Raw genomic sequence first — 288,358 nt, forward strand, 5'->3', positions numbered from 1 at the left:
ATTTATGCCAAAACAACTAGCAAAAATCAAACGAAAGAATTGACAGATTCAAAATGTTATCAATAGTTCGAATAGTTTCAATAATGGACGAGAAATCGAATATATTGGTCAGCAGATATCTGTGAGACAGTAAAAACTATTCGAATAATGTATTTATAGCGGTTGACCTTCTTCAGAGGTCTGAAGGATCGCAGCCTGTTTAGAAAACTGTCAATTATTCAGCTATTGATCGACACCCGTTAAAAGTTTTATTGACTGTCGATAAAAAACTAAGTTGTTAAAAATGCATAGTCGTTTATAAAAGCTGCCGATGGGTGCGTGTTTGTCTGTGCGAAACATGTCAATTCAACACTTGATTGATTCAGATTTGTAGCAACTACGGCAACAAATGCATGCACAAACGAAAGGGACTTTGATGAAGTGATACATGAATTAAATATCGATTACATTTGGTTGATAACATGAAAGGTGGAGGAGAGCATCACTTGGTTAGATTTTTGGAAAATTTTGCGGAAACTTTTAATATCACTTAAGTGTGTATCCAATGTGTCTCTGGCCGTTTCTCATATAAAATTTTCGCAGAAATGATAGATTTCATTTTTTAGGTTAATGGCATAAGTACTTATTGTTAAAAAACATTTAAGTAAGTAAATAAAATATTGATACCAATTTTTACCAATTTAAATTCTCTCTACCAATTTTCTAAGCCTATAGTTATATTCCAAATGTTTTATAAACTTCGTGATTGACTAAACATACTATAAAAAATTGAATTTCTCTAATTTGAACTAAATATAAGTATTGGTACTACTTAAATGTAGACAATGCGATGAATATCCGGAACCATGAACCGGCACATGAGTATAACTCGCACATGGCCAGTTTTTATTGACAGGACCAATTAGTTTATCCATGCGAAAAATTACTGGTGTGGCGTGTAAATAGCCACACCAGGAATAAAAAATTGCGGGGAAGAAAGATGATGCGGGGGTCGGCTGGTGACTCCAAACAACTCAAAAATACAGCTGCATAAAACGGAAACCACCAACCTGCGGATCAGGAGACGGAGACCAGGCTTCGAGGGTCGACCCGACCCTTTACCATATGTAGGAATACGATAGTAAGCAACAATCATATCCCAGGGGATTAACAAGCTGAAGTGATAATAATAGGCCGGGCACGTAGATCTGACAGCTTAAGAAAGGTCCTGCTTCCTGGAATTTTGGCACATTTATTCTATAATAAATCAACGACCGCTGATTTCAGAGTTGACATAGTTATGGTTTCGTCAAATCTTTGAGTTCAGATTCACAATCCAAAAATGGTATTGCAGATATATTGTACGAATTCGCCTTTACCTGAGTACTAGAGCGAATAGTTTTTTGAACCAAAAACTCGTTTAAAAGCGGATATTGCATTCGAGAGCGTTCCCGCTAGATCGATTTATGGAATGTAAACTATTCAGTCTAGTGTTTCTTCTACTGCCTAGATTATAAATATCACTTCTATCAAACTTTAACCTGCTTACTTTATTTGAAGAAGAAGCTTCGTTGAAACTTTTTATACGATGTTTTTTTTTTATCTTTTTACACGTTATTATTGCTGTCTGGGATAAAGTAACAAGGTTAAGTCCAAGAAAAATTATAAGATGCCTAAACGTCTGTTCCTAAAATCATTAACAGTCTGACAACCTCTTAATTATTCTTAAGTACGAGTATAGATAATTTTCTACTAGACTACTCGAACTAGATATAGGTATGTGAGTACGGAAAACCTTGAAAATTTTGACTAAAGTAAACATTTTTCGAATGAATACAACATAGGTGTTTAGTATGCCTGCTGTAATCAATGACTTCTAAAACCGTATGGGATGAAAAAAACTGCGACAACCCAACATAACCATTTAAAAGTGCTGATCTGATCGCATTAAAATTAAAAAACGAGTTTCCGTTTGGGATAAACGTTGAAAACGACGAAATATGGGGAATTAAGTGGGGATTAAGGCTCAAGCGGTTGAGGCGATCCTGCACTCAGGTGAAATATTAAACGCTGGGCAGACGGCAATTAATAATGCGCCGCCACATCAGCCCTAGCCCTAGTGATGTCAGCTACCATTGTAAATAATGATAATATCAAACAACTGAATTAATATTTTTCTACGGTTAGTCTGTTTCTACATAGATATCTAGCTTCAAAACCAAACTCAAACGCTCTACCTGTTTCTGTGACACTATTTATTTAGTTAGTTTAGTGTGAAGTGTTTTGGGGGAGGCCTATGTTCAGCAGTGGACGTCCTATGGCTGAAATGATGATGATGATGATTTATTTAGTACCTACAAGTCCACAATGTTCGCTAAATTAAATAAACGGTTTATATAATTGACAACTGAAATTTCTGAAATCATCTTTATACCAATTACCGCATGGCTGAATAACCTAACTTAGATACCTCCGTCCTCCGCTACCCTCAAGAAGTTATATGTATAAGATACATAAATAGCTGCTTAATCCTTCAAGCTCCGCGAATCTAGACACAATAGATAATCAATTGTTATGACATTAATTAATGCCGTCTGGGACTCAATCGGTTAATACATATAAAGTTAGCTAAAACCACCACATATTTATTGATGATCAGCATCAGTAGGTAAAGCCACGGTTCCATTAGATGTTTCTATAATTTCCGACAGCTTGCATCACTAGGGGTCCCCGCCGGATATAACAGAAAAATTGGCGGATCAAGCTCAACCCGATTAAAATTCTGGAAGCAGTTTTAAGCTACTCTACTAGCTAAACGTATCTGCCTTTAAAAGGCTCTACCGATATACTGGCCAGAACCGCTAATTATGAATGTAAGCGAATAACAGTCCGCGGTTACGATACCGCGCTTAAACAAAGAGGCGATAAAGCTTTAACTGGACACTGTTATGTAAATATTCACATAAAAAATTTAGGATTTATTCTAATTTTGTTGTTGTTACCAATTTCGTCAAATCTTCTAACCCTTTTAGACCTGACATTCGTGACAGATTGAACGTGATCAGTTCGCTAGGCTCTACGTCTTTTTAAGCAATTAGTAATAAATTTGCAAATTACACGAAGCTATCACGAAATTGAATCTATCCCAAAAGTCAATTGTCTCTATAGACAAAAAACAGCAGGCCAAACTATGTACTATGTCTATACACTGATGTCATAGTTTGGCCTGCTGTGTTTACTCAAATACCCTTTATATAAAAACATAAGCCACTTAGAAACGAGCAGAATAGTTTATAAAGAAAATTGAAGCCCATCCACACAACTCGCGGGGAATATTGGACTCAAAGATCGATTTAATAAGTCTGTAAACCCGCGTCGATTGGGCCAATCTCATTTTACGAGTCCCCCGGCTGCGCGATCAAGCACTATAAAAAATGTTACCAACATTCCTCGGGACCTTACTTGGAACAATAACTTGTAGCAATTGTCCCCAAATTTACACGGTCCGGCAATTGCAGATACTTTAAAAACAATATGGTTTCACCATGGATGTCAGTCTAACATAAGTTTTACGAAAATATTTTGTAAACGATATGAAACGTTATTAAAATAATATAAAATAGGTTACCACTTTCAAAACGAAATAATCTTACACTTTGCAAACATTTTGTTGATGTTCAAAAATAAATCAAGAAAGCTAAAATCATTTTAAAATACTCTTCACTTCAACGACAAGTAGATCTCACAAAAATTGCTTTAGGGGCACTTTTTAAAATTAAATTTCCTTATCTTTGTAACTGACTATCCCGTTCTGGAGCGTAAAATATGAATAGGATCTCCCCAGATTTGATGAAATAATTTTATTTCGGAGGTATTCAATCCTAGGTAAAAGACTTTTTATACGTAGAACTTAATTAAATACAGCAGCGTAGATGAGCTCTAAATATCTGGAGTTTAATGTAGGGCAAACTGCCTTCAATTAATTATCCTCATAAGACACTATTATTATAGAGATTAATTAGTGCGGTTCGCTAAATAGTTACGTACCGAAGTAGCTAATTGAAGAGAAGGCACCGGAAAACATAATAAATTGCTTGCCTAAGTATTAACAATAATTTACCTGAGTATTCTCCTCAGCATAAACAGTCAACCTTTATACAAGTATCAAAGGCAAAATGAGCTACAAACATAAACCAGGTCTTTGAAATCGTAGGCTTTAAAACTCTATAAACCATGCATGAAACGCTACCATGTAATGTAAGTGGTACTTATGTTAATCACGGAGCTAATCACATCGGCGCTGTAGAAAATTTTACTATTCAAATACAACAACTTATCTTATCCTACGGGAGTAAAGATTATAAATGTTTTAGAATTACATGATTTAGACTTTTAATTAAAATATAAATGGCATCCGTGTGTTCTAATTACCTTACAAACTACATTTAAACATCGCATATGATGGAATGTCCAGTACTGTACACAAAACTTTACCTAAGTGAAAAAAAAATGACAACTTCTGACCATCCAAAGGGTCACAGGATAGTTCTTAATGAAAAACACTTACTGCCCTTTGAATGGAACATTGTCCCAATAATCAAATTTGGCGTTTCTTGAGTCGGAGATTGTTAAAAAGGAGGCAAAGGAGTAGGGCGTGCTCAGCCGGGTAACGGCTCTCCACGCGAGTGGCGACTCGTGAGCATCCCTTTGATCCACCATTCATACGCCGGCCTTGTCGTTTAATGAGATGGGTGCCTTTTTCGTGAAACCGTTTAGCACCTCGTAATTGTATCTATTAACATTCGCTTTAACGCGTCATATGCGGAAGTACTGCCACCGTGATATTATTGTCTTTTAAATTAAATTGTCATTTTCAGTGTCAAATTACAATTTATGTAAAAGCGTTAGCTCATAGTCACTATCGAGGATTCCGTCAACTGGGACCGCAATTAACTGGGACCGCGGTCCCAGTCGCCGGATGCGTAAAAATTAAATAATTTTCTTCCGGCGACTGGGACCACTCATGGATTTTAGTACTGTACCGATTTTGGATTGAATAATATTTTCTTTTAAGTTATCTATGAGTGGTCCCAGTCGCCGGAAGAAAATTATTACTTTTTTATGGATCCGGCGACTGGGACCGCGGTCCTAGTTAATTGCGGTCCCAGTCGCCGGAAGCCTCCGTAAAATATGAATAGGATCTCCCCAGATTTGATGAAATAATTTTATTTCGGAGGTATTCAATCCTAGGTAAAAGACTTTTTATACGTAGAACTTAATTAAATACAGCAGCGTAGATGAGCTCTAAATATCTGGAGTTTAATGTAGGGCAAACTGCCTTCAATTAATTATCCTCATAAGACACTATTATTATAGAGATTAATTAGTGCGGTTCGCTAAATAGTTACGTACCGAAGTAGCTAATTGAAGAGAAGGCACCGGAAAACATAATAAATTGCTTGCCTAAGTATTAACAATAATTTACCTGAGTATTCTCCTCAGCATAAACAGTCAACCTTTATACAAGTATCAAAGGCAAAATGAGCTACAAACATAAACCAGGTCTTTGAAATCGTAGGCTTTAAAACTCTATAAACCATGCATGAAACGCTACCATGTAATGTAAGTGGTACTTATGTTAATCACGGAGCTAATCACATCGGCGCTGTAGAAAATTTTACTATTCAAATACAACAACTTATCTTATCCTACGGGAGTAAAGATTATAAATGTTTTAGAATTACATGATTTAGACTTTTAATTAAAATATAAATGGCATCCGTGTGTTCTAATTACCTTACAAACTACATTTAAACATCGCATATGATGGAATGTCCAGTACTGTACACAAAACTTTACCTAAGTGAAAAAAAAATGACAACTTCTGACCATCCAAAGGGTCACAGGATAGTTCTTAATGAAAAACACTTACTGCCCTTTGAATGGAACATTGTCCCAATAATCAAATTTGGCGTTTCTTGAGTCGGAGATTGTTAAAAAGGAGGCAAAGGAGTAGGGCGTGCTCAGCCGGGTAACGGCTCTCCACGCGAGTGGCGACTCGTGAGCATCCCTTTGATCCACCATTCATACGCCGGCCTTGTCGTTTAATGAGATGGGTGCCTTTTTCGTGAAACCGTTTAGCACCTCGTAATTGTATCTATTAACATTCGCTTTAACGCGTCATATGCGGAAGTACTGCCACCGTGATATTATTGTCTTTTAAATTAAATTGTCATTTTCAGTGTCAAATTACAATTTATGTAAAAGCGTTAGCTCATAGTCACTATCGAGGATTCCGTCAACTGGGACCGCAATTAACTGGGACCGCGGTCCCAGTCGCCGGATGCGTAAAAATTAAATAATTTTCTTCCGGCGACTGGGACCACTCATGGATTTTAGTACTGTACCGATTTTGGATTGAATAATATTTTCTTTTAAGTTATCTATGAGTGGTCCCAGTCGCCGGAAGAAAATTATTACTTTTTTATGGATCCGGCGACTGGGACCGCGGTCCTAGTTAATTGCGGTCCCAGTCGCCGGAAGCCTCTACTGGAGGATTCCGTCAACTGGGACCGCAATTAACTGGGACCGCGGTCCCAGTCGCCGGATGCGTAAAAATTAAATAATTTTCTTCCGGCGACTGGGACCACTCATGGATTTTAGTACTGTACCGATTTTGGATTGAATAATATTTTCTTTTAAGTTATCTATGAGTGGTCCCAGTCGCCGGAAGAAAATTATTACTTTTTTATGGATCCGGCGACTGGGACCGCGGTCCTAGTTAATTGCGGTCCCAGTCGCCGGAAGCCTCTCTACTGTGCTATGAATTAATATAATGACTAGAACAATGCAAAACTCATAATAAAATATAGAGTTCGCATAAAAAGTAATGAGCGCTGAAACTTTAATTGCTACATTGCGACGTTACGTTTAGTCAAATGGTCACATAAAACTCGTGCGGTACAAAGTTTTTAAGTACCCTATATGAATTCCAATTTAAAATTTGGGATAACTTTTAGTTACAGTTGTATAATGTTTTCCTACCGAAAGTACCTACTCAAAAATTAAAATTACTACTGAAAAAACCATTAAATTTTTTCTGCATTTTGAAAAATAATAAGTATTTGAGAAATAATCGTTAGTGAAGCTGCTGAACTTAGATCCTTTAGACACTAAAAAAATTCAAAAGATAATTACTTACTGTTCAAAGTTCACTTAGTAGTCATATTTCTATGCCGCCAAAGTTACCTTGTTTACAAGCAATATTCAACCGCCATTATACTATTCAGCTGTACCTACCTAATAAGCTTTATTCGGGAGCTCATTTGGACTTTTCCATTTCGCATTATTAGTTTCGCGAGTCGTACTCAGTCACGCCACATCTACTACGCCAACACTGGTTTATTGTCGTTACTCTCTGGAAATATGGCGCTTAGCTTATGGTTCTGTGTTTGAAATAATGACATTGGTAGTTTACTTTGTTATTATTAGCTAAGCGCCTAAGCACCACTCGTAAACTTAACGAGTAAGAACCCAACCTGAGCTTTACTTTTTGTTTAACTAATAATAGATCCTGATGTTAGGCGGATATGTGGTTATTTGCTTTAATATGCCTTCATTATACATCCGAAATTATAAAATGTACCTAATGATGGAATAATGTACCTACTGCTTATCTAACTTATATCACAGATATAATACTACACTCGACATCAAATAAATCGCACCTCACGCGACAAGCATTTTCAAACGTATGCATCCCCACTTCCCACCAATATTGGCACCATTAAAAAGCCTAGTTCTAACCTTCATTTCATTAAAGGAAAGGTTTTTACCCCAAAAATGTGTCTTTAGAAGGATCCAGAGTCACTTCTTCAAAAAATAGGTAGTTACGCTAGAGCCAACTTTTATGGCTATAAAACTGTTAAGTTGGGATTAATCGCTATCCATCTGTTAAAGAGGACACGTGAGATCATTATTTGGTTTTATAACCATAAAAATTGGTCTCATTGATCCCATAGGTGGGCCCAAAGTGAGGTATTTTTTCAAGTCACATTTATGGTATATGTTAATCATTTATTAAGAAATTAAATGTGTTTTTCTTTAAGGATATTTATTGAGCTTTCAAATAACACCAATATTGTTGGGGCACCATGATTGTGTCAGAAGAAAATCATTAAAGTTCGCGTCGCGGAAGGTGCGGTTTATTTGATGTTGAGTATAGTTTATATTTAGCTCGTCTTTTTTATCTAGATGACGACTCTACATCGGCCCCACCCCTACGTCACATTTTTTTCATAGGCACAAGCCCTGCTTTTGGTCATTAAGAAATCTGTATGAATCAATCATTAACACTTCTTGTGGTCAGAGTTTTTCGTTCTTCTCTGATCGTTACTGAAATAAATCTGTCTTATAAAGAAAAAGGACTTCATACTCTGAGGTCGTTTCTCAAGAAAGAAATGTACACCAAAAAACACATTAATCAAGGTAGAAAATCAAAAGCAATACCTCCTAACTTGCTACATTAATATCAATTGATAAAGTTCACCTGACGAAGGAGCGTGTGTGCCCGAATGAAGATGTCTTAAAAGTTATATTGGAGTTTAAAGAGAAATTCTGCGCAGTGCTTGCGCAGTTAATTAGCCCGCGAGCTTTAGTGCCAGCATTCATCGTAAAACGAAGATGCCTGTGACGACGTGAAGCAAAGCTTCGGAATACATTCAATTTGTCAAACAACACTATCGCTACGTAAACACGAGGTTTTTCTAGATTCTAGACAACTTCTAAAATTCGCAACTCTAAAGTAGGTACGAGTATAAGCAACATTTAGGTATTTCTACTTAGATTATTTTTAACACGGTGATTCTTTGCAGTAATAAACTGTATCGGTAAAACCGAGTTCTTAACCGAGAACGTAAACAATGAGAATGCAATCGTTTAAAGATTAACAAAAGGAGCCGGGATCATTTAGAGTGTTCATTACTACCTTTTAGAAGGAACATAAACGTTCACCCGCAACGATTACTTAAATGTCTAAGACATACTTAATGAGGCGGCGGAACACTCCTCCGCTGAACCCTCACGTCTAACATAATTAAGGTCGGAAGTGGTTGTTAGGGGTGTCGAATCTGACCACACGTGTGCCACACCACTAGAATAGGTACATGATAAAATTACAAAATAAACATATTCTTGGTACCGAAACTTAAACAAATCGCTTTTTACGATTAAATCTTTATCTCCCTCCATCACATGCGAGCTTTCAGTCGAGACCCATGATTACCTATTTAGAAATAGAAAGTAAAACAATTAAAATGGAAACCAACTCATAACACCAGTAATTACCTACTTATATTCGCTACATAAATCTTTTCAAATTCGTCAGCTTACTGCAGCTCAATTAGAACTTTTGTTAAAGTAATAGCAATTTCTTTAAAAGCACCGCTCGTGTAATACTCGTAATAAGTAATCTAACCTAGACCTACAAAGAACTTTGTCAGTGAAACTGTATCAAACTCATTTCAGACTCAATTACTGTAATGTCTCATTTAAAATAAAGAACAGCCAAACGTTTAAAACTGAATGGCCTTATTTTGTTGGAGCATTAAAATACGGTATGTTTAATATTAATCGTTGCTTTCCCTTATTTATTTCCCAAGTTACACCTTGTTAACTTTGTAAAAGGTCGCTAGGGAAATATGCTTTCTTGCTCTGAATTTGTTTTTTGGCTGAATGCGAAACTTCACACTTGCTGTTCATATTTCATAAGGATCATTTTAAACATAAATAGAGTCATTTAGTGGTAAAGTGATACTGACATCAGTTTTACCAAACTTTTTTAAAATAACTTATTTATTTAGGTAGGTACCTACCTACTCACTGAAATGGGACTTCTATTTGACTTTTCTAAGAGTGGAACGGAGTTCTGTCTAGCTAGTGCGATCAGTCAATAATATTATACCTATTTCTAAACATTATTAACTTACGTAAAGAGAGCTTTTTAATTTAGGTATAGTTTGATCAAACGGATCACATCAATCATATAAATAAACTAAGCAAAATTGGTAGTATTGAAATAATAATAGTTAAACATAAGTACTTGAATAGATATATTATAAAAGACATTACCTTAGTCTCCATGACTAAATAAATACTCGTACTCATCACTTAACCCCCCGCGGGATTCGAGCCAACATCGCCATTTCCAATTGTATTCCGCCGGTATAATACATGAGCTGAAACGTCGCTTTGTTCAAAAACATATTTAAATCACATTGCAACCCACCACTGTAGTGCACATATTGGCTGAAAGTCCTATGTGCACTTTCAGCCAATACCTGAAAGCTGAAAAGAGTGGGAATCGATACAAACACTGGCCAATTTTATAGCCAAACAATAAAGTAAATTTAACTTTGGCTACGTTTGCCAAAAGTCTCATATGCGATAGAGGGTGGGAATTGGGATGCAGCCTAGAGTCCCGCATGGCCGCAGAGCACCGTAAATATATACAAAAAACTTGTTGCCAAACTTCCGCTGCACTTGTTTATGAATACAGCTCTCGCCCCGAGACCAACTATATGTGAATAAATGATAACCAGTGGAACAGAACAAATGGTAACACTCCCCTTTTTATCATACAGACAGGTACAAATTAAGTTAGGGGCTCGTCGTAAGCGTTCGGTGGTCGTAACAGTAAGTGATTACCGTTGTTAAAGCCAAAAATAAACCTAAACAACCTTTTAGTCACAACCAATCAACGCACACAGCGTCGTTAAATGAGACATTTCATCTTAGGAGGGTAGGACGTACCTAATATCGGGTGATTCTTATGAGTTTGATACTGTTGATTCTATTACTTATTTCACAAACGGATTCTATGACTTATTTCACAAATGGCTTCATCTGTTTTCGACCTAACTGTTTTGTACAGAATCTTTTGTTATCGAAATCAGGATAATGGATATTAAACCGAATTTAGAACTCTCTAGTGTCTCTACGTCTCTACCAAGCATCATAGCCCATGACGTACCTAAGTAAGCGAGGAATCTCTGTAACGCAGCGTGTCTTGGGTTCTAATCCAGGCGTTAGCCTACCTAGATGTGACAAATTCTAAACAAAATATTATCCTATGTGGTAGCCGTGATACCTACCCGAATAAGAATGAAACCCAAGAGAAAAAAGTATTACCATTTCTTTCAAACTAAGACATACCTACTGTGAAAAATGTTTCATTATTTTATAGTAGGCTAAATTCTGTGAAAAAATTAATGACCAAATGTCTCACTTCTATAAGAAAAAAAGAGAACAGTCAGTAACTTCCACGTGGCTAATAATATATAACTTCGTAAGTTATTTATAAGAAGATTGATATTATGAAGAATAATAGAGACCTCAAATCGCAATCTTTCGTTGAAACAAGGGGAGTTTCTTGCTCATAAATTATTCTATGCTATTATTAATGTTGGTGTTCAGTTATATTGACACCTGCCTGGCCGCCCCAAGCGGTGGGTTTCGCTCGCCACATTAAAACATTAAAATTTAAAAAGGTACGGTTACTGTCAATATCTAACATTCTCGACATCTACCCCGAAAATTAGTAGAACATTTTAGTACGGTTCTTTAAATATCTAAAATACAACTCGCGCTAAGTTTTAATGCAAACCTAGAGTACCAACTTTAGTAGTACCTACATTCATTTATAGTAGACTCTACCAAATGATATAGATAACCTTCCCAAAATAACACAGAAAATAAACTCTTACTTTACATCGACTGTAAAAATTACACATAAAAACTGCCTACTAGAAAATGCACGTAGCGTGGGTACACCATAATCTATAATAGCTAATGTTCGCTCTATCATAGTAATTTGATACTGTCTATCATATTTTGGTACAAAAACGAGCCTTGTTAGTATATGAATAATATATTAACGACATGAGCATTTGGCTGTACTTATGCTCAACACAATAAGTAAGGACTCAAGGTAAGTAAAATATTATTATTAGATGTCACGAAGACATAATAAGTAGGTGTCACGGTACTTATTTTTTTAACTAAACTTGGCCACGTGTAAAGAAAGGCAAGGCTACCTAACCATTTCTCGTTGATGAAACCAAACTTACATAAAGTACTTAAGAAGTATAAAATTATTCCCCAGCTCCATACTAATTTAATATTATATTGTGTGCCAGTTCCTAGAGCCTCTTTAATAAACTGCACAGGAATATTTAAAGCTTGATATCGCTTCTTTAAGTTCCATTTATTGTTACCTTCCATCATGTGGGCACTGGGTTGTGACAACGAAGGTCAGATGATGATTTTATGACCCAACCACTCTAGCACTGCCAGGAAAGAGGACTTAATTACTCACCTTCAATAAAATTACGTTGATCGCCTGAAATGTCCAAATTGAATCCAAGACCATCATCGAGCGTTCAGTTACTTACCTAACCACTAGGCTAGACCGAGGGAGGCGTTCGCTATTGCTTATAATGAATGGTTGATGAGGGAGGTTTAAAAAGTTAACATCATCAAATTATATGTTAGTGTGACTACTTAGTGTTGGAAAGGATACTGTTGGTTGATAGGGTTAAAATATGAAGCATAGAACTTCGGGCTGCTTGAAAATCTATGATGTGGCGAGTTACTAATTTAAAGCAACGATTTTTAAATTATCACCGTGCCGTAGCGCTTACTTCCTCTAATAATAATTATTCGATTATAATCGAAAGAAAGAGGAAATCGGAATTTGTATTATCTACCTACTTATGCGGCAGTTATTTTTTGCACCAGATACTTTTAGGTGACCTAAGCGCGGACGTAACGTCTATTCTGAAGATAGCAGGGCTGGCTGGCTGATCAACTCTTGATATCCTAATAATTTCCTTCTTTTTATGAATATGTAGCATTATTTATTTTATCACACTAAACTATTGGTGCAGTTCACACATAATTTACCAATGTACACCTACATGCAGGGTTGAAAAAGTTTTAAACAAACTGTTCAAAATGTTTTAAACAAGTGTTTTATTTGTATTTTTATTTCTTTGTAGTAAATAAACCATTAATTCTAAACCAATAGGGATGTTTCCTAGGTAAAAAAAGTAAGTTTGTTTCTTGTGCTTTAGCTAACAATAATTATACCTACATACTTCTGCAAATCTCGTGGTAATGATGCAATAGTCAGGGAGATTGTCCAAGACGTCACTATTTACTCCACGTGTAGGTCGCACTATGATACTCGCACGTCATAAAAATAGCACGTAGCAACTACTCTACTTTTGCTAAACTTTATAATGTGAAATTAGGCAATAGTAAAATTTCACATTGTAATGCCATTTAAAACATGTGTAGCGGTATACTAGAGATCGAGATTTACAGCTAAAATGTATGATACATGCTGAATATTATCTATACTATTATTATAAATGCGAAAGTAACTCTGTCTGTCTGTCTTGCTTTCACGCCTAGTCGCCTAAACCACTGAACCGATATGGAATAAATTACTACCTATGACTATGACTATCCCAGATACCTATATTATACATATGCATTTACAAGACAAAAGAAAACATTTAAGTATGTCCATATTGTCTACCCATTGTCTGTTACCCATAGTGCTAGTATGGGACTGGATAGCGCAGTGTAAAATCTCCAAGGATATTTATAATTTATTTATTATTACTCTTACGAAATTGATAGTAAAGAGTTAAGTTTTTTTACACAAGCTAATTGGCATGTTTGCTTCAGGATTAATACACTCGACATCAAATGATTTATTTGACCCTCCCGCGACGCGAACTTAAAAGATTTTCTTCCGACACAATCATGGTACCCCAACAATATTGGTGTTATTTGAAAGCCCAATAAATATCCTTAAAGAAAAACACATTTCATTTCTTAATAAATGATTAACATATACCATAAATGTGACTTGAAAAAAGACCTCACTTTGGGCTCACCTCTGGGATCAATTAGACCAATTTTTATGGTTATAAAACCAAATAAAGATCTCACGTATCCTCTTTAACAGATGGATAGCGATTAATCCCAACTTAACAGTTTTATAGCCATAAAAGTTGGCTCAAGCGTAACTACCTATTTTTGAAGAAGTGACTGGATTCTTCTACAGACACATTTTTGGGATCCTTTAATGAAATGAAGTTTAGAACTAAGCTTTTAAATGGTGCCAATATTGGTGGGAACTGGGGATGCATACGTTTGAAAGTGCTTGTCGCGGGAGGGTCGATTTATTTGATGTCGAGTGTAGATATTCAAACAATGTTAACTTCTCTCTAATTTCGATTTCTCTGATTTATTATAATTACAAGAATCTTGAAATTATTTTCGAAATAAACATTCTTTAAACTAGAGAGAACTTCATTTAATCATAAAATTACATCCACAACGCCAATATAACTCATCCAAGGAGCATACAGCATTTTTAACAACGCTTCTCATCATGTATGGTGGTCACTCTCGGTGTACTAGCACATAAATTGCTAAACATGCCAGAACAGCAAACTGAAACAAAGCAAACAACATTATTATTAAATTAAACCTTTTTTAAAATGAAGATTTTAAACTGATATAATTTAGATTACATCACACGCGATATAACTGACGGAGTTCACAATTTCACTATGACATACATTTTTACATTGCTATCACATATTCTAAATTAATATTATAACAAAAGAAATTACCTTAAACTTTGGATATTCGTTCATATAAATAGTAACCATGCCCACATAAGGCAAAAACCCTCTTGCACGGCCGACTACGTCTTTTTTGGTGAGCCAGAGCTGACCTTGTGCGTATAAACCTCGATCGTCAACACTGTTGTTATCACCTTTGGTTAGGAACTTTACAGTGCCGTTGTTCCTGGAATTGTATGAAAAACACACGTTAAAAATACCAAAACTAGAGCTTCTCATTATGAGACAGATAGTTAAATAATGTTGCTATGGATATCTATCATAAAATATAGAGCATATAAGATATAAAATAAATGATAGATCACTTATAAATGTAATAAACTTTGTTAAAACTATGTAATAGAAACTATTTACAATATATTGTAGGCAAAAACTACTAAAACATTTTTGAATGAAGTTCAGGAACCTCATTAGGTCACACAGGTATTTGGCTTGAAAACTTTACCTAATAGGTATACTTTAGAGAAATATCATAACGCAGTCTGTACTTTTACTTATGAAATTGATTTGCATTTAAGACTTATTTTGACAATCGAACTCATAACCTCTGCAGGCCACATAAACATTTACAACTATAGTTTTAACAAAATGTAATAAAATAATGCTTGATTTTTTCATTTATCATATACTTACTTTTCATGAAGTTTCAAAACCCTATGAACAATAGGAATGTCTCTTCCTTCAACTTTGAAGACAACGATTTCTCCAACTCGTACAGGTTCTTCAGGATAGTTCGTCAAGAATAAGAGATCTCCTCTGTGAAATGCTGGCTCCATACTGCCAGAAAGTACCACTACAATAGGACTTTCACTGCCAGTTACAACCATCAAACCTTTCCATATCATCAGAGCGGACGAAACTATCATACCAAAACTTAAAACTTGATAAATGAACTGGAAAATAAGGAAAAAATTGCATTTTATTCAACCGGTATAAAACAACTGTAAACGACGCGATTTTTGTAAGAAACATACCTGTCGCTTGTTCATGCGCTTAACATCATCAAATAAACTGTCCAACATTTTGATAATTTAATAGTTTTACGTTGAATTTAACACTAAAGTTTTTGGTTTGGTTATTCGCCTTTCCCTGTTGTCGACAAATCGAGCGACACTTCGACAATCCACGTCAGATAACAACCATAGACAATTTTTTTTTATTACCAGGGTAGTGGTGCCGTTTGAGCTCATCACAGATATGGATAGATGCAGCATGTGTCAAAAATTGTATGAAGCCGAGCGTGCCACTTTTTAAACGTCATTAGTGTCATTTTAGCGAATTTTAGTGATTGCCGCAATGTAGAAATAATCGTATCATCGTACTTCATTCGCAAAGTCATCGAAATATATCGTGTGACTCGATTCGACAATCAATTAATATCGATAAAACTGATATTTTGTTATTTATAGCTAGTCTAACTGTGGATTAAAATAAATTCTATATTATAATTTTTCTTATTAATTTGCAAATCATATTTTTATTGTGCGTATATCAAAGTAGTGATCGTTATTCCATTATGTTAAATAGTACTAGTAATTCATACTTAATTTCATACTTTTAAATATCCTAGTAAGTACCTGACCTAGTTTCATAAAATAAGGACTAACTCAAGCTTTTTATTTTTAATAAATGTAATAATGCGTAGTTTTCCCAATACGTTTAGTTTCATAAAAAGCTAAGTCAGGTACCTAGTTTTGAAGATATTTCTAAACGACTTAATTTAAATGATTTTTTGTGGGCGGTTGATCAAACTAATGTTTTTTAAAGAAATTAAAAATATTGCTATTAATAAAATAATTCAAAACCTTATTGATAATGTGACATTTGGTTAGTGAAGGATTGGTGTTAAAATTTTGTGATTTTGTCATTATTTCTCTGATAACTATTTCCGATATTTTTTATTTCCTGTATTAAAAACAATGCTACTTTATACTTCTTATACTGCTACTTTATTCTAATTATATTATTTGTTACTTGTGCTGTTAATTACAATTCTCAATCCGTTAATAATTTCTTCTTTCTACCGTGTTCGTTCGTACTACTGTCCTCGTAAAATCATCGTAACCGATTGTTGTAATCGGATTACAATTAACAACGTGAACATCACTCGACCATTCCGATATGTCCATTTGGACATATCGGAATGGCACGCTTTGACGAGCAACTTGCTGTATCTACTCCACAGATATGGATAGATGCAGCATGTGTCAAAAATTTTATGAAGCCGAGCGTGCCACTTTTTAAACGTCATTAATGTCATTTTAGCGAATTTTAGTGATTGCCGCAACGTAAAAGTAATCGTATCATCGTACTGCATTTGCAAAGTCATCGAATGATATCGTGTGACTCGATTCGAAAATTAATTAATTCCGATAAAACTGATAATTTGTTAAATACAAAACCAAAATCTTTATTTACCTTTTTAAAATAAATTATTTCTTACAAATCGTCAAATCTCGTTAGTTTTTTTACCCTACCAGCGTTTCAAGACATACATTTGTCAAGTGCATGAATACATGCATCAGTGTGTGTCTTATTGTTATGAGTAAGTACGGTTCCTTGGGATCGGTATGAGTGCACCACATACAGGGACCATGGTTTTATAGGTGTACCAGAATCTCATGGCAAATGGGGAAAATAAACTTTGATGAGTGCAATACTGGGGAAATTGGATTAAACGATCTTAATACTGTTTATTTTTTTATTTATGACAATAATTAATGAACATGAAGTACGAATGCCTACCTTATACATTTTAGGGATGTGTATAAAGAATGTTGTTACACATCGAGTTTTTAACATAGAAACATGTCTTGAAAAATAAGTAAACCGTATATTACTGTAAATAATTTTATTGTGTATCATATTAATTTATAACTTATCATTTCATTCAGAACCTTAAAACGATTCTAAGAACTCCACTTGCATTTCTTGTTCTTCAATAGATGATCAAGTTGAAGAGGTATTTATTTAACTATTTATTTATACACGGTGGAATTTTGTAATGCCACATGGAGGGAAAGTACTCTTAATACTGTAGATAGAAAATATTACTGAAAGAAAACATTCCTTTATTTTTGAAAAAAAAAAGAGAACTGCATTCAAATATTTTCGAATTTTTTTCGAAAATTCACTACTATACCATACAATTTTCTGTAATATTATTAAAATAATTTAAGATTTCATGGTTTTCCTTTCATTTGATTTATCAAGTTTGTTAGAGATATTTCATCCTTGTACTTAACCCTAACGATTGATGTAATAAAAATACAGGGTGTAATTTTTAACAGATTTTAGTTGATTCGATTCCCGGGTGTGGCAAGCAAATTTTTGGAAATCTTTGAATGCAGTTCTATTTCTTTTCAAAAATAAAGGAGTGTTTTCTTTGAGAAATTTTTTCTATCTACAATATTAAGAGTAGGTACCTACTTTCCCTCCAGGTGGCATTACAAAATTCCATAAATCGCTGTTTCAGCATTTCAATTACTCAAACTTGCTTAATGAAATCTTTTTCAATTTTCTTTACATAGTTATAACTTTTTCACTATTCCTCTGCACCAATGTATGAAATACACCTGAAAACCCCGATAAAGCAGCTATTAGGTAAGAATAATATAAAAATAAACATAACCCTCATTCTGACGCAGTTAGGTAATAAACTAAAAGTATCAAAACATTTCACTCCAACTAACTGTCAACTCAACGACGCGCATTAAAATCAAAGATTGCCTTTGAATTATGCCTTATTTTACAATACACATTGAAAACAATATGATTTGCTTGAGCTTTTTCGACTTTTTCACAAAAATAACAAATAGGCATGAAGAGATTACAAAATTTCTGCAGCGGCTGACAGATCTTTTGATTTACTTTGACAGGTGACAATAAAGCCATAGACAATGGCCATATGAAAAACACACTTTTCCAATATTTTTGTTTGCCATGAGATTCTGGTACACCTATAACTCTTAAGAGTACATCGCAGGATATGTATTAAAAACAATGCTACTTTATACTTCTTCTACTGCTACTTTATTCTAATTAATTATTTGTTACTTGTGCTGTTAATTACAATTCTCAATCCGTTAATAATTTATTCTTTCTACCGTGTTCGTACTACTGTCCTCGTAAAATCATCGTAACCGATTGTTGTAATCGGATTACATGAACATCACTCGACCATGTATGTCCATTTGGACATATCGGAATGGCACGCTTTGACGATCAACTTGCTGTATCTACTCTAATCCATATCAGAGCCCCGATTACGGTAACTTTTATAACGTCTACAATCCAGACGCGTTTCTGATTCTGCGATACGATTGGTCAAAACAGCTGACGTACGCTGTTGAACGACCAATCGTATCGCAGAATCGAGAAGCGTGTCTGGATTGTTGACGTTAAAAATTACCGTAATCGGGGCTCTGTGGAGCTCATTATCAGATGAGCTCTTTACCTCTTAGGCTACGCACGCACGGTTCTTGTTGTCGCCGTGATAGTATACCTGTCTCTTTCGCACGTATAATGACAGAAAAAGAGAGACACTGTCACAGTGACAAAATTTACCCGTGTGCACCTAGGCTATAGTATAATGTTTTGTCTATGAAAAATAGGTAAAGTCGGGTTTGTATCTTTACGGTTTCTAGCGCGTGTTTTGCCATACACAACCAGCAAAAACATATTATGGCGCACTGTAAATCGAAAATACTAATAGTTGCCATAGCGATTTTTTTCATATTTTCAATTTTTTTTTAAACTACTACGTTTTCGTTAAAAATTTTAGCATTTTCGATCTAAAAATACCACAGATATGGATTAGAGAAAAATACAGTGCGCCAAGGTCGAACATTTTGTTTCAAAACTTTCAAAGATGGCGCTACCGCAGCTCTCCAAAGGAAAAACTTTTGATTATATAGATTTTTATTGCAATTAAGGAAAATGTATATTGGAAAAAGTTTAACGCGACATGTCAACATCAATATTATCCGAAAATTTCAATTTTATTGTAACTGTATTAGGAGTTGTAATATCCGCAACTAATATTTCAGCTCCATTAAAGAGACCAAGATCAGATAATTTCTTTTTTAAATTATCCCTGGTTCTTTCCTCAATACTTTTAATTGAAGACATGTACAGTGTCTTATTGCGACCATTTATGACTGTAGTTATACCTGAAAGAAGATTTTGTTATGAATGAATGCATACAGGGTGCTAGGTAAATGGGTATATGAGCCGACACTAGCCAATGTTAACATGGTCATATAAATGGTATGGTGAAGTCAGAAAATTGATATCTTCATTTTAATTATTTTAATTTTCATACAAATCGGATTTTATAAAATGTATTTTGTATGAAAATTTAAAAAATAATATGATAATATCAAATTTCTGACTTCACCATACCATTTATATGTAGTGTCGGCTCATATACCCATTTACCTAACACCCTGTATAATTAGTACAAATAGAAGATTTTGAAATAGTAAATATACAAACCAGGGCTCTTCATCATATAAGCCTGATCTTCACAAAGCTTGTCGTAAATTCTTTGTAAGGTGGCGTCAGATTCTATCTCCAGTACCCTCGTGGTATTGCTGCAAGCGACGCAGTCTGCCCGCCGCTCCGCATTGAAGGTGTATGTGTACACCCCATCAGCCATATTCAATACCATATAGTTATTCATGTTTGTGCAGCAAGACGTTGCCAGTTTAAATACCTGCCAAAAGCATTAAAGTAAGTACCTACATTGTTCACTTATGGAATAGGTGTAACTAAATTATTTTATGATAGTCTTGTTCACCAACAGTGAATCTATCTAGACGTAGTAACATGTTCTGTCAAGTTAGTTTTATGCTAGAAAATTAGAAAAATGTTTCTAACATACCTCTGTAGCACAAGCGGCTGCTATGGCAGCATTAGTGCTAGCAACAGCCGGTATGATATTTTTGAGAACACCTTGTGTGAGCCGGTATGTTACATTTGTAATACCATGCTTTAAGGCTCTCTCCTGAGCCTTCTCCAATACCCAACCTACATGCTGTGGATCATCACCATCCAGTGGTGTACTTTCGCCCCAAGGATTTTCCTTAGCCCACTGTATTACTTTTACATACTCAACACAATGTTCTGGTAATCTGAAAAAAAAGTGAAAAAATAAGTATAAGTTGTTTTAAACATCTAGATGGAAATGCACACAATGTATCTATTACCTTGGAGTGTTAGCAATTGTGCACAGGGGAAATGTTTTCTGAGGTGGATATAAGTCTAAAGTGCATTCAATGCAAGCACTCATTCCAGGTAGAATAACCCTAGCATTTCCTTTGAACCCTTCAGTTCCCCCATCAACAAGAGGAATTACACTACTTTGATCTAAGCTTCCTGAAAATTGTCAAATATTAACGATAAGACTCATAATCATCTCAAGTCTATAGAATCTGAAAAAGACATACTATCATCATTGTATTGAAGTAATGACATGAGCATGCCATTCAGCCAGCGTCTGGCTACAATAGAATCCAATCCGCAGACCACAATGTGAAATTGACGGTAGAATCCTTCATCCAAATCTTGAATAGCACAATGATGTGCAACTGCTTCACAACCAGGTATTCTGCAAAACAAAAATGTGTCAAAAATATGAATCATAAAATAATACAAATAATGCAGCCACGATTTCCTCACCTTTTGTTAACAAATTCAACAGCACATTTAGCTTTAGATAGACCTATGTCATTTTTTCTGAATAAAAATTGCCGATTTAAGTTTGAAAGTTCAATTGTGTCCATATCTACTATGTGAATTTTCTTGAAACCCATTAATGCAAGATCTTTAAGCAATTCACATCCAAGGCCCCCAGCTCCTACAACAAGAACCTTGCAGGAGTTCATAATGAATTCTAGTATCTCAGCAGATGGTTCGAAATCTGGATGACAAAATGGGCCCGAGCGCTCCAACAACTTCCTGATATGTTGCCATCTCCTTTGCTGATAATCTAATGTCTGTGTTTCACCAGAAGCCATCTTTTTATCTGTGAACAATTCAAATCAATGGTTTCATCAAGGAATTACAAACTTTGCATTTTTACATTATTTATTAAATACAAGCCCAGAAAAATTAGGGCCATTTTAACCCTAGATAGCTAACCTCCGTCGATTCGACGGGCATTGAAAAGAAATAACGTTCTAACTTTTTAATGCCACGTCCAAACGTTTTGTCTCGACTAGCCAACTCAGAGGCCCGGGAGTCCTTTGCAGTGGTGTAGACAGTGGACAGGTAAGTTTTATAGTTTTTAAGATATTTGATCTTTGCCCGTCGTTTCGACGGATGGTTAGCTTTACCGTAAGTAATTTAGTTCGAGTGCCTGCATACATTTTTTTAATAAATTTGAGATTTTTTTAGATTTTCATCTTGTTTTCATTAAAAAACGATAAAATAATAAATCTACTACTATAAGAAGTTACTAACGATGCCCTGGATGCTAATCCTGCCCGTGAGTCCGAAGACTTTCTGGTGGAAGATGATGTGCAAAGTAATCATAATTATTAACCATCATATTATGAGGAAAGTTATGTAAACCCACCACCCGACTTGTCTTCAGACGTGGAACGTGATTCGTCAATTATTTCAAATACCGTTCCCTCGGAAATTACAAAAATCAGCATTATATCATATCAAAATATGCGGTAAACATAAAGTTGATTTTTGTGTCACTTGCGCTAAAAAGAAAAAAAATATTTTATGATTTTATTACTTTTAATGTTTTTACGTACCATATTAAGTAAAAAAACAGATTATTTTATTTAAAATTTTCATTGATATTGCATGTCAAAGTGGTTATTTACAAAATCTTCCAATTTCTTTAGAGGTCTAAGAAAAAATATTTTAATTTAATAAATAAACAAGGTGAATTTAAATAATGCACATTTATTCACAAACATATGAAGGAACCAAACTGTAAAAAAAAACTCAGATTTTTTAAATTACTTAGTCCAAAAAATAATCTTTTTTTAATACCCGTCGTTTCGACGGATGGTTAGCTTAAACAGGGTACGCCGGAAGGTTAGCTATCTAGGGTTAAGGAATTGGTAATATCTAACCCAATACTTACCAAGTTTTTGTTATAGTTCCACCAGCCTGAATTCCGCAACACCGGCGAAAATTTTCAGATATTAAGATGCTCTAAGAGTATGTTATAGGCTATGAATCACCAGCGTAGCTACAACACAGACAGAAACATTACGAAGGGTTGCTATTAAATACAAATGATTATGCATGTTATTAATAATTTTACTAAATAATTATCTTACACAAAACGTCCACTACAAAATGAAGAAGAATAACATCTGTCACTGTCAAAATAAGTGTCATCCGTGATCCGTCATTGATCAATAGAGTTGTAATTATGTAGCTCAAAATTGCATTGTGCTTCCTCGCCTTGTCCGGGGGAATGGGTGAGAGAGCTATTGCTGATTTCATCGTTTTAACAGGTTTTTTCGTCTGGCAACACTGGTTTCCCGCCCTTTTTCCTGCAACATAGACTACAAACCGCGCGAATCATCCCCTCCACCAAGTGTGGGCGCCCATCATGGCGGCCGTCCATCGCTCATTGCGTTGCTGAACTTCGCAGGATTAACAAGGTTAAGAGGAAGTCCTGTCAGTTTATTCAGAAAAAAATATTCAACATGGACGCCTCATCGTCTGGTGATGCTGAAAGGAGCCGGAAGAGGCGAAGAAGACGGAGGGCACCATCAACAAGTTCCTCTTCTTCAAGTAGCTCGATAGAACGGGCTAATTGGCGGCATTCTGCAAAAAGAGCTAAGTACCACAATTCCGATACTTTATTAGAAAATTTGTGTAACCAAGTTGAAGTATTAACGAATTTTATGCATAATATTGTTCAAAACAACGAAATCCCAAATCAATCAATTTTGCCGGGTGCTACAGATAGTACACCCACGGCCACCTTAGAAACAGAATTGCAAAATGAGGGTAGTAAAGAGTTTTGTTTAAAATCCTTGCAAACAACATTAAAAGAATCTGGTTTTGGTAAAACTGACCAGGATCGATTTGACATCATTAACTCATTGCAACTATTTGGGTCACCTGATTGGTTGAACATTAATTTCATTGATACACAAAAATCTTATTTATCTAAACCTGGTTTTGTCGAGTTGGAAACGAACGACGATTTGAAACCATACGATAAAAATAAATTTCTACCCTCATGTGAACGCACGTTCGCGGCTTTATCAAATGCCATACTTTTACAAAGAGGAATGTTGCAAAATAATGTTACTCAATTGTTGACTTGGGTGAAGGACTTGCAGTCCGTCTCCTATGATGAATTTAGTGCTAAAATCAAGGAATTATTTTGTGAGGATAAGGATTACAATGAAATTTCTAACAATATTATGCAAATTATTTGCGGAAAACGAGCTTCAATCATTAACAATCGACGAACTGAACTTTTGAAATCGGTTTCAAATAACTTCACGGCTGATAAATTCAAAAAGATCCCACCATCTCCGGAATTTTTATTTCAGCCGGATCAATTTAATTCTTTGCTAGAGAAAGAGGGTGGTCCTACAAAAGTTTTTCAAAAACCCCAACTTGCAAAAACAACTAATGTTTCCTTTAAAGGACAACCTCCAAAATTTGCTCCAAAGAATCAATATTTAACCTCCTTTCGAGGAAATACTAACGGATCATCAGTTCAGAGTTCAAAACAAGACTTGTCATCGCGAGGAAAACGAAAGTACTCTTATGACTCAAATAAAAAATCTAGTGGACGACGTCACGGCGGAGATTCCAAAAGACGTCGTTATGATTGACTCGAGAGTGTTTCAAGCAGGGCGCTTGAAACATTTTCTCGAGAGGTGGGTAGCTCTAAAAACTCCAAAGGTGATTTTGAATATGATTTCAAATTTTCGAATACCATTCGTAAAAAAGCCCCCGCTGATTATTCCAAATCTAAATTATTATCAGACTCCGGATACCCCACAAATGTGTATAGAAGTGCAAAAAATGATCGATTCGAACATAATCGAACCAGCTCAGGTGAGTCCCAGTTTTGTTTCACCGTTGTTCCTAATAGAGAAGACGGATCAATCATATCGACCAATTTTCAATTTAAAATGCCTAAACCATTATATTTCGGTAAAGAAATTTTATCTTGTGTCGCACTTCGAGATACCCAAATTCCTTCAACCAGGCGATTGGTTGACAAAAATCGACATGTCACAAGCTTACTTTCACGTGAATGTAGCTCAAAGTCATCGACGCTTCCTAAGATTGATTTTCAGGCAAAAACTATACCAGATGACATGTCTTCCATTCGGTATAGCATGCGCACCAAGATGTTTCGCAATGATAACAAATTTTTTAGCCCAAAAGCTAAGAGAAGTGGGAATGAGGGTAGTAGTATATTTGGACGATTTTTTGATTGTGAACCAGAGCCGAAGTCTGCTTCAGCAGCAGACCTCGGCTGCAGTACACTTACTTCAAGTACTAGGTTGGATCCTAAATTTCGAAAAATCTATATTGTGCCCCACGCAGGACCTAGAGTTCTTAGGGATTCGATGGGACACGGCCTCAAATCGAAAATACCTTCCTCAGCAGAAGGTACTAAAACTTCGTGTGGAGTTTCAGCGACTCTTAACGAGGAAAACATGCTCATTGAGGGAAGCCCAATCGATACTAGGAAGGTTGAACTTCGCAAATTATGTAGTCCCTCAAGGTCGTTTACACTGCCGCTTGTTTCAGAGTCACCTACGAATCCTACGCCAGGGACATCCAAAGCAACGACACAGCCTACCCAAGGAAGTAATAGAGGAGCTGCAATGGTGGCGTCGATCGGTGAGCGAACACTCATTAATTCACTTACCTCAGGTCACACATCACCTTGTAACCGATGCATCAGATCAGGGCTGGGGTGCCCTACTGAACGACACTCACCTGTCGGGTCAGTGGGCTCCTCATCAACAGCGCTGGCACAGCAACATCAAGGAATTGGTTGCCATCCAGAAGGCAATAGCAGCCTGTGCACACGACCTTCACGGTGCCTGTCTTTTGATCCAATCGGACAATACGACGGCGATGGCCTACTTACGCAACCAGGGTGGGACGAGATCTCCAATGCTAATGGCACAGACTCGAGAGGTATGTCAACTCATCCAGGACTTACAGATGGTAGTCATATGTCAACACCTACCGGGATGCTTCAACGGCATCGCGGACCGCATGTCTCGAGGGAAACCAATCCCGGAATGGCATCTCCTGCCAGAGGTAACTTCGGAACTATTTCGGACATTTGGTGTTCCACAGATAGACCTTTTTGCATCTTTTCGAGCGCACGTAGTTCAGCGCTACGTGTCGATGGACCCGTGGGACAAGAGAGCGGAGTTTCACAATGCCTTCAGCCGGCAGTGGAATTACAATCTAGGGTGGGTGTTTCCACCCCCGTCTCTCATACCACGAGTATTAATTCATCTGAACAGTTGCAGCGGCCTATACATAGTGATAGCACCAAAATGGCCGAAATCGTTTTGGAGACCAGACCTCCAGAACAGAGCCCTCAGCGGGCCAGTTCAAATTCAGAACCTGAGCGAGACGTTAGTGGACATGACCACAGGTTACTCACTTCCAAGGGTAGAGGACCTTATTCTGGAAGCATGGTTGATTGGAGCTGGGACTCTCTCCTCCAGAGTTGGACTGTAGAAGAAAAGGCTCTGCTGCTTAATGGTTGGCGTAAGTCTACGACGTTATCATATAAACCGGCGTGGAACCGCTGGGTGAAATGGTGCGCGGAGAATAATGTCATAGTGTCAACTCCCTTGGCTAAAGACCTGGCAAAGTTTCTAGCACATCTTCATTTGACAGAGAAATTGGCGCCTGCTACAATTCATTTGCACAAGTCGGTAATATCGACTATATGCGAACCTCATGTAGGCAAAAAATTAAGCGAGGACATCTTCGTAAGACAGGTACTAAAATCTATTACACTTACACGACCAAGAGTTAAAAAAGTGCCAATTTGGGATCCGCAGCTTGTAGTCCAGTGGCTTAAAGACAATAATCCAGAAGTTGTCTCTTTATTCGAGGCAAACCGACGCTGTGCAACGATTTTATTGCTTGTGTCAGGTAGACGTATTCATGATTTGACACTTTTAAACGTGTCTTCTGATCATTTGGAGCATGACGGCTCCAATATTATACTATGGCCAACTTTTGGCTCGAAGACTGACACCACCCGGCATCAGCAATCGGGGTGGAAGCTGATCCCCCACGAAAATCAAATGTTGGACCCAGTGTATTGGATACATAAGGTCATCGAATTATCAGCTACGAGAAGAGGCTCACTTCAGCAACTTTTTATTACAACCCAAGGTAAGGCGAAGCCTGCTTCCAGGACAGTAATTGCTAATTGGGTAAGAACTATTTTTAAGGCCGCAGGTATTGATGCTAGCCCAGTGGGTCTAGTCAAAATGCCATCGCAAACCAATGTGAAGTTTTCACTAATGTCAGTCGCCGCGTCACCAGTGATTCGATTCGATCGGAAAATGGCAGCCAAAATGCACATTGAACCACCAACGACGCGGCGATATAAAAGTTCATTCAAAATCGAATAAAAGTTAAAAAATGTCTATGACTTTGCGATTGTTTTTACTTTTTCTAGCTTTTTTTTTTTTAAATTAGTTTCTTCCTTCTTTCTGCTCTCTGTTTACGTCTATGCTTCGCTGTCAAACTAGCTGTCAAAACGACATCGCGATACGGATTTGTGAAAACAGCCTTAGGGTGGGTTGCACCATCTTAGTTTAACTTTGACAAACGTCTAAAATCTGTCAAACTCCATACAAAAAACACCGGTTAACGTCATAGTTACGTTTAAAGTTAGGTGGTGCAACTCACCCTATTGGTTTTCGATCGAATCCAAGCTTATCACCGGGGTTTTAGTAATCGCAATGAAAATGGCGGGTGTTGCGATTCGATTCGATTTTGATTGAGTCTTAAATGCATGTTGGCTAAGCCTTTGTATGGGAAATTTCAAACCAGTCTTTCGATTATCGATAGGTAGGGCTTTGCGATTCGATTTTTTGCCGTTTGACTAAGCCTTTTTTGTTATCGACCTCTTTTGCGATTTGTTTATTTGTTTGCGACTGATTTGCGATGGGTTTGCGATTTTAAAGTGCGTTTTGACTAGACCCGCAGGAAGCAGTAGATCAGCTGTTGCATCGCTCAATTGGCTTTGCAATGTTCCAATTGACAAAATTCTTAAAAAAGGTAATTGGAATCAGGCTTCGACCTTTCTTAAACATTATTGTAGGGAAATTAGAAATACTAGGAGTAATCAATTTATCAACATGTCAAATTTATTTTTACCTTTAGATGATTAGATAATGTTAATAACTAATAACCATAATATATGAATATTTGCTTTTTTTATGAAGAGTTGAAATAAAGTTTAGTTTTCTTTATTTAATGTGTTATAATTTTGTACCTTAAACTAAATTAATTTACATATATGTGGACCGTTATGGTCAAGGCGCTAATCATCTATCCCTCACCAGGTGTTAACAGACATTTCTCACCCATTCCCCCGGACAAGGCGAGGAAGCACAATGTAGAGGTTTTACCTTCCAATAAAACCGCCATTGTGCTCCGAGCCTTGTCCGGGCATTTTATTGCCCCTGGTGAGAGCAATGAGCGATGGACGGCCGCCATGATGGGCGCCCACACTTGGTGGAGGGGATGATTCGCGCGGTTTGTAGTCTATGTTGCAGGAAAAAGGGCGGGAAACCAGTGTTGCCAGACGAAAAAACCTGTTAAAACGATGAAATCAGCAATAGCTCTCTCACCCATTCCCCCGGACAAGGCTCGGAGCACAATGGCGGTTTTATTGGAAGGTAAAACCTCTACATTGTTGGTCTTTTGAGCTAACACGATATTTTTATAAATAAATAAATAATTGCTCTAAATAAATTTATTAAAGAACATTAAAATTAATTAACTCTTTAATAAAGTTTTAATAGTTTGTTATTAAATTTATTTTTAATTTTCAACGTTTTGTTATGAGACACTCAATTTACCGACTATCGTTGAGAATTTCGATCATAACAATTTACGTTCTGTGGGAGATATTCATTTGTTGAAAATGGAGGCGTGATGAAGGAGCATTTGTAGAAAAACCAGGATTTTCATGTTACCGATATTGGTGAACCCCAAGTAAGTAGAAGTGTTTTTATGTGGGCTTCGTTTGAAAGATATATTAAGAAGTTAAATAAAACTATTCGAATCGGCCTAGGACTAGTTTTATTGCTGAAAATTGAGGGAGAGACTGAGCATCTTGATAGTGTAGTAACGTGATATTACCATGCTTGATTCATGTGTTATGATCAGTAACTCATGTTAACAATAATTCTATAACCTGACATATTATTCTTAAAAGTCTACACAGTATACTAAAATACTTTTGTCGTAGTGTGGAACTGTTGATATCACTGACATTTTGATGGTCAGCATTATTCACGATGTACCACTTACCTATGTCGCGTCGGTATCTTCTGCAACGTATTTGAAATTAAATGCATGTTTTGTCTTGTTTGTAGATGCAAACATGGCTGGAAATAAAATTAATACAAAAACCAAGGGAAAGGAGGATAAAAACAAGGCAACCAAGAGCATAGTTCAAAATAATGAAGATAATGAGGATGTGGACTTCTCTTTACTCAGAAAACCAATATTGACCAGTGTCACAGGATTTGCCCAAGCAAGAAAGATATTTGATTTAGCTACTGAAGAAGTAAGTTGAAAAAAAAACTTCAATTTCAAAGCTTACATAACACCTTCTCTTGGTGATGTTTCCTCTTAAATCTTGTTTACTAAAGTAACATTAATTTTTCAGCTCAAAGATTTATTAACCAATGAATGTGATTTATTATATGAATGTAAAGTGTGCAGAAATATATTTAGAAGTGTGGCAAACTTTATATCTCATAAACGCATTTACTGCACAGAAAAATTTAATTCTTGTCTACATGGACATTTTTTCAAAACAACTTCAACCGTAAGTTTTTATTATTCTTAATAAAGTTTTTTTTTGCCAGATTAATGCTTATAATCTTATTATTTTATCCTAATATTGAATTTTTATTATTACCAGGTAAAAGAAATATTAAAAATTAAAAAACTAGAAGAAAGTTACTTGGAAGTAATGAAAAATAAAAATGGGACTGAGACTGTTGATCCTGATGAAGTAGACAACCGTATACCCTTAACTAAAGACCTGACCACGATTATTGAAAAGATGGCTAAGAAAAAGGAAGAAAATGGGTGTATATCCGAAGAGCAAAATGTAATCTTACAAAAAATTCCAAATAGCTCTGTGGCTGTCTTTCAAAGCCTTGATAACAATGAAGAAAATCAAGATAAAATGAAGGCACAGGTATGAGTGTTGGATGTTGATATTGTATGGAGGATTGAATAAACCTACTATTTTCAATTATGAATGTAAGTAACAGTTTTTATAATAAAATACTCTTTTTTTTTTCAGGTAAAGGAGATTGATTCTCTTATGTCTAAGGACAAAGCTATTCTTCAAAATGATGGGAAATTCAGTGTTCTAAGCTCTGTCCCATCTGAGACAGATAATGTTATACAAATCAGTGATGATGAAGATGACAACAGTGATAATTTAAAGTGCAAAATTTGTAAGTGCATGTCCTCCAAAACATCTTGTTAGTGTGATAATAATAATTTTATTATGATAATTTTATGCCTACTATATTTCAGCAATAACTTGATATGTTTGGCATGACACCAACCACGTCATTTTTTACTATTAAATTTAATTTGAGCTTAATTTATTAACTATAAATTTTATGTTTAATTCTGTATCTTTTTAAAGTATGAAATGTTTCATTACAGGTGATCAGAACTTCTCCACCCAAAAAACATTGAAGTTCCATATGAAGTACAAACACCTGGAAAGCAGACTTGTCTACCCATGCCCTGATTGCCTTGAAATATTTTCCACTTCCTGGAGTGTATACCGTCATCTCTTCAAAGTCCACCGGTATATCCTAAGACTAATATTATGAACCTACAAAAGAGGAAATATTATTCTGTTATTATGATACATAGTGATATTTATCAAATTAGGTATTTTAAAAATGATATAAGTAGATACTTATATAGCAAGTTAGTACTCATATAAATACCTCACTATATTCTGTTATTACTCATTTAACTGAACATTGCAGAAAGTCAGCTGCTCAAATCCGAAGGCTAAGGGAATCCATACAAACTAAAGCTTTTAGAATGAACAATCCACCAGCATTCTATGAAAAACGTAAAAACATTATGAAAGCAGCACAGAAGATTACTGAAGAAGAAAGACTTGATCAAGAGAATCAGGTTTGTTGCATCCTGTATACTATAGGGTGTCTTTTTAAGTATGGATCAAACAAAGAATTGATCACTAATCTGCTGATTAGTATGCATGGGCACATCCGTTATTTTTTTTTGAGAATTTCGATATTATTTCTGTAGGAAATTTGTGCATTTGAGCAGTAGAATCAATCCTTTTTGTTTGATCCATACTTAAAAAGACACCCTGTATAAATACTTTGATCACTGTACAGTTCAAGATTTTTCACTTGAATAATCGATTGGCTTTTAAACCCATGGTCTTTATCTCAGCTACATAGATGATGCTTATGTGTATGAGATTAGAGTTGACTATCGAATGGCAGGTACAGAGTGTAACGAAAAGACGTGTGTTATATACGGCGACTTTATTGGGACTGTTTTTACACTGCAAAATTTGCCTAGCTACTCATTCAATGAATGAGACCGTGCGCTTGTCTATTATAAACATAACATGCCGCCCACCAAAGTACGACAGGACTTTCATTAAATTATTAGCATGCACATGGTATAGTTATACAATACAATAGCAAGTTACTACCAATATCACATAACTAAGTAAATATTATGATCGCAAGTTAACATAATTACACAAAGAAATTAAACTCACGAAGTAAACAGTAGTTAAGAAACAGTGACACAATGTAAGTATAATCCAGTAGGCTTTCTCAACATTGACATTTACTATTAAAATTAAATATTCGTACAAACTGAATTAATCTTCAACATAGATAAAGAAATTTACTGCATCATCATTAATAGGTAGTTCACACAATTTACTAACCGAACGTTTTACAATTTCATTACGATACCTAACACTGTATACTCTGGTACAACCGTCATTTCCAGGGTGTTGAGCTACTATCCTACCCAATGGCCACTTGCCGGGTGGTAATTGTTCGTCCTTAAGTAACACAACGTCACCTACTTTGAATTCTGATTGTTTTTTATGCCACTTAGGTCTAGTTTGCAATCTAGTCAAATATTCAGTTTGCCATCTATGCCAAAAATCTCTAACTAACTTTTGAGTCATTTGCCAACGGTTTAAACGGTTAATATTTATGTGTTGTAAATTAGGAGAAGGTACGTTAATTGGGGCCTCGCCTATCAAAAAATGACCAGGCGTCAAAGGTTCTGGTGCATCTGGATCTAAATTGTCGATTGGAACCAAGGGTCGTGAATTCAAACAAGCTTCTATGTCACAGAGTGTGGTTGTCATCTCCTCGAACGTGAGACTAGCTGTGAGTATTCTTCGAAGGTGGTATTTTATAGATTTCACGCCTGCTTCCCACAAGCCACCGAAATTAGGGCTGTAAGGCGGAATGAAATGCCACTGTGTTCCTTCTTTTGCGAGATGTTCAGTTAAATGTTCTGGCAGTTCTAATTTTGTGGCGTTTAATGCTTGTGCCAATTCCTTGTTAGCACCGACAAAATTTCTGCCTTGATCACTCCACAAATGTGTACATCTACCCCTGCGAGCAACAAAACGACGAAATGCGCCGATGAAAGATTCGGATGTTAGATCCCCAACCAATTCAAGATGGATAGCTTTAGTAGCCATACAAATGAATATGGCAATGTACGCCTTATTTTTTTTAGCTCCACGTCCTCTTGACATCAAAACATATAAAGGACCAGCAAAATCAACCCCACTGTGCAAGAAAGGACGTGCTGGTGTTGTGCGCACACGAGGTAAGTCACCCATCAGTTGTGTTTTAACAAGGGCCTTCTGCCTAGCACATATTACACACTTATGTATGTAAGCCTTAACCGTATTTTTTGCTTGCAGGATCCAGTACTTCGAACGCAGGTAAGTCAACACTAGCTGCGTTCCACCATGCAGTGTTCTTTTGTGTGCATCAGCAATAATCAGGTAAGTTAATTTACTTTTGTTTTTCAGGATTATAGGATGTTTGCTGTGTTCCGGTAAGACAGAGTTACGCAATCTGCCGCCCACCCTGAGGACATCATCTTCGTCAAGGTAAGGATTCAATGTTTTTAATTTACTATTTCTCTTTACATTTTTGTTAGCTTTTAAATCTTCAATTTCATCATTAAATTCTTCTTGTTCAATTTTGATGCATTTCTTCAAAGCAATGTCTAATTCTTGTGTAGTTATTGGCTCATCTATCCCTTCTGGATTTGTTTTACTCTGTAAAAACCTTATGCTGTATACTATTACTGTTAAAAGTTCATTCAAATTGTCAAATTCTTCAAATTTTATTATCTTTTCTTCATTTATCTTCAAATTTGCATGTATGTTTCTTTGTTCTAAGTCTGTATGTGACACATTTGGTTTTGTAAATATGATTTCTTGTTGGCTTAACCATTTTGGTCCATCCCACCATAGCTTGCATGTTTTCAGGTCTGAGACTAGAGCGCCCCGAGAAGCAACATCAGCAGGGTTTTGCTCTGATTTCACATGATGCCACTGCTGGTGATTGACATTGTCCAAAATTTCGACGACGCGGTTCGCAACAAATGTCTTCCATCGAGTCGGTTCTCCACTTAGCCACGACAACACTATCGAAGAGTCAGTCCAAGCAAATATTTGTGAAGCAGGTATTCGCATTGCTTGTGCTACATGCCTCAGTAATTTGGACAATAGCACTGCTCCACAAAGTTCCAGCCTAGGTAACGAAACTGGCTTAACAGGAGCGACTCTTGTTCGAGCTGCAAGCAGTTTAGTGGTTATAGTGCCATCGAAGTTAATTATTCTGCAATAAATAACTGAGGCGTATGCTTTCTCAGATGCGTCTGAAAATCCATGCAATTCTATCCTCTTGGTTTCTTTGTTTGAACATCCAATCCATCTTGTTATATTGATGTCTTTAACGTTTTCAAAGTCTTGTCTTAATTTTGACCATTCTTCTTTCAATGCCTCGTCAAGTTCTTCATCCCAGTCTACCTTCTTCAACCACAGTTTCTGTATCAGTATCTTCGCGTTAACTATGCAGGGTGCTATCCATCCAAGTGGATCAAACAGCCTTTGAATTTCCGCTAGTATGTTTCGCTTTGTGATTGAGGTGTCCAGAATGGGAGGTAAGTTTATGTCATATTTGAATTGATCGTTTGCTAAATTCCATAGGATGCCTAACGCTTTAATAGTTCCATCAATTTTCAAATTTAGCTGTACTTTAGTTGAACGGTCTTCCGGTTTGATAGATTTCATGAATTCGGCACTATTAGACGACCATTTTTGCAATTCGAAGCCACCTCTTTTTAGTATTTCAGTCATTTGTTTGCATGCTTCTATGGCTTCGGCTGCACTGTCAAACCCAGATAGTACGTCATCCATATAAAAGTCTTCTTTCAGGATCTTTGCAGCGACAGGAAATTCTTCACCTTCATCGTCAGCTAATTGTAACAAGGTCCTGACTGCGAGGTAAGGTGCTGGTGCGGTTCCAAACGTAACGGTAAGTAAACGGTATTCTTTTATATCTTCATTAGGATTGTCTCTCCACAGAATACGTTGGAAATCGGCATGTTCTTTCTTTACTAACACCATTCTATACATTTTTTTCAGGTCAGAAACAAAACATACGGCGTGCATTCTCCACCGCAGGACTATGCTTCTCAGATCCTCCTGCAAAACCGGTCCAACCAACAACTCATCGTTCAGAGATATCCCGTTCGTGTCTTTACACGATGCATCGAAAACTACACGAACTGGAGTAGTCTCGCTTCCGCTTCTTATAACAGCATGATGACTCAAATGAACTGCTTTGTTTTCATGTTCTTGTTTTGGTATTTCTTCTGCATGATTTAAATTTACATATTCTTGAATAACTTTCGCGTAATCTTCTTTTAATTCTTGTTTCTTCTGTAATTGCCTTTCAAGCTGTAAAAATCTTCTCAATGCTATCTCTTTGCTGTTACCATCTAATGATTTCTGAACTTCTGCTTTAAATGGTAAGTTTACTATGTATCTACCGACTTCATTTCTTTTGTATGTTTTCTCGTATATGTCTTCGCATTGTTTTTCTTCTTGTGTAAGCTTTCTTCCTCTTCCAGTATCTAATTCCCACATTGCGCTGAGCATTTCATTAAAATCAACCTGGTGATGCATTACAAGCAGTGACGGCGTTTCAGGTTCTCTCTCACCTATTTTGCCAAACAAAATCCAGCCAAGATCAGTCTTTTGAGCACACGGAGTTCCAGGGGGCCCTTTAATGATGTCAGAATGGACGATTTGTGCGTACTCGTTGACCCCAAGTAACAAGTCTATCGGTGCTGATTTGTTGTAGGTTGGATCAGCTAATTGCAAGTTGTATAGGTGAGGCCAGTCTCTCACCGCGATTGATGAAGAAGGTAATTTTGTCGTTAACTGTTTAGATATAACGTAAGCTTCTGATTGCAGACAAAATTCCTTGTTATGTGTTGAAAGTATATGAAGTTGAACCTTGCTATTTATCTTCGTCTTTGTAGAACCAACTCCAACAATGTTCCCTGTGATTGATTTTCTTTTCAGTTTCAGTAGTTGAGTCGCCCGTTCGCTTATAAAAGATGCCTGCGATCCTGGATCTATTAGCGCTCGAAAAATCATGGTATGTCCTGTTTCACTCTTCACCTTTACCATTGCTGTGGCTAATAGAGCATACACCTGGTTTGTCTTGCAGTGTGACGTCATCAATGTGTTGACTTGGATTTCATCCTCTTCTACATTTGTATTAGTAGCATGTGCAGTAGGTTCATTCGACTTAGTTTGATGCAGAAGGGTATGATGACGCCTGTGACATATGCGACAGGACATTTGTAATCGGCACTTCATAGCGGAATGTCCTGTCCACAAACAATTAAAACACAGGTTTTGATTTTTTGCATAATTACTTCGTTCCGTAGTTGACATCTTTGTGAACTGTTTACAATGACATAAAGTATGATTTTCGTTACATAATATGCATGTTCTTACTGGAGAAGTTGCTGCGTGGAAGGTTTTCTCTCTTGTGGTCTTCTCTCTTGCTCTCTCTGACGCTCCCGTCGTGATTGGATTAACTAACTCTAACGTACGAAACCTTGATTCCAAAAAACACTTCAAATCAACCCACGACGGTAACACGTCCGAGTCACTCTTGAAAGCGAAAGTCTCCCAATCTTTACGTGACTCCTGATCCAATTTCTGTACTACAAGAAATATAATTATAGGATCCCAAGAATCGGTTTTAATATTTAAGTTATTTAATGTATTTATGCATTCGTTAGTATTATCGAGTAACATTTTAATTTGATTGGCAGACTGAACACTTAACTTTTTATATGAAAACAACCTATTTATAAGAGAGTGCACTATTATACGTTTATTTCCGTAACGATTTTTCAAAGTGTCCCACGCATCCAAATAATTGGCTTCTGTCACACGAACATGTCTGAGGAGTGCTTCTGCTTCGCCCGCTAGGCTGGTCTTCAAGTAATGAAGCTTTTGTACGTCGGAGAGTGCGCTGCTGTTGTGTACTAAACTCACGAACAAGTCTTGAAATGTCGGCCACTCTTCATAGCTTCCATGGAAGGTAGGTAATTGTATACTAGGTAGCCTAACTTGCGACTGAAACGTTGATACATTGGGCGAATCATTATTCATAATGCAAGGCGAGCTTCTTTGTTGTTCCAGACTTTTCTTCTCATCTATCGCCGTGATCGCATCACGAATGTTGCCTTTGATACAGATATACATGTCCTCAAACGTTCCATATTGATCTTCCGCAAAATAAGCTATGTCAGCTCGTTGTTCGCGCGGCGTGATCTTCACGAGTTCATGATGTGTGGTTGTAAACAACTTCCAGTATTCGTCTATACACTGCATTCGAGCTTGTAAATATCCTTTAGTCAACCTTGCTTTAGGACATTTTCTTAGATTACTTTCCGTTTTTCTTATCAAACAAGCTGTTTCTTCAAGTTGAAGTAGTAATTGTTCCATATTTGTAGTAATTGATGTTTAACTTCACTCGTAAAAATGTCCGATGAATAAGTTTTCTCTAAAACTCAGTCCAGCATTGATATGCAAATTAGGCAGATAACGCTCAACTCGTAAACAAGTTAGTTGGAATCTTCATTTCTCCTTCGATATCTTAACTGCTTCACCATAAGGGCTAATTTGCAACTTCACGTAGCACAAATAAATCGGCACATTCCATTAGCGCGCAGCGTATTGTATTCGATCGCTCCCAGGTGCACGAATATTTTGTTTATTCCACTGCAAATATCCGGTTCGTTACGGACCACTATGATGCTTATGTGTATGAGATTAGAGTTGACTATCGAATGGCAGGTACAGAGTGTAACGAAAAGACGTGTGTTATATACGGCGACTTTATTGGGACTGTTTTTACACTGCAAAATTTGCCTAGCTACTCATTCAATGAATGAGACCGTGCGCTTGTCTATTATAAACATAACAATAGATATTTTTCTGATGTTTATGCTGTTACATTTTTCAATGATGCTCCGCTCCTGTTGGTCGTAGCGTGATGTTGTATATCTTTATAGCCTTCCTCGATAAATGAAGCTATGCTATCCAACACAAAAGAAAATAATCAAATCCCGGTAGTTCTTACAATAAGCACGTTCAATAGTTAGTATGTATGTCAATATAGACAAATTAGCTGCCGCCCGCGACTTCATACGCTTGGACCGCCCCGTTTTACTCCTTTAGGCCTCAGCCTCGAGTTTAGCGGGCAGCGGGGCGGGAGCGGCGGCGGCGCGGGAGCGGCAGGATCTTATACGTAAAATCAAATAGACCGGTTCTCGAAAACAGCGGCGCGGGAGCGGGCAACGAGCGGGCAGCGCACTCCTTCTTTTGCCCACAATAAATCGAGCGTTAGGAATAAATTTGAATCGAAATAAAATTGTCGCCGTTGTTCAGACATTTCGTTTGCGAATAAAAACAAATATCTCGACAACACAACCCCGAACACAACACTTCGCCGCTAAAGCGCCGCGCGAGCTGCCCGCTTGTTTCGAGAACGGGTCTGCGTTGCCCGCCCCGCTCCCGCGCCGCCGCCGCTCCCGCCCCGCTGCCCGCTAAACTCGAGGCTGAGGCCTTAGGGGTTGAATTTTGCAAAATCCCGTCTTGGTGAGCATCTACGTTCTAAATCTAAAAGGACCATGCATATTTTGAGACTCCTAGCACTTGTACTTTCTGAGATTTTGTGATGAGTGAGAGTCAGTGACTTTTCTCTTTTATAAATAGATTAAATTATTATTGATATCGTTGCAGGCATGGATGGACAACGTGGAGGGTGACGGCGACACGCCGCGCTGCTTCGGCTGCGGCCGCACGTTCGAGCGGCGCGCGGCGCTGGCTGCACACACGCACACGTGCCAGCCGCGCTCGCGCGCGCTCGCCGCCGCGCGCCGCCTGCCCGAGACCAAGAAGATCGAGATACAGATCCGCAAGGACTACAATAAGGGTCCCGCCGCCGTGAGCCTGCCCGTCAAGGCCGATGCGGCTGCAGGTACTGCGCAATAATAATAATAATAATAAGGGTCAGATTCAAAAGGCGGTGATCCTCAGCACGGCACGCATTGTCCGGAGGTTCCTCAGCCTGTGACCCTGACCACCGGTAGCTTGGGCCCTGCTCCGCTGCCAGCGGGTGAACTATTTTTAAGATTTTTGTTTTTATAATGTATTTTTATTTTTTGATAATTACATTGTAAAAAGAAAAAATTAAAAATAAGAAAGAAAAATGAATAAAGAAATAATAATAAATACTCTTTATTGCACACCAGAGAACAGAACAGAAAGAAAAATAAACACACAATGTACAACTAGGCGGTCTTGTCGCTATAAAGCGCAATTTATAATTTAGCGTCACTGTCCACGGAGCGGCGGCGTCAAGTACGCTAGCTGCCATCGGCTCCAGCTAGCGTACTTGACGCCGCCGCGCCGCTCCGTCGACAAAGTTAAGATAGCATTCGGATCAAGACGACCGCGACGAGAGACCACGACCCGAGACCGCGACAGGCAATCGGTCGCAGGTCGCAGGTCGCAGGGCGACAGCTACTTACGAATCTTCGCGACACGAGTCGTGCGACCCATACGAAACTTACTAATTCTATTAAAATTTCGTCTTCGTGCGAAGAAAACACGGCCATTTTGCATCTGTCGCGTCACGGCACTGCCTTGTGAGCGACCGATTCGCGCGACGCAAGTAGCCGGCAGGCCACGCCCACACGTCGCGCGACTCGGTTGCTTGCATCCGTCAGCACTTCCTATTAATTCATATAAAGCAGTGGGTCGCGGTCGCCGGTCGCGGTCTCGAGTCGCGGTCTCGCGTCGCGGTCGTCATGATCCGAATGCTACCTTTACATTGTTTTGTTAGCTGCAAGCAGGCGTACGCCAAGGCAAGGGTACGCGTCTAGTACGCTTAGTCTTCTAACGCGCTATTTTTTACAAGCTTTTATTTAACTTGTTTTTGTTTAGGCAAATGTCAGAAATAAAGTAATTTCAGTAAGATTCGTTCATTAAAAATATCCAGAAAGGCACTTGGTTTAAAGTAACCCAAAAAATACAGAGTCAGATTTTTTAGAATGAATGAGTAGTATTCACTGGATAAAAATAATGTATTGATTCCTTTATATCAGACAATTAGTATATTGGGAAAAGATCCGACTAGCAATTGAACCTGGAACCCATTGCCTCGAAATCTTCGTACTTTATTTAAAATCAACCATTTCTTTTCAGAAAATAAGGCAAATGAAGACACCTCAACAACTTCAAAGCCATCAAAAGATAGTGAAGATAAGACCACTGATAAACAACTTCCAAATGAAGAATTAGAAGATGCTATGGATGTTATGGATGACGACGAAAAATCTGATGACACCGATTCACCTGTAAAACCCATGGAAGTGACTCCGCAAATTTCCAAAAAGCCAACCATCAAATTACCTTTCGCACAACAAGCAGAAAAAAGTAATTTAACAGCTTTCAGGCAGAAAATTCAACCAGACATTGAAGTTAACACATTAACGTGCAAAAAATGTGATATACAGCATAATTCTGTTCAAGAGCTGTATGACCATATGGCCGGTCACTACAAATGGATGCGGTATGCTTGTAAACTATGTAATTTTAAGACTTACTCATTTGAAAAGCTTCCTGAACACGTGAAAGTGGTGCATAAGCTGAAAGGCGATAGCGAATTTTATTTCAGCACTGTTAAAGCTATTGATGGTAATGAAGCATTAGAATTGAGTGAAGTAATAGAGGAATCAGATGCTAACGATGTCAGTCCAGACTCACGACGTCAAAGCAGATGTTCTAGTGACTCGAGTCGCCTGTCCGACGACAGTTCCTCAAGCAGCACTCGCATGGAAGCTGGAAGTAGGAAAAGAAAAATGTTTCATATTAAAAACTCCGCAAAACGAAAGAAGGAGTCTTTGAACAATGGTAAATAAAACAATATTTTATTGAATATAATACAGTCGCCCATTTTAAACCTTTCCTGATATTTACAGACCTTTACTTATTAACACTTTTTTCTTTTCAGATGAGGATGATGATAAAGCAGATCTTTCTTTAGACAAAGATACAAATTCGTTGGACAATGATACATCATCGATTTCAAAAACATTCGAAGAAAATTCATCAGATATGGATGATCTTGATGATAAGTTATCAAGAAGACAATCAATGGAACCGACTACATCAGTGGCATCGCGAAGACCAGTAAGGAAAAAAACTAAACCCAAAAATGAAGACTTTGAATATGATTTATCAAATTTGTTGAAAATGGAAGCACAAGGTTATAGAGATGCCCAGTCCTCAGTGACCACAAAGACAAATCAAGCCAAGAAAAAGCCTAATCAACAAGAAAATCATAACTTTTATGATATCATCAACAGAGATTGCTGTGGAGCACTGGCCACACTGTCCAAAAAAGCGGTAGAAGTATCAAAGGCTCACATGAAAAATATTAGCTTCATAAATGCTGCTCCTAAAGAATCACGACCTTCAAATATATTTGTGAGACCTATGCTACCTAAAAGTATGTCTAAAGGAGAAAAGAACTCCCCAAAAAAGGAATTAGTTGAAGAAGCAAAAGATAACTCTAGTCCACAAAAAGAAGACGAATCCAATAAAAATGTTGAGAAGACAGTTTCAAATTCTGAAAACGAAAATGAAACAAGTGAGGAGATAAAAGAGAATCCAAGCAAAGAACAGGACCCATCAAAACCCGTGACAGTAAGACAAACCATTGCTACAAATATGAATATTCCGGCTGTATTGCCTATCAAATTCCGGCGCCAAAGTTTAGAATTTATTAAGAATCCTATAATAAATAAAAATATTACGGATTTCAAAAAAGCTGGAATGAAGACTAAAATTTTAGTAATAAAGCCAATTAACAGGTCTAAAGATGGACATCCACCAACAAACACCCCTCTGAAGTTCCAGACTATAAAATTAAAAGATCCTTCAAAGAGTTCATCGTCGTCAAATGACGAAAAGTCTTCTGATCAAGTGGTAGTAGTAAAGGTTCCTAAAGTTGATGCCATTGCTAGAACTGTTGCCGATTCTAATGCCATTAATACTGAAAAGACAAAATGTTTAGCAAATAATGTAAATTCAGTAAATAATAACGTTAGTGACGATAAAACTAACATCGAAAGTGACTCAGTGAAAGTTGAAGAAACTTTAAAAAGTGATACTAGTGATAATTTACCTGATTCTGAGGAATCCAAACTGGTTAGTGCAGATAAAGAGCTTAAAACGGATACTGACATTCCGGAAAATATTTCTGATGGCTCATAACAAGTGCGTTAAAATATTCAAACTTTTATAAGAATGATGTGTGCAAAAGTACTATATGATGATAATTCTTATCCCAATACTTATATGCTACTTTTGCCACTGCTCAACCTCATTTTAATGATGGTATTTACGCCTCGCTGCCTAGTTCCATTTAGGCACTTTCGTTAAAACACAATTTACTGTATTAAAATTGTACTCACTTCTTTATTATTTCGAAGGTTACTATAAAGTAATCGTTAAAGTCATCTTCAGTAGGTATTTTATAAGTTGTGGACATGAGTTGAATTCTCTGAACAATTTAGGGAGTAGCAATGTACTTGTTTTCTGTTTGTCAATTTCATCTCGTTTTACTTAGAAATGTCTATTAATTTTATATTTGGAAATTAGTCATTTTCTTTAGTTCAATTGCATTTTATTTTCCAACTTGTTTTTTAAAATGTAATATTGATTCTAGATAAGCTAGTTAGGAGATACTGAAATTAAATACCTATGTATTATTCTTGAACTTATCTTTTTAACTACTCCTATACCTGAAACCCGAAACTCTTCTGGCACTGTGCTTGGGGTTCCTTACGTGTGATAACGAAATTTGCTACATTGAATGTAACGACTGCATCGAACGGATCCCCATCGTAAACTACTTATCTGACGTAAAAAATCTCACTGGCCTAGCCTAGGCCAGAAGCATGGCCACATCGAATATCGCGACAGCGAAAGGTCTTGGGCAGCTCATGTCCCGATCTATGGTCTTATGACCAGTGGCGGCGTAGCATGGGTTGGTACCCGGGGCGATCACCCCCCCGTCATAAGTTCTAAGGCACACCCTACCCCCCAGGATTTTGGGGTTACCTACCGATTTGAAGATTGAAAGACAATCGCACCCCCCGTATTCATGAGATAGACCGCAGACTTGTCATGCAGATGCGCTAATCAGTACTAATCTGCGCGACAGGTGTCACCCCCTGAGGCTTGGCACCCGGGGCGGACCGCCCCCACCGCCCCCCACTTACGCCGCTAGTGCTTATGACAAAACCTCCGATGGGCGGCCAATGGCAAGGCTACTTTATTGAGAATATCGAGATGCATGCCGGGCCCGGGTACAAACATTAGGGCAGTATAGGTTAAGAGCTACGCTCGTACTTATTTATAAAGAAAAGAGACATACGTATGTACACCTCAGGTGCCCTCTTCACGCTTGGCCTTGTAGTATGTAAGCATCAGGTGACTGCTCTAACCACCGACCTAACATGCTTTTGTGTCTAACCCAGCAGCGGCGTAAGGGGGGGGCGGTGGGGGCGGTCCGCCCCGGGTGCCAAGCATCAGGGGGTGACACAAGTCGCGCAGATTAGTACTCACTGGCGCATCTGCATGACAAAGATCATGATAGGTGGGGGGGGAAGGTTACGATTGGTATCATTATAGCTGATTCGTACATCTTTCATCTTCGAATCGAAAATTCTGGGGGCGACCTGACCATTCTGGGGTGCCATAGTCCCGAGCATGGGGGGGGGGGTGATCGCCCCGGGTGCCAAGCCATGCTACGCCGCCACTGGTCTAACCTTCCTAGGATACATGCGGCACAGAACTTGGAGATAAACATGTTCGTCATTATAACTATAATTTACGATCGCAAATGCGAGTATTACCGCGACCCGCCTCACTCGCTTCTTATTATAACAATCCGGGTCTTTATCTAAGCCGCATGAGGGTTCCGAACCCGTTAACCAAGGTAATCACCACAACCAGAAATTCGCCTAAAATCGATTTGCTAAGAAAATATTAGAAGGCGCTAGCTAACTGAAAACCAGAATACTTATCCCACCTACTTTTTCTTCTGCTGGAAATAAACTTCTGGCTGTGATTATCTTTTCAATTTATTGATTTGTATTGGCCACATGACTTTCCTTTTTATCTAGCTGCAAATAAATGGACCCACCAGTGGGTATTAGCGGTGGTGGGACCGTGGGACCACGGTTAATAGGGGGTTTATGTACCTCGTACTGGAAGATATGTAATACTATGTTGACATTGTTATTAGGCTTTATGTTATTAGGGTTTTATTCCGTGATTCAAATTAAATTGCGTGAAAAATCTTATAAAAATTCGTATTATCGCAGTAATGTTACGAAACAAGATTTGATCGTGTTCATGTCGCTATGTTATGTCGGTTATGTAAGAAGAATTCATAGGTTATTATTACAATGGATTCCCAATTTGTGATAAAAATGAAAATGCAGTATAGGTTACCACTAATTTATTTAATAAGAATATTTTAACATGTTCTCATCCATCCTCAATGACACTTAAGCATTCTTGGCGAGAGTATCAGCCTTAGCAATAACTTCCTCAATAGGACCAACCATGTAGAAAGCAACCTCAGGTAGGTGATCATACTCGCCCTGTAGAATCTTGGAGAAGCCCTTGATAGTCTCCTCAAGAGGCACCAACTTGCCAGCATGTCCAGTGAACACCTCGGCCACCTGGAAAGGCTGTGACAGGAATCTCTGGATCTTGCGCGCACGGGCTACGGTCAGCTTGTCTTCCTCGGACAATTCGTCCATACCCAGGATAGCGATGATGTCCTGGAGGGACTTGTAGTCCTGCAGAATCTTCTGAACGCCACGTGCGACATTGTAGTGCTCGGCGCCAATGATGTTGGGGTCCATGATACGCGAGGTGGAGTCGAGAGGGTCGACGGCTGGGTAGATACCCAACTCAGCAATGGCACGGGACAGTACAGTTGTAGCGTCCAAGTGAGCGAAAGTAGTGGCAGGGGCAGGGTCAGTCAAGTCATCAGCTGGCACGTAGATGGCCTGCACAGATGTAATGGAACCTTTCTTTGTGGTGGTAATACGCTCCTGCATGGTACCCATGTCAGTGGCCAAGGTAGGTTGGTAACCTACAGCAGATGGAATACGACCCAGCAGGGCAGACACCTCAGAACCAGCCTGGGTGAAACGGAAAATGTTGTCAATGAAGAGTAGCACGTCCTGGCCTTCCTGATCACGGAAGTACTCGGCGACGGTCAATCCAGTCAGGGCGACACGGGCACGCGCGCCGGGGGGCTCGTTCATCTGACCGTACACAAGAGCTACCTTGGAGGTCTTGTCCTTCAGGGAGATTACCCCAGACTCAATCATCTCGTGGTACAAGTCGTTACCCTCACGGGTGCGCTCTCCTACTCCAGCAAACACAGAGTAACCACCGTGGGCCTTGGCTACATTGTTGATGAGCTCCATAATCAATACGGTCTTGCCCACACCAGCTCCACCGAAGAGGCCAATCTTTCCTCCCTTGGCGTAGGGAGCCAAAAGATCTACGACCTTGATACCGGTGACCAGGATCTCCTGCTGGACAGACATGTCCACGAACTCGGGCGCCTCGGCGTGGATAGCGGCGGTCTTGTCGGTGGGGATGGGGCCGCGCTCGTCGATGGGCTCGCCGATGACGTTGATGATGCGGCCGAGGGTCTCTGCGCCCACGGGGATACGGATGGGCGAGCCGGAGTCGTGCACGGGCTGGCCGCGCACCAGACCCTCGGTCCCGTCCATGGCGATGGTTCGGACGGTGTTCTCTCCCAAGTGCTGCGCCACTTCCAGGACCAGCCTGGGGGAACGGTTCTGAACCTCCAAGGCATTTAGGATAGGTGGAAGGTTGTCCTCGAACTGTACGTCGACGACGGCACCGATAACAGCAACCACCTTACCTTGCCCTTTGCCTGCGGCTTTGGCTGCGTAATCCCTCTTGTTGCTTGCGGTTACGGCGGCGACCTTTCCACATTCTGTGAGGGTTTTCTCAGCAACAGTTTTAGCGGCTAAAAAGCCGCTTCCAACCCTACTTACAGCCCCGAACATTTTGGATAATCTGGAGCACTTGGGCGAAGAAAATTCAGCGGCCGCCCGAAATTATGTAACCTAAAATTACTATAGACAATGCAATGTGGATGGTCGGTGGAAAATGGATAACATGACCATAAACACAGCGGACTATACTTTTTCAGCTATTGGTCACACTAGTTGAGCTATAAATGAGCTCAGTGAAAAAATACTCTTTGTATCGAAATTGAGATTGGAGTAGTAGGAAATATTGAAAATTAATTTATTCCATTTTTATCATAAGAGGATTATAAAACGGAGATGCAGGTTGAAGCGCGTGCTTAAAACAAAAACTGCAATTTATTAAGACCTCTCCTTCACTATCGACTATTACAAGATCTTTGGTTCACATTATGAATGGAGAAGTTTACTCTATGGTTATGTTAAAAATTCTTCACTTCACTTTACCACAGAGCACTTAAAAAAAAAGTAAAAAAAAAAATTTGAAGAAATTCAAAGCCGAAGTTGAAGGGAAAAAAATAATATTGAAGGGAAATTACTCAGTCGGCTTCAAAATGAAAATGTTTCCTCTCTCTCGCGCCGTCTCCGTGAATACAAACTGAAGACTTGGCTGTATGGCGAATGCCTTTGCCTTTTCCTGCAAGAGGAAAGAACGAAACCAAAAAAAAAAAAAAAAGTAAAAAGTCAAAACAGAAAATGCAGAAAATTCTGAGCTTCATTGAGAAATGTTTAGAGTTATTTAGATTTTTTACTATTTCATGGATGAATTAAGTCAAAATCTGTATTAATAGTGTTAAAATTGGTTGTAGTTATTAATAAAAATGTTTCGTCGAAGCTTTATTACTCCTGGGGTACGTACTATTATTCTCTCTTTACCGAATAACCTACAAATCATTTAATACAATTTTTAATTATTAGTACTGCTGTTTTTATTAATAATTATATAAATAAATTTATTTTTTCATATCTCAGGTTTTGTGGCTAAAGCGGAACCAAATTAACACCGATTACGCAAGACGATTGCAACCTCAAGTCCATGTTTACAAACGGGAGCAAGGCACAGTTGCCGTAGAAGATAGTTATGTAAAAAAGTTCATGAAAGCTGTTGGTTGGATGGATCAGTCACGTACTGTAAGTGGAACTGTAGTTATCACTTATCTGTTCTTTAGTAACTTAGTAACACTTATTGATCTTAGGTTATGTCCTGTAGATTTCTCGTTTCCATATTTTTACAGTATTATGTCACTAAACAGTGTATAATTTTTTTCTAGCGTCTCAAACTAACTGGCTACTTCTTGTATGAAAGTGTTCCTGACAAAGTAATTTATAAAGAATGGTTTGATAAATTAGATTTGCCAGATACATTTGTTTCTTGGTTCACTATTACTGAGCTGCATGTGTGGATGTTGATGGTGCGATACATGGCAGAAGATATCATCACATCACCCAATGGTAATCAACAATATGTGAAAGGAGATGGCCATTTCGTAAGGAACTGTATCATTGAAGCTTTATGGGCGGATGTTGGAAATAAAATCAAACTTTTGGAGGTTGGTACAGATCCTTTCCTTAAGTTTAATAGTATTTGCTCTGCATTAATTTTCATAGAACTTTACTGTTTTCTTCTACATGTAAATCAGTATTAAAATATTTCCTTTATAATTTATAGGGTGCAAATCCAGCAATAGCAAGAAAACAAGTATCAGAACTATCTGAGCAGTTCCAAGCTGCCTTAGTGGGCTACGATGAGGCATTGAATGATGACAAAATACTGGCTGCAGCAATCTGGAGGCGCTTTTATACATTATCAGAAGATGCCAAGGCAGAAAATGTTGAAAGGATTGTTCATTTTGTCAGACATCAGGTGGGCTATATTGATTCATATTGGTCTACTTTAACTTTACTTGGTTTTTTTATTATTGCTAATAGCTTTAGACATAGGTTCCTAAACTTGACTGTACACAGAAAAAGCAATAAATTCTATTCTGTTCTTGAGTCAAAGGTTAGCATAAAAATTTTACATAGGTATCATATTGCATTTTTAAATAAAACAAATAGTCTGACTGATATGTACTATTAAAACAGGAATTTATTCCACATATTAAATCAATGTATTTCTTAATTTCAGATATCATTATTGGACAAGATTCCTAGTGAAGATTTGAAATTCAAACCTAACATTGCTTGGTTAAGTATACTAGATCACTAGTTTTATAAGTTTTATGTAGGGCTTTTTTTTTGTAATATGAGTATTTCTCAAAAAAAATGTACGTAACGAAACGGTAGTAACGAAATAGTAAGGCCATAAGGCTTGTTATACATTGGCGAAATATTGTGAATTCTCTTCATTTATTCAATTCGAAATATTTGTAAGTATGCACCCAAATACGGGGTAATATTAAGGGGTTAGAAATAAAATAAGGGAGTAATCATTCATACTATTTTAATAAAATTATTTTTGTTCCATCATGTTTATCCATTTTGAGTCGTTCTCTGTAAGCTTTTTGCCTTTCGGCATTGGTTTTTGGCGGCATTCCTAAAAAAACAAAAGAAGTAATCACATAAAAACGTAATCTAAATGATTTGATAATTTTTTGCTGGTGGCACTTCTGTAAAGCAGATAGTATCCAATCCTTTTGTTATTAACGCTCTATATTTTTTGAAATAAATTAAGAAGTGAATATTACTATGCTTAGTCAGGTAATAACAGTATACACTCAGCATTATGTTGTACTTTTTCGTAACGTAACGAAATTCGTAAAAAACGTAACGAAATATTAGACAAAATGAGATCAGAAACAAGAATTTTTTTGATAAAATTTGTTACAGCAAATATAAAAGCTTACTAAATGTTCGTACCACACGTATTACAAAAAATGGTTAAATGAAGACTTACCGTTCTATATAAAATCGCTGATTTTACTGCCTGTTACGAAAAAGTAATCCCACAAAACACACACGTTTTTACTAATTTTCGCGATAGATGTTATGGCGGAGACGTCAGGCCAACAGCCATTCAGAGTGCAGCTATTGTTGTCCGTGTAAAATAAATACGGAATTGTTCAGAAACCATGGGAAAGTAGAAATAAATCGTAACTAAAGAGTAAATAACGAAATAGTAAATGAGAGCGACTCATTTTGTTTTTTTGCTTTAAATTGCCAATTCATTATGACACCCCATAGAAAATCAATTTGATACAGAAACTGCGATTACTGTAGAACGATAATACAAAGAAATTTACAATAATTTAGTTACGTATCGCATTTTATGAAACAAAAATACATGAAAAAGCTAGGGTGGCAAACAGGTTTTTGTATGAAAGGTAAAAAAGGACTATTTTTAAAATATCTAAATATTTGGTAATAAGTAGGATTATAGCTATAATTCTTCGTTATCTTAAAGATTAATATTCATCCTTCAAAATTGTGTGTGTGTTTTTTTTGTGTGATGATTTTTAAATATAAAACTTTTGAACTGTTTCAAAGCACACTTTTTTTTTTCAAAATGTACATTTTTTTTGAGAAATACTCATATACTGTTGATTGTTGTGTAAATATGAAATGAAATTAATTATGGTTATTTATTATAATAATGTATTATTTCTGTTAGGAGTAAAACATGCTTCTCAATTCTTCACATCTCTGTCGTTCCCACAACACATTTACAACAATTTTACAAAGATTGTCTAACTTGCAGTAATCATTATTACAGTTAGGCCAGCGCACGTCACTGATTTTGGAATAGAATGCGTTATAAATGTCGAGCAAGTGACGGTTGGTTGTAACCATTGAATAGACTAGGTCGCTCATTGATTTAGGCGTAAGGTCAGGGAGACCGAAAGTATTCTTCATGTCGTACAGCAAAAACCAGTGCGGCCGACGATTGGGCGTGAGATTTGCTTCTGTGAGATTGTAGGCATAATTCAAAATTCTGTCAGGGGTCTGTGAACAAAAAGTTAATTATAAATATTAAAATATTAATTTGAAACGACATTTACATTTGTCTTCACAAATCTTCGTGATTATCTGTAGTCTTAAAGCGAGACACATGTCTTAAAAATACGTGCGTTATTGTATGCGAATGTATCGTCCTAACAAAGCTAATCCGAAAGAACTTTTAATCCGGCTGCTATAGGAGACCTAACGTAATGACTACTTTTAGACGCAACAGTTGGCGCCCGACGAGTTGTTTAATTCGTATTATTTATTTGATCAATTCATTTCTTATCAGGTTGATAAATTGGTCAGACTTGAACTTGTATTCTAACAAAATTGTGAAATAGTTATGAGGCCTTGTCAAAGTCTTTGGGAACCAGTGATAAAATTTTAATAACGACTTTGAAAATACTTACAAAATTCTGAGGGTTGAATGTAACAATTTTATAATTTAGATTGTAAAAAGTGTAGGAAGTCACACTGCCTCCACCCCAAGCCACATTTATAGGTTCATTGTCAGGACTATAAAATACTTTGAATTCGTCGGAATGCGTGTGACCATTGAATTCAGCGGCGATGGTGTCTGAGAATCTGAAACGAAAATAATTAAAATTGTAGTTTATTTGCGAGAAAGCCGCCATACGATTTATTATGTCTACCCAAAGTAATCTATTTTATTTCTTTTTTATTACTGTAGTAATAATTCTCACCTGTTAACAATTCTGTAGTACTCTCTAGTCCACGTGTGCGTCAAATCATGCACTCCAGGCGGAATGTGGGCTAGAATATGCACTTTCTCACCAGCTAATTCAGCTTTATATAGTTCGTCGATAAGCCAGTCCAAATGCTTTTTCGAGTCTAGAGGATCATAAACTAGCCACCTGCAGATTATTTAAAATAATAAATTATGTATTACAATAAATAATTCTCCGGAAAACATCACTAAAACGATATCCCTTCTCTTTCCTTATCCAGAAATTTAAAAAAGTCGACGAGACTAGACTAAGTTATGTATGAAACACAGCCTAAAAATGTTACTCACCAATTATTTCTGTAGGCAACATTGTTATTCAGTGATATGACCCTCAAACCAGGTCTGGCCAGTATTGAAAAGCCTCCACTTTGGAGTAGAGTATCTACTGCCTCGTCTGATAAATAATGTCCCCATTTATCAGCTAAAGATTTGTACAACCAAGTCGTGTTCAATTTTGGTCCAACAACTGTGGCTGGCGCAAATCTAAAACAAGTTTCATTTTAATGTGATACCAACAATCATAAAAATTGCTTCATTCTTTAGTTGTCATTAATTTTACACTTCTATTTCATTAGATAATTTATAACAGCCTGTATAACTAAGGACGTATTGACGGTGAGTGAAGTATATTGATACTTTGAAGTCAAGATTTTATGATAACTGTTATTGACCTGTTATCTAATCTATGTGTCTTATGTTGCTTTTATGTTAGGAGATATCAACACAGGATATTGCTTATGGGTAGCTATAGTAGTCTAAATCCGGCACTGCCCATTAGCGATATTAAAGTTTTCTTACTGGTTTGTTGGCTGAGATTCGTGATTTCCAATGGCTGGCACCACTAAAACGTCTTCTCCAAAAATTGATTTTATTTTCTTAACAAGGTATAGATTCATATCATTTATCAGTTCGTACGACGTCTCCCAAATTCCGTGATCGATGGTATCTCCCACGTAATAGATCAAGTCAATGTCCTGTAACAAAACGATGAGTTGATTATACAGGGTGCTCACAAAACATTAAAACATATTATCCATTATACAATATGTGAAATTTCTCGGCTTACCTTATGGTTTTCGTGAATATTTTCAATCGCGTCATCGTATGCCCAAAGAGGTGTGTCACAGTTTCTGTAGTCTCCCCAGTAACCAGCAGGCGGCGACTGACGACTGCTAGTCTGGTACCTGATCCGAGCTGACTGTTCTCCTTTGCTATCCGAGGCACTCAGATTCAATTTTATCTCCCCATGGTCTTGTATTAGGCTTCTCTCGAGGAGGGACCCCTCATCGTTGTATACGTAAGAGAAGCTGCTTCTAGGCCTCTGTCCTACTCTACAACAGGTAGGCTCGTCACAATCTGCTACTCCGAACGCTTTGTACAGAGGGTCGATGTGAACGTCTGTTATAAGTGCCACTTTGAGTGGTTTCTCGTCATATACCGGTGCCTGGAATTATTAGTTTAAAATTGGTTTTCAATATTTCGCTATAAACTTCGAAACACCTAACACTTTCAACGCCACAATAACTTCATTATAGTGGGTCTTTGCAGAGTTAATACGAAAAGTTAATGTAAGCTATGGAAGTTACTGACGTTGTATCTATTCTACATTCATCGTAATTGAGACATAAGAATGCCGTTCTCGATATTCAGTATTCCTGAATTGTGTAATTAATGTAAAACACGTAATATGATAGTATGTACAATTTAATGATACGGGTTAACGGAATAGGTGCATACGTGTGGGTGCTCTATAGTTATTTTTGCCATCAAATAAGTACACACACATAAACATAGCAGCTTCTATTTGCCTCTTCTGATCATTTTTTATGAATAACACTACAATATTGTAAAACTTCTAAATCCGTGTTCTGATTAATGAAGATGTACTTACAGGTAATGAGCTGCTTTTTTCTGGTAAATCAACTTGCCATTCGAACCTTGAATCGTTGATCGGACAAAAATTTGGGTCCGAAACTCTTTGAAGAACTAGCCCGCAAAAAGCGTTCGGTGTAGCTGCTGGTACGGTTCTAATGATGTGAGCTATAATGGGCTGAAAAAAGGGGATATTGTGTTTATAAAATCAGTTATAAATTAACCTACGTTTCTCTTGAACAGAGTTGACTCTAAGGCCCGTCATAGCAGCTAGTACTAGCTTCAAGCTACGGCCTGCGACTGCATAGCAAACTACAGTATTCTACGTAGGTACACACATAAACACGGAACCGCTAGAAGAGAGACCAGACAAATTATAGAGAATTTCAATAGCAATCAAAAGCTGTTTTTATCAGCATTATTATAAACGTCAAGAAGATTGTATTGTCACTTGATTATCAGCATCTGTATCATCATCATCATCATCAAAACTGATCTATCTGATAGTGAACACGAATTCAGTAAATAAAATAATAGAGTGACCTAGCATTTTTGTTCAAGTAGTCATAAAATTCTTCATAAAAGGGGGCCGGGCGTGTGAAATTGCTGTTTACCTACAATGGAATTTCCATCAAATGTTAATTACAAATTAAAAAAAGAATTTACTGATAGGATAATCCACTTGTTAAGACGTGATAAAAAGTTGATAATATTGACTAATTTATATTCATAACATTTACTTCTCTGGTTTTCGACTGGTTTTACTGTTATTTGCCTGCATGCATGTGTAAGCTTAGTGGAACGAGCAGTTTATTCCATATTTGGTTGAATTACTTTATAGTACTAAACTAAATAAAGTAGTAGTCGTAACTATTATACAGATAGAGTGGGTAAAGTACGGAGGTAAGATGCGTGTAAAACGACGTCACGTAACGTAAAAGGTGGTATGAGGTAGGATTAAATACCAGAATAATCATGTCTTTTCTTTCCTGAGTAAAATGGGAAGGACACTGGGCACATTCTATATCTATGTTTATGCAGGTCTTAACTAATAGACATGTCTACTAATTTTTAATTTTATCCATTGTTTATACTATATTCTTACAATGTTCAGCGCGACAGCTCCACTGCAAACATTGGCACTCTCGATGCCAAGATTGATACACACTGCAGTCATGTATTCTGCCGCTTCCTCGTCTGTCTGTCCTCGCTGTATACCGGTGAAGAGAGCGCTAAACGCACTTCGGCATATTACACAGTCAAGACTCTGAAACAATGTTAATTGAGGTCGCTTATTACTCAATACAGATTTGGCCTTCACTGGTTGGGTTTTATTGGGGGTCAAGCTGTAGATCCTGGGTACACAGGAGTTGCAGCGGTGGGAACGAGAGGTATAGTCCCGTACCCAATGCAGGAATTCCTTTATTTACCACAGATTTCCCTTATCAAATCAATAATTCATTAATTACTTAACCCCACGTTAATCAACTAAAGAAGTGTTACTTAAGTGTTATTATTTTTATCTTTTATATGTACCTACCTATTTATTTTAAACAAAGACTCCTTTGGTTACACTACACTTACGTGCAAACAAAAGACCTAGTTACAACAATGTTACAATATTATCGGGATGATCGAACCACGAAGGTCTTGAAACAATTTGTATGGCTAAACAGATAAAAATATAGATAAAGATTAAGTACTCCTTAGTTTATGTCGAAACGGCGCCGACACAGTTAGACAATAAAATCATTTCTTAATGTAATATTGTCACTTTTCAAGCATAGTAGCGTAATTAGACTGATTTTGTATGGCGGGTTACATCGTGTTTATTGGGTTGGGCATCTTACAAATAATATTAATTAAGGAAGTAGGTAAATAATAATCACCATTCTTGCAGCACTTGCTCTACCAAAAACCGACGATTCTGCCGACCTGGGTTCCGGCAACCGTGCGATATCTAGCGTTTGTTTCAAGACATGTTTTTCGTCTTCCGTCAATTCCTTTAGTACATACTTCGTAAAAAGCTCTTCAATGTCTTCTGTGAAAAAAAAACAGAATAGGAGTTACATTAAAGGTGTTAGCGGTTCGCACTCACTGCGACCTAAAAGTCGCGGGTTTGAATTCGGTCTATTTCCATATTTTTATTTCTTATCTATTGTCATTTTTTTTTAAATTCAGTTGATTTATTAATCAAGAAATCTTACTTCCAATATTTTTTTAATTTCAAATGAAATAATTTATTTGTATGTAATAAATTAACTTAGAAACACAATAAAAAAATATTAAGATAAAAAATTGCTACTTACTCGGAGTTAGAATCAAGTTCGCTGCACTAAAACTACACAAAATAAATAAATACACCAACACCTTCATCTTGGCTGCTCACACGTGCCCCAATGACCGATAATGTTAACACAGGCTTTTATAAATGGATGTACCACGCGCGGCATGCGAATTCCTTGAAAGTGTATATCATGCGGGCGCTGTGATGATTTGCTGAGATCTTGGGTGTAATCAAAGGATATTATACTAACGCACCATCCTTCAAAGGAAAATCGATCTGCTCTTGTGGTTTCCAAGCATCTAAATATTTTTTTCACGCACGTAACAATCTCCTACCATTTTATCGTCACCAAATAAGTCAGATACACTATCAATAGTAAGCCGGATTAAAACTAAGATTATTTGTGTTTAATTAATTTCGTAAATAGTGTTTTGTTCGACAATGTAGGATCTAGCGAACAGTGCAGCGGCGAAACTAGAGAAAATAATATTATCATCATCATCGTGGATCACGTTTATAAAATACCTATTTCAGATAAAATAACAGGTAGGATAAGGAGCAATTTCGTAGATAAATTGATATGATTAATACATCTGTTTAAAAAGAACTGATACCCGTGTGGGTATCAGTAAAAATAAGCCTACGACAAGTTCTTTGGTGGTAACTGCTGAATAGGCTTACCAAAAATTGGCATTATTAAAACCAAACAGATATCAAAACTCAATTTCTTTATTTCAATTGCAACTGTCTAGCTATGTATAAACTTGTTTATAATTTAACCAATCACAGAATCGAGTACAAATCGATTGTTATTCAGGACATAAATCAAATATCTTAAGGACTTTGGGACCTTCTCCATGAAATCAAATATCAAAGTTAAAAAATATTATATTTATTATCTATAATATTAATAACAAAGATAGAATAGGTATATTAAACTTCACTCATTTCAACATCCTCGATATTGAGATCGTCCAACATTTCTGCGAGCGTGATGCGCGGGAGAGTTGGGTCGATTTCATCCGTGTCCACCGCTATCCGGTTTTGATCTTTGAAGATGTTGATGTTCTGTCTGATGGTCGGGTCCTCTTCCAAATCGTCGAGGAAATCGTTGTAATCCCTGCAAAGGAAAAAACGTGGAAATTACTATTATTTAATTAATTTAACATGACATATCAAGGGTTGGCCTAAGCCATTGTGAGCATGAATTCTAGACAAGGTTTGTAGTGTTCTTAAACAGGAATCAAACAGTGGTCTGAGAGCCGAAGATTCGTCTTCAGAGCGTTTAACGAAAGGTTTTAGTGTGATAAACGTGCTATGGCGCAGCGAAAAAAAAACTATTTTCCCCAAGTAAGTAGACCTAAACAACTTACTCATTAGAAGAACTAAGTCCTTCGTGCAATTCTTCAGCCATGTGTTTCAGCTTCCAGTTGCGAGCGCGACGTCTCGCAGACCTCTCTCCGTAGTGTTTCTTCACTAGGAAGACATCCGGAACCACCGAACGATCTAGCTTGTCGAAATTGCTATCGTTGACGTTGGAATTCTCGAGGTTGTAGCTGTGAACAAATAATTAATTATTACTCAGGGTTTTTTTGGTTTTCGCGGTTTGCTTTTAGGCACAACGGAGAGGGAGAACTATATCACAGGTTTAGATCTAGCGCAAACTGAGTCAGTGCCTGAGGTGTGTTGTTTTTGTGAAGTCTAACTCCTATACCTCAGACTGTTATTTGCTAGACCATAGTACAGACACCGGCACATAATGATTCGTAGGAATTAAAATTCCGTTCTAATTCCCACGTTATTTATTTGTAGATAAAAAATAATATTTAAGCCGTTTATGCTCAGAATGCCAACTTCTCAAAATGACAACCGCTCGCAAAATGACAACTTCGCAGAATGCCAACTTCTCGAAATGCCAACTTCGCGAAATGCCAACTTCTCAAAATGACAACTTCTCGAAATGCCAACTTCTCGAAATGACAACTTCTCATAATGACAACTTACAATTATAATGAATGCAGGAGCAGTGAATGCTACCACATATAATAAAAATAATTAAAAAGTCCATATATTTACATTATCTCAATATCTTTATTTGTTACTATACATACAATCAATCAATACACTAGGGTCGTATCGCATCAATCTCTCATCTCAAATGTCGATTGAATGACATACTTATCTGGTTTTTGTTTATCCGATTTTGACAATGATTGTTACAATTATACAGGGTGTTAGGTAAATGGGTATATGAGCCGACACTAGCCCATGTTAACATGGTCATATAAATGGTATGGTGAAGTCAGAAAATTGATATCTTCATTTTAATTATTTAAATTTTCATACAAATCGGAATTTAGAAAATTTATTTTGTATGAAAATTAAAATGATGATATCAATTTTCTGACTTCACCATACCATTTATATGACCATGTTAACATGGGCTAGTGTTGGCTCATAATACCCATTTGCATAACACCCCGTATAGGTGTATGTCATTCAATCGACATTTGAGATGAGAGATTGATGCGATACGACCCTAGTGTATTGATTGATTGTAAAATAACAAATAAAGATATTGAGATAATGTAAATATACGGACTTTTTAATTATTTTTAATATATGTGGTAGCATTCACTGCTCCTGCATTCATTATAATTGTAAGTTGTCATTATGAGAAGTTGGCATTTCGAGAAGTTGGCATTTCGAGAAGTTGTCATTTTGAGAAGTTGGCATTTCGCGAAGTTGGCATTTCGAGAAGTTGGCATTCTGCGAAGTTGTCATTTTGCGAGCGGTTGGCATTTTGAGAAGTTGGCATTCTGAGCATAAACGGCGCCAGCCATTTTATTTTGAACGTAATGGGGATAATGAACTTTTTAGTTCATTATTCCCCATTATAAGTTCCAATTTAACGTTAACGGGGAATAGTGAACAAAAAGTTCACATGAACAGTGGAATAAGCCGTAACAGGCTTCGTCGTCCGTCCACCCGTTGTCGTACGTCACACTCACACACTCTTCCTTCTCTTTCACACATCTTAACGTTCCGTTTCCCACTCATATCCTACACTTAAATGATATTGCTCAAGTAGGTGTAATACGTGCTGTTTTCCTCACCCCAAAACTGTGTCTCCAGGTTTCAGTATGTGTCCAAGATGGGTCCTGGTGTGAACGGGGCTGACGTCTAGCCCTAGCTCGCTCGCTCGCACCACCCAAACGTCTGCGACTACGTGCTTGTTGGACACCGCGCCTTGCCCGGGGAATGATTTTTTTTCCTGGAATTGTTGAAAACCTCTATTATTATATTTAATACTACCCTTCTTATTGGCTCTTTTAGATCTGCATTTTTATAGGTCTTTTACACTCGTTAGAAACAAACAGTGCTTCAATAACCGGATATGCCTAAACGCGCTCATTCCGAGATTTTGAACGAGTGTAATAGTAGCCATCAAATTAGGCACTGCGCTATGTGCGCGGATTTCAGTGACTGCTAATTTTAAGGAATATGCTGAAAATGATAATGCGTGAAGACATAGAATAGAAACTACTTACATGCTCTTTTAGGATATCAATGTCCATCACCACATATTCCACCAACTGTTTTGGGTTGCATATTGGTGTGAAAGGGTGTCGCCAATACAACGTTGAGGACAGGTCACACACTGAAAATAAAATGCAATGTGTACGATAAATATTTGAAGACCTGACAATAAAGTATTTAACATAATATTTTAGGATTTAATATAGTATTGATAAGCTTGCTTACCTTGTCCAGAGTTAGCATCAATCAAATGTATCGTGCTTGTAACTCTGTTCACCAAACAAATTGGAGAAATAGATCCAAGTTGATGCGTCAGTTTCTTGGGTAGACACACCAGACTGTCTTTAGACAACGGAACAATTTCAATACTGAAGGTGAACTTGTAGTTGTAAATGTTGCTGTGAATGTCATGGGATATAAGTTTCTTTGAATGTGTGCATTTTATTGGTAGCACTGATTGCACAAAGTCTACCATTTTGCGTGCATGGCTCTCAGTTGCGTAGAAGAAGTCCAGCCCATCTAAAACAAAAATAGTGTAGTAGTTTCATAGTCAAGTTTGCAAAGTAACAATGAATTAAGTCATCGTGGAATTCTCTGGTTTTAGTAAAAAAATATGAAAAAGGTCAACTGATAGAGAATACCATAAGGCATTAAGTTCGCCTTTTGTGCTTAATTTTTTTATGTGCAACAATTTTTTTAAATAAATAATAGTAACAAACCATGCTTAGGCTTGATTCCCAGAGTGTTTTCATGCGCCTTGTGTTTCAATATCAGTTGTTCAAGGTAGTAGAATGTCTTCCTGTTATTTGCACGCTGCCTCACTTGCACTAGAGCTCTCCAATAGTCCTGGGCCTCGGAGCGGTGACAGGCATCACACATCTGATGCTGGATGGTGTATTCTACTATGAATGTCTGTTGGAGAACTGCTCCACCCATAACTTCTCCTTGCACAGTGAGTTTAACCTAGAAATTGTGAGTTCATAGATAAGAAAATTGAGTTAAAAATATAACTAAGTTAATTTAATTACTAAAACTTGTGTCAGGCATAATATTACTTATACAGGTCCCTATTTACAATTAGGTTAATATCAACATGTTCTAATGTTTATCGGCATGTAAACTGCTATAAATTAAGTTTTTAATGTAATACAACTTACTTTAATCCTCTTGGAATGTGGCTCAGTCCAGGCAAAACCAGCATCAACGAGTTTAACTCGGTTCAATCCTTTCAGCCTCTTCAAGCATAGAGCCAGGAGCTCCCTGGACTCCAGAGCACACACCAACCATTCAGCAGGTGGCTGCAAATATCTGTTACAAATCAATAAAAAGAGACATGAAAAAACCAAAGATTTTGGTTGAATTTTATTCATAATGACATTCAGATTTTAAAAATTACAATTAAAAGAAAGTTTAGAACATACCTAATCAAAATTAAGTATCTAAACTTTATACTTTGTTTCTGAATAAAAGAAAACTGCATTAAGTTTACCTCTCGCAGCCCCTGCAGAAAAATAGTGTTGCTTGTTTGGGAATGCCATCTGTGATGTCAACGTGAGCTCGCAAACAAGCCACGCACATGTTGGATGGATTGGCTTCTATGGGCACTGCGCACTGGCAGCATAAACTATAAACAAAATATAGCCACATAGTTTCAGTTACATTACAAGTTCTCATTGACTGATGTAGTTCACAGTGTTTATCTATTGCATAATTAGTGAAAATGTGTGATTGATTTTCTAAATCAAAGATGGAATTTGCATATTTACTTGAGTTTATGAGTTAAAAAAGGTACACCTTTTGTAGTATTATATGGTATGGTATATTAGGCTATGGTATGGTATATAAAAACATTCAAATTCTTAAAGCTTTTCAACATCATGATGATGTATCATGAAAGATCATAGATTAATTCAATTTGTTGTTTCTAATTGGACCTGAGCACTTGTTTATAATATAACACGATAAATGTTGTTTCAGGTTGTTACTATCTTTTCAGTATTACTAAGAGCTTGAACGTTTTAAAACTAGCAGGTAGAATGTATACACATAACCTCAAAATTCAATACTTACATTCGAGTACCATTGGCGTTAGGGATTTCATCTGGTGAAATGTACTCCATATCTGCACTGTAGTTTGATATAAATGTGAATATTTAGAATTGATTTAAAACGTATACAAAGCACAACCAAGAAACACGTGCTAAGGTGACGATTACACACCAATTACTCAAATTCTTATTTTGTTACTATCACTATACAGCCAGTAGCTGCTTTATAGATAGCAGGCGCACTCAAATAAAAAATGTAAGACGAAAAAATTGAAAGTAAATACAAGTTTTAAAATACTTTATCGTTTCCAAATTCCTCCCCAATGCCCACAGCCAATGCCCACAGATCAAGTGCACAGATTACTTATTTGATCAAGTGCCAAACGTGATGACATTGACATTGACAGACATCAGCTGACACCCAAAGATATAATACCTATGAATCAACATTAAAAAAAATACAATGGAGAATATATTTTTTTTTGTCTATGGGTAAAGTAAGAGATTGTTTATCTGTGGCCTGTTCAATACTTGCTTGGCCGATTCGGCGACCTCCCTCCCCCTCAGTCCCTCCTTCCCTCTTACGTAAAGTATTCGTAGGAGATACTTTGCAGTCTTTATTAGTTATTATCAAATACTAGTGTAAATCGACAAAACGACGAAAATGTTCTCTACCGTCTGTAGAGCTGGCCGAGTAGCCACAAGGGCGGTAGTAAACAATGCCGCTAAAGAAACGACTCCGGTATCCGGAGTAATTGTGAACAAACGAGATTATGCAGCCAAACCTGCAGGGAAGGGTCAAGGTAAGGTGGTTGCAGTTATCGGTGCCGTCGTCGACGTACAGTTCGAGGACAACCTTCCACCTATCCTAAATGCCTTGGAGGTTCAGAACCGTTCCCCCAGGCTGGTCCTGGAAGTGGCGCAGCACTTGGGAGAGAACACCGTCCGAACCATCGCCATGGACGGTACCGAGGGTCTGGTGCGCGGCCAGCCCGTGCACGACTCCGGCTCGCCCATCCGTATCCCCGTGGGCGCAGAGACCCTCGGCCGCATCATCAACGTCATCGGCGAGCCCATCGACGAGCGCGGCCCCATCCCCACCGACAAGACCGCCGCTATCCACGCCGAGGCGCCCGAGTTCGTGGACATGTCTGTCCAGCAGGAGATCCTGGTCACCGGTATCAAGGTCGTAGATCTTTTGGCTCCCTACGCCAAGGGAGGAAAGATTGGCCTCTTCGGTGGAGCTGGTGTGGGCAAGACCGTATTGATTATGGAGCTCATCAACAACGTAGCCAAGGCCCACGGTGGTTACTCTGTGTTTGCTGGAGTAGGAGAGCGCACCCGTGAGGGTAACGACTTGTACCACGAGATGATTGAGTCAGGAGTAATCTCCCTGAAAGACAAGACCTCCAAGGTAGCTCTTGTGTACGGTCAGATGAACGAGCCCCCGGGCGCGCGTGCCCGTGTCGCCCTGACTGGATTGACCGTCGCCGAGTACTTCCGTGATCAGGAAGGCCAGGACGTGCTACTCTTCATTGACAACATTTTCCGTTTCACCCAGGCTGGTTCTGAGGTGTCTGCCCTGCTGGGTCGTATTCCATCTGCTGTAGGTTACCAACCTACCTTGGCCACTGACATGGGTACCATGCAGGAGCGTATTACCACCACAAAGAAAGGCTCCATTACATCTGTGCAGGCCATCTACGTGCCAGCTGATGACTTGACTGACCCTGCCCCTGCCACTACTTTCGCTCACTTGGACGCTACAACTGTACTGTCCCGTGCCATTGCTGAGTTGGGTATCTACCCAGCCGTCGACCCTCTCGACTCCACCTCGCGTATCATGGACCCCAACATCATTGGCGCCGAGCACTACAATGTCGCACGTGGCGTTCAGAAGATTCTGCAGGACTACAAGTCCCTCCAGGACATCATCGCTATCCTGGGTATGGACGAATTGTCCGAGGAAGACAAGCTGACCGTAGCCCGTGCGCGCAAGATCCAGAGATTCCTGTCACAGCCTTTCCAGGTGGCCGAGGTGTTCACTGGGCATGCTGGCAAGTTGGTGCCTCTTGAGGAGACGATCAAGGGCTTCTCCAAGATTCTACAGGGCGAGTATGATCACCTACCTGAGGTTGCTTTCTACATGGTTGGTCCTATTGAGGAAGTTATTGCTAAGGCTGATACTCTCGCCAAGAATGCGTAATAAACGAACGAGGTGTTATGTGATGATATTTATTAATAAAATAGTGGTAGTACAAGAAAGACGTCAAGCATCAAGTGTGTGACTCGGTAGAACACGATATGGTGATCATGGAGTAATTCATAAACATGTTGCATATTTATTAGCAATGTTTAATAAACCAATTTATTTATGAAAATAAATGTTTTGTTATTTTCCTTGTTTAATCTGATAGTTATTAAAAAGTATCTGTACCTACGTTATACAATCTTTGTTACGGAATTAAATGTACCTATCTATCGTAATTCATATGAACAAACTTTGGTTAATAACTATACTGGCTAAAAGCCTTCTATGAAATGAATGTATCTTGACAGGTGTTAATGTATTTTTAGAGAGATCGCGTCGTTTAAACTCGAATAGGGTGGTGGACGCAAACAGGCGATATTACCCTATAATATTAAGCGTCCATTACTCCATTTTAATCAGGTTTTACGAGGTATTTATAATACCATCATTACATCCAACTTGCATAGCATCCGATTTTTATAGGACGCTCAAAATGCATTGAGCTCGCCGTAAGTTAAAATCATCCCGGGCATCATCATGCGTTATTGATGATTACCTACCTATCCTTCATCTTTGACGTGAGCAATACTGATTTAATCTAACAATTTAGAGCAAGTTGGTAAATTGAGAAAAAGCTTCGTCTCATGTTACCGACCGCCTCTACATAGAAAAAAAATGTGGTCGATACGATATTGCATGCACCACCGACGGCTGGTGGTTCGCGTGGCGTACCCGGATTATCTACTATGCCAGAGTTCGCGGGTTCGATCCTCGCAGAGAAAAAGCAATGTTATCGTGTACCTTAACATAGTTTTATTAAATTAGTACCTATTTACTTACAAAAGATTGTACCCATTGACTAGATGGTGTGTATGTCCAAGGATGTTTACTGTAGTAATTTCGAGTGGCAAGTTTATGTATTTAACTACTAAAAGTGCTTTGGGTGGTGTGTTAATTTCTGTCTAAATGAAATGTGCATCGTCATGGATTATGCTTTGTTAGCTGTAGGTAGATAATGATATATTAATGTTCTAGATCTAGTATAATATTATTGGCATGGGCTAAATGAAAAAAGATATATGAAGTCACTATTTTATTTGAATCTTATCGCTTTCCTCCTACTCTTGGTGCAGACTTCTGACTGACTTTGGCAGCCTTAGCTTTAGGTGCGGTTTTGCTCTTCTGAGGAGGTGCTGCTGCTTTCTTGGCGGCCTTGGTAGATTTCTTTTGCTCCTTGGCGGCTCTGTAAATAGGAAATTGTTTGTTTTTTAGTTATAAAACTTTACATTGTAAGTACACAAACTCATTTTTCACTTCTAAGGCTGAGTTGCACCACCTAACGTTGACCGTAATTTTAACGATAACCGGTGTTTTTGTATGGAGTTTGACAGATTTTTGACATTTGTCAAAGTTAAAGTAAGATGGTGCAACCCAGCCTAAGAGTTTGAATAACTAATAACAATCTAAATTTTGCTCAAATCAATGTGTTAACAATGCTTTTCTTTATAATTCTTATAGGAATGCCTGTATTCCAGACTAGTCAAACTTTCAATATAATTTTACAAGTCTACATTGAAGTTTGAGATATTTTTCACACTTCAGAGTATCTTTAAAAAAAAAATATGGAAAGTTTTCTTTAAGTTTAAAATAGAGATGAAACGGATATCCGGTAACTATCCGGTAGGCCTAAATTTACTATCCAGCCGGATACCGGATAGTTACTCACTATCCGGCCGGATACCGGATATTAAAAAACTACGACAATTTCCTATTAATAAAATGAAATACATTAATCTTCGAGGTAAATATCAATAAAAATGGCTTTAATAATGACAGCTTTTATTTAAAGTCCAAAAAGTTACAAAAGCCATAGTATTAAGGCCTTTAAAAAAACTAATTTCTCTTTCTGGGTTATTCACTCTAATGACGAGTACATAAATAGTAAATATCTGTTAATGTCGCCAAATAAAAATGGCGATCTTTTTTTCACTGATGGTCTGATGACATGATGCATGCTGCATGCAGTTCAGTCAGATTACGCAACAAGTAAAATAATTTAATTTTCGCTATTCAATCACACACGATAGCAACCGAAATCGCCCGAATTGATCTGCCCCCTAGACAAGTGGCAAAATCTGACATTCTATTCGGACTGGATTAGATTTTCGAAAAGTGTGACTAGTCTAGTCTACTAATAGACCCACTGATTGCGTTCGAAGCACCTGTGCGGCGCTAAACTCGTCACGACATGCAACGAGACAATGGGCCAACTTTCCGGCCGCCGGATATCCGGCTATCCGGCCTAGCAGCTGGCCGGATATCCGGTATCCGGCCAAACAACTATCCGTTTCATCTCTAGTTTAAAACATTTTGCCAGTTTAACAATACTCACTTGATGGCCTGATCTCTTTGAGCCTTGCGTACTTCAGGTTTCATGTTCCTTTTGGCCATGATGTCGCTGAGGGAGGCACCAACGATAGCACGCTGGTACTTCTGGGTCCTCCTTGTGCGCTTTTTGGCCTGTTCTTCTTCTTGGCCTTTCTTGAACTTGCGCCTGAAAATTAAGATTATTAATGTGACCATCAGAGTATAAGAGTTATTAGTAAGTTAAGGCAAACAGTGAATGTTTAGTACTAATGGATGGATCAGTAAAACTATTCGGAAGCACAAAAGATAAGAAATGCAAACATACCTGTAGAGTACAGTCCATGTCACTTTACGAGGATTCCTCCTCATGAGGTGGGCAGCTTCACATTTTGAGTTCAAGAATGTGAAAGTCTGGAAATAAAAATACAAGATCAAAATCATTACTTAGCAGCTATCAGCAATTAAATGGATATTTTAATTTATAACCTATATTTATTTACGACAGATTGCAATGCACGTATGATTTAAATGATATTAATGATTTTGAGTGTAGGTGACTTTAGATTAACTACGGTATTGGAGATTACGAAGGTTTCCCAGAAAGTTTAGGTTATGTTTCAAAACATTGTACACAATCAATTTTATAAATTTCTATGGGATTAATGTCTTAGGTATAATAATAATAACAGACGCGTGAATTATGTTAATTACCTTGCCATCCACCTTAACCATGGTTTTTCCATGGCCAGGATAGATCTTGTATCCACTGTAGGCGCAAAGACCGATCCTGAAAATAGATCACATTTATTACTAAACGGGCACTTTATTCACATCTTTCAAATCATTTATATCAAAATAATTTCAGATCATCATGATTTAACACGATATTACACAAAATTCAAAGAAACCTACTTCATTTTGACTTGGTCAGAAAGAAAAGAGGGTTGACAGTTCTTGTCACTTATGACCACGGGGTGGAAACGCCATAGTGTTTGACAGATGGTTAGTCAAATGTCATTTCTAGGAGCATCCACATAATCTCAGCAAACATAGCCTGTAGGATTGGGCCAATTAAAAAAAAAAAGAGCATCCTTTACGTCAACTGTCATTTTAATGACATTGACAGGACAGTATCCACTCATTCATTCGCTGATTTTGCTCGCTCATTCAATCAATCATTCATTCACTCAATTCTTTTCGAAATTCCGAGAAAAAAATCTTGATTCCGAAATATTCGGAAATAAAAGCAAACAAATAATGGTCATTTTACCGTATTTACATTGTTTACCGTATAAACAAGATGGTTTCTTATTATCACCAAATGCATCGTGACTGGTTGCTCGTCCACCAAGTCCAGGGTTTTTTCTCTAGCACGTGATGAAGCATTGCAGGCTCTAAGGATACAGTACCTCCTGCCTGCAAATCCTTTATCAGGAACTATGACAAAGGAGCAACTTCGTCAAAGAAAGGCAAGTCATATTTTTAGGTTATTAAACAACCTTCCCAATTGCTATAAAATTTGCTGCAATTTCCCTAGGACTGAACTGACTGATTTTTGTTTCAGGTCTGCCAATCACATTTTGAGGATAAATAAATCTAAAACAATCTATTGGTTATGACAATGATGAATGGATGTCCTATTTTTTATTTATCCATGAAGAAAATAATAACATCTCGGCGACCATCCAAGCTGTTGCTGATCAGGTCATCCAGTAAGTTAAAGTAAGTATATACCTAGATTCAACCATAAAGTGTTTTGCAAGTACTAATTTAATTAGTCTATACGAATAAAGAAAGTTTAATTTTTTGATTTGACTTAAAAAGTAAACAATGTTCTTAATAAGTAGGTATTACTTTTATTTTAAGATCAATCTACTTAGTCAATAAAACTAAAATAGAAAGAGATATTTTACTACATTTCAATAAAACAAATTATCCTTATTCTATTTGTTTGGATTAGGCACCTTACATAAATTATATTATTGACACGGTAACTTACCACTAAAAATTGAAACATTAATTTTAACATTTAAGATTTCAATACAGGATGTTGCAATAGATGATTATTTATAATTTTTTTTCTTTCTAGCTGCTAATAGAGATAACTTCAATTCAATGTTGTTGCCAGATAATGCTGTGAGTGAAGGTATGTTCAACTCAGTTGTAAATAATACCTAAGTACTTTTAAATTGATGAGTCACCTACAATATTCATTGAACATAATTTATAATTTCAATACGTAATTTAAACTGATTTTTCGTGATAGTAATTTTTCTTTTGTAATGTTTTGTAAGCAATACCTATATTAATTCTGCAAAGAAAACTCTTTCTTGAGTTATTTAAATTATATTGTTTTGTGTGATAATTAATTGTACATTAAGTTTTACAGGATTTTGCCAATATATTTATATTTAGTAGAGGTTGCAGTATTCTATCTTATAAAACTATCTTTTTAAATTAATTTTACATAGTTATAACACAGGTTATACCATCATACCTAATTAATTTTATAGGGTTATTTTATGCTAATTTTTTAATTGTGTAATAAATTTTAATTATGTTTTATTAAATATTTCAGAAACTATATCCTGCCATCTACATCAGAGCCACATCTGTCATTATGGATAATATTATTGCTGCGTCCTAAGGTATCATAATAATGTATTTAATTTATTTAAATTCCTACGGGAACGGGAGTTACGGGAGTAAGCGGGAAAAAACATTTGTATGAAAGAATCTAAACCGCGTAAGATAGATCAACGCACAGCGTAAACGGCTAAACCTAGGCACTTGAAATTTGGAAGGGACGTAGCTTAGGTACCGTAGAGATGCACTAAGAAAGGAATTCCTGAAATTCCCACGTGAACGGGAATTAGCGGGAAAAAACATTTGTATGAAAAAATTTAAACCGCGTAAGATACATGAAGAGGGTAAAACGAGATCCACGCGTACGAAGTCGCGGGCGGCCGCTAGTATTCTTCTAAAATTATTAATATTAAGTATTTCAGTTACATATTTTGATGCTTTTTTCAAAGTAGATAATTAATTTTAAGTAAGCGTTTATAATATGTTTAATACATGTATTATACTATTGTTATTAATTATTTCAGGTTCAGCTTGCAAATAAACCCATCAAGCAGAGGCGGTACACACAAACAAAAGGTGGACTCTTTGGTTTTTTTAAAACGGAGCCCGAAAGCGTATGAGCTATTACGCCACATATTTATTTTGCCTAGTCAACGATCAAGAAAATGAAGGTATTGAGTGAAAAAACTGCCGCAATGATACAGCCCCAAATTTGGTAGGTTTGACAAACGCTCAATAATATCATTTAAATGTAAATTATGTACAGTCGAGTTCATAAATATAAGTGCAGTGCCAATTTAAAAAAATATTGTAAGCGTTTTAACGATCATACAAATCTAAAACAAATTCAGACAAATGTAATCATAAGCTGTTCATAAATATGTTGCGGTAACGCAGTATTGACTACGCTACTGCTCTATAATCTGTTGATAATGCGCATGTGCATATACCTTAAGTTGTAAAGGCATTAAAGGTTTATTTTCGTGCGCCATAATGACTGTGATTTCATGGATAAGTCCACGCATGCTGTTTTTGATAATATTAAATTATGAAATAAATAAAAAAAATCTGCTCTTCACGTAAATCGATTAACTTACTAATAATTCTGAGTCGCTCATAAAAAATGGCAACACCTTAAAGAGTCACCCAGTATGTAGTAGTATTATCCTTAATAATATTGTAAATGTTACACCAAATTGAATCTGGTTTAATATGAAAGGAATAAGCGTCGACAAACATCACGTGCGGGTACAAGTCGCCAATTTGAGTTCTTTTTCTATTATTATGAACCGCTTATTCAGTCTGTTATTATTTGTAATAAGAATCATAATAATGTAATTCAAATTGTTTCAGATTCCGGCCCAGTGTATAGTTTTTTTAACTAAAGTTTTTTGTTATTTTTGCCTCAAGAATGTACTTATTGTGAATTTCTTTGTTAATGGCTGATAGTTTTACTTGAGTCAAAGAAAATCGTAGTTGTTGTATAAAAAAATAATTTATAAATCTATTAGGGTACATTTTACTGTCGTCTTTTTTTTCTTAGAAACTTGCAGTAGATTATTCACTTTTTTGGAAACTGATAATTACTTGTTAATACCATAATTTATTATGGAAAATTGTACTGTTAAGTAGGTAATTTTTTTTCATTACCTTATAGTAGATAATGTCTTTTGTTGATGGCTGTATAGTTTTACGCAAGTTAAAGAAAATCGTAGTATATTTTTTTCTACACAAATTTTAGTTATAAGATGACATATATGATTGTTTGTTTGTTTGTATTGAAGAGGCTCCGAAACTAAGTACTGGACCAATTTGAAAAATTATTTCACAATTAGAATCCTTTATTTTCCCTAATGAAGATAGGCTATAACCGGATTTTTACAGGCGGTACGAAGTTCGCCGGGTCAGCTAGTTTCTTATAAACATGCAAATACGGTAAAAATGATTCATTTTGTTAATGGCTGTCTAGTGTTACGCAATTACAGGTAATCATCATTTTTATTGTAAACAGAATTAGGTACCATTTATTTATAACTAGCTTTTGCCCGTGGCTTCACCCGCGTGAAATTTAGTGCCACAGATTGGCATAAATTATACCCTATATGTTAATCTAGATTACAAATAATAATACTGTAAAGGTTCAACCAAATCCGTTCAGTAGTTTTTGCGTGAAAGAGTAACAAACATCTACACAAACTTTCACCTTTATAATATTAGTAGGATTTATAGTCAGCGACAATAGAAATGTTCGCTCGCTTGAAATTTTGTAAACAATTATTGCAAAAAGTTAATATTAATTTATATTATTCTGTTCTGTTGGCTTCAATGGTGGGTACCTATTTATTTCAATAAGTTAAACTCTAGGTAAAATTGACATTTAGTATGGAAATGTAATTTTAAACCAGTGTTCATCCCTTTCATAGAAGAGGTTTAATTCTCTAAGGTTCATCCCGGGCTTAATTTTTTTTGTATAATGGGTTTTATGACTGAAATTGACTCAAACAGAGATAAAATAACTAAGAGTCTTTAACATTTACTTACTTGGCAATTAAAGATAGATTTACTCAAATCCTACTTCGTACTATGTAATATTATAAATGCGAAAGTTTGTATGGACGTCTGGAATCTGAATGTTAACAGGTTTGTTACTTTTTCACGCAAAAACTACTGAACGGATTTTGATGAAACTGCAGTATTATACTTTATAACCCAGAATATCTTTGAATGCAGTTCCCTTTCTTTACAAAAATAAAGGAATGTTTCCTTTGAGTAAAATTTTCTATCTACAGTATTAAGAGTACTTTCCCTACAGGTGGCATTACAAAGTTCCACCCTGTATAATTTATGACGATCTTTGACAAACTAAATTTCACGCGTGTGAAGCCGCGGGCAGCAGCTAGTTACTAAATATTATGTTCATAAATAGTTCAGTCTCAATGTTATTGATGAAAATAAAGCCCAACTAGACTTTATTTTCTATTGGCGCGGTAGGTTTTCTTTTATTTTTCTTAAAAACCTACAGTTGATGATTCTGTGAATTAATGACTGTATAGTTTTACTTACTAACTGTATAGTTTTACTTACTAATAGTATTTCATAGTTTCCTAAGTTTATGGTGCTTACTTATAATTATCGAGCTAAGCGGATGATTTTTTATTCCATTATTATTTTGTAATTTTCCTTCGGAATAAAAAATCATCCGGTTGGTATATTATCTTCGAACGTGTAGATAATTCTAAGAGGTACTTCATGTTCAGACTCAAGTGCTCATAAGATAGGACCACCTTTGTAATTTTGTCGATAGTTGTATGCATTTGTTTTTATGTTGTATTTTTATGAAATAAATTTTTAAGTAAAACTTATTTTATGTTTTTTTATTTCTATAAATAATTTGAAATAATAATGTACCCGTACCGTTATTGGTGCGGTAACGTTACTTGTTATAAAATATATTAAAGCGGTACTGCAACGTCGCTAAGGCAGTCGTTATTAAAAAGTTACGATCTTTTTTTTTTTTTAGCGCTACCCAATGGAAGTCCATAGATGCCGGAACTTTTACTATGAACGGACCAATCATAGGGCCGTTTCCTATCTGTCCCTGTCTCATCTGTGCTTATGACACAAATCAAAGACAAGCGTCAAATCTTTTTTAATAACATTACGACACACTACAGCCTCAGCAATGGACTCTCTAGTTGTAGCCAAATTGATTGAGCTCAACAGAAAAAAAACACTTGAAAGTTGGCAAATAGGATTGGCATTGAATCACAGTAATTTTCAAACACTACACGTCATTAAAAAAACCCGCAGACTTTTTTTTCAGCCGATAATTTAGTCGGGCTGTTAATCAGGTATGAAAACATATTGGCAAAAAGGCCAACCTGTCTGGAAAAAAAGCCCCTCCCTATGTTGTCATTAGTGTCAAAACTGTCAAACAACACCCAATGAACGAAATACCGTTCTAACCTAACTTCTTTTTTATTTGTAATCTAATTCCGGCTGCCCCAATGATTTGCTCAGATTTTTTAGAATTTCAGGTATGTACTTGTAATGTACTTGTATTAGTTGTTAAAGTTACAATTACAGTTTAGTAGAAAATAGTTGTATTGAATCAGTTCAAAGCTACCGTCAAACCTATTTGGTGTACCTAACTTGAATTTTTTTTATTAATATGAAATAAGTACTTACCAATATAATTATTGTTTGTAACTATACCTGCGAAATTATTTGTTAATGAATTCTGTGTTCCGCAATAGGACAACCTGAAGAAAATGAGAGTTCTTGATGATAAAATAGTTTATGCACTAAACACCTCCATACCAACTGAATCATTTAGAAGCAAAGTAGACGCTTCATCGGCTTGCGAAGAATTGTACTCTCAGATACAGAAAGGGCATTCTGACAGAGAAAGTGTTATTAAAAATTGCATTGTTGCTACTGCTGAAACATTAAAGAAACTGAAATCAGTAAAAGACGAGAAACCTGATGATTTTGAGACAATTAAAAACTTTAAAGCTGAACAAAAGAAGGTAAGCAGTTACTCTAAAAACAATATTTATGTACCTATCTAGGTATATGCACAAAAAATTTAACTTAGTCAACATGTTTTTTTTTTCAGTTACGCCTCTTACAAACTGAGCTTAGTGTTGAAGAAGTTATACGAGAAAAAACCACCAAGCTATTTGCAGAAAAATGCCGAACATATTTTAAGCCAAAAGAATTGTGAAGACTGGTTATGATGAACATTGTTTTTGGATTTTTTAGTGTAAATATTATAAATAGTTGAAGGTACAGATTGTGTTTTATCAACTTCATTCCTTTTTGATTAATAATATTTAATTATCCCACAAAATAAAAAAAAACTAATTAAATAATCATGTGTGTAATGGCAGCAAACAAAAAATAGACAAAGGAGTGAGCATTACTATCATTGAATGAAAGTCATCATCATTTTTACAATCTAATGTTGATTTAAAATACAAGGTTCAATGTGTATATGACTGTACAAGCTTAATCAGGTATCATTTATATAATAAATATTTCCTTTATTTTTTGGTTTCTTCGGCCTTCTTGTACTCTTCCTGATATTTTTTGTGAAAGTCCAAATTCATTTGATGGACTGATTCTCCTCTCTTAGCTGCACTTTTTCCAGAGATAATAGCTCCAACACATGCCAGTACCGTCATCAGCATGAGGATATTAGAAAGTTTAATCCTTGCTTCACTACGAGCTCTATCTATAAGATCACCGCTGTAAAAGAAAGAATGTAGTATGTACTGGAATCTCAGTTTAGTATAGGTCATGTGAATGAGAAATTGTTATGTAATATTTTTTAATGTTTTGCAAGAACAGTTTCAAAGTTAAATATTTGTATTATCACAATTAAAGTGTTATGAAGGGAGATAGTTTTGATGGTGGGAATTTAAATCGCAGGTATCTACGTAATTAATTACCTATGCTTACATCAATGGGATACATACGAAACAAACTTCGGGATTTCATCCTTGGACTTGAATTTTTTTGTCCATACTAATACGAACTTCTGCAACTCTGTTGGTCTGTATCCAGTCGACATGGGGCCTCTTACATTCGTTTGAAGTGGTGATTGACACATAATATTTCTTTTCCAAACTGCGGAAAATACGGATGATCGCAAGAGAGCGAATTTATTCATCTTTACAATAATAACTCAATGATTATTATAGGTAATTACAGTGTGTAGATGTTGGCATCTACGAAGAGAATACACACAAACTATTAAACACTAATATGTGTTTGTTTTGTATATTTTTCCGAATTGTGCTGAATTTTCCGATTCCGAGAGGGTCGTTTGGTCGTTTTGACATCTGTGGCATAGAGAAAAGTAATACATAGGAAATAGAGAACCCTCTCTGTCAAATATTTTTTGAGCCTACTAATTGACAGCCTGGTGTTAAATTCCCTGTACTTAACATACGTACGTAACGCTCACATACATACATAGTACACGCACACATACATACATAAAGTCCACGCACACATACACACAGTTCACGCACACATAGGCCCTCATAACCTTCAAAGAATTATTGTTTTTATGATGTACAATGTAGAATTTTTTCAAATCCATTATTTTGAAAATATTTATCTTTATGGTGTACGTATTGTATTATTTTCAAAACAATGGATTTGGAAAAATTCTACATTGCACATGGAAATGCAAATAAGTAAACAAAAACTTTTGAATTTAATAATTTTACTTTATTTATGAACACACATAATATTATACACCAAAAGCGTCTTTTCCCAAAGTTTTCAACAACACTAAAAAAGCATTTGCACATTGAGAAAACTCAGATCACTTGTGAACATAACAGAAAGTTTCTTCGCGATTCACGAAGGAACGAACAAAACTCCGATGAACCAGAACAGCAGCAGGTACGAAGGAATGAACTTGAATTTGACTCGACGACTCTTCAATACTTTAATAGGGCCACAGAAAACTTAAATGATGGTTATGAAAACAAGAATGCATTTAACATAACAAAAACAACACCGGCCATTTTGGAGGAAAAACAAAGTTGCCATATGTTAAATAGTAATTTCTGCTACTCTATTATGTAAATTATAACAAAAATGTCAATGTTCAGTTTTAAATTAAAACAAATTAATTTCATTTAAAAAAAGTTTTCACATTGTAATTAACAATATTCTCAAATATATTTTAATTAAGAAAAAAATGAAAATATGAAGGAAACAGTAGCAGCGACATCTAGAGCGTTTTAGGGTAGTTAAAAAGTATTTGAATTTATTCCCCGATGTCGCTGTTTGGAAGCAAGTTTCACTTCGATGACCGTTGTATGGAAGTTTCCACACCCTGATCTGTGGTTTTGACATATTACAGTCAATGTCAACTGTCACGATGACATATCATTTTACTTTTTTTATTCACGGCTCAGGCACAAAGTCCTTGTAGCTTGATTCTATTTAGTCTTGTAATCGAGTTTATTAGAGAATAAATTTTTTGTAGCTTATAATTTCATCGTGCATTCGTGCATCTTCCCCATTTTTAGAACTATAGACTTTTTATCGGCCGTCAATTAATGAAATTGGCAGAAACCGAATCGTTCATTTCGCGCTTAAAGGCTCTTAATTATGATTTCGTGACTTGAAGTTGTAATAAGTATGGTCTCTCTGCAACCTAATGGATAATAACTTTATATTGTCTTTGCTAATCATTTGGCAGTGCAATTTTTTAATCTGTGCTCAACTCCGTCTGTGTGTCTGTCTCTGTCTGAATGACGTGATCGTGGTTACAAATTTTATTCTAAAAAGACTTTTTTATTATTAGATGGTGTTTAATTATTGAAACGTGCGAGTTCTTATAAGTTTTAAAGCGTTTTCCACAAATAGTAAGTTTATTGTTGTATAAAAAACACTTTTCCTAAAGACTGACAAAAAGGTTTGGTTTCTTCGTATGGCTCTATTTTTCGCAATTTTTTATCGTGTGTAATGCAACAGTGAGGTGTATTTTGTTATTTCATAGGTTTGTTAGTTATTAATCTAATTCATTGCGTCAAGGATTTGAGGATATTGTGCAGTATCCGTCAAAACTACCTACTTATGCCAAATTCTATTTCTCATTACATTGTTTAATATCGTATTTCCTTAGAATCGTAAAGATTACAAAGAAAGTTAATGTTTTAGATGTCTGGCGGTCACAAACATCGGTATAAGAATGTGGGGCTGAGTGCAGATGAGCTACGGCGTCGTCGAGAAGAGGAAGGAGTGCAGCTCCGTAAACAAAAACGTGAACAACAACTTTTCAAACGTAGAAATGTAAACCTTCCTGCAGCCAACGCTCCTGATATCGCTTTACAGGTATGAACAGTATACATTTACACTTCAATAGGATACAATGGAAGGACAAGTACCATTTGATTTAAAATAAACATTACTTACAGGATGATATCAATATATCTACAACTGATGACATCACTCCAGCAATGGTAGCTGCTCTCTATGGGGACAATCCACAAGAGCAAGTTATGGTCACACAGAAATTTAGAAAACTTCTGAGTCGAGAGCCCAATCCTCCTATAGATGAAGTTATACGAACTGGAATTGTACCAAAATTTGTGGAATTTCTCACTAATAGCTCTAATCCAACACTGCAGGTAATTTTTATATTTATTTTAATGTCAATATGACCATACATAGTGTAATCATCCCAACTAATATATTATAAATGCGAAAGTAACTCTGTCTGTCTGTCTGTCTGTTACGCTTTCCCGCTTAAACCTCGCAACCGATTTTGATGAAATTTGGCGTAGAGATAGTTTGAGTCCCGGGAAAGAACATAGGATAGTTTTTATCCCGGTTTTTGAAACAGGGACGCGCGCGATAAAGTTTTTCTGTGACAGACAAAATTCCACGCGGGCGAAGCCGCGGGCGGAAAGCTAGTCTCTTATAAACAAGCAATATTCCAAGATTTATCTATTATGATAGTAAAATTTCCTGCCCGTTAGGGTGAGAGCTAAATATGTTATGATTGTGCAGTTTGAAGCAGCATGGGCGCTGACGAACATTGCATCTGGGTCTTCAGAGCAGACTCAAATTGTGGTGGAGTGTGGAGCAGTGCAGGTGTTGGTAGGGCTCGTAGCAAGCGGAGCCAGTGACGATGTCCGTGAGCAAGCCGTGTGGGCGCTGGGCAACGTTGCGGGGGACTCCCCTCGCTGTCGGGACACTGTCCTGGCTGCAGGAGTGCTACCACCTCTAATAGAGTAAGTAAATGTCCCAAAGATTGCAGACATTTTAACAATAAGTATGCAAAGATTTAGAAAGGATGATAAACCAATGCATTTGGTATTCAAATGATTACAATAACAATAAAAACAACAAATATTATCTTTGTGATATTGAGTCCTGATTTTTTATTGTTTCTGAATAATATTTAAATTTATGTAGTACTGAATTACTAATACATTGCAGGATCCTGAACAAATATACAAGACTCTCTATGACTAGAAATGCAGTGTGGACTTTGTCAAATTTGTGTAGGGGAAAAAATCCACCCACAAACTTTGAAGCTGTTGCACCAGGTAAGATATCTTTAAAAAACATAAATCTATTACTTAACATTTTTAATTCCTAAATTGTTTATTGTATTTTATTAGGTATCCCAGTATTAGCGCGGCTTTTACATCACACGGATGCAGATGTGCTCAGCGACGCTTGCTGGGCGCTTTCTTACCTATCCGATGGGCCGAATGAGAAAATTCAGGCGGTGATAGACGCCGGCGTATGTCGAAGGCTCGTCGAACTACTTATGTAAGTTATATTGAAGGAGTCTGTAAATTATAGTTATGAAGAGGAAATTGTTTACTATTGTACGAGGGCTGCACTAAAAGTATCGGGAATGGAATATTTCCACTGTTCCAGTCATATTAAAATCTATTTAATTGCAAACTCCAGGGTTTTAAAAATCGTATACCATTTATTTATTTAAAAAAAGATTCTCGGTCGTATCACAAGGTCTTGTCAAACTTGTTTAGTCGTTGAGAAAATGGAATTGACTCGAGAAAATTCAAGAGCGATGATTTATTATGACTTTTGAAGTGGTTTAACACAAAAACAGTGTGTTGACCGGATGATTTCTGCATTTGGTAATGAAGCCCCATCCAAAACCACAATTTATCGCTGGTTTCCTGAATTTCAACGTGGACGTGTCAAGCTCAGTGATGATCCCCGTCAAGGTCGTCCAAAAACTGCAGTCACCTAAGAAAACGTTGATGCTGTGCGTAAGCTGATTGAAGAAGATCGACATGTGATATACCGCGAAATTCAGGCAACTTTAGACATTGGCATGAGTCAAATACAAATAATCTTGCATGAACAATTAGGTACAGCTTACTATGGGCCTCATAAGAAGGCTCAAGGTCACCCAAAGGGCGATGGAGCGGGCTATGCTCGGAGTTTCCCTGCGTGATCGAATCAGAAATGAGGAGATCCGCAGGAGAACCAAAGTAACCGACATAGCTCGCAGAATTGCTAAAATCAAGTGGCAGTGGGCGGGGCACATAGCTCGTAGAGACGATGGCCGTTGGGGCAGGAAAGTTCTCGAGTGGCGACCACGGGCTGGAAGACGTAGCGTGGGCAGGCCTCCTACTAGGTGGACCGACGATCTGGTAAAGGTCGCGGGAAGAGCCTGGATGCGGGCAGCGCAGGACCGTTCATTGTGGAAAACCTTGGGGGAGGCCTTTGTCCAGCAGTGGACGTCATTTGGCTGAAATGAACAATTAGGTGTAAAAAAGTTGTTTTCCCGATGGATACCGCATTCGCTCTGTGAAGAGCAAAAAGCGGCTCGCGTTACTTGGTGCGTCAGAACTCTCGGGAGATTACATGCAGGATCCTCAAATGCTGTATACAACATCGTATCAGGTGACGAATCATAGACGAATCATATACGATATACGCGTACGAACCCGAAACAAAAAACCAGTCACGAGTTTGGGTGTTCGAAAATGAATTAAAGCCAACAAAAATTGTTCGTTCACGGAGTGTTGCAAAAAAAATGGTGGCCACGTTTGTCTCCAAAACCGGCCATGTTGCGACTATTCCTCTTGGGGGACAAAGAACGGTTAATGCAGATTAGTATGCTAGCATTTGTTTGCCACAGGTCGTTTCTGAACTCCGTAAAGAGAACTGCAACCGCCGCATCATCCTCCATCACGACAATGCGAGTTCTCACACCGCGCACTGAACAAAAGAGTTTTTAGAGCAAGAAAACATAGAATTATTAGTCCATCCGCCGTACAGCCCCGACCTAAGCCCTAATGATTTCTATACTTTCCCTAAAATAAAGAATAAATTGCGTGGTCAGAGATTTTCATCACCTGAAGAAGCTGTGGAAGCCTACAAAACGGCCATTTTGGAGACCCAAACTTCCGAATGCAATGGTTGCTTCAATGATTTTTTTTTTGTCGGCCGTTTGGTGTAGTGGTTCAGAACGGACTACTATGCCGAGAGGTCCCGGGTTCGATTCCCGGCCGGGCAGAAATTGAAACGATAAATTTCAATTTCTGTGACGGGTCTGGGTGTTTTCTATGTATAATATTATGTATGTATTTACAAAAAAAAAAGTATTTAAGTATGTTTATATCCGTTGTCTAGTACCCATAGTACAAGCTTTGCTTAGTTTGGGACTAGAAGCGCAGTGTAAAAATGTCCAAGGATATTTATTTATTTTATTTTTATGATTGGTTTCGTGTATGGAAAAATGTGTCAAATTTGGCGGAGAATACTTTAAAAAGCAATAAATACATTTTTAAATAGTAATGTTGTTTCACTTCCTTGATTCCCGAAATTTTCAGTGCCGCCCTCGTATCTAAGAATAGATGTCAATTTTTCCTTCTTAATATAAACACATTAATTTATCCCATTCTAAAAGCAGAGCTCATCCAGCAACTAAATAGTGATAAATATAACTACCATCTATTTTTTCTTTCTATAAAAATCCAGCCGGTACTGTCTATAGCCAAAAACTTGGCGTGATAATTTCCAGGCATAACAAGTCGACTGTAGTATCGGCGGCGTTAAGAGCCGTCGGCAACATTGTGACAGGCAATGACGCGCAGACGCAAGCGGTGCTGAACTGCAACCCTCTGCCGAATCTGCACGCGCTACTGCGCTCCAACACCGAGGCGCTTCGCAAGGAGGCTTGCTGGACCCTCTCCAACATCACCGCCGGCAACGCTGTGCAGATACAGGTCGGTACAGTAAAAACTCATAAAACCCATTTATTTTTGCAAATAGGCTTTTAAATAGCACTTTTACACGTCCTAGTATTAACCCTACCACTGCTTCGGGACAATAAATGGGCCTGTGCTGAGAAGAAGCAGCGCTAGAAACTCGAGTCACTATTATAGTATTACAGCCACGTAGATACAGGTCGGTGCAATACCATAGCCGTGCAGATACAGGTCGGTACAGTATCAAAGCCGTGTAGATACAGGTCGGTACAGTACCATAGCTGTGCAGATACAGATCGGTACAGTATCATAGCTGTGCAGATACAGGTCGGTACAGTATCATAGCTGTGCAGATACAGGTCGGTACAGTACCATAGCTGTGCAGATACAGGTCGGTACAGTACCATAGCTGTGCAGATACAGATTGGTACAGTATCATAGCTGTGCAGATACAGGTCGGTACAGTATCATAGCTGTGCAAATACAGGTCGGTACAGTACCATAGCTGTGCAAATACAGGTCGGTACAGTACCATAGTTGTAAAGATATGGGTCTGTACAGTACCATAGCCATGCAGATATGGCATTTAAAGGTTGGTAAATTGTGGCAACTGTCCGAAACAGCACATATTTTCGAAACTATTTCTAAGTCACAGAGACGTGCTGAAAAGACCGATAGCGTCAGTAAGATTAGAATATAAAACCAGAGATCAGCATTCTGGCAGAATTATTCTTTGTTCTGACAAATATGTTGAGAGGAACAAATATTATGCAATCTTATCTATAATATTATCACTTGTGGAACTTACTGCCAGTACTCCTATTGCAAATTGATTGCATATCTCTTATCATTATAGATCATAGGTCAAGTCCTGTATTACTGTCATTAATAACATCATGATTGTAACATTTCATAAACAGCAATCTTTTTATTTATTTCAGGCGGTAATAGATGCGAACATATTCCCAACTTTAATTGAAATTTTAAGACAAGCCGAATTTAAAACGAGAAAAGAAGCAGCGTGGGCGATTACTAACGCTACCAGTGGAGGAACTCACGTCCAAATTAGGTATGTTATTGCTAACAAATATTTAAAAAAATATTCGATTCATTGTTTTAATTTGTAGTTAATTTATTTGTGTTGTATTTTCAGGTATCTAGTTGAACAAGGTTGTATTCCACCTCTATGTGACTTATTAACTTTAACTGACGTCAAAACTATTCAAGTTGCCCTTAACGGGTTAGACAATATTCTAAAAGCAGGCCAACAGTCGGACCAGCGGGACAATCCATATGCGGCGGCCATCGAAGAATGCTTTGGTAAGATATTGTCATATTATTATTGTGTTGATTTATTACAATGTTTGCTATCATACTAGTTTCATGCCATGTTGCAATTTGTTTTTTAAAATGTTACTTCTGGTATAGCACTTTACTGTGTAGGTTTCTGCGACAGTAGAGTAGTACGAGAGGAGTAACATGAGACGTTTGTTACGTAATGTCTTAAATTATTGGCGTTTTGACGTAACAACACTCCCTCCCGCACCTCTTCCACTGACAAGAATTTTCTCAGTAAAGCACTAAGTATATCAGTAGCAAAATGTTTTGATCTATAAATAGTAACATCCCCACTAACCTCTCCAGCTAACCTTTGAAAAATATGTTTGTGCCAATCGGCAGTCCGAGACGTAAACCGTTGAGCTATTGTCGTTAACGTAAATATAACTTACCTCCGCAGGTCTGGACAAAATTGAGTTCTTACAATCGCACCAGAATCTCGACATATACCAGAAGTCGTTCGAGATCATCGAGAACTTCTTCGGGTCGGAGGAGGAGGACGCGCGGCTCGCGCCCGCCGTGTCGTCGTCCACCGACCAGTACCACTTCGGCGCCGACCAGGCCGTGCCCATGGGCGGCTACCAGTTCTAGCCGCGCCCCCACGCTTATACGCTCGCTCATTGTGCAGTGAGTACGCTTTTATACACGCCGTCGGCACTGAATATCGAGTTTTAAGATGATCACGCAAAAGATAAGGAGACAATCATGTAAAATGCCCCATAAGTGCTACCTTTTCTTTTTTATATTTGACGTTCATAAGTGCCACTTGTGGTCTAAACTGAATAAATAATTTTGATTTTGATTTCATTCGCCTGACTGACACACGGTTCGTGTGCGAGCCATACGCCGCTCAGAACCTAAACTGCGGAGTGACACCCCCTTTGATTTTTTATATTACGTCAGGGGACATAATTATTAGCTTAGGCGCAGACCACCTACTTTAGTTGCCCAATCGTTGGGCCCGATTCTAATTTGTATGAATCGGCCGATACCAAATCGGCGTAATGTGCGCACTTCCATACTGATTAACTGCCCGACTAAACTATCGGTTGACAAAAAGTTCAGTCTGCGCCTAGGCTTAATTACCTTGAGTGATACCCCTTGATTTTTTATTTGACGTCAGGAGATAATCATACATTTAGTGATTTTCCTATAAGCCTTTTTTTCTTGTTTCAGATGTCAATAACTCGCCGATGTACCCGACAACATTACACTACCAGTTCCCTGAACAAAATATTTACACTAGAGTATACAGAGGAAACTCTATTTATCAGACTATTTACTCTATAGACCTTATCCCAGTCGCGTAATATACAGCTGAATGACGATTAAGGACATAGGACGTTATAAAACATTAGATAATTTTTTGACCTTGTTATTTTTACAGTAAAATCAAATTATACCAAAGTGTTGATAAAATTACCGTTTATCCGAATCTTGATAGGTAGGTATTGTGTAAATGTGTTTTAAACACCTAATGATGGTATCAAAGGTCTTTTCCATAAAATTGCACATAGTGCAAAATACTTAATTTACTTGTTTCATTAACTACATAGATTTATTGTTTTTACGTATACACTATATAGGGTGACTTTTAAATCGTTGGCATCCTTTTAAACTAAGACTACTCATGGTACAGTCACGGAATGAAAAGGTTCGTCAGTTTTCAAATTGATTCCTTCAACGAATCGCGAGCACATATTTTATTTCCTTTTGAAACTATGTTACAGAATAATCTCGAGTTAGAGAAAATAATCTTTAACTGTTCGTCAGTAAAGTTCAAAATTATACAGATCAAAGTTGTTTGACGATTTATCTTGTCAAGAAGATTATTGTGATTGATAAACTAAAACCTTCTTGTTGGTTCAACCTGCCATTATTATTTCTATTAAATAAAAAAAACTCTTGTCAATTGGTCAATGTCATCATTGCATTGCACTGATGGGATAGAAAAATAAACAAGCAAAACCTTATTCGTTAGCAAACGTCATATTTATTTATATGTTAGCAGCTTTGACTGCAGCTTATGTTGGCAGGTTTGACTCTAAGGCCTCAGCCTCGAACTTAGCGGGCAGCGGGGCGGCGGCGGCGGCGGCGCGGGAGCGGGGCGGGCAACGCAGACCCGTTCTCGAAACCAGCGGGCAGCTCGCGCGGCGCTTTAGCGGCGGAGTGTTATGTTCGAGGTTGTGTTGTCGAGATATTTGTTTTTATTCGCGAACGAAATGTCTGAACAACGGCGACAATTTTATTTCGATTCAAATTTATTCCTTACGCTCGATTTATTGTGGGCAAAAGAAGGAGTGCGCTGCCCGCTCGTTGCCCGCTCCCTCGCCGCTGCCCGCTCCGGCGCCGCTGCCGCGCCGCTGTTTTCGAGAACCGGTCTATTTGATTTTACGCATAAGATCCTGCCGCTCCCGCCCCGCCGCCGCTCCCGCGCCGCTGCCCGCTAAGTTCGAGGCTGAGGCCTTACAGTACCTAGTGCAAGCGAAAACCGACACTAAGGTGACGAACCTTTTCATTCCGCGACTGTACATAGTACATTCCCTAAATATGAGACAAATAAAATTTAAAATTTAAAACCTTGTACAGACGACAGCACACCAAACTTAACACTGTGGTATCTTATTTCGATGTAGTAAGTGTTATTTTGCAACAAAAGGTGTAGGCTGATGTGCTGTTAACTGTACAATCGTTTTAAACTCTTTTTAAGAGCACACTAATACAAATAAATAGTAAAATTGAGACAAAATCTCATCAGATTTGTCTCATATTCAGGGAATGTACTATGTATCATGAGCAGTCTTAGTTTAAAAGGATGCCAACGATTTCAAAGTCACCCTGTATACATACTAGATAATTATATTAATTATACATATAATGGACTTTTTGACAGTGACTTATATGGCAAAAGTAGCCAGTATAACCGTGTTGTATCGCGCTATTATTTAAAGTATCAAACTAGTATAAAACGTTGGGGGGTAGCTTTGTAACCTGGCTGTGGCAAGCCAAAAGTTTATTATATGACAAAAATGCCCAGACTCGGGCTATTTATCTTACCCGAAATCTTAAAACCATAGCTAAATTAACATCTTTGTTCTAGCCATTTCCCATTATTTGGGGTCGACTCTCCTCGTTCTGCGAGGAAAATCTGTAGTCGAAACATTTGATTGGGCAAGCTCTAATTCCTTGGCCACCGTGGACCACCAGGTGGCCAGTAGCCGTCCTCTATCTATCCGTTTATTTGGCAGTACTAAGGCCTGTTACGACATAGCTAAATTATTAACTAAACATTTAAAAGTGGGCGTGGCTTTTTGTCTGGTTTCCGCCTGGGGTTTGGGGGATTCATAGTGACATGCCGCGACCGCGGGCTTCCTTTGCTTATAAGAGAGACCCAGTGTAAGACCAACTAATGTTAATGCTTAACATGTATAAATGTATGCTTTATCGAATATCGATAGCTAACACTAATAGTCTAGTGATAGGTGTGTTATTGGCACTCGTGATGACCGCATTGAACTCTGTAGTGAGTTGTAGATAATATTAGGAAGTATTAATAAATAGCACCACTAATTAAGAGTGCTGTTTTATAAAGATGGTAATGACTGACGTGTATAGTTTTGGTTCATAATATCGGGTAACGCGTGAAGCTTTTTCTTATTTCAGGGATTCTGATATTCGGAATTTTAACTAAACATTTAAGACATGAATCACTAACACGTCTGCGGTCCGTAATTTAAAAAAATATCATGGTCTGGGCAGAGTTTCCACTGTAGTATTTTATTTTGCACCCATTTTGTATAGGTGATTTTATTATTTATATTATATCTATAAATTTATTAACAAAGAACACGCCTTATTATTTTGCTATTGTAGATAACAGCATATCTAGTTCATTTATGTTGTACCTAGTTAAAATATATTTTGTTGGCCTTCATGTCATTCTTTGTTACTTATGAAATTAAACTTGTATATTGTTATGTGAAAATTGTTATGTTATTGATCACTGCCTGCAAACTATTTTCAGCTCATCAGATAATATGTCGCTTGATTGCATTTGAAACCTGACGTTCAAATTACAACAATACAAATTAACTTGAAGCTGGACTTTTGATTTCACGATAAATATTGCCTTGCAGAAACCTTTCAAAACTATCACAACTATTTATATGTGTATGGTATCAATACCATTGGCAAAACTGGCGTGAGCTAGGATACAGTTGAGGCCTTAATAATTTTACCAACTAAAAAGTGGCGTACGCATAGAATTTATATTCATATTTTCGTGGGTCCATTAATAATTCTTCTGTAGGTACTGCATAACAAAATAAGTTTCTATACCTACAGAAACACCTGAAATAATCTTTCATTACTTACACCCAAATGCATACTCTCGATAGGTATTTGGGTTTCTTTAAATCAATCTTTCATGACTCGGAGTATATTATAATATGCTTTTCTCTTATTGGATTCAATCAAGTGGGTGGGGACTGGAGTTCAATATTAACATACATACCATACATGTTAACAATGTTTGTATATTTTATATTTTTGGATACATATCTATAAAAATATTGCTCTTATGTACAAGAGTATTCTCTAAAAACTTTTTAAGATTACTTATCTTTATCTTAAAATGGCACAAACACACCTGCGTGCGCCATGATCAGCTCAACGAATTTCAGGATTGTGATTTTGCATGATGTTAAATTCGATGAGTGTTTTTAAAGATCTACAGGCACAAACAAGTGCGTTGACCTTTTGCACATTCGCATCAGACAATAACATTTCTGATTTCAATAAATCAAACTTCATACCTTTATTATTTTGTTTTTTAAAAATCTTCCCTTTAGAAACAAACTTATTTATGATGGCATTATTCAATTGGGCCTTATTACAAAAAAATAAACGCGCGTAGAACACTTGTTTAAATTGACATTTAATATGGAAATGACATATTTTTATACCAGTGTTCAACGCGCGTTAGCTTTTTTTTTATTAAAGCCCTCCGTGCTTAAAACATTATTTTTAGTATTTTACTATGAATATTGTTATTGTCCATTGCAAATTTTAAAATTACTAAGCCATTTTAATTAATTGATAGAGATCTATTTCACTAAGGTACATTAGTGAGTTTTAATAATTTTAAAAGCATGTAGAAATGCAGGCACTTTAACATGATATACCTTTATTCGTAAAATGCACAAGCATCCTCAATAAACTATTTTCTGTGTGTATTTCTTCCCAAAAGTTCATTCTCTCTCGAAATGGATTTCTGCCTTTAGTGAGCTCAGTGCCTATGCTGAGATAATTCAACTTGTCCTTGTTTTCAACTGGGTCCCACTTAATCTCTAGTAGTGGATCATCTTCATCTGGTGTTGGGTTTCTAAAACATAATAAAGAAGTTTAATGTGTATGTGGAATTTATTTATGTTCATTATTGTGGGACATGGAAAGAAAATTTACTTACCCACATCTTGCAAAGTTCGTCCACATTTTAACCACTCTCTGTCGAGTTAAGATAGATTCTCGGCTTCCCTTGGAACTTGTCTTCGCGGCTTCCGATGCATCAGGTGATTTAATTTTAAATATAAAAGGTAGTTCCGAGCTGTGACATAAGCCAGTTAGAAATTGAAGATCTTCTGGAACTGTCCAGTCTGATGGACAGTTGAATATGTAATAAAATACAGGACATTCAGATGCAAATTCAGCATGAGCCCTTACAGTTTTGTTTACATAGTAAAGAAAGTAATAATCACTTATCAGCTGCAAATATTGTGATTTATTATTTTCAGTCAGTTTATCCTCATCAGCCAAGTAGAATTTTAAAAGCTTTTGGCCAATATTTTTGGATACTTTGGTATCATGTAGTGATAATGATCTTGGCACTAGTAAACTAACATTTTCATTGTATTTTTCAAATTCATCATAAAAGTTACTTTTAATATATTCTAATATATTTGCTTCTATATTGTTACTACCAATCAAAAGAGGTACTTTGTTGAAATTTCCTGATTTAATAATTGCCATTGGACTTTTAGTTAGAAATGCTGGTACACCTTCATAATCATCTTCTATGCATGGTTTAAAAGATGTATTAAAAATATCTCTTGTATCTAATAGAGATAATTTACTTTCCATTTCTACAAATGCATGCATAATATCTTCAGCTGGCACTGATCTTAGTTCTTCTATGACTTCAATATTATTTGATTTTGTTATGCCCAACATTTCGGTCAACTCCAAAGCTTGCTGCGTAGGATTTTGACCAAGTGACCAATTATTAAAGGCAGTAGAACTCTGAGAAATAGCCTTGTGAAATAATCCTTTAGCCATAGGAGACAACATTAACAAATGGACAGCAGAACCTCCTGAGCTGCTTCCAAATATTGTGACATTATTTGGGTCCCCACCAAATTTAGCTATGTTCTTCTGTACCCACTTTAGTGCCATGACTATATCTTTTAGGCCACAATTTCCTGGTGCAGAAAAGTCATTGATAGAAAGGAACCCAAATGGCCCCAATCTGAAGCCACATCTTACAAACACAACTCCTTGGTCATTTAGTAATGATGGGTCTAAGTACTCATCTATGGAAACTGAGAAGATGTAGGTTCCAATCCAAAACATGACTGGTAATAGTTTATCAGGTTTGATATTTGGTGTAGAGAGCTCTATGTATAGACAGTCTTCTGAACCCAAAATTTCTTTTAACATACTGTTATAAGTAAATGCAAATGGTGAATCTTGTGTGCAGTCCATTTTTCCAGTCCAAGGTGTAACTGGTAAGGGTGGCTGAAATCATAATTTATGTTATGGGTAGGTAAGCACTTATATTAAAAATTTACCAAATTGATTACTTTTTATATTCTGTTAATATTATAATATTTTGTTTGCAAAATCCAAATTAATTATATCAGTCTAAAATTAATCAGTCAAAAAATGGTTTGTCACAAAGTGAACTGACTGTCGAATGCTGCAGCAAAAGTATAGGTGTCTTATCACTACCATATAAGATTTAAATTATTAGAAGGTAAATACACTTACTCTAAATCGTAATAATCCCACAGGAGGTCTGGCATAGGGTATACTCTTGAACTTGTAGTATTTATTCTTATTATTCGTATCAATATATCCACAAACAAGGCCATCCTCAGTTTCGATAGTACAGGTGTTGATACTATCCATCTTTAATTATCTATAATAAAATACAAAACTCGAATTATGATCTACTTACTGTAGTATAAATTAACACTATTCATAGTTATGTAAAGTTAACCTACACACTGATAGCTGTTATCAGGACCACGTTAAAAGTAAACAATTCTTTAGTTTCGTAATATTTACACAAACATGCAAAGTTCTCGAACTTTGAAAATTGAACACTACTGTTTGCTAGGTTTAACAGAATACGAAACCTTGTTTTGTTAAATTCACAGATTTATTGGATCAGTCAATAAGAAATCACTTTACCGAGTTTATAGATAATTAACATCACCAAATCACTAGCTTCTACGACGACGATATTATAATAGTACACAATATTATAGTACGACCGGAGTGTGCGACGGAGTTCATATTTTTTTATGTGTAGTGCACAGATTTAGAGAGTATTGTGTATTCTTATTCTGTCAATGTCAAAACTGTCAAAATATGTTGGATAGGGAAGGCTTGTCGATATTTATGATATCGATATAAATTCTATTGAAGTTACAAAAGTAAGTAAGCCGAGATAAAAAAGTTTTCTAAAAGTGTCTTTGTTTTTCATACGATTATTTACTTAAGTAAGATATTGTTGTGTTTTCGTGTTTTTATATTAGGTTTTATAAAAAAAAAGACTAGTTCATTGAATATAAGATTTGGGTAAGCATTATTTAAAAGGGATAACAAAATACCAGAGCCTCGATTACGGTAATTTTTAACGTCTCCAATCCAGACGCGCTTCTTCGATTCTGCGATACGATTGGTCCAAAACAGCGTAAATCAGCTGTTTTGACCAATCGTATCGCAGAATCGATGAAGCGCGTCTGGATTTGAGACGTTAAAAAAAAAAGTCAGTCGTTTCATATATTTTTAGAGCTCAAATACTACGATGCACAGTGGTGCTACAGCTTTGGTGCCATAGTAATAAATGCTAAGGCGGACGTATTCTATCAGAATACAGCACTTTTATTTTTTGGCCGGCACTTTTGATTTTGGACCAAAATGGATGATGTCCTTTATAAAAAATCTAATATGGAAAAATACCTACATAACTACACACGCAACGGCATGTACCTTACAAACCGCAAACGTGAACAGCGCTCACGTCCGTCCCCTGCTAGCTCTCGAGCATCACTGGGAATTAGGGTTGCCAACTCTTGAAAGGACCAATCCGGGAGAATTGTGGGGGGGGGGGGGGGCTTGCTCCATAGTTGTCCATCACGCTGAATACGCGCTCGAATGAAGCATTTAGAGACAGGAATGGAAAGAACAAACGTGACCATTTTTTTTAATTCAGGACAAGGATTTCTGTCTTTCGATTTCGTAAAGAAGTCAACCCAGCGTAAATCCACTCGATTTTCTTCAATAAGATGTGGTTGCACCTCACGCAAAAGTCCAACCTCATCGTACAATTTGTCACTATCTATGTCAATATTTAATAATTCCTGGAGTTTAGTAATGCTGGTCCATGTGATTGGTTCTTTTAAAGATAAAATTTATACACAAGTACGAGCAGCAATGGATGCATTTAATTTTTAGAAATACCGGAGAAAATATTGCTCTCCGGGAGGTCGGGAGGTTAACCATTATTTCCGGAGTCTCCCGGGCAATCCGGGAGGGTTGGGAACCCTACTGGGAATACACCGGATCGCAACCGCGTCGCATTTTAAATAATTATTTTATTTGCAAAAAAGTAGGCGGTGGGGGAGCTAGGTCCCCCACGAGTGGTGTTAAGGGTTAACCATCGTAACCGGTTAGATTCAGTTATTTTACATCTCTATTTTTGACTGACTAATATTTTTTTAAAACATCGACATCAATTAATCTCGATATCACTACACTACAAACTGAACCGACCTACCTTTCATTAATTGAATACCTAGGTACCTACGCACTGATACGCACAAGCACATCAACATGGTCTAGGGATATTTCAATTAAACTTAAATAACTTAAAATTCTATTAACTTTTTGTTAAGACACCTACACATTCAAATAAACCTTGTTTAACCCTTAACCACTGACGTACGTACGTGGTACGTCGGTCAAACGGTTTTTCGTTCAAAACTTCATTTTGTGCGGGAATTTTTGCGTGTCCTTTTTGGTAGTTTCCTAGTGGCCAGAGATGCGTGTGCGAAGGGCAAAAAAAATTGGTAGCATGTTCCTAAGTATGAGAACTAGACCACCCGACGTATGTGGTACGTAACGTCAGTGTTAGTGTAACTTTTTTTAAATCGTTTATGTATGGTGGTCTATAGATAAAATTAATCGTTAGCAGTCTAATTTATTTTCTTGGTCGTCTATATGTAAAAAACCTCATTTACGCCCAAAAAAATTGCAAATGACGGAAGAAATTAGCAAAAAATCCAGTGGATGAAATTTTTTATATCGGTTGCGTCTTTCGAGAACAATCATCATGATGGTGAAGGAACTTCAGTTCGTTGCTTTGGATTGACTTCTTCTGAAGATTGTATACCATGTTTTCATATTTCCTAACTAGTTTGAAGCACGGCAAACTGGTAACCAGGTCATCAATCAACGAAAAACTATAGAAAATAGCCTTCCTAAATGAACTGCATTAAAAAGTGGCTTATTTTGTGAATTATTGCTATTGTGATTTTTTCCTGATTAAAACTGTTCTTAATCATAAACATGGCCAAAATAGAGGTTCGTACTGTTATCAAATATTTTTGTGTTGATTTTAAAAAAATGCCTCTCTAACTTTTATTACCTCTGGAGGATTTCACCAATATCATACTATTCTATTAATATTATTATGCTTTTTTTACTATCTCTGTTTAATATAAACATGTGTAAATAATTTAAATTCAAATTTCACCGAAGTTACACTCTATTGATACATAAGGAGGTCTTCAAAGTTACGTACATATGCCGTACGTACGTCAGTGTTAGTGTAACAAAATGACACGTCAGTGGTTAAGGGTTAATAGCCTATCTAATCTGATAATAAACTTTTAGATAAAGTTAAATTTAAAAAAACTTAGAAGAAGAGAAAAAACTCAGACAAAATTTCAATCTTAGCTTTATTTTTGAAACATCAAAACCTAAACAAAACAACTACACTCAACATCAAATAAACCGCACCTTCCGCGACGCGAACAAAGATTTTCTTCTGACACAATCATGGTACCCCAACAATATTGGTGTTATTTGAAAGCCCAATATAAATATCCTTAAAGAAAAATAAATTTCATTTCTAAATAAATGATTAACATATTATTATAACTACCTACCATAAATGTGACTTGAAAATAGACCTCACTTTGGGCTCACCTCTGGGATCAATTAGACCAATTTTTATGGTTATAAAACCAAATAAAGATCTCACGTGTCCTCTTTAACAGATGGATAGCGATTAATCCCAACTGAACAGTTTTATAGTCATAAAAATGGCTATAGCGTAACTACCTATTTTTTGAAGAAGTGACTCTGGATCCTTGTAAAGACACATTTTTGGGGTAAAAACAATGATATTATATAATATCATTCTATAATATTATTGGGTAAAAACCTTTCCTTTAATGAAGTGAAGTTTAGAACTAGGCTTTCAAATGGTACCAACGTTAGTGGGAAGTGGGGATGCATACGTTTGATAAGTGCTTGTCGCGGGAGGTGCGATTTATTTGATGCCGAGTGTATTATTTTTATAAAAAATGTTGAAAACAAGTGACCATTGACAATAGTTCCAGTTTTCGTGTGCAATAGCCCATTTTAATCTTCTTCCTCGATTGCCTATCCTTAGCGCTGGTACCCGAAGTGGCCTACGACATTTTACACTACGCTTCTAGTCCCAAACTAAGCAAAGCTTGTACTTTGGGTGAGTATTATACAACGGATATAAACATACTCAAATACCTACTTTTTTTGTAAATACATACATATTATACATAGTAACACCAAGCCCCATCAATGAAATTAAAATTCATTATTTCAATTTCTGCCCGAGAATCGAACCCGGGACCTCTCGGAATACTTATTAGTCCGTTCCGAACCACTACACCAAACGGCCGAACCAAATAATACTTACCTATAGTAAGCCTTACTACTAATGATGATGTGACTTACTACTAAGTAAGGCAGAGTAGAAAAAAATAGATTTATCATGTTACTAATTTGAAAGGATTTTCAAACGAGCGCTTCGAAGGGTGGCAAAGGTCTGTGTTAGGTCGTCGTGGTTCACCCTTCATTTGTTTGCCTTCCTATCGTCCCTAGACGGTAACGGCCTCGAAATTAGGTAGGTATTTGCTTTTTTCTAATCTAACTCTTAGTGCTCTTAGCTGACTTTATGCCTAAGTAACTAGTCAGTTGTTTTAAACTTTATTAGGTAAGTACCTACTTATGCATCCACAGTCTACACGTTATCCTAACAGATTTTAATTTTGAGAATGACGTAGGGCATTAAGTTCGCTTTCTCTTTCAAAGTTTTAGAACGGCTAAGATAAAAAAATACAGGATAGAAAACAGAAAAATATAATAGGGTAGGTATCAGTATATAATAAACTGCTTGTAACTGATTTATGTTTCTTTATATTTTTGATTGGTCGACTTCGCGGTCATAGAAATCTTTTAAAAAATCTTTATCCATAACAGTTTCATCACAATATTTTAATTTTTTTATCATGTCTCTCCTCACTTCATCTTCGTCATTGGCCAACATTTCTTTAAAAGCCGCTGTTCCGAGCATGTTTGCGAAAAACTTTCTGTTGTTTGTAAACTTTGGTGCTAATCCAACCGTAGTTTTCGATGGGTAGTTGATGAAGTTCTGAATATTATCCGTTAAGAACCTACAAAGCAGACCACATAAAAAAGTAGGAACTCGGTTTTAAGAAAATAATACCTAAGTGAAAAAATTTTCAGCGCGGGAAAATCTACACATTAAATTTGTTTTAATACATTTTGCTTACATTTGATTCGGCATAGCGGTTGAAAAACAGCGATCAAATAATATGTAGAAATTTAATGCCACCGTTTGAGCGTTTGTATGTGCCTCTAAAATTCTGAAAACATATAGTCAATTTAAAATTACCTATTAAAATTAAATTTCATTAAAATACTCAATAGATACCTATTACGAGACATATTTACTTTTTTTGATCAGATTTGCAGATTGAAATAAATAATGACAATATAATTATTAACACATTAAAATACGTCGACCACTTGAACATTTTTTGAGATAATATGACTAATCATTTGCGTAACGTAGTAAAACACCGATAGAAAAATTATAGAGCAGAGAGTATAGGAACAATAACTGCGAATTGACATGTTTTTATAACCCATAAAGGTTATAACAGTCATAAAAACAATTGTATTTCGCCATCGCCATATAATACACTGGCACGTAGAAGGTATTTAACAAATAATTTTTCAGTTGGTAACGTGTTTCGCTCATTGGTCATCCCACCAACCACAGTCTACTAGTAAGGACTTGTGAGGAAGGATTTTAACCAAGATTCTCAGCATATTACCTACATACAAATTTTCTGCAGGATGTATTTGTATTTAAGCTGTGCAGGAATGAAACGTCACGAGAAGTCTTCAGGGTAGATATCAGGGAAGCCGATAAACTCGGAAAATCATTTCTCAAGTGACTTTCAATTTGGATCCCCTCGCGACTGCCACGTCGCTAAATCGAACGATCGTTCCTAAACTTTCTTTTTGAAATCAGTGAAAGATATTCATTCCCTAAATTGAATTCAGTTGCAGTACAAATAAATTGGTTAAACTAAACATTACTTAGGCCGAGTTGCACCATCTAAATGGCAATGCCAGATTTAGTATGGAAGGTGGCGTCTTTTCTTTTTCGCGCGGCCATCGACCAAACTTTGTTTTTTGATTACAAAATAGTGTAATAAACCAAACTTATTATAACATGTATACCTCTCAACTCAGTCTGAACTGAGTTACGAGCTTTAGAAGTTTGATGATTTTACATACTAGATTTGCTTTTTGCGCGCAAGTTTTGTAAGAAATTGCAACAAAATATTGCACTATTTTTTTATTGCGCTGATTCTGCTCCACACTGATGTCTGGAGCCTATAATGGATGGTATTGTTTGTTTACACATACAATGTCACTATTTTGTTGCAATTTCTTACAAAACTTGCGCGCAAAAAGCAAATCTTAAATCTAGTATGTAAAATCATCAAACTTCTAATGCTCGTAACTCAGTTCAGACTGAGTTTAGAGGTATACATGTCATAGTAAGTTTGGTTTATTACACTATTTTGTCATCAAAAAACTAGGTTTGGTCGATGGCCGCACGAAAAAAAAAAAGACGCCAATTTCCGGCATTGTCTTTTGACCGTAACTTTGACGATAACCGGTGCTTTTTGTATGGATTTTGACGAATTTTTGACGTTTGTCAAAGTTAAAGTAAGATGGTGCAACCCAGCCTTAATTTGACCTATCAATGGTAAGTAAGTAGCTGTGATACAAAAACGGCCATCAAAATGTCATCAGTTTATCTAGCAGATAACATAATATGTAAGTGCAATGAAGTGCATAGGTAAAAGATATGAATAACAATCAAAGGACAGGACAATGCTCACGAAGTATGGAAAAAAAACCCAGGCCCGGCGCAAATGAAATGTATCTCAGATTTAATCAGATTTTAAGTATTCATATGTGACAAAATATTCAGTAGCCCCGCATTATCAAAATCTTTTTTTAAATGTCATAAATTGCTATTTGTTTTTTGTAAGGAGCTTTATTGAAGAGTTAAAAAATGTGGCTTTTTTATATTCCTTTCGTTACTCTTATTGTATAAACGACAATACAATGTGCAATTTTAGGGTAAACTTAATAAAAATCAAGGCTAAGAAAATTGAATTATTTTATTATCATACACATTATTGGTTTTCTAAGTCTATGATTACGTCTTCCAGAGTGTATCCGGGATGATCAAAATCATTTTGCACTTTTTTTTTCATCAGTAAAATACATTGTTTTTTATACCCACAAGCCGCGGGGGCAGCGAGTGGGTTATGTGGGGTTCTCCCTGCCAGAAGGGCAGGCCCAACCCAAGTAATAAGTACACTCATAACATGGGCGCGGCTACAAAGTTCTTTTGCCATGAATACAAGAACGACTGAACTGATTTCAATGAAACTTGGTAGGAAGATAGTTTAGAACTTGGATTGACATGTCTAGACATTAAACACCCATTTTAGCCATTTAATGATCTTTTTACAAAAAACATTAATGTGACCCCTGCAGATTTCGAACAGTAATTTCACTCTTTAAAAAAAGTATTTCGAGGATTCCAACTATGCAGTGTTTAATTACTCATTTTAGTAATAAATAGGGATATGTTTCATTTCCGCCGGGCCTGGTTTTTTTTTAGCATTATCCTTTGTTTTGAAACCAGGTAACATGGTTTATTTCTGAAAGGCTGATTTACACGTATTAAGTTAAGTAGGTAACTAAATTTTAACTTTTAAGTGGTTAAATGGCATGTAAACACATGTTGTAAGTTAAAATTCAGTTAACAACTAAATTAGTCTACGCACCTTTACGCGTACCTACTTTAGAATTATGTAGGACCTATTTGAAATTGAGTGGTAACTCTAACCACGTAATTCTTTAATTTTAATTTAAATTCCCAACTTTTAATTTTATTATTGTTGTTAGATCCCTGACTTTTCAAAATTTTTGTAAGTTTGATGTTTGTGGTTACGTAGGCGTTACTCCTACCATTTGACATGGCCAATTAGCAAACAATAGTTCACCAACACCGAAGCCAATCTTAATTAAATCAGCTGAGGTTATTATCGCAGACGAGTGTGGTCTGTCTACATTAATTAGGTACCTTGACCACGTGATCACATGAATAACAATAATGATTACCGCCAGGTTAAGTCGTAGAGGGTTGGGGGTTGGAAGTTGCGGAAATTATCATTTTTCTCGCATTCCGGCGCGACGCGGGAGGTTTGCATTTTGAAATGACGTTTGAAATAAATTTCCGCCACCGACGGCGGCGCCGGGGGCGTTCGATTGGAACATTGGCCCGATAATAATTAATTCCTTCAAACCGCATCCGGTTTTCGAGTTCCTAGCGCTCTACTTATAGATTCCATGTTTGTTTATTTCCGTTTGTGTAACAGTTCGGGCTTGTTGCGAGTTTTATCGTTGGGGACGGCGAATGGAAAGGGTGGATAGGTATTTACTAGTGATGGGTAGTATGTATTTGGTGCTGTTATTTTTTATTTGCTTTTTATAAGCGTCTACAAAGTTGGGTATCATTTTTACAGATGGTACGGTACGGAAAGTATGGGATAAAATAGGTAATTTGAAGACTGAATGAAATACCTATTGGTTTTATATGTCTACTAGCTTTTGCCCGCGGCTTCACCCGCGTGAAATTTAGTTTGTCACAGATCATCATAAATTATGGCCTATATGTTATTCTGGGTTATAAACATTACTGTTAAGTTTCGTCAAAATCCGTTCAGTAGTTTTTGCGTAAAAGAGTAACAAACATCCAGACATCCAAACTTTCGCATTTATAATATTGTAGGATTATTCTTAATCTTATTTCACGATTGTCCAAAGGCACCCCTCTGAATCAGCCATGTTAGGCTAGGGCAAGTATTGGACTCATAATTTAGTCGTAATGTTGAGGGTTAAAACTAGGGTCAATATAATGTTGTGTACAGGGGCCTACGGACGGATGAATGATTTACGACCAGTTGGATTCGGCTCCCATATTGTAGCGCAGCTCGGGTGACTGTCGAGATTTTGATTAAAATAATACACATGTATTTTAATCATTCTACGAACGGAATTATGCGCTTGAAACATGTAAAAAATATTTTTTTACGGTGTCATTTTTCTTGACCAAATTTCATTCTTCTTCTGTGCTGTGGAGACATAAATGATAATAAAGAAAATTTGTTATAGGCAGATATCTACAAGAGGTATTTGTTCAATACTAATTAGCGGTGATCGCAGCCAGCTGTCAATCGCAGCCGGCACGTGCTACCGACGCCGAGCAATTAGTCGCGTCAGTCCTCGAACAATGATTTCACAAAATACTAAGGCCACGTATGTATGTGTTGCTAATGATACTGAAGTCCATACAACCTTGCTCATGAATGCGATTGTCATTTAGTACCTATCGAAGCTATCACACGAGTTCGCATCCACTATGAGATTTGTTTTAATAGAGCTGTAAGAAACAGAAAAGGAAGGCCCTTTCTTCTTTCCTTCTACCTCATTTTGGTTTTTATATACCTCTGTTATGTTAAGTGCCTACATAATCGTTGGGAGTTGTAACAACGTGGTAGACACCAGGTATTTTACGAGTCACCGTAGAAGTTTGTCATCATGGCTAACTATCCTTCTATCATGGTAATACGGGCGGGAAAAAATGGGTCAGCCCAGACCTTTTTTACCTAGCTATATATGCGTTATTACATCACTGCTGGGTTGAAGATTTCCAAATCTATCTGCCCATCTTATTCACATAACGAAATACTTAGATGACCTATTCAGAGAAATAATTTCGGTAGGTACTTACACGAAACCGTTTATGTACGAGATCACGGATCGAAAATGTCTCTGTCTGTAGTTTATCCATCATGAAAATGTGTTTAGGAGTAGGTATTATGTAGTTCAGCTGTGTGTTAATACATATGAGTACTCTGATAGTAAAACGGGTCCGGCCGTGTCGCTGTGTAGAGACTCTTGAATTGAACACTGTTAAAAATATAGTTACAATAAGTATCTGTAAGTTTTTTTGTTCTCCTGATAATTGGAGATTCTGCCTCTCATTGCTATACAGAAACAGAGCTGGCTGTCAAGAGCACCGGCCCCGGGCCGCAGGCTCTATTACTCCGGACCTTTTTCTGCTCACCCATTTTTGTCTTCTTACGAAATAATTCCAACGTCCTATTCGCTAAGATGTCGAACAAAACTTTAATTAGATATTTATTAAAACGATCTTTGTGGAAAGTTAGTTAAACCTACGCCTGACTTGTTAACTGGACAATATCGGTAGAATCTCAAGTAGAATAGATCTCGTACTTGTACTTAAGTACATAACTATATGAATTTCTTGCGAAATGTAGGTATTTGAGGAATAATAATTGTCTACAAGTAGGCACCTAGTAGTAGTATAGACTAAAGCCGTAATATGATATGACTCTCAAAACTATTGATTGAAACTCAATTTCAAGCTTGTGATTGGTAGAATTTCAATAGGTACCTAGACCAATTAATTTCATGCTTGAATCTATTCTAGATGTAGTGTAAATTGGTACTTGATCTCATTCCAAGAAAAGATCACTTATTCTTTGATTTAAAAAAGCGAGAATAATGAGTTTGTCTTGTTGTGGAAATATTCATTATGTTGAACGAGGTAGGTGTGTAGTATTATCTCAAGAAACTACACTCGACAGCAAATAAATCGCACCACCCGCGACAAGCACTTTCAAACGTATGCATCCCCACTTCACACCAATATTGGTACCATTCAAAAGCCTAGTTCTAAACTTCATTTCATTATAGGAAAGGTTTTTCTCCCAAAAATGTTTCTTTAGAAGGATCCAGAGTCACTTCTTCAAAAAATAGATAGTTACGCTTGAGCCAACTTTTATGGCTATAAAACTGTTAAGTTGGGATTAATCGCTATCCATCTGTTAAAAGGACATGTGTGATCATTATTTGGTTTTATAACCATAAAATTTGGTCTAATTGATCCCAGAGGTGAGCCCAAAGTGAGGTCTTTTTTCAAGTCACATTTATGGTATATGTTAATCATTTATTAAGAAATTAAAGGGTTTTTCTTTAAGGATATTTATTGGGCTTTCAAATAACACCAATATTGTTGGGGCACCATTATTGTGTCAAAAGAAAATCTTTAAAGTTCGCGTCGCGGGTGGTGCGATTTATTTGCTGTCGAGTGTATAATGGTCCAAATGATAGAGAATGTCCCAGTTCCCGTCATTGCAATGTTTGAAATTTGGCCTATCTGAAATATTATTGATTTACTAACAAATATTAGGTGGAATACCTACGATTGGTATTTTAGACCTTATTATGGGGTAGGGGTCCGGAAATGGAATGCACGAGGGTCAACGTTAGTCAACTGCTCTATATTGAATTCTCCTCTTTGATCAAAGTATAACAAAAGAATAAATATATCTCGGAATAACAAAAAATGGCCTTTTCGATTATTTTACGAGCAGTCTGAAATAATGGGCTTTTGAGTTGTAATAGCTGAAAAACCATTGTTTTGTAGTGAGAAATCATATAAGAGGCGAAGAAGACACACAAAATGTAGAGGCATTATTACATTATCTCAGGTTCTTATTTTCAAAATAGAATAGACCTTTGAAGTCTCTAATAAAAGCTGATTGATGTTACTTGAAAGGCATTATCTAATTTTATATTTGGAGTAACCACAAGTATAACCATACAGGCCTGTATAATACGATTGAAATCGATGTGACTCAGGCAATCGTTCCCATATGTATCCTGCCAAACATATTTGAAAAAGTAATCTATGGACGCATTGAACAATCCTGTGGTGTTATTCCATGCATTGTTTGACCCCCTACGCTATGGGCCACATGGGACTGAAAAGTCATAATAAATTAAATTCCACCTTTCTATTTTAGGGATACAATTTGGGTGAACAATAAACACCTACGTTAATGGGTATACCTACATAATTCGTGTAAAATTACTTCCATGGCCTACTTAAAAATATCTTTAGCTGACATTGTAGAACACCTATTTTTAGAACGGTAAAATTTTATTATTTGTTAATCCTTTTTTCTTTAAGTTTTTATTAAACCTTGTGATAGTTTCCCGTTATTACGGCTTCCGAGAAATTAAACCCGTAAACGAGGCTCTTTTTTAACGTTATTTACTTGTTTCTAAACTAAAGATCGCGCTGGATGCTGGAATGTCTTCCCGCTTCAAATTTTCTTGGGCAATTTATTTCTGCTTCTCGCTCCCTCCACAATTAAATTTAAAGTGAACCATGGGAGACTCCGGAGTAATGTTGTTTTGATTTAAGGGAATTAATTAATATTAACTTCTCTCAGTATATACTCACTTCAATGGAAGGACATAATGACTTAATGATCTACGCCTGTAATGTTCTATCTTTGCTGAAAATGAAAAAGTACTAACGAGATTGAATAAATCATGATTAGGAATATAATGTTTATACATATACCTATATAAAATAAAATAGTATGTATAATATTCTCCAGTACTTCTATATACATATATTTGCATGCATTCCCTACCTATAATCCACTATACCACCTTACATACTTTCTTATTATTCTTACAAAGAAAGTGGATATGAAGTTGTTCGACCTCTGTAAGCGTAGATGAGTTTCAAGACGGAAACTTTATGAAGAAAAAGGTCTGTTTATTAGCTTTGAAAGTACCCGACTCAGCAAAATTACATAGCATTTGTTAGGTAAGCACATAAAATTGTTGTTTATGGTATAACCATTTTATTTATGAAATCAGGCTTAATTGAGTCACGCGTTGATCGTAGAGCCGGTTCGAATTAGCTAAACATAGGGTTGCATGGCTGAAATATTTATAGGGCCTGCCAATTACGAATTCGCACGACAGCTGCGCTCTAATGGAGTATTTTGTAGTCGCTCTAGCTTCAAATGAACGGGCCAAGTCGCAGATGTGCCGCTATGTCGCCGACGATCTTACGATTACTTACCTCAAGACATAAGAAAAGCTAAATCATGCTTTTCTTATCTATTATTTTTTTAGCATGCAACTCATCCTTATCATAAACACTACTAGAAACTTATAATTAGTTAGGTACAAAATACCTATTGATAAAAAAGTTACTTAATTTATATTTCCACAACTCTACCAAAATTGGTCGTAAATGTTAGAGGGACACATAGTGCATGGAATCACAACACCTTAAATAATGTTTGTTCTTATCATTTCAGTATATTTATGGAACAAATATTTAATTAATAATTAGAAATATTTTATAATATTAAGATAAGTTGTAAATAATTTTACTGTCGCTTGCTCCGCTGCGGCTCTTCGCTTGTGCCTACCCTCCGAATGACGAAATCGCAGCCTCTAGTCGTCGCCTTCAAATGCTTTCTTGCATATAATTTTAATTTGGCCTGAATATAATTTATTTGTAAATAAGATAATTTTGATTGAATTTTCGAACGATTTAAAGGTCCATTTATTTACCTAGGCATAACAAAAGAAGTTATTATAATATACATGTAGTTATTAGTTTGTAAAGATTTGAACCATCAATAGGTTCTTCAGGACAAGCGTTGTTGTTATCACTTTATGCCCTCAGTTTTCATAGATCTTATCAAATGTTTCAAACACTTTTGAATAACAAATATATACCGACACTTTTAAGGATGCATTTGTTATGTACTTTGTTTGATTTGTTTTGCTTGATATTAAAATTGATTATAAATTATTTAAAAAAATGATGAGAAATTGGCGACCCGTTTTTAGAAATGAAAATGCCTTACGAACAAGTTGTAACTTTTCCAAAATATTCCTAAAGTTGCGCGCTGTCGGTTGGTTGATAAATGTTTTGCAGAAATGTCGGAGACTGACATTTTATTTTATTTGTGTCAGCGGTAGGAGCTCGGCTCCTGAAACCGGTGAACTGTTTAAATGAACACGAATCAGAGCGCGGATGCACGGGCGGCTGACCGCTCCGCGCTCCGCCCTGTGGGTACCCTTTCAAGATGCGCTGCGTTCTCTTGCCTCTACAAACGAATTTACGTGGGTTGCAGACTGTAGAGTCCGCACTACGAAAGGTGACTGAAGCTTGTTTGTGACTCTACATAAATGTTTCGATGTTTAGTCTAGCTGAAAGATTTTGTGCTGCGGTTGGATTGGTACGTTAGAACGTAGACTACTTGCAAGGTTTAATACGTAATTTTTTTTTGTTTATGTGATAACTTACCACTGAATTTGAAAAATATTTAAAATAAATTAATTGATTGAAGTGAATTTGATACACCTAATCGTGGTGGTTCTGTTTGCCTGACACGTAAAGTTTACCCAGGGAATCGTGCTCCGTCACATCGCCGTCGCGCCAGCTTACTCGTAAGCAATGAATTTGCGTTTGTTTACTCAACTAAGAGCACATACGAGTACATGTGGTTTGATCCCTGCGTACTGCGTTGCTATATCTGTAAATATAATTCTATAATATGTGTGACAAAAGAAAGCGAATTCGTAGATCTAGTTTTAAACGGTTTTTTCTTACCTTTAATCCATAAAGTATCTGAAAAACTGAATACTATTAAAGTGATGACAACGTGGGATTCTTTTTTTTATACAAAATATTTCCTCAAAAGTAAAATTGCTTGAAACAAATGAACTAAAGACTAAACTAAAAGCGAGATAATTTGTTTCCAATGAACTGTAAAGTGCAATGGATCGTAAATTTTGGTGATGTTTTAGGGGTCCGAATAATGTGAAAGGGTTTATAGTGAGGATTTATCTTATCTTTAGAATTCAACAAAACAACAGGTTGATCGAATTGCTTTACCCCGATATTAAATTGCTTTGTTACAAAGTGCCTACTTTACTTTTCATGTTTATTGTTTGCTTGATCTGATAAAATAAATTAAAATACATATAATTATGTATCTAGTATCTATGTAATAAGGTAATAAGGTATACAAATCATAGCAATTTTATGTGTAGATATCGATGTCGAAATCACTATAAAAGTAGATATTTTCACCGTATTTTTTTATCTTGACTATTAAACCAATAACATGATTTTGGTTATTAAAATAACTGACTTATAATGTCAGTTTTGGCCTTATTACTTTCTGTACATACAACAGCATATAAGACTCTACATTTTTGCTCCAAAGTAGCATCTACCTACATAGCTTCGTACGTACAACGAAAATGAGCCTTACTTCTGAAGATTTTTGAGAATTCGTCCCATAAGGGACCTAAGTGAGGATGAAAGTATGAATGGAAGTTCGTCATTTTTGTGGATAAAACTGGATATTACCGATGGGAAATGTAGCTCCCGTAATATTGTATTTTTCCTTACCACCCACGTTTTATTATGAGTCTGTGAACCACTCAAAAGTAGTTTTTAATATTTTTAAAGTAAACTACATTAATCATTTGTAATCTACACCATTTGTTTTATTACTGGTGTAGGAGTTTTAAGTTAGGTTCCTTTACTTTACTTTTTCAATAAAATGCTTGGTCTTTTATGCAAACTCAGTCAGCTATTCAAATGGCACGGTTAGAGCGATAGTAGGTATCAGTTCTCGCACCATTAGTTTTCAGCCATGAGTTTGGTGTAATTCGTAAAATATGTTTCAAAGATATGGCTTGGTTTGCTTAAAGTAAGTTCAGTGAAGTAAAGTTTATTGGCAATTCAGGCTTTATTTATTATGCAGGGTCGTAAATGTGATAATTTTGAAATAACGCAAGTTTGTACGAATGCAAAATATTTTATAACAATACATTTAATCCACTGTGCATGTGAACATCAGAATTTGTTATTTAGACATTTCAAAATATTTGCACAACAAAGTAATAAATTGACGTTTTTAATAAAATTGACCGCGTGTGATTTTATGAGTTCGAATATATCAGGGATTTTCGTAGTAACTTCGGCCAAAAAACTAATCTCCGTCCGGATACTTAAGTAGAAATATTACTTACCGACAGGAAGCTGAGCAATATTTCTTGTATCGTGCGTGATTCTCTAATCCGCAACTTTACGGATCGGGCAAGGTACGTTGCGTGATACGTAACGTTCGTTTTTCTATCGGATTTCAGTTCAATCTAATCTCATAAAGGGCGGGGGCATCCGCTTCGAGACACAATATTTCACTTTTTATGATGTAGGTGGCATCCCGAGCGCCGTAAAAAATATAAAGAGAAAGAAAGTGCTGCGGCGTTTTTACGACGCCTTTAATAGTGTCGCAGCGCTAGTTGGGAGGCTTTTTATAATGAAAAGTGTGACACATATAGTTTTCCCTCCTGTAATGGCCGTGCTATTTTTAAGTTACAATTTCAATGTTCAAGGATGTCTCGTTATGATTACGTGTTAAAAGTTTGTTTTTGGTGAGACGTTTTTACGGACATAGTAAAAAAATAGTTTTCATTAGATATTAGACAGTTAGCAACGTAAGGCTATGTGGTTTAAGATTTCAGTAGGCGCTTCAGCGTGAAGCTTGACGTAATGGCTGCCGATGTAGATGCTCTATGGAGATTCGTGTGAGTAAGCACTTGGCCTACATCCTACATCACTGCTGTTTCAGCGCACAACACAACGCAGGCATGATTTACAAAGCGACCAACGTGCATTTGTCCGTGCCAAACCGGCGTCCCGTCGGACTTTAACCTCTATGTCAAGGAAATCCTCGTCTTAAATTTGAAGATATGCCACGAAATTATTTCGGCATATTTTTAGTTAGAGGCGCACAGTCCGTTGGGCAATAAGTCACGACTGTCAATACAACGACAGAATATAAAACATTAGTTCCCCCGGGGCGAGCTCTCATATTTCAAGGAGGCGTGTGCGTGCATTTTGAATCACACCACTGTGATTGATTAAAGTGTCGACCTTCACCAGATCTCGATCCCGGACACCGCCTCGAGAGCTTGTCTAATGAAAACTGAGACCGACCAATAAACAAGATTTTGATAAATTACTCATCCATTGCTCTGCGAACATTAATACTGATTAGATTTGTTTACGAATTCATCAAAATATGTCTGTCACTGATTATGCTTTTATTTATTAACTAAATATTATTTTTAATTAATGCCATGTCCTAAAAATCTTTTTTTGTGTTACAAAACTGACTAAAAAGATTAATTGTCGAATTTGTAATCCATTTTCAACAACGTCTGCAAAATAAGCTTGGAACAATACAAAGAAACGCAAAAAGGGTTTGTTATTAAACCGCCTGTTGAATTAATAGAAACGTAATACAAATATACAGAGGGTAAAACGGACTCAGTTTGCGCAATTAAGACAGCGATTGCGTGTTATCGTTTGCGGAATAAAAACTGCGGCTGTTGTTACAGAGAGGAGAGGCAGCCGCAGCGAGGTTAATGAGAATGGGCGTCATTTCGAATCGCGCCTCATGGGCCGAGGTGGAGCGGGCAATAAAGTTTTACGCCACGACCCTTATTACGGTTCCCACGGCGCGCCCGCCGCCGGACAGCGCGATTAACAATGCGTAAACTGATTTACTCGCTAGATTTGTGGCGCATCGTACTACACTTATACAGGATTACGTTACGTTTGACGACTAATTACGTCTAATGCCCGGGCCCAGATTACAATTTCTAGCTCTACTTTTTGCCAACATAATTCCATTACCCAACTTGGGATAATTAGATGTTGCCCTGACACTTTGCCTACGTTTATCCGTAATATTCTTCTGGAGTGTTTAAATTAAAATAAATTAAAGGCTACTGTCAGTCAGGTACTCTTTCACATCTTGTTATAATAGGCAGTTATTATAAATTGTTTAGTATTTCGGCTAAATTTGGGTAACACGTAATTCGTACACTACGCATCCATTAAACTTTTTGAAATCCTAGTGATAAAACAAGTTAGTTGCAAAAAAAAATAATAGCCAATGTTTGCGCTGATTGATTCCAATATTTCACCTTCAAAATATATTGCCTCCAATTCGTGGATGCATGGAGCAACATCGCACCTGCTATGAAGCGCCGAAATATTTGACGTGCGTGTAATGTTAGACTCGTAGCGTGTTCACCAATGGCCTTTGTTCTTAATGCCAAAAGTATTCGGAGTAGGTACTGGGAATCCGAACATGTTTAAATGGAAATGTTTAATTTAAATTCGAATATTTATTTGAATGTGATAAAATTTAATACCTCATGTTTCGCTAATACAGGATGTAGCACAGGTTGGTAAAAACGAAATACATAAGTTAATCGGAATATTTTGAGTTAGCTGTTCTATCTAGCATACCATTCGGTTGAGATAAGCCCTTTGAATATTTTTTTTAATACTGTAAACAGATCTCTGCCTCGAACTCGATATAATTAGTATTTTTTCCAGGAAATGAAACATTTTTGCCACGCTAAACTGGCATTGCTGAGTTTTGTATTTAAGAGTAGGTATTACTTCTGTTTTCACCTTTCATAAAACGTAGATACCTACTAACTTGTAGTATATCTTAACTTTATCAGTGATTCCAGTGCGTATAATGTACCTATCATTATTGTTTTTAACTAAGATGTAATAAATACTTCAAATACCTATACCAATTTAAAAACATTAAAAACCATGAAGGCAGTACCTACTGACTTGTGCCATAATATGCCCAAAGCAGAAGAGAGGTGTTGGGAAGGTAAAACAAAAGCAACGATGAAATAAGAGTTTAGTGTTTCGCTACGGTACACGGTAATGAGTAGTGCGGCTACGAGGCTACGAGTTTACCGTAGCAAAGAGCCTACTACGCTGTTTCATTTCTTAAGGCCAGGTAACAGAGAAAATGGCGAAAATGAGGTTTTCATTTTTCATTTTTGAGGTACTAAACAGTAAAATAAAAGGCTAAGATTTTTTTTGGGCATAGTTGAGGATATTTTCTAGGGCTATTAACGGATGGAAACACGATTTGATGAAGTTGACTCGATAGAATAAATTCCCAAAGTTACCTCTATTCGTTTTCTAATTATGGTTTTATTTTTAAAATAAGCGATTTGAGATTCTGAATCTTTTACTAAACTAAAGTTCAGAAATAACTTGAGGGCTTTTAACGGATGAAATTTTTATTTTGCGTCTTATTTAGTTACTATGTTAAAAAATGTGGAAAAAATCGCCCATGACGGCTTGGACAATCTCAATCAGTCGCGCGGTGGCGCTTACGGAGGACGGACGCGTGCCAGTTTTTTGGCCGTGACAGTTCTCGATTTGTCAATATTTTTGACAATGATGACTTTGATGAGTCACAGTATAATAATATCAGTGTTACTGGAGAAAGCTAAAATTTTTGATAATTAAGAATTCTGAATTTTGTCTACCTATTGAAATTTAAATCGTTGGCATCCTTTTAAGCTAAGACTCTACTCATGATACATTCCTCAAATATGAGACAAAACCAATGAGTTAAAATTACATTTTAATAGTACCTATATACAATCGTCTTCACTCTTTAGAAGAGCACACTGACACAAATAAATAATAAAAAATTAGGTCAGTGGGTCAAATATAGGGGCAGCTGCACGTCACTGAAAGACGATTCTGTTTACTCGGCATCTGGGCTGGAGAACATGAATCCTTGCTTACAGATGCAGATGTAAATAGAGTTATAATTGGACAAATTTTACATGAAATGTTTAACAGAACTCAGTTAAAAGACACATACATGGAATACCAATAAGGTTGCGGAGGGAAAGCTACCTATTATAAACTAGCGGCCGCCCGCGACTTCGTTCGCGTGGACCTCGTTTTACCCCCGTTAGATATGATGTTTTACCTCATTTTACCCATGTTGATAGATGGCGTTTCACGGTTTCCCCCGAATGAATATTTACGAACGTCATACCGTAGTTTGTCCAGTGCTGTAGATTTTAACCAATGACGATAGATGACGCTTTTAGACACGTCTTATTTATTTATTGAAATTTATTTGCCACATATCGTCATAATGTTAATCTGGGTTATAAACAATAATACTGTAAAGTTTCAACAAAATCCGTTCAGTAGTTTTTGCGTGAAAGAGTAACAAACATCCAGACATCATGACATCCAGACATCCAAACTTTCGCCTTTATAATATTAGTAGGATATTTCACAATCCAAACTAATATTTACTATTTAGCATTTACTTACAGTAAATATTAGTTTGGATCGTGAAATATTTAAAATAAAAAAAAGAATAAAACAATATAGGGTTTCAAATTACCTATCTATAATCTAATATTATAAAGAGGTAAAGTTTGTGTGTTTGTATATTTGTTAAATTGTAAGGGGTAATCTCGGGATCTACTGAACTGATTTTAAAAAATCTTTCACCAATAGAAAGCCACATTATATCTGAGTGTAATAGGTTATATAAAAACCAAAAAATTCCACGAGGGCGAAGCGGCGGGCGGAAAGCTAGTTTATTTATAATTATGTAAGAGCATAATTATTAAAGTCGAAGTCAAACATTCTTTATTTGTGTGGACCTATATTAACGAGAGATTACAAGAGATTACAAGGCGTCAAATATTTCAAGAAAAAAATTAAAAACTATTATAAAGCTAAATTTTGCTCTCATGGAGCCTTTACCTACTCTGACAAATTAAGACTTAGAGAAGAAACTAATAATAAAACTATTTAACTGTCCTGCAATGAAAAGCTTGATCGGGTACAACACCTCAAGTTATTTCAGAACTTGATTTCATTAAAAGACTCCGAATATCAAATCGCTTAGGTATCTAAAGTCAAACGATTCTGAAATGTCAAGTGGCATAAAGTTGGGACTAATGAATAACCCATTAAGATAGTAGCGCCCTCCTGTCAATGACATACCTGGAACGATAGAGTTTTGAACAACTAATAAAAATGCTTTGTCCTAAATGACTGACGGATATCGTAGAGACCTGAAAGTTGGAAGGTGTGTTTTTTTTATGACGTAGGCATCTCATAAGAAAAGATTTTCCGAAATGGGGTCATGAAATGAAGGGGGTGAAAAAAGGGGGCAAAGTTTGTATGGGACAAAGTGATTCCTTGGTTCAATCTACTTGAAATTTAGTTTAACAATACCTTAATATAATTCATGAAAGACCTGTGGAACGGGTAGAAAGTAATTTTGGCAGTCATTTTCTTCGAAGTTGATATCAATACTACTTAGTGCCTTTGATTTAATTACTTTTTATTTTTACAAGTGTTTGAAAAATCCATTTCAGATTGTGTTCAATGTCAAGTGAAATCTCAAATTGAAATGTCTCAATCTCAATGAGGAGACTCTGTATTTATTCCTAGAATTCCCCAAACACCGTCAAATTACCCTTTCGAATTGTGAGTGTGACGCTTGAAGGGAAGGAAGTCAACCTAACTTAACCAACTGCGTATTTCTATACTGTGTAGCTGGAAATTGTGGCGGGAGCTCTTTGACGCGCTGTTTTCGGCGAAGAATTGCGCGCGCAGATTTTGACAGCGCGAAATACCTACTTTAGAAGAAATACCAAGCCTTAAGGCTTGGTATTTCTGCTAAAGTAGGTATTTCGCGCTGTCAAAATCTGCGCGCGCAATACTTCGCCGAAGACAGCGCGCCAAAGAGCTCTCGCGGCTACACAGTATAGAAAACGCAGTTGGTTAGGTTAGGTTGACTTCCTTCCGTTCAAGCGTCACACTCACAGCACTTTCTAATACAAATCATATCCAAGTGATACAAATTAAAACAACTTTCAAAATTTTTGGGAATATATTTTAGAATCGAATAAATATAGAATATAACTGCCAAAGTAAACACCCGACCTTCCGGAAGTTCCGCGCCGGCTAAAAGAATTTCAAGATTACGTCACTCGACCTATCGGTAGATCCTCGGGAGCTTGAGCGATTGGAAAAACATTTTATGATCAGTTACTCGTAGTAGCGATTATTTAGAGCTTGGATAATAAATTATAGTTGTTGCAATTCACGAAACTTTGCATGAGGTTAATTACATTAATCAGTACACGCATCAATTTTGTTCAGTCTTTTTGTTTATTAATAAATAAAAATATCATACTAAAATTGCATACATATTTGTTTGTGGTCTGGGTGTTTTCTTTCCATAATTTATGTATAACGTATGTACGGGGCTCTGTATCGAAAATCACTATGAGCAATGAGCATCACACACGGATACCTGGAGTGCATTACCGCAGCAAAATTTTTATAAATGTTGTGCTTTAGAGAGTCGAGAGTATAGCAGATAATAATTAGTCCATCGTGAGCAGAAATTTGTCCACTAATAGCAAAATTCGTTCAAATTATAGTTTTAAAGTTATTAGGAAAAAACAGATTTTGCTGGGGTAACGTTTCAAACATTATCCTGGCAAATTTTTTTTTTGAAAGTCGTTTATCCCGGAACCAAATACATGGATAGATAGCTCTTGTTGCGTAGTAATTTGTCCACGAATAGCAAAATTTTTTCGTGTTCCGGTTCTCAAGTTATTTAGAATTTTGCTGGGGTAATGTTTTGTGATGCCCCAGATCTCGTAAATTGCTCAACGCAGAAGTTTTAAAAAAATACCAATGATAGACCTTGATATGTCCAAATTAGTTCAAACATTAATCATTGATTTGAATGATAAACACCAGTGTAATTAAAAGATTTCGAAAATCAGATAAAACGGATTTGTGAGTAAACCAGTACTCTTACAATCGAATAAAAAGATGTAGCATGTACCCCTGGTACACCTTTATAACCACAGTAAATATAAATGATGTGGCTTTGCGCAAAGGAGAGATTTCAAGAAATCGAATTTATTTTAACAGTCTTACTTTCGTGGCCGAATACGCGATTCCCTTATAACAAGGGAACATGGCATACAATGGACATATTAAAATGTTCCTTGAATAAGCTATCCTGTTAATTTCAGCTTCATATTACGACTTATAAAAAAGTTATCGAACTGTTAATTCTTCTATAAGCCGACCAAATTATAAAGGTTACAAAAAAGCGACCGTTCCATACATTAGGCTTGCCATCTTAAATGAACGGTATAATATCGAGGTTTCGTCAGTACAGTTGCGAACAAAGGTGTTTGTGTAGTGTAGTTGAGTTGAGAGGTCAGATTATTGAAATAATAAAACGAACATTAAAATTTTATTTTTTAAATACATTTTAAAAATAATTTACATTACAGATAACAATGAGAGGATGACATTGCAAGGTGGTGCCAGTCCAGTCTTAAATCCGTTCATATATGCTGCATCTGGCATGTTTTTGGCTAAAAGATTCTTCTATCTTACGGCTTAGACCTTTAGCTACAGACCTTAGACAGTATTTTTGTGAAAATTCTTACGCATGGTGGAGGAAGGGACGCTCTAGACACTCAAGTCTACAAGGAGTCACATCAACTCCAGTTTTAAATCCGTTGACATCTGCTGCATCTGCCATCTTTTCGGTTAGAAGATTCTTCCATCTTGCAGCGTAGACCTTTAGCTACAGACCTTAGACAGTATTTTTATGAAAATTCTTACGCATGGTGGAGGAAGGGACGCTCTAGACACTCAAGTCTACAAGGAGTCACATGAACTCCAGTTTTAAATCCGTTGACATTTGCTGCATCTGCCATCATTTTGGCTAGAAGATCTTCTATCTTGCAGCTTAGACCTTTAGCTACAGACCTTAGACAGTATTTTTGAAACATTCTTACGCATGGTGGAGGAAGGGACGCTCTAGAGACTCAATTCTACAAGGAGTCATATGAACTCCAGTTTTAAATCCGTTGACATCTGTTGCATCTGCCATCTTTTTGGCTAGAAGATTCTTCTATCTTACAGCTTAGACCTTTAGCTACAGACCTTAGACAGTATTTTTTATTATTTATTTGTGTCAGTGTGCTCTTCTAAAGAGTGTAAGACGATTGTATGTAGGTAATATGAAAATGTAATTTTAACTCATTGGTTTTGTCTCATATTTGAGGAATTTACTATGTATCATGAGTAGAGTCTTCGTTTAAAAGGATGCGAACGATTTAAATTTCAATAGGTAGACAAAATTGATAATTCTTAATTATCAAAAATTTAAGCTTTCTCCAGTAACACTGATATTATTATACTGTGACTCATCAAAGTCATCATTGTCAAAAATATTGACAAATCGCGAACTGTCACGGCCAAAAAACTGACACGCGTCCGTCCTCCGTAAGCGCCACCGCGCGACTGATTGAGATTGTCCAAGCCGTTATGGACGATTTTTTCCACATTTTTTAACATAGTAACTAAATAAGACGCAATATAAAAAATTCATCCGTTAAAAGCCCTCAAGTTATTTCTGAACTTTAGTTTAGTAAAAGATTTGGAATCTCAAATCGCTTATTTTAAAAATAAAACCATAAATAGAAAACGAATAGAGGTAACTTTGGGAATTTATTCTATCGAGTCAACTTCATCAAATCGTGTTTCTATCCGTTAATAGCCCTAGAAAATATCCTCAACTATGCCCAATAAAAATCTTAGCCTTTAATTTTACTGTTTAGTACCTCAAAAATGAAAAATGAAAACCTCATTTTCGCCATTTTCTCTGCTACCCGGCCTTAACTAGTAGTAATTTGGGGAGTGACGATGAAATTGGTGCAATTTCGTAAATTACCTGGACCTAGGTAACAATGTAGGGTTCCGTAGCTGCCAAGGGGACCGGTTCATTAGGTCTGCGAGCCAGGAGCACGGACACGGCCGCGTCAGCAACTCGCCCTCGTTACCCTAATGACAGCGATTTTGTTCCGGGGAAGGTGCACTTTTAGTTCCCGGAACAGTTTACTGTTACCGGTCGCTAATGGCGCAATGCTTCGGCTTGCTTCACGTCTATTTTGTTACTTAATCACTACCGTCTAACTAAGACAAGCGTTTTACTGGACTGTTGAAAGTATTGTTGTTTGTTTGCAAACTTTTTCGTAAAGAGAACTGTTTCGAAAGCAGGTCAGGAGTAAAAGTGTTTTGAAGTGCACAACGCATTAAAGAATCTCAGTTTTCGTAGTTTTTATCCTGACACATTTATATTATTCTCTTAGGTTTAATTTGTCATCATTATTTCGCAAAGTAAATGAGGCTTATCTCTATTATGGGCCATTGAGAATTATGAGAATAGTATATCAATAAAAATAAATCAAATGCAAGTTGGATTCGCGCACTAAGGGGTCCGCCGTACCCTCACATCTTCTTACTATATTTCAATTTTCCTATTTCTTTTTTTTTCCTTTTAATAATGATATTAATTAATTTCAACATGATTCCTTGCATTCACACTACTATGCATTTGTGAGAAATTGATTTTTTGCTAACAGAAAAAATAACTAATTGAATGAACGACTAATCGATTGATACATACTTAGATGGACAATGAAGGGATCCCGTTTCTTTTTTTTTTAATTTTGAGGCATACTGTTTTAATATATTTAATATAAGCAAAATTCTGACGGCAACTGTACAAAGCTTTTGAATTTCTTTGATTCGATCGAATCATTATTTCCAGGTATTCGTTTTCTTGTTAGTACCCACTGATGTAAAGGATTTTCCTTTTTTATTCGGTTTACCGCGAAAACCCGCCATTTCCTGACTATGATTTATCTGGCGGTCTCTAAGCTGAGGGTCACTTTAATAAATGTATTCGGGTAAGGTGCTCCCTGAAATAGATGGGAATGCTCCGAATGCAATAACCTAATATACGGGGGATATATCCGCCCGGCACTCCATGAATTATTTCTTAATACTCCCAAGTCTAAACTGCAAATGCTACCACTTACCAGAATTAGCTGAAGACATTCGACATTATACATAAGACAATTTTCCTTATAAATAAATTAAAATACTGAGAATACATTAAAGCACGAACAGAAAAAGCTTGCTACGTGACGTGGGATATAAGCTGACACCTTTTTCAACGGAATGTATGTGTTCGCAAAAGTCATAAATTTGGCATTAGGCCGTAATAAGTAGGTACACGTAACATACGCAAGGTGGTTGAAATACTCGAATGCGACGATTTCGTCCTGAAAACATTCAGGAAGGGACAAGAAAAGTTCAAATAACCCAAATTAAGGATCGCAATAAAGTGACCCTTTGGAAAACCTTGTGGGAGCAATTCATGAAAATGCTAGTCGAACGTTTCAGTAAAGATGTTCGAAACAGTATAAAGAAAGGGTTGGATAAAAAGGTGGACTTCAGAGCTGACCGTTAGTTCATTGCCTTTGTCCAGATAAAGGAGCGTCGCGGAACAGATACCTCCGGGACACGGCGACACACTGCGATTGTCAAGCACAGGCCTGTATTTCTTTAATCTCCTTTGCTAAAGCGCATTTAGCTTCGCCTCTAACTTCTTAGAACTGCAGGACGTATAAGTTTTGTATTTTTGTGGAAGCAGCTTAAAGTTACAGCAGTCTTTTCATGATTTTTAGCACATATTCGGAATAATTGATATTTTTTAAAATAAATAAAGATGGAAAACTATGTAGGTTTTAAGTGTCAATAATATTTTGAAAAATAACGCATTTACTTACTTACGGCTAAAGTTATAGTTAGCATATAAAACATTTTCTACACTAAAGTTGTGGGGCAGATTTTCCTCTTCCAATAAGCTTTTTCTTCGCTACTTTATACCAAAGTTCGAAACGGCTATAAACTCATAAAAGTATGAGGCAAATCCGTAACATTTTCCGTCTACTAGCTTCATAATGTAATATAAAGTCTGTAAGCTATTCAGCAATAATAACTTATCGTTTAAATCATGCTATCCTGCCGGGAGAGCCCAACAGGGAGCAATCTCTGCTAGAGAGCAACCGAAAAATATTACGTACACTTACAAATACTTGCGTCCTCGAAATAACGTATTAGGGAGCGCCGAGTATGACATAAATAGTGGCGGTGTGGAAGTCAGTTGACTATATAAAAATAAGGTTGAGGGTATAGCGGCGGCGGCAGGGCGCCGGCGCCGCGGCTCGCGCCCTCGGTCCACACAGTTCGCGGCCAGACCCGCTGGCGCCCGCGTGCCGGCCGCTCGTCCCGCCCGCCCGGTGCACTGTGCTCACGTGTCCTCGCTGCACTCGCACGACCGCCGCCGAGCATGAGTGACAGCCGCCCGACTGCCGCGACAACTTGAGTGTCAGTGCTGGAGTGAAGTTACAACTATGCTTTATAACCGTAGAACACAACAACTTTGTGCAATCGTGAATCGCGACAACTCTTACAAATCATGTCAACTTCAGTTCCATTTGGTTCTTAATCCAGCCTAAAATTGGACCAACAAACTGTGTCGATCATGGCTTTATCTCTTAAACAGTGTTTACTTTTAATTATTGTATCGTCGTGGCAAGTTACGAATTTGGCTTCGACGTGCCCAGAAATATGTTCGTGCAGTAATAACGTGACTTTATGTCAAAGATGTTCTTATAACATAACATTGAGAGAATGTACGAAAGTATATCGTGTGGTGGTGTGCTGTAATGAAGACAAACAGCTGGAATCTTTGAGGCTGAAGTATGGAAACAAAACTCTTACGGAACTTTCAGTGCATTACCCCAGTACGTGCAACGTCAGTACTGTTGATTTTGATTTATCAGCAATGGATACTCACTCACTTATAATTAGAAATAGCAATATTGTCAAGATAAACCTCAATATAAAGACACAGAATGTGCAAGAAATTGATTTGTCCGCAAATAAGTTACAAATCATTAAAAAAGGCATCTTCAATAAATTTATTAATCTAAGGAAACTAGATCTGAGTAAAAATAGGATCATAAGTGTGATAGAAGAGTCTTTCAGCGGATTAAACAAGCTCGAGTCCTTGGATTTATCTGAAAACAATTTGACCTTGTTAGCGAATGTATTTACACCGCTCAAGAACCTTCAGCATTTGAATCTTAGCAGGAATAATATAGAATTTATTCATGAAAATTATTTTAACAACTGGTTACTGCAACATTTGGACGTGTCGCACAATAATTTGAGGAAACTTGCACCGGGAGCGCTGCAGCTGTTGCCGAACTTGGCGCGTCTTCTGCTGACTGACAACCCGCACCTGGGCATCACGCAACTGGACACGCAGCTGCTGGTGGGCACCGGCCGGCGCTTGCAGCAAATCGATGCATCGAGGACCGGTCTCTATCAAGTTCCCGAAGCTTTCACACACTCTGTCCGTTTCCTATCGTTGGTAGGAAACCGCATATCTTCAGTTCGCTGTGGCGATTTAGATAGCTATCCATTGCTTCAATCCCTAGACTTTTCAGACAATAAAGTCACATCTGTTGAAGATGATTCCTTGGGAAGACTCGAAATGCTTTTATTTTTAAACTTGAATAAGAACCTTCTGACCAGCGTTCCGAAATCTTTACCGGATGAGCTTAAATATTTATCTATGAACAACAATCTAATTAGAAATCTTTCTATACCAGATTTTAAAAATCTGCCCAATCTTCGTATTTTGTTATTACAAAACAATCAAATACGTTACATTGAAGACCACGTGTTTGATGATTTGCTTTCCCTGGAAATGTTAGATCTTTCAAATAATCCCGTTCAGTCCTTCTCTTCGAGTACATTCGATGGGCCTCTTTCGTTGCGAGATCTCAGGCTCTGTTATTTAAATCTCTCGGTCCCAGAAAAGGATGGTTCATTTCCAATGTCAAATCCGGAAAGCGTGCAAATGTTACACCTACAGTCCAGCCCGGGCCTAGCTCGACAATTACTGGCCGATTCAGCTGCGTTAGCTGCTTTTTCCCACTTACAGTACTTAGATCTAAGAATGAATAACCTTTCTGAAGTTAGGAATGACCTACTTTTTTACTTGAGTCAACTAAAGACACTGAGACTGCACGGTAATAAAATAAACTGCAGTTCTGAAATGTGGTTAAAGGACTGGATGACTTGGAACAAGAGTTTATCAAATGGAGAGACGTGTTATTACTCTACATCAGAAACTAAGACCGATGTAACAAAATACAATTGTACCTTCCCCGAAACATTCACTATAAGCGAAAGCTTACCACCTGTAAACTTGTATAGTACTGAAATGATTAACAAATTACTTCGATATTACGGCTACCTCAATAACAAAACAGAAAGAGCTAAACACGAGACAATCAATTACCCCGATAAAGGTAATGCTGTTTTTGCGAACAAGTCGTTAACAATAAATCAGAGAAATAATTTACAACCACAGATAGTACGCAACGACAGCACGACATCAAGATACGAAAATAAAATTCCTTATACCGATTATTTCAATGAAAGCTCTGCTGCTAAAGTTAGAGAATCGACTAAAGTTTTGGAACAAAATAAAATCCAAAACGATCAGTTCAGTATTGATCACAAGTTTTTAGATATTGAACCATATGTTTACTCACCACCTAAAGATACGGGTAAATTGTATCTGGATGAGGTCAGTCCTCATAAAAATAGATCTGGAAAACGACTAAATACTCCAACTAACATAGTGAGTAAAATGAATATGGATGAAATATCCAAAAATGAATCAAAATTAAATTTATTGTCACCTAATTCAAGTGGAGTAGAAAACGACACTGCGGAAGCTGATTCGACTAATTTGAATAAAAAAACAGAATTCTCTCCTTACCAGTCTACTCATACAAGCTACGCACAATACCTAGGAACAGGCATTGTATCGACCCTAATAGTGATGTCCTTAATTTTATGGGCAAGCTTCCGATTGAGATACAGAAGAAGACGGGTACCAGCTGTTACAATAGAGCGAGAGGACCAAATAGAGGTGTCCAATATATCCGGCGGGGTGCTGTGGTGACACTTGAGAGCAGCCGATCCTACACCCTTCGAATACGACTCACTTTTGACGTAGCACTAATGTGAGTATAAAATCTATTCAAATTTCGATGTTTACGTTAATTTCATATCTTATTAAATTAAGTAGAGTAGTAGGTATTTGATTATAGTTGGTTAACAAACGGAATATGTCTCTATTTCATACACTCTCTGGTCTACGGGTACCTTGATTGATACTGGTAATTAACGGTGTTTAAAACGAGTGTCTGGTAGATGTTGTTTTATGATGGCTATAAATACGCCTTGTTTGTTTCAGTTCGAAGCGGTCGGCTGCTTGATGGAGGGGCGGTGTTATGTGATATATGGACGTGCGTATTTTTTTATGAAATAAGTACAAATAGAGTGATGGGCTGGACTGCAGAGGCTAAGCGTTGCCCTCGTTTCTAATATGTAAATAATTGTTTTGTTGTTTTATCGATGACCATAGAAATAGAAATATTTTTGTGCGAAGTCGTAGAGACATTGTGAATTTGTGATTAATATTCAAAGTTTTTCATTTCAAGATATTACCTACTAATTGTAGTTGTAATACATGCCCTAAAGCCATTGTTGCTGGCGAATTATGACGGATACTTATGACAAGCAATAAAATGATACATATTTTATTTTTTCATAATTAAAATAATTGTCAGCAAAAATGGCTTTCTTAATTAGTAAGGCATTGGGTGTGTATTTGTTTAAAACGTTACTAACTATACCAAAACTTTTGCAAAGAGCATTCGGGTTACTCTCGGACTGTATATCTTATGAGTATATTTTCTATTCCATGTATTTGATAATTTCACGTACAAACCACGTATTCTGCTACGAGTCGTGCGTGTCAATAATAATTCTCTATTATGAAAGGTGTGAAGCTCTCTAACATTTCTAACATTATTAAAGCGGGATATTAAGCATTGTTGTATTTCGAGAGTAACCCCACAGATCAAGTCTTCCCTGTTAACCCTTTGTAACTATTAACATAATGATATTGCTAATTATCGTGTAGCGTGCCCGATTCAAGTGCCAAATGTTGTTTCTAACGCCAAATTGTTTATCGCTCTGTTTACTTCTCATAGAAATATTCATAGATTTACTTTTGGCTATTTTAATCTAATTCCTTTTTATGTGATGTTTTATTTAATGTTACCCTAACTTCGATAATGTTAAAACTGTAATGATAATATCATTATAGTTTTATCGAAACTCACGGCAAAATTGTAATTACGAGTACTTCTTTATGTTATAGACACCAAATACATAATTAGTGTAAAATTGTATAACTGGTTTAAGATTCAATAGTTTGTTTGTATTCGATTGACGTTACATAAAAAAAAATACATTTCATTCATCATCCTGAAACTAAGGTTGTAACTTGATATATAACATTTTGAAAACAATGATGTGTAGATATATGTTTTTACGTGAATTGTAGTTTATGATGTACAAACGGATAGTCAAGATTTAATAAATAAATAGCATGAAATTGTGAAAATGAATTTTACGGAATACTTACCCAATTTACTTAAGCTCCCCAAATTATTATTTATTTAGCAAGCAATAACTCTCTAAGCTAAAGAGCCTTTTTACATTAGCGTAAAATAATCGCGGCGATATCGCAACTTGCTTACTGCGATCTCGCTTCACTAATAAATAAATAGCTAGTGTAAAAAGGGTCTTTGTACATGTACAGCTGTATAAATAAGATTTATTAAAGAGACATTTCACTTCCACCCGAAGTGATAAATATCGTGAAAATATAACAAGCGAATCGAAAATAATTTTCCTTGCGATTTATCTAAAGAAAATCGTGTTCACTTAAAAGAAAAGAAGTGAACGTAGATAATGATTTTTCAATATTTGTATTGACAGAGAAAATAAGAGGCCGCCTACGCCTTTTATATGCCTGTAGGGTGTTTGGGATTGGTTTGCACAGCGAAATCCCCGAATAAATCGCTTTATTAATTTCTTGAATATAATAATGTAGCATAGATTTTTGTTCAATGGTGTTACAGATAAAATCGGATACAGTATCGTACTTTGTATTTCTCACGTGTAATAAGAGAAATTCAGTAAGGAAACAATTTATGTAAGAAAAACAGATTAACTCAAAAATATTGTGCGTGTAAAATTAGTTCTATAAATTGGTAAGAATGTGTTAGGCGTTCGTTAGAACATCTATTTAAACTTAAGTGTTACTTAATTACGCAAAATGATGTGGTATTTAATTTTATTTATATTAGTATAATAATTTGATCCGAGAAAAGGTTCCCGCAGGAATGTATGGTAATTAAGTCGGCCGCTTTAGCTCAAGAGTTTTACACACTAGCATTTTACAGTATTCTGGGTAAGAGCTTCTAGCCAAGTTGTTATATTTTATCGTTTTGATAAGCCTTTACTTAATCCTACCTGAATGTGAATCAAAAGAAAATACGCATAAAGAGTTACCCAAGTGTATAAATGTGCCTACGTTACGGTACGCGGTTCGGTGGAAGACGGTGTTTACGTACGTATCTATCTACGGCCAGTATAGGCTGCTAAGCCGAGAGTTGGACAACGGCTCCTTAGGTAAGGTATCCTTTTAATATTTAAGGCCGCTTACGGTGTCTGCAACTTTGTGGAATAGCGAACATTATGCGAGACGTACGGCGGGCAATTGCGGAGCGAGGGGAATATGAAAATGTTAACAAGGTTATTCCAAATTCTATAGTGAAATGTAAACAGCCCTTCAGCTGTTATGAATCGTGGTGCACAAGACAAACAGACGGGTGGCGTCTATGTCTCGATTAAATATTGATATTGGGGTTCACCCTCCCTCACTGCCTACTCAGTGATAGATATTCAATTATTTAATTTTGTTAATTCAGGCGACATGCCTTCATCCTCTCATAATAGAGGCAATTCTTTTATTTCAATATGAAATTGAGGGTAAATTGAAAGATAATTTATAATACCTGCGTTTTTTCTAGAGCGAAACTGCGTAGGTACCTATATTTAAATAAATTTTAAAATTGCTAAGACTCTAGCTGTATGGTGAGACTTAATAAATCATAATTGCAGAAGACAAAGGTCGTTAATCCTGGTCGGCTTTAATTACCAACCCCTATTTAATCCTTGGCTCCAATGAAAGCATTTAATTAAAATCGTAGCAGTAAACGTCAACGTAGTTCCGCTGTGCCCCTGCCGGTGGAAAGTTATTGGAAGTACTTACTTTTAATAAGGTCTAATTATTAAAACAATCATTTCTGGGAAATCCTTTTACAAATGTGACTGTTCGTCATCTTGCCATTTATTCATTATTGCATATTGTGTGTTGCAAAAAAGTGTTGAAACACGAAGCGCGAGCCACACTGTTGCGGCGGCGGCCGGTCAGCACCTCTGAATTATTCATCCGCAACTATGACAGTGGCAATTCATTCTTTTGTTACCCTCCGTATAATTTTATATCTTGTTACCTCCAATTTCTCATCTTTGACCTCGCACTTTGTGGGAACATTTCGGCCGCGGTGACAATTAAATTGTACTTTGTGTTATGGTAGATCAGTGATATTAAAAGCAAGTTTTCTTCGAAAATATTGCAAACGACGAAAAAGTATAGTAGGTAAGTTTAAAGACGTGATACGAGTATTTTCTATGTAGTTAAAAAAATGTTTTACTGTATAAAATATTAATGAAAAATATATTTATATTTATTGGACCGTCTACGGAATATTGAAACGAAATGATGTCGGTATGTATTGGAACAATGCCAACAAATCTATGGATTGATTGCAGTGCTCAAAAAGCCTTTTCACTAACTAGTAGAACAGCTGCTGGCACCAGCCTTTTTGTTATTTAATTACACTAATGCATGTTATTCAACCCACTCTGCATTTATTGATAAAAAAATAATGTCTTTTCGCAAAAAGGTTACTTTTGACAATGCTACCTAAAAAGCACCTTGCAACAAATGAAATAACAGTAAATAAAACTAGGTCTTATTAAAGTGTTGATATGCTGGATGCGGCCGGTGTATTTGCGGACAGGCTCGCGAAAGAGGCTAGCAATTGACTGCCCTGAATAATTCATCTTGGCTCTAGCTGTCACCGCCTTACTTCGCCAGATTCCCGCGCTGACTGTGCGTTTATTTAGTTCTCTCACTTCCTTCTTTTCTTTATACTTCACAATATTCGGACACAACTTTTAAAGAGAACGTAAATGCTACCTTAATGGACTCGCTTGCGCCGGCGTCAACTTTGTCCCTGCTAGTTTTAAAACCTGCCGTTTGAAATACATGCACCTTAGTAGACATTTAAGTTGGAGAAGAAAGGTGTGAGGATCAACATAAAACTACTGTTTCAAATTACGATTTGACATCATTGAATCTGCAAGAAAGGATTTTTTCCTGGCGGCTTGGTGACTGGAATTGAACCGCCACCGGTGCAGACGGAGAAGATGGTGAATTGTCTGCACGTGAAAAAAGAGGTTGTCCGGCTTGCAGAAATTTATATAAGTTACCGTTCCTTGTGTGAAATTAGAAAATGTAAATAAAACAGCTCCCTCTCAATTGACACAATTTATTTTTATCTCGTATGCTCCTATATAGTTAACAATTACGATATTATAATAACTACTGTAATAGTGCCAATCTCAAGGGATTCAGGGTCGTTAATTAGGTTCGGTTTGGTGAATATTATTGCCACTACAAATTTCTTAAAACTCAGCCTAAATATTAAAAGACTCTACTAGTTAAGATAACTGCGCGATGTCAGGTCGGAAAGACTCCTACTTGAAGGATGGAAAAGTGGGTACCTTGGAAGCCATGCGGTTATAAGCCGTTACCCTGAACGTTCCTCTCTTCTTCCGGGGTCCAACGGGTCTCGCACACTTTTAGGTTACAAGCAGCGTCCTCCACGGCCTCAAGCGCGCAGTGCCAGGTGAAGCTCTTGCATCTCTTTGACAGGTAAGCGTTCAAACTCTTGCAGAGACAGAGGTTTGATGACAAGGAGGAAATGCGAAGAGATCAGCAGTTCAGAAAGGAGTAATAATTATAGAAATCAATATGAAATATTGAAATATCTAAAATATGAAATGTAAAATCGTAAAATATGAAATATAAAATATAAAATTTGAAATTTATGAAATCCCGCATGAAGGCTGTTCACTAATTTGAGCTTCGCTCGCAGCCCTCAGCAACCCAATACCCTCATCCGAATAGGATTTAGGGAATCTCTCATGTGTGTTATTTTTTTAAATTATATTATGAAATTATCGTGGATGCATTCTGCAACACACGATTTAAAACACAGGGGATTACATCCCCGAAAATAATAAAATTGCGGTTGCGCAAGATCGACCAAAATTCCAAAGTGATTTTCCAGCTCAACTGACAGCCTGCGAGTCATTGACATCGCAAGACGTTTCGTTTCGCCGCTTAGGTAAAAAGCAAATACTAATAAAAACCATGAATCTCCTGAACACTGAAAATATTCTATTAAAAAATAGAATAATCAAAACAAAAACATTAGGAAATGTTTCAATAAAATATATTTGAATTGACCGAGCAAAAAGCGCCATCTATTGCAAATTAGTTCAAAATCACGCCAATAGATGTCGCCAGTGGTATCCTAAATCCAAATATCGAGAAGAAATATCAATTTGTGAAAACAGCCAAAACTGCAACGCTACAATACCCTCCCCCCTAGACATTCGCACGGAGAAAGAATCTGAGCTGCCCTCAGCGAACTACAAAAAGAAAAAAAAAAAATGTGTCTAAACGCAGAAAGACCTCAAAAGAAAACGTTCCAGCAGAAACTTCAACTGAAAAAAAAAATCTAGAAAACAAACAACGAGTTGTAGGGTATGCTGACATAACAGGAACAAAAACAAACTGACTTTTCACTAAGCAAAACAAACCAGATGAAAACCAACTACCAGGACTGATGTTCTTCAAACCTAAAACAATCTCTGCTGTCCGAGCATAAATAAAACCCAACACTAACATACAATCATCTTTCATACCTCTCTTTCATACCTGTAAGCATCAGTTTTAAATTACACTGCTTGCCACCTGCATTCAAAATTCCCCATAGAGTCCCAACTGTGAACCAGTGGTACTCGAAATCCCCAGTAACGTTGTAAGGCTATTTCGGCCATTACTAACATATTTTCTGGAATAGCCATCCAGTGGGCCCTAGGGAAAGTGTATATTTCAACACATGTCATCCCTAGAAAAAATGTCTGGGTTAAAAAACCACAGAACAAAAATGTCGCTGGCCACAATATAAATTGGACGTCATCGCAACAAAACACAAAACACAGGGAATAGTGCATAGAAGCACATGATGTCATCCCTGGAAAAGACAAAACAAACGAGGCATGTATATAGGAGATACATAGCACTCAAACAAAACAAAACAAAAACACAGAGATAAAATCTCTGGAAAAAAAAATCTGAACTTTTAAGTTACAGATAAAGCACCGAGGCAAAACTGTAGCAGATACCCGACAACTCGATTGTGTCCATAAAAAAATTTTGCTATAAAAGAATCTATTAAATTCCCAACAGAAAAACATTACACAATACGATTGTGTAAAAAAAAAAAATTTGTTATAAAAGAATCTATTAAATTCCCAACAGAAAAACATTACACAATACGATTGTGTCAAAAAAAAAAATCTAAAAACTAAACTCAAGTTAGTTACCAAAGCAAAGTACCTACCTACCCAGAAAAAAAAAAAAAAAAAAATCCTAAGTCCTACGACTGAGAACCTTGGAATAACTATATTTAAAAAAAAAAAAAAAACTTCCTTAAAGAAGGTAGCCTAATAAAATTATTTTTGAAAAAAACTATGTGGCAAAAATATTTTCCAAAAGTTATATGAAAATTAATCATTAATTTATACAAATTTAAGAGAATGGCACTTTACTAAAATTAATAACTTTTAATTGTTATCAAAACCAAAAAATAATCAATTAAGTTATTCCCGTATAACAATTAACAAGTTAGCAAGTGTACCCACAAACAACTCACTAGCCAGTAATAACATTATGTACCAAACCTTATAATACACTGCAGTATAATGCCTAAATAACTAATAGGAATATCTGCCTTAAGTTATAAAAATTTTGCCAAATTAATTAATTTCAAATAAAAGTTCTAACATTATGTAATGCAAACTAATGTGTACTAGGTAACATAAAATAAAAGTTATATGTCCATGGTGACACAAAAGCAATTTGTTACCTAAGTACATAACATAAACAATATTAAAGTTATCAGTTAACTTTAATTAAACAAAATATCCGGGTAGGTACTTTAAAAATACATTATGTACTTACTTATGAGTACAAATGAATAAACACTAAAATTAAAACTAAAACTGTGTTTGTCTTGTATGAAAAAACAAAATAATTAAAGTAAGTAACTAAAAGTTATAAGCTATAAAGCCCAAAAGCAGTGTAGGTATAAAATAAATATAACCTAACAAAAAAAATGTTACTTACTTGTCCCAACATAATATACAAAATAAGAGTTGCAACACAAAAAAAATGTAACCTAACATCATGTAAACTAACCTCATATAGAGTAGTACGCTCTGTTATAATGGTTAACATAATAATATGTAAGTTGACAACCTAAACAAATTTATGTGGGCATCACAAATAAAATAAACAACAAAAAATAACAAGACAAACAACAGCACACACATGAGAGATTCCCTAATAAAATTTATTAAACAATAAAATAGAAGTGTATGAGCGGATAGTCAGCACACAATGTTGCTTCTATTATTGGCTTTCCACCCATAAACTTCATAAAAAATTATGTGGCAATAATAAACATCAAAAGATGGGCGCCACTGCAAGGTAGGTTTTTTCCTGGCGGCTTGGTGACTGGAATTGAACCGCCACCGGTGCAGACGGAGAAGATGGTGAATTGTCTGCACGTGAAAAAAGAGGTTGTCCGGCTTGCAGAAATTTATATAAGTTACCGTTCCTTGTGTGAAATTAGAAAATGTAAATAAAACAGCTCCCTCTCAATTGACACAATTTATTTTTATCTCGTATGCTCCTATATAGTTAACAATTACGATATTATAATAACTACTGTAATAGTGCCAATCTCAAGGGATTCAGGGTCGTTAATTAGGTTCGGTTTGGTGAATATTATTGCCACTACAAATTTCTTAAAACTCAGCCTAAATATTAAAAGACTCTACTAGTTAAGATAACTGCGCGATGTCAGGTCGGAAAGACTCCTACTTGAAGGATGGAAAAGTGGGTACCTTGGAAGCCATGCGGTTATAAGCCGTTACCCTGAACGTTCCTCTCTTCTTCCGGGGTCCAACGGGTCTCGCACACTTTTAGGTTACAAGCAGCGTCCTCCACGGCCTCAAGCGCGCAGTGCCAGGTGAAGCTCTTGCATCTCTTTGACAGGTAAGCGTTCAAACTCTTGCAGAGACAGAGGTTTGATGACAAGGAGGAAATGCGAAGAGATCAGCAGTTCAGAAAGGAGTAATAATTATAGAAATCAATATGAAATATTGAAATATCTAAAATATGAAATGTAAAATCGTAAAATATGAAATATAAAATATAAAATTTGAAATTTATGAAATCCCGCATGAAGGCTGTTCACTAATTTGAGCTTCGCTCGCAGCCCTCAGCAACCCAATACCCTCATCCGAATAGGATTTAGGGAATCTCTCATGTGTGTTATTTTTTTAAATTATATTATGAAATTATCGTGGATGCATTCTGCAACACACGATTTAAAACACAGGGGATTACATCCCCGAAAATAATAAAATTGCGGTTGCGCAAGATCGACCAAAATTCCAAAGTGATTTTCCAGCTCAACTGACAGCCTGCGAGTCATTGACATCGCAAGACGTTTCGTTTCGCCGCTTAGGTAAAAAGCAAATACTAATAAAAACCATGAATCTCCTGAACACTGAAAATATTCTATTAAAAAATAGAATAATCAAAACAAAAACATTAGGAAATGTTTCAATAAAATATATTTGAATTGACCGAGCAAAAAGCGCCATCTATTGCAAATTAGTTCAAAATCACGCCAATAGATGTCGCCAGTGGTATCCTAAATCCAAATATCGAGAAGAAATATCAATTTGTGAAAACAGCCAAAACTGCAACGCTACAAATCCTTTGCAGATCTGGTGCAAAGATTGGATGCTGTTTAACAAAATAGTTTTATGTAGGCAGGCAGGCCTCAGATTCGGTGGACCGACTATCTGGTGAAGGTCGTGGGAATCACCGGGATGCGGGCAACGCAGGACTGGTCATTGTGGAAATCCGTTTGTCCAGCAGTGGACGGAATTAGGTTGAAATGATACATTATCTACTAGATTGATACTGTACATGTCTAGGACATAAAGCGTACTCGAGTAATAAAATTAGGGGATTGCGTATCCCCTGGAAAAAAGAGGTCTATTAGGATGGTTCGCGAAAAGTAAGGATATGTATATTGTAAGTAAATAACGTAGGTAGGTAGCAGGTAGGTACATAGCAGTGTAGGCAAAGCAAAAACAAAGTTGGAAACTAAATTTCTAATCATTCGGAACGTCGTTTTTGGTTCTCAATGGGGAAATCAGAGATGCTCACGTATTGGTACGAAGTCACGTATAAGAACATCTTTACTCGACAGAGTAAACGTATTTGCGAAAAAAATCTTATTTCCCTTGCCAATTCCCGAAACCATCGCTATCTAATTTTATTGACTATTGTTCCTGTTATTTATGATTCGGTGAATTGTGTTTTGATCAGACAATAGCTTAGGGCGCCCCGATCTTTGGTAATTGTGTTAATAAATCAGATTTCTTTTGTTATCACTGTTTTGTTACCCTTTTGTCGTTTATTGGGACCTTGATGGATGTGAAAATCTCAGATAATATGTTACGTTAAGTGGATTTTTACCGGCATCAATATAAAAACGTGGTTGCGATCCGGAATTGTGGAAGCGTCATTATATTATATGGTAACCGAAAGCCTTCGGAGTAGCGAGGGTGACTGTTCTTACAGTCGATGCCTTTGATCTAAAGACGCAAAGATAAAGCGCCGTTTTTAGCAATGAAAGGGCGAAACTTGCAAGATTAGCCTCGTGCCCCTCTTCCTGCGCCGAGATGACACGCTTATTTCACGTGAATTCAGTCGAATAAAGTTTCAAATGCGACGTTTTCTGCTGTATGTTTCTTTCATTAAATAAATAAATAAATAAATAAATAAATTTATATCATGAGGCACATTTTGCTGAAATATTGTAACTGTTGTTAAACTCGCGAGTAAAATGGATGTCGTTAACAAATAATTGGTTTAATAATTCTCCAATATTACCTATTTTCAAGTAATATTCATCAACAATATTTTTGACTTTAGCAGATACCGATTATAAATGCAAAACTGGAAATATAATTATGTAGGTAATTTCATTCAGTCAGTTTACAAAGGCGATCAGACTTATTATTTATTTAAATAAATCGAAATGATACCGCTTTTCCACACTGTATAAAGCTTTATCTCGATAACATTGTTTTAAGTTCCTTACAATTGATGTTGTTGTTAAGCTTATTCTATAGCAAACATTGTTTGCATTTATAACCATGTCCTATTAACTTTCGCATCACATAATGAATACACGTTACAGTTCCTTTGTTCAATGTTATGACACCTATTAACGCCCGTATTAACAAACATTACTATGAGGTCTTACAGTGCACGTGGACGCACAGGGTGATACACGAACCAATCACAGAGCTCTATTCAAAGCTGTGCGTTCGATTTGCTGCTTCACTTAAGCTAGCATCGTTTTTGAATAAGAGCGTTAGCTACTTATTTGAGTTACATCATTCCTAGGTAAGGCCTAGCGGCAGCCTACATAAAAGCAGCCAATAGAGAAGACTTAAGACCAGCAGTAAAAGTTAGGTTGAACTGATCGTTTTACAACTTTATATCACCATAAAACATGTTTCTTATTTAGTCCTGTCTTTCAGCGAGCTCTGTAGTTTCAAGTTTGTAATGAATGGCAGTTTGTCAAGATAAGCGCGCGGGTCAATCTCGGAACTTCGCGCGCTGTGTCATGCCGAGTAGCTTTACTGCCGGCGTTATTGTGCTCGTAATTTTACATCCCTTTTATCTATCGGCCCGGTGCGCCGGATTCCGTAACTTTGAGCTCGCGTTTCAATGGCTCTCCTTGAGGTTACTGGCGGTATAAGAGTATACTTTATAATGATAAGGCATTGGTAAATCTTTAACGTATTTAGAGATTGTATGTATTGTGATGTTGATAACATGTTGTATTTCTGCAGGTAGAGGTAGATAGCCAGTTTCTATGTGGTTGAGGAGTTCCAACATCCATATGGAGGATCATCACTTTTCACCAGATGAGATAGGGCAGATAGAGCACGGTAAATGTTCCCCCGACATGATAAAAAAGTAATGTTAAAGCCACTTATCGCAACATTCTTAAAATCTAAAAGATAAATTAAGTTAAAGACATCATTGCATTTATAAATTATTAACTCGCAATAATGTTGCTATGTGGGTCCCAATTGTTAAAAAACAGTTCAAGTATCAATGGTACTAGAATTAACGATTCAACTAAAATAAATATACTAAAGTAGAGGTAGGTTCGTCCGTTTAGATATTTGAAGGTAAAAGAAGCTGTGAAGTTTTGCCAACTAATCCAATTATAGAGTGGGGCAGGCGAGTGAGCGTCCGCGCCCGCCCCTGCGTCCGTGGATGCTGACCAGCCAGCGCAGATCAAAGGCAGTGTTGACATTTTGGATTATCGTAAGGTTCGTTAAAGTCGAAAGATTAATAAGGTTATTTAATCGTTAATAGGTATACGAGGAGAGTGTAGCCAAATCCGCGTAAAACCATATTCACTCTGTACTTAACTACACAATTCTTTTAAATATTTGAAAACCTTTATGTTAAGTTCAAAAATGTTTGGTAATGACTCTCCCTACTCGTACTCCGCTGGTTCCCACGCCCACATAGACGCCATAAACGTAAACGTTAACACAAGGGAGAGTTCGGTATATTGTACCGCCGGGTAAATTGTACCACCCTCATATTTCGTAAAGTATTTATTGAATGTCTGTAATTGCAACACTCAGCGATACACAACTAAATTCAATTAATATCGGCCATGTGGTTTTTGCCGTGACAACGAACACGTGTGTTTTATTTTGAAATCTATTTTTTCATTGTTTTCAAGTAACTTTTGACAATGCATGTTTAGTTTGTAATTTTGTTAAATTTAATCACAGGGTGTTTCTAATATATTATTTGGAAGCGTAAATTAGTGTGGATTACAATTATTTGAAACATTTTTCGGTATTTTTAAGCTATATTTTTTACGGATTTTTTAAAAGCACTATCACCTAGTCGGCTAAATTGTACCACATCAAGTTGTATGGAACTTTACCAAAGGATTTTGAATTTTTTTTTTAGTTAATCATGTTTTCAATTTATAATAGCGTAGTTATGTTTGACTAACAATAAATGAAAGCAAAAGACTGGCAAAGTAGATTAGGTACAAGTGTGCGTTACGATAATTGGAATTACAAAACTTTTACTCAAAATCGTGATAACGTATAAAACAATATCGATTGTCTATGTTATTAACTACTGTTCCTTTTCGTTACCTAATTTGTTAAGAATGTATCGTATAATATTTTGCCGTAGTTTTTTTAAAGGCTTGAAATTTATTGAAATCCAATTTAGTAATCCTGTGGTACAAATTATCGAACCGGTTGGCTAAATTGGACCGAAGTTCTGAACTCGTATTTTGTTGATTTGTGCTAAATAAACAACAGTTGTGTTGATTAATACCTATGAAATAGTAAGTTGAATAATTTCTCTTTAATTATATACCATGAACATTAGCAAAAACAAAAGAAAACTATGTGTAAAATGGGATTGAAAAAAACTGGTCCAAATTACCGGACTCTCCCTTATATTTGATCATTCCTTTTGTAAAACTACATATTTATCTACGTTTGAAGGAATCCGACCTTTACGATAAAACAAGAAAAATAAAAGCTTAATACAAGAAGAGAGAACTAATACAGTATCAGACAAAGCTCACATAGATTTTATGTGAATAACTGTCAAATATTTATTTAATATGTAGTAGGTAGCAGTAGAAATTGAGGGTATTGATTTAAAAAAAATATAATTTAAGGTAAATGTTTAAATTTACGTGTAACCAAGCACCATTTAAGACTTAATTATTGTATCGATTCTGGTTAATAGGTTATGTTTTTGTAGAAAAGTTAGTAACTGGATACTTAGTCCAAAGTTGCAATACGTCCTTCCCTGGTATTTTGTTGAAACTATCATGGGTAGCATCTTAATTAGTTACGAGTTGTTTCCCCATCGTCTTTGGGGTTTGTTTATCGCGGATCAAATTGACAATAACGAAACAGGAGTTGAATCCAGGAAATTCCTGTAAGCTCCCGCTAATTAGATTAGTTTGCGAGTTCAGGCCGCTGCCCGTCTGATAGCTGACCGAGATGCTCGCTTGCGGCCGACTGTTCCCGGCCCCAAACTATTCCCACTGTTCCTAAGTATTATCTATTATAACTTTGTTATCACATAAGAAAATCGATATGTCTGTAAGAATTATTATGGATCTAGATTTTGAAGTATTTTGGGTTTCTCGATTCAATTCATGCATCTGAAATTCGTCGTAACGTGTGCTACATTACGATTATTTTTACACAGACTTACAACGGTAGTAGACTAGGTTTTTGCGCGCATATAAAATGCTGAAGTCGGTCTAGTTCCGTTTCAAATAATACGAATAGTACTCGATATTCCTTTCTCATGTTAAGCAAGATTCTATCACTAGACCCTCGTATGAATTTCGGGATGTTTTCTGACTGAATTAATTTCAATAAATCATTGATCGACCTGATTTACATAAACGTAGTCTGTACCTCTAGTAGGAAAAACTTTCGAGTTCGTTTCGTTGCGTATTCAAAGTGTCATCGAAAAATTTTGTATGAAAAATTAAACAGCGCCCCCTATATTATAGCCGCCCTAGGGGGCGCTGTTTAATTTTTCATACAAAATTTTTCGATGACACTTTGAATACGCAACGAAACGAACTCGAAAGTTTTTCCTACTAGAGGTACTGACTTATAGTTAAATAATTACACATATTTATCAGGCAAGGCATTAACCTACCATATGACCTATGAGCACAGTTTGTACAAAACGGATAAACTGTCTGCACACACAAGTCCACTAGAACATGCGTGATTAAATTTGAAACGTTGTAGTGTATTAAAAGTTTGCTTTGAAACTGTAAATTGATTAAGATTGTTTTAATCCGAAATACATCTAAAATTTTAATATCCATATTATTTAGATATAACGGGTATGTTTTAAATTGCTTTTCAATTTCCACATAAGAGTTAGGTAGGTACTCGTATATCTGACTTTCATCATCATCATCATTTCAGCCACAGGACGTCCACTGCTGAACATAGGCCTCCCCCAATGACTTCCACATCGTACGGTTGGTAGCGGCCTGCATCCAGCGCCTTCCTGCTACCTTTATCAGGTCGTCGGTCCACCTTGTGGGTGGACATCCCACGCTGCGTTTTCTGGTACGCGGCCTCCATTCCAGAATCTTGCTGCCCCATCGGCCGTCAGTTCTGCGTACTATGTGCCCTGCCCACTGCCACTTCAGCTTGCTAATCCGTCAGGCTATGTCAGCGACTTTAGTTCGTTTACAGAACTCCTCATTTCTGATTAGATCTCGTAAAGAAACACCGAGCATAGCCCTCTCCATAGCACGCTGTGCAACTTTGAGCTTCGTATAAGGCCTATAGTGAGAGGCCACGTTTCCGATCCATAAGTCATCACAGGTAACACACATCTGACTTTAGTCACGTTTATTTGACATAAAGATTCAACATTATTTATTCTTTGAGAAATGTTTATTTATTCGTGGCCGTGCCTGCTCTAGGCCGCTTGGATTTAAAGAGCTAACTTGATTTTGCAACCAGGGCATATGCCCATTTCTTTGACTACGCGTGTTGCTCAATCTATTTGGGTCCCTTTGTGAAAAAGGCAGCCGGTCTGAATACGAAGCAGTTTGAACTTGGATTACTCAAGTACGTCACCTTCAAATGTACCTACGCATGCTAAAACCATTTCAGTCGGTTTTTACACTCTATTTTAGTAGGTATAGTCTTATATTTTTTAACAATACATCATCATACATGGTAACAGAAATTTTATTAAAGTTACTGGTAAAAAGGTAGCTTATATTTTTTTAGGCTTCATGTTTCTCGACCCAACTCTACATCTTGATTACAATTCCTACCCGAGGGGTGTAGACGAGATCTATAATGGCTCGACCTTGTTCAGAAAAAGCATTTTCAATTTTGACTTGAAGTTTGTTATATTATAGTTTATGAAATTAGGACTACAAAAGCGGGTAGGAAAGTCATCGACTGGTTTGAACAAAACGTAAAGTTTTTCTCATCGTATAACAATACAATACAATCAAGTTATTAATATTGATTGAGAGTAAACTATACGGACGTCGTTTCAAAATTTCAATACGAGTAGATACGTACTATTGCTATATTTTCACTACAAATCAAATCGTGAAAACCCTATTGTCTCTTTTCAGTGGTCTGATCCCATTCATTGAGCGTATTTTATTTGGGGTTGAACCCTGACAGGTGTTGCGGTGTTGTAAAGAAAATAATTTGCGTACACGTTGTAGATTAGGTGGTGCGCGCGAAGTATACTTTATCCTTGAATAATTTGGGTAACTTAACTTAATGAAAGTCACGTTTTATTTAATTGAGGTGAGTGTAACGGGCTGCGGCCGGGGCTCGGGACAGGCGTGTTTCAGCACACGCTGCATACTTATTCACGGCTGCGGTGGGCGTTCAGCGGCGCTTTGAGCTTCGCTGAGAGCTTATTGAATACGCTTAGTTCATGATGCGAGGCACGCGTGTCTTTGATACGTCGCGACATCATTCATACCGTGATTGGGAATGCAGTAACATCGATTCATGTGCATTTCTAATTAAAAGCTCTATCATTTTCTGATCACTGTCAGTAATATCATGAGGTTCGTAGGTATGTGTGGGAATGTGCTTTATTTTCAAGTGACTTTGTCTAATCTGTAAAAATTTTCATAATTAAAATATAGATACAATTCAGTTGGTCGTGTTATATTTAAACGAGTAGGTATGTTTAAAGGTAGATGGTACGTAGAGAAAGTGTTCGCAAAGTTTGTTCGGTGATTGTTGCCTGTTGTAAAGTCGGCCGAGGTGTCAATCGTCGGTGATGTTCCCAGGGCAGACGCTCCGACAACTTCGCCAAGTTTGCTCTTGTCCGCCCTCGCGAAACCTCGGAATTTTAAACAGGCGCCAGGTGAACGAGTTTATTCGAAAATACTGAAATATTTAAGAAATAACTCTCTAAGATTTCTTATTACAAAGTTTTGCAGCGATGTTTTGAATACACTCTGAAAGCGGAGACCACATTACCTAAGTTTTGATTAGGTAAAGTACAAAACAAATGTTGCAAGTTTTCGGTGTTTCGATATTTATTATTAACGAGTCATGAATTTGTTTATCAATATTTGTGTATAAAGCTATAAACTCAGTAACTTTTAAATGAAAGAAGTGAGTGAACGTAATGTCTAAGTCTCAATTAACATAATAAAATAAAAAAGTCGTTTCTTTGTCGCAGGACACGAGCCAAACAGCGGCATTAAATAACGCGGTATCTGTAGGGAAATGCGCCGCGATAACATCGTCGCGCGGTGCCAAATTACACCCTTGTTGCGTTTTACAACAACCGCGGGCGCCGCGCGCTGCCCACTCGCCGCTCGGTTATGTAACGCAAATAAATGCCTATGTACCTTCGCAATATTGATGTTCCATCAATAACCAAAACCCTCTATACGTATACGGGGTGCGCCACAAGGTGACGTCCCAAATGCAGTTCGTTTTTGCAGTTCTCACACCCAGTAACTATTAAAATAAAACCCGTGAAGCCAGACATGGTTTTGGCAGTTTTCGAGCTGTGCATTTTTAGTAGGTAATTAAGTCTTTTTCGAGATTATTTCGAAATATTTTTCCGAAATAAGCCCAAAAATACTACTATTAATAACTTCAGATACCAGAATCTTGACTAATTTTGGGTATCTTATTTCGATAGTGCTGTAAATGCCCAAGTAACTATTTGGACATCACTTCCTAGATCATCCTATATTATACAAGATAGCGGAACTTGGATAGCCATACTGCTCGGTGGTATTTTTGGATCATATTTTTTCGACAACATTCATATTTATTTAGGCACGATACTGTAGAGCGAATGGTGTGTATCTTGGATACACTCACTTTGTGGACTCTTAATGGAAATGTACGAAACACTGTGTAATGACCGGCGTATTTCGTTAAACTAGTCGCTTTCCACGAGAAATAAATGCAGTAGAATGAACCAGCATTTACAGACCAGCAATTTACTCGTAATAAGGATAGTTTAAATAAATCTTCATTACATTAAACCCAACCGTTCTTATATTTTCAACCGGGACGTTTTAACGTTCTTACCGGTTGCGGTAAGCGGGTGCAACAAATTTTACGAATAATAGTGCGAGGAAAAAATTTGACCCGAAAAGGTAATATCGGAGAAGAAAAGGGATGAAATATATGGAGCCGTCAAATATTTTTCTTAATATTAAAAGTTTCTTTTAGAAAATCCGAGGTTATAAAGGACATAATGGTGAGATTGTTATTTCTGTGGGTGTAGGTTTCGGCATACTGTGAGGTTTATAGTCTTTGAAATTGAATTTTGTCTGTGTTATTGTAGGCGTCGATTCTTGGAGACAGCGCGATATTGGTCCAATATGCCTTACATAAGTTTCCTCGGCTCATTCGTCCTACCCACGACCAAGCCTTAATAAGTTGCTAAGTTGTACGTGACCGAACGACTGTTCTGTTTTCACGATCCCTTCCCTCTCCTTCTTACCCTTTCGTTTAATATCACAACTATTCCAATTTAGCAAATTTATTACATGGAAACTTTCTTTTCAATATGCGCTAATAAGCGCAAATAGAAAATATCTTTTGTGTTTTAGTAGACTAAAACACAAAAGAGATTTTCAACTATGACTGAGACTTCAACATGCATAGTTGAAGTTTTACCAAACGAACCTCTAAGGCAGTGTTTTTCAACCTGTGGGTCGCGACCCCCTAGGGGGTCGCCATGCCTCTATAGGGGGGTCGCGAGAGGTCGTAAAAACTACCTCAGTAAAGAATCAGTAAAGTTATAATGATAGATTTATCCGAAATCTAATTATCCAAATGCATAAATATGTTGCATGGATTGAAATATTCGGTCCCTACAACATCTTTGTAACATTATAAAATGCATGAAAAAAAAAAACGAGCGGTCGGGGGGTCGCGAAATATTTTTTCATACTAGGGGGGTCGTGTCATGAAAAAGGTTGAAAAACACTGCTCTAAGGTATACACAGTTCGAACCTAACTAAAAGAAGTTTTATTGAAATAATTACTCGACCGGTGAACTTTTGCAGAGCCATAATTCTCATGGTTACAGCTTAAAAACGAATAAAAGAAGCAAAAGGGCGGTGAATTGAGCCGGATTATTGTTAGAGAATTGAAGAGTTTCAATTAAATCTGGAGCGAATTCAAAAATACTTAGCTGCAAACTTGACATAGGGTTGTATTCTTGGCTCTTGCCATCTACCGGTAATGAGATTGTTTTAATTCGGCCAACTTCGCCGCGGATCCTGCGGGCCAGCCTTTTAACTTGCTAATCAGCTTATCCGCCCCCACGGATTTGTGTACGAAACGGGACATTTAAATTGTCCCTCTGTCACACGGTTTAATTGATACATGTTAGAAATTCCCTATTCCAAACCAAGTAGATGAGACACACCTGCTGTTCTCGTTGAGTTATTTTGAATTTTTGCTTTTAGATGATGGTAAATAACATGGCTTTCATTTTGGTTGGGACATTAATTGGCAATTGCCACTGAATGAACTTGAGGGCGGGCTGTGGGCACGCTAAACTTTAATAAATAGAGTAAAGTCAGACGCTTATGGCGGCTCATAAAATGTCTGTACTGTGTCCCTGGACAAAATAACATTTCTTAACAATTAACGTTAGATATGAACTTTGAACCTAACATAGAGACTAAACCGCAGGGTAATTAGTGTCCACGTGATAGACTACACGGCGATGACTCATTCATTAAAAAATGTGAAAGTCAAATGTGAAATTAACACGACAATACATTAACGCAAGATCACATTTGCGTAAGTAAGAATGTACTTATCTAGTGGTAGAGCCGCGACGGCACTTAGCCGGCGGGCCCGGCGCCGCGAGTGGCGGTATTGAGCTACAAAGTGCTCCGTCTGCTTGAAAGCTTCGTCAGCTCTATGAAGCGTTTAAAGGGTGCATAAAACACGCGTAAAATGCGCCACCTCGTATTAATCTTACGCATTGCCGCTGTTCCCATAAAGGGGATACAGCGGGCTAAAATATCGCTTTTAAAAAGCCTTTGTTGAGGATACAACATCGTATGAACTGATTTTTTGACGTGAATTATTGCAGGGTTTTTTGGTAATATTTATTGATACATCTTATATCTTTTGCTATTAAAAAATGCATCATATGATGATTAGATCCTTCTAAGCAACAACTCGGTTAAATGCATGCGAATTTTTTAAATTCTGCTATACAATTATAACTGTGACAACAAACTTCCTTTGCCTCCGCATAACGGAATCTTGTTTCCTTCAGAAACTATGTATTTTCCTGTTACTAAAATAGTCTTGTACTTAAGTATTTAATTGAAACGTTTTGTTTGTGGACCTTTATAAGGCTAAGTTGCACCACCTTACTTTAACCGTAACTATAACCAAAGCCGGAGTTTTTTGTATAAAGCTTGACAGACGTTTGTTGATGGTGCAACTCAGCCTAAGTGTGATTAAATAATTGTCTAATCTACTATACTACCTTAGGTATATCGTAAGGCCAGAAGGGGGTAACATGTATTTCTTGTATTGGATTGTAAAAAGGCAAGACTTGAATGTTGTTCATTAGAGTGCGCACGTCTGCACTCAGCGGATGAGAGGATGTCACGTGATACACGTGCCCACGACCACCTGATTACGATGACCCGTTTCCACGCGACAAAACGTAAGTACCAATTTTATATTTACTCCCAGCCTTATGTAAGAACCTTCGACAAGTATAGGCACATAAATACGTTAATATACCATCTATATTAATAAGTCGCTCATCACGTTTATAGGTAAGGATATTATAATACGGTTCTCAGTAAAATATTTTCGAAAGCCTCTGGAAAGCCGAAAAATTAAACCGCTCTATTTTATTGCACCAACATAAAATATATGAAATGTTCTCGTAAACATATTTTCAGCGAGAACCTTTATCTTCACTAGTAAATGTGCTTGTTTATTTGATGATGTAGCACCAGTTACCAGCATATTAATTTCAAATTGAGTTGGTGAACGCGATGTAAGTTACCTATGGACTAATATCGATTTGAAGTATACAAGGAATGTTACATCGCCTCAGGCGTTGCTTTAGTTTTCAATGATTAATTCATAAAATCCAAAGGTAAATGCTATGACGGAGCAAACCTTCCCAGAAAGTACTTACTCAGTCGTGCTTAGGCCTCAAGGTTGGCGGTTTTACCTATTCAGACGTGAGTGGAATTTCTCAGCAGTATAATGACGGCGAAAAGCGCTTGGTATGGATAACAGGGATGTCATCTAAGTAGTAAGTTAATGGAGGAATGGAGATGATGGATTTGGAAATGATGATGGAATGAAGGGGCCTCAAAAGTATCACACCACTCCCCTCCCTAAGGAGGCCAACCATGTTCCTCTTTTGTAAGGGTCGTGATCATTACCATGTGTCATCGTATCTAACTAATCTATACTTACCAAGTTTCTACAAGCATACTTTATCAGCACGTGATTTGCAACTAAAAGCTTAATGAAGTTCAGTAGGACGAGTGATACTGTTGCCCCACTATTACGAATAGTTAGAAAAATCTTTGATTTTCATATTTGAACTAAGTAAAGCATCTCTACATACAAAGCAGCTGACATCCCATTGCTTGATCATCTCATATCATAAGTATGACGCTCTGCATGATAGGTACTCTTGGGGATACAGAATACTAAGATATGAATTATTTATAAGGAACATAAAATGTAGAGATATAAACTTAAAAATAATATACTCGTAAGTATAGAGTTTCAAATTGATGGATTACTTACATTAGCGATGAAAAAGAAAAAAGTGTAAATTGCATCGGATAATGTTATCGAGTGATACGTACTCTCTAACAATATTAATGGTGGAGCGACAAGGCTTTCACTTTAAATGGTAATACGATACTATCTCCCGAGTATTATCTGTATTAAGTGGATACAAAATACAAAACATTTACATAAAGGGAGGAACTTTTTGTAATGGAAAAATATATTTTAATTGATGTAGGAAGTAGAGTCAGCGCTGGGTGGGTGGCCTGAGGCTTATTTATTTATGGACCGCGATATAATTAGCAGCGGCCGAATTCGAATCCTGGAAGAGGCATAGATAAGTATAGGTACATTTAAATGCTGAAATCTAGTTAACAACTGCTTCAGTTCATAGTAGACATGAAAATTACTAGTGATGTGTGAATGACTATTGTCACTTACCGGTGTTTTGGGAGTAGGTAGGTACTATATACCTGTGCAGTACATTTATTGATTTCGACTGTACAATCCTATACTGTCATCTATCAGGCAAGCGAGTTAGGGCGTAAACTGTGGTATCGCTGGGCACTGACACTAGTGTTTGTTTATACGCGGCCACCACTCACCGGGCCGGCTTTATTTGGGAAATAGGCCGCCTGATCAAAACACGGGGGAGGCTGCGCTTAAAATTTAATCTTCGGAGCATTATAAACGCAAAGTAATCCGCTTATTTTGTAAGTATACGTTCCATCTATTGAAAAAGTAAGATCTTAAAGGCGGATTATCCTTTGTTTTATACAGGAGTTTATGATGATCATAATATGTGGGTATAGATCGATGAATTACTTAGGGTGAGTTGCACCACCTAACTTTGACCGTAACTTTGACGATAACCGGTGTATTTTGGAGTTTAACAGATTTTTCACGTTTGTCAAAGTTAAAGTAAGATGGTGCAACCCAGCCTTAGATGCTGTACAAAATATTGCCTTAAAATTTGACCTACCTGAGCTGTAAAGTAATTAAACAATTCAATTTATCATCAATCCAATTCAAATGATCAAAATATAAAAAATATAGGTACTAATGTGCTCAAACACAAAGTGGAAATAGAAATATAGGTGTCCAAAAGCTACTAATCCAAGCTTTCGGTTTTACATATTTAAAACAAAAGCACCTTAACATAAAAAGCGTACCTAGTAGGCAAATGACAAGTGACGATTGTAAATACACTTTTTATTTATTAATAACCAATAATAATTGGACATTGTCACGTGCCTTTATCTCTTTAAAATTGAGTGAGTCTTTTCCAACGCGATAAATGTAAATCACGTCATTGAATGAACTATATTGGAGGGTGGTCCATTGAATGCAGTCGGTGCATGGCAAGCACAATGCTTCCCGCTGAATGCACTCGCTATTGAATCAGTATTCAATTGTCCCAAAGTTCAACCTTTTTACATAAATTTCGCGAGTAAACTTCGTTACGATTTGCTGAAAGGTGTTGTTCTATAAAGCCAAACATTTATACACTTCACATTTAAATTAAAATGTTTACCGATGTTAAATATTTTCTGTTCGGTAAATTAATGTGAATCCGCTTCGTAGGTAATTAACAATCGAATGGTTCTCGTATAAGCTTTAGTTGTGTGTGACTCCAGGAATCGATAGAGATTCTTTTTGTCTTTTTCATTTTCAGTTTACGTTTTTGGTTTGTCGATTAAATTATATGGCTACTTATTAATTAAAATACAGTGGAATGTTTGGATAGCAAGAATTATCAATATAGGTGTGAGCACTTTAATAATTTCAAGGAATCCTAAATGCTGCGAATTAAAGTAGCCTTTGGATTGATTCGAAAGGCAGGAAGTAAGTAGGTAGAAAAGTACTAGTGCATGAATTCATACCACCCAGGATGTAGCATGTCACCTTCTCCAGCGTGTGCCATAGACTAAAATAAATTCAATTATAAATTAATACACAAGGTTAATTTGGTTATTATTAAAATGTATTTACACTAAATGCAGAAAAAACAGCATGGGTGAAAATAATATTTTCTCCGCATTTAGCCTACAGGGACGGATTGAGAGTCACTTTAAAGTTATTTAAAAATTATGTTTATTTAATTTATGAAATTGAAAAACCAATGAATTTTACTATTTAAGATTGTTGCTGTATTATAAAAATCAGCTTAAATTGATAATTAGGAGGCATTAAAACGAAAACAAAACCTAAGTAAGTACTAAAAGTAAAACAAAATATTCATATCGTGTTTTATTTCCTTAAAGGAAGCAAAAGTTTTACGTAATCCTTTTCCGGCACAAACCGTGCAAACAAAAAGGCTCAAAAACATTCAGCAAAAGTGGAAATAAATCTTCATGATGTGTGGAAACTTAATAATTCGTAGCTCCGCGGGTGCTGGTGTCCGTTACATGGGCGCTCCCGCCGGACGTCTCTGGAATATTAACTCAGAATGGGATAAAAATGGCGGCAGGGGCCGTCCCGGCTCAGGTGACACTGGAATTTGACGTTGGTAATTTGACGCCTTTATCCGGGTCAGCTTCCATACAAATAGCGGATAGACACTGAAATGACGCTGAATGTGCCCCGGGGAGAATTGGTATGTTTTGCATAAGTCGCCAATGTTCCGTCCGGATTAAAAATACGGTGGACTTTGCCGACCTTGCGCCGACCCTGCAAATATTGGACACGTTCCAGCGAACTACCTAATATCGTTCAATTTCGAACATGTCGATTTTCAGTTTAAACAGTACTGTAATGCTGAAACTAGAATTTCAATCGATTCACAGATGAATAAAACGAACATCTGTCGGCAATACCTTTTAATTGAACTCAGTCGACATAGCCAATACTGGTTCAAATTGATACTGGAGTTTATTTTTAGAGATTTAAAATAGGAGCTTATCGTCGCAATTTGGCGTCAAATAGGAGGTTTTAATTAGTCCGCAAAGTTTAAAGCGAGCGCTGTGTAAAAATTTTACGACGATGCGAAATTCGAGCGGAGGACAGCGATCTTATGAATGAATGGCGGAAGAAAGCAATAAAAGTAATTAGGAAGAAACGAGTGAAACTTGGCCGCGGTCTCGCATTAGGTGGACTTAGTGCCTGCTGCGCGGAAAACTTGTGCCAATTAATGTAACAGAGTGTATTGGGGGACTTTGACTGCCGACGCTGCGCTGATAGCCCACAATACGCTATTTTGTTTAATGACTTCATTAGTAACACTGGAAGATGGTTTGGTTTTATTATTTTACTGATTGCAGTTTAAGCATTTTTAATAATTGAACCATGGGATGAATAGATGTAATTAATGATACGGAATGGAAAACCGTAGTCCATATTTAAATCGCATGTAATCTAGTCCACATCCAAATGATCGTGTTTTAAATATTTTTCATATACCAAATTGAAACGTTTCGTAGTAGGTAAGACTCTTAGAGCGTAATACATTTCAACATAAAAATCTCTGTCCACCCTTTGATAAATTGAATATTCTGGACACGATTTACAAATTTAATATTCGTTGAGTTATAGCAAACTTTCTTACAATTTCGACTTGGAATATCTACTTCTACGTCTTACATAATTCAAAGGTCTTAATGTCAATATGTATACATAAGTAAATCATTTTTTTATTGATTAGAAACAAGGTAAAATGATTTTCATACTTCCATGAGGTAGGTAAATTTTGCTAAAAATAAACAAGTATTTCTCAATCTATTCGGACTTGTTTTGGTTCATCGTAAGCTTGGACCAATCATTCCATTTGCGTAGGTTGTCGTTGTTACAGGAGCTTTTCTTTAAGATTAAAAAAATATTGAAGGCGAGAGGCCCTCATCGTTTCGGATCAACGATAATCCCATTACATTTCCAGTTTCGGCAATTTGAGTGCTCCGCTCTATCGCAATAAAAAGTTATTATGAAGCGCAGGTGAGGCGCCCCCGCGCTGAAGGTACGGCGCCTAAACGCCGCTGGGAGTTGGGAGCTTTCTCACTTAATACTTATCCACTTCCGTTTTATACTTCAATCATTGTAACAAGATTATCGATTTGATAGCTTTTTGTCGTTCATTGAGCACAGATAAATTAATCGAATTAGTGTTTTGTTAGAACCGTTGCTCGTTTTGCATTGTCTTCTCAAATCCATTATATTCAGACGTCCGATACTATCTGAGCCTTTCTCTATTACAAGATGATTTAATAATTAACGTTCCGTGATGCCTTTCAGTTGGTAGGTAACCTGAAAGTTGAAAGTTAGATATTTGATAATTTGCATGGTATATTGTGATAAAGATATAACAGTAGCAAAGTATTCGTTACATTTTAAAGAAACTTATTTTATTTACTTTAATTCACTATGTATTTTATTTGTTAAGAAAGATACACGACGTCGCGAAGGGAAATATCCTCGCGGCGACAATAGTAAATCTCGAGGATGTAGTGAGTCAGCAGTCCGCGAAAAGTATTCGTAAGCATGCTGTGATCCTGCGCCGATCTGCAGATAAGCCGGCTGTCCACCCATCGCGTGATTTATGCTCGACCCGCACATTAGCCAACGCGAGTACCTAACGTTAAACCCTTCACGTACGAATGGTTTCAAAACTCGTAAGTACTTTCTCAATACCAACATTAAATGTCGAATTTGCTTGAGTAAGCATTAACCTCTATCTCAAGCCTTTAAATTTTACAGCTTATAAAGTCTTTGCAAAGTGAGATAAAATCTTGAATTTACGTTTATATCTTTTGCGTGTAACATTAGCCTTGTGACCTAATTTAAGTTGTATTTTGACAGCAAATGTCAGCGTAGACAGCGTCATGCTGCATGAGGCACCCGATGAACCGCGCCAAATATCAGCTTTTAATGTGAAGGATGCTCTTAAGCTGCAGTCAAATATCACACGCGAAATTTTGAAGAATAAAATACATTTTAACCTCTATACTTAGTCCTGCGTTCCTTCCAAATTATGTTCCCATTTGAGGTTTTTTTTTTAATCTAGGGCGTAACTTTAAACATCGTTTTTAAAGACAATTTGAGAGCACGTGTCTCGAGTAGAGCCACTCACGCTGTCACGGAGCCGTGTATCACATTACACTGTGCTGCTTTCCAAATGCTATAATTCAAATACAAAGTTCGTTATGTAACTAACCACTGAGATGAACCAAAGTAAAAAAATATTAATATTCTTATCTATACTTATAATAAATCTGTAGAGAGGTCAATTCTGTACATGAAATATATTTTCAAAATAACTATCAGTATCGATCACTAATCACCCATTAGTGATCGATACTGATGCCAAAAATGCAATCAGTAAAATTTTTGTCTGTCTGTCTGTCTGTCTGTCTGTCTGTCTGTCTGTATGTATGTTCCTTATAGAAACAAAATCTACTCGACGGAATTTAACGAAACTTGGTACAATTACTCTTCATGCTCCTCTTAAAAATTCCCACGGGAACGGGAATTAGCGGGAAAATCCTTTTGTATGAAAAATCAAAACCACTTAAGTTAGACGCTTGAAAGGACATCATCCATTTTGGTCCAAAATCAAAAGTGCCGGCCAAAAAATAAAAGTGCTGTATTCTGATAGAATACGTCCGCCTTAGCATTTATTACTATGGCACCAAAGCTGTAGCACCACTGTGCATCGTAGTATTTTAGTTCTAAAAATATATGAAACGACTGACTTTGATCTCAAATACTACGACGCACAGTGGTGCTACAGCTTTGGTGTCATAGTAACAAATGCTAAGGCGGACGTATTCTGTCAGAATACAGCACTTATTTTTTTATTGGCCGACATTTTTGATTTTGAACAAAAAATGTATGAATCGTCGATGAATTTTAGATCTCAAATACTCGACGCACAGTGGTGCTACAGCTTTGGTGCCATAGTAACAAATGCTAAGGCGGACGTATTCTGTCAGAAGACAGCACTTTTTTTTATTGGCCGACACTTTTGATTTTGAACAAAAAATGTATGAATCGGTGATGAATTTTAGATCTCAAATACTCGACGCACAGTGGAGCTACGGCTTTGGTGCCATAGTAACAAATGCTAAGGCAGACGTATTCTGTCAGAATACAGCACTTTTTTTTGTTGGCCGGCACTTTTGATTTTGGACCAAAAATATATGAAACGTGGATGATGTCCTTTGGCATGCAGGTACCTTAGTAAACTTAAAGCTTAGTTACAACAGGATATTGCAAAATTCCCACGGGAACGGAGGAAAAAACATTTGTATGAAAAAATCTAAACTGCGTTAGATAGATGAAGGGGGTAAAACGGGATCCACGCGTACGAAGTCGCGGGCGGCCGCTAGTAATAATTTATAATACGTTTTGAGAATCCCCCATGGCTTCAAGATCACAGGCATAATTACAAAGTTACGGAGTCGAAAGAAGGTCAAGTAGCAAAGTAATATGTAAGTCGAGGAAATAAAGTCTTGATAATATACTGAGGATAAAGAGTAAATTCATTATCTTAGTCCCGGCAACGTAAACCAGTGCGATCTGAGCCAACTCTCTCAATGTTTTCATAAGGAAAATATCCTCAGCAACGAAAAACTTCATCTGCAACTTTTTTCTTTTCCCCCTTATTAGCTTTCCGCTCTTAACTACGATTCTTCTGCTTTTTCTCCAATTTAATTTCGCATTCGTTTTAAGGAAATCAGCGCTTTCTTCGTTTAAAATGTACAAAACTAACTTTATTATGTGTGTTGGATTGTTTCGCTCGCGGGAATGGACAGCTTGCATTAATTTTCCGCTGTGAGTTTTTTAGTTTCAAATAGCTAAATGAAATTTTTTTATACTTTGGACTAAATCGACCTTCAAAACAAAACTTATTAGCTGACCTTTTATAGCTTTTGTATTTTATAATTTGTAAACCATTGTGGAATCAAGCTCTTATTAATCATCAAACTATACCTAGGTGTTACCTACTTTGTAACAAGAAATATAACGGTTACAATGTTTCCATCCATGCAAACATTTTTATAATTATGGAAAAGTTGTTCCACAGTGGTTAAAAACTTTTAAATATGTACATAAGTAACCGAATATTTTATAAAATTTCAAAGAAGCCATAAAAATGATAAAATGATTTGTAAAGCGTAACTTGTCTTCGAAACTTTGTCAAGTAGGTAATAAACACGATGTGGTTCCGAAACAGGCAGCTGGGTGGGGTGAAGAAAGTAATTAAATGTGAATTGAAAACAAGTCGCTCTGGTTGCTTGTGCCTCGGGGAACTCGAAAGAACGTACACATTGTACTCATTATTTGGTTGTTGTGTATGCCTGTACTTGTATGAAAAGAATTTCTTATTACGAAGGTATAGGCCTCAGCCTCGAACTTAGCGGGCAGCGGGGCGGGAGCGGCGGCGGCGCTGGAGCGGGGCGGGCAACGCAGACCCGTTCTCGAAACAAGCGGGCAGCTCGCGCGGCGCTTTAGCGGCGAAGTGTTGTGTTCGGGGTTGTGTTTTCGAGATATTTGTTTTTATTCGCAAACGAAATGTCTGAACAACGGCGACAATTTTATTTTGATTCAAATTTATTCCTAACGCTCGATTTATTGTGGGCAAAAGAAGGAGTGCGCTGCCCGCTCGTTGCCCGCTCCCTCGCCGCTGCCCGCTCGTTGCCCGCTGCCGCCCCGCTGCCGCGCCGCTGTTTTCGAGAACCGGTCTATTTGATTTTACGCATAAGATCCTGCCGCTCCCGCGCCGCCGCCGCCGCCGCCCCGCTGCCCGCTAAGTTCGAGGCTGAGGCCTAATGGTGAACGAAATACGCTTTGCTATTTATATGTACATAAGTAGTTCTGAGTATATGCTTATTAAAACGAATGTGTTGATATTAAAAAAGCTTTCATAAAACATAATTTACTTGAATATTACAAATTATTTTTCTGTGTCTAGCCAGTAAGATTACCTACATAATTTATGTGATATTACACAATTGTCGTACATTTTAGTAAGAACGTTAGCTTTAGATTGTTCTATTGAAACAGTTTTCTTCTTGAAATTGTGACGGAAAAGCGACATAAACTTAAAAATAGCATTGAGAAATGACCGGTATACCTAATTCAAGGAAATATGAGACACGAAAAATACCAGGATACACAAACATAACCAAAAAATGTGGGACGATAGGTTATTTATACGGGAAGGGTGGGCCAGTTCGCATCTGAAGATAACGAGCCGCCCACACAAGGCAGACTATCGGGTTGTTATTTTTATTTTATTCTTACAGCACTTGTTAGGTCAACTAGTTGATTTCGTTAGAGAAGTTGGGTCCGTTTTGTTCTGCACGATCTAATGAGGGTATGCTTGTACACGATTTGTGTGATAAGAAGGCCTATTCAATACGGGCTTGACAAAGGTCATGCGATTATTTCCGTATTGACGACCCATTGAATTTGTTAGCGGGTGATTTATTCCGATATGGAAGCAGGTATTGATTGTACCCAGAAAATTACTTATTCCGTGAACACAAATAATATCAAACTATAAGTAGTACCGTGGTAGTACTCAGAATCTCTTGTGGGTCAGTAAAAGCACATTAACTTAAGTTGAATTCTGAAAAGGAAAACATTTTCGTAAACCAATTTTTTCTGAAAAAATAATGTCATCTTAATTACGTCCTCATCCCTTTTAAAATGTAAGATACTCGTAGATGTGTATAAGAGATTGGCACATACCAATATGTAGGAGTGAACTTAAAAGGACTTCTAATTAAACGGGGTATTAATATTGTGAGAGTCATTTACATTTTGCTATTTTATGGCGCAACAACATGGAATATTAAATTAGGGTTACGTGAGGTGGCCAATTAATATTGTAGTGGAACAAGGTTTGGCGAGTAATGTGTGTATTTACTGTGCGATGAGGGGCATAATGGTTATGATGCCTTACAACAGCCACTTTATAGATCGACAACACGACATCTGTCCTGATATGAACTGGTGCCAATTACAAACATTAATTAATTACCTGTACAGGCTAGACTTTTTTTAATTAATATTTTTTGTTAAGATTGGTTATAAAATATGACAGTTTAATGCACTCTAGAGTTTTATAAGTCTTTGATACTTAACAGGTAAGAATCTCGCAAGAGGAAATGCAATGCCCATAAGTTGATGACATAATGCCTACAAGCCTTTGTTTGAACATGGTCGGAAAAAACGTTTATTTACATTCGATTCGCATCCGATTCCACCCGTCCAGGTATACAAACGAGAAATGCTAATAATATTGTAATGTATATTCCACAACAGTTACGAGTTTCCGCGTTACAGTTCAGTGCCTCTTATGGTCGTCGTGAATTCAAATAAAACGGAATGAAATCACATTCGCATTGCCGCCTGCGTTAGACACATGCACACCTACCCAGCGGCGCAATACACGTCGGTACACTTTGTTTCTCTTACATTCGATTACTACGCGCACCACCCGATACGAAAACCTCTATCTATACGCTAGTTGGTAGCTTTGCAACTCGTTAATTTCGGTGCAACGTGGAGATCACCCCTCTAAATCGGATGGAAACGCAAGTATTACCCAACGGCGCTGATTGAAATTAACTGATAGGTACGACATAGGTTTTAAGTCCGTTGCACATAACGTGGTTATAATGTATTTTTTTATAAATTAAGAATAAATAATTAATGCGGTCACCACTTATTACCTACCTGCATTACAATGATGAAGTGGCGTATTTGATCTCTTATAACAACGTTGTTTTACCACTTGATTTTACTTTTCGTTTTCTTTGAGCGTAATGCGACTAGGATTCGCGATAACTTTGGATTCGCAGCCCGTTGAAACGGTTACTGGTCTTTAATTTAGGCACCAAGAGTTGCCAGTTTAATTGCACATCTTCGCAAGCCAACTTCAGCGTTTTAACTTCTTTGTTACGAGTGTGGTTTGGAAGAAGAACTTTGATAATTATTTCTTTAAGTAACAGTTCTTAATATTTAGAAAGTACATAAGTAGGTAGGGCACAAATTCGATCGTTTCCTTGTAAATAGTCCCTTCTTTGTCTGTGAGATGGTTACAAACTTGGCGTCAGTAAAGTAAGAAACTAAATGAAATGTAAATGAAAAGTCGTATTGTTAAAGTGTTCACTAGTTTCTCGGCTCAATAAAATAGTTCTCTGTAATGGATATTAAAAGCCTCGTTACAGCAGCTGCGAACAAACAAATTGGCTTTCTTTTATTTTTAATGTTAGCGCGAAACCAGTTTTTGTGAGTTTTTCGATTCGAGCCAAAATTGGAAAGCGGAAAATCATGCCGATGTAGTAAATAATATTTGCATAGCTATTAGTAGGTAAGTGTTTTTTATTAATCGAAAACTTTCCAATATGTGTAGCTAAATATTTTGTAAATGTGTTTAACTAACATCTTTAAAAGTGTATTAGGTAGGCATAATCAGTTTGAATGAAAGTAAATAAAGTAAGTAGAGTGGGCTCACTTAAACTTTTTATGTAACTACCTAATTTTGGGTAAAAGCGAAAATTAATGGGTAAGTAAGTACTAGGTACTACCAATATATTCTGTGGTACTACTTAAGTAGGTATAGCTTTTTGTAAATTCAACATTGACTAACTATACGGGTTTAAAACAAGTACCTACACTAGAATCGGCTGAAGTTGAGCACTTTCAGCACTAAACTTGTTTCAAGTCCAATGTTGTTGAACGTAAAGCTTTTGAATGTGTTTAGTTCGAAAGATCGTCGTGGAAGCGGTGAACGTTAGTAATTAACCGTTGTAGTGTTCAATTAGTGAACACAATAAGTATTTATAAACAGTAGGCTTGCCCTTTACATTTATTTGCACTCTAACTAAATGCATAGACACTTTAGTTTTCGAAAAGTGACGTAAAAACTTTCAGGTATGTGTTTTTTACCCATGTAAGGTAATTTGTCGTATCTTTTATATATAATCAATGATTGTATAATACGGGTCTTGTTGTTTTTTTACCTTTTAGATGTAGAAAACCTAGCGCTTTTTAGATATAGAAAACCCAAGAGAAGATCCACAAGTCAAATGAAAAAAATCGTTTGCTTCAGGCGGCATCCACTATTGCCCAGTTTGACGTAGAGCACGCGTGCGTTTTAGAGCCACGCGGCATATCGGATGACGTCCGATGCAACGGTGTATGATCGAACCGATCGGTCGACGTCGGCCGAGTGTGGCACGGCCGATGACGGATTAGGTGTATTCGACTCTTGAACAACGGCCGCGTGATTTAATCACAATCGAACGGCCTCTCTGTTCCCCCCATTTTGCGATTAGGGAGACGCCATTACCGGCAAGCCCTCGTGCGTGGCTAAGCCGGCTGCACGGGCCACACTGTTTGTCCAATAGCTGCCCACTCTATACCTATTTATACCTCGAACGATTCAAAAGTTCCTAATGATGTTGTGTTTATATTGACTGATCTGTAGCATTTTGGCAAAGAAAATAAATGTCTCAAACATTATAATGTTGTAGACTTAGAGGGAGTGACATCCACTCCTTAAAGGACACAAGATAGAGCCTGCAACTACGCAGATTGGTACTTAGCTAATCAGTCCGTTGCTAGAATAAATTTTTCATCTATTAATATGGCCAAAAGTTTAATTATGTTTCACGATTGTTGTTCCAGCTTTACATAATTTATCACGCTCCGTTGTTGGCTGGTAAAAGTTGAGTGTTTCACTCAAAGTTGAATTCACGTAGAGCCTTGTGCACAAGTACAGAACCTATGTAATGCTATAGTTTGCTCTTTATTATAATTTTATCATTACCTTGGATCTCCAACAGCGCGTATAATGAAGTTTAGAAACTTGGAATTAGTTGGGGTCATAATCTCACATCCCACATTATATGAGCGAGTAGGTACGCAAACTGAGCCCCTTTCAGATACCCACGATGGATTTTCGCTTTGTGATTCATAACTAGGTAATTATAATTTCTGATAAGCACACTGACTATATCTGAGACACTCATTTGAAATCGCAACGAGATGAAATGAACTTTCGAAACTAATATTTACTTTCTAAAGTAATTACATTAACACAAGTATTACCTAGTATGGGAATTAAATGACAAGATAAGTACATATTTATGTTATGCTTAGATGTTAATTAAAAGTTAAAATATCTTTTGTTCTGATACGCCATCGCTGTAATTTGAAACTTCATAACTGAACACTATTGTAATAAATTACGCAACCCGTAAGAACAAAAAGATATTATCAAGTTGCGAGAAAATAATTTCCCGTATCGCAGGCGAAGCGCAGCAATCCTTTTTGACAATTGAGTTTCTGTTCCCCAAGAAACTAATTTACCTCCTATTGTTCTTCATATTTACCGAGTTATTACATTTGCCTTGATCAGATATTAAATTGCCTCCACGGAAAAGCGGCCCTCTATAAAATTTATGAACGCATGCACACTGGGCTGAAAGCATTTTTTCAGAATTTTCTTTGGAGAAATTGAGTTTGTCTACAGAATCTATTGGATCAGCTTTAAATGTGCAGCTTTACATTAGCTTTAGGATCATTTATTAAAAGCGTGTGATTTAACAATTAGCTCCTTTTAATGTTGCTATCAGAATATAAACCATGTATTAATTATTGTAAGAAATTACAAAAGTAAATACTATAATAACTTTATTAAATTTTATTTTTACATTACAAAATGCAGTGCCAACGCTGACAGCAATTGAGCCCAAAACTTTAGCATTATTGTCCCTCTGTTTAGTAATGCCTATCCATTCGAGGTTAGCCAGCCCTTTGATTACCCACCAGCAACATGGGCATGCTATTACCCCTGTTCTCTTAAAAAAAGTTTTAAACTTAGGCGGAAAAATAAAAAATAGATTTTTTATGACAACGCTTTTTGAGTGTACATTTTATTTAGTTCAGACGACTGTGAGATTTTTAAATAAATACTTATTTTTATTTCATATGAGGAGGGGAGTATTTAATTGCTTACATGAAGGTTGGAAATTAAGATTAAGTAACTTAAGAATTTAATTACGATTGTGCTCGTTAAGGTCTTGACAGCGGGAACGTCAGCGCTACAAGCGTAAACTTGTAACTCCAAAATATTTAAGAGGGGAAGAAGTTAATGAAGGGTGTAAGTGAGTAAGAGAGGGGTATACGGTGTAACTAAATACGGCTTAGAAAGTACCGACGGTGCCTTAAATTCAGTTAATTGCACCGCTACGGCGGATATTTAAAAGTTACATTTTGAGCTTCTCATGCACGTAGGTACGTATATGACACGACACTGAAGCAAAAGATCACTGAAGTGTAGATCACTTAAGAGACGGTTCAAACCGATTGAAGAATTTATGTAAATGATGAAAACAGTGATGATTGAAATTTTATCAGTTTTCAGATTACAGCCGAGATAGGTATATCCTTACCAAAAGCAATTAATTAAGGGACGAAAAAGAAGGAACTACATAAATTAATATCTTCGTATGTATAATACTTATCTGAATTACGATATAATTGCGAGATATGAACCTGTAATTACATGCTCGTATGAATATGTCATGGGTAAAAAGAGAAATATTCATCGTGAATGACGGCCACCAAACCACAAAATGAGCGAAAAATTGATTGCTTGTAGCCATTAGTGCAATTAATTCCGGACATAACGTGTTAAATGTTGGAATCAAACCTGAAACATGCGAGTTAAAATTTTCAGTATTAATAAAAGCGAACGTAACCAAATTAAATTCATCAGCCTGAATAAAAACTGGTTACCACATACAAGTGGTTTGATTTGAAAAAAGTCGGCTAATTGACTAAAGTTGACCAATGATTCCAAGAAAAATCGTCTCTAAAAGAGTAGATACACAACAATTGTGGCCTGAAAACTTGATAATATCACTGTTAACTTTACGTTTCCACAGTTTTTAAAAAGTATACAGGGTGACTGGAACTGAACCCGCCATAGCTAATAGGCGTATAGAGGAGGTCATTTGCTTATTATTGAACCTTACTTTCTATGGCTAAAGTTTTATAGTTTAGGAGATATGTCAATTTTTATACTTTTTTCAGATTTTTCCGAAATTTGACCTAAAAACTGCTTCAATTTTTTTTCTCGCGTGATTTCAACAGTTTTTTTTATTTGATATTAATATCGAATATGTCTTTATTCAAATAAAATAAATTTCTGATCCAGATAATGATTGAATAGCTAGTTACGAGCCGCCAAAGTCTAACAAAAGTACAAACCACGATAAAAAATTCTACTTCAAATTCGATTGAAACAAAAATTAATGGTGATAATGGATTGCCAATAATCTTAAAAATATCTCCAGCTTCTCTTCTTTCCAGTGATATATCACACGTTGTAATTAGATATTGAAATTTATCAAAAATTCTAAGTTTATGGAAGAAAATGGAGTAATAATACAAAAATTATCCATACAAAGTTGATTTTGAATTTTTTTAATTTTTTTTTCTTTATAATGTGATTATTATTTTTAAATTCATTTTTTAAAAAAACACGAAAATAGTTATGTAAAGGAGTATAGCAGAAAATATGAGTTGTTTGAAGAAACTTTGTATGGATAATTTTCGTAAATTACTCCATTTTCTTCCATAAACTTTGAATTTTTATTTTATTTTATTTTATTTTATTTTATTTTATTTGGGATAACAAACAATTGCGCAATATTGCAAATACAACTGCTGAACATTAAATAAACTTATACTATTACGCAACCAGCACTATTATCCTCATAGTAATATTACAAACTTATTTTGGTACAAGCTAACCAAGCAAACAAACAGTGTTATATGTGCTTTAACTTAGTGCAAAGAAGAGAAAAAACAAATACAATTAAGGTACATTCGTTAATACATCAAGGATGCACTTTCTGAACTTTGAGGGAGACACTACAAATAAATCGATATCAGTAAAATATTTGTTGTATGCATCCATTAATCGCCATAAAGGAACTCTTTTGCCAGCGTTAGTTCGACATCGTTTAGGAGCAAAAAGTCTGTGAGTGTAAGCATCTCGTATACGCTGGGAGCGACTGGGGATGCGCAGGTAAATTTGATTAATTAGTTGGTTGCAATCGAAGCCATTACGACAAATTTTAAAGAGAATAGATTGGTCAAGATACAGTCTCCGTTGTTTGAGAGTTAATAACGAGTATTTATCCAAAAGTGATTGATATGAGGCCCATACCTTTACAGATTGGTAATTTAGATTAAGTAGATATTTACGTTGTAAGGTTTCAAGTTGATCACTGTATTTATTGTAAAATGGGTTCCAAACACATGTAGCATACTCCACCTGAGGTCTTACGAGTGATTTGTATAGTAACAGGTGAGTACTTAGCTTCTTGAAAGAACTGCAGGTACGTCTCAGAAATCCAAACATTTGAAAACCCCTAGCAGTGATGTAGTCGACGTGAGCATCAAAATGCAATTTAGAGTCGAAGAGTACACCTAAATCTTTGATTAAAGAGACTCGTTCCAGAGGAGTGTTACAAAGCACATAGTCATATTGAATGGAGTTGATTTTTTTAGTGAAGGATATAACTTTGCATTTAGGTATGCTCAAGTGAAGTTTATTGGCTGAACAGTAAGCAGTTAGTCGGTCCAGGTCCTCCTGTAATTTGACACTATCGTCAATGCAAGTTATTTTACGAAACACCTTAAGATCGTCTGCGTATAATAAAAAGTTACTGTGTCTAAAACAGGTGTTTATATCATTAATGAAGAGTACAAAGAGTAGAGGACCCAGGATCGATCCTTGCGCCACACCAGAGGTCACGCTGACCACATCTGAGCTGAACCCTTGGACAACAACCCTCTGAGTTCTATTTTTAACATAGGAGGTAATCCAACGGAGCAGACTTCCACGGATACCGTTATATGCAATTTTTTGTAAGAGTAATGTATGGTCCACCTTGTCAAAAGCCTTGCAAAAATCTGTGTAAATTGTATCAACTTGCTGTCTATTATCCATATTTTCAAACAAGGAATTTGAATACAAAATTAGGTTACTTACTGTTGAACGATTTCGAACGAATCCATGCTGTTCGGGGATGATAGTATTGTGTAGGGTGGGATAGATTGCCTTATGAACCAGCTTCTCCAAGACTTTTGACAAGGTAGACAACAAGGAAATTGGCCTATAGTTGGTAACATCGTGTTTGGCACCACCTTTATATACAGGAATAACATTAGCAGTCTTCCACGCTTGAGGCATAATTCCTTCCTTCAGACTACGATTAAATAAATGAAACACTGGAGTACTGATAGACTTAGCGGTATGTTTTAGGAAGAAAGCAGGTAGGCCATCCGGCCCAGGACCCTTCGCAACATCCAAGCATTTGAGGGAAGAAACTATATTTTCTTTAGTAAGAATCAAGTCGGAGAGAATTATTTGATTATTGGTTGGAGACACAAAGTTAACCGAAGCACTGGTATCTGTAGGTTCGTATACTGAGCTGAAAAAGTTTGAAAATAATTTACATACATTTTCAGGTCCATTGCCAACCTCGTTACTAAATGACATTGTGTCAGGTACGCCACAGTTCTTCTTGTTGCTCTTAACAAAGGACCAGAATTTTTTTATGTCATTTCGCAAGGAAGTTTCGATGTAATTAAGATAATTACTGTAGCATTCAACTGAAAGTGACTTGAATCTTTTACGATATAGGGAGAATTGCTCATAGTCTGCTATGTTTTTGTATTTTTTATATTTTATCCAGGCTTTTCCCTTGTTTTTAAAAACGTGTATCAAGGGGCGAGAGAACCAAGCCGGATACTCATTAGATTTAACTGGTCGACTTGGAACATGGGCTTTTATAATTTTGTAAATAATCTCATAGAAAGTGTCGACTGCAGAATCCAAAGAAACGTTATTCAAAACAGAGGTCCAGTCCACTAAGTCAATGTCGCTATTAATAGCGGAGAAATCAGCCTCGATGAAGTGATACCTAGGAACAGAGCTACGTGGCATGGGCTTAAGAATAGATTTAAACGGAATAATGGCTAAAAAGGGAGGATGAAAGTTATCTATAGGGACCAAAGGAATGGGCACGGGTTCACATGAGCATAAAACGGTAGATACTAACAAATCCAAGGTACGATTCTGGTGATTTTTAATATTGTTATATTGCTTACAGTTTAAAGTTGAGAGAAAATTCAGAACTAAAATATCAAGTGAAGAACTGTGACTGTGAATACGAGGCATTAGCGCAGGCCCAACCGAGTCGGTCCATTCGATATGCGGTAGGTTAAAATCGCCAATTATGTAAATATCATTAGAAGCAGGGGAAAGTAATTCGTTTTCAAGCAAGTTAAATAAGGATTGGTAGTTATCCAGTGTCTGGCTAGGAGGAACGTACACTCCACATACAGTCTGATATTCATTGCTAGTCTTGGAATGTAACTTTAAAAGTACATAATCGACATTGTGTGGCATCTTATAATAACAACCGTCGTGGTAAAGCGTAGTCGTTAGTTCAGTCCGGGTTACGGACAGTCCACGGCGCACAGCTACCAATATACCTCCACCGTCACACTTCCCGCTCAACACACGATTTCTGTCGCACCGGTAAACAACATACCGGGAGTCAATGAATTCGCCATCGCCGATTTCGGGGACTAACCATGTCTCTGATAGAATTATAACATCGTAGCACTCCGCCATAATATTGTTGTAAAGAGTATTTAATTTAGTTCTAAGACCCCTGCAGTTTTGATAATACAATGCTAAATTATTAGCCATTGCTCTGAGTGGAAATACCAAATATTACTGAAGGAACCTCAATAGTAAGATATCCTGTGCTACAAATACAGTGAAATCGATTTTTAATAAATTTCAATATCTAATTACTACGTGTGATATATCATTGGAAAGAAGAGAAGGTAGAGATATTTTTAAGATCATTGGCAATCCATTATCACCATTAGTTTTTTCTTAAATCGAAATCGAATTTGAATTTTTTATCGTGGTTTGTACTTTTGTTGAACTTTGGCGGCTCGTAACTAGTTATTGAATCATTATCTAGATCTGAAATTTATTTTATTTGACTAAAGGTTTATTCGATATTAGTATCAAATAAAAAAATCGGTTAAAACCATGCGAGAAAAAAAATTTAAGCAGTTTTTAGGTCAAATTTCGGGAAAATCTGAAACAAGTATAAAAATTGTCATATCTCCTAAACTATAAAACTTTAGTCATAGAAAGTAAGGTTCAATAATTAGCAAATGACCTCCTCTATACGCGTATTAGCTATGGCGGGTTCAGTTCCAGTCACCCTGTATATCTTAATGTCTATCGGTTACTGTTCAGTGATGATAAGTACTCTAATCTGATAATGTGGTAAGATTGTCATTTAGACAAACATACAACGGAGTCGTTGATAATGGAAAATTCAGTGTAGTGGTAGGATTTAAGCTAGGACGGATGCTACAACCACTCCGATTATAATCTCTGGCGGTATTGTCTGAGCACAATTTAGTAATTTGCAGGTAGAGGACGACGTACGTTGTACGTGTAAAGTATACGTAATAACAATTTATTAAGAGTTCAATAATACATAAACTTTCAACAATGCAACCCTACTTTAGCTGTTTCTGGAAAATTCATTCACGTTACATAGTTGGAATTTTGTATTTTCACTGTAAACAAAATCATTTTTGATTGAACCATTTCATAGCCCTTAGTGTATAAATTAAGCATTCACTGTAACGATCATAAAAGCGCTTGCTTCATAACGTGATTGAATTTGCGACGAAAGGTTTAATTCGGTAACATTTGTGAAAAGTTAACTTTTTTGCAATTAAAGTGCGACAGTGACGTGCAGGCAACGCGACGCTTCGGCATTTCGCTAACGATGATAATTATTATGAAGAGCCGGTCCTACAGCACGCTGGGTGCAAGTTGGCGTCCCGTCAAAGGGGAAACTTTACTAATTAGCAAATACGCCAAATTGAACTCACGTTCGCTAAACGTGAGAGCTCACATCCCGGTAATATCTTCCATGTTGTATTTTGATGTCCGTTTTTCTAAATGGACGAAGTCTGAATTATTAAAAATTAGTATTTTTAGGAGATTAAATACTTTTGAGGGTTGTGAATTGGATAAGCTTAGTATTATTAGTTAAACTGAGACCACATGTGCTCCATTGTTCGCACTGGTCTGCACGCACCAGACTATGATTCATATTTACCTAAACATAGATTCAGCAAATTGTAAACCCCAGTGCCTCAGTACGCTGTTGTCCATATCAATATCACAGATTTAATTACATTCCATGTAAATGCTGCACGCATTGTGTGACTGCAGCTTTAGGCTATCGATATTCGATATATCAACTTTTAAGTTCATCGTTTTCGTCAATCCATTTTATTTAAACTGTTTTAACACCCACACATTTTTACTTTAGTTCGTGTAGGCGTATATTTGTAGTTATTTTCGTGTTTACCTCCCTAATCTGATAATAAGTTTGTTAATTGAATCAAACAGTTAGTGGAAGTTTGCCGGAGCGTACACAATCGGTGAACTGGGCTGGCCTTTAGTTGCGGACCCGGGTCCTGCAAACCCTCCTTGAGGTCACAGGGGACCTACGATTTTCATTGTTGCCATGTTTAAGCCTTATTAGTTGACAACTGTTCAGAAATTCACTAAGCCTTATGGTGTCTTGTTAAATTATGGATACATTAAAGCAATGTATTAGTTAGACTGTAACTTTAATTATTCAAATTCGAACAATCACATGGCAGGCGTTAATCTGTTTCAGTCTGAATCGAGTTTTAAGTAATTACAGTCTGAGTCTACCAAAAAAGTTTATTAGTAAGGGGAATAGACCCTTGATCAAAAAGAAAATTGTAATATTGTTTTTAAGTTCATTACGGCACTGTTGGTAGGCCGGATTTAGGGTGCCTTTGGGAGAAACCAAAGTTTTTCTTTCAGAAACTTTTGTTTCTTTTTATTCGAATAACTGACTTCTGCAAAAATATTAGCTAAGTTTATAGGCGCCACAGTTCCTAAAAGAAATAGTTGCTACATTTTTAACGATTTGATATTCCTAATAAATCAACATTGACAATAAAGCTCATTAAATACTCGTATTCAGGCACTGACAACACTTTGCTGTTGAAGAAAATGAAGAAAAAGGGTCGGAATTTCCATTACCTTTTTGTGTACCCTGAAATATTGTATAACGTTACTCTGATTTACATAAAATACAATTGTACGTACAGCTGCTATTCAGTCTTGCGCACAGCGGGTGCATTTGACATGCGATTTATGATTTTAATAAAATTCCAGTCGAGGCGATAACGCTTACGAGTATTATATTATAACATTTCTTTACTTTGCCGTAATTACGAAGATCCAGTGTGAGCAGACATTCTGTTTTAATTAAATCCATTATGCAATGTCAACAGACTGATAAGTGTTTGTTTAAGCTGAAATTTGTTTTTGAAGTTTAAGCGGTGCGTAGCCCGCAGGGCACGCTGCGGCGTAGTGCTATGAGTGTAATTGCTTTAGGTCCCGTTAGCTGGGTTAGTGTTTATACCGAAGTAACTATTATATTAATCAAAGAAAGTTTTTGGATGATTTAAAAGCAGTACTTAACTCCATAAAAAAAGGTGTTTTAGCGGCCTAAGTATTATTATTAATTTAATAAAATAATCTTAGATCATCATAGCATCGTGTTCAAATAGAAACATAAAGTGAAATAAACCAGTAGTAATCAAAGACAGGTAAAGACCACGATCGATTGGACTGATTACGCTAGTGGGAGGTTACCTAAAATTAGAGGCGAGATCAATGTTGTCACTCGAATCTGTGCTGTACATAGCACAGAGGGAAACAAGCCCTTGAATGTAATTATGTACAATCAGATATTAATATTACAGAAACTTTTACCACGATAAAAGTAAATTGCTTGAGAGATGTTCCTAAAACTCGGCATCTAATCACAACACAGCTAATTAATTTTTCTTTAAAAAAATATTCCTTTCATTAGCCCAACCGCTGAGTTACAGTGATATTAATTAATATCGAAGTTACCTAGTGATTTCTGCTATGTGAATCAGGGTTCTATTTACGTGTATCGACAGGATACGAGTAGAAGGTATAATGGGCATGGGAAGGGAAGTACTTTATCAGGATTCGTAGCATCAGCAGGGCACACGGTATCGAGCCGAACGCAAGCCATTTGTTCGCGCTCGGCCGTGGTCGCGGCGACGACAATGAAACATTCGCTGTAACGTGTGTCGTTTATTCGCAGCGGCGGAGTTAATGTTCTAGAAAAGCCTAATGTGAGTTATCCTTTTAATCCTGTTTGACAATAAACATGGCAACCGCGTATACATGCGGATTACCGAGTTTAAAGTTACTACGAAAATACCGGCATAATGGACTCTGGTGAAGATATTTTATTCGTTATGCTTTTAACATTGGAATACTGATCAATACCATTTAACTCTCAAATAAATGTTATCATTTTATTTATCTACATAAGCGGATGAACAAAAAGGCTTTATTTTAAATTGTAGACTCAAATAAGTTAATTAAAAATTATGTCAGATGTGCTCAGCGAGTGTTGATATTTCATTATCCCTGTATTGTTCGTCCTTAGGGTGCGAATTACATTGGATATTTTGCAAGGTGGGTGTAAAAAGAAACGAGGTCAAAATTGGACTCTCTTCAACTCAACATTTTGTAATCAAATTTCGTACCTCATTTATAAGAGGGTGAAATATTGTTTCCTGTTGAGGGCATAATGTAAAAATGTAGCTACTGCCAACTAAAGGAAAATGAGTTTTATTTAGTTTTGACAAATAAATATTGTTTTTATTTACTTTTAAAACAATACTATTTTATAAGCCGCTTGGCTTTTTATTCTATTCAAGTAACTTTGTCTAAATTTAAGATAAGATTACTGTGTAGAAAAACTAACGTTCAAAAAATAGCCGTAGTAGCTCTGAGGTTATTTATAGCAAAAGGCCGGTCGTACATCACAGCGCAGTCTATATCGTTATGGCGGTTTAAGTTGAAATTTTTCAGGCGAGAAGCGCTAAAAGCGTCATTGCAACAGCGGTCTCAATATTGCGCCTGAGCTATTAATACACACAGGGACTTAAGTAGCGCGGTCGATATTGAGTTATATGTGGTAATAAACAGCTGGACTTAAATCATGATTACCGCGGGGAAGCCCGCACGGGCTAGCAAATATTTGCCAGCCAGTTTACTGTTTGCGCTGTACTCCTAAAGGTGCTTAACTTGGTATGCACTGTCCCGATATTAGAATTTGCCCCTATTTGTACGCTCGCCGACAAGCTTGAGGTCACAACTTTTGTGTTATGTTTCAGAAGCCGGAAATGGGAGTGAGTTGAACGTTACTATTTTTGTTATCGCTGAATTTAATAATTGATAGATGTTATTATGTTTTAAAGTAGGTAACTAATTTATCGTCGACATAAATACTTATTTTATTGTTGCTGTGGAAGTTATTAAATAGCTACATGTTAGAATTGCAAATTTGATATAGGTAAGTAACTACCGCTAAGAAGAACCTACTAAGAACCACCGCTTATCACAGAAGCGCTTTAAGATATTTTCGTATCTTCTTTGGTATCTGATTAAAGGTTCACGTGGGAGTTGCCACAGCGATAATTTTGAGAGATTTTTCCAAGAGAATACAATTAAATTTACAGTTCAGTACCTAGGAACGATTTTGCACTACTGAAATTGTTAAAATGCCCAATTTAATAAAAATCTAATTTTTAATCCGAGCATATAAAACGAACTGCTTAGTTATGTATAGGTCGGATATGAATTATCCGACCTATGTTTATGTATCGAGGTGATAAGTTTGTATCTGTAATTTGCAAGTAGTTTTTAGACTAGCCACATCGGACGCTTATGAACTAAGTTTTTTAATTTTGATACCTGGTTTGTTACAGCTTACTCAAGTAGGAAAGAAGATATACCTAACTACCTAGACCTTCAAAATTATGTGTAAGTGGAACAAAGACCATGTAAACTCTCACGCAGATTATGTAAATAAGAAATTTTAGCAGAATGTTATTTTATATATGCGCACAGTGGGAGGAAACTTTGTACTTAATAGTTATAAGTACTCTTTCCGGGTTCCGGGAGGATACCTAGCTGGGAGTTGACTTTCACTTGATGCAAATATAGCTTAAAACTTGTTGAATAACCGCTCCTTAAAGCACTATTTAAATGCAGCTGGAGTAATTTACGCATGAAAGTTGATGCACTATGGTCCAAAAAGAGGGTTTATCTTTGTAAGTTATGGTCTGGTATAATAAAATAAGTCTAGGATCTGTCTCCAAGAATTAAACTTGTTTTTAAACATTTTTTTTTTAATATGTAGACAATGTAGAGTTTGTAGAGTAATAAAACACTTATATTCTAAACTAGCTTTCCGCCCGCGGCTTCGCGCGCGTGGACTACATTATCTACATATTTTACGGAACCCTATTTTTTTCCAAAATAAAATTAAGCCTATATTACTCGTGGATAGTGTGTAGCTTTCGAATGGTGAAAGAATTTTTAAAAACGGTCCAGTAGTTTTTGAGCCTATTCATTACAACCAAACAAACAAACAAACAAAGTTTTCCTCTTTATAATAATATATATAATATATATATATATATATAATATATAAAGTGTAGAAAAATATTTATCACTAAGGTTAACTGATGGGATGGGAATACCGATAAATACTAAAGTAAGTGTAAGCTTAGATTCGTTTCATGTAGGTACGCGAATGTTTTATAAATAAATAAATGTGTCCCGTCCCAGTCCCGGCAATCCTAGTGGATTGCAATGTTGTATGTTGCGACGTAACTAAATGACGGTTATTGCTGGGGGCGGGAGTTTTCCAGTATCCCCAGACTAGACAGAATATTGAAGTTTGATTCGAATTACACACTTCATTAGTTTTATAAGCTTCATTGTAATTCTTGGTTCAAGAGCGGGCGCGGTCAGACAATATGGCGTGCGGTGCAGCGGACACAAAGCCGCCGAGATAATGGATATTGCTTTTCTTGCGAGTTTCAAAGCAGCCTACTTCGGAACCTCTCATAATCCGCTTACGGCTCCGCGCAGTACGTTATTGTGCTTCACTGGAAACATTTCCTTCGCGCAGCTGAAGATTCGTGCCTACAGTTACTTGTGATACGGCTTTGTAGCCGAAAGACCGGCAAATAGGGGTAAGTATTATTGTATTTGGTACTTAAATAAAGCTCGAGCCTTCTATAGAGCCTTGTTTACATGTTAACGTTAAACTGATGTAGGTATACAGATTGTACATGTGAATGAAGTCTTTGGATGAATTACTTACTTCGTCTTGTATTTTATTAAGATACGTGGTTCTGGATTCACTCACAATAAAATCCGTTTGACGCAAAATTGTAATATAAAAAATACTTAATATGATCGGTTTCTAGCTATAAGATAACTTCTGTGTGACTATGAAAAACTATGAAATAGAAGGAGGAGTCGCATTATGAAGATATCGGTCAGGCTGGGTTAATATCGTGACCCAAATGTGTTAACCGAGCGAGTGAAGCGAGAACATCGGCCGGCCTGCGAGTGGCGGTGCACTGATCACATCACAAACATACTTGAGGTTGGCCAAGTTATGACGCTAATATGTACTTACAATAAGCAAGCAATAAGTATTATAAGTAGCATGTACAACTCAAAGTAGGTACTAGTAACGTGATCGTGTAGAGTGTAGGTGGTGATTTTCTATTTCGTTTTAAATGTAGCATACAAACAATACGGGTGCAATGAGAAAACAATCCTAAAATTATTAAAAAAAACTTCCTCGACACAAATAACTGTAAATATTTTACACGCTCATTTCCGATCTCCTCCACTCGTTAATTTTGGGAACAAATACCTAAACGTTGTTGACGGAAACTCGACGCAAAAAACATTTTATTAAACGAGACATTTTTCTTTATTTTTGGTGAAATAGGCTTTTGAGGGCTGAAGTAAAAAACATTCAGTCAATAATTGTGTTAAATTATTATTATCGCTTCCTTGAAGTTTACTATAAAATACTAGTTAAATCTTATATTAAATTACTTAACGTAATAGTTGCGTGAGATTTGTACCAAGATTTAAAAGTGCATGAGGCAAGAGCTTTTAATCTAAAATGAAAACGACCTTTGAATATCAATTAAGTGGATAAAAGTGTGTTAGTTTCCGCAGCTCGGGAGACCCGGGCAGGTGTCGCGAGGACCGCCGTATCAAGTGAGTCGACTCAATTACTCGCACTGGGCGCAATAAATTTTGTGTCCGCACGCCGACACGGCAATTACTGTCGCCGCTCATCCGCAAAACGATGTTAAATAGCACTCTGATTCCTACATTTATCTCCGTTACACTGTATCTTTTATTATTCCTAGTGAATCGTGAACTTCAGTAACGCTCCTGCAGCGCCTACAGCTTCGCGGCTTCCCCTAATCGTTATGGTAGGGGTAAATGTTCCGGAGCGTAATGACGCTAAAATGTCTTACGGGATTATACCCTCGGCCCGAGTGGATCACTTCTCGGTATAGTGAGACAGAGATGGACCGAGGAAACGAAAATTAAAGACACGCTCCGACTGTAATAATGTCATGAAACATTTTTTCGCCATTTTATGTGGACATAAATCGCTGGATGATCTCGCGCATCGTGAGGAGATAAAAGTGAAAATGGATGTTTAAGACTGCTTCAAAATACATCAAACAAAAGAATTGAGATTTCCAATTACCATTTTTATGCCTTGCTGCGTTATTTACGTTGTTTGAGTGTGCGGTCTATGTGCCATAAATACTCAGGGCAGTAGACCTTCTAATGAAAATTTAAATAGCACATACTCTGAGAAAGAAGTGTTTTTATGGGGAAGTCGTTATTCAGGCAACAGGCGCTTCCCCAGTGACCGGCAGTGCTGAAATAAATTATTTGCGTGCTGGAAATTGGGTTTCACGTCGGTTTCTTTATTACTAAGTTAGCTCTAAAAGGTATATTACTGGTCGGACAGTTCGCAAAAGGGACCGCTTGGCAGTTGGTATGTGTAATCCACATTCGTTTCATCTCGCGGGACGTGATACTACGCCGGAGCGCGGCCCTCCGCTGCAGCCGACGATATACAATATTTACCCCACATTGTTATGATACCCCTGACCCGATGCTATGATAACCGGCAATATGTCATTTTTCGCTTATTTTTATACGATATGTTACAGACAATCTGAAATTCTCTGGTTGTTTCGTATTTCACACGAGGCGGTGTACATATTTGAATTCAGATTCAGATAAAGCTCAATTTATGTTATTACCTACCATATACGATTGCGGTTTCTGTTTATAATCGTTAAAAATTTTGTATTAATATCAATATTTATGTATAGTTATCGCATTATACCTATGTATAATTAGTGCCAATACCTCGTTATATTTTTGTATTTACAAGTTATCACATTTAATTACTGGTATATTCGACATAAATGCGAAATTAATAAGAGGGTCTGGGAAAATTGTTCGGACTATTTATAGCTCCAAACCATTTATCGGCCGCGAGCCGCGCCACAGATTTACCAGAAATTATTATAAATCTAGATATTAACTAGGTACCGTGCTTGAAAGTTATAACGAGCCAGTTTACATTTAATATTTGCCATTTAACTTTTGTTCAACAATGTTTCCACAGCTGTTTATTGCATAATTAAAATATCAAATGTACCTATAGGGTACTTACTCGTATGAAGTAGGTAGAGAATACGTTACTTTTTTATTCGTGTTACTCTTCAAGTTTATTAAAAGATCTTCTTAAACTTCCAATTTTAACACCCAACTAACATTAATTTGAGTTTGCTATGAGATCTCTGATAATGCTGAAGGTTTTAAAAGTTATAAATTTAAAATGACAGCCTAAGCTGCTATTCGCGTAAGAAAATAGAAAAGTAAGTCGGTATTTTCGAGCTTAAATCGCAGGATCGCAGACTAAGTTTAAGTTGGGCGGCTTGGGTGCCCTACCACCAACACGCCTTTGGTCTACGTTAGGTTGAATATAAGCTATTCTTTACTAACAAAAAAGCATTTACTTTGTAATTAGATATCATAATAACTGAAAAGCGCAGCAAAAAAGTAAATAGGTATACTGTTTAATATTTTCTATATTACTTCATTCCTAAGACAAAATAGGCCTGTAATACAAAGAAGAATAGGTACTACTAAAAATAATTATGGTCATTCAGGAGACGAAATACGAAAATCATTTAAAAAGATTAATAAAGGCTGGTCGCAATATTTCAAACGGATTATTTGAGTTATTGTACCTAGTAGATCCCAGCCTTAGATTAATAAAGCCTAGATGGATAGTCTTCATACAAACGCTTCGTCAAGAGTGAGGCAAAAATCTTATGTCATTACTTAGTGTCAATTTTGTTGGGGAGTGTAGGCAGTGTAGGCGATTTTCCCGAAAGTAGGGAAATTTTTAAACGTTTTTAATTATTTTATAATTAACAAAAACAAAACGCATCATGTACTTACTTATTTATTGAATTCAAGGTACCTACCTAATTACAATATGATAAATCGACTTAAAAGTCTCGATTTCATAAAAAAGGAAGTGTATTTGTACGGCGAACAATTGGGAAATAAAGGACATTGTCAGAAACCGCCTTAGATTCCTGGGCACAGCAGTAAAGTATCAAAATTAATCTCTTACTTTTTGAATACTTAAATATTAATTAGATTGTAACGGACACTTGAGAATTAAAAAATGAAATAATAAAAGTATTTTATATGTATTCCATAATACTATGACGACATCCGGACATTTTAGGGCGTGGCCTGCTCCATATCCTATGAAGTTCCATAATTTGTGTCGATAAAATCTATGTAAAATCGGCACAAGGCAATGCCGTACTTCATTGTTAGGAATCCATGTAATAGTGATGTTGACTGCGGTCATCATAGACAATAAGATACCGATCTTGTAAATAAAATAAATCGTCCAAATTGCTACAGTATGACTAGATTTTAATTAAAAGTTAAAAATATATTGCACGATACTACAAGAAGCTATCTAATGTGTCCAACTGGTCGAAGGTCATGAATAAAATAAAAAGAATTGTGATCATAACACTGATATAGACAATGACAACAATATGGGATCATCTTTAATATATCTGTTACAGTTTCAAAATTCGATGAAAAATCCAATGCCGCTTAAAGTGAGAGAAATGTCTAAAGTTCTAATAGAATTGAAAGTTTTATTCGCTCAAAATGCTTATAACAATAATTGGTAATACATTTCAAATATTAAGTACCTTTATAATGTATCGATAGAACCAAAATGATATCCTCTCAGCTTGGAAAGGGAAAACCCAGGATTGGGGGAGCGCTCCAGGCAATTTTTAGAACATTTCATAGGTGGTAGTAAATAATATTTATTTTATTATTAAAATTGAATATTTTGATATTGATAAAATTGAATATATCTTTCGATTCAAATACCGAATATTTTTCAATCGATAATAATTATCGAGAATTGTTAATAATATTCAATTAAAAGTTGTTCAATCCCTAGTCATGCATAGACTAAGACGGTAACCATGGAGATAGTTAGTTTGGTAAGTCACGTGTTAAATGTCAAGAGTGGAAAGTAAACATAGGATTCATGTTATTTATTTACGTGCAAAATGTAAGTAAGTAAATCATAAAAGTGGAACGCCGAGCTATTTCCAAAACCCGTCCAATATTATAATACAATTTGGCTGCGACAACTACAATACAGAACATCTCCCAAATCGATGTGCATAAAATAATATAATACAATACTAGTAGGTAAGTAAGAGGTTATGATAACAATATTGCTATCAATAAGTTTATAGAATTGGTCCGCCAGGAATAATTGTTCTTACATAAAGATTTGTGTCATTTAGAACCTAGAAAGTATTATTTCGGCACTGTTGATCTAACGGCGAACAATGTATGGAGAACGAACATTGTCCTTTTCTTGTTACTGGTATCATTCCCGTATTTAATTTTTGAAAGCCAAATTCAAGCAAAATACGCGTCGAATTGTAGTAATTACTTATGAAATGTAACACTGGTCACTTTCTTTCGTTTTTCTGATGTATTTAGACACCCTTTCACAGCACAAACAGTCATAATTAATTAAAATTCGTCGGACGTGTTTACCAATTTTTCACTTTGACAGTTCATATGACGTTTACGGGTGAGCCGTTCCGGCTCACTAAAAGCTGCCTCATCTTTTGTGCACTGACTATCTATCTAGGCTTTATTAATCTAAGATCCCAGCTATCTCCACCGCGGGCGGCCGAACTCGACGCAGCGCCACTATATTTTTGGGAATAAATACTTCACTGGGCGACTTACCGATTCTGCAAGTTTTCTTCATAAAGAAGCATTGTTCGATTTCATAAATTGTAAATCTACATACAGACCTTTTAAAATATTGAGCATTTTTTTCAGGTTTTCATTCTATCAAATATATTTCGCAGTATTTGTAGTAGGGTCCCAGCTATATCTCATCGCGTACGGTTGACTCGCAGCGCCACTATACGACTGGAAATACTTTGTAAAGTCGTCCAAGGAGTATTACCTACTTACCGAAAAAAGTATATTTTGATTCAATAACCTACCAAACTTCAACGTTCAATACCTACAAAACGTTAAACAATTATTTTTGAGTTTAGATAGAAGCTCTTCGCATTCTATAGAATGGATTTTATGTATATGTTACAGGAAATGTATGAAATCCGTCATTGTATACAATTCCTAGGATTTGTGTATAAGTCCTAAAATCACCCGGAAATGTGTAATGTAAATTACATTAGACACATTTCCTAGGAAATTTACACATTTCCTAAACAGCAATCGGAAATGTAATTAAGATTTTTTTTTCTCCGAAACTTAAATGGCGCTACCGCGCCGCGGGCGGGCCGCTGTGTATGTGTAAGGTCGCAAGTCTAACCTAACCTAACCGAGACTTTGTTATCCAGCTACAGGAGTACTAAAACCTTCATGCCAATAATAGTTTAATAAAAGAGATGTTAAAATTAGGGTTTTCCAATACTTCAGCGTAATATGCGTGATGCCGAAAGAAAGGTATGCCAATAGGCAAATATTTTTTCAGCCAAAGTATAATAGTGTGAAAACAACTTTCAGGCTAAACAATAATAGTTTTGAGTTAAAAGTACCTATCGGCCAATGTGGTTTGGCTAAATGAAACTTTAGGCGTACTGAGGGGCACCCGATCACACGACCGCGCTTGTGTCGCTTAGTTTTATACATTTCCTAATACAATATTGGAATTCTATAAAATTCCTAGGAAAAGTATACATGTCCTAGGATATGTGCGTATTAAAAAATCTCTGAAGCAATATTTTATACATTTCCTAAATAGCTTCGGAATTGTATACATTTCCTAGGAATAGTATACAATTCCTAGAATTCATACATTTCCTGTAACATATATAAATAAATCTAACTCGGCGCAGCGCCACTATATGACTGGAAATACTGCACTGAATAAAATACATTGTCCCCAAAACTTTCCGTAAAAAAGAAGTATGATATAGGTATATTTTGTAAAATAATTTATTAAGAACCCCGCTAGTAAATGGCCGTTGACGTGCTTACAGTAGCTATTTACATTAAACCCACTTTCATCATCATCAGAAACATCAAGGTAAGATGCCACTGATACTACTAAAGTCTAATCTAAGCTCTTACAAACAAAAACCGAAATCTGCCAGAAGTTATCAATATGATTATGATTTGAATTAGGTATTTCAAATCAAATGTAGAATACTTATTGAAAATTAACGAACTGATGAGAAGTTATCAAATCATGTATGAGTTATCCAGAGTACCCAGTTATTGTTCAGAATGTTTAGTTTCAATCTAACTAAAAAAGCAAGCTCGTGCGAAACCAAATCGAATCATACGAGACCACAACCCTTTATTCATTTTCATATATTATTCATTATACATATTTTGTGAAACAAGAATGTTCCATTTGAGCGCTTAGCCTCAATTCTTACTCCGTTAATATTTGCTCTATTACCTCGATTTTTCGATGTTCGTATGTGTGTAAGTCGGTTATTAAATCAGCCGCCTACGTAAAGAAATAAAATCGAGTTTTCAGAATTCAATTACCGAGGCGTTGAGATTTTATTAACGTACTTTCACACCAAGATTTTTTATTCGCAACGTTACTATCTACTATAAGCAATCGGCAGTGACCAAAGATGTTTTAAAAATGTTTTCTTTTTCTTTATTAAGGAATTTCTAGAATGTTACGAAATGCAGATGTCCAACTCTATTGCGAATATTGTTGGTAAGTATGTATCTTAAAATATCGAGAGGAGCTATTTATTTATAACGAACTGCTTATTTTACTTAATTCCTATAACTACATATTATTATATTTAATGTCAAAGATATAATTCCGACAAGCGATAATGAGATCTATTCTGGGTAGGTACTAGGAAATTCCCCAATGCACACTAGTTATGTACGCTCCACATAATTATAGCATACTCAAGCACACTGCAGCGACAGTTTAATCAGACGTCAATGTTCATTTACTGCAATTTGCGCTTTGTACGGCAATGCCTTTGAACCTATGATATCGGGTTTCGATATTCGGATACATGTCTAATCTAATGCGATAGATCAAGCGTTCTGGAGTATTCGTCAATGGGTCTAGTGACATACTCGCAGCTGTCTAACTTGCCTAGCTAGCGTGCGGTGATGGAGAATAATAGATACCAGTACTTACTATGTTAGCGCAATCACCGTGAAGAAACTGCTATTCAAGCGATTATTTTACTATCACATGTCATTTTCAAGCCATAAAGGGGATTATTGCTGAGGGGTTGGGGTGATTGGCTCATTTCTTTCTTCCATTCGTAGACTGTAACATCTAATGTCATATTAATGAGATTCATCTTAGAAATCGATCCCAGAACGTCAGAGATACCCTTACTGGGCTACAGAGGAGTACCTTCACAAAAATATATTTAATACTTATAAGCAAGAACGTAATATTTTACACACGCAAATGACTCGTAAAGGGGAGCATTCCCGCTACCATGCTCCCGAGTTAACGCGTTTGGACCACAGTTGAGCGCATGAGTTGTGTTTCAGATTACCAGATAGCGCGCACGTCGACCAAGAATGTGAAAATGAGCCCGCTGAGTGATGGCGCAGACGCTCACAACATTCGCAGTTGATTAAGCGAGCCTTTGAAGTACAAGCGACACGATGATTAATAACTGCTTATGACAACCGACTCAAACGTGGGCCCTACAAATAACAAACGCATACCCTTTGGAACCGTTTTTCGTTAACGAAATTTCGGAATTCGATTCACTGTGAAATTATACAAAACCTTTGTAACGCAGTAATTAACGTGAATGTACGTATATTTCGTGATGATATTTAATGAAATAAAATTTTAAGATCAATTTCTGGGCTTACAGCCCAACCTCAGGCATAACATTCATTTCAGGTCTATCTCAAAATGTATTATAATAATGTATTTGTACAAATTACGAAACCAACGATTGAATGTATTAATAGAAACCGCGCTAATAGAAACTGACAACTTTTATATTTTTTCGTAGCAGAATAGAAAGTCGTAGTCTATCTATCTATCTATGTCAGCCTTTGGGTTCGCCTTCGAACATAGGCCTCCTCTTCAACCCTCCACCGTTTTCTGTCCCTGGCCACACGCATCCAGTTCACTCCAGCCTGCTGCCGGATATCGTCTGTCCATCGTTTAGGCGGTCTTCCCCTGCCGCGGGTGTTGTTGCGGGGTCTCCACTCCAGGGTCTTTCTGGCCCAGCGATCCTGGTTCATCCGTGCAATGTGTCCTGCCCATCTCCATTTACGGCTCTCTATCTCTTCCACCACGTAGGTGGGATTCGTAGTATGCTACGAAAAATTGCTACACCAACATTGCACCAACGTAGTCGTAGCTGCTACGAATGCTACGCCGTAGCACATAAACTCGACTGGAAATGTACGGCACTAAAGACGTCACTATCTAGTGTAATTTTTTGTAAATCTAAAAGTAGTTTCATTCTTAATACTTAGTCATATATTTAGTAAAATTGTTATGTTATAGTTTTTACTCGTAGGTATAATTCCCGTTATTTTTAATAGTCTCTGCGCGATGTGCGATGACGAGAGGTAGATCCAGTAGGTATATAAACATATTGCTCATAACAGGGCGCAGAGGGCCCGCCGTTCGGATGCCGGTCACGTGCGCATTATTGGCAGGCGGAATCAGAGGCTGGCGTCAACGCGGCTCGCTACGCTTCCGTTAGGCCTAGGCTCCACTACTTCGAATAGGTAAGGGATGATATTTGTTAAATGTTGTTTTCTAAGGCTGGGTTGCACCATCCCACCTTAACTTTGACAAACGTCAAAAATCTGTCAAATTACAGACAAAACACCGGTTATCGTTATAGTTACGGTCAAAGTTATGTGGTGCAACTCAGCCTAAGTCATTATATTTAGGGTATGCCATTGTTCTTTTGCAAACATTAGGTAGAATATGTTATGATTGTGTGTCCCTTCTAACAGTCATATTATTCGTAGTTCAATTGTCTTTTTTAATTTCGGACTATCCTCTCATTACACAAATTACCTCATAGATACCAAACCTAGTTATTACTGTTTTTAATGTTTGGGGTTTTAATTACTTACGTAGTGCGTTGGGATTTAATGAAGGGTTGGTAATGGTTTAATTATAGCAAAGAAGAGTTGAAAACTTACAATATGTTTTTAGTTTCATTTTATGAGTGTGTATTTATTTTATAATGGTATGAATAAGTATACTGAGCCATTCGTTTTAGGATGTGACCGAAAAAGTTCATAGTACCTACTGTTTGCATCTGTACTGGTCTTGGCATCATAATTATTTTCTCAAAATGAATCTTTCTATTTATCAACTCAGTTTGTGTCTAAAGGTCCGCAACATGTGGACACGTGCCTTAAACGCTACCCGCGTTTCCTCGACCGTTCCACAAAGACACACGTACGAAGAGACGTCATTATCGGCTCTCCGATCGCGCGTTATTGTGCTCGAGTGTGTTTAGGCACCTACATACATAAATAGCACACTATTTACTCCACTCGGAAGCAATACCCTATAGGTACGAATCTGAGACGCGCTGAATAGATTTTCCTCGAGTATTCCTATTTGATACAAATGCGGCGGGTACTATAACGTTTTCCCTTTTATGTAATAAAAATATATAAGATATCTTTAGTTACATCATTATAGTTTTTGTGGGATTTGTGTATTCTTTAAGGTGAAATAAAATACTCAGAATAGTTTAGAAAAATATTCCCAAATTGGATGCGACTGTGATACTCGATACGCTTATGGATGTACGGGACGATGTTTGTTTATTCATATTTCGCTTGTTGGAGTTCGACAAATGTTATTGGGGCAAGTTCCCCTCGCACGGATTGTCAGATACACAGTCTACAGTAACCTATTTAGTAACTAGATGTTCAATATTTGTCTGAGTCAAACTACAGCCATTTTGAGTGACTTTCCTTGAAATAGAAAATATCTCTAAAAGTATGCATCTATTATCGAAATGGCTTATTATATTTATGATTATAAGTTTTCCCAGTTATGTTGCCAATCTTTTCTATAAAATTAAATATGGGGACGTTATGAGTCTAACTTAGGTACCCACGGTAGGTACCTTTTGCCGTAAGATTTTAAAAACTAATTGTTAAATCTCACGTTAAAGGTCACGTTGGAATTTAATCATAAAATTGTTGAAGCCCAATTTGTTCGTACTAACACAAATAAAAATCCGATAGAAACAAATCAAATTTGTCTCACTGCCTACTCTGACCTATTTTCTCGGTAACTAAATAAAGCATAGGTCGATAAGATTTTCTTAAAATATGACAATATCAGATTATGTTCGGTATCATGTTCGCAGCTAACCTATGACATGTAATAATTGGTAATACGAGCAGCAGGGAGTTATTAGGGCGGTTATAGCGGGCGGGCGGGCGGAGCCGTCCTCATGCGCCGATAAGAAAGTTAGGGAACAAGAAACGGATGCGCTACCCTCGCCTTGTTCTTCAAACAATAGTAAAGATCATAATCTAATGAACCCGTTTTGTTCATTTAATTAACTTCACAAATTGGTATTCCTCCATTGAATACGCGACTCGAAATCTGAAACCAATCTTTGGCGTTGAAGTCTCAGAGCCCAGTGGGAGTTGTTATCAAAGCCAATGAGGAAAATGATCGAACATTGGACCTAATCAAAGGGATATAATCTGCGGCTGCGAGAGCCCAGTAGGTAAAATTTAATGTATGAATAATTGAAAACAGAGGTAAAAGGTTCAAGTAGGGTCGTTATCGCTGCCCCCGCGGGAAATGAAGCAGCGGCAGATTTTCGTTCGGCCGGAAAAAAATTTCCTGTTCATTCGCCAACTTTGATACTAAATTATTTTATTGAGTTACACTTGTTCTGCCCTCGTTGTCTTGGAATATACTCGTATCCAAGTTGCTGACTTCATTAGCGTATCTCAAATGAAACTCTCGTAGTACTAAGTATATTATCGATTATACTGATCTCGTAAAAGACGTAATTTACACAAACGCATAATCATAAATTGTAATGATTAAGCCCTTGCGACTTGTAGTAAGACTGTTAGTTAGTACAGAACTTAAACCTCCGACAGCGTCTCAAAGGGTTTGCAAAATTAAGCCAAGTACGGCAGTTAACGTTTAAGTTCGATGAAACAAATGTAACTAGCACTACATAGGGAACTTGACAGTAGCTATTATGTTAAGAGATTAGTGGCTACAAGCAGCGCTCGGCGGCCACTCGGCAAACGTTTGTTCTCATACAACCCGCAATGTTCCTCATTTGCATCTCGCAGACTGTTAAGTAAGCTCTTACTAGTAAATTTTGCTTGGCCCGCTACTTAAGCGCACACATGCTGCACTCCAACTTTGTAAGACATTGTCTCTTCATTTAAAGTTTTTATAGAGGTGTAGAGACACCGGTGTTGTTGTCTTATGGAAGTTTTAATGCCAGGCTCTTGCTGCACTGCAAATTATGGTGTTTATGAATTTGTCTAAAGCAAATTGAGAGCAGTTTGAGACAAATGAAACGTACCTTCTAAAAGTAGAACTAAGACCGTAACAAAAATTCATAATTATTTTTGAATCGACTATAGAATCATAACTAAGTGTATTATAACTATTATTATAATACTACATACTTACAACGATCTCAATATATTAATTGATTGATTTCAGGAAGCCTATCAATGTTGGCTCTATCCTCTATCGAATCGCTTAACCTACTTACATAATTCTAGTCACTTTAGACAAGCTTAAAACATAAGTAGGTAGCTACGAGTATGACGAAAATTATACTCGTTGAAAAGGTCTGTAAAATTCATTAATTCAGATACGTCTGCTAAACACAAATGAGCAAATAAGTAATTAACAAATGAAGCAACTCAGTGTAATAATAAATTAAGTAAACAATATTCGCTGGGAAATCCTTTGAAAATGGAGGAAACAATACATCCAGCTCATTAATCAACGTCACGTCTTAACAAGACCGGAATGACCGATTTCCATGGCCGCGCGCGTAAAAAATATGTGAATATTCAAATTAGCGGATTTCAAGGCTTTGTTGTAAGTACGTTATGTTCGTGGATATGATGTATTTCATATAATATAACAGATGATCTACTTACGTGCTTAAATAGTTTATGTTTATACTTAGTCTACGGTAATATGCATAATGGTAATGAGTATATCTAATTACCCACACGATATTAAAAATAGTGATCATTCTTCCAAACATAATATGCTGTAGTTTTTTTTTGTTCTCTGTGGTGTTCTGAAACGTTATCTATCAACCTCATTAAAATCTACAAAGTATGTATATTTTATACTTTAATAGAATTTATGTGCATCAGTAATTGTTGATCAGTTCATTGTGATGTGTGCCGCAAAAGCTTTAAGTTAATGAAACCAATAAACGAAACTAATGAAATGTGATTAATGACACATTCGCAATAATCGGGTGTGACGTGTGTTCGCCACACGAGTGAAATCTACATTCAAGTGGGCACACTGCAATGTGTATCTGTAAAATTAATACTGTGTTTATTTATTTTAATCTGTGGTGCTAATGAATAAAATCAACTAAATTGGTTCTAGTGAAATAATCGTGTTTAATGATCGACTTAGTTAGTTACGTAATTTTCAATTAATATGTACTAGAAGGTTAAAAATCCTCATTAGTTTAAGTAATTTATTTGGAGACCTACTTGAAAGACCCTCGTGACCGGCGATTGCCTCCATCTATCAATAAATTAATTTACACATAATTACAAAAGCCTTTGATACTTTTTATTTAGCTTGAATATTTCTGGGATCATCATATAAATTCTTAGTAATTTATAGAATACTCGTAGCATCATAGATTAATTAATTATTGATTCCCGGAAAACAAGGTACATACACGCGTATAATTAATACCACAGGCTTTTGTGCTCAGCTCAATCGTGTTTTGTTTATTTGTTCCACATAACGACCTTTTATTGTGGTCAATATTTCAATTAGCGTCTGCTATTTTGGTACCGTTGGTGTTTGTATGCAAACACGGTATAATTATACTCTCGTGAAATTCAATCTAAAAATATTTTCCACTCAGATTTCCTTTGAAAGTATTTTACAAAATGCAACGGGGTGATTTTTCCACTACAGCAAAACCATACGGAACGTTAAGCCACGGTTGCTTCCCACTCCTATTGTTTCGCGAGAGACAGGCGAAATTAAGGCAGAACGTTTTATTATTTTCATTTTTAATTCCCGCAGTTGAAAGCGAAGTTTAAAAAGCAGATAATAACCTTTACGCAAAACACAACGGCACGGTCAGGAGCAGTAAAATGTGCTCTTTTATTGCTGCTTTAATTACATTCTTCGCATTCGCACCGTTTCCTTCATTTTCGCACATTACATTTTTATAAAAGCGATCGACATTGTCATGTTTTTATTGTTGTGTCCGCAGACGGGCTTTTTCCGTTTCCACTTTTGACGTCCGTTGGTTTTTTTCAACGGTATTTTTTTAGAAAATTCATGCTTTTTATTGAGCACTATTGACAAAGGTTTATTATTAGAATACTTACTTAAATTAAATACATTTGACAAACATAACTTTGAGAGATATTAAGTATATTTTCGGTGTGTAGGCTATTCAACATAATCATAAATTAGCTATTCCAATTTTTACTTAACTATCAAAATAGTAATTAATTTAATATTGTGTTTTCATATTCCTTATTTAATAATTTGTAGTGATCATACTCTATTTTACTCTTTTCAAATTTTAATTCTCGTTTTATTATTATAAGGGGTACGTATGCTAAACATAATCTTACCCTAGACTCATTTTTATTTACCTACTACAATACTGTTATGATATTTAGTTAGATGTATTAATTTCTATGGTAAAAACGACTCTGAATAAATATTTTCTCCGCTAGAAAACCCTACACCTCCATCCTCCATGTTCGTTACCAATCATTTTGATTAAATTGGTCCAGAAAGATAACTATTTCATTTGGATCTCTGACACGTATAATCAGTTTAGCAATTAGTTAATGGCTTGTTCCTTTGCTTCAGATAAATAAATATATAACGAAGATTCCCGTACCTACTTGTCCCGTCTTCAGAAACACAAATATTGGTATAATTAATAACAACAGAGCACGTTCGCAGACTACTTGCCTTGAATCATAACTAGTCACTATAGGTTTCTTGTAGTTTGGTAGCAAATTTGAGTCTGTAAAGTAGTTTCAGTTGTAAATTGTTTGTTTTCAATCCCGAGTTTATTTATTTAATAAAGTTTCAATGTGACTTTCTAAAAAACGATTTTCCTTCGAGGAATAATCATATAGAAAGGCGAATAGCGATCCAGATTTAATATCTGTCCAAATCCAAATCCAAATATTCGCAAACACAAAAAAAAGACGGAAAATTATCAAAGTGCGCCACTAAAAGGGAAAAACGTGGCTTTATAAGCGTTGGAAAAAATGTATCTCGGATTTTGTGTAACGACTTTCGATTTACTGAATACGAGTACTCTCGAGAAGGGTTGGAGAGGGGAGGTATCACTTCACATCGACTGAAGTACATTCGTCTGCCAAATAAGGCGTAACTTACTCCACGCCGCGAGTTTACTGCGTCTATGAAACGAAAATAGGGTTTGGGCATTTTGTCTCTCAACATTTTCAATTTCACACTGCACTGGCTGTTCATCTTTGATACCGTAAATCAGGAATATAACGCTGGCGTTCGGGAATATTGCGCAAATATCAAAATCATATTGTGCTCAAAGCAACTATGATTATGTTAATAATTTGGCTTCGCATGTAACTAGGCAAATTAACTCCTTCATTAGTCAATATCTTGCTGTTATAGGAACAACCACTTCCAAGTATAATATAAGCAATCAGCTGATGACAGTGTGAGTGAGTACACTATTATAAAATGAATGGAAGATTTCTGCTTATTTATGGTAAAAGTTAACTGTGTTAAATGTTTCAATTATTTAATTTTTAAGGGATTTTTAATAAAAATTACACGGTTATTTGAAAATTTATTAAGCACAAAAATATTTCAACGGTGACCTCCCAAATATTGTTTGGCTTGTCACAAAGGCATTCTCATATGAAAGAAACTATTTCTGTGAAGAATAAAAAAAGAAATAGCGACGAGCATAGTGGCTCTTTCGCGATCACCGCCACAAATTATGTGTCTCGGCGACCTGAATGTTAAGCGGCGGTAGGTAAAGAAAGTAGGGTTTGCGTGAACTTATCCTAAATTACGGTTACGGCGCCAGTTGGTTCCTTCACAACGACCCACTGAATATCACGGTGCTCTTAAGTTTTGCATTACTTTGGCGTTTGCTTGTGGGTTTCTTGGTCCAATTTGTGTTACCCAATTTATTTGCTTGTTTTTCTAACTAAATTAGTAATAGTTAGCTAACAAGAAGACATGTTACATGAAAAGGAAAATTTTCCAAACTGTTATCTGTGTGCGAGGAGAGGAGAGGACACGATAGAGGCTAATCATTAAAAACTGATAGATATTAATATTATTATTAAAGTTTATTATTATTATAACTTTCATTCTTCTTCTTTTCGTGTCGACAAGAAACCTACACAGTGTCAGCCTAAAACTGTATTGACAGATGGCCACCAAAGTGATCTTTTATCATAAGTTTTCTTGAGGAACCCTTAATACCATTGTTTCACCTAAGTACAATAAATTATTAAATAATATGACCGTAAAGGTGCTCTCTAATGTGCTATTTTTTAGCAATCATCGTATTTTTATTTCAATTCAAAGCAATTCCAACAAATCACGACCATATTGCTGAATTGCTTAATATCCAATCGGTTGGGCATTGGGTTTTTTGTTCTTATTACATTGTTTAGGGCTTGTTTTATATCTCAATTTCATAGAGAGGAGACTAACGATGGCTAGGTACTATTCGTAATAATTAACGAAACTCTTAATTGAAGCAACTTATTTGCAAATGTAAGGGCACTTACGTATTAAAGAAATAATTTTATATGAAAGTTAAAAAAACCGTCAAAATATCGTACGGAGAAAATTTAATTAATCCCGTTTTTGTGAATCTATTAATAATTATGGGATGTGGATTTTTTAATATTAAAAATAAAATAATATTGCCCTGAAGCTGTTATTTGAACGTGGTGTGCTTTGTTTTGCTACGTTTGAGAAAACAAATGTTCCTTAGGGTCGGGATTTATGTTTATTGTTATTATAGGTGTATATTTTATTTGTTTTTCCTGGTTTTGTGTGGCTCATGGGTACTTGAGTTAGAGGCTCATATTCGAATTGAATAAAGATAGCAAGAAGAATACGTAAGTATTTCTATACCAAGTATTGATTCAGTTTGTTTCCAAACGTTACAAGACTCAATAAATATCCTGAAATTGGGCCCATATTTATTATTTAAAGGTTATCTTAAAAAATTATATAAGTAGGTATAGCATGTAATTTTTTTTGCTGACTCTACAGCGAGTGCGTTTTCATTACAATAAGGCTTGGGCGTTGAATAAATCTTTTTGGGTATAAATCTGACACAGTTTCGTTTTAAGGGATTACATGAGCTCTTACCGCAAAGGTGACGGCATCGTACGTGCTACAATGAAGTGCGGGAACAATGTAGGTATCCTGTCTCCTGCAAATATTGTTACATTGGGCTTGTACAGACGGAGTAATCCCGGGGAGACACGGGATCGGGATCCCGGCGTCCGGGATTAGAGCGGGTCGGCGGGGGCAGCCGTCAGATAACGCTCGCCGGCTTAATGTGATATTAGCGAATTAACTCCCACGCACAACCACACTACAGCTATTTGATAATGATTAGACGTCTCATATATTCTATCATACTTGTTAATTGACTGATAATTGGCAAGGGTTTATTCGTTGCTAGTATTTTCAATCACAAGGACTCATAAACCATAGTCCAGTCATTATAGTAAGTTCACCTCGGAATTCGAGATACCCAGCTGTAAGTCTGTAAATACGTGTATATTGACACCCTAAAAGTTGTCTCAAAACCTACATATGGTAGGGTGTAAGCAACTATTAAATTTCAAGGTCAACGGTCACAAAAATCGGTATTTTGCGCGTTTTTTAGAAATATCTCATTTCCTATGGGTTTTTTGCTATTTGTATTTATTATCAATATTGTAGAATACTAAATTCTCTACAAATTTTGATTCAAAAATTTTTTTTATACGGTGAACCGTTTTCGAGATAGAGGGCGGAGAGCGCGCGGTCACTGCATCACTTCTGGTCAACTTAAGCGCTAATTCCCGTGGGAATTTCGGGAATTCCTTGTTGTAAATAAGCTTTAAGTTTACTAAGGTACCTACATGCCAAATTTCAAGCGTCTAACTTCCGTTAAGCGTTTAGATTTTTCATACAAAAGGATTTTCCCGCTAATTCCTGTTCCCGTGGGAATTCCTAAGTATACTATAACCTGCCCAGGTGTATGAAGAATAATTGTACCAAGTTTCGTTAAAATCCGTCGAGTAGTTTTTGTTTCTATAAGGAACATACAGAGTCAGACGGACAGACAGACAGACAAAAATTTTACTGATTGCATTTTTGGCATCAGTATCGATCACTAATCACCCCCTGATAGTTATTTTGAAAATATATTTCATGTATAGAATTGACCTCTACAGATTTATTATAAGTACTAGCGGCCGCCCTCTATGTCGAAAACGGTTCACCGTATAAAAAATATTTTTGAACAAAATTTGTAGAGAATTTAGTATTCTACAATATTGATAATAAATACAAATAGCAAAAAACCCATAGGAAATGAGATATTTCCAAAAAAAGCGCAAAAAACCGATTTTTGTGACCTTTGACCTTAAAATTTAATAGTTGCTTACACCCTACCATATGTAGGTTTTGAGACAACTTTTAGGGTGTCAATATACAAGTATTTACAGACTTACAGCTGGGTATCTCGAATTCCGAGATTCTTACCTAATTTAAGCTTAAATGACTGGACTACCAGTTTTATGTTAAACTCGATCATGATTAAGGTTTTTTTCTAATATAGTTTGCTTAAAATAGTTTTAGGTCTCGTTTCTACCATTAAATGAGCTTAAGTAAATCTGTCTGTCCCAGAAAGACTTAACGCGGGTCGCTCCGGAAGTCCGATTATGAAGGAGAGTAACATACATGCAATGCAATTTGAGATGTCGGACTTTGCTTTTTTATTAATAATGATATTTTTTTGATTTAAGATCAAAGACTTTTTAATTAAGTGCTGCTAGTGACACTGAATTTTACATAACGAAACGACTTTAAACATGTTCTCGGTATTCGCCATTTTTTTATAGTTTATGATTTAATCTCACCCATCCACATTATATTAAAAAATCTTCATCGCGTCGGCTTGTTTATTAAATATTCACTTATTTAAATGTTGTTTATATCCGTTACTACAATACGTGTTTAATTTAAACAAACTAATCACGAATTAGTTAGCTTAGCTTTTCATTCATTGAATACCAGATATTTATGTTATATGAATCACAGGACTAGCTGTATTGTTTTTATTTTAGCACGCCAATTGACTTGAAAATTCGTTGAAATATTATTCATGAGTGTTATACGATAAACCGCATTTAAGTAGGAGGATTTACGACTGCGAATTTTCGCTGCGTGATATTGGCAGTGGCTTCGTATTTGGGCTGTTGTCGGCTATCAAGATTTGGGGGAATATTCAATTTAGTTTTTGCTAGAGGGTGCAGTTGCGCTTTGATATCGGCGAGCGCCATCGCCGGGCGGGATTGAAGGAAGCCTGTGATCTGCCTCTTTATCGGGGCTGGAGTGAGTACAAGTTATTTATTTTTATACAGGGTAATAGCATTATAGACTGCCCTTTACAATGGTTGTATTCGGTAGATAACATTTTTGTGAGTTTATCAGTCATGCAAACCATGCTGTCAGTGGCACTTACAAAAGCTTATTATGACGCCTTTTGTGTGTGACGTCTCTTAGAGGCATAAACCCTGATATTAGCGACTAAATAATTCAATATAACAATAATGACCGCATGAATACTATTATTTTCATAAATATTAGGTAAGTACTACAAGGTCGCAAAAATACCTGATAAAATATGAAGCATTGAGTTAATCTTGGTTCATCAATCAATGACAAAGTTTTAGTTATGAAAACGTAACCATTTAAAGATTCTTACATTATACCATTGAAGTAATATTACTACGTACATGGACCTATAAAAAAAGTCGGACGGATTCTCATCAACAAAATACTGTGACATTAGGATACACCAGCTTGCCTGTACGTACAGGCCGGCACGCACACATTCACACCCTGATACACCACTTCGAGTGCAAACTTCACACAGTTGACACATTTAAGCAGCGAAAAAACAACACGAATACGACATGTCTTGTGTGATGAAATTGTGTAAAAAACGTTCTATTCGAACAAACAAAAATTAAGGAATCACATTTCACAGGCAAAATAATAATCCAATCACTTATTTCCCGACATTAAAATATTGAAATTAATTGAAATCAAACGTCATTCACTCGAAAAAATAATACGTCAAAGACCAGTGTTCTCAGTTATTTACGTGGGAAAATTACCCGAAATATGGGAAATTAATAATAATTTTAGGACTTTTTAGTTATTTATTACGCATACTATGGAAATAAAATAATTTATCATAATAATTGTGTTTTAATGGGATATATTTTCATAGGCAAAGGACAGTGCCAATCCATGTATGGAAGTTGGACCAAGTGCTGCCCAGAATGAAACTATAGTGCATTTTGTTCCTCAGGCCAATACTAATTTGTAAACCGGAGCGCACTGAAATCTATTACTGGAGTTAAGAGAAAAAAAGAGTTTTGTTTTGAATTATTTACATACAAAATATCATCGATATATTCGTACTACGCATAAGATTTCGTGATTTTGGCATTAAATAACACTCGCTATGTTGAACTTAACCATACTGCATCCGTACACCTTACTTTAGTGCGACTTAGACATTCTTTATAAGCAATCTAACGCTGTTGCAATAGTTTGGTTAGTTGACAGAAATCATTATTTCCAAAATGAAGCAAGAAGTTTTAGTTCTCTATCCTTGCGAAAAATCAATTGATTGGTGTATCACTTACCATCAGGTGAGATACAGGCCAAGAGCTTCCTCGTTGTGGATAAAAAAAAATCTATTATTGTATGTAGTTATTGTAAGCTAAAACTTAATTTCGGTCAACTAACTAAACTACTAAAACAGCGGTTGATCGCTTATAAATAATGTCGAAGTCGTACTAAAGTAAGGTGTAAGGATGCAGTATGGTTAAGTTCAACATAGCAAGTGTTATTTAATGCCAAAATTTCGAAATCTTGTGCGTAGTAGGTATACATCGATGATATTTTGTATGTAAATAATTCAAAACAAAACTCTTTTTTTCTCTTAACTCCAGGGATAGATTTCAGTGCGCTTCGGTTTACACATTAGTATTGGCCTGAGGAACAAAATGCACTATGGGTTGATTCTGGGCAGCACTTGGTCCAGACCCTGGCATTATCCTTTGATCCTTCCCAAAAATGTGGAACTGCGAAATTCAAATTTTCTTACATTGATTGTAAGTCAGTGTCAGGTTGTATGTTAAAAAAAATCTATCAGAGATAATAATAATATTATATTGATGATGCATAAGATTATGATTATAATGTACACAAGATTCGTAATTTGTAACTGCGTGAATCATTTTTGATCAACATTATGTACATACCCTGACACACTGACTTGCAAACAATGTAAGAAAATTTGAACATTGAAAATTTCGCGCCTACCTCAACGCATTCACCTTTCATCCTTTTAAAATGGCACGGAATAATTCTGTCTACATTTCCAAGTAACATCTGCCGATCTATGTTTTTCTTAAAATAAATGGGTAAAATGTTTTGGCTAACATGGCATCCCTAAATTCACTCACACAATAGACAAACGCCAAAATTTTGCGTCACAGTTTTGTTGTAGCGCGAGTTCCGTCCGCCTTTTTTTATAGGTCCATGACTACGTATAGAACAGACATCGCGAACAAAATATGTACAGTGCGGGGTGCGGGGCGGGAATTTGACGGACAGCTGTCAGTCAAATCCATGACTATCAAGTTTCATAATTTATGGCGATAAAATCTGCACCAGAAAATGTCGTACTTCATTGATAGGATTGCACGAATAGTGACGTTCCTGCGGTCGCCTCATCATAGACATTGTGAATCGATTGTGAAAATAAACAAATCGGCTAAATTGTGTTAAATTTTCATGGTGCTCAATAGCAAAAAGGTTCAGCTACTTACATTATTTTCTTTTATTATATTGTGCGTTTCCTGTAATGTAATCTAAGCTCCCCTCCCTTAGACTAAAATTAGCCCTCCTAGACAAGTGACAAAACGTAGCAGTTGAAACATTCGAAATCACTTCGCTCTGCCGTTTTTTGGTGTTAGTTACTTCACTCTGTGATGCGATTTAAAAATTACAACTGGCGATTCCGAATTCACAACTGAGGGGACTGAGGCTAATCGTGTTACTTGTGCTACAAGTGCGTATGGGCTTCATACTGATGCTTAAGCCATTAATTATTTTTCTTTCCGATTAAAATCTAATGTAATCGATAATCGCCTTGAGAATCGTTAACTGGTATTTTCTAATTCGATAAAAAAATTACCCATCTCTAGTTTAAAACTGTCATCCAACAGCGCACGAAATATTATGAGTTATAGATAATGATACCATTACAGAGGCGACACTTCGTTTACGTTTAGTTTCTGCCTATTGAATTGGATACTGTAAGGAAACATCGTCATCATCATTTTAGCTACTGGACGTCCACTGCTGAACAAAGGCCTCCTCTAATGATTTCCACATCGCCCAGTTGATAGTGGCCTGCACCCAGCGTCTTCCTGCTATCTTCAGTCAGTCCATCTTGAGATTTTAGAAAAATTCCCACTCGTCACGGTAGGAACAAAGCTAGGGATGACCCACGCCTTCATTCCAGAACCAATAAAATAACTGAAAATCAGAAACTCTGTTATTTTATTGTCTCTATTGTTAACTATCTCAGTGGTTGAGTACACGTATAATAGCTGTGAGGTAGAAGTTACGGGACTATTCCCACCTCTCCTTTTCACCGCTGCATCTCCTGTGTAGCTAGCACCTAGACTAGTTGATTTAAAGCCAAGGTATATCAGTTTTTAGGTAATGACTTAGTGCATCTAAAAATGTAAAACTTTCTAGTTTTTTGTAACATTGAAAAATCTAAAAAGAAGCATCATTTTTTTTACGTTCAAGTGTTTCTAAGAAATTTAAATGGAAGCTTTTGATGACAACGTATTGCTTACTTTTTCAGCTGTCGAACGAATCACTTTTATACTCATAGGTCCTGTACATCGGTAGATTTGGTAAATAAATGAATCCATCCGGACTCAGAAACTAAAAAAAATAAAATAGCTGTAATTTTTTAATACTGGATTTGTCGATTAAATTGATCATATTATTGCGCCCTAACGGGTCGGACACTGGTGACCAGACACACTGTACAATTATTATAATTTTAGCCTATCTCGTGAGCTAGGTGTCAATAATTAGGGTGATTTACTAACTAACCAGTCGCATACGAACAACAGCAGTGAGATTCAAACAAGTTTGATCCATGATGCCGCACGACTATTGTGTGAGCCCACCCGTAACCCAAGCTTATTTAGCTTAACACAAGGGGCTGGACGGGACTATTGGTAATTTGTGCAATACAAAGTGCTTATAATCTTTAAAACAAATCTTTTTATTGCTGTATTTAACCTTCCTTTCGTATACTAATTTATGCGTCAGTGTCAAGTCTGCGATTTTTATTCTTTGAAATTTTCGTAAAATGGCTGCCGCCGCGGTGACGCCTTGTAATTAACAAATTAAAATTAAATTAGTGTTTTAAAGTGCATAAATGTACAACTTAATGGTAAAAAGTCATTCCTTGATTTTTACTTAATATGTATCTGGAGTTATTTGAACAGTATTTTCGTCTATAGGATGGCATATTTCAAAAAACAAAACTGCACTCAAGCGTGTTGTCACAGCAACCGCTGAGCACGTACTAATTGAATTTCGGTCCATGGACCTGTTTGCGTGCCAGAAACAGTTTAGTTGACATGTCTTCTCTAGTACGTAGTACATTATAACTCAATGCATTATACGAGCGAAATCGATGTAATCTCACGCACGTGTTCAGCACTTTTTCGGCGGCCTCGAAGTCAGCGGAGTGGAATGGTTTTTCTAACTGGAAAAATATATTAATTTCTTTCGCCTCCATTAGGCGTGGGCATGGCGTTTTTTGGGCGTTTATTTCACTTTACTGATTCCACACTTCACAGTCAGGGGAAAACATGTCACTTCGATCTGACAGTGAAAAACAGCCCTCGTGTCATTTGTCAACGTCAGCCACTCAGCGCGGGGCAAAACATAATTTCATAAAGACATCCTTGTTCTTGTTACGCCGTGTGGATCCACTTTTTACAGCATCATCCGTTGTCATCGAGTTTCTTATTTAATAGACGGTACCTTGGAGACTTACTCGTATAGGTACAACAAAGTATATTCGTCACGTATACTTTTGAGAATCATTTATCACGTCACGGTATTCACGTGTTATATCTGAAAAGAAAATGGCAGGTTAATTCATCATAATGCAATGACAAGTACATAATATTATTAAATTGAAATAAGGACAGTTGTTATAGGAAACATATGTAATTACAAAAGTATATTAACATACGAGTAGTTTCTTTACTAGGTATACATCTACGACAGTCTCTATTCTGCACTTATTGTACCGTGTTGTTGTCGATATGATTTTATCGGTGTTAAATGGTGGGAATTTCCTTTTTTGCCGTAATAAATATGACTGGTATGAAAGTAAGTGATTCGTAAGGATGTTATCGAATTTCCTCCGGTGGCGTGTTTCTGATAGAGTAGGGGATTAATTTGTTGGCGACTTATTGGCGTGATGACAAATGAGTCGACTGAGACTTGTTGGTACATTAGACCTGGTTCGATGTTGACGCTTGGAATGCTGATTAAATTATGTCAACGTCACCCCTCGTCGAATTGTGTTACAAGACAATAAAATAAAAGATATAGAGCAGAAATCGAGGCGGTTCGAACTAGTTGGTTTTGGAAGTAACACAAAGGAGACTGATAAATAATTCAAATGCTGCAATGCGGTCTCCAAGGAATTGACAAGGAATGTACTCGTGTGTATGGTGCTCGACTCAATTCAGTGACATAACAGTGCGCTTGAGACAAATTTGAAGACTATCCAGTGCAATGATACAAACAGTTATTTGGAACAGAAAAATGATACGAAATATCGAGTTGGTCGAGTGTTCTTGGTTTGGAGATTGCAAGATACAGTAAGTATACTTGCATGCTTATAGTTATTATTTTTAACAATCTCACGTACCTAACTTCTTTTAAAGTATAAGTAAAACTGCTACTACCGTTGTCCTGCAAAACGTACTTACAACATACCTACGTAATATAAAGAATATGATCGTTTGAATATTAATTTCATAATTTTTAGGCACATTAGTGAAATTGTTCCCTTACTAAAATTTAATGGTCATATTTTGATATTTTGATCGTCACAGCGATAAAGAGTCACATTATAACGGCAAGAAACTTCAGTAACGAAATTCGGAGGATGTAAAGCCAACAAAAAGTTAGGTAATTAGTGTTCCAGCGGGCGAAAGTTGCTTGAATTCATGCGTGATCTGAATAGAAGGTAAAATTTTACTTGTTTAAGTATTAAACATACGATCAGTTGTTAGGGAGCGTAGGTAGTGTAGTACCATCCCAGACAAATTAGAGTTTAATTATTTGAAAGTTAGGGCAAATTAACATTACTTATAGATGCTGATATTACTTCTAATGACTTATTCTAGGTTTAGTCTTAATCCGTCTACATTTTCTAAAGGGCCACAGTTTCCTGTAGGAACACTTTCTAAACTAATACTTAATATCTAATAACTAGTTAATTATAATCTCTTATTTTTACTATTCTTAATAAATTCTTCTCATACCTCAATTAAAGAAAAAAAAAGTGAAGAATTAAAAATAAACTTATAAGTTATAACGTTCCTAGAGCTTCATCTAAGAAATAATCAAGTTAATTTTAGAAATTCATTAACCTCACTGTTTCTGGTACGATCTTTAAGTAATTATGATCGCGAGCTTATTTAGAGATTCCCAAGAAACGAACCCGGGATCTTTTCAACTTGAGGTGAATCGTCATTTCGTTTTCGATGGAAACCTATAAATAACATGATCCACGAGTTAAATATCACGCAAAGGAGTGCCAGCACATCAAACATTAAATATTAACAGCTTTCACTTATAGCACTTATTAAATTAGACCAAAATGGGGCCGACGGCTAATACACATTGGTCGTTTAAGCTTCGCATTTTCCTCATAACGATGAAGTAGCGATTAATATTGTTATTTCTATTAATTAAGGAAGCGAAAATGTTATCTTCATTGAATATTTAAGCGTGGAGGCGCGCCTGATCAGTATTCCTGTCAGTCGCCGTTAGTTTGGTTAGGGTGTTCCCAAGAGTCTCGCAGGCGATTCCCTAAACAGGTTACCTAACCGCATTTATATCGTCAGCGGAACACAAATATTAGCATAATTAGTTCGACTCGCACGCTCCTTCAATATAAATACGGGTCTTGTTTAATCAATTGTATAAGTAATCTCTTTGCCTCATGACCTACAAAGATAATTCACGAGTGACTTTTCGGTGAATCTCAAAAACGTTTTCAGATTAAATTAAAAGCTAACAAGTTTACTTAACGGTTTTAGCGAAACTACAAAGTTAAAATCGCTAGTGTACAGGCTAAATTTAAATCTGTGTACGTGGCGATAGTGAATCGTAATTGGGAGAGTATACACACACGGGGGATTCCATGGACGAGGCCGGATTTTGTTGAAAAGGTTAAAACCGCCGAGGTTTTGGTGCTCACGCCGGCTTTGCGCAAGCTGGGGTTAGGTAACCTGTTACTATGTTTTTCACATCAATAGAAGGGATTGTATCGTAGGATAAGGATTTACGTACTTTTTCTATTACCAAGAAAATGATTATTGAATGTTAGTAAAATGTTAAGAGATAAAATATACGAGTAGGTACACATTTTAGACATTCTAATAAACGGATTTTGCTTAACGCATATTTAATATAAACGAAAAACAAACATATTAAAATGTGATGTTCTTTGAAGTCTAATATTTATTGAAGTACAAAATATTTAATTAAGATTCCAAATTAAAAATAAAATTACTTACGAAGGGTTAATATTAACCCGGTTATTTCCATTCCAAAAACAAAAGTTTTGGTGTTATTAATTAAAAGAAAATAGGAGGAAACTACGCATCATCTTCAGCGTCGGCTAGCCAGTTATCTGAAATATCATTAGGTCATATATTAGGACGTAGCACATTTATCAATCCGGAAACGGATCGTAACCGTATCAACTCGAGGCGGTCCTACAATTTTATTCAGAAGTTTCAAGTAGGTAAAAGTAGAGCGGAAAATACTGAAACTGTAACTATAGAACAAGTTCATGTAAACTTTTTAACTACGACCCACTATAGAGCTGTTAAGTTCGTTAATAGGAAAACAATTTCACTTGCACATGAAATTGTTAAGTTTGCGAACAATTTAACGACACGGGATCGGGATCCCGGCGTCCGGGATTAGAGCGGGTCGGCGGGGGCAGCCGTCAGATAACGCTCGCCGGCTTAATGTGATATTAGCGAATTAACTCCCACGCACAACCACACTACAGCTATTTGATAATGATTAGACGTCTCATATATTCTATCATACTTGTTAATTGACTGATAATTGGCAAGGGTTTATTCGTTGCTAGTATTTTCAATCACAAGGACTCATAAACCATAGTCCAGTCATTATAGTAAGTTCACCTCGGAATTCGAGATACCCAGCTGTAAGTCTGTAAATACGTGTATATTGACACCCTAAAAGTTGTCTCAAAACCTACATATGGTAGGGTGTAAGCAACTATTAAATTTCAAGGTCAACGGTCACAAAAATCGGTATTTTGCGCGTTTTTTAGAAATATCTCATTTCCTATGGGTTTTTTGCTATTTGTATTTATTATCAATATTGTAGAATACTAAATTCTCTACAAATTTTGATTCAAAAATTTTTTTTATACGGTGAACCGTTTTCGAGATAGAGGGCGGAGAGCGCGCGGTCACTGCATCACTTCTGGTCAACTTAAGCGCTAATTCCCGTGGGAATTTCGGGAATTCCTTGTTGTAAATAAGCTTTAAGTTTACTAAGGTACCTACATGCCAAATTTCAAGCGTCTAACTTCCGTTAAGCGTTTAGATTTTTCATACAAAAGGATTTTCCCGCTAATTCCTGTTCCCGTGGGAATTCCTAAGTATACTATAACCTGCCCAGGTGTATGAAGAATAATTGTACCAAGTTTCGTTAAAATCCGTCGAGTAGTTTTTGTTTCTATAAGGAACATACAGAGTCAGACGGACAGACAGACAGACAAAAATTTTACTGATTGCATTTTTGGCATCAGTATCGATCACTAATCACCCCCTGATAGTTATTTTGAAAATATATTTCATGTATAGAATTGACCTCTACAGATTTATTATAAGTACTAGCGGCCGCCCTCTATGTCGAAAACGGTTCACCGTATAAAAAATATTTTTGAACAAAATTTGTAGAGAATTTAGTATTCTACAATATTGATAATAAATACAAATAGCAAAAAACCCATAGGAAATGAGATATTTCCAAAAAAAGCGCAAAAAACCGATTTTTGTGACCTTTGACCTTAAAATTTAATAGTTGCTTACACCCTACCATATGTAGGTTTTGAGACAACTTTTAGGGTGTCAATATACAAGTATTTACAGACTTACAGCTGGGTATCTCGAATTCCGAGATTCTTACCTAATTTAAGCTTAAATGACTGGACTACCAGTTTTATGTTAAACTCGATCATGATTAAGGTTTTTTTCTAATATAGTTTGCTTAAAATAGTTTTAGGTCTCGTTTCTACCATTAAATGAGCTTAAGTAAATCTGTCTGTCCCAGAAAGACTTAACGCGGGTCGCTCCGGAAGTCCGATTATGAAGGAGAGTAACATACATGCAATGCAATTTGAGATGTCGGACTTTGCTTTTTTATTAATAATGATATTTTTTTGATTTAAGATCAAAGACTTTTTAATTAAGTGCTGCTAGTGACACTGAATTTTACATAACGAAACGACTTTAAACATGTTCTCGGTATTCGCCATTTTTTTATAGTTTATGATTTAATCTCACCCATCCACATTATATTAAAAAATCTTCATCGCGTCGGCTTGTTTATTAAATATTCACTTATTTAAATGTTGTTTATATCCGTTACTACAATACGTGTTTAATTTAAACAAACTAATCACGAATTAGTTAGCTTAGCTTTTCATTCATTGAATACCAGATATTTATGTTATATGAATCACAGGACTAGCTGTATTGTTTTTATTTTAGCACGCCAATTGACTTGAAAATTCGTTGAAATATTATTCATGAGTGTTATACGATAAACCGCATTTAAGTAGGAGGATTTACGACTGCGAATTTTCGCTGCGTGATATTGGCAGTGGCTTCGTATTTGGGCTGTTGTCGGCTATCAAGATTTGGGGGAATATTCAATTTAGTTTTTGCTAGAGGGTGCAGTTGCGCTTTGATATCGGCGAGCGCCATCGCCGGGCGGGATTGAAGGAAGCCTGTGATCTGCCTCTTTACCGGGGCTGGAGTGAGTACAAGTTATTTATTTTTATACAGAGTAATAGCATTATAGACTGCCCTTTACAATGGTTGTATTCGGTAGATAACATTTTTGTGAGTTTATCAGTCATGCAAACCATGCTGTCAGTGGCACTTACAAAAGCTTATTATGACGCCTTTTGTGTGTGACGTCTCTTAGAGGCATAAACCCTGATATTAGCGACTAAATAATTCAATATAACAATAATGACCGCATGAATACTATTATTTTCATAAATATTAGGTAAGTACTACAAGGTCGCAAAAATACCTGATAAAATATGAAGCATTGAGTTAATCTTGGTTCATCAATCAATGACAAAGTTTTAGTTATGAAAACGTAACCATTTAAAGATTCTTACATTATACGAGCGAAATCGATGTAATCTCACGCACGTGTTCAGCACTTTTTCGGCGGCCTCGAAGTCAGCGGAGTGGAATGGTTTTTCTAACTGGAAAAATATATTAATTTCTTTCGCCTCCATTAGGCGTGGGCATGGCGTTTTTTGGGCGTTTATTTCACTTTACTGATTCCACACTTCACAGTCAGGGGAAAACATGTCACTTCGATCTGACAGTGAAAAACAGCCCTCGTGTCATTTGTCAACGTCAGCCACTCAGCGCGGGGCAAAACATAATTTCATAAAGACATCCTTGTTCTTGTTACGCCGTGTGGATCCACTTTTTACAGCATCATCCGTTGTCATCGAGTTTCTTATTTAATAGACGGTACCTTGGAGACTTACTCGTATAGGTACAACAAATATATTCGTCACGTATACTTTTGAGAATCATTTATCACGTCACGGTATTCACGTGTTATATCTGAAAAGAAAATGGCAGGTTAATTCATCATAATGCAATGACAAGTACATAATATTATTAAATTGAAATAAGGACAGTTGTTATAGGAAACATATGTAATTACAAAAGTATATTAACATACGAGTAGTTTCTTTACTAGGTATACATCTACAACAGTCTCTATTCTGCACTTATTGTACCGTGTTGTTGTCGATATGATTTTATCGGTGTTAAATGGTGGGAATTTCCTTTTTTGCCGTAATAAATATGACTGGTATGAAAGTAAGTGATTCGTAAGGATGTTATCGAATTTCCTCCGGTGGCGTGTTTCTGATAGAGTAGGGGATTAATTTGTTGGCGACTTATTGGCGTGATGACAAATGAGTCGACTGAGACTTGTTGGTACATTAGACCTGGTTCGATGTTGACGCTTGGAATGCTGATTAAATTATGTCAACGTCACCCCTCGTCGAATTGTGTTACAAGACAATAAAATAAAAGATATAGAGCAGAAATCGAGGCGGTTCGAACTAGTTGGTTTTGGAAGTAACACAAAGGAGACTGATAAATAATTCAAATGCTGCAATGCGGTCTCCAAGGAATTGACAAGGAATGTACTCGTGTGTATGGTGCTCGACTCAATTCAGTGACATAACAGTGCGCTTGAGACAAATTTGAAGACTATCCAGTGCAATGATACAAACAGTTATTTGGAACAGAAAAATGATACGAAATATCGAGTTGGTCGAGTGTTCTTGGTTTGGAGATTGCAAGATACAGTAAGTATACTTGCATGCTTATAGTTATTATTTTTAACAATCTCACGTACCTAACTTCTTTTAAAGTATAAGTAAAACTGCTACTACCGTTGTTCTGCAAAACGTACTTACAACATACCTACGTAATATAAAGAATATGATCGTTTGAATATTAATTTCATAATTTTTAGGCACATTAGTGAAATTGTTCCCTTACTAAAATTTAATGGTCATATTTTGATATTTTGATCGTCACAGCGATAAAGAGTCACATTATAACGGCAAGAAACTTCAGTAACGAAATTCGGAGGATGTAAAGCCAACAAAAAGTTAGGTAATTAGTGTTCCAGCGGGCGAAAGTTGCTTGAATTCATGCGTGATCTGAATAGAAGGTAAAATTTTACTTGTTTAAGTATTAAACATACGATCAGTTGTTAGGGAGCGTAGGTAGTGTAGTACCATCCCAGACAAATTAGAGTTTAATTATTTGAAAGTTAGGGCAAATTAACATTACTTATAGATGCTGATATTACTTCTAATGACTTATTCTAGGTTTAGTCTTAATCCGTCTACATTTTCTAAAGGGCCACAGTTTCCTGTAGGAACACTTTCTAAACTAATACTTAATATCTAATAACTAGTTAATTATAATCTCTTATTTTTACTATTCTTAATAAATTCTTCTCATACCTCAATTAAAGAAAAAAAAAGTGAAGAATTAAAAATAAACTTATAAGTTATAACGTTCCTAGAGCTTCATCTAAGAAATAATCAAGTTAATTTTAGAAATTCATTAACCTCACTGTTTCTGGTACGATCTTTAAGTAATTATGATCGCGAGCTTATTTAGAGATTCCCAAGAAACGAACCCGGGATCTTTTCAACTTGAGGTGAATCGTCATTTCGTTTTCGATGGAAACCTATAAATAACATGATCCACGAGTTAAATATCACGCAAAGGAGTGCCAGCACATCAAACATTAAATATTAACAGCTTTCACTTATAGCACTTATTAAATTAGACCAAAATGGGGCCGACGGCTAATACACATTGGTCGTTTAAGCTTCGCATTTTCCTCATAACGATGAAGTAGCGATTAATATTGTTATTTCTATTAATTAAGGAAGCGAAAATGTTATCTTCATTGAATATTTAAGCGTGGGGGCGCGCCTGATCAGTATTCCTGTCAGTCGCCGTTAGTTTGGTTAGGGTGTTCCCAAGAGTCTCGCAGGCGATTCCCTAAACAGGTTACCTAACCGCATTTATATCGTCAGCGGAACACAAATATTAGCATAATTAGTTCGACTCGCACGCTCCTTCAATATAAATACGGGTCTTGTTTAATCAATTGTATAAGTAATCTCTTTGCCTCATGACCTACAAAGATAATTCACGAGTGACTTTTCGGTGAATCTCAAAAACGTTTTCAGATTAAATTAAAAGCTAACAAGTTTACTTAACGGTTTTAGCGAAACTACAAAGTTAAAATCGCTAGTGTACAGGCTAAATTTAAATCTGTGTACGTGGCGATAGTGAATCGTAATTGGGAGAGTATACACACACGGGGGATTCCATGGACGAGGCCGGATTTTGTTGAAAAGGTTAAAACCGCCGAGGTTTTGGTGCTCACGCCGGCTTTGCGCAAGCTGGGGTTAGGTAACCTGTTACTATGTTTTTCACATCAATAGAAGGGATTGTATCGTAGGATAAGGATTTACGTACTTTTTCTATTACCAAGAAAATGATTATTGAATGTTAGTAAAATGTTAAGAGATAAAATATACGAGTAGGTACACATTTTAGACATTCTAATAAACGGATTTTGCTTAACGCATATTTAATATAAACGAAAAACAAACATATTAAAATGTGATGTTCTTTGAAGTCTAATATTTATTGAAGTAGGTACAAAATATTTAATTAAGATTCCAAATTAAAAATAAAATTACTTACGAAGGGTTAATATTAACCCGGTTATTTCCATTCCAAAAACAAAAGTTTTGGTGTTATTAATTAAAAGAAAATAGGAGGAAACTACGCATCATCTTCAGCGTCGGCTAGCCAGTTATCTGAAATATCATTAGGTCATATATTAGGACGTAGCACATTTATCAATCCGGAAACGGATCGTAACCGTATCAACTCGAGGCGGTCCTACAATTTTATTCAGAAGTTTCAAGTAGGTAAAAGTAGAGCGGAAAATACTGAAACTGTAACTATAGAACAAGTTCATGTAAACTTTTTAACTACGACCCACTATAGAGCTGTTAAGTTCGTTAATAGGAAAACAATTTCACTTGCACATGAAATTGTTAAGTTTGCGAACAATTTAAAGTTTAATTCTGTGGACGCCGAGCGCTATTGCAAAGGTGGAAGCTATTTATTTTTGCAGTGTAATAGAAAAGCTCAACTTTACTCACGTGTTCTGTTCAATGAGTTTGATAATTAAAAGTTGCATGCAAAACTTTTTTGGTTCTGTGAAAATAAATTCATTAATTTTAACCTTAGGCATAGCTGGGCACCGTTAATCAAATAGTTAACTTCGTTAATCGTTAAACCGTTAATAAAAAAATTAACTTCGTTAAACGTTAAAACGTTACATTTCGCAAGATTTAACGCAAGTTAACGTTAATCGTTAATCCGTTAACACATGATAATAAAACGAAAAAAATAATTGTATGCAAGGTTCAAATAATTTCGAAAGCTTTTATCGCGCATGGAATTTATTCCTCTTTTATGTTTGCGCTATCTGTAAAATAAAGTACAACTGCATTTCAGAATAAAAGCTTGTTTTTAAAACAGTTTAAAACACTTTTTAGTAATATCTCAATCTCAGAGCCTTGGTTCACGTGGTTCAATTACAATACAATTTAGCACCAAAGTGCTCGAAAAGACAAATCCAGCAAACCCAAACTCGATAAGTTTCCACCGTTTCGTTTAGGAATTCCTATGGCCACCTCCTGACTCCATCATCAGGATCCTGGACATCATCTAGTACTAAAGTGCTCGAAAAGACAAATCCAACGAACCCAAATTCGATGCGATGCCGCCGTTTCATTTAGGAGTTCCTATGGCCACCTCATGACTCCATCATCAGACCAGCTCAATGGTACCATAACATTGCATTGTCATCGACATCGTATTTACATAAGTATACCAAATTTCAGCTCAATCGGTTCAGGAAAACTGGTCTTAAATTCAGTTGCAAGAGTTGTCCCACACATACAAACAAGTGTCGTTAATGATCTGGTTACAAAAACTGTTGTTTTGGGTTCTGGAAGTTCTGGAAGCCCGAACGTACTTGTCAGAACGCGTTTTTCTAGCGTTTTTCAGCGTGCCTGCTGTATCTTTTTGGTAAATATAGTAGGTACTGGATTAACGATTAACGGACTTAGGATAATTTAACGGAAGTTAACGAGTCCGTTAACATTTTTTAAAGTTAACTTAAAAGTTAATCCGTTAATAGAAATGTTAACTTCGTTAATTAACGATTAACGGATTAACGAGTTAATGCCCAGCTATGACCTTAGGTCTACTGTGTAGCATCTCTTTCTATCTATGTTTAATTTACTTTGACACTAATTCATAAGGGGAACCAAACCTGACTCTCTCCCAACGTTCAGTCATTAACCCAAAAGTCACCGGTTCGATCCCCATCAACCGCTGGATTTTAGTGGTTAACCTACTTCTATTAATCAACGACTATTAAAGTTAAGTTTTAATTACCTACCTGTAAAGATTAATAAAGAGATAATAAATTATGAAAGAGATGCCAAGAAATCTGTTCTCAAAGGTAAGATATCAAATCAGTACTTTTAAAACGAACTACCAACACTACCCTTATCAGTTTCGCTTAAATTTCATAGGAAATAATTTATTTTGTGTAGACATCCAACGCGCCCATTTTAATTAAGAAATAAATTAATCAGTTTCAAAATCTTGATATTTTAGGAGCTGTAATTTACTTAGAATCAGAAAGTCTTTGAAGTCAAAAATAAGTTTTGGTTAATTCACGGTTGGATGAATAGCACACTAATGGTTCTAGAAACAACTCTGCGATTCCAGAGCTATTCTGGTCCACCCGAACGCGCAATAATAATGAAACACGACTGGGCTGTTAATTGGTCGCCTGCCGGATTAATTAGACCAGCTCGTACAGATCGATACAGCTCACAAAGCATTCTTGTCGTTCAGGCACTGATGGAAGTTGAAACACTCCTTTCGGTTTGATATCTCTGACTCCGACTTCAACATTTGGAGAGCTGGGAGCAAACGGTGATCTTTCACCGATTAAATTAGTAACATTCTTCTTAGGTCGTACAATTAAGGCCACAACCAAGTCGTTATTATACAAACTAATAAGTAATTTGTGGCCTATTTCAGACGTCTGGGCTGACTTTGACTGAAATTAGTCTTCATTCACGTTATCTTAGCGCTGGTTTCTGTCTGGATTAATATTAAATTGATTGCTAAAGTAATAATGGCCAGTTATGTAAACGTGCCGTAGTTTGTGGAATTTGTTACAGTCTGATTTAATTCTACAGCGATTGATAAAACAATCGGAATTCATTAGCACACTTTAAGAAGTTGTTACGTAAACGTTACAATTTATTGAATATCTATCATGTTATGAATAATTTTATAGTCTAAACTAATATCTCGTCAGCTCGTCTAAATAAAACGGTGTTCATTGCTGAACACAGGTCTTCATCAAAGATTTCCACAACCCCCAGGCCTGCGTTACCCGCATCCAGCCAGGTGCATCCCGCGACCTTTACTAGATCGTCAGTCCACCGAGTAGGAACATAATATAATATCTATGTATATTCGTGATTCGTTTCTTTTGTTAAAGTCTGATTATAGCCGAAAACTAAACTATCCTATTTTAAACAATAATAACATTTATTCTGTATCCATTCCATTTCAGGTCGTACAGCAATTAGTTATTCATAAATAAAATCGGGAAATGCATTTAACAGTGCATAAGCCGACAGTGGGCAGCGACGGCGCATCGCGATAGGCGCAGCACGCGTCGCTAATGAGCCGGCGACGGAGATAAAACCTAATTTACTGCCGCTGGCTAAGCGCCGCTGCCGGGTGTACACAGTGCGAGATACCCGGGCCAGTGGATATAAAGGTTCACTATTGATAACTAATTTGAAAATGATACAATAGTGTTTGCTTTGAAGTTATCATTCACCAAATGTTAATGTAAATGTCTGTTTCATATTTTTTTCGTTTAAAGTGCATGTTCAACGAAAAATAGAAGTAGGCACGGTACTGGCTGTAATTTTGAGTTATCAACATCATCATTTTCCAGCTTATGCCAGGACTAATGAAAAAATAACTTCCCAAGGAATGCAAAGCTCGACTGCCGCTTTTTTCATCCAGCCGCTACAAGTTATCTTCTTGAGGTCGTTAGTCCATCGGACAGGTAGGTGTTTTACGCTACGTTTGCTGAGACGTTGCCTTCATTCGAATATTGAGTAATTTTGATAAATATCATCGTCACAGCTTTCTTACTATCTTTCGGTTTAGAAGACACATTTGCAAAAAAGCGCGTTAATTCATCCATTCACAACAATATCATGTCATCTCATCAGTTAAGTGCTCGGCTGCGCTTGCACACGTCCGAATTCGCGAATGGGTAGTATTTTCATTTGTTTAATGCATAAAACTGCGGCCGACGATATCGCGACAGCGCATCGCGATAGCCGCTAATGACGTCTGGCTCGGCGCGAAACTGTACTGTAGTTTTATTTCGAGATATACAACAAATTCCAAACCGCTGGTTTTCATTTATAAAATTGCTTAGTCTATGTATATCGGAAACAACACATTTTAATACGAAATTGAAATGGTCTAATCTCAGAACTTTTATTTTTCCATTAAAATCTCAGTTATCTAGAATTGATTTGCCAGATGTAGGTCAAATTTTGAGATTACATGTATGCATGTGTTAGAAGTAACTTGTTTAATAATGCATAAAGCTGCTGCAGCGGGCTCCCAATTTTTAAACACACCCCTTAACCAAATAAGCATACCTTCCAGCCCGTTTCTATGAATGAATAAAGAACTCTTTCAGAGAACTCTCGACCTCAAACGGCAAGGTGAATTTTCGGCCAAATCTGTAATGGCCCCATAAAAATTTCATTTACATGATTTAGTCATTTATTATTTAAAAACCCCACACTTTATTCATTTGTGTATTCACAGCATAGCGTAATTTCTGCTGTGCACCAGACTGATTTTAGAGGCGTGTTATATGAGAACGTGATGTTATTGGCTCATGAGCTCGTTTGTAGTACATGTTAATAACGTTAGTAGCTTTTAATGTTTGGAATATCAGCGTAAAGATTTAATATACTCCAATAGTGCAGTGGCGCAGTGATAGGGATGAGTGCAAAGGGTTCTGGGATAAATTTTTATTACGCTATAATTTACAAAACGATATTTTTTTAAATTGGCTTAGGGTGTGCTAACGGACGCCTCTAGCATAAATAATCGCTGCCTGGTATCCCGAAGTCTAGGGGAAAAGTTTTTTATTTTGAGACCATGATAATATAATTGGTGTTGTGCCTACTATCTTGTGCATACTTAAGTATTCCGGACAATAATGTAGAGTGGCGGTAAAAAGACAGATCCAGCCATGTCTGCGTACTGTTCGTTATTGAAACTTTTTTATTTCATTTGTTAGGCTCCATATTTAACAAACCAAACAGAGTAAAGCTGATCATCACCGTCTATTGATGCACCGCCCGACGCGCCCCGCATGCCAATGTGGCGCTTTCCACAGAGATACGTAGGTATACCACCTTTCTGCTTGTTAATATTGCTTATCCGTATCCTACACCACAGTAGGTAAAGTTATAAAGCTTAAAACCCAAGCGAGTCGTTCATTGTAGAGAAATTTCGTGGTAAACGTACCATAAATTTTATGCTCAGGGCAAAGTTAGTGAATAAATTTCCGTGTCTCTGTTTATTATAAGCTGGGAAAGTTCTCTGCGAGTTGTTGCGTAATCAACTTCACGAATGTGGATCTCGGTTCACTGATTGTAAGGCACCTAACATGTGAATAGACGCAAACATTGTTTTGAGGCTAACTTGTTGTGTTCTACAAACCGCAAATTAATGTCGACACCCCAAAATTTTGATTCGAAACGCAATACAATAATTTATCAAAATAGGAAGCCAAAAAGTTACATAGAAATAATAATAAGTAGGTAGGTATATGAAATCATAGAATAGATTTTCTTTTTATATGTCTGTAAGAAAATAAAGTAAATGCTAAGTGCGTAGGTGTGACAGAAAATTGTCTATTTTTGGCTGTAAGAGACTATGAGTTAACAATACATTTTTGTATGACGCGTTTGGATCTCTACCTAAAAACGTCTTGGTTTCCGCTTAGATCTAGTCATATTCCTTAGGGTTTCTTAACATCTGACGTAGGTACCTATTTTCAGAGTAAGTGGTTCTTTCCTGTATATTTTCCGGACATGGTTGAAGCCTGAAATAGAGGCAATTTGAAATTTACCTATTTAAGAAAAAAGACAGTCGGCATTTTTCTAAATTTTGAAAATTAGCATAAAAATACACATGCAATGAAGATAATTTTCTCGGGTTGGGTAATTTAGAGCGGCTCGTGCCGGCGACCGCTGTGGGTAACTCAGTTTGAAACCAGCTGTTGAAGTTTTTCTCTTTTTGTCTTTTGCACAAAGTTATTACAATTTTTAACTTCGCCAAGTGGTGTAATTCCAAGGGCTCAGTTATGGCAATAAGAAGAAAATTGCCCGTACTTTTATAACCAACTCACTACATTTTAGTTTAGTTTGTAAAGAGCTCAGCACCAGTGGGCAACTAAAACTGAAGCTAGTTTAAATTGTTGCAGATTTCAAATGTTAATTCATAAATTTGTGATAATAGCGAGGAAAATAACAACCGCTGCAGCGCTTCTACTAATAATTACTAATTCTCTGTTACTAATGACCGCTACAATATGCGTAATCATAATTTAACGTATTGTAGTTTTACTAAACTATTTATTTATTAGCAGTAGGTATACTATAACTTAAATAGCTTGTTAACTCTTTTTCGTCTTAATTACTGTTGTATGCACTATAACGTACATCAAAATCTTTTTATTATATAAATTAAACATCGGAATTGAGAAAAAAATATTGTTAATGCAAGAATAGAAATATCCATATCAAATATTTTCATGTTGAACATTTTGCTACAAGTCTTGGACATGAGTAATTGATGTAAAAACTGGGTGAAACCGTAAAGCTACATTAGTGCAAAAGTTTTAAACAGTGCTCTTGACCTATAATGGAGTTTCAACCACATTTCTACTCCTCTAGTTCAAACTACTAAACAAATTGGGCTACGCTAATATTTTTCTCGAATTTGCTTTAAAAAGTAAGTAAGTTAGACGTAGGTAGTTGAGCCTTATAGAGTTTGACTTATGACTTACTCGGTTTGGAATTCCCGGGTTCACATCTCACATGGGAAGCGAAAAAAACTATTTCTGTAATTCTTCGTTCGTTTGAACCAAATAAACAATTTTTCTTTCTTCTTTCTTCTTCTTTCTTCGGATACTTTTTTTATTACAGTCTAAAATCAAATTATGGCAGTTCATTTTGATATTTCTATTGTTTCTACGCGGATGACTAAAAACAAAAGGATTCACATGAATTGCACTTTTAACAAATTGGTAGGTTTGGTTTATTTCATAATTAAAAACACATTTCGGTCCACTGCGAGCGACGCGGTAGTGCGTGCAGGCGGGCAGCTGATACCGCGCGGGAAAACTAAATTATTCCCTAGAAACAATTCAAAATGTATTTGGACTGTAACCTTCATTATTTTGCAGTACGCGTAAAACTTTTACACACAGTTATTGTTGAAAATGTGGAGTATTATATGTATACTACATATAGCCTTTTTAAGTCGATAATTTCCTAGAAAAAGCTCTTTCAGGTGTAACCACATCGCTAATATAAATAGATATATTCATAAGTAAAACATATTAGATTAATAATGGAAAATTATCAGGCGTTCAAAATCATTAATTAGCTAGGTACCTACTAATAATAATAATATAGTTTTCAACCATCTTGTAAAGACGTAGATACTCCTAAAGTGTGTTTTCGGTGTTCTCGAAACTACGAAACAAGAGTAAATACTTAGGTAATTTTGTGGGAAAACGTATTCTGTCCTAAACCCATTTACGCGGTATCCATCAGGCGCGATTGGGGTCAAAAGTAAACCCACCAAAAATCTCGCACAACATACATTTGGAGAGAGTTGGACCTTGTGAAAGTAAAAACCATGGAGTCTTTCTTGATTTGTGAGTTTCGAAATCGATAGGCCTTATTATTTAATATTAATCCTTCAAGCTCCGCGAATCTAGACACAATAGATAATCAATTGTTATGACATTAATAGACATTAGAACCTTCGTCATCTTCGTACTTACTTAGTTGAAATGAGGGGTGTGCTGCGTCATGTTGTTATTTTATAACAGTAGCTGTCTATTTTTTTTTTACTAAATAATATATTATATAGATGTCATTAGTGAATGATTCATTTTAACTTTAATTTTTTTTATTCAAGGTTTATAACATTAAAAAGTAACTCTGTCCAAGAGTTTATCTGTAAAAAGGAACTCACGCAATAAGGCAGTTTAGGACATCGATAAATGAAAAACGTATGTGAAATAAAACTAATGTTCAAGGTAAATGCTTCTATGCTTTTCGTAGACTGGCGGAGCTCATTTGCGCAATCCAGGGTAAGGTGTACGTGATATCACAACACAGACAAATTGACAAATAAGCTAGTAATCAGTCTTCCCGCGCTAATACTTGCGAGGAGGTATTATTTAGAGTGACGTTTACGTGGGCTTTGTTAGTTCACCTGTTACATAGGAAATGATTAATGAGCCTTATTACTTCTGTGAGATAAATTAAACGTAGCTAGGTAACTAACTATTCGGGTTTTTGCTAGAGAAATGTGTAATTCTAGTAAAGAGTGTTATGATACTTATGATTCATGCTTTACAGTAGGAATGATGAATGGAAGTTTCAAGAGTGAGGCTGTGGTTGGACAGTGCGTGCATACGATTAAAGAATTAGAAGGATTTAGGTATAACTACGCGTCGCCACTCATAAAAAAAACAATGTGTTGGATATGTCGTTTTAGGCTACGAGCCGATTTCCCAACCATCAGGATTTTAAGATCATCACCTGACTTTTAATAATACTCGTCAATGGATCTACTTATTAACGTTATGCTGTTAAGGTTCCTGAAAATGCTAAAGCAATGGTATTTCCCTAATGAACTTGTCATTAAAGAACCGGCAAAATCGAATTCGACATCAGATTATAAATGGAAGTGACATGAAAGAACAGCTCTGGCGAAGCCTCAAAACACTATTAAGGCACTTATTATTCAAACAGCACACGTACACGGCGTGGCAAACGGAAAAATCCAATTAACTTCATACGAAGAGTTCCAAACGAAACGCCGCACGCCTGGCGCTCCACGCTCCGCCCCATGCCGCTGCCTCACGCCGGCTCTCACTCTCCACGCCACTCAAACTAACGACTACTTTTCAATAACATTAATGGAATAAACCCTACCGTATTAGTTTATTACTCCAACGTTACCCCAGACTAACACCCCTCTGTTTAAATTGAAAGAATTACTTCGCTTAATTACAAACACCGAAACTTCTTAAAAAAATATTACTTACTTACTCAATGCTTTTAAGTACCTATTTTAATATCGTTAAATGAAATTAATAGCACCTAAATGTGGCGGCCACAGGCGATATTTAAAAGTTTTCATTAGGCACAAAGGATGGATAAAACACAACTATCAAGAAAGCTCAGCCGTAGGATAGTTCACTTGGGAATCCGAAGCTAATTCAAGAAGCTGCAGCAATTTAATAAAATTGTTACTTGGTTTAAGTATTAGACCTTTCAAATTATTAACAGTAGGTAGGTAGGGAGTCAAAAATATGTTAAGTAAATTGCCATGTAAATAACAAAGGCAAGAAGCAGCACACCTAAATTGAACTTTTTATTAAGGTGACAATAAAAGAATCCATTTACGAATCAAGGATTCACAATGCGGACAAAAGTCAGCGAACGTTTTTGGAATGCAAATTATTGATTGCATTCATTGTCAGGGCGGTGTTTCATGCGATGGGGTCAGGCGACCTGTCATTTGCCATGGGATTTACACCCCTTATCGTCTCGGCCGTCGCCTGTCAAATTACCGCCAGCCCTCCCCTCATTTGTCAGTAAACAAATGAGCGTAGTATCTTTACCTGCATATTGTGCGCTTGAATCATTTTTGATACTGTCCATTTCCGACGTATTCACACGCGTAGACCTATTTTAATGTAATTCCGTTATAATGATTTCGATCATATCCCTTATGTCGCTTATGTCACGTGGACCATACTCTATTGATCTATTGACACAGACGTACCTATTCATTAAACGTGAATGTAGTTACGAGATTATCACATGATATTGACTTAAGATGCAATTTATTTATACGATATAATATCATTATATTGCTATTTAATTTATGAAAACATTTATCCATTCCGAACCAATGAAATTATAGTTCCAAACTATCAAAAACATTCTCATGTCTGAAATATTTTTATCGAATACTTCTATATACGGCGATATTGGAATAATACGAAAGAATAAATTGTGGATTCGGAGAGCATTAGGTACATGTAGCTTCAAGACGGTGAAAAGACATTTACGTTTGATACGGAAAATATGACAACGTAGCAAATAACATTGATTCGCCTATTCAAGGCAAATCGTTACTCTCCAGGGAGGTGGAAATAGTGAGGCAGCGTCGCAACCGCGCTGGACTTATCTGAAATTTCCGGTCGTTGACGCGCGCGCAATGAGCCCGTCCGTCACTTTTGCTGTCATTCATTGCCTTTTTCGACTCCATCTTCAAATCTCATCCTTGTTTCCTTAATTAATAAGTCGACTTATCATCTCAGTCGTTTCCATAATCTGATGCTTTCAATTCATTTCGTTTTTTGTTTTATAGTTAATCCAACAGTGATATTTTTCTTTGAAGAAAAATTACTTACTTCGAATATTTGAACCAATATTAAATTTCAATCTTTCAAAGCTGTTTGTACAGACTTGCCCGAATAGGTATTGAATTTTAATACTACTTATATTTTCAATCTTGTGTATTTACCTAGCGGTTTCACAGTGATTAATTAAAGTCAATGTTTTATTTTAACACATAAAGATTTCGTACGTATTTGATCAATTATTTATTCTTAATTTGCAAAAGTTTTTAATATATTCTCGTCACATTTTATAGGTAGAAGGACAACCGTGTTTGTAATATGATAAAGCATAAGCCGGCCATTGCCGCTATGGTTTCCCTGTCAATTAGGTAATTTAGTATGCTAATTACCCGAATGACACACGACCGGTGTCAAACGCTGATCAGCACAAAGGGTCGCAGGAGTGGGCGATTAGCGCGCGCGGCGGCGGCGAGCCTTTTATCGCGCGCAGGCAGCCCGCGCCTCCACAAATATTATCGCTGTTCCAAATTAAATCAGAAATCGACGCCTTTTCACTGTTATTGATTTACCCATTTCGTACCCTAGAGCGGCCGCGCCAAATTGTGAATGGATGCCTACTCCGCACGCGGATTATTTTGGAGGAACGATGATCCACACATTGATATTCCATTTCGAGCCAAAGTGAACCTTGTTACTTCATGTCTGGAATAGGTGTTCCATACTATCTATAGTTACGGTGCTCTACATAATAGTGTCTTTATCTCCAGTGATTGGTATATAAAGGGAAAGGAAATTTTCGTCTTGGTTTGAATACGCTGCTCAATATCGCTCAACCATTTTACACATAGATACCTACATGTTAAATTGTACGAGGCCTATTTGGAATAGGAATTCATATTGTTATTAGTAAAATACTAAAGGTAGGTATTTATATTATGAAATTACAAAGTATGTACTTAGGTAACTCAAAAATGCAAATCAAATCAAATCACTTTATTCCAGTATCCCAAATCACAAATTCTACAGAAACATATGTCACTTAGCAATTTGCATCTAGGTATGCTCTAGCTTAGATTAATTGTCAACGATACATTGTTTAGGTATAGGCTAGTTGCTAGTATAGATGACTTAATTAACTTGTGTTAAATTAATCGCGTCATTACGCTTTAATGAAACATTAACGAACATAGATACAGCTGCTCTGATATTAGAGATCATCTTAGGCTATTTAGTTTTAGCTATCATATCTAGTATTTAAGTACGCAGGCACCTTCTGAAACTTGCCAAGCTAAAATTATAAATTGTGGTCTTACCCTACTTAAAAGTATTATTTGTGTTACGTACACAGTTTTCGAGAGACGCACTCTACCTAGTAGTAGTACGTAGCAGTTATTTTAAAATTTTATGAGTAAGGTTTTTTCAAGTAATCTGTGTAACTAGGACTCTCCACGATTAAACCTTTAATGCGCGTTCGGCAATGACGATTATAAAGTTTCCACTTGGAAGCTTTTGAAACGATTGCCTAAAATATAACCTTTTGTAGAGTTCACGCTTGCACTGCTCCTAGCGGCCGGGATATCTTTTGTTAAGCCCGATTTAGGTACAAAACACAATGCCGTCACGTTATCTCAACCGAGCGTTTGTTACATGTGAGACAGTATTTTTGAAATTCAGACAATTTTAAAGCTTCTAAACGTAAATGGTTTTGCACACAGAACGCTATTATTCCAATCAAAATGCCTGGAATATAATATATGGGGAATGTTCGTAGCCAAAATCGGAAAACATATTATTACAAATAGTTACTCTGAAGTGAATATTTTTTCCGTTTCTTCAGTAAAATAACACGAATGTTTGATTTAAGATCAATATATTCACAGTTTTTTCTGAACAGACTCAGAGCAACAGCTTAAAAGATTTGTGAAACTTCGCAAAAACATGGGTATGAATTGCAAAATAAGTCCATTATCTCCGATAATTTATGGTTCCTCATCTTTCAACTCAAACTGCCCCCGGTCTGTCCACACTGAAATAGTGTTTCTCTAAACATTATATTTTATGTAATGGTAACTTCTATTACACGTTCAATTAGTGTGATTTGTGTAGTAGAGTTAAAATAAGTTCACTTCTTTTGTTGTGGTGTAAATCACAGGTTGTTTTTAAGCTTGTTGGCGGCACGTGTAAATAATCTCCTTATTTGCATCCTTTCCCTATACATTCTCGTTAAACCCTTGCCTGAGTGGACATTATATTAAAACTTTGAAAAAATTAAAATGTATTACCCAACGGCTATAATGAGAGTCAGTATTTTCGGTACCAAACTCTGACATTTTCAGGACCTCGTACGTTATTTACATTTATAAAGCACCAACCTGTATTTTCCAGATCCAAAAATATAATCTTAACCAGGGATAATAATACCGACCAGAATATAAAACATTGCTTTAAAGGGAAAATATTTTATTTTCCTTGACTTTTCAATTCAGTTTTTTTTTTATGCATAACAAGGCAGGTATTTGACCACAATCGCACCTGATGTTAAGTGGGATGCAGTCTAGGATGGTAGGTACATATCTGCCCTGTAAGTGCCTATTCACTCTCGCCTTGAAAAGGCCCGGATTATAGTTTTCGGGAAAGACAGCAGCAGGCAACGAATTCCAGTCCCTAGCTGTCTTGACTTTGTTGAAAATGAATAAACTACTTACTTACCAAATAATTACGTCTGAAAGTATTAAATATTTCAAGTTGCAAGTTCAAGAAGTAAAAGAGTCGATGTTTTTGTAGTCGTCGGTAAACACGATTGGTCTTTTCACAAACGGCTGTGTCAGCCACTGCTGCTTTGGTAAATAGCGAAGACAAAGGTCTAATTATTTTTAGTACTTAGTTGAACTCAGCCTTTAAACCTAGACCAAATAATTTTATTAACGAGTTCCAATAGCTACTCAATAAGCCGCTTCCATCAATTAAAATGGCTTCTACTACATAACTGTTCTTAATTAATATTGTGATTTATACGATGTTTATGAAGCTTAAACACTGAAGGTTAATAGGTATCATGTTACAAAACGACTGTTTGTGAAATAACGAATCTTGCAATATCCGACGACATATCCTAAATTTCAAACATTAATGTTTCGCTTGACTCTTTGAATTATTAAAATTACTTTCCTCTCCAAGTTGGCATTTGATTCTCAGTCCGCTCACTTCACTCAGGGCGACGACTTTGGCATCCCTTAAGAAAAGCACCGCATTGTAATAAAAAAACGAAATGAGAGAGAAATGATTTTAAATATTCTAATAAAATTGTTATGAGATAAGCAAAGCAGCTATCATAAAACATAAGGGTCTGAATATACGTGCTGTAAAAATATCGTAAATTGCACTTGTCCTCAAAAGGGGTACACTTATGGAACGAGTTTTTAAGAAGTTTGTAGTATTTATACGCTGGAAATATGACAAAGAATAAAGAGCTCTTACAACTTTTAAGTGGTAGATTATACTTACCAAAGTATACTAAGGAAAGGAATAAATTTAGTAGGTAATTGTTTTGTGCTCCGTAAATAATAAGCTTTAAGTTCACTCAAGTCAGAAACAATTTAGAAGGATACAATAATATAATAAGTAGGTGGAACCGTTCAACCGTCAGTAGGGCCAGTCACTCTGGCTGCATCATTTCGGGTTGACCGATGGGATAATATAAACCAACTCTCCATCTTCACCATGTGCTGTTACCCAAAACAATTTTCTCGAATAATACCTGCCTCTGGGTAGGTATAATTTATTATTCATACAATTCATTTTCATATTCGCTAGTAACAGAGTGTGAATTGATTAATGACGGTGCGGGCCTGTTCTCGCCTTAACTCCTAATGAAAAGAGAAAAAAATCCGGAGCAAACTGAACAAAGCCTATTGTAAAAATAAACAAAAGGCTTGGGCGAATTATTTCTAATGATTAAAAAGTTCCATTAGAATTAGTGTCACGAAAGCGCAAATGTTTTATTTGGAATAGGATAGAAAAGGTATCTCCCTCGTTAAAAAAACAGTGTCGTAAATAACCGACATACAAACGAACCAGATGCTGAGCATTAGGTTTGCATGTAATTAAAACTTGCACAATTAAACACAGTCAAGGAGGAAAACACGAGAAAATTGAGATAAGATTAATTTTCTGACTAGTTCTCCGGTGGAGTTTGCGCGAGTTGCTGGGAGGATGGCCGCATGCCGTCGCTAGCCGCAAATATGTATTCTGAGATAGGTATAACTAGAAAATAAATTGCTGATTAAGTTTTCATATCTTTCATATTGATATTTTCCCAAAAGCTCTATTATTATGTTAAATATATTCACATTTAATGTGTGTGCGTACTCTTGATTTCAGTCTCATTTAAGTTGTGGTTGTGTGACCGAACGAATTCTGACAGACAGAATAAGCTAGCTCATCTGGGCTCCTTCTGTCATGCCTTGAAGGCTTTTGAGTCGTGCTAATTTGTGAACGAAGACAACAGAGGCACAGATGAGGAGGAGATGAACTAAGTGGTGCGCTAAAGGCTTGGTGCGAATATCATGTAATGCCAACTATGTACGATAGTTGTAATACGTTTAACGAGAAGGCTGATTAAAGATAGCCCTTTGGAAATAGCTAATTAATAATTATAATTAGTTCAATTGTTGACCATAATATGGATCGCTAGCAGTTATGAAAATTTATTATGGCGTCAGGAGCTGGAATAATTAATAATACTTATATCGTATGTACCAAGACAGTGTGAAAAAATAAGACTGAATTTAAGCTTGAAATGAAATTAATAATGTGTCGGTAACAAACTTTCACGATAACGTTGAGCAAAAATTGTTTAGAAATAAATAAAATCACACAATTAAGAACGAATTTGACTGAAATAAGAGTATGATAATGACTAATTTTACCAGTTGGCAGCGACATGTATCTGTTTTCCTTAATAGTAATTGAATATTGCCTCAGTTATTCATATTAGTACAAATCGTTAATTAATTAATAAATGATCATTAATAATACACGTGCGTGTATCATATAACCACGACATGCCTAATTAGCAAGGATTAACCTGATCCCATTTATCGGGCACTTTTCAGTCGATGCCTCATTATCGTCGGAGCAATCGGCGATTGTTGAAACATAATCACTCGACTGTAATTACAGGGACAGGTCTCAAATAATAAGAGCCTCCATCGAATGCCTCGTTAGACCCAGAATGGGGTCAGAGCGTGACAGTCCAATGCAGTGACTGGAGCGATTCGGATATTTTTGTCTTTTTTCTTTCGTTCAATTTTTGGTGTTATGATATGTGATAAAGCTGTATATAATCATTATTGTTCTACACGTAAATAAAATGGCGAGCTTTCTATGGAACAGGAGATTGTTGAAGCGAGAATAGCTTAGATGAATTATTATCTACTTAGGTACTAGGGACAAGCTGGTACTCACAGTGACTTCAGATCATATAATAACCATAAAACATAGAAATTACGAAAATAATACTGTAAATCACTTCAGTACTACGGAAACAATAAGTAGGTAAGTATGTTTACTCCTAACTGTCGCACAACGAGGAATAAAAAAGCGAAGAATAAAAACGTTCGGCTTTGATTTCCGAGGAAAAGACTAATGATATCGTGTTTGAGACATTGATTTGAGTCACTGTTTCAGTTTTTGTCGACCTGTCTCTTACACCCTACGTTGGCACATAGGCAGTAAGTACATAAGGAGCACTAGAGTAAAAACGGCCTGCTTATTACCAATTCCATCTCCAATTTATTTGTATTCTTTATTTCGAACCGTCCATAGTCCATAGCCTCATCTACGTTTCTACGTAAATTAGACATTCGTTAGGTAGAGTGAATAATACAACAGATTTTTTTGAACATAGCTCTTAAGTATGCACAAAGTTCAACCTGGTGTGCCGTCGCCACTGCCTTGGTCAGTGAAATGGCTCTATCAAATATAGAGAACGGACCACTGGGCAAGTCAAACATTCACGTTTATAGGTTTTATTCATATTAGTTGAATATGGATAAGTATTTGAGGAAAGGCACTGGTCCTACAAGTATATTAATAACCTACTAATAAGCTCGGTTATAAACGTAAATTTCTTTATGTAAGGAAGACAAAGAATTTCCTGATTTATCTATTAGGCACTTCCTTTTAACATATCCCATGCTATTACGGGATTAAGAGAAAAATATTTTTCTCGGAACAAATAAACAAATAACCTCCGTCTCTTCAAATGCTTGTAAAACCGACAAGAGCAAAAGCAAGTGTCAGTGCGAATCTGAGCGTCGCGATGACTGAGCCGCGGGCTGGGCTGCTTGTTTATTTATTACTTATTACCCCACTCAACGTCGGCCCCGCCACAATGTGACCCCGCGCTGATTGAATATTAAACATTCCTGCCACTCACATTAAAACTTAAGTATTTTTAGCCGCCTCCGAGCTAGCACTGCCTGTTTTATTGTTTTCACGTAATTTTCTTGTTTCGCCCAACTGTTTTGGGTCACGATAACAATGTATGTTTGTTATGTTAATACCTGCATGCAACAAAGGAATACTTACGTTTAATTATGGCTGCTTGTTATGCGTGTGGTGAAATAACAAATCGGAATCCGTACGCATTATTATGTTAAAGTTAATTCTTATTCGCGGAAAAGCCTGTAAGCCAGTATTGTACGTGAATGGTAATAAGATGACAGAACCATAAAAGGTATCTATTTATAGCACAAATCTAAGCTTAAATCAATATTGGTATATTAGGTAGTATCATTTGCTTACTTAATTTAACTTTTTTATCATTTTATTTATTTATTATACCTTATGAATACCTACTTATTCATGAAATTAATAAATAGGTACATCGTTAATAATAATAAAATGCTCTGTTTGTAATTTCATAGCTACTCGTAGGTATTTTAAATTAACAGGGGTTAAAATTTAACTTTTTCTTGAGTTGCTTGTTAAAATTTTAAACCGGCATGCGGCGTTTAAGTACTTACATGACTTTTAACTAGAAAGGTTAGCAAAAGCAAAATGTAACTTTAAACGTACTAAATTCTGGAAATGTGTTAGAAATTTTCCTGAATCGTGAGTTAGCCGACTCCTGTTACATTAGGTTTATTCTGAAGTTATTACAAAAGTAGGAGGACTTTTCTATTAAGTAGGTACACTTAACTTTATTGTTTCATTGAAATAATTTTGTGAGATAGATTGAATCGAGAATAATACTTACGAATAGATACTTACTAAATACTTAAATATTAACTAAAGAGAAGGTTGGGAACTGTAATTGTTCGTAGAAACTTTATTCAGATAATATCGTTATTCGAGTTAAAACTTACCGTTCTCCTATAAGTAATAAAAAGTATTAAAACACTGAAGTAAACTACGAACATTTAAGTATCTAAGTACTTAAGTTGAGCCGTAAAACGATATCTTCTTTGCATTTCTTTTATGAGAAACATTAATTACCTTTTTATGACACAAATATTATTTTTTGCACAATTCATTTATATTCAGCGGGGCTACTCTTGAACACCATTTCCGTAATTTTTAGTCTATCATGGTATCCCACTTTCTCTAACGAAAACGGCGGCATAAGCGACAGTAACAGATAGACCCCAAAATGCTGTTTTGTATAGGTAAGTTAGGTGGTCCAACTCAGCCTTAAAATAAACCAATTTGAAATCGTTCAAATTTGTTTATTTTAAGGCTGAGTTGACCACCTAACTTTAACGGTAACTGTAACAATAGCCGGTGTTTTTTGTATAGATTTAATGTTAAGATAAGATTGTGCAAATCAGCTTAAATATTTCTCAATAACATTCTTAAATTGTTTGCCTCAAACATTTGATTGTCAACGAAAAACCGAGAGTTTCACGTTGGTATTCTTCAAAGACCTCAAAGTGGGTTCCCAAACGAGCAAAATAGTTGTTTGGAAAGTCACGTCGTCGACTTTAATTTGTAACTTTTTCAGAAGGAAAGTTCCAAAAGGGAGAGAAAGGAAAGGTTTGCACGACCATCCGGATTAGGAGGCTCCTGGAGCGGCGCCATGGAGGAATAATGGAAATGAAAGTTCTAACAGCCCCGGCTTACTTAGATTGTGCGGCTTGCAGGAATCTCGGCTGCGGATTAAACTAGACACGTTCTAACCACAACATAAATTTCCTCTTAGCGCCAAATGTTTTTAGGTATGTACGCTATTGTGTAAATTGCGGTGGATGGTATCGCATCGTGCTCCGCAACCTATACGTAGACTATTCGCATTCAACGCTAGTGTTCATGTAACATTTAATTTAACATAGCCTGGTAACTAGACTAACGAAGTAACGTCCGACTAGACTGTAGATGAAGAGACATAAAATATATGAATTTTGCTTATATGTATGGAAAGTACTACCTACTTTCAGTTCCGAAAGATAACTTCGCAGAAGATCGCAGAGGTGATCGATTCATATCTCTTTTTGAATTTCGTGAATGACAAAAAATAAGAAATATTTCTTAACACTGATAAAATTTATCAAAAAATATAAAAAAAGAAAATTTTTGACGAATGAACAAACCTTTTCTCCTGACACTTAGTGAACCCAAAAATAAACTTGAAAGCAAGTGTTATTTTGACTGCATAAAATGAGATGGATGATTTCGTGAAAATGTGGCTTCAACATTTTGCGAGTAAAATGTTTCGACAGCGTCCTTTCAAACATTCAACTTTAACGAAATACTTGCTGCTTACTCTTTGAATTCCAAAATGAATTTTGACTTAGGTTAGTTCAAGAAAGTGTATTATGTGCTCCTCAAATACCTAGTACCTCCAGATTAAACCAGATTTGCTAGCAGTACATTATGAAAATATTACGGTCATACTACCTATGTTTTTTCCTATTATTAGGTATTCAATCAGCTGAAAAATACGAATAAATCATGCTGTCAAAACGAGAACCGACTCGTAACTGTCAAAAAAACATCTGCGTGCGATGACGTGGTTAACTCACCGCTCACGGTAATGGTGACTGCGCGAGGAGACTGCTCACGACATAATATTTTATTCATTTTATGGTGGACGAGTGTCTTTTTTTTATTTAATCGGGAATTTTCTTTCTGGGGTGCTTTAAGCGTAAAAAAAGTCTACTTTCAATTTAGTAGCGAAACATAAGTCTTTTTATTTTATATTTTTTTGAAAGTTAAAAGAACGCTTTAAAAATGGAAAATGCTTCCGTCTATTTAATTATTTACACGTAAAATCTTAATTTGACAAACAATTCTACACGTTACTGCGCCCAATTTGTATTGGTCTTAGCTTACGACTACGAGCCGTATGTGTAAAGTTACTAGCATACTAGCAAGTCCATATATTGCTGTGAGTTACCGTGGCAGAGCTTAATGAACTCTCGTAATTACCAGCGGATTCGTAATCGAAAGGAAACAAAACGCTGTTTACGTTAAATGAGTAAACGAGTGGCGAACGCTTTAAAAGTAGCAATTGGTGTCTGTATCAGAACAAATTGTACATTCTGAGTTCCACTAATGAGATCGCGGAGGGAGAGGCTGAGTTGTTTGTAGGAACACCCCATAATGTTGAAATAGAGGATATTTCAAGTCATTTACAGAATGAATGGTTCACAACTCTTCTAAGACTAACTGAACTAGAAATAAGTTCGTGTTTTCTTTTATGGGCATTATTACAGTTTGTGTGTGCTCATACCTACTCTTATTACTCTTTAGGTACCAATTTATATGGGAAAACATTGGTAGGGCAATTAACTTTCTCAATATTTTTATATACCTAATATTTACTCTCTTTTTGATTTTCTTCACTAACAGGCTTTATTTTAAACTTTCACCTTTTGAACTACAACGAAAGTTATCAAAGTGGCATAAAATATACTAAACAATCGACAACTTAAAGTTTAATGTTTCGGTGCCCACTGCGCCCAATTAGAGCCGCTAAATAATGTTTTACTCTGGAATTTATAGGCACAATAGAAGTTTTATGAGGCGGGTTGAATTGTTTTTGTTGGTTGCAAAGCTTGGTGGCCCTAGTTGTGGCATAGCGAGCGGGGCGGGCAGTACCGCGGGCGGGCGCCGCCGCCACTGTCTCAGAGGACTATATTTTACGTTTAATTGACGCGCAGCTGTCAGTTAATGAGACGTACCTTTTTATAATTTCGACTCCAATTTATTTGCTTTCAAAAAGTTTCCCAACTAATTAAAGAGATAAAACATAGACGATTGAGGCGTTTTTCTTCTATCTTTTATGTGTCCATGTTTATTCATGAGCTGAAACACCGTTTATTTCCATTATAATTTTCGTTGTGAATCTGAACGAGGCCGAGGTGAAAATAGAACGGTTAATAGAAAAATAAGAAAAAGAAAAGAATCAATTGAGAAGCTAAAAGTATTAAATTTATGAAAGCTTTTTATGTTAAAAAGGGCTACCTTCATCTAGCCAGGTACCCAAAACATTTTCAGTCTCGATTTATAAATCCGCTCCTGCTGAGTTCAAAAGGTTTCCCAATTCAGCAGGTAAAAGTATTACAATAATCAATGTTTAATCTCCACCTGACACCGCTTTCCTTTACAATGACTATAATTTTCTTGAAAGCAAAATTTCCATCGTTTTGTTAGTCCCCGCTCGGGACAAGTAGGTATTTCTTTTCAATTACTTTTTCATCGTATTTTTTATTCAAATGGAGTAATGATTAACTTAGTTACTTCGTTGACAAGTTTTATTCTGTGGATATGTTTGCTATTTCTGTTTGCTCTATAGTATTGGATTATTATGATTCATGAACAACCAATAGAAATGTTTTTATCTTTTGCCGATTTATAGTTTTCGTCAGTAGAGTCCTAAAGTCAAGAGCGCTTCGTATTTTTCGTTTTAAATTCATAGAGATGATTGTACCATTCGATTCGATGAGTTCTGTATAGTTGGCTTCTCACATGAGTATCTGCACTTTTAAGACCTAGCATAAATTACCAGATTCAGGAGTTAGTTTTATTTTTGCATTGTTGTACGGTCTGTTATAATATTATTCAAAGAGGAAGTCTGAGAAGGTTGCCAAGCAATTTGGCAGGGTGCGCGGCGGCGCTTCGCAGATAGAGCGTTATTTACAGAGGCCATTGGGCCAGGGCATATCGTAACTTCTGCTTAAATACCTTGTTACAGCCCTAGCCTGGCCCTAGCTACATATTCATTCACGCACTGATGCACACAAAAAACCGTAAACCAAGCTTTTTCTTGTTATCGATGAGGACAGAGTACGTTATTTGTGAAGGTCCCCCACTAACTCTGAATCACGGTATTCACGGGTTAATAAAAAGTTAGGGTTAAGTGACGTAAGTGTGCGTGTGCGACAAAAACTAAATAAAAGAGGACAATTTATTGGTATCTTAAATAGAAACCAGTAATTTGTCGCGCACAATGGACGGCCGGTACCTACGTCAGTATATTTTATTCACTTTGACATCCAATTCCTTTCTCCTTTTGTTGTTTACCACTGTACTGCTATTGATATACGAGATCGTATCGTCCCTATTAGTATATCTACAACAACATTCTAGCGTTTAGATTTTTTTTTTATGAAATGTGAAACGCCAGCGTTGTTTTGTAAGAATTGTTTGCGATTTTGGTGAAAATGTAAAGGGTTTCTTGTTGTTTTTTCTCAGAAATTTCGCTCGATTGACTCCGGATAACCGATTACTCTCATTTAATTGGCGCGAAAGTGTAAGCCGCTTACACTTAATTGGGTTTGCGAGTTCAGATTCACGGCGCATCACTTTAACAGCACTATTAAGTTCGCGTCGCCCTCAGGGACTGCGCTCTGTTTGAATTTACCGCCATTATTTGTGGAGCTAATAAACGCTCACAACATATGCGGGCTAATGTCTCGTTATGTATTCATAACGCCGCTATTGTGTTGAGCAACATACAAGGTTGATTCTATTAAGTAGCGGAAACGAATGCTTGTCAAGAAGCCGCTCTTGTTTTATGCTGCCGAGAGAATAAATTGGTTAACACACTTTATATACGGCTGTTGCCTTCTGAAGGGGATCGCTGTTCCGTATCTGTCTAAACAAATTACATAAGTACCCGTTTTGTTACTAATCCCTGGCATGATTCTAATTTGATTATTTTCTTACAATTTAAAAGATGACGTTAAATACCTACCAGTGAACGTCGTTTTAAACAATATTTGCGAAATATTTAAGTACCTTTATACGTTACCTGAGTACATTCACTCCATCCATAAAGTTCTTCCTTTGGTATATAACATGTTAGTTTCATTTTGAAGCTTTATTGTCCAAACATTACCTGAACAAACACGAAGTGTTGAGTATCAGACCCGTATGAAATAACTAGTTAAGTAAAGATACCTCCGCGTGTAGATAGAGTTAGGTTGAGAACGATTTCGTCGAGATTTACGAAATATTTGATAGTTGTATCGTACGTTATATCCTACATCGCAACGCAATCCTAGTGTCAGATTGTTTAAGTGGAGAAAATTTGTAAAAAATATATTTCTTTTTTTAAGTTTTCAAAAGTTTTAGTTTCACTAAGATTAGTCCATCACAATTAGCAAATTGACGGCAATGAAAGCAACTCATATTACGTTAAGTTTCAGTCGTGTGACAAACTTGTTAAATTGCGAGTTACGACCTAAAGGGTGTCCCCGTTGAGTCATAATGTTTAGCCAGCCTACCTGCGGGGGTGGATGTCCAGGCCTTTATCAAAGTTGCCCATACAAAGTGTCAATTAGCGTCATTTGACTTGTTTGACTAAACTCAGGTACCCCCCGTTCAGTGTTGAGGTTTTCAGTTACCATAATGTATTAACTTGCTGTAGAATGTTTAAATACGTTAACTCATATCGACGCTACACGAGCCATAATGATTTTTCCGATGATCAAAGAACGCAAGTAAATCTCTTACCCGTACTTCAGCAGGGGGATCTAGCTCCATAAATGTACGCGTGTCGGCAAATCTCATTACTTTGTGAGGATAAAGAAAATTCAATATCTATCGTTCTTCGCCGGTCTATACCCGTCTACAAATTTTATTTCGCGGGTTCCAAGTAAAGATTTAGACAATGTTAAAACAAAATATTAAATATTTGCGACTGTGAGGAGTGGCGAAAAAATATTCCTGTGTATTTTTCATTACTTGCTAGATGTTGCTATAAAATTATCTTTTCAACAATGACTTATCCATTTCATGTGCAGACGACAACACTTCAAACTAAATACTTCAGCATCATATTATGTAGTGGTAAGAAATGCTACCTATGTTGCAACAAAAGTTTAGTCTCATGCTGCAGTTAACTGCACTTCACTGAAACAAAGAGAAGGAAATATTCTGAATGATAAAGTAATAGCTATAAAGTCACTTAATCACATTCAATTTGGAGTATTTAATTGAACATCCGCATCATACCCGTCAAGTGAACATCGCCTAAACCGCTTACTTAGGAATTCGTTGGCAAATTAATTAACAATAAATAATAAATCAATTTTCGTTATAGTATAAGACAACCGTTGCCAAGTCATTTTCTGGAAATTTTCCGTTATTAAGCTCGTCCTCATTCACTGTTATTGTTTAGGGGTCCGATGTAAATTAGTTGGCGGGTGAGCTTCTACAGAAAATCCTATTAATTATTCCTTTAAACACTGCTGGCACGATATTGTAACAAAAGACTCTCTGATGTCCAATGTTGTTGTCTCGACTTGATTTCGAAAGTTTGCCTTGATTTTCTTTTACAGTGACCTTTTGTTTTATTTTGTACATTTTTTAAACTACGCAATAGAACAAGTGCTTAGAGATGAAAAGCTTTCTATGTTAATTGTTAATTTAATTAAGATTCCCTCCCTCTTCTTTTCAAATTAGTATACTAGCTTACTTTATAAAAAGGTAGGTACTAAAAGACTCAAATTTAGTGCTTCACAACGCTATCATGACTTTATATTGTTTTTATTTGAGACACACATAATATATTTTATATATTGTCATAACATTAACATCTATAATCCAGCTACCCGAGTATCTATAATACACACGAATGTATTTCTCATTTCAGTTTACAGAAATAACTGGACAATCCCGGCGTCTACAGGGGAATCCAATGGGATAAAACGGATTTATTTCTAAAACTGTTGCTTGTTTATTTGGCGGAGATGTGTCTTTTGCGAAATAATATTGCTTGTGGAACGTGGAGGATAAAGTGAGTTAACGTTAATAATAAAAATCTTACTTTGTTATCATTTTTTACTTGTACTCGTATCTAAGGCGCATCTTGGCGCGTTGGACTTTCTGTAAGCCTTCAAGCAGATTATAAATAAATAAATAAATAAATAAGAAAATTTAAGTTCATAATAATAAAATAAGATAATAACTAACAATAATTTAACTTGTATTTTTAACTTAGGCGTTACTTGTGACATTACAAGCATTTAATTGCATAGTTTAAAAATAACCAAATATTTTTGACATATTTTGTTCCCCCCTTCTTTCAATGTCTGTGACGGGAACTAGATAGCACTTAAATTCACACTGTCTTATTCTGCCTTGCACTTCGCGAGAGGACTCATATTTCTTATGATCTCCTCATCATTCTCCGTATTGAATAGGTGAAGTTTCAATAGTTTCAGACAAAGTTGACTTAGCAAATCCTTGCGTGAAGCAGGAATGTGAAGACTTCCATCAAAAGAAAGTTCTCGCGACAATGATATCTCACATCCGCGAGGGTCCATTTCAGGAACCATAACTCTTTATTCCCGCGGCGTAAGTCATGTATTGCTGGTATTTTTATTCCATCGCATGCTGACACAAGTTGGCCGGGTGATACATGATTCTACTCGAAACTTTTATTTCGAAGAAGGCGTCGGAGACTAGCGTCGTCCAACTACAACGGTACAGCTGCTGCGATTGCTATCCATCTCAACAAGTTGAAGTTAAAAACTTATTTAACTTACTCGAAAGTTTAAATAGAAAATTATTCGCGTACAACACACATGTATGATGTGATTTTTAGAGATTGAAGGAGCATAAATATGGTACTTTACTTGACGTTATTATGTAGGTTTCATGATACTTGCTATAACTAGGACTTTTTATTATTTAGACTTTACCTTATGACATTTTTAAAGAAGTATAATTTGGGGACATGAAATTAATTTGTGTTGCTCCGGATTATATTGAGATTTAATTCATTCTGAAGAACTAACTATAACTATTAAGTGAATAATTAATTTATTTAACACAAATAAATACTTTAAAAAATAATTCCTTTTTGGTTTACCGAAAATTTTGTTGGACAGTTACCTCATGAAACCATATCACATTCGTGTTTACTTACACGCCAAACTTCGCAAGAACACAATAACATGAACACTTATTGATATTTACAAAGCTATAAACGTTTATTAGACAATAGCAGATAGCGTCGTGATTTAGACAATGGACTGCTGTCAATGTGAACCGAATCAGGCAATTACAAGATTTGACCGGACCGCAGCGTCTCAATACGGTTGTTTATGCAGCTGAACAATGGTAGGGAGCTTACTCTCGGCTTACAGGTTATCATTACGCGATGAAGGCCCACCCCTCCATTGTCTGATGGCAATTTATGTAACTTTATATTGAACTTCTAACGTTCGAATCTCAGTAACGGTGTCCGACCGATAGTGTAACGAAAATTAAAGTAAATCCTATCGATTTATTTCACAGAGTCCGTAAGGTCCATCTACACAAAAAATCCTTTAGTCTTAAATACTTACTAGAACATTATTGAGAATTTGAGAATTGTGTTCCGTTTTGAATGGCTCAGTCAAGAGGTTAAGCGCAAAAGAGCCAAGCTAAAATATCCTGTTATTTTACATGAATTTCATCTACATTATTTATGCTTTTTATTTTTTTATTTATGGAACACAATATGGTTTATAGCAACAAGTCGTATTTTCTTATAACAGGAACCACTTAACCAATTGCAATACCTACATCATAAAGCTCTACTTATGTTATTGATGACTCACGTATCACAAATCATATTTAATTCTCCCCCATTGTCACTTACAATAAAGTTATTAACGAGTATAGTTTGCAGTGTTTCGGGATGTACCGCTTAGTTGGATATTGATCCCGCTACTAATCGCATTTCTGGGCGTTGTGGGCCCAATCACCGGAGATAACTGGATTTTGCCCCCGACGCACCACCACGTGACGTCACCCTTGGGGAACCCAATGTAATATTGCACGACTAATTAATTAACAACATACCTAAATATCAATCAAATATTTGGGGAGATACACACGCCAAATATAAGTCGACGTTATTTAATCCATTTTGAAAGTAAATTATTTATTAGCTGGTAAGTTTTGTTTACATAATATCTAGACATTTATAGGTGTATAAAACATAAGTTTAGAGAAGTTAGCATTTACACCTATTAATAGAACCGTCGGTGTTCGGAGTTTATTTAAACTTTGTTGAAAGCCATGATATAAGCTTGGTATATCTAAAATTAGATTTTGTGGTCCGCGAGTTTGGAAATGTATAGGCATGAAGGTAGGGGGCGTCCATTAATTACGTGAGACAATTTTGGCTATTTTTCAACCCCCGGGGCCCCCCTTGGTGAAATTTGGTGAGATTTTGCCTGACCCCCTCCCCCACCCCCTAATCTCAAGTGATATTTAAAAAAATCCGAAATTTAATAGTTTTGGAGTAATTTAACTGAGAAAGTTTTTTTGTGTGCTTAGTGCGAGTTAGCATTTACCGTTGTCGCTAACGAGTGCATCAAAAAGATCTATAAATTTTAAGATTTTAGTTCTTGAAAGTATCTGCTAGGGACGCTGTACAATCATCATAAATTTAATGCATGTCATTTTTTACGCAGTCGCTAGCGGATGACGATCGATATAAAGTCGCACTAAGCCCACTGATTACGAATAGATCCAGAAAAACACGTGTAGTGACAGCGGTTAGTACTAGGGTCTCATTGTTTTTTTTTACAGAAGTACCTAGTCTAATTAGTGTTCCTTTCTACATAATCTAGCAAAATCGATTTTGATAAAAAAAAAACTTGTTTTATAATTTTCTTAATTTCGTCATTTATTCTGCATTTTAGTATTCACACATGCAGACGGAAGCATTGTTAGTTTTATTTGTTTAGACGGTATAGAATAAAATGTCATTATCATCATAGAAAAAATATTTTTTTATGGTCCCGTAGTGCTGACAAGGAACCCTTATAGTTTCGATATGTCTGTCTGTCCGAGGTTTTGCTTGGAAACTATTGGCACTAGAGAGCTGTAATTTTGTGGAGGTATGTACTCGTATATTAATCACGCCAACAAAACGGTAGAATAAAATTTTGAAAAACTTTTTTTTAGGGTAGCTCCCCTACATGTAAAGTGGGGATTAATTTTTTTTCATCTTCTACACCATCGTGTAGGATATCGTTGGATGACTTGGGGGTTTCAAAGACTATTTTTTCGATTTAGGGATCCGTTTGCAAAGTATTAAAATTTAAAGTGCCAATTTTTGTTCGAGCAGGGCGAACCCCCCTCTAAAAACTAGACTGTTGGCTTTAAAAATCTGGAAAAATTCATAATAATACTGCTTTTTATGAACTTTCAAGAAAACTATAACGGTTAGGGTAGGTCAGTTAGTTTAAGAGTAATAGTCATTTAACTCATGTGTTATAAAATTTCATATCTAATAAAAAATCCTTAGAAGAAAATATGAAAAGCGACTTTAGATGAAGTAATTGCTTGCTTCTGAAATATATTTTGTTAACGACGGATAACTACGGAACCCTACACTGCGCGTGGCACGACACGCACTTGGCCAATTCTTTTACTTAAGATTTAAACCCAGTTTTCTGGCAAACTCTATTTCTTGCGGAATAAATTACGTGATATTTCCTTAGACCCCCCCCTCTCCCCCACGTGAGATTTAGTGAGGTTTTTGTTGACCCCCCTCCCCCCCCCCCCCCCAAAACTCTCACGTAATTTATGGACGCCCCCTAAATAGATAAACAAACCTCATTGGCTTTTGATTTGGCTTTACCGGTGATACAGTGCTGGAGACATAATTATAATGTTAAATGGGTTAGTGCTTTACAACTAAATTGATGTGCATAACAATAGATAAATTACGACACCCACAAAGTGCTGATTTGATCCCGACATTTGGCAGTAAAATTTGAAGTATCTAAACCTACCAAAAATGGTATATGTCTGCTGTGCAACGCTTGGGATCGTTCACGCTAACTAATGCCTGATTGTCCGCAGAGAATAGCTCGGCTGATTACAAAGTGCTGCGCACCCACAGTCACTTAGGCTGCGAATCCATATGAATATGCCATAATAATCCCTTCGAAATTCGATTTATAAGCTTTTATTTCAGTTTCTATTTTATTTACCGTGTATAAAAATCAATCACAAGCGGCATGCGATCAATAAGTAAAATTTGGTGGCGTTTATTTAAAACCTAGATAAACTTTTTCGAAGGGATCGATCGTTGAACGCTCCGAAAATACTAGTTTTTACCGACGAAAAAGGAAAAATTCAGAGAGTTATTTTGTAGCGTGCATGCAAAGTGGATTTACCAGGGATGTATTAAGCTGTCGATGAACAACGCAACGATTTGATTGTCATAGATCAAAAAAGTAGACAACGATTCAATAGAATATGTGTATACGTACGTAGATTCTGAATAATGTAGAGCCGACAAAAATAACCAGTTTTTACAATATCTGACATCCGTTTCAGGTAAAAATCCGCTTTATCTCTGCCAAAATGAAAATTTTGAAAGTCGACATACTGGCACACTCCGCCTGCCCATTAAAGAGCGTCAGTAATAATTAATTAAATGGCTTACCATTTATTACATTCGAATCAGTAAGCCGCTTAAAATGTTTGTTTTAAGAAGCATACAATACGTTGATTCTCTTCAATCCTATTAAATTACGCTCTTATGTTGTTTTCCGAATAATACAGAATAGCTTTTAGGGTGTCAAGTCTGCGCATAGGCAAGTTTACTTCACGCAATAGTGGAACTAAACCAGTGAGTCTTTAAACTTGTAGTTTTTTCAAGATTATGTCTCGTTAACATGACTGAAAACACAAATTTTGAATTTTCCGTAAGTTTCTTTAGATTAAATTAAGGGTGATAGTTGTCGTTCTCGTTGACCCGCCATCGCAATAACTGCCTTACCATTAAATGCAGCTGAAGGGGCCGCCAGCCACAAGACGGCGAGTTGTATATTTAGCGCATTGTATAAACACAATTCGTGTAATTATTCAGGTGCGCTGCAAGTGTCGCATGCATCGTGTAGCGCTTCAATACTAATTGGCTGTAGCAGGAAACCACGCGTATGCAAGCGCTCGCATCAGCGCCACACAGCGTGCTAATTGCGACAGACTGGTCCGTGCATTAAACAGCAGAGCCCGCAGGAACATCAATTATGAAATACCAAAAACCTAAGGTAATGAATCACATGATCAAAATCATTGTAATTTATTTTATCACCCTTAAAAACATGTTTAAGATTTACCAGGCTTGCACCCAGTCAGCTCGTTTATTAGGCAAGTACGTCGTCCCCATTTTGATAACCTGAAGGATTCGTGCTCGTAGCTTGTACTAATTTAACGAAGTACCTACCTATATCCATACCTATACCGAATCTCAATACAACTGTCAACGACGTCTCTCGCTTATTTCAAAGCGTTACAAACCTAAAAAGCTTCATAACATTCTTTTCTACTCTTTATTCCCACAAGCAAGAGGGATTACTCATTAATCTTTATCTGATATGACAGAGTTAAGTTGAACGTCATATCATAGAGATGCCATGGCTGCGAGACGACGTCGAGCAAAACTCTCATAAATTATGTAACTACCTAACTATGACGGTAACTCTCGCACCGGTCTGATTGTAATTAGAAATTAATTTTCCAGTCTGCGACTTTTTGAAACTTTGTATCGAACAAGTTTCCTTGTATCGCCAGCAGTATTACTCACCTCCATTGAATTTATATTTTTATAGCAACCATCCAACTTTGATGCTCATCCAAAGTATTTTGAACGATCCAAAAACAAAGTATTACACAACTAGGTAAAACAATCCTGTCGATTCCTTATTGATGAAATAAGCCTAAAGCTGGTTCAAATCATTCATGAATGGACAATTGTTATGGGTATTTATTGGTAGATGCTTTAAACAGCCATTTCAATATGCCTTGTCCTCATAATAATAAAGTACTTACATAACATCTTCTTAATTTCAATACCCACTTATCCCGAATAATAACAATATCCAGCGCTCCTCCTGCCTCATGTATTATTTAATGCGCCGTCTAGCAGCAAATCGCTATACAGAAAGTCGTTCTGAAAACAAAGGGCTGAGGTCTCTTAGGTAAATGTGAACTCAGCAATATATCTACGAGACAGGCTCTGTTTGCTCTAACTCGACTCGGAGCTTCATTGAGGTTGCCTCCAGCCAGTCAGCCGTAGTGTTTAGCTAATTGTATTTCACGGGTGATTTCAGACGGGGCTACTCGAACAGTCCCCACTTTTTCTTAGTAGTCTTGGTGGTTATATCTTAGTTTTCTATTAAAAAATATTTTTCAGAGAGGACTGCTAATTTATAATTTGCTCCATGTGACCAGACGATACATCCTTGAAAGTTTTTCTCTACATTTTCTTTTCGTAAGTATCAGTAGGTAGGTCACCTTTCTGGAAATTATTTTTTCTAACCATGAAAAAAGTTTTCAGTCAAGTCTGTGTTAAAACGTAAGCCAATTTTCGGTTCGATTTTAGTTTGTACTTTGAAATCCAAATTAATTACAATTTGCCCAATACAGTAAACAGCGTCGGTATCAAAATATACACTTTGTTGAAGAATCCATAAAGCAAACGATTGGCATTCCTTCGCATTACTCAATACAAACTCTTCAAAATAACTTCCGCGCGTCGCGAAACTTTGAACAGCCCATTTCTTTGTTATTTTTAATATCGACTTTTTTGCGCTCGAACGGTGGTTGCTAATGGATTTTCAATATTTGTGTTGACAGACAAACAGGGGGCGAATGGAGTGAGCTCTGCATTACGTCTGCGACCATTCCCTACGCTACTGTATCTAAAAAAGCAAACGACGCTTAAACGATTCATTTTTTGAATAGGACAGAGATAACTCAGTGCAAACATATTAGAGGGTCGTGCGGAGGGTTGTGTAGTCAATGCGATTTGTTATTACTCTGTGTGATTTAAGCGCTACGAGGGCTGTAACGTAAATTAGGGACCTTCATAAGCCTTTTTTGAGTCTATATTAAAAATATAAAAAAAACCTTTGAAGGTTTGTACACAAAAGTTTTTAGGGTTCAAAGCATAACTGGGTACTCGGTTTAACTCAAAAGCAGTTCCAACTTTTCATTAAGGGTACAGTTACCTTCTATTATACCTACTGTAAAAAAAGTAAGCAGGTAGATTCAATTCTTACCAGTTTGCCTACCTTCAGCAATGTTTTCTACGCCATTTAACAAACACATTCCGAGTGCGTTACCAACAACATAAAATAGCGTAACTGCAAATTGTGAGTGTAGATCACGAGCAACCGTTCCGCCAGTCATGGCCGTCGAACTCTATTATCATAAATAGGTACAGATTTCGGTGGGCAGCCTGACCCGGTCCATTATCTTATATTGGCGAGGACGAAGATGAGTCCGCAACATTTTATAGTGCCCACGCTCAGTTCTATCCTTTATTTATACACCAGTTTTGTGTTACAACGAAATTTTTACCTTTACGCCACTATTCGGTGTGACAGCCTGATATTTTCCTAAGCTATCTGGGGGCACGGCAGTGCCCCCGCCAAGTCGAGCGCGAAGCAAACACTGCCGTACCATCCTTTACTGGAACCATTTCGCCGCATTTTCAGGCCCCTATTTGAGAACCTCTGGATTAGACCAGAACACAGAAATTTTCGTCATCTAGTAAGCTATAATCACATACTTAAAATCCAAAATTTCAAGTCTATAGGTCATTTAGTTCCGAAGTTAAGCGAAAGCAAAGTTTCGAATTTACGACACTCACTCACTGATGATCATCAAAATAGAACTAGTACTTCCCATAAACTCAGAGAGCTGAAATTTGGTACAGAGTTAGGGTTTAATGGCCACATAAAGGGAAAACTATAAAAACTAGGAAAATCGAAGATCTGGAGTAACACCACATTCATAATCAATACTACTCCGGCACCGTGGTGTTCGCCTGTATCGCTCACCGTTAGATGGCGCTAGCACTAGCAAGCGGTGTCCAGATTTTATTCCTTTCTAGAGAAAGTCGTCGATTAAGTTTAATGTTGTGTAATTTGCATTTCGTTGATTTCGTTTATTATATTGTAAGGTTCGCTAAGGTTATGTTATTAAAACAATTCTGATTCGTTGTCCATTTTAAAGGTCGTTGAGTTTATTTGTGTTTAATATCGTAATAAAATGTCGATAAAACTACGACGTTAAATAATTTTGCCACGTTCTACAAAAAGAAGTGAAATCCCACCAAAAACATTCTGTAAAAAATTAGCCAAGTCTCGATGAAGCTGCTTGTTTATCTCTAAAAAGTAATGAAATCTAGACAAAGTCGTGCCAAGTCTATGGTTCCTTACTGCGATTTCTTTATTATTATAGTTAATGTTGTGTGACTTGGCCGTTGAACAATCTTTATTAAGATAATCATACATAAGTATTATAAATACGCAGCTTTACTAAACCTACAATTGACTGGTTATTGTTGAATCAACGTTTTCCAAGTGGCAATTTTCCATCGTCAATGAGTAGCGGTTCTGGCGACAATGGTGTCATGGAGCACCTGGTTTTGTCACCCTTCAACGGCCAAGTCACACAACATTAACTATAATAATAAAGAAATCGCAGTAAGGAACCATAGACTTGGCACGACTTTGTCTAGATTTCATTACTTTTTAGAGATAAACAAGCAGCTTCATCGAGACTTGGCTAATTTTTTACAGAATGTTTTTGGTGGGATGTGAATTGACACTTTGTCTAGGAAAATTTTTATCTTTCTGCTATATAATGGCATATTTGGACTAATAACTTACCTACCAGAATATAACTAACATAGACGTTCATGGACTTAAAAGCATATCCTAAGTATGTTTAACGGTCATCTAGCCACCTCAGTACTAGCACTACTCACTTTGAAAAGTAGTGTGATTCTTGGATCAATTTTCTAATTATCTACAATTACTTTATTGCTTCAAATACTTGTACTTACTGTTTGTTTTGGTTACAGGCAGACTGAGGGTGCGAAGCATAACCACGTGAGCGACGGCCGCGGTCGCTGCGCGTCGGGCGGCGCCCTACCGCAGCTTACTATGTCCATCACACTGATTACTTACTGCTTTATCTCGAATGCAATACATTTATTGCATCTCCTTATCTACCAGCCTTTGCACACGGATCGGCTCTAGTTCAAATGATTCCAGAGTGAGGGCTGTGTGGGAGTGGGAAAACAAGTGGTGACAATGACCATCAAACTGATTTCTAACTATCTCATCTCGAATACTATAACATTTCCTTCTGCTTCTGCGACGAAAAAGGAATCTATCGACTATGTACATTCATGAACAGTCACGGAATGAAAAGGTTCGTCAGTTTTCAAATGGATTCCTTCAACGAATCACGAGCACATATTACCTTTTGAAACTATGTTACAAAATAGTCTCGAGTTAGAGAAAATAATCTTTAACTGTTCGTCAGTAAAGTTCAAAATTATTCAGATCAAAGTTTTTTGACGATTTAACTTGTCAAGAAGATTATTATGATTGATAAACTAAAACCTTCTTGTTGGTTCAACCTGCCATTATCTTTTCAATAAAAAAAACTACATTTTGTAACATTGCACTGATGGGATAGAAAAATAAACAAGCAAAACCTTATTCGTTAGCAAAAGTCATATTTATTTAAATGTTAGCAGCACTGTTTCTTGCACGGTTATGAATGTTGGCAGTTTTTACTCTTACAGTACCTAGTGCAAGCGAAAATCGACACTAAGGTGACGAACCTTTTCATTCCGCGACTGTACATCAGACGTGTTTGATGCAGATTTTCTTTGTGTGTAACGTTAGCTTCAGAATTTATAAGTCAATTGAATAGCATAAAAAACGTTTTCTAATATTCCACAGAAACCGAGATAAATGAAAACGATCTCGCAAGACTAGTCCAGGATATGATATAGCATTTTTGGTCAGCATTTTCTTATTGAATTTGATATCGTCCCGTCACGTAGCACGAGGGCTGCACTGCACCGCATCGACGCTTGTCATTGATTGATTGGGCCTAAGCCGGGGACTACATGCTTTTTCCTTTTCTGTACTTATTCAACGTACTATTTACCTACTGTTCTTTTTCAGTCCATTTTCAGAAAATATATTTTTTCTTCTACACTCAACATCAAATAAATCGCACCTTCCGCAACGCGAACTTTAAAGATTTTCTTCTGACACAATCATGGTGCCCCAACAATATTGGTGTTATTTGATAGCTCAATAAATGAATGTAGTAACATTCATTCCTTCCAATACCGCATTGATTATATTTGAATCAAAAAACGTAGCGCTACTATAATCGACAGATAATTTTGGATTTTTCTAACTTTAATATATTTATCTACTTACCATGATAAAATATAACAGTAACATAGCAACACGTCACCATGATAAAAAAGATTTCTATCCTTGTAAGTTCTTGAGTAATGTCTAGCGCTAAACTCCAAGACGTAATATCCTCTTTATTGAATTGTAAGTCACTTTAATCGTGTATTTACTGTCACATTTCTCTTTTTTATGCGAGGTATTTATGTGTCTCTAAGTGTCGGTATTTATCTCCTACTCTTGGACTACTTACTACAAATTGCTACTTTTGTCACAATGTCGGTTCTAAAAGCTCGCAATCATTAGCGGTGGAATCTTTTTAGTAGCCCTATGCCCGTTTTCACCACCATTCTCTAATTTTTAAGTAACCCCTATGGTAACATAACAGGAATTTTGTTTTCATAGGGATCACTTAAAAATTAGGGATTGATGGTGAAAACGGGCACTAGTACATTTTAGGTTGTCCTTTGTTTAGCTAGGCAAAATAATAATGCCAGATTTAAGGCGACGCTTTGCGGTCGGCGCGGAGGCAGCGGCCCACACCGTAGGTTTAATGTGTCAATCACTGGTCTACCTCGCAACACAAAATAAATCTCGACTGTAAGATTACGTAAATTGGTGTTTTTATTGCCTAAAAGTACGGGTGTTTTATTTTCTTATCTTTAGAGGTTGACTTTTCAATTGCCAGATAACTTTCCTCTTCGTTGTTAGAATTCCGACGATTAACTTGTCTCAAAAATAAGATTTTCTGAACAAAATCACTGCGGCGCATCATGGACTCATGGTTAAATCTTAAGTATGTTCTAGGTAGTAATTATGGGCACTTCTTCGAAATCGCATTCTTCGGCTGATTCATATGGACAAATTTCAAATTAAATTTTAGGTTTGTAACATAGACTCATATGAAAATAGGTACACCCAATAACATATATTTGGATAAGGGACTCGTTTTTGTAAAGTAGTTTTCAAGATATCGACGTTCAAATATTTTGTGCCCATATGAATCAGAATTTGTTACATGTAAATCAAAAATAGAAATAAAATTTATAATCTTTAATATCTTTATGTACAATTGGCTCTAAATTAAGAAAATAATCATATTATAACAAAAACAATGATCTTTTGTTATGAAAATGTGCAACGATTCCACAATAATTCGTGAAAAAACATTTTTTTGAAACTTTAGTATACATCCATAATATTTTGTCATCATCATAATCATTTCAACTAAACATAAGCCTCTCCCAATGATTTCCATAATGACCGGTTGGTAGCGGCCTGCATCCTGCGCCTCCTGTGGGAGGACGTTCTACACTGAGCTTTCCGGCACGTGGCTTCCACTCTAGAAACGTGCTATCCCATCGGCCATCATTTCTGTATACTATGTGTCCTGCCCATTATCACTTCAGCTTGCTAAAACATCGGACTATGCCACCATGCGACTTTAGATCGTTTACGGATCTCCTCATTTCAGATTCGATTGCATAAAAAAAAAACAAGTCCACTCCATAGTACACTATGTAACTTTGTGGTTCGTAAGCCTACAATGAGAAGCCGCTTTTCAGTACAATTTGTCATCACTGATAACACACACTGGATGTAGAATTTCATCTTATGGCACTAAGGTATTTTAGATGACTCTACCGAGCTGTATCACTTATCCAAGCTATTGTTGTTAAGACGTCCACCTACAAGGTGAAGAAGGTGAGATGAGCTTATAGAGGTTGTGGCAATGGCAATCAGTTAATCTCGAAATCATTGGAGGCCTATGCTCAGCAGTATATTATTATGTGCTATGGACGCCTTAAGTGTAGCTGAAATAATAATAAATATAAATAAAACGTTGGGCAATTTCATACAGCGCCATTTAGCCACAAAATGAGCAACAACTATGCTTGTGTTATGGTTGCTAGCTTAACGGATATACTACTTATTTACTGTTTAAACACATAAATTATTCTTAGCATAAAAATGATAATGTTTTTTTTTATTCATAACAAGACCGCAATCGCACCTGGTCTTAAGTGAGATGCAGTCTGGGATGTCATTCTTAGCTAAAAAACCCTTTTTTGGTGTTTGATAGACCAAAAACTAATTTATTTAATGATTCATATAGGGCCCTGACCATATGAATCACGCACAGATAAATCAGTTTTTTGCCTAAAATCGAGCAAAACTCGTCATACATACAGACTACAGTGTTGTCATTTTTCTACATGAATCTATAACCCAAAAGCATCACAAGAAAGACAGATTAGATTTTTAATGCAATAATGTAATTTTATAAAGTTGGCATTGTAATCAGCATGTCACCTGAACCAAGCACAGATGAATCAAGTATTTGCCTTCGTCACACCGGGTTCTAAGCCAACCAGCTCCACGTCTGCCTTCTAGCTCATCCGTTGCAAGATGGGCTTGCCTCCACGCCAGAAACCAGACTCTCATGATTAAAACCTGACCAGTTATGGTCAAGAACAGCTCACGCCATATGAATCAGTATTTTACGCCGGACACTGCTTATTTATTTTTTTGCGAACACACTAACTTAATTAAAATTATGACACATTTTTTTTGTAGAAGGACAACTCATTAGCTTTCGAAATAATTTTAATTTATATTGATATATCAAAAGGAAAATGCTACATCAACCATTTTGTTCCGGAAAATGGCTAACGGACACACCATATGAATCAGAGAATCACACTTCAAATATTTTTATTTTGTAAAAAGACAGCAATTATTTCAAAAATGTAATTTGCGCCAGATAGGGATAAACCTAAGCTATACTAAAAAAAATATTGCATGCCATTTTGTTAGTTGGTTACAGAACTATACCCAAAGACATCGAAAATTTTGCCTCCGGAGAAATACCCTTATCTTACAGCTATTTTACAACAAATTGTGCTGTCAACTAGGTATAAGTACTTAAAGCGTCACCTCAATGTCACCAGCACTCAGTGGTCTAGTCAACATCAAACTTAATCCTAGGTATTCTATTATTAGCGCGAATCGGCCATAGCTGTTTATTATCTTTGTAAACTCAAATCCGGCCGATGATGTGTTAATCCCGCGCTTAGCTGGCTCATTAAACCCATCACGCTGATCGCCCCTTGCTTTGATTGCTTTATTGTTTACCTCAATTTCGCTTACAAACTCACTTCAATCGTACTTCGTTTTTAGCACGCTTTTTAAAACCAAAATTGTGACAGTAACCTGGTAGATACCTGGTAGGTGGTGTTACTATACCGCGTATTAACTTTACTCTCTTTCGCCATTCATATTTTATAACAGAAACATAAATACAATAATTGGTCGGCCGTTTGGTGTAGTGGTTCGGAACGGACTACTATGCCGAGAGGTCCCGGGTTCGATTCCCGGCCGGACAGAAATTGAAATGATGAATTTCATCATAAAGTACAGACGAAGGCACATCATGGTAAACACTGTAGCATCTTATGCTATTGTAATATGTGCGCTTTTGCTACAAAATGTATTATCTGACGTGCTGATGTCTGCACATTAATTACACACCTGCTCAAAACATTCTTCAAATTCCTTCGTTATTGTAGTAAGTAATTACAACTGACATATTAACAGAAACAGATTAAAGGACCTCGTAATACGACGTAATAACGTTTATAATGGTTCATAATTTGCATCAATTTAATAAGAGTAATTTCAGACGAACATTTGACCAATTTGGTCAGTGAATATTCCATATACTTATCACAATAGCTTATAAACCTCAAGAGGCTTTAAGTGACGTGTTGCGGTCACTACAGAGCCCGGCCTCTGGGCGGTAGCCGCCCTACGGCTTAGGTGGCCATCACACTGATTGCTTACGACCTTAGCTGTTCCATTACTATCTGGAGTGAGGGACGTTTGCCAGAACGGCATATACCTAGTCTTAACTTTTTATTTGTTTCCTCTTTTAGCCCCTTCACTTTATTTTAACGGTTATATCTCTAAATGTAGAGCATAAAGTGTGAATCAAAATATTACGATATTTTGTTGCTGTGAAACAAAGCTATTGTTGGGGTCACATTCGATGTTGCTTAGTAGGCAAATAGAACAAACCGAATGAAGCTGCGCCACCTCGTGCCTGTTTGGGAAAACAATAAAATTTACATGGGACCCGCTGGACGACTCGTAAAACTAGCGGTGAATCGGGACGACCTTTAGTTTACAGTCGCGCAGACTTGCTGGACGTATTATTTTAGGACACTGCGACAGAAAATCGCCATAAAACTTGCAGCACGACTGAACTACCATCAAACAACGAAATTGTATTACTTTATACAAGCCACAGTTATTTTGTGTATTCTGGCTTAGAATTTGTTAAAGCGGTTTTGTGAAAAATATTTTTTACAAAACCAATAATGGATTATGAATTAGGTACCTATCCATATTCCATTTCATTATGAGTTAGCAAATGGATTCCACCTCTCTGTGTCTCAACAATGGCATAACAGATAAAGAAAAGGAAATGAAAATTCGATGTGAGCCCTCCTGTGCTTCGCTCGCGATGAACAACAGATGAATGATCAGTAATATTATTTGCAGAAACGGAGCAAGCATTGTATAAAATATTTCTCTCAGAAAATATTATCGGTATAGCGGATCAGTTTGTAATAAATATCGATGAAGATATTTGGCAGATGCTAAATAAGGATAATCTCAGATGTATATCAAATAGAAGTCTTGTATCAATAAATACCTAAGTCATCACGCTAAAAATAGACACTGTTATTATAAGCAAATAATAAATTATAGACTAAAAGGGTCTTTAATATTTACAGGATTAAAATCCGTAAACCTGAACTGAACATGAGCGCAAATCATTAAGCCAGGTGATGAAAAAGTGCCGTCTAATTTTGCCGACGCCGTTATAACCCCACAATACATCCACAAAATAAACACAGCATAAATGCGGGCAATATGTAAATAGGTACGGAATTAAAGCATGCACGACGCGGGTTGATATCAGCCCGAACACAGAACGGCTATTAGCCGGCCGCGGGAAATATGCACTTGAGGCCGCCCAGACGACCTAATGAAGTCTAATTGACGATTTTAACTCGCAGCCGGGATTAGCTTAGATTAACCACTGAACTCAGCTGGCAATGATGGTTCAATAATAGATACGGTAGCGTGAACTTGTGCGTCACTGAAATACACGCTTTACTTCGTTGTTAAGTTACGTTAAATATATTTTACAGGAGGAGGCTTTTAAAACTTTTGCTATTTCAGTTTCCGTTCTGAAAACATGTAAGATCCCTAATATCGAACTTTAAATCGAATAATATCTTAATCATCATCATCATCATTTCAACCACAGGACGTCCACTGCTGAACATAGGCCTCCCCCAATGACTTCCACAATATCTTAATACCTTTATTAAATTAATATTCGATTCTTAAGTAAGGTACCTATTAATTTATTTTGAAGTAAGTATTAGATTAAGATTTGATTAATTGAATTTCAATATTAATCACGGGGAAAACCTATTGTAAAACAAAACACAATCAAAATAATTAAAAAATCTTTATGTACCTCTTGTTAGCATACAGTTCCTAAGATGCACTCAGTTACCCAACCAGGATATCGACTCTACAATTAATGGAGCAGGCGAAATCAGATTGGAGCTCTTAGAGGAGGTGGACGTGACGTGAGGACGTCTATTAATCAAGAATTGTTTACATCAATTTGGAGTGCACGGGCCAACCAGGGGGCGTGGAGTCCACTTACGCCCCGCGCCCTCGGACGAGGCAACAAAAAGGTCCGTAAGAGATAATAAAACTCTTGATCAAACTTTGATATCTACATTCTACGTGTATAAAACGCTTTGAAACTTACTTTTATTAGACTTTTTCTGATAGCCATAATAATGCAATGAATATAAATTACGTTGAATTTAGAACGATATGATTACTTAAGTTGATACTTGGAAGTGTTTTGCTCTACCTCACGACAAACTCTAAAGTTTAGTTTAATTATTAAATTCAACCGTAAAGTGCATAGGTGTCATAAACGAGCTCGTATTTTGAGTCTTCCAACTACGTTCAGAGTTGTTAAGTAATGTCTAGTTGGAATTACTTATGCGAGTATTATAACTTGAGCGAGGTTATTTCATTTGGTACTTTTTTCGCTCTCCATTTACACGTCTTAGCTGTCTGCTTCTTGAAGGATGTAGTTTACTTTCCTACGGAGCGCGCGCTGAGAGTAAATTGAGGGAATTGTAGTTTAGGCCAGTGTAGAGGGAAAGCAAGAAAAAGGTTGCCACAAGGGTTAGCTCCTCAGAGAATCATTTTTCAAACTACGTTGGTTTCTTGGTTTACACCAGTGATTTACCTACTCGAGACAGATGCTTGACAAAAAACTTGGAGACTGGGACTTGACGAAAGTGAAAGCGTAGATTTATGGAATGAAAGGGGTTACATTTGACACCCTTTTATTTCCATATCCAGTAACAAGATGGCAATAAATCATCATTTTAACTGAAAACAAAATATTCCGTAGATTAGGCAGGCATAAAATATTCAGCGAAAATAAAAACCAATTTGTAAATAATTTCAAACTACCTACTATCATTATCTGAAAGTGATCTTTTTATGTCAGCTCAATCTCACCATTACGTGAGCGAACTGATACGCATAAATATCGAAAATTCATCATAAAATTGCTTTCAGAATAACTCAGCATCGCAAAGTAATTTTAATTTTCGACGAAAAATCCTATTTTATAATGCTGAGTATTGGGATTTAAGGCCGTCGTTTCAAAGGAACAGATAACGAATCAAGGCGCGGATGCGATGATTAGTTCCCAGCAAGAACCTGATCCGCAAGAGGGGATCAGAGCTGGCTATAAAAGTAAATTGAATTGTTCTCCGGGCTGTTGTTCCACGTTGTGTGAGCCAATGGCCTTTCTTGCAGTGCACGTTTTTAACTTTATGTTTTTATAGCTAACTTACTCGTTATAGTGCGATCAGGAAATGAGAGCACACCAATGATCCGTTAAATTAAAAAATTCGTTGAGCACTTTAGATCGACGACGGCCAATTTATTTTCTTATTCAAACTACCCAAGAGATAAGTTAAATCCTATTAAGAAAGCAAATTCAGGGGAATTTTTTTTCCGTTACAATGTTTCTATTTTATTTTTCTTTATTAGGAAAACATACAGCTTATATTATGATACATGTAGAATAAAAATAATAAGTCTTACACAAGCCTATGAGTTTTCACTGGTAATTTAAAATTGAAAAGACAGATTCACAATACTTAATTATCTAACTTAAACATTTAAAACCATGCGCAAATTTTATTTGTAAGGTGTATTAATCCACATTTTATGCCTTTATTAGGCCACGGAACCGCATAGGCCCCTCGTGAAATATGTCAACGTGACCATAATCACTGTCACACTGTTTCGCTTTAACTTAGAGAACGAGTTTACGTAAGTAACTCGAAAACATAACAACGAACTCGTAAAGAGCGTACATACTAGGTTACACGAGATAATACTAAAAGTTATAACGCTTTCGCCTACTTGTGAAGGAGATACTTTCAAGAGCTAGGGTTTGTGAGACCCGAGACATGTTCCCGTATTCACGCTAATGGCGCCACCCGAAGTAGGATATCAGTTCTTCGCTCGATATTGCAATTAGAGTAGGTGCAATAAAACTTGGACAATTAAATGTAAGTCAGCTCGGAGCGGAGATAAGCCGGGCGCCCTTAGCGCGGCACTTTCGCTATTAACAGGGTGCCCCTGCGCCAGGATTTATCAAACAGTCTACGAGACGTGATGAGAAACGTGTATTTAATCCGAGGAGTAGTATAATCTATGTTTGTTTACGCACAGGGGGAACGAAACTCGTCAAATTAATTTTATTGTTGTAGGCTGTGATACCTTTGAATGACTATCAAGTTTGAATAATTACTGAATAAATCTATTAGACACCTATAGTGAGCGCTGGAGGCAGAAATTCTTAGAATCGTATTCTGAACTGACGCTTTAACTCGATTAAAACTCAAGGATCGAGTCAGTGTGATTGATTGAATGTTATTATTAGATTAATTAACCAAAGGTCTAGGTTACATTTCTTACTTATTTCTTTTTCACGCTAAGGTTTGCATTCAACTTTGTTTTAGAATAAGTACCCGCTCTACCAACGAGGAAAAGCTACTTCCATTTTTGTAATTTCAGCACTTTACTTGCATAATAAAGGTTTAATTGTATAGTAATTAGTATTTTTCTACATAACACCGAAAACTTGGTCACCGTAATAATAATTGGCACAAGTTTAGCTAGGCCGCAACGGCTGTGATACCGCGCGCAACTTTTACTTATTCCTTCTTAATTACTTTTATTACTTTCGTATTGCTATTACGATTGCGAAACTCTGCAGAGTTTAATCGGATTAGCTATAATGACGAATATATCTCTACTGTCTGGCTATTACTCTACCCTAAGACTCTACCAACCTGAAGTAGAGTTCTTGCGCTATAAATAAACAAAAGTAACTTTGTGATTTACTCCAATTTAGAAAACAGTTAACTGTGCCCTTGAAGACTTGCCTACCTACGCGTAGAAACTTTATGTTTGACTTTTAAAAGCTTTATAAAGAATGTGTATCAAAAGGCTGATGTCTCTTGTCACTATTTTCTTGGAAAATGATTTAAAGAGACGTCTTCGATGCTATTTATCATTTCGGTAGTTAAAGATTTTTTCCGATAACCACCAATAACATTAGCTCCACTCACCGGATTGTTCTAGTCGGGGAGATTGATGATCCTCGTGTCTCCATTTTATATCCCCGCGGATAATCTCGTTGTCTCCGGCTTAAGGACATGTGAGCCGGAAATACGACAGCAATTTTCCTCCAACTATAGAAAAATGAGGAGCGTTTAGCGTCATGCATGGGTGCCCACAGTGCGCGGCTTACCACAGCCGCCGCGTGGGAAAAACTACCACAGGACCGATTTACCCAAATTCTCCACTCTCATACGCAAAATGGAACGTTATTTGGTTATACCCACATACATGTAGATACGCGTGGTTGCTGAAGCGTAAAAATAAACTCATGAATAAAACGGTCCTCCTGACGAGTCACATAACTTACTGCCATTTTAACACGCACAGTTAAACTTTCGATTTTGGAATTGGATTATTGCAAAACAATAATAACTTTATATTCGTAATAAATCATATAGTATACATAAGTATAGCTACCTGCTATAAACATAAACGACAAATGATTGATTGAATGAATTGTAACTTGTAGGTACAAATTCTTATTCTTACAAAAAAATTCAATTTTGTAAAATTATAATTTAAGCCTACTTTGTCTTGACCCATTTTAGATGCACTTGCACTCCCGTGAATAAAGAGTCCTCGGTTGATGGAAACTATTTCCGCTTGTTATCCTGATAAGTTGAAAACGGAGGATTAAAATTGACGTTAAAGGGACGAAGTGGCTTGCGTCCGCTGGTGATCTTTTGCAAATTGCACAGTTTGTATCTGACCTGAAACGGAGTTACGTGAAATAGGTTACTCAGATTTTATCCCTCTGATATTTTTTAAATACTTTCTGTAAGGAAATACGTAGGAAGTACCTAGATGTAATCCCCAGGAGTGAAGCAGCCAATTTCTGAAAGCCATTCATCAAATGCAATATAAGAATGGAGCCGTGACAAAACGGGCTCGTCCGTCAAACGTAAAAATGTAATCATTCTTTCACAGTGTCTTAGCACGGTTTTTGGCAGTTTGAGCGATTCGTCCTGCGATCCTGTGAGGCCTGTGACGAATGTCTTGATTACATTCCTGTGACTCGAGAGTGCGTCTGACGGATGACCACTTCTTTTATTGCCTTCGTAACCGGCGGCAATAAATAAAGTGGTATTACGTAGGTACATCGCGTAGCCTGTGACAAAGCGACCCTTGCCTCTACTCTCTCCCTTGACTTTTGACACCGCCCGGCACATGTCATGAATCACGATATTTCAGATTACCCCTTGTAAGCATACTCTGATTTGTTAAAGCTTGGCCAACTGTAAAATAGTATTCGTAGGCATGTAGCATTTTTAGCATTTTTTGTTAAAGTAGGATGCTAGCTTACTCGTAAACGACACGTAGTAAATTAAAGTTACGAAGCATGAAAAGGTAATCTAAGCTGACAATTTAGATGGCATTACGTACATAGGTATGAAGTGTTAGGAGGCGGTAGTTAGGGCGACGCGACCCCAGAGCGGGGCATTTACGGCGTTCACTTACAATCGTTTCATGCCTGATTTACGTACGACTTCACTAACGAGATGCAATTCGAACGAAAGGACCCTTTTGAGAGCGTACTTTTAAAAATAAAATTATCACTTCACGGGATTTATTGTCGCAGTCTGCCCGCGACCATGACTCGTGCAACCGAGCCGAAACGTCGGGAGGGTAAATATTATTTACCGTTAAAATAGATATTGTTGCAATAAATCCCGTGAAGTGATAATTTTATAGTAAAAAATGCAACATAATAGTTTAAAATATTATACTTTTAAAAAGATTTAGTAAACTAAGCCAATTAAAATGGCGTCAGTCGTTTCTATCTAAAAGCTGTAGTACTCAGGGCTAACGAGGGAAAATAAAATTTCACAATATTTTTTGTATAATTGTACCTACAAGAATAACTTTAGGGTTGTGGCTGTAGAATTATTTGAGGAATGAAAAGTAAATAAAACAATATTGTTCATAAAAACGTAAATCAAGTTTGAAGGAAACTCGATGAGCAATAAACGATTTATGGGAATAGCTACGGGCACAAATTTCACTATGTTCCGTTCATTGTGATCCCCCTCCCTGAGGAGTACAGAACCTTTTCGTATCCACGCGGTGGGCCCCACATGTTTTTGAAAAAGTTCGACTATAAAATAAGTGAGTGTCTCAAACAGTTACAATAAAAAAAGTTTTAGTTACATATGTTACACACAACCATTAAGACTGATTAAATTAGAGTCGGCTGCAGGAACACAGGATCGCAATAATAAGATTTTATCTTCTAGTTATGATAAGTATTTTAAAATTATTATCATCTAAAGTTTTCACATAAGCTAGTTATCTATTGGTGATTTCTAACGCAAGTCATAAGAAAAATATTATTTAAAATTACCCCCTTCTGATCAATTACCATCTGCCAGTGTTTATATTTACAGAGGACAATTTTCAAATTTAAATTAAAAGGATCAAACTGTGATGGTAGAGCGGCAAAAAGATGGAAATGTTTGCACAGGTCTCGTCGAAATAAAATTTGCTAAAAGAGATAAAGTACCCCAAACTGCGGCGACTCCTCAAACAAGACAGCAGAGTTTTACTTTAATTAAGTTATTGCTGTTTTGGTAGATTGGTAGTGCGTAGCTAAATATACATACTCGATCCTCAAGCGAAAACTTTAAACAAACTAGTAGTGCATTTTCATAAAAAAGAAAATGTTTTTAAATTAAGGCTGGGTTGCATCATCTTACTTTAACTTTGACAAACGTCAAGAATCTATCAAACTCCATACAAAAAACACCGGTTATCGATAAAGTTACGGTCAATGTTCGTTGGTGCAACTCAGTCTAAGACTCTGATCGTCAAAAATACACACTTATTTATTTCAAAACTGTCCCATAACCCACATCTTGAATGCAGGATTACGCAATTAAACGTTATTATGTGTTTTGCAATGAGGCTGTGCGTGTAAACCCATTCAGCTAGGCCGATTGTCCCTGGCCGGCGGCCAGTGCGCCAACAATGCTTACTGCGTCCTGGCACGGCACCAATGACCAGGATTATAATATCGTTCCAGTATACGGATAAACTAAGATCTCAGGGAAATTACTTGCTATTCCAGTTAGCCTTAGAACGTTCTAGGCTTGGATTTATTAACTCGTGATTACCGATCCTTAGGTCTCAGATCCAGTAGGTATAATTAGTTACCTACGTAACCTACTTACGTACCTACGTAAGTACGTCCGTATAGGTATCTAAGTAATATGTGATGATAACTATCGAAATAGGTTCTTAACGTATTTTTTCAGTTTTTCAGTATACTGAAACCTACTTATACTAAGTAGGTATTAGGTATGCTAGGAAAGATCTTTAAGTGCGTATAGCGCAGCTTTAAAAACTTAGTCAGTTAAATCTTGGAACCAGGTTTTTTCTTTTTGAAGAAAAAATTAAGAACACAATCTATTTACATAAATAAAATGTTCTGAAACACGTAGCTTCTAACTGAAACCATAAAAGTACAAGAGTTACGATACCTCAAGAAACAGGGATATTAAACAAAACTGGCGGCGAAATTTTCCTGGAAAGTTGTTAGCCATAAAATAATTTCACTTTCATTTCTTACAAAATTTCACGACTTAAGTTTGAGGTAGGTACCCACTGTTGGTGGAACCTCTCCGCTTTTGACCTTTGTCCCCAAATCCTTTTTGTCCCCTAATCGCACACTTATTCATTAGAACTTCCCCTCTTAAAATAAGCAATGAGTCACAAAAGTAAACAAACTTGTAAAACAAAACACACAGAAGCGGTCTGAGAAAGTCCTTTTTTGTCTTAAATAAGTTTACTTTTTTTCTTTGTATAAGAAAATTCGCTGTCTTGAAGTTAGTTCCTGCACATGGAAAGTAAGAAATGTACTTAAAGTACTTAGAGTCAGTTATGTGAATACTGTACCGTACACCCAATAAACTACATTCTGGTTTTACGACAGTTTTCTTTTATTAGGTCTAAAATAAATAAATAGCTTTGGTTTTACTACCAAAAGCATACAACGTCACGGGATGCCAACGCTACTTCTACTTTGGTGAAATATTGAAGCAGTAAATGGTAATTGAACATCGTAAATTAAGCCTTATCTAAATAGGAACCCGTTCGTAAAAGCAATTACGAGAACATAACATCACATACTTACCTACCTTTACCTAATTCTTTCTTACGGATTTTAATATCTCGCAATCTCGCATTATGTCTAACCGTATCACATAATACCTACAGTGATTCAGAAATATTTATAAGATTATTAATAATACTCCTCTACTTACTTACGACCTAGTAATTTTAAAGTTAGAATCCGTAACCTAAAGTCTAGAGTTCGATTTCTATAGTGATTACAGATAGTACGTATTGTGGTCTCTTACTTTAAAAAAAGTTGCATTAAAAACTAAAAGTAACAATAATGCAACTTTTATGTTGGTCTTGTAGGCTCATAATAACTTGTTTTTGTTAGAGTAGGCGCACACCGTTGATTTTTAGTTGGCCGATACCTAGTTGTGCCCGATTTTAATTTGTATGAAGAATCGGCCAAATCGAATCGGCGTAGTGTGCGCACTCCCATACATGCCCATTGCCCATACTGATCAACTGCCCGAGTACTCAGCGACCGGCGCTCATTTTACTCACGAAGGCTTACAGGTCGTGCAGCACGGCAGCGTTACCTGTGCTTGCCGGCGTGTTGCCCGCCGACCTGGAAGTCTCTCGTGCAGGACGACTTACGGAACAGGGAATCCAACTGGCCCCCAGGGAGCGCCGGGAATTGAAGCGCACCATTAGAGGGGATGCCGTGGCCCTTTGGCAGGAGCGGTGGGATGCCAGCAGCGACGGACGTGAGCTGTACCAGTTCTTTCCCATCGTGGCGGTGAGGCTCTCACTCGGCTGGGTTGAACCTGATTACGTGGTTTCCCAATTGTTAACTGGGCACGGGTGCTTCACAGGATGACGCTGTGCGAGTCTGCACTATGCCCATGCGGCGAGGAAGTCGAAGAGAGCCGCGATCACGCACTTTGGGAATGTAACCTCTATGACGAAGCTCGACAGAAGATGCTGGATGCGATATGGAGAGCCGAGCAAGGACCTGTTTATCACCAGGACCTCACGAGTAGTCGCAGTAACTGGATCGCGCTGCGCGAGTTCGCGCACTCCTGGCACACAATCAGGCGAAGTTATGAGAAGAAGTGATGACATTTATCAACGATAGCAGCCCGACGCGAAGTACCGTATTTGTGGTGTCAAGCCCCAGAAGGGGGAGAATTGACTATGAGAAGGGACATGGATCAGAGAAATTTGTAGGGAGTCAAGCAAAGCGCTCGGGGAAAAGAGCCCAGAGCAAGTACCCGCGCGCTCTCCCGAGATTCGGTTCGTACGCCGTGAGGCTGGAAGAACCATGGGTGGTGGTGGGTTATGATCAACTGCCCGACTAAACTATCAGCCGACGAAAAATCAACGGTGTGCGCCTACTCTTAATGGTCATGGTCATTTTTTTTAAAGCAAGAAAGAAAAAGTACTTACCTACCTATTCAATTCAAGTTACGATAAAGCAAAAGGGTTAATCGATGGTATCCTCTCCCGAGCTAACGTTTTGTTTTTTTTCCCGGTTGTTGAACTATAATAAAATTTAAGTATTATTAAGCACCACTCTATAAAACTTTAATTTTATATATTAATTTTATTTTATTTATGTATTTTAAACGACCTCAACCGCACCTAATATCTCAAGCCCAAGTCCCATCCCACTTGGTCCCATTTCATAACTCGACCCACACTCACTTGAAAATGGCACAAATCAAGTCGGCCTCGACAAGTATTGCCAAGAACAAAAATGAAGAAGAAAATTGAAGTAAAGTTGACATTTCCGAACGACTGGCACTTGCTGCTTTTCGCGGGCATTTTTGACATTAGATAAATGTCAAATCGTACTGTGTTTTTGTGAGTGAGAAATGTGAATTTCTAAAATTACGTGAATGTTTTAAGTTAAAAACAAGTATGTAAAGTAATTAATAGTGAATAATAAAGTTTTTGACTCTGCAAGTGTTTGTGATACCTTACAAGAATGACTTCTTATTTATCTGCTGAACTCTCTGCAACTTGCAATGCACTTGGAACTTTTGATAAAAAGACCGGAAAGTATTTGATTGATGAGTTTACACTAAATACTGTTAAAGACTTAATTAGATACTTGCGCCGTGATGGTGAGGATCATGAGATCAGAAGGCATTTTGGTCAAACTAAAGTGCTCCAGACTGACCTGATTCCCATGTTAATAAACCATTGGGAAAACACTGAATTGTTCGATGTTACACTCAGGTAAGTTAGCTCCTACAATATTTTATCTCTCGCAGTTAATTATATGAAATCATTGTTTATTTATAGAAACAAATATTAATAAATTCTTGGTGAGGTTATGATCATTTTTTTAAATATTTAATAATCATTATTTTAGATTGTTAGTAAACTTAACAAATCCAGCATTATTGCTGTATAGAGAAGAAGTGCCAACAGAAAGAACAGCAAGGCACAATTATTTACTTATTCTGTTACATCTGCAATCGTACAAGGAAGAAGCTTTCACAAAAGTTGATACATGGAATGTATTTGCTAAAAAACTAGCTAAAGTACTGGAAATTGTAAGTTTTTAAATAGATTTTACACAATTTTATTTACTTTCATTAAATATTGATTTTTACATTTTATTTTATATCATAGGATTCTATGGAGCGGGATGAGGATACAGGGCTTATCATAGAAAGGATTTTAATTCTTATTAGAAATGTCTTACACGTGCCTGCTGATCTTGATAAGGAAAGGAGACCAGAAAACGATGCTAGTGTTCATGACCAGGTTAAAAATATTTTATTAATTTTAAACATTCACACCTTGTCCTTGATTAAAATTTTATATTAACTGAAATACATTTTTAGGTACTGTGGGCATTGAACCAATCTGGAATATTAGATATTATACTGTACATGTCATCGGAAAATGAAAAACAATACTTCATGCATATCATAGAAATTATATCTCATTTGCTACGTGAACAAAATCCAAGTAGCCTTGCCGATGCAGCCTTGCAGAGAAGTGTCGATGAAAAACTCAGAGATGAACAAGAGCTGTTGTCAATGAGGATGAGTGAAAACAAACAGCGTACTAATAAAGTAAAGCAATACTCTGCATCAAGGTATTGAAAACAGTACATATTACTATATTTTATTTACTCATTTACATTGTCCTTACTAAAACAAATTATTTTTCTTATACAGGCATTCACGCTTTGGTGGCACTTATGTGGTACAAAATATGAAGTCCATATCAGAAAATGAAATGATTTGCTTGAAGCCACTCAATAAAATATCCAATTTGGACTTTAGTGGAAGCAAAAAGTCCAAACTAGTGAAACCAAAGAATAGAAGACCAGTAGAAAGTGGCACAATGGAAAGACGATCAGCGTTTGCTGTTAGGTAAATATTTATCTGTTATTATACTTGGTTGTTTAAAGAATAATTGTGCAATACATATTATTTTTATTATATTTTGTCTCCATATTTCAGATTGTTTTTAAAAGAGTTTTGTATAGAATTTTTGAACAGCTCATACAATCCGCTGATGCATTATGTCAAAGATGCATTGGTGAGAGCTAAAGCACAGCAAAATGATGAATCATACTATCTTTGGGCAGTCAAATTCTTCATGGAGTTCAATAGAGGTCATAATTTTCAAGTTGGATTAGTTAGGTAAGTTGTATAACATTTATTACATGGTATTATTTGTAACTTCACTCACTTTTATTGTTTTATACTTAAAATTAATCACCAAATTATACTTTGTGTTGCAGTGAAACAATGTCCGTTCCAATGTTTCATTACGTTCAACAGCAGATGGAAAAATATTATGATATGATCAGTGTAGAAAAGAAGAAGTATAATTCATGGGTACGAAGATTACATATATCTCTGAGAGCATATAAAGAGTTGTTGAATACCTTATTGGCTATGGACAAAAGTTCAGACCCGTCCGTCAAAGACTCAGCCAAAGTGTTAAAGAGTAATATTTTTTATGTACTTGAATACAGAGAGTTCGTACTTCAAACATGTCTGAATTATGATGAAAATAAAATGCCAAGGTATGGTAGCATTATTAAAATAAACATATATTTCACTAAGCACTGGCATTACAATAAAATTTGATTACAGGTCCTATTTGGTGGATTTAGTGGAAACAGTACATTTATACCTGAAAATGCTGGATCATTACTGCAAAAAGACTGGTTTAGTTGTCCAGAAGAAAGTTAGGAAGAAGACGAAATCTAAAAGTAAATCTCTTTTTTATTTACGTAAATCAATTAACTAACAAGTTAATTCAGAATGAATTATCCACTTTAATTCATATTTTGAGACACCCATTATGCAAGTCCTAATGTGTAATCTAAACTAACTCATTAAAGTTTTTTTTTTTCTTGGTCATTTGTTTGTTACACAGCAAAAAAATGGACAGGAGAACTGCTTAAAACACACTACACTAGTTACCTTGCCAAATTTGTTTACGGCCATGAAGTTCGCTTTTTGTACCGTGTTTTTCTGTGCAATAAAGATATAAAATAAATAAAAATAAAGTGTGTAGGTACTGAAATATGAACCTTGTTATAAAGACACAAAGTTCAAAATCAATTGATGAACCTTAATATCTTGCTATGTAAACAATGAATTTAGCATTCTAAAATGTTAACTCCTTTTAAATTTCGAACAGAAAAGCAGCCAGCGCCAAAACCCAAGCCAGTTGCGCGGGAGTTGCCCGCCTGGGAAGAAGTGCGCGCGCAACTAGCGGTGGTGCTTGGAGCCGGCGTGAGGGAACACCCGCCGCCTTTCGACGCCGCCTCTGACGTGCCCATCGACCACCAGAAGTAAGTTGTTTATTTTTTTTTTAATTAGCGCGGGAGTTGCCGTGTGGGACACCCGCCGCCTTTCGACGCCGCCTCTGACGTGCCCATCGACCATCAGAAGTAAGTTGTTTATTCTTTTTATTATTATTCTTTTAAGGGTGGATTCGACCAAACAAGAGTAAATATTAATCTCAGAATAAAACGTCAGTTTTGACATATTTCCCATACTGAAACTGTCAATGTGCCACTTATACCAGGAGTTATTATCGGATAAAAGTTTGGTCGAATCGGGCCTAAGTAGCACAGGAATTGCCCGCCTGGGAAGAAGTGCGCGCGCAACTAGCGGTGGTACTCGGTGCCGGCGTGAGGGAACACCCGCCGCCTTTCGACGCCGCCTCTGACGTTCCCATCGACCACCAGAAGTAAGTTGTTTATTTTCTTTTTTTAAGTAGCGCGGGAGTTGCCGCGTGGGACACCCGCCGCCTTTCGACGCCGCCTCTGACGTGCCCATCGACCACCAGAAGTAAGTTGTTTATTTTTCATCTAATTGTTGTTCTTATAAGTAGCGCGGGAGTTGCCGCGTGGGACAGAGGTGCCAGTGTGAGAGAACACCCGCCGCTTCTGAAGTGCCCATCGACCACCAGAAGTAAGTTGTTTATTCTTCTTTTAAGTAGCGCGGGAGTTGCCTGTGTGGGAAGAAGTGCCAATGTGAGAGAACACCCGCCGCCCCTGACGTGCCCATCGACCATCAGAAATAAGTTGTTTATTCTTCTTCTTTTTTTGGTCTTCATCTATTTTTAGGGTTCCGTATTTCTTATTGTTTTTCTTCTCTTCTTCTTATTATTCTGCTTCTCTTCTTCCTCTTCTCCTTTCCATTGATATCATACATCCACCAAACCCAAGTTATGACTATGAGGGTTTAAATAACGACGAACCACTTCGAGAAAGGGTAGGTAGAGCCATTGCGTGTCGCTTGGCTTGTCTTGGCGAGAGCACTCCTGTGCGTCAAGATTGACGGACTAAATGTTTTTAGGACACTAGATTTTTCATCAATATTTATCATTATAATAACTCTTAGAGTAGGCGCACACCGTTGATTTTTAGTTGACCGATAGTTGTGCCCGATTTTAATTTGTATGAAGAATCGGCCAAATCGTATCGGCGTAGTGTGCGCACTCCCATACATGCCCATACTGATCAACTGCCCGACTAAACTATCGGCCGACGAAAAATCAACGGTGTGCGCCTACTTTTAGTAATCCCTTCCAAAAAAGCTTAGGTAAACAAAGAAACACAGTATTACATATTTTTGTATAAATACATTACTCAAAATAATTTGATATTCGAAAATGAATAATGCGCCCATATAAGGGTCAGTGTAATACATTATTCATCTTACAAAATATACATTCATTATCGTGTCGTATTTCTTTCCTCACAAACGCTGAGTGCTAATATTAGCGAGCGAACTCGCCATCACTGACCCCAGGCTATTTGGAGTGGATTGTTGACCAACGTGGCAATAATGGTTGATTACGAACTATGTTTAATTGATAGTATTTTTCATATTTGGATAGATTCGTAAGATCCACGCTATTCTCTGTTTGATACCCTCACCTAACAACACGGTTCAGCACAATTGTGCGCCGTCACGCCCGCTTTTCTCTTAGTTCTCAGAAACTCCCACATAAAACTCCCAAACAAATAATAGCTACAACTGTTTGTGGTGAGGAACAAACTCAGAATGAAAGTAGGTTATACGTAATTACTAATTGTTTATTAGACTAAGCCAGCGGCCCCTGCTCGCATAGTTTTCGGTTCGTAACAAAAGTAAAGATCTGGAGATGTTATTTTAGAACTAGTAAAATTCTTACAAAATTGCACGAATCGTAAACAAATTCCAGAATTTGTGTAAATTAGTTATGCTTCCAAAAAGTAAAGACAAAAGCCTCAATTAAGAAATGTTAAAATATAAATTGGTACTTCCAAGAATTTCTTACAAACACTTTTGCTTACTTTATCCCTTTTTTTAATGACAGAGTAGATGATTTTCCCAAAATATCCTCGCAGCTTACCACCCACACAAATAAAGTTATTTCATCGCTATAATACGAGTAAAACACCACACTACTACTGGACATAATTTAGCTACGCCGATACTCAAAAATTAAGTTTTAATTAATTTCCTTGTTCACAGAGAAGATTGCATGAAAAATATACAGAAACATATGAGGGAATATAAATTTGAAGATTCTGTTGGGATGTTTCGCGCTGCTCGGTATGTTTCTAATTAATTTCGCTCTCTTGAACGGATCAAAAATTACCGTACACATTTTATTAACACTGCATACATTTATTCATGTACAGAGAAGTGTGGCCTGAAGACGGAATTTTCGGTGAAATTGGAATTCAACCAGAAGAAGAACTGAACATGCTAGAAACCATTTATAGCACCGATTTGGGAGTTGAGATTGCAGGTGTGTGTAATTAAAACTTATTGAGAGAAATAATAGCGAAATATTCATAACTATTGATTTGTTAATATTATCTAAGATACATAACTAGGTTATCTACTATTATGTGTATTTCGTGGATCCTATCTCAGCGAGCTGCATTGCAATAAATCATTGGTTTATAGTTAATGGTACAGATAATCCGCGATAGCGACACTATTATTACTAGGAATCCTAATACGGTTATGAGCCAAACCACCGATGAGTTATGTATCTATAAATAATGCTAAACAATATACTGGATAATTAACCAATTAGTTTCACACCACTGCTGCAGTTAAGGCTTTTTACGCGTAATTAATAAAACCACTTAAAACTACATATAGTTCATCTGAAGTTATTAAACTGTGTCTAACTTTTTAGATGTGACCAATAACGAAGAAGAACAAGAATCCGAGTATGATAATGAAGGTAAGGCCGCGTTTCTAATTAATAGCTTAGTCTCTAATTAGTTAGTGTGTAGTATAATACGTAGTAATTTTCCTTACAGAAGAAGAAGAGGAAGAAGAAAGAACATCAGCGGTAGTCGAAACCGATTTCGACTTTCAAGATTTTGTGTTGAGGTAAGTAATTTCCAATTTATTGTGATTTTCATAGATTAATATTATTACTTCTGCTACAGCCATGACCTAAATTAACTTATTTTACTTTGTAGATTTTGCCACCCACGGGTAGTGAGCGCTTGCGTATCTCTATTGGAAGAATACGACAAAAACCTCCCGCACACAAACCATTGCATCGCGAAGATGCTGCACCGCATCGCTTGGGACTGCAAGCGACCGTCCATGATGTTCCAAGCCACACTGTTCATAATTTTCCAGAAGATTCTCGAGAATCCCGTGCCCCAATTTAAGGTAATGATTTTATGTTTACACCAATAAAACGTCTTTGTTAATTTGAAACTCTCGATGCATGTGAAAATCTTTAACACATCGTTCTATTTTAACAGGAATTGGAGAAATTTGCGATATACATCCTTAGAAAATTCACCGAAACGGCCTCTAAGAACCCGAAAGTATTCATTGAATTACTTTTCTGGAAAACCGCTAAAGATTCAGCCGAAATTGAATTCGGCTATGATCTGTACACGAGCCAGAAGTAAGTGATCGATAAACAATTAAAAGTTAATTTATTTGGGTTGTTTACGAAAACCTCAGACACAAAATCTGTTGGCAAATTATTAAAATGATCTACGGTAGCGTGATAGCGAGAGTTGAAAGAAATATTTTTGCTCTTAGATTTACAAAATGATGTTGGTACGACAAAACTAATATTGTGTAGCTACGTAGGTATCAGTTTGACAAATGAACCGAGAATATTACTTTCGTAAGTGGCGCTCCCGCAACAGCACATGTAACTCAATGAATCCCGCCTAAAACTATTTTAACGTACTCTTTCAACTATCATCAATCTTTGCTAAGGCCCGAAGTTAACCTCGCGCGCGCGTCTAATTTAGCCGTCATAAATGTTGCGCGTCGCGTTTCACAGATTACACGTCACTTGGAGATCACACTTTGGTATTTCGATTACGTTAATAGTAGTTACTTTATTATGTACTGTATTATCATTTGGGTATATTTCCATTTCGAAGTTTTGGCCATTTATAACTAAAAAAAATCGTTATACAACAACATATTAAAGCAATATATTTCCTAAGTAAATACTTAAGGTATTACCTACTTTAGTATCCAAATAAGTTAGGAGTCTCAAGTCTAGCAAATAGTTATGTGATATGTATTTTAATGTTATGCTACATCAAACATTCTTTTTCGCATTTTACGTGTATATAGTCTGTGTATAAAATTCTCGTGTTAAAATACAAAATTATTTTATCAGAGACAAGCCTGGAACTGGCGCATGGTCCGAAGAACAAGAAGATGAACTTAGAAATCTGTACATGGAGAATCAGGCGAACCCTGAAAATAATCAAGGTTTGAGGCAAACTTTTGTGAAATTTAATTTCCCTCCAGACAAGACTAGAAAACAAAGTAGAGAAACTAGCCGGCGAATCACTTACAGAAAAATTATAAAACAAGACACGAATCTTCAGATACGCATTTAGAATACGAGCTTTGAATTCGTTACGCTGGCAGACGTTTCAATGCAAATTCAATATTATATTTTAATTTTGCGGCTATCTCTATTTACTTGGGTCTATTTTTAGTAGTAACATACTTTCTTTGCCCGCCTCCTCGTCTGAGTGGATTATCTACTATTTATTTGATTCGTCGTGGGATTTCGTTTATGTAATTTTATCAAACCCGTTATCAAACGTTTTAATAAATCAATGGACAGACTTAAATTACATTTCATGTTGTATAGATTCACTTATATGTTTTTTTCAACATCAGATGTAATCGACTGGATATTAGACAACCTGATCGATCAAACCCGCACGCGCCGTGGGGTCATTAAAAAGTTGAAAGAATTGGGTCTAATATTCCGCGCGCCTACGAAACGAGTCAACCATGAGAGGGCCAGGGAAAGAACACCCAAAGAATTCAGCGAGGAAGAGGATCAGATGTTGACTGAAATTTGGCAACAGTGCAAAGACACTAGTGGTAAGTGTTTTATGTTATTATCCCTAAGTATAGTAAAACGATTGGAATATAAATCCAGTCTCGAACAAACGTTCGAAGTATTGCCTACCTCGTCGTATTTCCGTCTCGAGTATTTTGTTCTTATTGCCCAACAACCTCTTTTCGAAATAATCTTTTGTGAAGTTTAGTTTGAGAGTTTTTCTAAGGCTTGAACGTAAAACAATGAAGTTCTATTGCGCATTGCTATACAATGACCCCTATTTTCGTACCTGCGTAGGAGAAACCGAGAACAACAGCTCTGCAAACAGTAGCCCCGATACAGATATCTATCATCAGCAAACACTCCACCGAATGCAGGAACCCCTTGAACATTTGCTACGATATTTCCTTCTTAAATACTCAGTAGACCCCAGCTGCTCTTCGAAAACGATTTCACATTTTACTACTTTGATTCAATAAACCGAATACAATGCAAATTGAAAAATAAACAAAATTGAAAACGTATTAAATCAGGAAGTATTTCCGAAATACAGATAACCGATATCCACGCCATACGTTTTTTTGTCAATTTATCGTAGGAACATGTTGAATAAATTTTGGGTTATCGACGTACGGGAGTTAACTAAAATGAATGTTGTTCATTATGTCAGCAGCTTTGTTATTTATCGATACATGTTCGGATCTGTTTCTGTGCAACAAACAAAAACTCGCATTTTTGTTTATAGCTAAGGCAATGGTGCGCATTATTGAAAAAGTTGCGAAGACTTATGGAATATAATTTTCAGATCCAATGAGTGTGATAATGGCTCGTATGCCGCGTAAGCGTCAAAAGCGAAGCTATGTCGATAGACTACTCGAGCTGGGCATTATAAAAGATAAGAACGAGTGCCGTAAAAAGAGGCAAAGGAAATCGAACGCTAAAAGCACTGGAACAGACGACGATAAATCGAACGGTAAGTTACTAAACAACTGTTTTGCTCTTTGTTCTAACGTTAAACTGAACTCTGCCATTTTATCCTCCATCCGTATTTGCAACAATGCTGTTAGGAAAATGTTACTGTTACGTATTAGTCTTTTTATCATTTCATTTTTGAACAAATAAAAGTTTGTTCCATTTGCGACAAATGTGTAGTAAGTGCACATTCATAACTTCACTACATTATTATTTCGTATAAAAATGTAGAATTGGCTGTTTTTGATAAGTTGCTTTTTTGATTTGTAGATAGTTCATCTGATTCGGATTCTGCAAATAGTGATAGCGATGATAACTCTCGATCATCACCTCCTCCAATCACAATGAAACGGAAGAAACCAAAACCGATTAGTAACAACAAGAAGAAACCAGCTAAAGTGGAACTCAGTGCGAACGAAATCGCCAAGCTTTTAGTGAACGCTGTAGACAACGGTACGATATATTTTAATTTATCACTTATATCTATTTACATACCTACATAAAATATTTGACTTGTTTTTAATCATTTTGTGTTGTGTTAGATTTGACGGAAAGTCTAAAATGGCTTGCCGAAAACTTAGAAGAAGTAGCGCTTGATCAAGAAGCAGAGGGCTTTGACCCGACGGCCGAAGGAGTGCCCCTGGTGCCTATATCCTGTGAGTCCATGGAAGCCATGGAAAACGAGTTATTTCAGAAGGTTCTTAAAGGCGTGGGTGTAGCGCCTCCTAGCGACGAACAAGTAAGTTTTTGTATGGACAACATCATATCAACGTAAAAACTGCGGCATCTTATGTAGTCATATTACGGGCGATATTGCAACAAAAATTTGCTGTTGCTTTAGTCTCTAATGCATGTTGTTTTCAACTCTAATTAAGTTTGCATTTAATAAGTGTCGTTTTTGTAAGTTATTCTTGTGAACGCTACAATGCAACGTTGTTGGTGATCAAAAATAAATAAATAAAATGTATTAAGTCTGATGTACTATCGACTGTACTGTAAAGAAGAAATTATATGTTGTGACATATTTTATGATTTTAAATGTTGTGATAACTTTTTAGGAAGTGTATTGGCGAATACCTGCTGATTTACATTTCGAAACGATCAGAAAGAGAAGAGAGATCATAATGAAAGCGGTCCACAAAGAACTTATCATAGACACTACTGCACCCGAAAATATTACCAATGATCAACCAGAAACAACACGGCCTAACGATGACTCCAGTGATGATGATGATTTGTTTGATAACTTGAGGAAAATGCGTAATCCTAACATAGATAATACTTTCAATAAAAGTATCGGACAAACTGTGGAGGGTAATAATCGCAAAAGAAGTCGAAGTTTCGAACCTAATGAACGGCAGGGGAAAAGGAAGATGCAGAAAATAGATGAAGATGATGAAGTCGCTCTTAACAAGGATGAAGATGATAATGATGATGATGATATCTTGTCATTTGCTAAGAAAACGCTACAGCAAGAAGACTTGCCCGACACTGAGGATATTTTGAGCAATATACCTAGAGTTCTAGACGGTAAATCTTGACTTTATTAAAAAGAAAAATATTAAAGTTTTCACTCAAATGCAAATAAGCCTACGTTTATTTCCCTTTCATGATTAAAATATCTTGTTCCAGACGACAGTGACAAAGACGACGAAGACATAGTTTTGCCGGCGAAACGGGACAAGAAGCGTAGAGTTATAATTGATGACGACTCTGACTGAAATGTACGTCTAAGTTCAAATGCATTATTATCTTTTGTCTTATATTTATGTATTGAAATAAAATATTTTTTTCATTGAAATATTTGATTAATTTAATTATTTACATTTATGGGTAGAGGTATTTATGGGTGGTGTACAAGATGGACCGACGACATCATAAAGGTAGCAGGAAGGCACTGGACGAAGGCCGCAACCGATGTTCAGCATTGGACGTCCAATGGCTGAGATGATGATGATGATGGGTAGAGCCAATTATGAAACAGCTACCCAATCTTAAGATCGGGCACCTTTATTGGGGGCCTTTATAATAAGTTAGCTATTTCACGCAAGTAACACGATATTCACAAGCATAAGCGGTCGTGAGTACCGATCCCATCTGCGACGGTTGATTTCTTATATTTAAAAATTTACAAATTACATTTCAAATAGGTAAAACATTAATATTCGTAATGGCAAAGTGCATAATACCCTAATAACAAACTTAGTTGTAATCTTATGAAGGAACTTCAATCCATTTTATGAAAACATCGCTTGCAGCGTGGGTGGAAGTATCCAACTTAGACGTCTAAAGTCAACTTACAGTTGTCCAATTCCTGCAAGCTAGGTGTATTTCTCCACCAGGGCCCTAGTAATTTAAATAAATTGCGTCGTATTTCTATACCTTATTACATCACGTAGATATAGGAATTCCAATATCATTCTGTTATCGGATAGCAATATACTCGTATAGTGCGCTCAGTTGCTGGCATTTTCTATCCATTGCAGGGGACCGCGTGTTGCGCGCATCCGATATTGCAAATATTGTACAATAAAACCAACAAGAAAACAGAAATAGGAACTTTTCATTGCGGTATTACTGTTAACAAATAATAACATTGTATACTTTTATACTGTATTCAATAAAAATGTACCGTTTTACCCTTGCAAGTACAGTGTTTAATACTCTTGGATCCACGTACAATGTCTAGAAGTTTGGCATCTCGGGGTTGAAACATTGTCTCTATTGTCTGTATAAAAACATATCTAGAGAAAGACATTGTTGTATTTCTAACGCTTAGGCAAATGCCGGCTTGAGATTAAACGGTAAATCAATATAGGTACCTATTTTATATACTTGTATGAAATATGAATATCTCAGCTATGTACCTATGTATGCTGGCTGAGCTAATAAACTAACTTAGTTTAGCTCTTAGCCTGCAACCGGCTCCACGACTGTGGAAGTAATCTCATTTTCTATACTAGCAAAAAGTACAAAGCACATTTTAAAAGCACAAGTATATTTGATTCAGGTAATACGTTTGTCTGGAAATGCAGGCGTGGTCCTTAGCGTGTTGGGTACACTATTCCATCCATTATTCCCGAACATGGTGACTGCATGTACATCTTCCTATAGGTAGAGAGCATTTCCATGTTCTCTCAAGGATACCGCATTTCCGACCTTTCCCTTATCTGCGAAACCTAAATTTTACTGAATTACAAACCATGAAACGAATTAAATAGATTCCCCTAAACCTTTTGTCGAGTACAGATGCTGTAGAGCTACGTATAACTCGCGAAGATTAATTTCGCAGGGCGTGCACTAAATCTTTTCACTCACCATCAGATTAGCGCCCCCAATCCTTCCCCCTAAATGTATCGTTGTTTTTCTAACATTATCACAACATTGTAAACAAGGCACCCGAAAGCGCCGGATTTCTACCTGAAGTAACATTTTCCAGCATTGATTTACATACGTTTAACGTTTGAGATTCATACGTTAGATGTTAACTCAATATTAATGTAGAACAAAGTGGTGTTTGTCTATAGAAGCGTTAACTACTGGTATATAACCGATTGTGTTTCGCTGGCTTGGATTTATTTACTCTGCATAAAGTCGGAATTCATAAGGAAGCTTTATGTGTACAATATAGGTAGTCGCTCGTGCGAAGATGTTTCTTAGAAGTAAATATGAAATAAATGCGCAATGAACTATTCACCTTTCAGCACCTTCTTTCTAGAGAAACTATTCCGTAAATGTTAATTGTTCTGCACGTCTACCAGATCCAATTAAAGAAGCGCATTACGTGAAAAATTCTTCCGCACAGAAAACTATGATATTACTTTTATTACTTGACTCCAGACTGTCTATTACTTATAAAACTATGGTTCAATGAGCCACACGAATATCCCGGAACTTTTTATTAGCCACCAGCGACCCGATTACGAGCAAACTACCCGGTTGCCCCACCCGTTCAATTCTAAAGTTTCAATCCACGATTGCATCAAAACCTATTACGTGATGCTGCTGTCCCATTTAATTAATAAGCATTGCGGCACAAAACAATAATTGTGTGGGCTAGTAAAATCGGGATTATGTTTGGTTTAATATCATCATACGTTTATTGGCATAGTTTATAAATAAGGAACTAAAATTCGTAAGTTACGAGGTTGATACCTACCTATTTTGGAAAAAGCTTTTAGCATCCAGGAACGTGCCAACTTATATAAATTCATTCTCCAAATTGACTAGGATTCTACTTCTTATACCATCATCATTGATATTCGTTTTTTTTTTAATTCTACGTGAATATTACCCAAAACAAATAATACTCCGATATCGAGAAGACTACTTATCGTCTCGGGCAGCAAAAAGTCGGTAAGCATTAAAACATCACCCGACAGGTCGCACCCCTTGGAATATATTATTGTTCGCTCTCAGCTAAAAAACACAAACGATCGTTTCATCGCGTAATCCTGCGGGCAATCGAGTATTTCTTATTCAAATGTTCAGTCAGCTATTTTAATGTTTCAACACAGCACGTCATCAATCTTTGCCGAGGCCGAACGTGGCCCATTACGGCCGCCCCCTTGCAATTATCCACTCGAATAAAAACGTTTTAAGTGTTAAATTAACGATATCTCAGCGGGACGAGAGCTTGTCTGACTAAGTGATTAATTCCAGCCTTTAAGAACTGATAGTGAAGCGCGCTGGCTACAGATTTTCAACGAAGAACCGTTTTTTCTTTACAGACAATGGCACTGGATATCCTTTTTCGTTCACAATATCTGTGCATTATTATTTCATTAATAAACTTGTTAATATGATTACATTATTTTTTCGTTTTACCTCCAAATAAATAATTGTATTTAGTACGTTTTATAACCAATTTATAAAAAATCCAAACGTTCTTCAAACTACTCTAAATCTTATTTTTAATTGCTGAAGAAATAAAAGGATTTTTCTAACTAGACTTAGGGGGTTTACCATTGAGGACAAAATCGTTTTTGAAACATCTCCTTTACTAAAAATCGGACTAACCTGATGCTGGATAATATTATATTAGTAAATTCAAATGAAATCTTATTCTAGATACATTTAGTAAGCCAGTAATGTAATCAAATCCTAGAATATACTGGAAATTTGCTGGAGTTTGCGTTTGGTGGTAATCTAATATCGGAGCTATAATGAAAATCCTGTGTCAACATAAAACTATTGATGAAGTGGCTAAACTAAAGATTCTATCCGCGCAATCTAGGTCAACTTGATTTTATGCGGCAATATTTTACTTACAAATTGCTTATCCCTAGTTGTCTTTAGTATGGAAGAAACTTCCATTTCTTTTTTCATGTTATCGACTACTACTTGTGTTATGGACGAAGTAATATAAAGTTTTTAAGTACAATCAGAAACAGGTCGTTCAGAATGTTTCTCATTTCTTCCTTAGCCAGTCACTTTGCTACGTAAATATTTATAAACAACCGTCATTCTTCTTCTTTACGCGCGTCGGCGGGGAGAAAAGAATGACAAACGAGTTAAAGAATAATGGAAAGTAAATGAAAACAGCAAAATCGCTTTTGTCAGCTGTTTTCTTTCTGCGTGGCTGGCATTTAGGAATGATTGTTAAAAATACTCCACCTACAAAAGAATCCAAGTTATAATAACTTACGAATATTCAGGACGAATCTACGAGCCATTTTCGGGAATTTCACTTCCTCTTTTATGTTGTTTGTATAAAGCAGCCATTAAAATTGGTTCCATGTTTTGTTAAACAGTAATATTTCTTTAAATGTATCATGTGTCGTATATTGTTAATTGAGCGTTCGAATGTAAAAAAAGACTAGTTGACGTTACTTCTGTAGATTACAGAACTAGGTACTATAACAATTAAATATTTGCATACATTGGAAAACTACGTTTATATTTTCCTGCAAAGAAAGCAGCAACATTAAAGAGAGTATGCGAGGGTTCGCACGAAGCACCCTCAGGTAAAAACCAAATTGAATTTTCCCTCAGCCAAATAGAACGGTATCGCGTAGATAAATCTCAAGTCTGCCTCATCCTCGTCCCGTATCTACAGAAAACAAAGTTTAATAGAAAAGTAAATAGAAAAAGTGGAAGTGAAAACACTGAATGCTGGAAGTTTTAATTTGAACCAGATATCCTCCGACCGAATTTCAACTCACCCTTCCTAACTTTTGAATTGTTGGCTTACTATCTAAACGTTTATCTTCTAATATTTATGTTACAAAGTACAAAATGTCTGCTTCCACACCACAATCAAGTAGATGTAATTTTAAATGATAAGCCCCCAGTTTGTGTTATCTTCGAACCGTCTCGAGCTTCTTACCACCTATAGAAGCTCCAACCAAAACCGCAATCTGAAGCTTTTGAATAAGTCCTTTGTTATGGCCAATATGTTACTCTCAGAACACCCCGTTAAAATATTTGTCAAACGACATTTCCAAAAGATTCCAGACATTGTTAACGGTCATGTTAAATTACTCCACTATTGTTCGCCGAAGCTTTAGTTAGAACAATTTATTCCGGAGCATTTGTGAAAGACATTAAAGGATAGCATATTTAATGAGGTCAGAGCGCGTGATATCCTGCAGATAATTATCATTATATGACCCTTTCAATCGACTATTCGTAACCGCGCTTCGCAGTATTTTATGAGGTTAATGTAATTTTATAACGGTCTTCGGTTTAATTTAAAGGAGGCGCGAGTGCGGCGTGCCTCTGCGGCGGGATTCGTACCGCTTCTGCAGTGCAGCCCAAGGAATGATCTTCGGCGAGACCGATAACTTCGGTACTTCGGAATTCTTAGTGTTTTTAGTTCTTTTTACACGGGAAAAATACCTTACGCGATCTGAATTTAGACACGACTTCTACGGCCATAGGGCTCTACGGACTTCCACAGTAGACCCTATAAGCGTGACGCAACGCTACGAAGTAAGTAAGTAACTGACGGGAATAACCCAACTACACCAAACGGGGAACAAAAATTTTGAATGATTTTGATTAATTAACGTTTTAACTAAATTAATGGGACTAATATACCACATCCTTACATAATTTGTCCTTTTAACAAGTAACACTAGTTTAATTTATGGTATGTCAATTTAAACTGCTAAAGTAAGGAGTTAACATTATATTATTTTTAGTTTTTCCTTATTTTAATTTGTAATTTTTGTAAACGCTAGTCGCCAGTAGCTTGCGGCGCCGTGGCTATAATCTGTGCGGGCTCACCGGGTCGCCGCTAATCGCACGCGACTCGCATATAAGGCTCAACCACATAACTCTTTCCCTCATGCTCATGCTCACTTGGCACGATTAAACGTATACATACTCATCAGTCTGCTCCTTTAATAATGCTCACACAATAAACTGCTTTCGCTTTATTCGCAGAGCTGAGAATAAAAACTATTTTTCTTTTCTAAAGCCCTCGTGGAAGTTAGAGTGTGCTTATTCGCACGTATAAATTTTTCCCACGCGTCGGTACGTTTTAAAGTTATGAACACGGTTCTGCTAGGTACACAAAAGGCAATTCGTTCGCGATTACTTTTGTCCAATAATTTTCGCACCTATATTTCAGTGCCATATAAACTTCTACGACTACTAGGGGAGACCTAGGAGAGTTGTGACAATTTTTACTTTAGGGGCCATATCTCGCTCAAAAAACATTCCACAGCTATGAATCATACAAATTAATGTAGCGCCGTTCCTTCTGTTTTCAACACAATCACCAAAGTTAACTAAAGTATTAGGGTTTCTAAGAAAATCACCAAAATCTTAGACCACTCCCTCTGTCACAACTCTCCTAGCACCGAGGTAAGTTGTGACAGTTACCGAGGTGAGTTGTGACAGCATTGTATTTCATCTATTAGACATAAAAATACCATAATACTCAATCAAATATGATTTTTTAGCAAAAAAGTACTTCAATCATCCTTTAGTAACAATTGAAACAAATAGTTATAGGATATCGTTACACAGATTAAGCCACATTTCTCCAGCTTTCATTTTTCTCCCACGACACTGGATTTTTTTTATTATATTTTTTAGTTAATAATAGTCACTTAATATATTTTTTTCCTCTTCTGTAAAAATAAAATAGTCGCGGTGGTATAATCCATAGACGGAGTTTCGCCTTCTGGGTTTACTTGATAAGCCCCTTTCTTCTTAATATATCTTGACAAGTTTAGATTGTAAGAGGTCGCAGCATATCTTAAACTTTAACCCTTTTAAACCTAATCACTTCATAAGCCAGGCCCTATACTTCGACTCCAGCAAGCAGTTCCCCTATATGGCATTCATGTAGAGTTATTAGGCATTCAGAATCAAAAAAGTAGCAGCAGGCAATTATACAAATTATGAACCTACTAACACCCAAAAAACATCTAAAAACATCGTGAAAATGGCGCATCAGAAAAATTAAGGAAGCTAGGAGAGTTGTGACAGCCTGTCACAACTCTCCTAGGTGTTTAAAATGACGACTTGGTCCGAATAATAATTTTTATTTTCTAAACACGATGCGCACACAAAATATCAGTGCTACATTTTGAGACCTGAATAACCATGCAACTTGAGAAAAAATAACACAACAGTGCACATATACTAAAACATGATATAAATTAAAATAAAATTTTGACGAAAAACTTACTTTTCGCATTTTTTTGTACACAGACGTCATGTTTACGTAACCGTGCCTCTTGCGCCGCCCGCAGGTACTTAGTTAAGAAGAGCGTCTTAAAAGCGACAAACAAGCGTTTTTTCCAGCTTCCTAACTATATTAAGTAAGGAGAAATCGTCCTTGTCACAACTCACCTCTGTCACAACTCTCCTAGGTCTCCCCTACGACTTTGCAAAGTTGTTTGCGAAAATTTACTTTATTTCGAGCTTATTTTTCAAAGTCTAGATACCATTATTACGATAAGGTTAGTTATTCAGATTCATATCTGCTTTATATCTTTAAACTTTTTAAGACATATAATACTTACTTTATTATCGCATTGGGCACGGTCTGGCACGGTGCAGTGTTTACTGTAGAACATTTGCCACATACATTTAATGTATGAAATATTCGTGACTCCTAAATTATTGTTCAGCAAAGCGACTGCCGTCCGCGGACGACATATTTAGGACATTGTCGTAACAAATAATTAAAAAGTTTAGATTCATTTCAGCTCAGTTAGGAGCGAGGTACAATCGCGGCGACCGCGCCTGTCACTAAGTTGTGCATTAACTTTTCATTTGCAAGTTTGGACCGGAGCTCGCGAACGATCGCAACTTGGCAATTTCAACCCACTTACAATACTCGCACGTAGACTATTCGAGCACATCGGAATATTGGAAAGCAATTGATTTTGGTTTTGTGAGACTCGATTGATCGATTTGCTAATTGCGCGTATTTGCGAACGTTTCAAACTGAAAGCTTATTGTATTAGAAATAGAATCAAGCTGAAAGCCTATTATTATATTTCAGGGAAAGCATCATAAACTGGTCTTAAGTGACATTTAATATACCTACTTATACTACCTAAAAAGGAAGTACTTATTTAACAACAGTTTTAAATAGCCACGTTTATGTATTATATTATTGTTAACCACTTGCTAACGTTATATATTTCTCGGATAAACGCTAACCCTGGCTAATCGAAGTATTATAAAGTTACCGATATTATTAACCCGGGATTTAACGTTCACAAGACGGACCAAGGAACGGAGTAGCGAAATCTTATTTTATCCGCCAAAGTTGGTGATAAATTAGTGTGTGACTGAGATATTGGATTCTTCGTTCCAAGCGGTCTTCTGGCAGCTACTTCGAAACTTTTATAGGTATAAAATGGGAATATTATATTAGCTCGAAGCGTCTGGGTGCGGTGAGCGACATCTTTCCCGTTTTAATAACTTCATTTAACTTTCGTAAATTAATTTTCATTTGATCATTTCATTGGGAGATGAGTTATAATTGAAGGGGCGCGTCGCAATCGCTCGGGATCCACAAACGGAATAATGTCAAATCAATTAAAAGTTGAATTCGGCGGGCAGCGCGCCAGTCTCCAGCAAAGTTGATTCATTAGTATAGGATTGGCCGCCGCAGTCTGCCTCCCACCAAGTATTCGGCAATATTACGAGTTATCTGCTCCGCACAGGCCATTTGGACTCGCATACGTTCAGATATACTCAAGAATATTTATGTCCCAAATCGAAAACTTATTCATAGGTTATCGGTAGCGCACACGATATTTCTAAAATAATAGGTACCTACTTTGTTTTGGTGCCATTAATACTCAAACTTTCAGTATTATGCTGAAAGGTACAATAGTAGAGTTCGCAAATAATCAAGGTCTTGCCAAAAACCAACTCTATTCTAGAAAAATATTCTAGGAAGGTTTTAACAATGCCTACAATTACTTCTTTCTTATTACTGAAACGTCACTGAAATATGTTAGGTACTCGTACATTAACAACCTATCTAGAATATCCAATGAATGAACCAGTTTACTTAACTATTAGATTATTAAAATATAACTCTATATGTATATTGTATAATGTAACTGATCGGCACGAAATACATATTTGGTGGCTTAATATTTATAGTAAACGTTATACTTCTACGGCTGAGACGGGCTCAGCTTCGGGCGGCGTTTCCTAAACAGTAAACGCAATAACATTTGCATAGGCTCCGTCAACTGGTGCGCTCATAAAAGTAATGCAAAAGGGATCACGCTGCGCCCTAATAGCGAAACTTCGCCGGGGATCAGCAAAAGTAATTCGACTTCTAGCCGGCCGGCGTCACTACTGAACCAACATTTAAGACCCCACGAATTATTTACTTGTTCCACTTCTGTTTTGACGAATTTCTGTTTGGATAGGCTTATTGAATATTGATTTGCTAACAAACAACATGTCAATTCAATATACAAATATACATACTTTCATTTCCTTTATATGGTTGGCGTTTAATTTCCTTTTGATTGACTTGAGTCAAGAAAATCTGTTGTACCTAAGTCGATTGCTTTAATCAAAAGAAATACAATACGCAATTCCGAAAGTATTGCCGGTATTTGTTATGTATTTTATTTACTTTATGCCAATATATACTGGTTTTAACGGTATCTTAATTGGCAATTGATTTTCAAGCTCGACCTTTGATTTTGTAAATTATTAACGAGGCCGCTCATTAAGCCGTTTTTAAGAAGAATAAATTCGACCCATCTATTTGCGGGTTTCCGAAAAACAGTTTCAAAGGGAGGAGCAAAAATTAGCGGTAGGAAAAATGAATATAATACAAGTTAAAGGCTTATCCGCCGCGAGCGATTTATTCAAACGACCAATAAATATTCAAGAGTAATTAACCGCGCGCCGACTCGATACAGAACTGAATATTTTTCGCTGCCGTCGATTTTGCGTTAATCCCCGCAAAGGTAGATTACGGAGTGTTGCTAACTACGTAAACCGCTACTGGGCATGCATTTTTGAGCTTGATTATTTAAAACGTCCTGTTTCCAGCGGCTGCTTCTGATTTTTTCTCGTAAATATTATTATTTAAGCTGTACGTTTGTAACAATTGTAACGTTTGTAAACTAATTTTAGATATACTGAAATCTAACAACTTTCTTCAGTCCATCTTGCAACGTATCTCTATCTATATTCAAATGCTGCTTAACTCGCTAAATTGAAGAGCAACTGAATTTTACTGTTCATTTCTTCTACTTTGGCGCAGCTGCTGGCTTCTATAACATTATAATATGATAGTCAAGTATTAAAGTACTATTTATTTTAATACAATTTTTCTACTCTACAAGAGTATTATTGTTGTGTTGAGTGCTATTCAAAACATTTGAAAACTTAAAATAACAAATACGTACGTACAAAATCTCGCCTCTTATATGACGCGAGCTCAAAAGATCTTTGCGAGCGCAGTCTTGCGCTCGGTTACTCAAAACGCTGAACTCCATTGTCCGTAGACGCGGAGCGTCTTCGTAGCCTCGTAGCACCGGCTACGATAACGCTACGCCGGGCTACGGAATCGGCTACGAGAACGCTCGTAGCAAACTCCGAACGAGCTATTTAATTTATGTGTTACTCTTCGATAGCCTCTGGCTCTCGTATTTTATGTTATGGGTATTTCAAGCCTCATTTGAATGTATGACGTTTACCTAGTTTATGCACCGTCGTAAATTTCATTAGACAACTTTATGATTTATCCTGCGGGGTGAGTGTGGTGACCATAAAATTTGCTCCCAAATTCCTTGTCATGTAAATCGCAGCGCGTTCCCTGAAATAATATAGATAATGCTGATCTAATAATATAATTCTGAAACACATTTTGATCTTTATTTAATTGTTAATTGGAATACCGTATGTAAGATTTAAATTAAATAATATTCATTACTAGCTGTGCCCACAACCCCAACTTCGTACACGTGGATATCATTTGCCAGATTAGATCCTCAGCATTTCCGAGATTATAACGTTTCCATCAACCAAATCTTGACAATCATATAATATTGCCTGTCAAGCTGCTTTCCAGGATCTTCATTAATCAAAATAAAATAAACCCCAGTTGTTAAGTCAATTATTAAATAAAGTTTTGTGTGCAGATTAATACTTTTTAGAATGTTATAATTTTTATTTCGAATCAATGACTATCAAAAGCACAATGCTCGCGCAAAACCATGAATGGTATTTCACAAAATCGTCGCACTGAAATATTTTACGAACGCTCTGGGCACACGTAGTTTACATGGTCCATTTCCAAATTTCATCTACAATTAACAACGAGCCGAGCGGGACAATGTTATAGATAAAACCTGGCTTTAGCGAAATCCTATTGAGTTGAATTCAGCTAAACCTGCTAAATTTTGTAAAGCTACGGTTTATATTAGCTTTGAACACTTATTTAACGCGCTCTGCATCGCAACATGCACGAATAAGCCTTCATGACTATCTTTTCCTTGTAAAAAAAGATTTAATGCGTGCCTTTGTATTAAGAAACCGAAATCTAAGTAGGTAATCCAAAATCTCCATTTACTTCATCGTGTAATGAACAGAAAACAATTCGTGTTGGGTATTTTTTGTATGAAACTATCTTTAATTAAGTAGGTATACCTACGTCTATTCCAAAATTGTAGGTACGATTGAACTATCAGTTAGCTAAACTGTCATATTCCGCTCTGTGTACTTTGGAGAATTGACCGGACGGGCTTTGCCCCAGATGCATTTTTGCCAAGTAATATTCTCATCACAGTTCTAGTTTCAATTCCCTCTGATGCTCTCCGAAAATACTTGCTCGATTTAGTTTTGAATAAGACTTCTGCGTAGAATTTTTTCTGCTGTATAGGTTATTCATATGCGAAAATGTAGGCGTAAAATAATACAGTATATCTCTCGTTTAGATTCCTACGGAAGTTTATCAATTTCTTAGGAAAATAAATTTGCGATTCTTGTTATTTTCCGGTGACAAAAACATATAATAATAATGCGTAAGTACTCAAATATATTATTACACTACTGCGTATATCTTGAACGCCCACATCATCCATTTCATTTTCACTATCACGTCACGTATAACTAAATGGCTTCTTAGAGTTGTACGACATTAATTTATTTCACATTACGTAGGTGACTGTCTAATTTGGGGTTTAAATTACCAGCCTATATCACTGTAATTAATTTCAATGGCAGTTACGCAGGCACTTAAATCTTTTAGTTACAAGCGCCTTAGTTAATGTATAATTCAAGATCCATAAAAGCTCACAAACCGGCGGGCTGATGGTGCGGAAAATAGGAACATTGCCTGAAATAGTTCGCCCAACAATTTCAATACAATACCCTTTCGCCGCTGTGTAAACCCCAATATCGCGCTTTTCTTAAATTGCTGACTAGTGTTGACTATCTCTCATGAATAGGTATTTCGTTATAGGCACTGACCAAACATTTTCAGCGGCCACAAACCAGTGGAATTAATAGAACCGTAGTTCATCACATAGGTAAAGAGCTTAAGTAAAAACTTTGAAATACTTTTTGGAGCTGTGAGTTTTGTAAATAAATAAGCTCTGCAAGTCAGCATCCACTTAAACTTGAAAACGTTTTCCATCATTGTATTTGGCAGGTGATAGATAGGTATATTTTACCATTTATACAACTGCAAAAGTAAAAAGTTTATCTCGTGATATATTTTGAAATCTATTTGAGACCTAAAATAAGCTATGATTTATTAAGGTATTGATATGAATTCAAACTGAAATGTTAAATGCCGAATAAAATTATTATATTCTAAATAACTCAAATGCATCGTTAATTTAATAGCATGGTGGTTTAATTTAATGCTATTTAAACCCTAATTGAGATTATTCGACCAATATTGTCTGTGTTCTGTTTATTTATACGAGCGGCTACACTCACGAGCATAATGGCTAGCGGTAATCAAACGTCCGCATCAAAGGCTCCGCTGTGTAACGTCCCTGTTGCGTTGCCTGCTAATACCCACAGTCCTATACATATTCAGTGGATAGCTTTGCTTAATTCTCTAGTATCTTGGATAAATGCGTCAGATTTAATTAAATCAACAACAATGGAGGCCCGAGTCACCGTGAATTGGTACTCAATATTCATTCTAGCTAGCTCTTACTGAATATCCATACCATTTCATTAGGAAAATGTTGTGATTTGAAACAATAGCGTTAGACGCATGCAATTCATTGTAATATACGTACCTACTAAAGAAACAATAGTTGATAACCTAACCTTATCTAAAAATTATTAATAGGTACCTAATCACACTCAAATTGTATCAGTCACTACAATATGTACAGTCACGGAATGAAAAGGTTCGTCAGTTTTCAAATTGATTCCTTCAACGAATCGCGAGCACATATTACCTTTTGAAACTATGTTACAGAATAATCTCAAATTAGAGAAAATAATATTTAACTGTTCGTCAGTAAAGTTCAAAATTATTCAGATCAAAGTTGTTTGACGATTTATCTTGTCAAGAAGATTATTATGATTGATAAACTAAAACCTTCTTGTTGGTTCAACCTGCCATTATTATGTCTATTAAATAAAAAAAACTATTGTCAATTGGTCAATGTCATCATTGCATTGCACTGATGGGATAGAAAAATAAACAAGCAAAACCTTATTCGTCAGCAAACGTCATATTTATTTAAATGTTAGCAGCACTGTTTCTTGCACTGTTATGTTGGCAGGTTTGACTCTTTGTTGCAAGCGAAAACCGACACTAAGGTGACGAACCTTTTCATTCCGCGACTGTACATGTAAATCACATTTACAAAAATAGTTTAGAATATTTTTTTTTACTTAGTAAGTACCTACTAACTTAATGTAAACCCTAAAGCGACTTTATAAAACTTGTTTAATTATAAAATAACAAACTCCAAAACTGTTTTAACTAATAATCCGGCCCCAGAGCAAAACTCAACTAACAACGTTTTGAAATAGCTGAATTAGTGCTTTGGTCAGGCATCACGACAATTATGTACCCAGATTCTGTGACAAATTCCCCATTCACAAATGCCAGCAGCGCCAGCACGCGTGGAATTTTGTTTGAATGAGAATAGGCTTGTTCCCGGTTCCCGTAATTGGGAACTCTTGTGATATCCCCGGCTTAAATAGGCAAACATATGAGTGCACAATTTAGCATAGTTCTGTCCCAGTTTTACTTTGCAGTTCCGGGTTAACTTACGAATTGTGTTAAGGATGTGGAGGATTTAGTTTTCGTTTGTTTCTGGTTTGTTGTTCTTTTGTATTTTTGAGAGTTAGCCCCCCATATGAACTTATGTCTACAGTCAAAAAGTGAATGAAGGATACCATTGTATTTTTCGAGTCGAATACTTTCCAAATGATTTTGGTAGCATCCGGAATACTAAACGATACGAGTACATGCAATTATGTATCTTAAGGAAAGTAGGTACTTACCTACATGTTGCAATTTGTTGTGACTATAGGCGACATATGTTACTCTGGTTATCAGCTAAACCCAGATCGCAAGCCGCGCCGAGTGCTGAGCGGCTGAAGTCCTGTAGAGATCCTTCATTCGCCGCGTGCGTGACCAGAATCGCGACCTCCGCGCTAGTGCTGTTAACGCTACAGATTGATGCCTACGTAATTATTTCAAAAATATGTTTATAACCAAAAAAACCGTAATATTAATTTACTTACGTGACTAGAATCATACCTAACGTCCATTAGCTAATATCCTAAAACAATCATTGCGAAGTCACGGCTATAGCGTCTTCTGTTTTATTCTCTGTTATCTAAATTCTTAATTAAATTCTATATTATTAACTCTCAGACTCCTATTAATTAGTAATAAACAGAAATACGATTTTAGCAATTCAACGGTTGTACAATTGAGGCACTAATATTAAGTTCGCTCTACCATCAAAACATCTCTATTTTACCTCTGAAATTGCGAAAACGAAAACCACTAATAATAAATAATTGTGTTGCTCCTTTGTTCCACCCACAACCTTACGTTAATTTTAGCAAGGAATTAATATCAATGAAAATTAAATCCGCTATTGAAGGTGCTCCAACGAACGAGTACATCCCTATTGTTCAGTTGTATACCTACCGCAGTGTGGAGGCGTGAATTTGTAGAACCTTATTTATCTCGACAGATTTCAGGTTAGCGACAACTTGGATACAAAAACACACATAAGTTAAGATGTTAGGATAAATAAATGTAAGTAGATCAGTATATTGGCCAGCGTAAATTAAGTGTAAGGAATAATAAACCTTAAACACATAATTGAGATAGCATGTACCGATCACACAAAAAATATAAAAGACTTACTTTTGTATGTAACAAAACGTTGGCACTCGATGTTAATGATTTATGACTCCAATTAAATGTGCTCAAATGAATACACACAGTTTATGGAATCGTTCAACGTGATTGATTGCGTCAGGTTTTAATTGAATAAGTGCCGCCGCTGATAAAGCGCTTTATAATAAGACCTAAAGAGCGGGACTAAAATATTTCGAGCGAAACGGTGCACCAAATGGATTTTTATTCTGTTGAAGTTAGTGGAGCCAATTAGTTTTGCGAAAGTGCATCGAGAATGCTCATAGCCTCATTACTCAACTCTCGAATGAATGCAAACCTTAACTCGACTCTCTTGGGAACAAATTGTACTGCTAATTTTGATTCGTGGTCCAGTTTAAATTAGCGCTTAATAAATTCCACACTGAGTGACCCAAATCATGAGTACTTATAAGCTTTTTGAAATATTATCTTCATGCTTTAATATCTATTCTAAACCACCCAGTTGCTTTATTTACTAATATTACGAGTATACTCATATGAATAATTAAGCAAAAGTCTCAAAACCAGGCTATAAGTAATATAACCTCCATTCTCTGGTCCCTCATCTGTAAGTGTTGTTTCTCAGTTTCAGTAGGTAGGCCTGCTGAATGAACACATAATTACGATAAAAGCATGCGGCAACATCATGTTAACTCAACCTATTTGAACCACAAATATTAAGTACTGCTTAAGAATCTGTTTCAAACAATATTGCAATCGCTATACTTAAATATACATTGATGTTTATATTATTATAGTCCATAAATTGGTAAAGCATTTCGCTTTCACATCGTCAATTCGTAGTATTATCAAGTAGGAAATACTAAGAATACTATTGTGTAGTCCCTAGTTACTGACTACGTATTACTTAATTAACAGATTCTTGGAACGTGCCAATGCTTACCTAATAAATATTTGTACGGTCAGATCCCGGATGTCTAAACTAAGTCGAGCCTATAGCGCTCACTATTCGTATAAGCTTTTCTTTCAGCAATCAGAATATTACACAAGGCATGTTTAAACCTTATTTTCGTTTTATCCCTGGATTCTGCTGTTTGCAATGTAATAAAGTGGAACCTAGCATCTAGGTCACTGCAAGATGTTCCTCAATGCTAGCAAGGTACAAAGGTCAAACAAGCAAGTGTGCATCAGATTGCATTATGAATACCTCACCTAATATGTATATGTCACCGTAAAATTGTGAATTCCGTCAGATTACAATCTGACGTAGTTAAATTACAATCTAACCTAACCTAACCCACTGTTAGTTTACAATCTAACGCGTTATATTATAAACTGACAGAGTTCACAATTTCACGTTGACATATACATACCTATATACCTACACGGACTGATTACTCTTTGTAAATTTTAACCTGACTGTTATAAAGTATTATCGAAATATTGGTGGCGTGAGTAAAATTTGGATTATTGAAAATGTTTATGAATGTATTTGGACTCCTATTATATTTTCGTCCAATAACCTGATTGGGAGTAAGTTGCATAAGAAATTATTTGTAAATGGTTTTCAAAGTCAGCAACAAAGAGAATACCTACCTACCTACCATTGCCAAGACACAAATCTTTCAGGGAGGGTAGAGGTCAAGGCTGAGGTCAGGAGGGTTTCAGACAAAATGATCGCAAATTGATGCCTTATAGGTGTCCTCTGCTCATTTAACGTGTGTTAAAATATTTTTTGGGTAAATGTAATCGAACCGTTCATTGTGGAAAACCTTGGGGGAGGCCTTTGTCCAGCAGTGGACGTCATTTGGCTGAAATGAACGAACGAAATGTAATCAATTCCAACTCCAAAAACTTAAAAAGTATCTAAAGATAAACTACCGTTATTGAGACTTGCCGCGTCGTGAAAGGCGTGGCCGGAGACAGTAGATTTTCGAGTTGGAGATTTAATACGTACCAAAAGAAATATAGTGCCATGAGTATTTCTTTCTAGTCATTAGCGTGCGAGCATGGGCACTCGCGCGGCTCGTTTGCGGCGGGCTCGTTTGTGCGACGTGACGGGAAATAGGCCGCGCGCGCGTTATGACAAAACTCCTTTCTTGGCGCACTACTCACCGTGCCTAATTCACAAAGACGGCCCAAGGACTCCGAGATTACGCAACCCTACGATTGTTTGACTCTTAAAATATTCACGTCCGTAACTGTTTGAATATTAATTCAATTTAGGTATCCCTCGTGTTGACTTAAGGAATTATTTCCTCGAAAAAAATTACTAACAAATGGAAATCATAGAAAATCTTGTTAAATACCTAATTCCGATTCCAAGAACACACAAAGCATAATGTGTTAACACATATAACAATGCTCCCTTAAAACAAACCCGAGCTTTGTGTTTTATCAAAGGTAGAAAACAGACACCTTATTTCCGGAATTTCCGCGTTGTTAGGCGAGGATCAACAGGCGAACTCGCGTAGCATTTGTGTATACCTGTCCCACTGATCTCCCCACGAGATTGATTTGTTCGCTCGGGCTGCTCGCGGTGGCCGGCGAACGAACTTATCTGTCAGCTTAGACCCGGCTACCTGAGGGGTGAATTTTTATCCTTCCTTCTTAGTATTCAAGGGCTGTAGGCTTATAATTCGCCCGAGGGCGCGACCGCAAGGGGTAGGTGACAGAGCGCCCCTGCACGTCTAAAGGGGCTTCCTTGGGGCTTGTCCTGTCATTCCTTGTGGAACAGTTGGCAACCACCTTAATTTAGGGGCCGACGACGGCAAAACATGAGGAACTAATTTTGTTCGCAAACAGGCCGTGTTACGCAACCTTCGGATTGTGCACGACATTTTAAATAAAACATTCTGTTAATGAATTTACAACTCTTACTCCAGGGGGTAGAGAATTGCAAAACCTAAGTTTTATTTTGTCAATTTCTTAAAGTAGTTTTCAAAGTTACGTCTCACGTCGATAACTTTTCATTTTTATTGCTTAGGGGAGACGCGGGAGTCATTGACGAGCTAGTGGTCTCAGATATAATAAATGTTTTACGAGATAAATTTAACTCCGAGCATTAGCACCCTCGGCTCAACACAACGATTACACAGCGACTGCAATTTTTCACTGTTGCCCACCCCTGTTGCTACAATTTATGACGCGGGGAATGATTTTTCAACATCCATAAGTTAGATTTATATTTAACAGCCGAAAACTTGCCGAAGCTAAATCGACTATGTTAGGGGAAATTGATGCCTTAGAGAGGAAAAATAAAGATAAGCTGACTCATGTCTTTGCTTCGTCTCATATGACACTATCGTATAAGAACGTTAGGTACGTCAGGTCAGGTACATGATGTAAGGGACAGGTTGGCAAATACTAGTATTATTAAATTAAACTTATAACGAGATTCAAACTCCAAACTAATTCAATATCATTCTTAGGACAAATCATAAATCTATACTTGAGCAAAGTTTCATATAAGTACGACCCGTATTAAGCAGTTAGTTCAGACCTTAGTTCGTAGTTGAAAACTAGTTTTCATTCTTGAATTGAATCATAATAAAAGCAAAGAACTATAGGTATATTCACTGCGTCGGTTTTTGCTAACCTGTCTATAACACCCTGTATAACCTATATGTACCTGTAGGTCTTATATGCGATGATATTCACAAATCTGGTTTCAATATCATGTTTGACAGCGTATACCTACTGTGCTCTTGATGGATTTTCTTATCAAAGTAATATTCTAGTATCTAGGTACTACAACAACGTGTTATGAACTTATAAAATTTTATACCAAACTCAGTATATTTCTCAACCGAGAATGCCGAGATTGTGGTTATATTCCGATGTCTTTCAAGTAGGTAGGTACTGTAGATAGTCATTGACTTGGTTTGCATTTATAAAACTTTGAATAAAGTCATGTTCTTATCAAGTTTTTATTCCCGCGCCTGTTCGAGCAAGATTATATCTTCCCGTGAAAATTGGCGTGGAAAAGTAACAAGCTGAGTGGAAAGTTCTGTAAGTAAAAAACCGGCGTCGAGTGTTCGATTCAAAAACTCTTTTTAAATGTAGACGGTAGACACGTATTTCTTTAAAAGCTTGATTCTTTTGCTTGCTTTGCACTACATTTCACTTTGCCGTTATTTAGATGTGGGCCCAATAGAGCTCCAGGCCGCGTCCACACGGCCAATTAATTTGAACGGAATGAGATAAATGTAAGGTAATTTATTACATTCGCAGCAACGGCCGCCCCATTACGCTTAAAATATAGGACATTCTTGCCACGAGTTATGCACATGGGTGAAGTTATTGCTGATCGGGACACCTTGACGCTCTACACTGGTGGCTATTCCAGCTTACAGCGGGTAATCGGTTGTATTACTAACTTACCAATATCCAATGTTTACTTGCTTTGGCCCAATATGTCTGAAAGTTCCGATCAATAACCTGTTCAAAGAACCTTAATCAAACATGAAATAATATCGAAATCTAAGATATGCTTTAAGCTTCATGTTTGCATAAAACCTTGTTACCTCCGCTTTCACACGTAAATCGGTCCCGAAGGACCTGAGCCTCCCACAATGCCGAGCTGTCATAATAGACCGCACTTAAACCAACCACTTACTAAACAAATTTTAGATTGACACGTACGTATTAGTTTAGGTTGTAGGCGATATGCTTTACAGCTATGTAAACGGGCCTAAGCAAACGGTATATTATCGGATTTAACATATCTGTTGTAGGCGAGAGCGACAACGCGACCGCAGCCACCGCTTAGACCGAGGCATCGCGCCAACAAATATCTAGACCAGTGTTTAGGGTGATTTATGATGATATATTGCAATATGATAGAGCTAAGAAAAGCGCCTTGACCGCTCCAAAAATGATTAATGTGCACCTAAACGTTTCCGAGTCTAGCTCTAGTTCTACATACAGTAAGTAATTGGTATCATTATAAGTATTCGTTATTTTACTAGCTTGTAGATTCCAATCTAAGTAGCATTTCTGTTGACCTAAAACATTATTAAGTTTTATCAAAATACATACAGTGGTGTTTGCGTAGAGATCCTGGATTTATAACTCACAAATATATGAGTTTATATTATTAGTACAGATCTCTAATCCGAACATTAATTTAGTTGTTTCGAATATCATATTCAGATTAAACAAATAGCTGGAGGGGACTACTTACCTTCGGAGAAAATATTATACCATTTCAATTTGGTACTTTTGAGAACAACAAAAGCCCAAATTCTTTATTACTCGTAGATTTCTAAAATGAATTAGGTACTTTATGAAAAAACTTAAACATTGAAAAAACAATGAGTCTAACCCTTTAACCCATCTTCAATAACCACACTAAGTATTCATATAACTGGAAAAGTACTTAGTAATCATTTTTCTTTTTCAAAGTAAAGCGTCTTTAATACTTCAAAAGAAAGTTAAGCCTTTTTAGTAATTAAAAATTAAGCTCCATAAATACTTGGTTAATTACTATTTTAAAGCCTACCCTTCACAGCGGGACTACTAACTAAGAGCCTTATGTTTTATTGATGCAGGTCAAGTCATCGATGATTTATTTTATGTGCCTACGTGAACTTCTTGATATCGGTTTTTAAAACGTTTATTTAAAGGTAACATAGAAAGCTCTCTAAGGCCCAGAACAGACGGTGAAACGCAACTGCAACGAAACTGCAACTGCTAGTTACTTTTGAGTTGCATCTAAGTTTCTGCCATAGCGTCCGTTGAGAGACCACACATGACGCGATCAGTGTGAAACTTTCAGTTTCAGTTTCATTCATCAGAATCTTCAGATAGTTGCAGTTTCGTTGCAGTTGCGTTTCACCGTGTGTTCTGGGCCTAACACTTTAACTATTGACACAAGAAATTATGTAACAATGTGTCACAACTTATAAAGTAAGAGATAACGTAATATGTGCTGCAACATGATCCCAGAGTGGAGTGGATGACACGATGCATAATTAATCGCTGATTAGTATGTGTATGCGAGATTACTATACTGACGGTTAGATAATGAGATACTTAATTATGTACCGGCAAATATGATATGATCAATACAATTACACGGTTGGTACGTTGACAGGGCGACCTTTGCCATTCATGCCGGCCTTATTGACCCCATTAGTCTTATTACCAACCTGCTTGATTAAAATGTATTAGGTACAGTCTAAAGGGGTTTCGGATGTTAGTTTCGGGCAGGTGCGTGTTACGGGTGTTTTCGAGGATATAAACTTGACATGGCTTAACTACATAACATATTAGTCATACATAGAAAACATTATGTTAGGTATAACACACTTATTCGTTTTTGAGTAATACCGATATACTAAACTAAGTTTTGTTATTTAGAGCCAAAAATATGTCCTAAAATGACCTAAGTAGATTATTCCTACTTACAGCATTTTCTGACTCCGGAAAAGCCGTGTGATGTACAAATATTGACTTACCTGTGTATTCTTATGAAATTTTATTATGTAGGGACAGCTTTTACGGAATGAATACTTTATGCCTTTATGAAAACCGTCACGGTATTTACAAATATTTAAACGCGTCTAAGAGCTTGTCAGAGAAAGAATAATTTAGTCTGCAAAGCACTCCGAGCCGTTCTTTTTGTTCTTAATGTATTTTAAAACCTTGGCGAGGACTTACCTAGGTTTTTATCTATACTTATAATAAATCTGTAGAGAGGTCAATTCTGTACATGAAATATATTTTCAAAATAACTATCAGGGGGTGATTAGTGATCGATACTGATGCCAAAAATGCAATCAGTAAAATTTTTGTCTGTCTGTCTGTATGTATGTTCCTTATAGAAACAAAAACTACTCGACGGATTTTAACGAAACTTGGTACAATTATTCTTCATACTCCTGGGCAGGTTATAGTATACTTAGGAATTCCCACAGGAACGGGAATTAGCGGGAAAATCCTTTTGTATGAAAAATCTAAACCGTTTAAGTTAGACGCTTGAAATTTGGCATGCAGGTACCTTAGTAAACTTAAAGCTTAGTTACAACAGGACATTGCAAAATTCCCACTGGAACGGGAGTTAGCGGGAAAAAACATTAGTATGAAAAAAACTAAACCGCGTAAGGTAGATGAAGGGGGTAAAACGGGATCAACGCGTACGAAGTCGCGGGCGGCCGCTAGTATGTAATAAAAATTTTACACACCTTGAAGTATTTATGAATGGTGAGATATCTCTAAAAGTTATGTTTTCCAAATAAAAAAGTGAATAATTGGTAAAGTCGACTCAACATTCTTAATTTCATCTAGGTACCTATTTGTCAAAAAAATAATTATTATAGTCTCTGGTTAAAACTGCCGCCTGAAAAAACGCCTATGTTACTGCATCAATTTTCACTGTGCCAAAAACTGTAATGAGGAAAAAGGAATCACTCCTATCCATTGCCTAAAACTCTTTCCTCATGTGTTTAAATAAGATTACGAAAATGAAACAACCATTTTTTCCGACTTACTCGCACCTATTTTAACACAGAATGTTTTATTTACGAGTATGATCTAGACTGGACTAAGTTCCAAAGCCCGTCATCTGAGACTACTGAGACACGCGTCTTGAGTTTCAGTGTCCGACAAAATTGTTCTAGAAAATCGCGAAACCGTGAAGTGCTGCCTATTTACAATTTTTAGTTGGCAACGATATCACTTCCTTTGTGTTCTTACCCAACAGCATGAAAGAGGGTTATTTCCTTGATATTTTTCGACTACAGTTTACTTTTTATACTGTAAAATGTTAGCTATTATATGTTATCGTCTTAAAAATAAAATGTTGATAGCACAAGTTTAATTTGTATTTCAAACACTGCAACTCGCACAAAGGTGTTGTGTAAAGAAAAATTTAATAACAGTGAATCACTCACATTACAGGCTCCTTTTTTCTGTTGTTGGGTAAAAGTACAATAGGTTCAACTCACATACTTCCCTAGACTCAAATTGGATTCAATAACGAATACCTTTTTGAGCCTTTATAAAGCCCATACAATGAACGTGATTTCCAACTCAGCTCGAAAAGCGAATGCACCAATTGTGAAACGAAGCGGAATGTCGGCGCTTTAATGATCCTCTTCGCCCGCGCACAGTTAAGTGTTAAGCCTTATTTACCTTTCCAACGTTATGAAACCAAAATGCAAATCGAATTTCCAATACAATGACTAAGTTGTTCGAGTGTTCATTTGGCGCAATTCCCGATTGCGCTGAATGCATCTGCATTTAATTAGCACTCAACTCTGGTTGTATTTTCAATTAGATGTTTTTATTATTCAAAGAAGATGAAAAGATTCAATGAATACTATGTGTTTATTTAAAACAACCATAATTTATACTTTAAACTTTTGATGCGAATAAATTATACAGAATTTATCTTCTACTTTCCCTAATTCAAATCTCGCCTCACGTAGACATAATTTTAACAGCTCAAGTCGTAAAATTTAAGCAGGTAGCTATGGGTAGTTACAGCGGGGACCGAAGAGCGGAGGCAAGAATCGTAAAATTTTGCATGTAACGTAGATCGAGCGACCGCTCAAGTAGAAAATTTCACTCGTACACGAGGAGGTACGCAACATTTACGACTTTTTCATGACGTTATACAAGACCGGCTGCTTTACACAGACAACCATAAAATTTTCCGGCTTCACTGCTTTTTCTTTTCCTTAATTTTGAAAGAACCTTTCAAAGATCCTATCGTGTAATAAGACTGTTGAGATAACTCCTTTCTTTCCTGTCACTCATCTGCCCTTCTTTGCTTCACGAGTAGGTAGTATGTGACACACGCACAATTAGACATTCTTCAAAGGCTGTCGAAATGAATCCTTCCAAGATATTATTGCGCTGTAAGTAGAAAAATGTTTTGAGAAACTTATATGCAAAGTGCGATGCGTACAAGGACATATTTCAGCCGTGTCCGGCAGACGTTGACCCGCCTCACCCGTCCATTACCGTCGCGTAACGAAAAGAAAAATGTAACTCGATCGCCTTTCTCAAAATGAACTCGCGTCCCCTTCGGAGGCGGGACACGATAAATCTCGGAGAATCGTCGCCATCGGCAGCATGCGCTGGGCCTGCCAGCCAGGCAGCGCGGCCGGGCCACTACGCCAGAGTGGAGCGGAACAGAAAGTACTTTTTGATGTAAAATGTTTTGGTGAATATCTGATTGTAATCTTATTAATTCCTCCATTATTGCGCAAAAAAGTTAAAGTCCAAAATGTTCCAATAGAATTTACAATATTGTTTGAACTTTATTAAATCCTGAGTGAAATCCAGCATGGATTCCCCGTTCTGTCGTTTTTCTTAAAATTATTCTAAGTCCTAAACTAATTCTACAAATTTTCCTAAGTCCCAATTTTTCCCCAAAGTTAATTGAATTTACTCAGTCCCGTGACACTTGATCCAAATCTTCAAACACAACTCTATTTCCCGTTAAATATTTGACCGTACTCACAGTTTTCCCGCACTTTTCACCTCAATACCGTCACCCACCGGCACCACCGGTAACACGTGCTGCTGCTGCAGCGCGCCGCAGCGCCGCTCCGACTGCGCTGATGATGAGACTCTTTTTCTTTGTACTACTGGTATTGATTGACCGTTGATTAAAGCATTTTTGAGGCAGTTTAATAATGCTTTGTAATTGCGTGCCTCATCAGATGCCTTTAAAGTTTATTTAGGTCGGCAGTTCTCGTTTACTACATACCTACAAACAGGGATAGTACGAGTACCAGCATAATTCAATAAGAATCGTAGATTGGCAAAGATATTAAAACTAAGGGACTAATTTCAACTGTTTTTTTTTCCTTCAAGACCCAAAGATGAAAGTTGTAATCGTCGATATATCAGGTTAATAATTGCATTCCGCTATCGCTCCTGCGCCAGCCCACTCCTCCTCGCTTAGTGGGCAAGCAGTCTAATGTGCTGCACAACATCCTACTCGAGGGTAATGACGTACAAGGAAAACGCTATTTGTAAAGGGGTGCACTAAATATGCTCGTGACGCTAATGTTCGATGCGTCCCATGCGGAAGCGAGCGGGCGATAAGGCACTGCTGTTGTAGATCAAATGCTGCGGAAACACGATTGCATCGATCAGAGGTATTGTACTTTTGCACGATCGGCAGAAGTCTAAATAAGTCTTTACAAAAAAAGTTTATAAGTATGCAAAAGAAGTTCCCTAGTATTTACGCGATGCGCAAACCCTATTTAAGTTATTACGCCTGTAATTAACTGAACTTCAATAATTTAGACAAGCCAATTAAAATCACACTCCCACTGCCAGCTCGGTAATCGATGAATAAATAAAAACCTTCTGCATAGTGAACTAATTTATTTTATTGGTCTGATTGAAACTTATGTTTATAACACAAAATATCCGGCATTTTAAAATGAAAAGCAAATAACGCTTTGCTTTGCTTCACGTAAATTAAAACATGAATGATTTCACAAAATACAACGCTCCGATCTGTTCAGCCTGATAGCGGGCGAGTGCAAAATTCATTTCCCTACCTATTTATATTGCAGAGTACGTCGGGCTACCAGTAGGAAAATGAGCCAGTGTAACATCATACCGCGAGTAATGTCGGTAGTTAGACATGAGGAAAAAGGAAAACACACGTTTTATCCCCAGGCAATATATCATAGGTAAGGTACATTACTTTCTTTGAAAAACATTTGTTCTTCAATAATAATTGCCCTACACATATCGTAAAGCTCAATCATATTTTTTGTAAATGTCTGAAATAGAAAGGATTATCGAGTAAAAGCTTCCATTTCCGGAGCATATGAGCACATACATAACTAACAAGGAATCAAAAATACATGCAGCTGCAACGGATTTAAGCTAATATTATATGCAAATGCTCTAACGACCTCACTATTGCGAGATCTCGAGTGAATAGACTAGTAAGCACATCTCTGGCGGCTGAGTGCTGCGCTGCCAGATATGCGTCGACTTCCCGCTGAATCACTTAATAGATAAGATTTTCAGGACTGAGTCAATAATAATCATGTTTATTAGGATTTGTGGAATAACGCTAACACAATTTTTCACTGATTTCACATAGATAGATACCCACACTAAGGCAGTGGATTTCTTCAAGTAAAAAATCATTTTATTACCTATTTTATTCATTAAGTATTCCATATTTAAATAAGGTCTTATTGTATACTAGCGGCCGCCCGCGACTTCGTACGCGTGGATCCCGTTTTACCCCCTTCATCTATCTTACGCGGTTTAGATTTTTTCATACAAATGTTTTTTCCCGCTAACTCTCGTTCCCGTTGGAATTTCGCAATATCCTTTTGTAACTGACCTGCATGCCAAATTTCAAACGTCTAACTTAAGCGGTTTAGATTTTTCATACAAAAGGATTTTCCCGGTAATTCCTGGAGTTAGCGGGAAAAAACATTTGTATGAAAAAATCTAAACCGCGTAAGTTAGACGCTTTAAATTTGGCATGCAGGAACAGGATATTGCAAAAAAAATCCCACGGGAACTGGAATTTCGGGAATTCCTTTCTTAGTGCACCTCTACGGTACCTAAGCTACGTCGCTTATAAATTTCAAGTGCCTACGTTTAGCCGTTTAGGCTGTGCGTGGGTATGTAAGGGACCTGCATGCCAAATTTCAAACGTCTAACTTAAGCGGTTTAGATTTTTCATACAAAAGGATTTTCCCGGTAATTCCTGGAGTTAGCGGGAAAAAACATTTGTATGAAAAAATCTAAACCGCGTAAGTTAGACGCTTTAAATTTGGCATGCAGGAACAGGATATTGCAAAAAAAATCCCACGGGAACTGGAATTTCGGGAATTCCTTTCTTAGTGCACCTCTACGGTACCTAAGCTACGTCGCTTATAAATTTCAAGTGCCTACGTTTAGCCGTTTAGGCTGTGCGTGGGTATGTCAGTGAGTCAGTCATACAAAAGGAATTTCCCGCTAATTCCAGTTCCCGTGGGATTTTTTTTGCAATATCCTGTTGTAACTAAGCTTTAAGTTTACTAAGGTACCTGCATGCCAAATTTTAAGCGTCTAACTTACGCGGTTTAGATTTTTTCATACAAATGTTTTTTCCCGCTAACTCCCGTTCCCGTGAGAATTTTGCAATATCCTGTTGTAACTAAGGTTTAAATTTACTAAGGTACCTGCATGCCAAATTTCAAGCGTCTATCTTACGTGGCTTAGATTTTTTCATACAAATGTTTTTTCTCGCTAATTCCCGTTCCCGTAGGAATTTTGCAATATCCTGTTATAACTAAGCTTTAAGTTTACTAAGGTACCTGCTTGCCAAATTTCAAGCGTCTAACTTAAGCGGTTTAGATTTTTCATACAAAAGGATTTTCCCGCTAATGCCCGTTCCCGTGGGAATTTCTAAGTATCCTATAACCTGCCCAGGAGTATGAAGAATAATTGTACCAAGTTTCGTTAAAATCCGTCGAGTAGTTTTTGTTTCTATAAGGAACATACAGACAGACAGACAGACAGACAGACAGACAGACAGACAAAAATTTTACTGATTGCATTTTTGGCATCAGTATCGATCACTAATCACCCCCTGATAGTTATTTTGAAAATATATTTCATGTACAGAATTGACTTTTCTACAGATTTATTATAAGTATAGAAGAAGATTTCACACCAAATCAACAAAATGAATAATTGAATCCTTCGTAGCAGTCGTAGTCACTTCGTAGCGGAATAGAACTTTTGGAAGCTCGGCGCCGATTTTCCTTCCCAGAATCTTTAATAATTTTCGAGTTTCTAAACTCTAATTTAGGCTGTAGAATCCGGTCCAATTATTTTTGGCCTTTAATAATCTAAAATATTCATAATATAATGGGTTCTAGCTTCTAAAGATCGCGTCTAAGCAAATAAAATTGAGGACGCCCCTTGCTTGCCATGGACCGACGATCTCAAGAATTTTGTTGGCAGAGGATAATAATGTTCCTTGGGAAATGTTTATGTCTAACAATGGTCTGTTGAAGGCCAATGATAGTGATGATAATCCTGAAAGTTTTATTTTTGTACAAAAATTACTACTTACCTACCTATTGACACTACAACATGTAGGTACGTTAATATACTGTCAAACATGTTTACTATCTGCTGTTATGTTTTATGATTAATTAACCCTCTCATGTATTATACTCTAAACGTCGCTACACAGCAGTCGGGGGATGCTATTACACAGCAGTAAATCTTAACCGCGATTTTCGGCAATCCGATATAGGTTGGTAGGGCTATTGATCGCCGACACACTCCTATATTTTACAGTAAATAGTTGTCGTATAAATGCGCGTTTGATCCGCATCGGTTCTATTTATCGGTGAATCGGTCTGCGGACGCGGGAGCCATCGCTTACCCGCCCAACCCGGTGGATAACCTGACATGACAGCACGACCTAGGGTTGCCATATTGCCAGTTAGTCACTTTCGTATTATGCCGTATTAAGGAAGGTCACATAGCGGCGCGTGCGCGGGGCGTTTGCCTTTTGTTTGTGAATGCCCGGGTCCCTCAAAATTTTTTTTGAGATGCCGTATACACGGTACAAAAATGTACTTACCTAAATAAACTCAATAAATTAATTTGTAAACCTAACGTTTTATTGCTATCTAAATATTTTTATGGAAAAAACATTGTTAGAAAAGGTTACCTACGTGAGTGCGACAAACGTTACATCGAATTTTGTTTCTTCGAAAACCTTTCTGCGAAGTTATTATACTGCGACGCCTTGTTATATCGATGCCTTGTTACTGCGATGTTACGTTACATCGAAAAACTTTGCTGCGAACGATTTTACTGCGAAGCCTTCTTTATTTGACTTAGCAGATAGATAAAAAAATGAAATTACATACATACATACATAGAATAAAGTGGGCGGTACAAAATTATAGATGAAATAAGATTATAAATACATTACATTTTATTTACTTATTACATATATTTAACAGTTACATCTTTGATTAAATAACATAAGAATAGAAACATAAATATGTCGTAGAATATTGATTGTCATGTAATTACTTAGTAATCATTTTAATAAAACCAAATAATAATAACAACATTAATTTTAAATGTAATAAATTATAATTTGATTTATTGTAAATGTCTAGTTATGTTATAAAATAGTTTGCAGTAAGTAAAAGGAGTTGTATTGACCGTACCGAGACAGGTCGGGCGCTGCCTGCTAGCCGGTTTGGGTGGGGATGGCTGTATAAAAGAACGAGCACGACCGTAGTCGTGGCATTCTGGCCTTACCCGCCGCTCGGTATTGTTGTCTCGGTCCTGTGTGTGAGACTGCTCGAATATTATTATTGTATTCTTACCGAAATACAACAATCTATAGTGTAAAAACTATACATCGTTTTATTTAACTTCCTGGTGAAACATAATGTCCTGCCCCTTCTGACCGTTCTCCGACATCAGAAGTGGGATAAAGAAGGCCAGCCCACTTCATTTTTTTTTTCTCCTTTCTGCCGTACAGGCAAAAACTCAAGGAACATTATGGCCATGTTTTTAAAATATTTCTAACAACCCTCACGTCAATGTTACTCCGCTAAGTCATTTATCGGAGATGACTTATGACTATGATTAGGCTCCTGTGTGGAGCGCTCCTGTGTGGAGCGGGGCCCCTGTGTGGGGCGGGGCTCCTGTGTGGGGCGCTCCTGTGTGGAGGTGACTTATGACTATGATTAGGCTCCTGTGTGGAGCGCTCCTGTGTGGAGCGGGGCTCCTGTGTGGGGCGGGGCTCCTGTGTGGGGCGCTCCTGTGTGGAGGTGACTTATGACTGTGACTGGCTCCTGTGTGGAGGTGACTAATGACTACAACTGGCTCCTGTGTGGAGATGACTTATAACTATGACGGGCTCCCGTGTGGAGCGGAGGCTGCCTTGGGTGGCGGTGGCTGCCTCGGGTAACACCGGGTTGGGCAACCTGCGCTAGGTATTCGGTAACTTGTGTCAATTTTGTGTATAGAAGATATAAAATACAATTTTAGTTTTATTGAAGAATTTCCTTTGTGTTGATCATTTATAAAATCTTCGAGTAGTATAAAATCTTTGAGTAGTATGAACCATTTGATTAGTATGAACCATTTTAGTATGAACCCTTTGAGTAGTATGAACCCTTTGAGTAGTATGAACCCTTTGAGTAGTATGTACCCTTTGAGTAGTATGAACCCTTTGAGTAAGTAGTATAAAAACTCTGAGTAGAAAGTACCCTCATTTTTGAAGTCAGGTTTGGCCGAGCAATATAATCCATAAATTTTATCTCATTTGCAGATGATTCTCAAGAGTACTCATCACCCGAGGACGTGTGAAACGTCAGGAAGGCCGTGTCGTAGAATATTGATTGTCATGTAATTACTTAGTAATCATTTTAATAAAACCAAATAATAATAACAACATTAATTTTAAATGTAATAAATTATAATTTGATTTATTGTAAATGTCTAGTTATGTTATAAAATAGTTTGCAGTAAGTAAAAGGAGTTGTATTGACCGTACCGAGACAGGTCGGGCGCTGCCTGCTAGCCGGTTTGGGTGGGGATGGCTGTATAAAAGAACGAGCACGACCGTAGTCGTGGCATTCTGGCCTTACCCGCCGCTCGGTATTGTTGTCTCGGTCCTGTGTGTGAGACTGCTCGAATATTATTATTGTTATTATTGTATTCTTACCGAAATACAACAATCTATAGTGTAAAAACTATACATCGTTTTATTTAACTTCCTGGTGAAACATAATGTCCTGCCCCTTCTGACCGTTCTCCGACAAATATAAATAAATTATAAAATACGACTATAAAATCGTTCGCAGTAAAGTTTTTCGATGTAACGTAACATCGCAGTAACAAGGCATCGATATAACAAGGTGTCGCAGTATAGTAACTTCGCAGAAAGGTTTTCGAAGAAACAAAATTCGATGTAACGTTTGTCGCACTCACGTAGGTAACCCGTTAGAGTTAGAAAAGCAATCTATTTTATTGGAATGTAATCCGTGCGAAAAAAAATTTAGGTATAAACTGGATAAATCTGGATTAACACACAAGCTCTTTTTCCTGGAAAAACACACGGTTTCCGAGGAATGCCTGATCACGTGTTTTTGTGACAAGCCAATTTCTAACTACCGAACCACTCACTATTAAAAAAGCTTAATTAAACCATTTAATGTTTCGCTCTAGTGAAAGTTGTTTAGGATTGTGTATTTGCAAGTAAATAGGTATATTATGACGCGGATAATGATTTTGGTATCCTATATTCATATTTTATTATAACGGCGTTAAGAGTATGTAGGTACAACCCTACTTTGAAGGCAATCACTTAAAATAGGCACATTCACTTCCTTAGTAAATATTACAGGACTTTAACCCGACTTACCTACATACGGTCAAAACGAAATATTCACTCGTCATTAGAGTAGATACAGATACTTTTCAAAGGGGACAATTTACTCTATAGTTTTGTACTATTCTGCTCGTAATACAAATTTTGTCTAGGCAGGTACCTACTACGAGTACAACTGTTTGACCAGAATTACTTGGAAAATCTGCTGTAATTTGTTATTGACAGTTTGCTAAAGTATATTCCCCGTTGGATGTACACGTCAGTGAACAATGCGTGACGAATGTATAAAGTTTTTCAGGCCTTACCTTAGACTGTAACACGATAAAGAGAAAAATATATTTCTACCTAATCCTGAAGCTTTTATCACAGCCACATGAGAATTACTTATCTGTCAATTTTCATTTGGTAGAAAATCCCTGAAAAAGTAAAATCTCTCGAGACGGTTACAATTTGGTTACGCATTTACCGAACCAAATATACACGCTGGTCTGGATTATGTATCACCTACATATACGTATAGTGGAATTCCGTACCCTTATCCGTATCTAATGTTAAATGTTTTTCGCACATATTTACCAAAATATAATTTAGGCCCACCCTCTTTCGTTTGCTCTGTAATGGCGTCTAATATGGTTCGATTAGACGGCTTAAAGTGCTCTTCGAAGCTCGTAATCATTTTCAGATCGCTTGCATTTCCTTAACCCAATTGGGAATAAGCACAAAGTGATTACTTTGACCCACAGGAATCGAATTCGAACTTCTTGATCAAAGGAAAGCAACTAATTGTTAGACCATGGAGGCGTTCAACTTACTTAGTCATAGAGAACCTACATAACATAAAAACATTAGGCGCCTTATTCTAGTTTCTTCTACTTTAATGGCCATTTCACTCAATTACGGCGCGAAGAATAAAGCTAGAAAGAAAGAAGTTTAAAATGAGGCTCTCGGGTTCCGCTCGTACTTTAACAAAACAAACGTCTTTTGTAACGGCGGCCGACAGGTTTCAGTTGGCAAACGAAATAAAACGTCCGAGTGATATGTTTGCTCCATACGTCTTCATTTCAATGACCATTCATTTGCGATCGGCCGCGGCCGGTCCTCGGCCAGATTAATGGGGATTCGATTTTGTGCTGACCGTAGCGCGTATATAAACCTGACACCACGCGGCCTGTTACAACAATAAAGATGTCCGATGTTAACCCT

At 36.6% G+C, this 288,358-nt stretch overlaps 15 protein-coding genes and 2 long non-coding RNA genes across 21 annotated transcripts; 8 read left to right on the forward strand and 9 right to left on the reverse strand.

The window, feature by feature from the left end:
- Positions 1–14,340: 14,340 nt before the first annotated feature.
- LOC135073957 (signal peptidase complex catalytic subunit SEC11A) lies at positions 14,341–15,837 on the reverse strand. Its single transcript, XM_063968227.1, has 4 exons — positions 15,674–15,837; positions 15,333–15,592; positions 14,688–14,865; positions 14,341–14,505 (listed from the first exon to the last, which is right to left on the reverse strand). The coding sequence occupies exons 1-4, from the start codon at positions 15,719–15,721 to the stop codon at positions 14,455–14,457; spliced, it is 537 nt and encodes a 178-aa protein (XP_063824297.1). The 5' UTR covers positions 15,722–15,837; the 3' UTR covers positions 14,341–14,454.
- A 3,764-nt stretch (positions 15,838–19,601) lies between these two features.
- LOC135074195 (NEDD8-activating enzyme E1 catalytic subunit) lies at positions 19,602–23,059 on the reverse strand. Of its 2 annotated transcripts, XM_063968495.1 has the most exons (8): positions 23,006–23,059; positions 22,807–22,914; positions 21,381–21,726; positions 21,149–21,309; positions 20,909–21,077; positions 20,584–20,833; positions 20,196–20,415; positions 19,602–19,870 (listed from the first exon to the last, which is right to left on the reverse strand). In XM_063968495.1, the coding sequence occupies exons 3-8, from the start codon at positions 21,716–21,718 to the stop codon at positions 19,656–19,658; spliced, it is 1,353 nt and encodes a 450-aa protein (XP_063824565.1). In that variant the 5' UTR covers positions 21,719–21,726; positions 22,807–22,914; positions 23,006–23,059; the 3' UTR covers positions 19,602–19,655. The 2 variants fall into 2 exon arrangements, with proteins under 2 accessions (XP_063824565.1, XP_063824564.1); XM_063968494.1 differs by lacking the exon at positions 23,006–23,059 and having other exon boundaries at positions 22,807–22,999.
- A 5,750-nt stretch (positions 23,060–28,809) lies between these two features.
- On the forward strand, positions 28,810–42,379 carry LOC135073906 (zinc finger protein 800). The gene is made up of 10 exons (XM_063968154.1): positions 28,810–28,919; positions 29,303–29,496; positions 29,599–29,760; positions 29,857–30,138; positions 30,247–30,403; positions 30,621–30,768; positions 30,956–31,109; positions 38,335–38,572; positions 39,802–40,509; positions 40,610–42,379. Exons 2-10 carry the CDS (start codon positions 29,311–29,313, stop codon positions 41,872–41,874), a joined length of 3,300 nt encoding a protein of 1,099 aa, XP_063824224.1. The 5' UTR covers positions 28,810–28,919; positions 29,303–29,310; the 3' UTR covers positions 41,875–42,379.
- A 1,734-nt stretch (positions 42,380–44,113) lies between these two features.
- Positions 44,114–45,829, reverse strand: LOC135073907 (ATP synthase subunit beta, mitochondrial-like). Its single transcript, XM_063968155.1, has one exon. It carries the CDS (start codon positions 45,726–45,728, stop codon positions 44,178–44,180), a length of 1,551 nt encoding a protein of 516 aa, XP_063824225.1. The 5' UTR covers positions 45,729–45,829; the 3' UTR covers positions 44,114–44,177.
- Positions 45,830–46,404: 575 nt separating this feature from the next.
- Positions 46,405–47,951, forward strand: LOC135073955 (ubiquinol-cytochrome-c reductase complex assembly factor 1). The gene is made up of 5 exons (XM_063968225.1): positions 46,405–46,561; positions 46,683–46,841; positions 46,982–47,260; positions 47,380–47,574; positions 47,839–47,951. The coding sequence occupies exons 1-5, from the start codon at positions 46,532–46,534 to the stop codon at positions 47,917–47,919; spliced, it is 744 nt and encodes a 247-aa protein (XP_063824295.1). The 5' UTR covers positions 46,405–46,531; the 3' UTR covers positions 47,920–47,951.
- A 1,290-nt stretch (positions 47,952–49,241) lies between these two features.
- On the reverse strand, positions 49,242–55,005 carry LOC135073944 (sphingomyelin phosphodiesterase 1-like). The gene is made up of 10 exons (XM_063968205.1): positions 54,582–55,005; positions 54,162–54,313; positions 53,378–53,539; positions 52,292–52,450; positions 51,467–51,844; positions 51,199–51,374; positions 50,689–50,883; positions 50,357–50,527; positions 50,063–50,237; positions 49,242–49,652 (listed from the first exon to the last, which is right to left on the reverse strand). The coding sequence occupies exons 1-10, from the start codon at positions 54,646–54,648 to the stop codon at positions 49,317–49,319; spliced, it is 1,971 nt and encodes a 656-aa protein (XP_063824275.1). The 5' UTR covers positions 54,649–55,005; the 3' UTR covers positions 49,242–49,316.
- A 430-nt stretch (positions 55,006–55,435) lies between these two features.
- On the reverse strand, positions 55,436–60,474 carry LOC135073948 (60S ribosomal export protein NMD3). The gene is made up of 10 exons (XM_063968212.1): positions 60,320–60,474; positions 60,170–60,226; positions 59,589–59,723; positions 59,257–59,407; positions 58,819–59,062; positions 58,325–58,618; positions 58,111–58,220; positions 57,676–57,833; positions 55,933–56,115; positions 55,436–55,679 (listed from the first exon to the last, which is right to left on the reverse strand). The coding sequence occupies exons 2-10, from the start codon at positions 60,217–60,219 to the stop codon at positions 55,493–55,495; spliced, it is 1,512 nt and encodes a 503-aa protein (XP_063824282.1). The 5' UTR covers positions 60,220–60,226; positions 60,320–60,474; the 3' UTR covers positions 55,436–55,492.
- A 228-nt stretch (positions 60,475–60,702) lies between these two features.
- LOC135073947 (ATP synthase subunit beta, mitochondrial) lies at positions 60,703–62,532 on the forward strand. Its single transcript, XM_063968211.1, has one exon. It carries the CDS (start codon positions 60,812–60,814, stop codon positions 62,351–62,353), a length of 1,542 nt encoding a protein of 513 aa, XP_063824281.1. The 5' UTR covers positions 60,703–60,811; the 3' UTR covers positions 62,354–62,532.
- Positions 62,533–63,476: 944 nt separating this feature from the next.
- LOC135073961 (large ribosomal subunit protein eL24) lies at positions 63,477–202,194 on the reverse strand. Of its 2 annotated transcripts, none has more exons than XM_063968231.1 (5): positions 202,190–202,194; positions 65,477–65,552; positions 65,091–65,176; positions 64,791–64,952; positions 63,477–63,641 (listed from the first exon to the last, which is right to left on the reverse strand). In XM_063968231.1, exons 1-5 carry the CDS (start codon positions 202,192–202,194, stop codon positions 63,503–63,505), a joined length of 468 nt encoding a protein of 155 aa, XP_063824301.1. In that variant the 3' UTR covers positions 63,477–63,502. The 2 variants fall into 2 exon arrangements, with proteins under 2 accessions (XP_063824301.1, XP_063824300.1); XM_063968230.1 differs by lacking the exon at positions 202,190–202,194 and adding an exon at positions 65,678–65,727.
- Positions 65,809–70,436, forward strand: LOC135073908 (uncharacterized). Its single transcript, XR_010257722.1, has 6 exons — positions 65,809–66,234; positions 66,330–66,487; positions 66,855–66,911; positions 67,344–67,413; positions 67,876–68,066; positions 68,705–70,436. It is a non-coding gene; the product is annotated as an uncharacterized LOC135073908 (long non-coding RNA).
- LOC135074196 (protein MIX23) lies at positions 71,267–72,142 on the forward strand. Its single transcript, XM_063968496.1, has 3 exons — positions 71,267–71,388; positions 71,608–71,880; positions 71,970–72,142. The coding sequence occupies exons 1-3, from the start codon at positions 71,359–71,361 to the stop codon at positions 72,075–72,077; spliced, it is 411 nt and encodes a 136-aa protein (XP_063824566.1). The 5' UTR covers positions 71,267–71,358; the 3' UTR covers positions 72,078–72,142.
- Positions 72,299–73,204, reverse strand: LOC135074197 (UPF0389 protein GA21628). The gene is made up of 2 exons (XM_063968497.1): positions 72,832–73,204; positions 72,299–72,601 (listed from the first exon to the last, which is right to left on the reverse strand). Exons 1-2 carry the CDS (start codon positions 73,023–73,025, stop codon positions 72,397–72,399), a joined length of 399 nt encoding a protein of 132 aa, XP_063824567.1. The 5' UTR covers positions 73,026–73,204; the 3' UTR covers positions 72,299–72,396.
- On the forward strand, positions 74,601–81,949 carry LOC135073909 (importin subunit alpha-7). The gene is made up of 11 exons (XM_063968157.1): positions 74,601–74,742; positions 75,038–75,211; positions 75,295–75,507; positions 75,890–76,113; positions 76,322–76,431; positions 76,507–76,660; positions 78,894–79,098; positions 80,022–80,149; positions 80,234–80,400; positions 80,819–81,045; positions 81,595–81,949. Exons 2-10 carry the CDS (start codon positions 75,038–75,040, stop codon positions 81,007–81,009), a joined length of 1,566 nt encoding a protein of 521 aa, XP_063824227.1. The 5' UTR covers positions 74,601–74,742; the 3' UTR covers positions 81,010–81,045; positions 81,595–81,949.
- Positions 84,936–87,949, reverse strand: LOC135073946 (juvenile hormone esterase-like). 2 transcript variants are annotated; one of them, XM_063968208.1, is made up of 4 exons: positions 87,834–87,949; positions 87,463–87,613; positions 85,886–87,210; positions 84,936–85,801 (listed from the first exon to the last, which is right to left on the reverse strand). In XM_063968208.1, exons 2-4 carry the CDS (start codon positions 87,601–87,603, stop codon positions 85,588–85,590), a joined length of 1,680 nt encoding a protein of 559 aa, XP_063824278.1. In that variant the 5' UTR covers positions 87,604–87,613; positions 87,834–87,949; the 3' UTR covers positions 84,936–85,587. The 2 variants fall into 2 exon arrangements, with proteins under 2 accessions (XP_063824278.1, XP_063824280.1); XM_063968210.1 differs by lacking the exon at positions 87,834–87,949 and adding an exon at positions 87,699–87,794.
- Positions 92,144–92,879, reverse strand: LOC135074198 (uncharacterized). Its single transcript, XR_010257771.1, has 3 exons — positions 92,725–92,879; positions 92,544–92,636; positions 92,144–92,423 (listed from the first exon to the last, which is right to left on the reverse strand). It is a non-coding gene; the product is annotated as an uncharacterized LOC135074198 (long non-coding RNA).
- On the forward strand, positions 114,435–118,591 carry LOC135074199 (leucine-rich repeats and immunoglobulin-like domains protein sma-10). The gene is made up of 2 exons (XM_063968499.1): positions 114,435–117,165; positions 117,399–118,591. Exon 1 carries the CDS (start codon positions 114,603–114,605, stop codon positions 117,102–117,104), a length of 2,502 nt encoding a protein of 833 aa, XP_063824569.1. The 5' UTR covers positions 114,435–114,602; the 3' UTR covers positions 117,105–117,165; positions 117,399–118,591.
- A 42,855-nt stretch (positions 202,195–245,049) lies between the features above and the next one.
- Positions 245,050–255,816, forward strand: LOC135073910 (protein timeless homolog). 2 transcript variants are annotated; one of them, XM_063968158.1, is made up of 22 exons: positions 245,050–245,441; positions 245,578–245,761; positions 245,841–245,975; positions 246,056–246,312; positions 246,395–246,592; positions 246,683–246,865; positions 246,967–247,254; positions 247,325–247,443; positions 247,878–248,031; positions 250,208–250,288; positions 250,378–250,487; positions 250,887–250,934; positions 251,014–251,086; positions 251,179–251,377; positions 251,473–251,621; positions 252,360–252,454; positions 252,875–253,084; positions 253,849–254,016; positions 254,286–254,468; positions 254,558–254,754; positions 255,074–255,545; positions 255,648–255,816. In XM_063968158.1, exons 1-22 carry the CDS (start codon positions 245,188–245,190, stop codon positions 255,734–255,736), a joined length of 3,846 nt encoding a protein of 1,281 aa, XP_063824228.1. In that variant the 5' UTR covers positions 245,050–245,187; the 3' UTR covers positions 255,737–255,816. The 2 variants fall into 2 exon arrangements, with proteins under 2 accessions (XP_063824228.1, XP_063824229.1); XM_063968159.1 differs by having other exon boundaries at positions 251,017–251,086.
- Positions 255,817–288,358: the final 32,542 nt, after the last annotated feature.

The sequence above is a fragment of the Ostrinia nubilalis genome, chromosome 8 (genome assembly GCF_963855985.1).
Source record: "Ostrinia nubilalis chromosome 8, ilOstNubi1.1, whole genome shotgun sequence".
Taxonomy (NCBI): domain Eukaryota; kingdom Metazoa; phylum Arthropoda; class Insecta; order Lepidoptera; family Crambidae; genus Ostrinia; species Ostrinia nubilalis.

Excerpts from the sequence above, each read along its gene's own strand:
- LOC135073955 (XM_063968225.1), top strand. The coding sequence starts at position 46,532 with ATGTTTCGTCGAAGCTTTATTACTCCTGGG. Across the intron at positions 46,562-46,682 it reads GAAGCTTTATTACTCCTGGG|GTTTTGTGGCTAAAGCGGAA; the intron begins GTACGTACTATT and ends TTCATATCTCAG. Across the intron at positions 47,575-47,838 it reads TTCATTTTGTCAGACATCAG|ATATCATTATTGGACAAGAT; the intron begins GTGGGCTATATT and ends TCTTAATTTCAG.
- LOC135073961 (XM_063968231.1), bottom strand. Across the intron at positions 64,953-65,090 it reads ACATGGACTGTACTCTACAG|GCGCAAGTTCAAGAAAGGCC; the intron begins GTATGTTTGCAT and ends CTTAATTTTCAG. Across the intron at positions 63,642-64,790 it reads CAAAGAGATCAGGCCATCAA|AGCCGCCAAGGAGCAAAAGA; the intron begins GTGAGTATTGTT and ends TCCTATTTACAG.
- LOC135073948 (XM_063968212.1), bottom strand. The coding sequence starts at position 60,219 with ATGGAGTACATTTCACCAGATGAAATCCCTAACGCCAATGGTACTCGA. Across the intron at positions 59,408-59,588 it reads TTCTGCAGGGGCTGCGAGAG|ATATTTGCAGCCACCTGCTG; the intron begins GTAAACTTAATG and ends GATTTGTAACAG. Across the intron at positions 58,221-58,324 it reads TGATGCTAACTCTGGACAAG|TGTGTGACCTGTCCTCAACG; the intron begins GTAAGCAAGCTT and ends TTTTATTTTCAG.
- LOC135073906 (XM_063968154.1), top strand. The coding sequence starts at position 29,311 with ATGGCTGGAAATAAAATTAATACAAAAACCAAGGGAAAGGAGGATAAA. Across the intron at positions 31,110-38,334 it reads GACTTGATCAAGAGAATCAG|GCATGGATGGACAACGTGGA; the intron begins GTTTGTTGCATC and ends ATATCGTTGCAG. Across the intron at positions 40,510-40,609 it reads GAAGGAGTCTTTGAACAATG|ATGAGGATGATGATAAAGCA; the intron begins GTAAATAAAACA and ends TTTTCTTTTCAG.
- LOC135074195 (XM_063968495.1), bottom strand. The coding sequence starts at position 21,718 with ATGGCTTCTGGTGAAACACAGACATTAGATTATCAGCAAAGGAGATGG. Across the intron at positions 21,078-21,148 it reads ACTTCAATACAATGATGATA|GAAGCTTAGATCAAAGTAGT; the intron begins GTATGTCTTTTT and ends GACAATTTTCAG. Across the intron at positions 20,834-20,908 it reads ACAATTGCTAACACTCCAAG|ATTACCAGAACATTGTGTTG; the intron begins GTAATAGATACA and ends CTTTTTTTTCAG.
- LOC135073907 (XM_063968155.1), bottom strand. The coding sequence starts at position 45,728 with ATGTTCGGGGCTGTAAGTAGGGTTGGAAGCGGCTTTTTAGCCGCTAAA.
- LOC135074199 (XM_063968499.1), top strand. The coding sequence starts at position 114,603 with ATGGCTTTATCTCTTAAACAGTGTTTACTTTTAATTATTGTATCGTCG.
- LOC135073957 (XM_063968227.1), bottom strand. The coding sequence starts at position 15,721 with ATGTTGGACAGTTTATTTGATGATGTTAAGCGCATGAACAAGCGACAG. Across the intron at positions 15,593-15,673 it reads AGCGCATGAACAAGCGACAG|TTCATTTATCAAGTTTTAAG; the intron begins GTATGTTTCTTA and ends CTTATTTTCCAG. Across the intron at positions 14,506-14,687 it reads ACGAATATCCAAAGTTTAAG|TTTGCTGTTCTGGCATGTTT; the intron begins GTAATTTCTTTT and ends GCTTTGTTTCAG.
- LOC135073910 (XM_063968158.1), top strand. The coding sequence starts at position 245,188 with ATGACTTCTTATTTATCTGCTGAACTCTCTGCAACTTGCAATGCACTT. Across the intron at positions 245,976-246,055 it reads ATGCTAGTGTTCATGACCAG|GTACTGTGGGCATTGAACCA; the intron begins GTTAAAAATATT and ends ATACATTTTTAG. Across the intron at positions 250,935-251,013 it reads ATCCGAGTATGATAATGAAG|AAGAAGAAGAGGAAGAAGAA; the intron begins GTAAGGCCGCGT and ends TTTTCCTTACAG.
- LOC135073944 (XM_063968205.1), bottom strand. The coding sequence starts at position 54,648 with ATGAAGGTGTTGGTGTATTTATTTATTTTGTGTAGTTTTAGTGCAGCG. Across the intron at positions 52,451-53,377 it reads GAGCTGTCGCGCTGAACATT|CCCATTATAGCTCACATCAT; the intron begins GTAAGAATATAG and ends CCCTTTTTTCAG. Across the intron at positions 49,653-50,062 it reads CATTCAACCCTCAGAATTTT|ACCCCTGACAGAATTTTGAA; the intron begins GTAAGTATTTTC and ends TTTTGTTCACAG.
- LOC135073947 (XM_063968211.1), top strand. The coding sequence starts at position 60,812 with ATGTTCTCTACCGTCTGTAGAGCTGGCCGAGTAGCCACAAGGGCGGTA.
- LOC135073909 (XM_063968157.1), top strand. The coding sequence starts at position 75,038 with ATGTCTGGCGGTCACAAACATCGGTATAAGAATGTGGGGCTGAGTGCA. Across the intron at positions 75,212-75,294 it reads CTCCTGATATCGCTTTACAG|GATGATATCAATATATCTAC; the intron begins GTATGAACAGTA and ends CATTACTTACAG. Across the intron at positions 80,401-80,818 it reads GGCCATCGAAGAATGCTTTG|GTCTGGACAAAATTGAGTTC; the intron begins GTAAGATATTGT and ends TTACCTCCGCAG.
- LOC135073946 (XM_063968208.1), bottom strand. The coding sequence starts at position 87,603 with ATGGATAGTATCAACACCTGTACTATCGAAACTGAGGATGGCCTTGTT. Across the intron at positions 87,211-87,462 it reads TGGGATTATTACGATTTAGA|CCACCCTTACCAGTTACACC; the intron begins GTAAGTGTATTT and ends TTATGATTTCAG. Across the intron at positions 85,802-85,885 it reads ACGAACTTTGCAAGATGTGG|AAACCCAACACCAGATGAAG; the intron begins GTAAGTAAATTT and ends ATTATGTTTTAG.
- LOC135074196 (XM_063968496.1), top strand. The coding sequence starts at position 71,359 with ATGATTTGCTCAGATTTTTTAGAATTTCAG. Across the intron at positions 71,389-71,607 it reads CAGATTTTTTAGAATTTCAG|GACAACCTGAAGAAAATGAG; the intron begins GTATGTACTTGT and ends GTTCCGCAATAG. Across the intron at positions 71,881-71,969 it reads TTAAAGCTGAACAAAAGAAG|TTACGCCTCTTACAAACTGA; the intron begins GTAAGCAGTTAC and ends TTTTTTTTTCAG.
- LOC135074197 (XM_063968497.1), bottom strand. The coding sequence starts at position 73,025 with ATGAATAAATTCGCTCTCTTGCGATCATCCGTATTTTCCGCAGTTTGG. Across the intron at positions 72,602-72,831 it reads GAAATCCCGAAGTTTGTTTC|CGGTGATCTTATAGATAGAG; the intron begins GTATGTATCCCA and ends TTTCTTTTACAG.